The sequence below is a fragment of the Mixophyes fleayi genome, chromosome 4 (assembly GCF_038048845.1).
Source record: "Mixophyes fleayi isolate aMixFle1 chromosome 4, aMixFle1.hap1, whole genome shotgun sequence".
NCBI lineage: Eukaryota > Metazoa > Chordata > Amphibia > Anura > Limnodynastidae > Mixophyes > Mixophyes fleayi.
Window position 1 is genome coordinate 121,851,012 of NC_134405.1, and position 288,358 is coordinate 122,139,369.

Sequence of the window (288,358 nt, forward strand, 5' to 3'; positions counted from 1 at the left end):
CCGTCGAGCTTGCGCTTTCTCTGAAGCCCATCAATTCTGGGTATTCTTCTTCCCTTCCCCGTTGGTTACCGACAATGGCGATGGCGGTCTCTTTAAACTCTTGGAAGGTTTTGCCTGGCATCTGTGCTTTCATCAGTCGTAGCTGAATCTTAACGCTTTCTTGGGCGACTCCTTCTACGAACTGTACAGTCAGGGCTTCGTCCGCGTTTCGTACTTCTTCTTTGTCCACTGCCTGAATGGCTCTTAGCATCTCTTGTAGGCTCAGGGCATAGTCCCGCAGTGTCTCGTTCGGTTGTTGGTTGCGAGCATATAGTTTCATCTTCAGATCCGGAAGAGTTCTTGTCTCAAACGTTGTGAAGATTTTCTTTAAAACTTGTGCCGCTTCTTTCTTGTCGTCCATCGGCCATGAGACTACTTCTCTGAGCACCGACCCTGTGAGTTGCGCTATTAAGATCTCCACTTTCTGCTGTTCATTCAACGGGTATAGCCGGAACATGGATTCCAGTTTGTTCTTGAATTCTGTGAATGAAGTCTTCTGTAGCTTGTCGTCGTCTCCGCTGTACTTCGGGAGCCATGAGGCCCCGAAATAGTACGGTAGAGTTATGGGCACATTTGGTGTTGCTGCTGGGGCAGCCTTTTCTGGGTTTTGCGGTCTTGCCGGTTGCTGATCCATTTTTTTACTGAGGGTACTACTCTCCTGATGCACTCAGATCCTGTTCGGTTTGACGCCAAAGTTTATGTGGTGGTCGAGACGGATGGGATTTCCTTCCCTTACCTTGTCCTCCAGACACGAGTCAGGTTCTTTTCTGTTCGGATATCCGGTGGTCAGGAGATAAATACTTAAATGAAAGGGACAAGGATTGGTCAAATAACTTGGGTTTATTAAGAATGCGGTAAGGATAATTTTGGTAAGCCACCGCGCCACTGACCCCTTCAGCTCAATGGTAATGGAAAATAATCGTTGGATAACATAGAGCACAATAGCATTTAACATATAACATACACTTGGTGAGTATAAGGCACAATAGCTATAACATCTTCAATATCAATAAATCAATTTTTAGGTAAATCACTTAACATTAACATTCATCTAAAACATTTGGTGCACCAATATTATCCCTGGTAATGTTACCATATTTTACACTCAGTCCTGGGTTGAACTGTGCACAGGAATTTTGTAGTATTTAAATATCCTGCAGAAGTTTCCAGAAGGGTTAATAATCCCGATTAAGTCTCTGTACTTTCTCTAAAAGGTAGATGTTAAACTGTAGGCAGTGTTAAAGATTATAACAAAACACAGGACTGTTACTCAATTCAGTCACAAGATGGCACTGTTCTCTCATCACTCTTCCCTCTGACGCTGGGGTGTGTGCAGTACACTGCAGGCTAGGATTTTACCTTGAAAAGGTTCTGCAGTTCGTGGAGACTGTGTTGGACGCCCCACTGTGTGTCCCCAGCTGTTCTCCAGCCGTGTGTGCTGGCAATGTCACCAATTCCAGCAGCAGATCAGTCTCTCGTGTCAGCTTCCCCTTTCTTGTTGCTATATCACACACTCCTCCTTCCTGCACATCCTCCTGGGTACGTACTTTTAGTTCAACTGTCAACTGTCATTCCCACTGTGTCTTCCTCAGCCTCTAGTAACCCCTTGTAGCCCTGCATTTTAAAAGCGTTTATGCACTTCCTCTGTGCTGTTTAATAGGGCTTTGGAGCACCACACTGTAATGTGGGGGGTGATGCTGGGTGCTGTAATGTGGGGGGAAATGCTGGTTGCTGTATTGAGGGGGGTAATGCTGGATTTCCATTGAGTAAAACTTTTTTTTTCCTTTAGTGTTAAAACAATGGACATTAAAATTGGCTTCATTATAGGTTTTCCCTGTTTGAAGCCTTGCTGAACACTTTAGCACAGTGTGTCTCCTTTGGATTTTCTGATGCTCAGCTGACCTAGTCACACTTCTAGTTTGTGGAGTCACCTTCTAAAAGCAGAAAGTAACTGTGCAACCTGTTGCAATTGTTCAACTTGTTGCTAACTTGAAGACTTTTAAATATAGACTTATCTTCTGTCACTGAAAATGTGCTTTAAGCAAGGGTCACTACCATTTCTCAAGTTATACATTTTTTATGTAAACAATTCTAATTAAATAAAGTTTTTCTTTGGGCTTAAGTAAGACCTGGATCAAGGGTTTCCTGGAGTGAATGGAGAATGGGCCTTCACCTGTGGCCTCCAGATTGCATTATTCTCCGAAAGTAAGCTTCCTCATCATGTGACCTCCACTGGCCGGCTGTGCAGGTATATGTATGGCGTTTGATATGAATGTATTGATTTATTAGTTAAAATACAAACGTGTGTATATTTTTGTTTTTAGATATTGTAATAATCAAGTTTGCAATAAAGTATTATTTTATATCCGTCCCAGAGTATGAACTCTGCCATCTATTAGAATTCATATATAAATTTTTTTTATCATCATATACATTTTTTGCATTTATATACGGGAATATTTTTTTAATTAGATTTATTTTTTTAATAATTATTTGATCATATTTTGCATCATTATCTGATTTGTTTACATTTTACTTTAATCATTTATAGCACTTTTTGCTTTCTCTTTTTGGTGTTTGTGAATCTTTTTTTAAGAAACAGCAACTATCTCTGCAAAACCAGCTGCTGCGTTATTTTTATTGCAGTCAGACTGCACAATTATTGGTGATACTATTGCTATTTAGCACCTTGGTCATTCTTTGGTCATATGGGTGCATTTTGGGATGAGTAATATGGGGGTGTGTGTCACACGCCAGTCCCATAAACAGGTACTGGTGTTGTTACCTTCCTCTTGTAAGCCGTGATCAAAGCTACTAAACTTCATTCATCATTTGTATTTGGTTATGCGCATGTGCTACCTGTTACCCTTGCTTATGACCTCCTACCTGTTCCCATTGGTTCTAAGCATTTTGGAGCACTATTTAAACCTCCCATGGTTTCCTGTCCTTTGCCTGTTCTTCGAGTTACTCACTCTCAGTAGGATTTGTCTTCCTTTGGTCTGACTCACCTGTTGTCTGCTTGTACGTCTGGAATCAGCTAAACTCCTCGCTGCTACTGCTGTTTGTGAACTACCTGTTGCACCTGTACTCATCGCTGCTGCTCGGAATCACCATCTCCCATTCAGCTGGCTCAATACCTCCATTACCTCTCCATTGGGACTGCCGCTGTACAAACAACTCACTCGTTGCTTTGAATAACCATGCACGGATCAGCTAAGTTCTATTCCTCCGTTACTTCCACATATTGAACTGTTATTAATAAACTGGTTGTTGCACCTGTACTCATCGCTGCTGCTCAGAATCACCATCTATGGATCAGCTAGTTCAACATCTCTGCTGTTTCTACATTAGAATTACTGCTATGCCAGTAACTCACCTGCTATTCTGAATCACCATTCATGGATCAGCTAAGTTCTATTTCTTCGTTACATATATATATTGAACTGTCACTGTATCAGTAACTCACCTGTTGCTCTGAATCATCACCTACCGATCAGCTAAGTTCTATGCCATTACTGCCTCTGTTTAAACTGCCGCTGTGTCAGTGATTCTATTGCTCTGTTCTGAGTTATTATCTACGGATCAGCTAAGTTCTACTTTACCACTACCTTTGTCTGAACTGCAGCGTAATCAGTGATTCACCTACTATGCTTTGAGTTACCATTTTCAGACTAGCTAGTTCTATCTCCATTATTACCATTGTTGAACTGTTGCTCTATTAAAATTCTTTGCAGTTTCAATGAGTTACCAATTGTGGGTTAGCGAGTTGTATCTCATCATCACTCCTATCTGACCTGTTGCCGTTTTTGTGATTGTCTGCTGTTGCCTTGAGTTACTTACTACGAATCAGCCAGTCCTATACCGTTATTTCTTTCATTCAACTGTACTGCATCAGTATCTACCTGCAATTGTCCAGACGTGTTATCTATACCTCTGCTATCATATTTCAGCATTAATACTACTAGCCAAGGACTATTAGCTTGTGTATCCAGATTCTCTCTGACCACTTGTATTTATCTACCCATTGTGTTTTATACTCCACTATCTACTCTGCCATCATTCATGCAGGAGACCGTGACCTGCGGGATAGGAGCAGCGAATCCCATACCCTCTTGCAGGGGTCACTGGCGAAAACCTCCTACCCGTTAGACTCCGCATTTCTGAGTGAGTTCCATCTTGGCAGAGACAAGGGATCCACTAAATATTATTCAGATTCGTGAAAGTTTTGAAATTAAGGGTAATGTGTGGCTCTTTTGGAGGTTAGATGGCTGGACATGTGGCCCTTTGAAATATATTTGGTTGTACATCACTGGACTATGTGGTATTTTGTGTTTGTCATTGGAAAGAGAATTCTGTGGTTTTCACTGTCCTCACCATCCTTACTCCAGTGATCTTGATTTTTGGTAAGAGACTTAGCATTGGCCATTACTGCATGAAAGATCCCATTCTGATAGTTGGGGAAAGGGAGGCTAATAAGTAAAAAGGAATTTGTGGGTAGACATATCCCTTAACACTGCAAAGCACTAAGTAGATTAAGTAACTCTAATTGAAGTGAATAGCATGCTGAAGGTCTTTTCCAAGTGAAGCATGTGGGCTTGCATACATGCCAAAGTAAAATGTTATTTTGTACATTGTAAAAGGGCATCCCTAATGGGACACAATGTGCACCCTTCTCAAAGAGTCTGCAGGCATCATCCACTTCAATAACAATATTTCCATCTGTACATCATATTTCTCATGTAACTGTTTGTCTCCAGAACAGCCTGAATACTTCATGGCATTGATTCCACAAGGCACTGGAAGCACTCGTTAGAGATTCTGGTCCATGTTGACAAGACAGCAACACGCAGTTGTTGCAGATTAGTCAGCTACAGGTTCATTCTGCAAATCTCCCATTCCACCACATCTCAAAGGTGCTCTGTTGGATTGAGACCTGGTGACTCTGGGAACCACTGGAGTACACTGAACTCATTGTCATGATCGTGGAACTAGCTTGAAATGACATGTGCTTTGTGACATGGCGTATTATTTTGCTGGAAGTAGTTATTGGAAGATGGGTAGACTGTGTCCATAAAGGGCCAATACCCAGGTAGGCTGTGACATTTAAACAATGCTCATTTGGCAATAAGAGGTCTAATGTGTGCCAAGGAAACGTTTCCCACCACAATATATCACCTTCACCAACCTGCATCGTTGACACAAAGCAGGATAGATCTATGGATTTATGTTGTTTACACCAAATATTGAACCTACCATGTTCTTGCTGCAAGCAGATATTGAGATTTGTCAGACCATGTGACGTTTCTCTAATCTTCAACTATCCATCTTTGGTGAGCCTGTGGCCACTGTAGCCTCAGTTTCCTGTTCTTAGCTGAAAGGAGTGGAACCCAGTGTGCTCTTCTTCTGCTGGATCCCATCCACTTCAAAGTTCAACATGCTGTACATTCAGTTCTTCTGTTGTAACACATGGTTATTTGAGTTACCTGGAAATACCCCTACCCGGAAATGGTGGGGTCTAGTACCCTGGCCTGGAAACAATTTGCTTACTGACAGGCAGGATCAGAGAGAGCTATGGCTCATAAATTGTGAGCACACCACAGGCATCGGGTCAGGTGGGCTAGTTGCAAAGGAGTAGTCTACAAACTACTCCTTTATGACTAGCCCACCTGACCTGATGCCATTGCACAATTACAATGTAGTCCGCTCCCCAACCCAAGAATAGCGTAGTCTGGTACCAGGTATAGGTCCTCGTGGCTGGCTCCTCCCAGAGACCAGCCACATTATATACATATAGCCATGACTTGATATGATCTGCTCCTCCTCCTCTGTGTATGCTCAGCAGCATTGTGTATGATACTACCTGCCTGCAGCATAAAATGTGGATGGGGACATGGACTGTTAATTAATAGGGTGGGAGCTACCTATTAGATGGTGAGGGTTTTTTAATTTAATAGTAATGTCATGGTGAAGGCTATTTGATTTAATGGTGGGTCCTACTAATTTTGGGGTTAATTGATTGCTATTAATTAAATGTGGGTCTGACTTTGCAGAGAAGGAGAGCTATATATTAAACATGAATACCAATTATTTAATGTTGGGGCTGGATGAAGGAAATAAATTTAAATATTAAATATGAATGCTATTAATTTGATGCTTGGGATTGTTAGGTGTAAATAAACGTGGCATAGCACTGTGTTTATTGCCTACCGGGTATAAGTCTGGTGTAGAAGGCGAGGGGGCACTATGAGCATATTAGCCTATGGTGACCTGAATCCTTGATTAGGCCCTAAGCACAGTAAAGCCAAAACAGGATCAAAATAGCAGAGAGAGCCCCCCCCAACCCTGAGTGGAGGGGCTGTCTCATTGTGCCGACCCCCCTCCAAATTATTCTATGGTGCCAGTCAATGTAGTATTCTGTCCCTGACCACTTGTATATGTATTAGAGCAAATGAACAGCACCTCCACCTATATATTGGCAAGTTCCTGTCTGTTGTACTTTGTTCAATGCAGATATACATGTCCTGTTACCAGCAAGAGATTGGAGCTATATTACCCACATTCACTCCTTACATAGCATGTAAGGCATTATATATAGATATATGTACTGAGACAAGGCATATATTTCATACAGTTGAGCAGCCTGCGTCTGATTGGGCAAGGCTGTAGTCGTTCATAAAACCATTGGGCCTGGAGTCTGTTGCCCTATTCAGAATTTAGAAATGTCACAATAATAGGTATAGGGTTTTAAAACATAAGGCTTCAGATTGACTGTTGTTTTATTAATTTGCAATAAAGAATTCCGAAATGTTTTAACACTAGGGGGTAAATGTATCAAGCTGAGAATTTTTCGGTGGGTTTGAAAACTGGATATGTTGCCTATAGCAACCAATCAGATTCTAGCTATCATTTTGTAGAATGTTCTAAATAAATGATAGCTAGAATCTGATTGTTTTTTCAAACCCGCTGAAAAACTCTCAGCTTGATACATTTACCCCTAGAAGAATACTTTTATTTAGATTTTGTGTCCTCATTATTGGTTCCATTTTGATGAAATTAATGTTTGAATTAATTGCTCCCTACAAATATGGATCATGAAATCAGTTATGGTTCATTTGATCGCTTCACCCGTTCCTTGGATAACTGTGATAATTCTACAGCTAATACATGGATAGATTGAAGCAGGCGGTCATGTACAAGGAGACCCTCAAAGGAGGGAAAAGGATCCCGGATATCCCCACCATGCTGCGAGCCTTCTTTGTCTGTAACTGCATCCGTAGAACTCTTATTGAAAAGAACATTTGCTCTGCTGGGAAGTCCATGTCTCGCTTTTTCCTCCTGCCTCTTTGGAGGACCCTTGGTTGGGACATGTGGGACAGCCTCTTCCCTTACAATGGGACTACACCTTGGTTTTACCTGGATGTTAGACAATTTGTGAGAGAGCACCATCTGGAGGGACTTAAACCAGACTTGTGGAAGCCAACAACTGTCCACAAGCTCATTTAGAGCTAAAGACATTATGGAGTCTGTTCCAGGGCTCTCTGCTGCAACAACAAAACACGTGTTTGAATGAGGCCTCTAAGAGGCTAATAGACACAAAGACATTGCATGGATGGCTATCCAGGGATGTCTGCCTCTCAGGACATTCATGCACTCGCAGAACCTGTGCCGGTATGTCCACTGCCTCTTCTGCATCACCAGAAGGGAACCAGCAAAGCGTATTTTTTGGGACTGCCCTACTGCACAGGCACTGTTGCAGTGGGGCACATGAACTTAAGGGCAGTGTGCCCAGAACTTGCCTTTCAAACGATTCAGTATTTTATGGATTATATCCTGGGACCCACACCATTGGGGCAATCCAGGAGGCCTGGTGCCTTATGAACTGCTTTAAGGATGCTATTTGGCTTGCCAGGAATAGCCTCATCTTGAAAAGGGAGAAGATGACCATCCAGGACTGTCGCAGGTTGATTCACAGTCTGCTAGGAGACTATAACACCATTGACAGCCCTGAGGAAGAGGAAGATGATTAATTTTCTGTCTCCCTCATCTCCTTCTCCCCCTATGTGTCTGTTTATTTAATAAAACCTTGAGCTTGTGTTTCCCCCTTCATTACCCCCTCCAACCCATTCCCCCATCACTGTTTGAAGTTTTGCTGAATGTCTTGCCTTAATTTATGTACTCTTCCCTATATTTGTGTCTGTCTCAATAAAGCTTTGGTCTTCTGTGTAGTGCTGTGAATCCATTTTGATAAAACAGTACAATTTGACTGCAGATTTACACCAAGCCTGCCAGCCCTAGTATTTATATTTCAGCAATGACAATTAGCAATGGAGCTCTCCCCTTTGTGTGTAACCTAAATAACACCGTACAATTTGACTGCAGATTTACACCAAGCCTGCCAGCCCTAGTATTTGTATTTCAGGAATAACAATTAGCAATCGAGCAATGGAGCTCTTCTCTTTGTGTGTTACCTATATAACACCATACAATTTGACTGCAAATTCAGAAGACCAAGCCTGCCAGCCCTAGTATTTGTATTTCAGCAGTGACAATTAGCAATGGAGCAATGGAGCTCTCCTCTTTGTGTGTACTGCTCTACAGACTGTGCTACCCCTTCTGTGTCCCTCTGTGAATTGGAGCCAGATCGCTGTGGAGGGCAGTACTTATAGAATCCAAAACTCGCAAGATCCGAAGACGTAACAATGGCGTTTTGCCTCGTTTTCGATTCCGAAAGCGCGCAAAACTCGGATCTGCTAAGTTCGGGTGTGTTCGGTTCTCGGGGAAACAAGCCTAAGCATCTCTAGTTAATATTGTAACAATAACTTGCAAATCATTTTATTATCAAAGACTCTCCAACGTGATCCTTTTCCACAGTCCAAAATAGTCTGATCCCGAACTTTCCACTACTACTTTAGTTACCTATGCTGAATAAAAGCAGCAATACTACATAAAATGTTTTGTTTTTTTAAGCATGCTGTCCTCCTACAAATAATATTCCCTTTTTCACAATTTCTCTGGAAGGCAGACAAATATCATATGAGGTGAGATGAGGGAAGGGGAGGGGGGTTTACAGTGCAGACCGAGTTCAGAGGGGCATTCCAAACCTGTCTGCTCACTACATCATGTGCCATGTGACTGTGGTTGCCACAGTAATCACATAAAACAATGGAAACTGTGCCACCAATATTTTTTCATGGACTTGCTGCTTTAATGAATTGATCTTTAAAAAACACGCTTAACTGCAATAACAAGTTAAGTGGTAGGTTCTGTAGCAGAGTATTTTGTGTCATGTGGAGGGGGTTTATTATCAACTAGGGTATTTGAGTGCGAGATTAGTGTAAAGGAGGAGCCATTCTGATTAAAGGAATTTTTCCAAGGGGTAACAAACTTAAGCTACTTGGATTTCAGAGCGAGAGCACACATTGTGGAAGAGAGTTATGTACCTGATAAACAATAGTCAATGCACACGTAAAGCATAAAGAGAGGGAATACCCTCCTTAGTAGGCGGTTTAGTTGTATAAACCCAGTACAGGTGCTCCCTCACAGACATGCAGTATACTTGATTATTATGCTGTCACCATGTTGCACCAGGACCATTAGGTATAGAGCGTCATCAAAGTGTCATTAAAAAATATACAGTAGAAACATCATTTATCGTGAAATTTTACTTATTCAAATTTGTACTATATTTTTCTCTATAAACATATAGACGACAAGGGTAAAGTGTTAATATGTATTTTATCAAAACCAAAGAAGTTAATATCATTGATTATAGTGTTAATTTGAATAATATTATCCATTATAAAGTCAATAACTTGAGAGACATTTTTACTATTGTGTACTTGATGGCATTATGTCACACTTATATGGATTTGGGATGTGCACTAAAAGTAAGAACAGTAGTGCGAAAGACTGCAACTTGCTATATTTATTAACACACATATTAAACTACTGAGTGCCAAAAGGGCCAGCAGCACAGTTCCCTAGAGACTCTAGGAGGATTTAAGGCAACATTTCATTTGATGCCTGCATGTTTCATTGTGCAGAAAATGCATCAAAGTCTGTTACTAGAGCAAAATGTAAAGATGAAATGGAAGTAAAACAGTATGTTATCTTCATGAAAATACATTATTCATGTACTTTCTATTTCAAATCACCGATGAGCTGGACAAATTGTATTTTATCAAAGAGGGAAGAGCTCAGTAGAGATAATTGCAGCCAGTACCATTGGTGCGGTGGGGCGGTGCACTTGGGTCCATAGAGATAATGGGGCTACTGCATGGCAGATGTAGAGGGTCGGAACTAATGAGCTGTGGGTGCCGCTTCCCTGCACTGGGGCCCATAACCCGCGAGTTCCGCCTGTGATTGCTGCATTATCCAAGTTTCTTCTGAGCAATGTTCAAAATGCCAGTCTTATAACTTGCCTCAGGAGTACATTTGTAAAATCTAAGGTACTGGGGTCACAAGTGATTGGCTACAAAAACCGAGTTTGAAGGGACTTTTGGTCTGTTTTGTAAACTGGTGCACCCTCACTTGCCTGGGGCTGCTTTTTGTACCTGTATAACAACCACCCTCCTCATAGCTGTACCATTTCATACTTGGGACTATCTGGATGTTTGTTAGTAGCACATGGGAACTGGATCACAGTACTGTAACGATCACTTGTAATCAGGTTCAGAACAACCGCCACTGCCATGTGGCTACTATGGGGTCTGGAGTGAGGAGTCCAAAAATTCTATTCCACCCTTCCAAGGCTTCCACTCTGGTCATAGGCTCAGAAGAGCAGAGAGGGGACCCTGGGAGGGTGGACCAGCATGTCCAACCCTCCATAAAATATTGCTGTGGGGTCTGGCAATTCCGTGATCTGTCCCTTCTTCCAATAAGTTGCTGGATGCTGAGTTATGTGTTTATTAAGTTATTTACTGGGCCATAAGATGCATCTGTTTTCCTGGTTTAGCATTTGTAAAAGGAAAAGCTCATCTTATATTAAAAGATCAGAAAAGGTTTACTGTAAAGGTTTCTCATACTTCTATCAAGATCTCTTGTTATTCAATATGTGACATTTGGATTCTGTCTGTTTATCCAAACCTCTAGACTTAAACTGTCCACACAAGCATAGATCATGTCACTCTGCCCAAAAGCCAAGGTCACTTTCCAATGTGCCCACACACGTGACCATATTAGATGAGATCCAGTAATTTCGCAGATAGGCTGAGTGGACAGATCACTTCTGACATCACTTGGTCCTGTTAGTGCTGCCAGAAAATGACCACAAACACTGGTCAATAACATATGGTGAGCAGCATTTACCAACATGTCCAATAATGATAATATTGATTTTGAAGATTGTTAGGCATTGATCTTTGTGGCCACGTACTGGACCAATTTCTCCATATTGTCAATAATGCTGTGTGTTTGGCCAGCATAAAGCATTACATTCATGTCTTTGTACTTGTAAAGTGGTTTACTGTACTGTATTCTGAAATGTCATGTCATGTCATATTCTAATGAAGTCCAGCTCAGCTCTATATAAAATACATTTGGATACATGAAGCAAACCTGTAGTTTTTAATAATGCAGTCTAAAAGTGCAACATTTGTTTTTTAAAGCCCTTTTATATATTCATATTAGCGTACTCATAACATACAAGGAAAAGGATTGATTGGTAATTCATCAGTTCTACAACTAGTGCTAACTTATACAGTCAGTGGCCACTTTATTAGGTACACCTTTACACCTGCTCATTAATGCAAATATTTACACAGCCAATCATGTGGCAGAAACTCAGTCCACAAAGACATGATCAACAAGTTCAGTTGTTGTTCATACCAAACATCAGATTGGTTAAGAAACATAGTCTAAGTGACTTTGACTTTGGATTGATTGTTAGTGCCACATGAGGTGGTAAAGTACTGATCTCCTAGGATTTTTACTTACAACAGTCTCTAGAGGTTACAACGATGTACATCTAACAAAACGTGCCTTGTAAATGAGAGAGGTCAGAGTAATATGGCCAGACTGGTTCAAGCTGACAGGACGGCAACAGTAACTCACCGGGTTCTACTCCTGTCAGCTAAGAACTGGAAAGTGAGACTACAGTAGGCAGAGACTCACCAATTCCGGACAGTTGAAGATAGGAAACACATTGCCAATTTTCTGCAGCTGGAATTGTCAGAATTTGCTGTAAACAAAATAGGCCTGATTCATTAAGGAAAATAAATTTTTTAAAAATGAGTAACTTTGAACCTTAAGTCTAATGGGAATTTCTCTATACTCATTCTCCTGGACCTCTCTGCTGCTTTTTATACTGTTGATCACCCTCTTCTCCTACACACCCTTCACTCCATTGACCTTTGTGACACAGTTCTTTCCTGGTTCCTACCTATCGAACCGCTCCTTTGGTGTTTCTATCTCTGGCACATCCTCCCCTCCGCACCCACAAGACTTTGTTCTTGGCCCTTTAATTTTCTCATTGTACACCTCTTATCTTGGGGCACTAATTCGCTCATTTAGCCTCCAATACCAGCTCTACGCTGATGACACCCAAATCTATATCTCTTCCCCTGACCACTCTCCTTCTGTACTATCTCGTGTAACTAACTGTCTTTCTGCTGTCTCCACATGGGTGTCCCAACACTACCTAATGCTCAACATGTCCAAAACAGAGCTTATTATCTTACCTCCTGCCAGAGTCACCACCTGCCCTCAAATCTCTCTCACTATCAATAACACCACAATTTCCTCAGTCTCCCAAGCCCGCTGCTTTGGTGTCACACTTGACTCTGCCCTCTGCTTTATTTCTCACATCTAGACTCTCTCCCAGTCCTGTCGACTCCACCTTAAAAACATTGCCAGAATATGCGCTTTTCTTACTCAACATGCTACCAAAAGTCTTATCCAAAAGTCTTATCTCATCTCCCGTCTTGACTATTGCAGCCTCCTGCTATCTGGTATTACTGACACCCATATAGCCACATTTTAATCCATCCTAAATGCTGCTGCAAGACTGATCTTCGCTCCACATCTGCTACACCAGTTTGCAAATCCCTGTGTTCTCCAGAATCAAATTCAAGTTACTCACCCTTACCTACAAAGCCCTCAACAACACTACCCCTGCATACATCTCAAATCTCATATCAAAATACTCTCCACCCCGCCCCTCTTAGGTCTACCTCTGACTGTGTCTTGTCTCGTCTCTGGTAACCACCTCTCACTCCCGCCTACAAGACTTTCCGACAGCCTTCAAATCTTTAGATGCTCTTTGAAAACCCATCTCTTTTTTTGGTGACCTTATCCTAGATAACATTATTCACACTAATGCATCCTCACAACTATCCCAATCTCCACTCTGAGCCACATTTACTCCTCTTGTTTCAGCTGTGTCCTCTTCCACTTAGAATGTAAGCTCTCTAATGAGCAGGGTCCTTCATACCCTTTGTTTTATGTCTGCATTTATTTTGTCTACGTTGTATGTCCCTGTTTTATGTATGTACTGTTTTCCCTACTATATGGCGCCGCAGAGCACTGTGGTGCCTTAAAAATCTATAATAATAATTATAATAACCTTGGCACAACCATGTTGCAATGCAAAGGGTGCAAATGAGTTTAATATTTTGCACATAGAGAAAATACTGGCTGTTTTTTTATGTTGGACGTAAGTACTGGATAGCTTTGTTTTTTTACTTACAATAAAAGTCGATCTAGGACATGCTCTATGCCAATTATAAATCTGTTCTCACATTTAAAGTTACTTTCCCCTCCAATGCAACATGGTTTTGCCAAAGTTCAAAGTTACTCCTTTTTTCCGCTTTACTTTCCTTAATGAATCAGGCCCAATGAATCTAAGGATCTATTCTGCCTTGTATCAATGGTGCAAACTGGTGGTGATGGTGTAATGATGTGGTGAATATTTCCTTGACACAAAATAGGTCATTTAATACCAATAGAGCATCTTTTAAATGCCACACTGTACCTAAATATTGTTGCTGACCATGTGCATCCCTTTATGGCCACAGTCTAGCTATCTTTTAATGGCTACTTCCAGTGGAATAACGCGGCATGCAACAAAGCACACATTATCTAAAGCTGTTTCCACGTACATGACAATGAGTTCAATGTACTGCAATGGCCTCCACAGTCACCAGAGCGCAATCCATTATAACACCATATGGTGGTAAGAGATTTGCACATGAATGTGCAGCCAACAAATCTGCCTCAACTGCGTGATGCTATCATCTCAACATGGACCAAAATCTCTAAGGAATGTTTCCAGCACCTTGTTGAACCCATTCTTCAAAAACTCAGGCTGTTCTAAGGGCGAATGGGGGTCCTACCCAATACTAGAAAGGTGTATCTAATAAAACAGCCACTAAATGTAGTCACTCTCAATCTCTCAGAAAGGACATGCTTCTTACAGAGCACAAAAATAAATGTATCATTATAAACAAATCGATTTATTCTCAAGGGCCATCATATGGTCTAGAATTCCTTATCATAATATTTATTCATTGTTCTGTATCTGAAAATAAAAACGAAGTAGGCAAGATGGCACTTTGTTTTAAGGGCTGACAGCAAGTATTAAGTGGGAAGAAGTAGATCTCATGACCTACTGTCAACTTTTGTTGAGCCATAAATAATACAATGCGCGCCGTCACATGAAAATAAATATTATATATAGCATATTAACTTATTATTCCTTCAGAAAGGTTTGCATATATTCAAGACCATATTGAAGCAGCACCACTTCTCCGTTATGGGAGGCTTAAAGCCATCCTGCCCCATTTCTGCTTATCATTATACAACATGTAATTTAACATTAACACTCTGTTTCCGTAGATGCATTTTCTTTTTTAGTTTTTGAGTCCTCTGCTGCACTACCACAGGCCACTACAATATTCATAACACTGCTAGCATGTCCAGGTCTCTCTAACTTATCCCTTACGGACCGTGTCTTTCTTGAATGACTGTGTAAACTCTTTGATCTAGGAGACATAAAGCCACAAGTCTTGTCTGACTTCACAGAGAGTAAGTTTTCTCTCTCTGTCCTTTCGGTGAAAAGTGTGCAAGGGTAGGAGGCACTGTTTCCTATTTCTCCAATGTCACTCTCATCTTCTGTATCGGTCAACAATGGCTTCAGTTCAGCTTGGATCTCAGCTTCTGATACAATGTTGGGAGGCTCTGGAGTTTGGTTGCGAGAAACCTCTCCTTGGTGGCTCCACTGGTCTGCCCAATCTTCCATTGCGGAGGGACACATCTGGTCCATAATTGTGCTATACTCTGCTTTCCAATTGTTAACTCCCCCAACTAATTTTCCACCGTGGGTAAATATAAAACTTCTAGATTTTGTCATTGTTGTTTGACAAGTATTAAAAGACTGACCAGGATAATAGCGCACAGCTTTTGATTTCTCTAAAGGATAGGATATCGTAGCTTCTAGTTTTGTTCGCTCAACTGTTAAATGAGAGTTTGGAAAATCAGAACTGGTGACTTCTGCAACTGACTGGCCATTCATGACAACATCCTTTGGTATGAGAGTTTGCCCACCAGTTTTTTCACAGATTTCATATTGTTTATCACTCTCTGGAGTCCAAATATCAATACTCGATATTGGTCTTGTTGTTTGTGAAACGATTCCTAAGGTAACTTTATTAAAGTCTTTTGTGGCAACAGCATTGGCGCTTGAAGCATAGCGTAGACTTGCCTGTCGTGGCACTAACTGTGCACTTTGATCATCTTCACCTTTCTCTGTTTTCATCCCAAAAGAATAGGCTTTTCTACGCTGCCCCAAAGCAGGTGACATTGAACCCGTGCTGTCGTCACAAGTTAATTCATCGGCCTCCGTGTTGTACTTGTATATGCTGATGCCATCAGAGCTGTTTACACTGCCTTGCCTAAGAAGATAGGCCGCATCACAGTCAGAAGAAGCTCGTGAGCGCACATGAATCAGTTCTGATTTGTCAATTCCCACAAGCTTTTCAAGAGCATTAACCATTCTACCCGAAAGTTCTTCCAGTTGAGAAAGCCGAAGGTCAACTGTCTGAAGGGAAGCTTTCATGAAATGCTCACGTTCATTGACTTCTTCCAAACGCATGGACATATTTTCAACTCTACAAAGTTAAAAAGAGAATAGTTCAGTTTAAAACAAAAACATTTTGTTTCTGCATACATCTAACTTGCTATTAGGAGGCAAAAACATGGAACTTATGGTTCTGGTCTAATGAAGCAATTGCTTGTTCTTCTTGAGTTCAAAGAATGAACTATTGTCTAGAGCAAAAGGACCTGAAAATATTTTTAATCTTCCATAATGAGTGTTTGCTGCTTTGCAATGAGAATACCTCTCCGAAGTAACCCGAATACGTTCATCATTAGAAGACTGCTGCTCATCTTCCTTCTCTTGGAAATATTCCTCCACACATTGCTCTTCAAACTCATACAGTTTCTTCAGCTCTTCATCATTTAGAAACAATTCTACAGAGTTAAAGAGCACATTCATTGGATTAGTCATTTTCACACACTCACCTGAGTAACAGTGGGGCATCGGGTGACTTGATGCTTTAGTTTATGTGCGTACTGGGGTAAAACTGACTTCTTTCAATTAAACATGCACCATTGCCTGCACACAGTGGACGAAGCCATTTTATGGTCTGAACCAATATACATGAGAATGTCGCCTATAAATTTAATGGGCTCCTCTAACAGTAGTTGCATATTCAATCATGCCCTTGGTTCCCAGAAGAGATGGGCAAAACTTTTAAAAGTTTTCTGGCTTTGTCAGCAAATTTTTGCACATTTTGCCAACAGAATTTGGTCTTTAGGGTTAAATTTTGTACCCCAACCACACAATGCAGAAGAATGGATTGACCTTCATCACCCCAGCTTTATTCATAAAATTCTGTGAAATGTCCATTTACAAATAGAGGGCCTGATTCATTAAGGATCTTAACTTGAGAAACATCTTATTTCAGTCTCCTGGACAAAACCATGTTACAATGCAAGGGGTGCAAATAAGTATTCTGTTTTGCACATAAGTTAAATACTGACTGTTTTTTCATGTAGCACACAAATACTTGATAGCTTATTTGTGCACTGAAATTTAAAGTTGATATTTGTGTTCTACATGAAAAAACTGTCAGTATTTAACTTATGTGCAAAACAGAATGCCAATTTGCACCCCTTGCATAGTAACATGGTTTTGTCCAGGAGACTGAAATAAGAAGTTTCTCAAGTTAAGATCCTTAATGAATCAGGCCCAGAGTGTGGAAGCATGGCGAAACAAAAGATTGTATTGCTGAAACTTCGGAACCTGTGTAAAGGGCTATTCCACCACAAAGCTCGATTTATGTGACAATTCACCACGATTTTGCACCTCTCTAATTCCCAGTGAACTGCTCAGCTGTACTCTCAATTATGTTAGAACTCCCAGTGACTTTATTGGCTGCATTCTCAGTTATGTCACTGGCACCCACTAAAATTATTACCTATATTTTACGAATATTGGTTCAAGCTTCTCCATTGTGTGCTGGCATCAGGTGTACCTTATTAGCCACTGGTAATTAAGAGAAAAAAACGTAAAGAATCGTCAAGTCTGAAGAAGACCTGCATGTGTGTACAATCAATCTGTGGAACAGAAGTCCACGCTCCCTGCAACTTACTCAGCCCTCTGTCTCGCTCATCTTGGTCACCTTCTTGTATCTTTTTGCAGCAGCAACAAATGCGTTTCAAAATAATGAACAGGTGGCTGAAGATTATCATTGGAGGCGGCAACACAGGCCGGTCATGGAAAGTCATGATTAGCTGGTAACGCTGGAACTTCCACACTTGGTTTGAAATTGACTTGACTTCAAAAAAGGTATTGCTGTAAAATAAATGATTACAGTACATGTGTCATACAGCTGCCATTACTAACGTTAGTGATATTATTACTTTGTAAAGGGCTCATATAGAGTTGGAAGCGTTTGCTCCTTGACTGTAATCAGGAAAAGATGCATGCATGAAACAGCATAAGAGGCAACAAGATGTGCACATGGACGTATTTTCAGTGTGTACGGAAATGTTTATTTTATGCAAAAAAAGCAGCTGTATATCCAACTGTCAGGGGCAGGCTGGGCAGGGGGGCAGGGGAGTATGTGCCCCCTGGCTGGTCCCATAGTGAGCTACATTGGGCTGGGTCACTGGGCCACCTGCATTTTTTCCCCCCTTTAAAATAGGATGCTGAATTGAGTCTTGCCCACCGGGCTGAAATTTGCCAGCCCTCCCCTGCCAACTGTACATGAGCCCCTAAACATATGCATTGCTAGATATGTCCGCAGGTTGCCAAATCTCCATTCTATTGAACTGTGTACTTCTAGTTAAAAATTGTACATTCAAACATCTTATATATACCTAATATTTGTGCAAGACTTTATTGGAATGACTTCCAAATCATATAATGAAGTGTCTGAGACAATGTTGAGCAGGTATCACATATTCAAGAGGATTGTGTCCAAGTTAGACACTCCTATGGAAGACTCAATTTAATAGTTGCCTTTGTTGGATGTCAGGTTGTACAACCAGGTCACACAAGACTCAATCAGTGTGGTAGTATGCACACAGATTGCAGTCATTACACAATCATCCAACTGAATGATAGAAATCTGATGACTGGCACCTGAAAATAAGTAACCTATAAACTAAATATGCAAAGTTAGTTTGTCCAATTAAGTAATGTACAATTTTCCATTATTGCTTTTATAAACGAAATATTTTTACTGGCACTTTTGCGTCTAATCAAACATATTATTTGCTTTTTGTTTAGCAAGTGTTTTATTGTCTTTAAACCTGAGCAAGCAGCAGATGGCAGAATTCTACACAAATGTAGTGTGTTTTCTGCCATATGAAATTGCTTCATTAGAAGTATTAGGCTTAGCTGGGCTGTGCACTGCTTTCTTAATAAGCTTACATTACCATCTGCTTTCTCTTAAACAGTGACTGTCTGTTTTCTGTGGGTCGCCAAGTATATTCTAGGAAAAACTATACGGTTTGACAGTTGGCTCTACTCTGAAATAAAGAATATGAGTATCATCCATCAGAAGAGATTATCTTGTTTAGGAACTTTATGGCAGTAATGCTTTTCAAAGAAAACCAAAATAATTCTTGTTGATTTTTAAACTTGCCCACAGCTGCTGTTTTCTTTGTGATTTATCTGCTTACGTCTTGGCAAAGGAAACCATTGAGTATATTCTCTGTGTTGCAAAATGTAACACCAGACCAGCAAGTTAAAATGTGCCCTTTATAGTGTTAAAATATAAAAGCATTTTATTGGATGTGGTTAAACATTAAATATATTGTTTATCTTTACTTAGAAAAATGTGAAAATTATTTGTACAATATTATTACAAGTTTTTAAATGTAGCATAGAATGTTTTTAATATGTACACAATAACATTCAATTAAACTGCAAGAATATAAATATATGTAAAAGTGACATAGAACAAAAAATAATGTAGCAAAATTATAAAATTAAATAATACATAATATATTTTTTTATTTGAATCTTGTTTTATTGGCTTTATGCTGATTTTCATCCCCTGTTCTGTTCTCTGGCCACTTTTGCATTGATGACCATGGAATCAGTGAAATGAACAGGTATACAGCTAGTAGGAAGTTGTAACCAGTGGCAGCTGGTATTGGGCCTGGCATTGAAGGGGGCCAGGCAATGCACTCGTGAGGCTGCTGCTCTGCTCTTCTGTGATCGCCAGCCCTCCTCCCAGAATTGGCATGGATCATCGCTTCCCCAAAAATATTTTTGCTATGGGATTGACTGTTAAGTATTGTAACTGTGAGGCTGTAGTATTGTAACTGTGAGGCTCTAGTTGGCTGTCATTTAAGCCTTCAGTATGAATGAAGTTCATGATAAAGAAGTAAATGAGGCATGATATATATTTATTTTTTTTCCAGCAAGTTGGTAGGATCATTCGTAATTTTAATATGCTGATTCTTGTGGTACGTTTAACTAGGGCCATATTCTATTTAGTCCTCACCTCCTGCTTGTTCATCATCACCATTTATTTATATAACGCCACTAATTCCACAACGCTGTACAGAGAACTCACTTACATCAGTCCCTGCCCCATTGGGGCTTACAGTCTAAATTCCCTAACACACATACACACACAGAGACAGACAGACACACAGAGACAGACACAGACTAGTGTCAATTTGTTAGCAGCCAATTAACCTACCAGTATGTTTTTGGAGTGTGGGAGGAAACCGGAGCACTCGGAGGAAACCCACGCAAACCTGGGGAGAACATACAAACTCCACACAGATAAGGCCATGGTCGGGAATTGATCTCATGACACCAATGCTGGAAGGCAAAAGTGCTAACCACTAAGCCACTGTGCTGCCCAGGAACTGTTCAGTTTTTAAGTGGATGGAAAAGGAAAAACCTGTAGGGAGATCATCAGAAAGGTCATAGGAGCAGGTTAGGACAGGGCTACATGTGACTGGAATGGCGTCATTGTATGAGTAGAGGAATGGAACCAAACAGGAAGCCAGGGACTGAGAGTTAGATCGTGGAATTGGCAAGGTTACCTAACGGCACAGAGGTGTGAAGCAAGGCTCCTATCAAACTGATGCCGAAAACTGTGGTGTCAAAGTCCAGTCTATATGAAATTAAGTTTTGTACATCCAACTTTTATAGTGAATTCAGTTGAAACACAACACTGTAAATATTTTCAGGCAGTTTCCCTGTCCAGTTCAGCTTACAGTTTATGGTGACACATGCAGAGAAACAAAAACAAGTCCAAGGTCTCGAGGAGTCAGCACTGGGAAAATGAATCATGATTACAATTTCATTGTGATACAGTCAGTGTCCTTACCACTGAATACTGGGGTGTAGTATAGCATAATCAAATATTTATATTTCACGTACATGCATTATTTTAACAATGTAATAATTGAAAACTTACTTGAACACTGCTATTAACAGGTTTACTAAGAGGATGTTTGCCACAAGTAAATAACACGCCATGATGGCGGGAGTGAGCCAAGCCCCAGGGATACATGGAGGAAGGCGTTTTCCATCGTCATCATATAGATTATCACCACAAGGAGCTGCAACAAAATACAACACATTTTTTCCTCATTTCTACTATAATATGCATTAAAGTACATTGAGAGAAATGTTTTATTATGTAGTGGAAAAAACACTAGGAAACGAGTGGAAAGGTGTTTCACAGCATTAGAGCCTTACATGTATGTTCCTGCTCTACAGTATGTTATTGCGGCAGTCATCATCATCATCATCAACTTGATTTTAATGTAAAATAATCACGGGGACTTCTGCCCTCCAATACAATTTTAACTCTCTGGGGCCAACAGGTTGCCCGCGGCCGCACGCGACATGGTGATGATCCACATCAGCATGTTTCTTTACACTAAAGCCTTAGGGAGCTATAACAGTGGTGTACCTGGATATGCAGCCTGCTCTAAATATAAAGCTTGTGTTTACACAGCTCCGATTCACCTCTCCAGGCGTAGGGAGCCCAAGTGCAAGTTACGTAGATTCAAAAGTCTGTTTGTTTTTTCTGCACACTTAAATCAGGCCAAAAGGTTGTTCAGCTAGGGAAGAACTTTGACAAAGTCAGTTAGTGTTTGAGAGGTTTGAGGCATTTCATGACTACTGCTATGTGCAAGATAGAAACATTTGTTTTGTTCTTGTGAAAACCTTGGTTTCTTACACAGCTCCTCATTTAACACACATGACATCATTTAAAAAAAAAAAAAAGAGCAGCGTGAAGTGTGTTTAAATTTATTATAACCAATTATGTATCTGACTATTTTGCCCCTAAAGGTTTTTGTTAGAACAGCCAAATTACACTTGAAGGAAGCAGCAATCACATCAGCCCAATAGTTGCATGTTCAAATCTGGCACCAATTAAAGTGGCTCTTTACAACATTGTACATAACAGAGATGAAGATAAAAATGGAACCTTATATCTACTCAATGAGGTCATTCTTCTTTGCCTGGGGTACCATCAACATCCAAATTTTACAAACAGCTGTGACAGCTGTGTTATGGGTTACAGGCATCCATTATCTGCCATTAGGCTAATGTCAGACAGGGTACTCAGATGATCCTACACTAACATGTTTTAGCAAAAAGAATTTCAGAACCTGTGCTTAAGTCTGCCTTAAGACATATGTCATTAATAAATATATATATTTTTTTAAAAAAAACATTTATTCTCCCCTGATGCTGCATCCAGGGGCCTGCAAAATTAGGCAGTCCTCATTTTCTTTGCCTCCACCTGTCATGTTCTGAAAAAATACATATAGGCACATATAGGTACTTATTTTTTATAGTTTAATTCAAGTGAAAACAGTTAGTAACCTAACATTAGCCTAAATCTTTGTTTCTTAATGATGTGTTGTTCCTGAATTAATAACCAGTAAAGTTCATCTAACTGACTTAGTGGTTATTTTATCATTCTCCTATAGGGAGATCCTCAGAATATGGCCCATGGCCTTTGGCATATTTTAGACAAGTGGAAATGCAATAAAACAAAGCCGTACTGGTAACTATCTATTCTTCTACATTTGTGCTACCTTGTGATTCCCCTTATTTTATGCAAGTTATGAACATATTAGCTGTTCATACAAGAAGGGGTTCGGCAGCTCAACCCAAGAGCCAAACTACAAGATACTGTCCCATGTGGCCACAGACATGGGTGGCTATACTGGGTATTGTGGCCATGTGTAGTGATATTGGATCAGTTAGCAAATATGACAGCACGTTGCCAGCATAAGTCTTGAATAGAGGTTTTATTCTAGCCATTGAAATTTCACAGCACGTGACCAGCACGTGGTCAGCAATAGTCTTGAAAATAGTTTTTTTTCTAGACATAATAAAAATAATGGTATATAACAACAACACATATTAACAAGCATCAAATGACCTGGGGAAAAATCAAGAGCATTAGACAGCACAAGTGAGTCCAGAGCCACCTGTCTGTTGTCTCAAGCATGTAGTGATATCGTCATACTCGATATGTTTTGATCTCAGCAAGTCAAAAAGAGCAATTAAAGCAATTTGTACTATAATACATATAATTAAGTGCTCATGTAGAGTTGGACATATGTTGATTTATTCACAAAAAAATACACATTTCCATTGTGAGAATGTGCACCAAAATTGTGTATGCATCCGTCCATATGCATCTTAAGTTGCATCCTACTGGTAAGGTGGAATGGAGATGAAAGGGGCAGACACACATAGGCTGTGTACAGTAAGGACGTGTTAATGTAATTAGGACTGAAACGACTTGTGTGTATGTCTTTCAGGTGCTGGAGGACTGGTGCAACAAGACGATGATGTTCAGCAGCAATAGCTAGTCACACATTGGCTGACTGTCAATTGACCTCTCCAGCTGATAATATTTAATTCATTAATGTGGCTGCTATATTATATGAAGATGTAGCGGCGTATTCATAATACTTCATAGATATATACAGTTGGACTGTAACAAAAAAATATGATTTTTAAACTGGGAAATAGCAGATGTTTGTATTTAATTTAATTTCACTTAATTTGTATTTTGTTTGTATTTAATTATATTTTGTGCAGTAAATGCAACTTTAACATTTATTAATAAGACTGTAAAGATACTGTTGTGTGTTATGTATATGACACTACATTATATTATTGTATTGTGTACAGATAGGGTAATGTGACTTTCTCATTTGCCACTAACACTGATAAACCACATCTGGTACATGTGCTAGTGGTTGAGAGCTGTAATGTGTTTTGCGTCTTACAAAACATATGCAAGGAAATGCGCTTTTTCATGCGTGCGTATTTTACCGCCATTGTTTGGGAGCAAATACGTCCAACTCCACATAAGTCCCTTAGTGAGCAAAATGTTCAGACTGTAAAATATCTGTTTACAAGAATCACATTTATTTGTAAGTGTCTTTCTTTGCAAATCTGCAGCTGAACCACTTTTCGACAATTAGAGGAATGTTTGGTTACCAAAAATATCTATTTCTATGCATGACATTCTAGGGAAACAAAGACTGTCAAACTTACGATTTATCTCCATTGCGTAAACTGTTCAGAAAAACAGCAGGATGCACAGGAGAGAAGAAAGGGGAAATGTAATAGTAGTAAGAAAAAGACAGAAATCTGAAAGAATTAAAAAGCAAGAATCATGTAATAGGCAAGAATCCATGTTTTGTAACCCCTTATACCATTCTTACCAACAGTCCTGATATTTGGCAGCCAAAGTGGGGCCTCATTCAAATTGGCACTAGAAGGCGTGGAACGGGGTGTCGTTTTGGTGGATTGGGTGTGTCCTAATTTGTTATCAGATTTGATGTTCCTAATAGCTTAAAAATATAAGGAGCAGCAGACACTGATGACCCTGACTGAAGGAGTAAGACTCTTCTGAAGTGTTTATGCTATGAAGGTTTCCTATCAGGCTATAGGAAGAATAAAAGAGATGTGCCAGTAAAGGTTGAGAAGCGATGTCTGCACCACTTTGCTACCATAGACTAGTAGGATTCATCCTCAGCAAAAGTATTAAAGCTGCATAAGACAAATGTCATCCATCACCAGCACAGTGTCTGGAAGGGATGACAGCCTTTATTTCCAGATGATAAAGTGTGGTCATAAGCAGCGATATTACTCACTGAAAGCTGAAAAACCTCTAAAGTAGGAGCTTTAGTTTGGTTTGCTCCACGACAAAAGGATCAATATAAATTAAAAATATTATTTAATATTTAATTATAATTAATCAAAGGCAGTAAAGGGATAAATGGGGCTATAGAAACAGAGGTTGACTTCGTACAAGTCTACATAGACAAGATTTATGGTATTAGAAGAACCTAAGTACTCAGCCTATACACTCAGATGTTAGACCTTTCAAGAATGGTTACAAGTGACGTGGTAAACAGCAGCACATTTGGCCCTGCGTCTTCTCTGAGGTGAGGGAAATATGTCCCTTATCAGTGACAGCATAAAAAAAAAGATACAGCCACAAAAGGATGTCCTCCATGGTCTTTTTTCAACCTTATTATGTAAGTAGTTGACCCTATCTATCGACAGCTACTGCAACAAAATATGACATAGGTCTTGCTATCAAAATAATAATTTTTCATTAATAATGATATATACCTACAGTAATCAAAGCACGTTGTAATAAAAGATTTACTTAATCTTCGCTGTTGTGCTTCCTGCCATAAAAATTAACATCTTTCTTCTCTTGTATGTAGAAATAATTTGAATAAAAATCTATTCAGGAACACAAAAATTGATGGTGATAGGCCCTTTTATCATAGTGTCACACAGGCGCTTTGAACAATGGAAATTACTAGCCATAGCGCTCGAAATGTTCCTTGCTGGCACATTGAAGTGAATGTGGAACACCTATCTGGGGAGCGCACAGTTCAAAAACTCTGCATGCATAGTTTAATAGCTCCCACGTGACACTGAAAGAAGGTTTTCCATTAACTTTAATGTTTTCAGCCTTTTTCAGCTAGTAAAGAGCCAGTGTCCAAAGTATTGTTTTATGGGCTGAAGAGATATTCAAAAGAATATAGCCTATCAATTTACCGGGAAATATTGACAGACTATGTCTCATGCTTTAGTTTTGTCCCTATTTCCTAGTGAATTAATAGGCTAAATATTGGTTCAGCCCAAAAAAAGGTTGCCTTCACTGAGAGTCGGCATCTGGTACACTTTAAGGCTTGTGAGATTGCTATATGAACTAGAACTTAATTTCACAATGTGACCCATCATAAAAAAAGTATTGGAAATGTAAAAGTACTTACGTGTGTGGAGAAATCATCTACAGTAAAAAAATGGCTGGCAGATGATCAAGCTCAATCTTGTATACATTTTTTTTTGCAAGACAATGCCAAAGAACTAGGGTCATCCACACAAATCCTTCCTTTCATAAATGTTTAAAGTGTACAGCAATATAAATGTATGTAAAAGGCACGCTTAACTCTATACATAAAAATAAGTCATTCAAGTGAACATACCCACATTACGTAAGGGATTATTATTTTTAAATGACTTTTCCTTATGAATAAAACAGGATAATATATTTGTTTGTTTATAAGCTACAGCTAATTATCTACTTTATTATATCATTTACTTTTTTAATGCTGCTGTATATTATATACTGTGACAGCACCAGAAATCCCTATGCCAAGCACAAATATATTCTACAGTATAAGACTTGTGTGGATGATAATTACAAGATATGGTTCTGCTCCATGTTATCCAAGAAAGAAAATAAACATAATAACATTTGCATATTCATGAAGCAGACATGTAAAACTTCGATGTTACTGATATCAATATATATTGGGTAAAACTTATTGGGGAGGTCACACACTTTGTTGGAAGAATTGCTGCATTTCTTCAGTTGTTAATAAACCTCTTCATATTAATTTATATTTTAATTAGTACATTAGTAAGTTAGACTTTTGCAAACTCAACAAGAGGTTGTATCGGCCCTTCTTCAGAGGACCGCTCAGATACAGACAGATAGCCACATATACTCCACAAAACGCCAGCTTGACATATTTGCATTACAGTAAATGTAAGCTCATTATGTTTCTATATAATGAAAAACAGCATGTATTTAAAACTAAATCAATTTACACATAGATCTTGTTTAAAAAAAACATACAAGTCAGAGATTATTTGATGAAGGCATTCTCATGAGCATTTTTAATAGAGAATTTTGTTTTTCTGAATTGTGGGTTTCAGACACTTCCCACAAACTCTAGCTTTTGAAGCAATTTCATTCACCTTTATAGAACTTAAAGTAACTTTTATAATTAAAAGCAACCAGTTGCTGTTGACTTGATATTGTATAGTGAGAGAGATTGAGATTGAGAGAGATCATCATGACTGCTCAGGCAAATGTGACACTTAAAGACATTTCTTTACAGAATTAATTATCTAAGAACCTTTATTTCTAATATATTATAATTTATAATAGTGTGTTAATGGTTATTAAAGGTGTTAGAGATTAATTAAATACAATGTGTTAACCTAGTTGCCACTTGTACATCTGGGGAGGATTCAACCAATGCAAATGAATTAAATGTTCTATTAAAAATAGCTTGACATACTGGGTCACTGAACACTGTAGAGTTTGCTGAATAGCATGAAGGAGGCCATGTCATTGGGCCAGTTGTTTGTACACCTCATACACAAACGCTGGAAGAGGAATTTCCCCCTAGCATACAGGGCATGAGGATATACCAGGGCACTTCTATTTGTGTTTTTGAACATTTATCAATTTTGAATAAACTGGACATGTTCTTTAATAAATAAATGCTACGCTGTGATACATCAGAGTGCATCAAAGCTCCTACACTTTCTATACTAGTTAAAGTGACATTTAGTTCTACAGTACCACTAGCAGAGCTAGTTTGTGCACAGGCTTCTGTGAAATGATGTATAAGCTCCCAAACTTCAATTTCCATATGACTTTCTTTAAATTATAAATTGTAATTAAATATCTAAGATATCCTCCATTACAGACTGCAAAAATTTGATTTTTAGAAATTATTAAATGGCTGTCAAAATTGATCAAATATTTTCAAATTCACAGTGACAGAACTTTCACCCCCAACATCTTTAAAAAATATTCCATGGTTGCTAAGAGAAATGTTGATAAGATTAATCTTGGGAGCCAGCGTATCCAAATGGAGAAGTGACACTTAGTAATAATGATAATATTGAGGCATGGATGATGGTACTTGTATAGTTTGGTGTCACTACCTACAAACAGTTTTTGCATACTTTTAAATTCAATGTTTCTGGACCAAAGCTAAGGAACAACATATTTTACCGACTAAAGCAAGGCGTTACTAATGGAACAATTAAGAATTTTGCAGACAGTTATACCTATAACTTTATAGCTCTCTCTTTCATTTTGAAAGATGAATGGGGAGTAGCTGGATTCTCCCACAAAGACCACAGACTTGTATGTAAAATAGATTGGCAATGCAACGTTTCTTAAGAAAGTGGATAATGAACCAGAAATGGAGGAACTAAGGACACTGACAGTCCATTTTTACATTGGATGCCATTTGTGTAGCTTACAATGACTGCTATGCAGTGCAAGACCAGCTTTGGACCCGCCATGCTCCTTGAAATGTGCAAATGCACCCAGGTATCCACTGAGGTGCATAAGTTTACATGTGTTAAGTAAAGAGGCACAAAGTGGATCCCCGTAAAAGTATAGAGTGAGATCCAAAGATTGTCATTCCTGAGCTGGTGCAAAATTGAAGTCCCTTTGCAGAGTGTAAATGCTCATGCGTCCTTGTGCAAGGAGTGGAAGGAATGAAATCCTCTAAAAATTCTCCCTCTCATGCCTTCAACTTGTTTAAGGGGGAACACAGGGGGAACTCTCAATTTCTGCACTGCACAACAAAACTAGGAGCTCTGAGGCTCCACTCTGTACAACTAACACTCTGCAAACTCCTCCTCTCTACCTGAGTAAACTCCTCCTCTCTGTCTGTGCAAACTCCTTCTCTCTGTCTGTGCAAACTCCTCCTCTCTGCCTGTGCAATCTCCTCCTCTCTGTCTGTGCAAACTCCTCCTCTCTGCCTGTGCAATCTCCTCCTCTCTGTGCAAACTCCTCCTCTCTGTCTGTGCAAACTCCTCCACAGATGCCAACATCTTGCTCTATAAACATATGCGCTTTATTGGCAAAAGCACTAATGCAAATATAAGAGGGATCTGCTCTGCACCTTGCCATTTTGTGCTTTGAAAATGAGGCCCCATGGCTGCAAAATAAATGCAGTAATTTATTATCTCATACATAACATTTTAGGATAGGATGCAGATGTCAACAAATAGAATATGCTACATTGCATTTTATGCATTTTAAATTAAAGCACGCAATCTGTTAATTTAGATTGATCATCTGCCTGGGAAACAGGAAACAAAATCTTACTATGAACTCTAGTCTTACGGTCTATCTGGTCTGCAAACACCTCGCCGTATATCATCCAGTATGGCATATAAAAGATGTTGCGGGCTAGTCTCCATGATGGCTCCTCATCAGGGTGTAAAATGGCTTGTCGGGCCACTCCAAAACTCATCAATACCACCAGCATGATAATGACAAAATACAGCATGTCAATCATCTACAAAACATGAAATAATAAGATTAAGAAACCTTCATGAGACACATTTGCTTGTAATGTTTTGAGTAGAAATGTAAGCTAAAAGTGCACACATTTTTGAAAAATAAATAAATGTAAAATATAATGAAAACATTGATCAACATCATTAAGGGTAGTTCGCCATAATGTACATACATACAATAGTTATCAGGAAAGAGTAAAAATAAAGGTCATTGGTGGTGGCTATGGTTAAAAAATGGGAAATTCTGGCAAAATTGAGTTCATATCTAATGCAATTAATACTTATTAAATCACAGAAAAAAATTGTTCTCAAGCTATATACAAGAAATATACATGTTGAAATCACATTTTTTAAGCTATGGCTATTTCTCCTGGTGTTGGCCAGTATAAACTACCTAAGTCCAATATTACACTATACTCTATATATATGTAGGTTCATGCATAGTAAACCCAGTACCTATGACCCAACAGTGGATATTTCAACATAACATATTATTATATCAACTTATTTTATTCTGTTGTTGTCAACTGGTTTTAAATAATCTTTACATGCAATTACCATTTTTCCAATCATCATGACATAGGGTCCAAGGTATTTGTTGACTCCAAAAATATCCAGAACTCGAATGTACCAAAAGATGATGTCAACGCAGTAAATGACTCTACCATAACCCATATATGGCTGATTCTGCAGTCGAAGAATTGCTCCAATTATAAACACTGAAATGGCCACAAGGTCAGTGATATTCCAATATTCTTGTAACCAAACCTTCACTTTTTGGCTTAGCTTTCCTGGTTCAGACATTAAAATCTGCAGATAAAAACAAATCAGCACAAAGTTCATTAAAACAAAAACATAATTACATTGCAAAAACAGTACATTCAAATCACTACTGCACTACAAAAACAATACAAAACAGTGTAATTTGTGTAAAGTAAGTGGTGTTGTCCTATGTGCTAGCAATTTTTTTTCTTTTGGTACAACAACACTGTTGTCATTTAACTATTTCCACTTCAATAATTGTTCCCTATAAGCGGAGATCTGGAAGTGAAAGTGTTACCTGCTCCTAGTAGTATGTCTACTCCCTAGCAATCCAAGTTTCATGTGCTCTAAGCTGTCCAGTTCAAAGGGAAGTCATCTCTAATAACTTTTTAAGATACTGGTGCTCTACATGGATCCAAAATTAGACTACACCTGTACCCAGTAGGTTACATGATTGATTTATTGCATACAGCAGGGTTTCTCAACTTATTTTGTACCTCTTATGTTGGTATATATTTTCTAAGCATCCCCTGTTGTGTCAAAAATTATTGCCAGTAACCTTTAAATTGTATACATTTATTCCCAGAACACCCTAGTGTTTATTTTTGCAAATAAATATTTTATGTCTTCAAATGTTTTAGAAATACTCAATTTGTTTTTAATATGTGTGATCCATTCTTCATTCTCACTAATACCCATTTTTACTATAGTTGAAGAAGTGGAAGTACCTCCTGGATCTGTCTAAGGTATCCTTGGAGACATATGTGCCTTAGACTGAGAAACACTAGTCTACAGGTGTGTATTTCAATGAACTGAGAACAATATCTGTGACAATGACATTGATACATAAGACTATAGCTCTGGAAGGGTATTGAAATCTGCGTACAATGTCGCTATCCTGCCTCATCAACAGTGCGGAGCAGATCACTTGATCCAAAAAAGTCTCAAATGAGGGATTAGAGCCAAACATTATGGTCCTCATGTAGAGTTAGGAGCACAGCAAAAAAGGAGCAAATTTGCACCTTGACAAAACTATGTTGAACTGCCGGAGTGGGGCAAATTTAAAATGTGCGGACACATATAGAGATGGAAGGAGACATGCCCATGACCAACTCTAAATTGCAAGGTAAAAACAAAGCTGTCCAGATTTGTATGATACAAAAGCATCCAGTGTTTTTCCTGCCTGCAAAACATAAATGCATTTGCACCACTTACATTGCAACGTTTGTACAGGTGCAAATTTGTTCCTTTTTCTTGCTTTGCTCCTAACTTTAAATGAGACCCTTTCAGCTCTTAACATTGTATTGCCAAATCATTTGTAAAATTGCTATTTATTCCAAGGTAACAAATGTTGTTGGCTAATACTTATATATTAGTAATACAAAATAATATATTGATCATATTGATTATAGATAAAATAGATTTAGACAAACATTTTGGCATTTTAGAAGTTATATTTTTTTGTTGTAAGTTTGATCTTTGCTCACTTAGTAGCAATGGCTTTGTATATAAAAAAAAACAAAAACACAAAATCTAACAAGGTTCTCACCTCTCTCACTTTCTCTACTCCAAGAGTTAAGATATAGGAAATGACAATCCACTCCTGCAATGAAGGCAATAGCTCCATCTTCACCAAAATTACATAATTAAATAGGAATAAATACCCTAAGTACGAAATCTGGAAAATAAAAATATATATATTTATGTATACCAGAAATGTAACACTCTTAATAGTAAATAGTGGTGTGCTTGATTACACGATTAATTGATTTTATTGCTTTAAAAAAATAAAATAAATGTGTAAATTACTATTACTACTTTATCTAATTGAAATAAAGCTAAATTGTACATAAAAATAAAAAGGACAGACATGTATTGTTGTATAAGGTACATTTTCAAATTTTGAAACTATGTCTGTTGGCGGCACAATGGTTAAGTAGGGTCTCTGTGTAAAAAGGTGAAAAAGAATAACATACAGATATTTGTTCTGTCCTTGATCTGTGCTTGTTTAATCCCCTTAATATGATTTGGAAAGTATTACTAAAAGGTCAAATGGTTTAACACAGATATCACCTCTGAAGTTAACTCTGATCTGACCTAAGAAAGGTTCACAGATAAATTTATTCCTAATTCGGCTATAAAATATATGTGGTAAATCCCCCTACTGAGAAATATAATGATATCACAAGACATAGAATATTCTTATATACAGGGCTGGATTAAGGGAATGGAGGCCCCTGGGCTAAGGGGATTCCATTTCCCCGTGAGGGACCCCCCTGTGATCCGAGCCGCCCCCCCTGGTGAGCTGTGTTATCTCAGGCTAAAATAAATAGAATGGATGAGAGAACAATAAAAAAGAAGAGCAAGTAGGTGCAGTGTATGAACAACTGTAAGATATACTGTTATTACAGATGACTGGTGTGAATATTTGTATCAGCAGCAGTGACATATAGCCTTATCTCTGTGACTCTGTAACATCACTAGTCATCATAGAAAATATATTTCCCTATGATGGCCATTTTAGGACATACCTGGTGTAACAAAGACAAAATGCGACACAATAGTGTCGTCCTCCATCAAATTTGTGACTTCATTTTTCCATTTTTGGGAGGTGCTCATATATACCCATAGATTGTAAGCTTGCAAGCAGGGCCTTCTTACCTCTTTGTCTGTATTACCCAATATTGTCTAATACCACGTTTGTCCCCAATTGGAAAGTGCTACGGATTTTGCTGGTGCTATATCAATAAATGTTGATGATGATGCTGATGATGAATAATACACTGCCTACTGTGAAACATAACGACAGTTGAAGTCACCTTGGAATATAATTACCACCTCTGCTCTTTTGTATGGTCACAGGCAGGGCTTTTGTTGGAATCTCTAGTGCCCTGCTGCCAGACTTGGCGCTCACCCATACCCCGACACCTATTCGAATCCCTCTGTGAGCAGGGATTCGGATGGAAGGGGATAGACGTCCACGCCAAACAAAATTTGGCGCAGAAGGGCTGGCGGCATTCCCTGGTAAGCATGATACCTTTCACCAGCCCAGCTCACAGGACTCCTCAGTGACCATCTCTGTCATGAATGTCCTAAAGAGGATATTGCAAGGTATTGTTGTCTTTGGCAACCTCTGACATTGTTAGCCACTGTTGTTAAAGATATATTTCACAGTTGTTGACACAAGTGTTCACATCACTCATATTAAAAATTGCACTGTTGTGCTAAAAGATATCTAGGTTTTTATGGAAACATTTTTTCGAAGTTATAGATGTTGAGGTAGTGGGAAACATTACACATAGAGAGGTTTATTAACTTTAGTACAAGTAATCAGTATCATTAGCCTGCTTATCCCTTGTATCCCATTAAATAATTATAGATTGTCGGTAGCATAACTAGAAATGAATGGGCCCTACTGCAAAGTTATTAAAACCAAAATAACACTCCTCCATTTATATTTACTATGCCAAAACACTACCCTACATTACAACATACCAATTACATATCTATAATAGATAAAGGTTAGGAATATTGAACCCAACACTAGTAAGTATAATTGCACAGACCCCATATTGCATTAAAACCATTGCATATTATAATCCTGACCATGAGTTTACACTGCCACGAAGGATAGACCCATGGCTGGGACGGTGCTGCTAAATCACATGAAGCTACAGCCTTAATGAACAGAGCAACCTGAGCCAATCTTAAACCGCTGGCAAAATACAGTAAGTTATGAATCAATTTTCATCTTTTTCACCAATCTTTTTCATCAATTTTCATCTTTTTCAGCTTTTGCCTCTACACCTAGGAATGATTTCAGAAATAACTACAGGAAAGATCATTTACAAGCCACAAAATAGGCAGCAGAGCATTTCATGGCTAGTCTAACTGTCTCCTGATGACAAGGGGCATGACAAGCCTGTGCCTACTTTTGCAGGTTTGTGAGACTGATTGGAAATGTGAATAATGTAAACATTAAAAAAAAATTACTCCCTTCAGTATTTTCAATTTTTCTATTTTTTCTCCTCAAGCACTGCTCAATTTAGTCTTATTTAGGTTTTGAAAGTGAGGGGACTTTGGGACTGTTTTTTTTACATTTGTCAACTATAGTACATTTTAATGTTTTTAGTAAACTGAAAGAAATGTGCCTAGAAACCCCATACAAAATGTGTCTGGAAGGTAAAAAAGATTCCCCATTTAAAGATTTGTGCCTGGTTTACCCCGTCTTCAAAGACATGCTAAAAATAAGTCCTTTTTGGGAAGAAAGATTCTCTATAGCCACCGACAAACCAGGAAAAGCCCCTGTAAATGGTCTCTCTCCACCACTTCAATCTATTTAAATGTTATTATTATTATTATTATTGATAATCTTTATTTATATGGCGCCACAAGATTTCCACAGCACTGTCCAAATACTAAAAACAGTAGAGCAAAACAGTACAGGGTAAGACAGAGCAAAACAAGTAGAACTAAGACTCCAAAGCTCCAAGCATAGCAAGTACAGTGACATTGGAGAAGAAGAAATGGTATTGAAACAGAAGGGAAGAGGGACCTGTTCGTAGGAACTTACATACTAATGGGAATAGAAACAGACAGCTGGCATGAGAAGAGTCAGTGGAGGGGATCAGGTGCAAGAGGAGACAGGGAAGAGGGAGGTGAGGAGAACAAGGCTGGAGAAGGTTAGGTGGATGGCTTGTAGGTCCTGAGGAATAGATGGGTTTTGAGAATCCGTGTGAAGGTGCTCAGATTATGGGAGCGAGGGAGGTCGTTCCAATGAAGGAGGGCAGCACGGGAGAAATCTTGAATTCTGGCATGGGATGAGGTGATCAGTGCAGAGAAGAGGCGACGGTCATTGGCTGAACGCAGGGAACGAGCAGGAGTGTGAATGGAGAGGAGGTAAGAGATATAAGGAGCAGTGGAATGGGACAGGACCTTGTAGGTGATGGTGAGGAGTTTGAAGAGGATTCTGTAGGAGAAAGGGAGCCAGTGCAGGGCAAGGCAGAGAGAGAGGCAGAGGAAGAGCGGCGTGAAAGAAAGATGAGTCTCGAAGCCTCATTGAGAATAGAGCGAAGGGGGGTGAGATGGGAGTGAGGGAGATATAAATATCTTATCTCTAAAAACAAAATATTGTTTTTGTATGGGGAACAAGAAAATCTAGCACACATTTAGCTACAAAAGCTCCCAATCAGCCAAGCACCACCAGAATAGGTAACATTCTGGACCAATGTAGACATCTCCATTTTGATGTGCAAACTCCATGTACTTCTAATAAAAACAGACTCACTCACACAGAAATAGGCGCATGATGTTACAAAACTGCATTTGTACTTTTCAGCCAGTAATTTTGCACTCATTAATAACCTCTAATATCTAGTATGGCCTAATGCTAGTTATACATATTGTGATATTTCAACTTAATATAAAATAATTGATATCAATGTTCGTTGGATACATTTTGGGCATTTTGGCAAATGTATAAATATTCACAGTGAAGTGTTTCCAGAATGTCCCAAGACACTTCGCAGCTAATTGAATTCCCTCCTTTAATGACTAAACCTTGGTAATGTAGATGTTCTAAATGATTTCTGGTTAGGAGAATATTGAGTTATATCTGTTGCCCACCGCTGGTCTGTTATATGAACAATAGAAGTCTATTGCACTTACTGTATAAAACCAGAACTTAACAATTGGTGCATTGTAGAACTCATAAATCTTTGTGCCAATTGGAATACTTCTTTGTTTCTTATTTCCATTTTCTTCATCCCCTTTCCTTGAGTTGGTATCAGCATTTCCATCCTATTAAGGGTACAATTAGCATTGTAATCCTCATACATTATCAGAAGCACCTTATATTATATGTCTAAAAACTATTTAAAAATAAAATTCAATAAATGTTGGCTTGATAAAATGATCCTGGCTAGAGAAGAATGCATGTGCAGAAATTTAGGTAAGGTAACACACATACACAATGCAACAGTTATATATATGAGGAGTTTTTAAGAGAGAAGAAAACAGAGACGCATTTCATAACAGTGAAGTCTTTTAGGCTCTTATTTAGTATGAGAGAACAATACATTTAGGGGCAAGTAAAATGGCTAACCACTGGTTGTTCTTTATGCAGTTTTGATTGTGATTGATTAAATGTGGGCAATGGGTACAGGGTCAAACGCAATATTTCTATAGAGGGGTTTCCAAATTATTGATTTCAAAATTTAAAAAAATAATTGTCACAATAAACCTGCAACAGTTACTATTTTTGTTGAATTATGGCAATGCACATTGTTAGACTGTTACAATAGGAACAATTAAAACCAATCTAAAAATATTGCTAATGACAAAATTGACTGTAAAATATTATAATGAATTGTGACTTTTGTATAAAAAGGTGGAGGGGTAATTATACATTGTACTATAATTTCCCTTGCAAATACCTGAAAGTGCCAGTGGATATTGTACATGCAGGAATAAGGCTACAATAAGGGAGAATCTCACCCCTATGGCAGCTGATAATATACTGTACTTCAGGACATACTGTGGTAGATAACATCTATGTGACATTGCTTAGTGCCATTGTTCACACAGAAACATGAGTAGCAGAGTTCTTGTCACTCTCCGGTCTCCAGTGACATTGCTCAGTGCCATTGCTCACACAGAAAAGGGAGGGGTAGCAGTGTTCTTGTCACTTGACAAAAAATGACTGGAAATGACTGGAAATTAATGTTATTGAGGTTAATAATAATGTAGGAACAAAAAAAGAGCCAAATTATGTGATTTTAGAAACAAAATAGGGATTTTTAGAAAAAAAAATAGGGATCCAAAACCAAAACTAAAACACAGAGTTAATTCAGATCCAGATCCAAAACCAAAACACGGGGGTCAGTGAACATCTCTAGTCCATATATCTGGTAAAATATCAGATTAAGGAATAATATTCTTGTTATGCCTGCAGACTCATTGTATTTATTATTTTATACAAGTCAGTTAAGATCTTTGAAATAATACTCATAGATGTTTCAGACAATATACAATGAGTGTCAGTCTGACTAGTTCCTTACAATATTGTCATCTTCTTTCTCTTTTCCTTCCTCATATTCCTTTGACGTGTGAAATGAGAGGTCATCCTGGGAGCGGAACTCCAGAAACAAAATGGTCGGAGGTAGAAGAATCCCTAATATTACCTACATACAGCAAAAAGTGACACTTCATTATATAAAACAGCGAAAACAGTTCAAACCGAATACATTTGTTGTAAATACACAAGATGATTGTTTTCTCTCTAATCAACCATACATTATTTCTAAAATTATTTTAGTACCCTGATGATTTAAAGTGCTCATAAACAAGAAGATCTAGCCACTTGGCATTGGTACCAAACAGGTGTATTCTGTGTGGTCAGATTAGCTTGGTCGGACAATGACTGCACACAGTCAGATTGCTGAGTTTTACCACCAGTGTCAATCAACATCTGAGCAGTCCCAGTCAGGTGCTGATCAGGATCTATGGTTGCTTTGGGCCCCAGCACCCAGCAATTTGCATTTACTTTGGTCTAAAATAACCACATTGACAATGACAATGGAAATCATTGCTTGTATGAGTATCTTTACACTTTTAGATTACTGCTGGATACAAAGATACAACCTAACATGCTTTGGAAGATAATTATATAGCACAATGTTGGAAAAAAATATGTACTTTTTTAAAATGAAATATGATTTTCGAGTGAGTCTACTTTTAGTACACAAATAACTATTAAATGTAGGCCTGTCACCTGCACACAAGGGAAGCATCCATTGTGCCATGAGGCCTGACTTATAATTAGGACCACCAAGAAAAAGGTTGTGCCCTGGTACAACAATTTTTTGGGCCCCTAAAGGGGATGGGGCCACATCTTCTCCCACTTCACAGGCAGGCCAGGACCCCCAGGCAGGTCCGGACTGTACTTTATACCTGAACCCCCATCTTGGTCCCTTGCTTGTAGTCATGAAGTAGCAGCCCCTAGCGAATTAATAGGCTACACTCTCATGAATATTGGTTCAGCCCACATAATGGCTGCCTCTTTGTGTGTAGGTGACAGGCTCATTTTAAAACCATTGGACTCTCATGTCTGCTTGTACATAATCCACACAGTACCTTAAGACCCGGATTCTTCCTCATACGGAGACGCCCCATCCACATATCAGTTAGTAGCATCTGGCTGCATGTGTGTGCTATAAAGTCCCGGTGTTTGGCAGCCACAGCTAGTTTTAGACATGTGGAATTACTCCAGTTCTTTAGCTCATAAGTCAAAAGTTTCATGGCAACCTGCTCATCATGTTTGTAGGACTGGTCCAGCAATTCCACGGCCAACTGACCAAAATCCCTGGTGAAAAGTAAAGTGACTCAAATATCACTGACACTGACATTTAGTAATTCTACCACCTTTCTCATATATCATCATTTAGCAGTGCATGGCTTGATTTTTGTTTCACTTTTTATGCTGCATATTATTTTCTACTATATTCCTTGTGTCACTGTTTCTATTGAAGACTATGAACAATTTTTTTTAGTAGTAACAACAATGTAACTACAGTACAGTTGGATATAAAAAGTCTACACACACTTACTGAAATAGTAGGCAATAAGGAAATAGGCAATTTTTAGAAAATTAAAAAACTACAATATCCTGGTTGTATAATTGGGTTGTTGCTGTGGTCAGAGTTAGAGTTACAGTTTTTTCAGCCGATCATCGGGCCAAACACCCGTAAACCGACTGTCCGGCCCAATATCACAGTAGTGTGTATACTTGCATGATGATAGTCGCTCCAAAGCACCGATTGTCGGTTCATTTGGTTGGTCGCTAAAACTAATAATCTCGTTCCAACCGCCTTCCAATCCTGCAGTGTGTATGGACCCACGATAACGATCTCCATAGAGTTTACAGAATGAGGGTCCTTTCAGCCGATGCCGGCAATGAACATGTCCCAGTGAATAAATGTAGAGAGTGCTGTAGATGGAATAATCCGTCTGTTCGTTCTGAGACTGAATATTGAGTCACTGTAGCTAACAAAATTTGTAATGACATGTGGATAGCTATAACACGGTGGTTAATCGGTGTGACAGGAATGAATGAATACTGTGCTGTCATTCTCTGAACGACTACAGGACCAGATGAAAAGCACAGATCTGAAGGTAAAGCATGTATAGTGTGTACACATGTATCGGCAGACTGATTGGAACTTCAGTCGTTTGTAAAATCATTAGTGATAGCAAATTGGTCGAAAGTTTTTGTAGTGTGTACTGAGCTTTTGCATTCAAAATCATGTGCAAAGGTAATTAGCATGCACCTGCCAGCAAGGAAAGTGATTGTGATTAACCCAAATATAGATCAGCTGTTCCTGTAGGACTTCAATGCCGTTTCCTTGGTTGCCTCTTATTGGTATCCCCATGGTCTGCAAGGAGCTTTCAAACCATCTATGGGATCTCATTGTTGAATGCAAGGTCACATTTAAGGTGTAAAAAGATCTGATATGATTTTTCTTCATTTCAGTCTTTACATCACCTGCTATTTAGGATGTGTAGACTTTTTATGGCCCCCTGTATAAGCTAAAACTATATAACATTGTATAAAGGAAATAAATAAAACAATCAATAATCAATGAAAATGGATATTTTTGTAAAGAACTCACAAAGTGCAATTATATTATATTTTTACAGCAAATGAAAAATATGTTGATTGCTTCATTTTAATTTTAATAGACAATATGGGAAAGTTGACCATATGGAAATTAGTGAAACCATTTTAGGCTCTGTACTGTAGCTCTGGAAATTATGTATAAGGCATTGTAATTTTTTATTACCTTTTATGAATAAATTGCCACAATACAGTACTCCTTAGTGTTGAATCAAGGGGTATATAGAATATAATTTAGTTCATGATAGACTTGCATATATATAGATGTACCAGCAAGTTAAGGCCATGTCTGTAGAATCTTATAACCAGTGAGAGATAGTAGCTGGTGATACACAAATAAACAAAAATAATGGTTTACGAAATATGTGTCAGTAAGATGGGCCATGATGAAAAGAGTTTTGCAGTTTAGTTTTAAAACTTAATTTTATTAGAATAGATACAGGTAGTCAGTGTGGAGAATTACAGAGGATGGTCTTAGATGAGATTCATAGCACCCCCAAAAATGGCATATCCCACTCTAAATTATGTCACATATAACCCTGGCCATTAGGCCATACATCCAAGTCATTGTATTGAAAGACTTCTACCACACCTCAGTAAGATTGATGTGAAAGTTTGGGAGGAGATAAAGTGATTATTGGGATAAAATTAAAAACAATGGGTGTATTAAGGGGTGAGATTGCAAGCATACTTATTAGAACCATCACAGCTACTTAGTAAAGTATAAAAATAGAGGTTGAGAGTCCCTTCACACTAATGTTTATTTATTTATTATAGCACATAATCAACAGACTAGAAATAAGTTGAATATTTTAATAAGAAACACTAACTTTGAGTTGTTGTCCAAGTCTTGGGAAATGTCATCCACAAGGTCACTCTCGGAGGACTCGTGAGCCATAGACTTGTAGAGTTTGCAGGCTACCAGTGCTTTGGCCATAGTCTCCTCCCCACGCTGCCACAGAAAGAGAGCCATCTTTTGCCTTTTCATGAGAACAGCCCAAACCATCAGCTCATGGAAAGGGTACTGGAACCGGCTAACCTCTGGGTCATCCACATCAATATCAATTTCTTCCTCCTTTTTCTTCTTCTTTTTCTTTCCTTTACTAGGAGGCTCATCATCCTATAGAGATTAATCTGAAGTTAGTTAACTTTTAAAGGGGAATTGTTAAGTACTGTAGTAGTTCCCGTGGAGTAACAATTTTTGTAAATAAACCGGATGTCGATTATGTGTAGTTTATATTGGACAGCCAAGGTTTTAAACCAATTTGAGCCAAATTGTTGCATGTGTGGGTCCAAAGCAAGACATCCAGAAATCCTGATAAACATCTGATTGGGATAAACCATATACTGAATGGAGCTAGCAGAACATTCAGTGAACTACTTATTGCATTTATGCTGTGTGTACGTTCATCTGTCAATTGCTCGGCCTTTATACAAATCAACTGGATCTGTCTGGTTTTCCCCGCACATGGTTATCCAAATTGGGCACAAATCTGATGCCTAATGTTCTTTTACAAATTACTCTAGGATATACAGTATAAGGATAATGCACTGTTAATACTGTCACTTTGTGGGATGAGTATGATTATTCTACTTAACACAAAACGTTGTGACATTGAATAGAAGTCCTCATCAAGGCAATATCTTCTTGTGACTGCAGGACATACAGGTGTTCTAGAGCTATAAGACCAATAACGAAGGAACAATAAGGGGAGGCCTTTGCTACAGGAACCAATAATGAGATGAGAGGCAGGGAATGAAGATGGTGACAATGATGCAGAATCCTGGGTAGAAACATTGGGAAAAATTTCAGGTCACAGTACAAGAGATAAACTATAATAAGAATTAACATTCAGTGTAATCAGTGTCTAAAATAGCACAATATTCATCATAATACCATAAACATTCAGTAAATTATAAATTGAAAAGTATCACCATAAAATAATAAATCTAAAACAAACATCCAAATACTATTTTACCTGTTCTACAAATATGATACATGTTTATAATAATTTCCTCATAAATAAAAGAAACTGGAAAATCTTTGTTAATAGGATAAATCATCTTTTAGTTTACTAATTGAAATATTACAAAGCCATATATACTGAATGAGAGTGAAAGGGACCCTTACCTCCATTCCTAAGAGCTTGAGAGCTTTCGGCTGCAGAGAAGAACATTGACATTATATTAATTCCTTTTACTAAGCTGATGTAGGTTATTATACATCAATCATACTAACCTATATATGCAACTTATCATAAGGTTATGTGTGGCAACTAGACAATTTACGGTTCAACATATAAGCTGCCTTGTTTCATTTGATACATTGCAGTTCTAGATAATTTATTTTAGGTCTATAACATACTTGCCTACTCTCCTGGAATTCCTGGGAGGCTCCCGAATTTCGGGGAGTCCTCACGGACTCCCGGAAGAGTAGGTAAAGCTCCCGCATTTGCCAAAATTCACGGCATTGAATGGAGGGAATGGGGCTTAATTGTGTCATTAAGCTCCGCCCCCTCCATTCAATGCTGTGAATTTCGGCTTTTTATAGTGGGGCGGGGCTATGGTGACACGACAATGTCACCACATCCCCTCCTACCACATGTCACATGACTTCTCTCCCGGATCTCCCGGGGGAGAAATCATAAAAGTTGGCATGTTTGGTCTATAATTGTTGTTTTGAACATATAACCACTGTCTGATATAATTAAATAATTATAATTAATATCACATGTAACATCAGTAATTATGATTTAATTACTGAGACACAATTATTTGTTACATACTGTATGTCTATATATTTTGGGGATATCAAATTTCTATTCAAAATTTTTGTTTGGAAATCTCAACCTTACCCTCTTTGGTCCAAATAGGTTATTGTACAGGGTCCTGAAGGTCTTTCTGGTGTAGTGACAACGATAGGCCCCACCCATGAGGTACTCAAGCACAAGCCCAATGTCAATTAAGCTGACATGATAATCCGGTGGAAGGTTACCCTGTCCAAAATAAATGAATTTTAAGCATAAATAATTATGATACCATAGGTGATGGAATCTAGTGGGACAAGACCCACATACTTTTTTTTAATATTTATGTTATACTATGTGACAACTTAATACTATACAGTAGATGATTGTTTATTACTAGAAAAAACTGACTATTTGACATGTTTGTGTAGATAATTCTACTCTGACCAATTAGGTATTATCATCTCAACAATACAGTCCCACCTCATTAACCATTCTCAAGTCACCATTCATGAAATAGTCCAGTCAGTTGCTGCAATTTCATCCCATTAGTAATAATATGATTTGGAAATCTTACTTTTTCTGCTAATACTATTTGAGCATCATAAAAGTTTGCATTAAGCAGGACCCAACCATTATTTTTACATGTGAATGAATAATGACCTTTCAACCCTCCCTCCACTCTTTTAGTTAAACAGTTAACAAACACAGTTACAGATAAGCTAGCAATTTTAAATGTTTTTCAGTCAATAACTTGTTATACACATGTTGTAAATTGGAGATGTGAGTTCAAAATTGTGGAAATCTATGTAAATTCCCTTCTTAATGTAAATCCACTTCCACATTTCTTCATTTAGTAGTTTCTCAATTTTTTTTTCAATCCAGAAATGAAAAGAAACAGATTTATTTTGTGACAGAGACTTGGAACTGCAGTTCTGTCAAATTCCTTGTTAATGTGGCTCTGAGCTCAGGGTACTACAAGACCTATTAATCTTTTCAATAGATCAAATACATTGCTGTGGAACACAGAATACAACCTATTAATACATGTGAAAGGGATGTAAAAATGGAATTCAAATTCAGCATCTCTTGGATGGGGGATATTAAAACCATGTCTCTGATAATAGTACTGTTTCACGGTACTAACCAAAGCTTTGTTTTGCTGGTCAGCCTAGCTTCCTCAGAGGATGACGGGTGACATAAGTTATGGATTACAGCTGTGATTTTGTATGCAGTACACATTGCTGATATGCGTTTAGATTTACTATAAGTGTCTCTGAAAAGAGAGAAAGCCACAACCCTTGTTTTCATGATCATCTCTTGAGAATTTCTCCTAAAACGTTTTTTTTTTATGGATTTGTGGACACCTACCCCGCACAATGGAAGGGCTGTGCCGGACAGTTAGTCTCAGACCTTAAGCCGGACATCCCTTCTGTGGGATAGCCATACAAATATAGAGACTCTCCAGAAAATCAACACTATCAATGAGGCTTTGTGTGTAGTACAGTAATAATCGGTAAAAAAGTACTATGTTGTACAGTCATGGCCAAAAGTTTTGAGAATGACACAAATATTGGTTTTCACAAATTTTGCTGCTTCTGTGTTTTTAGACCTTTTTGTCAGATGTTGCTATGGTATCCTGAAGTAAAATTATGAGCATTTCATAAGTGTCAAAGGCTTTTATTTACAATTACATTAAGTGTATGCTAAGAGTCAATATTTGCAGTGTTGACCCTTCTTTTTGAAGACCTCTGCAACTCGCCCTGGCATGCTGTCAATCAACTTCTGGGCACCATACTGACTGATGGTCGCCCATTCTTGCCTAATCAATACATGGAGTTTGTCAGAATTTGTGGGTTGTTGTTTGTCCACCTGCCTCTTGAGGATTGACCACAAGTTCTCAATGGGATTAAGGTCTGGGGAGTTTTCTGGTCATGAACCCAAAATTTTGATGTTTTGATCCCCGGCCACTTAGTTACCAATTTTGTCTTATGGTAAGGTGCTCAATCATGCTGGAAAAGGCGTTGTTTGTCATCAAACTGTTCTTGGGTGGTTGGGAAAAGCTGCTCTTGGAGGATATTTTGGCACCATTCTTTATTCATGGCTGTGTTCTTAGGCAAAATTGTGAGTGAGCCCACTCCCATCAGTGCAGAGCTTGCTCAGGAATGGCAGCAGGCCGGTGTGAGTGCATCTGTGCGCACAGTGAGGCGAAGACTTTTGGAGGATGGCCTGGTGTCAAGAAGGCCAGCAGAAGCCACTTCTCTCCAGGAAAAACATCAGGGACAGTCTGATTTGCTGCAAAAGGTACAGGGATTGCACTGCTGAGGACAGGGGTAAAGTAATTTTTTCTGATGAATCCCCTTTCAGATTGTTTGGGACATCTGGAAAAATGCTTGTCAGAAGAAGGTGAGCGCTACCATCAGTCCTGTGTCATGCCAACAGTAAAGCATCCTGAGACCATTCATGTGTGGGGTTGCTTCTCAGCCAAGGGAGTGAGCACACTCACAATTTTTCCTAAGAACACAGCCATGAATAAAGAATGGTACCAAAACATCCTACAAGAGGAATTTCTCTTTGCATAAACTTAATATAATTGTCAATAAAAGCCTTTGACACTTATGAAATGCTTATAATTTTACTTCAGTATCCCATAGCAACATTTGACAAAAAGGTTGAAAAACACTGAAGCAGCAAACTTTGTGAAAACCAATATTTGAGTAATTCTCAAAACGTTTGGCCATGACTGTAATATACATCTATACACTATTCAACTAGAGCATATAACATTATATAGAGGTAATAATGGGAGAGAAATCCAACTAGTTTTTTGTTTTTAAAATATGCTGTATTTACAAGTAACAAAGACAATTTATGATAACATAGACAATTTTCCCTGAATGAAGTTAAGACTTGAGATATACACAAATGTATATTCAGTACAGTCTAATGTAGGATGCATGTCTGATGACAGTGACTTGGGATGTGGGATGGACTTTTATAGCAATATGGCAGTGCACAGCAAGGAGCTACTAAATTAGATGTTTAATTAAAGAGAGCTATTCTAACATGTTCAGGCTAGTTAAATTAATTAAATAAATCAATAAATAACTACATTATTTTTTGCAAAGGAAACTGCACAGTGTGTACAGTTATGAAGCCAGGGAGGACAAATGGATACTTGAATGTTGCTGAATAACTGAAACAACAAAACTCGGGGCTTTACTCATTTTCTATGACACAATGAAATTACAACAGAAGTCAGCCTGCAGACTGCAGCCTCCTACAACAATTATACCAGAGTGAGAGAATTTGGCATGTACACTACATGACTGTTATATTAGATTATATCATCATCATTCATAGGGAAAAGAGATTCACCTCCATGTTAACCCATCCGAATCCCCTAGTCAGCCTCTGCATGGAATGATGCGATGGAGATGAACAATGAGAAGGAATCAGAACATATTTAGATGGACAATGAGAAACATATCAGAATTAATGTACATTAAACAATGCATGAAAAATGCTGTGGATAATGCCCATCCTGAAATACATACATTCTTACAAATATACAATAAAACATTTATCTTTACAGTCATGAACCCAGAGGCATAAATAGAAATCCCTGTAGTCACATTTTGAAGGGGCCCCATTTGCCCACAACCCCACTCTGTGAGGTGTACATGTGCTTTGTGTAAGCTCTGAGCTCCTGGCACACAAACACCAACTTGTCCTGGTGAAAGACGTTGGCAGTGTTCACAGTGCAATGAAGTGCCCTGTGTGCCAGGAAGCCATCGTTTATGCTGCCTGCCATGTGCAGGAAAACAGTGTAAAAATGCAGCGTTTCCTGGGTTAATATAAAAGGGTGAGCAAAGGGGCCATATGCCTTTACTCTAAGCGGCCTGAATCTCACCGGGCCCCGTGTGTCACTGGGCCCTGTAGCAACTGCAAGAGCTGCTATGGTTATTGGTATGCCCCTGTAGGGGACCCAGAATAAGACCATGTCTGAAATACTAAAGGCTAGATTTACTAAGCTGCGGGTTTGAAAAAGTGGGGATGTTGCCTATAGCAACCAATCAGATTCTAGCTTTCATTTATTTAGTGCTTTCTACAAAATGACAGCTAGAATCTGATTGGTTGCTATAGGCAACATCCCCACTTTTTCAAACCCGCAGCTTAGTAAATCTAGCCCTAAAAGTCATATAAAGATTACTCATGCATTTCTCCAGCAGTGCTCCTTACAGTGATTGTACTACTTTTTTAGCTTTTCAGAGCTTTTCTGATAAATGTAGATAAACATGCAACACACACACACACATATGACATCGCTACTGATTTTGTCACTTGTTATATATTTCCCCTGTTACCTGGGATTTTGGGATTTCTGTGTTACACAAATTTCCTCATGTGAAGCTAATAAGAATAACGGAATCCCTAATAAACGAGGATGTCCCATTATAAAGCTCACAATGAAAACCATACCTACATCTTTTTATGGATGCTGCATGTGTAATTATCAAGTGTGTTTGTCAGTTATGATTTCTGAATAAGTACTTTACCTTTTTTACATCTCTTACAAGGTAATGGAGAGTATTCGGAGGACCCAATCTCTAAAACAGAAAATAAACAGTAGATAAGTAATTACATGTACATGTATAACAGGACATATTGTACATATATTATAGGTATGGACAACATTGTTCCCTTCTAGTGTGCTTATTCTTATGAGCAGTATTCTTTCCCAGCATAATGTACACAGTGCTCCGATGCAGACAACATAAACTATTTTGCTATAAGAATAGGGAACAGTGATCTCTTTGCCAATGCTATTCAGATGTTATATATGTAAAAATTGACTACTAAATCAAAGAGCTGAGCTACAATAGACCTGTATACTCTAATTACAATTTTACTACATACATGCAAGAAATTAATTTCACTTCTGTACAGTAATAGACGTTAACATTTCAATTTCAAACCATTACCCATTTACTTACAGTATTGTAAAGCTCTTCCAGGCGTGGGATAGTGAGAAACCTCTGCATGTTCACTCCATTCTCAATCAGAAGTTTTACAAAATCCACTCGATCTAAGACCAGGGCATCCATCATAGCTTGTTCTAAGGAGTTGACCTTTGAAAAACAAGTTATATATGATAATCTTTGTTGAACTGACTCTCTCTGTATGCAATCTAGATTAGAGAAATAAAACATAAGACATGTACTAAGGAAAAGGACATAGAAATGCAAAAATAAAATGTTACGTTCAATTAATTTTGAAACAAGTAATTCTGCTCTTGGGACAAAAACAGAGAAAAGCGTGTTTAAATATTGATATTCAAGTAAGTCTATATAATATATCTCTCTAATGGCACTCCTTTCTTTATATATTTTTGGTTTTCGCCTTAGGATTGGCATACCTAAGAGAGTGCGCAACATTAGATAGAGTATACAACAGGTGTAGCATAATACACAAAATTTGTATGGTGTATCATGAGCGCTTGAGAGTTGTCAATTCTTTATTTCATCTGACAACATCATTGTCCCAGCAAAACTATATGTGAAAAGTACTTTGTTTCTATGGCTGGTCAATTGTAGCTGTTTTACGCTCTGGCACAATGTACAAAGTAGGTGATTGATAAATACTTGACGTTTTAGTTCAGAATGCTGCATGCAACTTTTAATAAGCACATGGTATACCTCTGTGACAGGGGATAAAGTGATTTTAAATGACTAGAATAAAAACAATACCCAGTTCAGAAGCTCGATCTTCCTTGGATCAGTCTCTTCCTCCGGCTCGTCTTTGCCTTTTCCTTTCTTTTTCCCTTTGCTCTTTCCTCTGGGTGCTTTAGCTTGTGCTGCAGGTGATCTTTTTTCTTTATCCTGAGTGGCCCCATCCCCTGTTGTAAGGCTTCCTAATGGCTGGCATCATAATGTAATTAAGAATATATGGTGTCATTCACTGTTTGACTTATTTTTGTAAATGAGCACTGGTTACTGATTGAAAAATGTAAATCAAGGTATTTTCCATCAATTGGTGCGTACAATGTCTTGACTGACTTGATTCCCCCACAAAGCCAAGCCTGTGAAAATTGATCAGAAAGACTACAAAGAAACAACCCTCAGCTCTCTGTCCTTACATTACAATCTTCAGACCAGATCAAGCTGAGAATGCAGTCATCTGAGCTGCTGTGACATCACAGCCCCTGTGTATGGATCAACCAATCCACCCAGTTCATTTCTGCAAAAGCAATTCTTTAAAGGTGTCAGTTACTCTGGGTCTGCTCTGTTATAGCGGCACCTCCATCCTAACATGACAACCTGCTGCACGGGAGTGATCAATTGCATGGTCAAAATATTTAGGTAATTATTAACACTCCAACTATTTCATGTACATTATTCAGCTCCAGCAACCAAATACAAGTTTAAGCTGTTTATATTGTGGGTAACTTTTCCCTTAAAGGTTAATATTATACATTTAAAACTGAAAGATAACCACAAATCCTGATGTGTTTGCAGTTTGCAGTAAAATACCTTTAGTGATATATCACTCAGATATGAGGAATAGACCCACCCACATTTAATAAATAGTTATCATTAAGAGTATGCTCTTCACAGCATAGGTTTGTGAATGTGAATTATATCCTTACCAAAAGACATTTTGGAACACCTAAAAATAGATAATGCTTATGAAGCTGGAAAGAGTTATACCACCATTAGTAGAGATTGCCAGATCTATAATTCCACGGCAGGTAACTTAAAATGGAGAGAACGAATGTTCCCAGAAATCGTCCTCAACAAAAATCACACTGCCATAAATGAGCAAAATATGCCCCCCCAACCCCGAAAAATTGCAATAATGACATTACTACCTAAATTATTTGAAAAGTTTCACAAACTTTATCTGACAATTATAAACTATATCTTACCGGCCATTGGTGTCCAAAGACAAAAATTTGGCTACGTGCAATGTCAACCCGGTTCCATGCTAATGCTAAACTTAGCTGGTCAGGAGCGGAGGCATTTGTACCTGAAATCAATATAATTCAAGTATCATTGTTACTGTTAAGTACTGTATTGTTAATTATGCATATCTCTTTAATACATGAGTAACACTGATACTAACATGTTGTTGTGCACATGATAGCATTATACACAATGGGCCTGATGCTGAGTTGAACTTACACCAGTTTGCACAGCATAAATTATGATAATTTCAAATTGAGCATGACAAAAAAACATGCACATGCATACGTGTAAATGCAGAGTTGTGCATTTGCCACTTGCACCTTTTGACAACTGGAGAAGCGAAATGGGGAGGGAAGGTGCAGTCTAACGTGGGCAGAGTCAGAGCCATAACTAGGCAGGTGTGGGTGGTGCCGTCACCCAGGGTGCCAGCCCAAGGGGGTGCATTAGCCGCCCGCTACCTGCCTCTGTGCCCAGGCTCAATCACTCCACACAGCGCTCATACATCAATCTGCCTGCCGGTTTGAGCTTCCCCCACGAGAAACAACCTATTCCCAGCATCGGAAGCAGTGGAACGCATGTGCCCTCCACTGACAGGAAGTTCAGTATTTGTAACGCAGACTTGCATTCCAAATGCCAATGCAGGAAGCTGCTCGGCCGCAGCTACAGCGCCGATCACCGCTGACCACCACTGCTAGAGTAGAAAAGTAATTTCCACAACAGACTGCTCTTATAAGAGCATAATTCTCAATTCTATTCCATTTCACTCATTTCACTACCATTCTCACTCATCCCTTCCACCTACCTCCTCCATTCCCAACCTCCTATTCCAAACCACTTATACACCACCACCCCTCCCACCCATCTCTACTCCCACTGATCTCACTAACACCTTATTTTACCTAATCTCTCTCTATTTCTCAACTTCAAGTTTAATATTAATTTCTATTTTATAATATATCTATTTTTATTTGTATACATATATTTTAATTTTTGTTGATTTATATATATATATATATATATATATATATATATACACAAGTTAACCCGTGCATGATACTCATGCATTCTAGTCAAATCAAGCTACTTAAGGTGTTAAAAAGGTTCTTGTCATGCATTTGGGCCATAGCCCAGGCCTCAACCACCAACCACTCCCCACTGTCACCCCCGGCAACCACCAACCACTCCCAACTGTCACTTCTCCTTCAAGAAATATATATATATTTTTTTTAAATCTTTATAAACACTTTTAACAATTAACAAATTAAATTAACAAATTAAAAACATCTTAGTATACCAAATTTCAGCCCTTTCTGAATTTTTTTTTCCACACACACTAAGAATTTAGTAGGTCAGTGTATAACTCCGCCCAGCAGGTGGCGCTGCAGCTTGGTTTTATTTTTTCCACACACACACACACACACACACACACATACACACACACAGACAGACTAACACACGCCACTAGACATTTATATTATAGATATATAATTTTCTATTTTTATTTATTTGTATTTATTTTATTTCAAAACAAATGTGAGCTACAAAACATGACCTAACTAGTTCCACTGCTGGAACACACGAAAAAAGAGGAGCAGTAATTCAAATGTTATTTTATATAACACATTCTTTAATATATGACACGGAGACAGGGTTTAATAGATTTTGTGTGTGTGAGTGTGTGTATATATACATATATATATATATATATATATATATATATATATATATATATATATTATATATATACATACACACACACACATACAATTCTCGGTTACACATATTTGCAAATGTATGATAAGCCAAATGTATCAGAAATATAGATAGAGTTATAGATGTCTCTCCCTCTGTCTCTCTCTCTATTTATATACATATATATATATATATATATATATATCTATATCATTCATTTGCAAATATGTGTAACAGAATTTTTTCAGTGAAGTGATAGCCACACCCCCACATTAGGTTGGCCACACCCGCTCAGCAAATACCACTTAGATGGGGGGGGGGGGGCGCCGGTGCACTGTCTCGCCCAGGGCACTACAATGTCTAGTTACGGCACTGGGCAGAGTATAGAAAATACGTGCTGAGGCAGACTGACTCTGTATATGCCTGTCAGGAGCCGTATAGCTTGCCCCTACTAAAGGAAGGTGCAAAAACATACTGAAGATGATGACGGTCACCAGCACTAGCTAGTTGCTTCTGATTGGCTGATTATGAATTCATTACTGAAGCTGATAGGTGCTTTCTGTATTGATTTTGCATATATTATAGGATTTTGTGGGCGTTTTATGCAAGAAGGAATATTATATCTGCTTTATTATATGAAGCCTTATAGTGAATGTTTTTTTTGCTTGCAAATAAAACTTAACAAACATTCTTTTGTGCTTATAACCTGGTTGTGTGTATATGTATGTGGGTGTATGCCTGCTTAGTTGTATGTATGTGTATGTGGGTGTATGTATGCCTAGTTGTGTGTATGTGGGTCTATGTATGCCTAGTTGTATGTATGTGTATGTGGGGGTATGTATGCTTAGTTGTATGTATGTGTATGTGGGTGTATATATGCCTAGTTATGTGTATGTGGGTGTAGGTATGCCTAGTTGTATTTATTTGTATGTGGGGGTATGTATGTCTAGTTGTGTGTTTGAGTATGTGGGTGTATGTATGCCTAGTTCTATATATGTGTATGTGGGGGTATGTATGACTAGTTGTGTGTATGTGGGTGTATGTATCCCTAGTTGTATGTATGTATATGTAGGGATATGTATGCCTAGTTGTATGTATGTGTATGTGGGTGTATGTATGCCAAGTTGTATGTATGTGTATGTGGGGGGTATGTATGTCTAGTGTGTGTATGTGGGTGTATGTATGTTTAGTTGTGTGTATGTGGGTGTATGTATGCCTAGTTGTGTGTATGTGTATGTGGGTGTATGTATGCCTGGTTGTATATATGTGTATGTGGGTTTATATATGCCTAGTTGTGTGTATCTGTATGTGGGTGTATGTATGCCTGGTTGTATGTATGTGGGTGTTAGTATGACTGACGTAAACCCGGCACATATACTACAGGTGCAGATCTGAACACAACTTAAGTTGCCTCCAACTCAGCATGAACTACTTTTACAGATAATATTTTTGAGTGTAAAATACGCCCAACTTGCAACCTACTCAGCATCAGGCCCAACAAGCATTGATACAGTTAGTTCCACGATACTGCACAATGCCACAGGCTTTAGTACATAGCATGGAATATTGCTACATATATTTGCAACACTATAACTGTTGATGTAATAAAATAAACCTCAGATATATACAGATTTGCAAATGAAAACTATTATTTCAATGAGAAGAAAATAAATAGAAGAGAAGCAGCAATATATGTAAGTGATACATTCATTTCCTATTACATAACTTCCACAGCTTATTTATGGAAGTTTCTGTACCACCGCCCTATCAGATCCTCCACCTCAGCTTTACAACCTTTATTGCTAAAAGTGTTTGGAGAATGAGAAGGTTGCATTTGTCATGACATAACCATAATTTGAGAAAGGGGACTTGTGTGTTCCAAAGTGCTGTAGCAATAAGTTCCCATGCATCAAAACATCCATTGTGCAGAGGACCATTTCTGACTAAGGTGTAACTCATACTTGCACCAGCAGGGAACGTCAATTTCCATATCTCGCATCTTACGAAAACTCTGGAGGACAAACTACTTGTCTGGATTGAAAGGGATACATAAAGACCAGTCTAGGCTGCTCATTTCTAATGCATGATTGTCATTCACACCAGGCAGTGCCTACCACTGTGTACTCTATTCCATTGTGACTAGTTTACACTTCCTAGGACGTACAGTGTCAGACGTGGTGCAAATGTTAATTTTGCAGGAATGAGCAGAAAAACATTTCTGATGAACTCTGATCAAACCGCCAGCTCACTGCAGCTCTTCATCTGCCTCTGTCTGTTACAATGAAGCAATTTATGTGAAGCTTTGCTCTGAGCAAACTTCCACATAAACTTATACATTGTAACAGACAGAGACAAGGGGCCTTTTGTGGGGGGAGAGAGTTAATAAGCTTTGTAGCATTTCATAAGTATTCTCCTGAACTTAAAGGGCTGCTGTTCACTGAAATGAACCTATACCAGTGTTGGCTAACCTGTGACACTCCAGTGTTGTGAAACTACAAGTCCCAGCATGCTTTACCAATATATAGCAGCTTATTGCTGGAAGGGTATGCTGGGACTTGTAGTTTCACAACACCTGGAGTGTCACAGGTTAGCCAACACTGACCTATACAATATAATAATATTATACAAACAGTTCTGTTGCTGAACAGAACTGAATATCTGAATACTACCTTTGATTACTAAATAAAAATATCAGAAATCAAGCACAGTTATATCTATATAGTACTATAGAAAATCCAGGTTACATTATTAAGAACGATCCTCTATACATGGGTCCTTGAGGAAAAAGCCCGTTACCCCCGGACCTAGGTAGCTCTAACAACCTCCAGGATACTGTTGGTGAACACTACATACCCTGGTGTGAACCACCAAAGCCTGGAACATTCCATTTACGTAACAGCCTTTTAATTGTTTTACTTGTTAAGGTTTAACCATTGCTTACAGGCAATGAAGGCAGCAGCTCTTTTTTGGACTGAAACAATGTTCAGTATCAGAATGCAGCAAATTAAGGTTGACGGCCTGCCTCCCCTCTTTCTGGTCAGCTCTCCCCATGTAGCAAATACTGAGGGCAATAAGACTAAATCCATCCATAGAGCTGAATAGAAGGACTGTACAGAGGGAGTTGTGTTGTACTGTAAGTTCACAACACAATATTGTTCCCAACTTCAGGTACAGAGAAGGGTACTGATGGAGTGGTCACCTATATTTGGGTGGACAGTTCAGAAAAGGAGTGGTTGCCCAAAAGTGGACAACACCTTTAGCTCAATAGGAACAGGTGACAACACTAACTGTCTCCTCTGCTTGTAGGTGATAGGTACTCTTATGTATCAGGCAGAACTACATACTTCACCTACCTTTCAGAAGAGCTGTCAAAATAGCCATTTCAATATCTTGTTGACCTTCTGATCCCATACGGAAAACAGTTATCTGTATTAAGCATATAGTGAGTAAATAAATTAAGAAAAACAGCATGACCTATTAAATAATCTCACAAATGATACAAATCCTACTGTGAACTGTTAAATACACAACATATGCAGTTGTGTGCTGTAAGCAGAACATACATATTGTAAAAGTGTGTGGGATATTACCTATATATCACAATGATTACTAAAATGTCTGCATGGACTGGCATCAAAACAAACTACAGTACAATTAAACAATCTTGAAATATTTTAGGTTATACATTATGTCTTCCACAATGATAAATAATAATCTGGTGTATATGACTTGTACCCGTCTTGTGATACAAACATGTGATTATGTTAACACTGGTCTCATTATTTACAGTTCTTACTTATTCATTTAGACAGTTTGTTATTTTAGCTGTGCCTGCCCTGGCTTGTACAGAATTGTGCACTCATTTTACATAGCACAAAACGGTACTGAGAAAACAAAGCATAGCATTCAGCAAACAGAGATGGCAATTTTAGTTCATGATCTTTGGACTGTGCAGTCCCATTCTACATACAGGAGTTGCACGTGTGCAGCCAGAAAACACAGATGTAGTGTAATGACCACTGTACTAATATGGTACTATAGTATGTTTTCATGAAAACAAATTAAATTATATGACCCATGATGACAGCACCAATTATGTATTTATGGGGTTTGTGTGCACTGTACATTGCTGACCATCAATATTGTATTTCTCTAGTTGGGTGTAAAGCACTCTCACAACATGCTGATAGTCCCCTTAGTAAACAGCGCATGGTGCTATTCCCTCTTCTAGAAATATTGGCTCAAATTCTAAATGAAACTTAAACCCTTGATGGAATATATTAATAGTCTAGCAGGGAGATGTACTAAAGGCAAAAATCTTACATCAAACCACATAATTTCAAATCACCAGTTCTGAAATCAAAATCTCAATTTTTCTTATTTGGGAAGCATGTACATTGTGCAATATAGAAAGCAGCGGATTGCAAAATTGCACACAAAACCGCCAGAAAAAGGCACCTTTTTAGGACCTAGTTCTGACAGGTGAGATAACGTGCTGTTTGAGTTATCTTGCCTTGCACAACAGAAGGGTGACAACATAGATTTATTAATTATTGGGGCATTAATTAATTATTTATTTATTAATTATGAGGGCAATAATGAACTAATTAAGGAGACAAAATTAATGTAAACTGTTACTAAGGGGGAAATGCAATGATTCAATGACTTGTGGTTGAAAGAAAAAAATATTAAGCTCCAATATCCAAAAAGTTTTTTTTACAAAAAGATCAATAATACAATGGAATGCTTCAAAGGAGAAATGGTATTGGCAAGCACTGTAAATAAGTTCAATAAATTAATGTTCATCTTCCTACTAAGTATTACATAGTGATTTTTCCCATTCTAATCAAACGTATGTCATATGTAGCCGCTGCTCTCGGCATTGTAGGACTCAATCCATCCATGGCGTGTCAGTAGAGCTCTATTAAAGAGCTATGGGCAGCTCGTAGTTTGTGTATTTGAAGGGTAGAAATTGATGAACATATGTGTTTTTTTTTAACCTAAAAACTGTGTAATCACAGTGAGCCTAATACATATCTGTGTCTTGGCATACATTTTGAACATGTAAGCTCACAATTTTTCCACAAGGTTATAGAACAAGGCAGTTATTTGTAGTCATTGATCTGCTTTATTGCTAAAGATGGTATATTAGCGCACTAATAATTAATTGCGTGCCAGGCAGCCCACATTCCCTAGCTCAATTAACTAGGAACCATGGACAGAAGTTTGAGCCCTTTTTCAGTTGTATTCCTAAATGTCCTAAAATACCCAGGTATGTAAATAGTTACTGAGGCAGCTATAACATATTCACGCAGACGCTGACATACCGTGGAATGTAGTTTTAATGATAGAGGGCCTGATTCATTAAGGAGAGTGAAGCAAAAGTAAGTAAGTAAGGCAAAACCATGTTGTATTAGAGGGGTGGTAAATTTAAAATGTGAGGACAGATTTATAATTGAGGTAGAGCATGTCCTAAAACAACTTTAAATTTCAGTGTACAAATAAGCTATCAAGTATTTGTGTGCTACGTGAAAAAACATATATGACCTCATTTAGAGTCGGGCGCAATGTGCATCTAAGATGTGGAGGAGTGGGAGTGTGCCATAGCTTGGTAGGGTATTACGAGTAGCAAGCAACCCCAGTTGCATTCCACTCGTAATACCCTACCGAGCTGCGAGCATTTCCTGCAACTAGCTAACTAATTGCGCCATCTAATTCCTGCCGCACAGTGTTAGCTCTTTTTTGACGTGTGTTGCGTCTGTGCCTTACTACGTCTAGGATTTACTTACTGGGTCACACCTTCATAAGTCCGCGTTACGCCCTTTCCCTCGTAGTAAGCCGCAAGCTGTTGCAAGGGTTAATTGCGTCCAAGATGCAGGCGGATATGGTGCTTGCTGCACATGCGTGATAGTGTTTTTTTGGTTGATGCGCCTAAAACAGACTTTGCTTCCAACTCTAAATGAGGCCCATAGTATTTTCCATATGTGCAAAATAATAAATTAATTTGCACCCTTGCATTGCCACATAGTTTTGTCCAGAAAATTTGAGTAAGAAAACTTGGACAATTTTTTGCTTAACTTTCCTTAATGAAATGAAAATAAAATGTTTTTGTGTTTCTTATAGTTCACACTCTCAGTTTTATTAATAATGAATCACTGTTTGTGCATATCCACTGCGTTTCTAAAATAAAAGCTAGATTTCACTTTATCTAATCTCTTGCTGCATTTCTCCGTGTAGCCATGTTAGTCTAGCTAGGCTATAGCTAAGTGCCAGCTGCTGGCAGTATAGTGAAAAGTCACACATTATTGATACTGAGGGAAAGATTTAAACTAAAAATAAATAGATGCAACTCCAGAAATAAAACCGTTAAAATTTGGCTTTTCCTTTAAAAATGTATCTTCACAATTTAACCAACTATATACATCTAAAGACTGTGTTTAAATATAAATGGAATGTATACAACTTAAATTTGATCCCTTGAACTTGCCAATATGATAGATGTCAATCTTTCAAGCCCAAAAAGTCACGATCAAAAGAGCAGTCTTTTCATCGTTAGGGCAGCACAGTGGCTTAGTGGTTAGCACTTCTGCTTCATAACACTGGGGTCATGAGTTCTTTTCCCGACCATGTAGAGTTTGTATGTTCTCCCCATGTTTGTGTGGGTTTCCTCCGAGTGCTCCTATTTCCTCCCATTATCTAAAAACATTCTAGTAGAATAATTCATTGTTTTCAAATTGACCCTAGTCTGTGTGTGTGTGTTAAGGAATTTAAACTGTAAGCTTCAATAGGGCAGGGACTGATGTGAGTGAGATCTCTGTACAGCACTGTGGAATTAGTGGCGCTATATAAATAGCTGCTTACAGGGTCGGATTAACCATAGGGCTAACTGGGCTACAGCCCAGGGGCCTCGGGCATCCAGGGGGCCCTTGAAAGTGCTCAGCAGCAGTATTGATCGGTCGGGGGCGGGGGCGCCCCCAGCCCAATCAATGCTGCTGAGCACTTTCACTGCGGTCCTTCCCCGGCGAGCTGTAGTCTCCTTACTGAGGAGATCTCGTGAGTCTCACTCTCACGAGATCTCCTCAGTAAAGAGCGCACAGCGCACTGGGGAAGGAGGAGAAGGAGGTAAGTGCCGGGGGGGCGGGTGGCACGGCTCACCGGGGGGGGGGCCCTCACGGGGGAATGGAGGCCCCCTTTGCCCAGGGGCATAACCTGGACCTGGCTGCTTATGATTACAGAAAATTAAAACCAACAGTGCTACTCAGAACCTTCCATCTATCCTTCTTATGAGTCACTTTTTTAAGTTTCAGAGATCAAGGTATTTAAATAAATACTCTCTGGGCTCAAAAAGTTGTTTTTTTGGCTCCTAAACACAATATATGATCCATTAAAAATTATGAAATGCTTTGCAGTGGTTTTTGTGTATAGTATGATAAGTTGTACTTAAAATTGATTTAAATCTGAAAGTTAGCAGAGGTGCATGCATGTGACTGTTAATGAAACTAAAAATGCATTACTTTAAATAAATCATGTGTTCATCTATAGACGCACAAAATGTTCGGAGGCTTACCACTACCTATTTTTAGTGTAGGGCTGTAATTTAAGATGGCCACACATGTGTCAATATCTCCATGTCTGTGCCCAGGGGCGGGCTGGCCCGGGGGGCAGGGGGGCAGTGACCCCCCGGGCCGCTCAGTCCAACCGCTGTTAGGGCCGGGCCTTCCCCCTCCACTGACCACTGTAACAAACCTAGTTGTGATCCACAATTGATTCAGCTACAAGGACATACAACTGATTGGCCTAATCTCATCCAGTTTGCCCACCAAGGAATGTGACCAAATGAGAAAGTGATCCCCTTGCTCAGGGAGAGAGCTGGGACTGGACACTGTGGGACAGACTGGGGACTAGTAAAATGCTGGTAGTACAATGAGCAACAATAAAGCAATCTCCATTATGTAGACTAGGAAAATCTATTCCATAGTAATGCTAATATATTGTGTAAAACCCCATTGGAGTGACCCCTTTGGTAGGTGGATATGGTCACATTGCATATTACATTGGATCATATACAACAAAATGCTTATATATAGATACCAAGGTGTATTTTATCTTCACAGAATATTATGTGACTATTGTCTCAGAATACTTTCAAAATTAGTCAAATGGTCATGTTTGATAATAAATATTTATTTAGCTTTTTATTTTATATTAGAGGTGACTACACTGCTTAATGTTTCCCTTCGCACTTCCAGTCAGCTGATTTCATAAATACTGGTTTGCTTAAAGAGTGACAATTTTATATTTTTGCAACACACAGTGCAGTGGTTAGGTCAGTATCTGGTCATGTGTGCACACTTTTATTGATAGAGAGCTAAGTGCAGGTAATTGTTCTCTGTTATCGTTTATTGGCTATGAGGCTGCCTGCTGTGTTCTTCAATTGGGACAGAGGCAGAAGCAGTAACAGTGTCTGCTAGAGTTATCCCTGGCTGCATCTGATGAAATGATGATGCAGTTCTCAGCCACTGATAGGTTCAGATTGTGGTGCCATAGTGACCTCATCACCAAACAGCTCTCTTCCAGCCTATATAGCATCAAGTGATCAAATGCAGGGATGGACTCCAGCTCATCATCATCATCATTTATTTATATAGCACCACTAAATCCGCAGCGCTGTACAGAGAACCAATTCACATCAGTTCCTGCCCCATTGGGGCTTACAGTCTAAATTCCCTAACATACACACACAGACATTTTTGTTAGCAGCCAATACATGTTTTTGTAGTGTGGGAGGAAACCGGAGCACCCGGAGGAAACCCACGCAATCACGGGGAGAACATACAAACTCCTCACAGATAAGGCCATGGTCGGGAATTGAACTCATGACCCCAGTGCTGTGAGGCAGAAGTGCTAACCACTGAGCCAACGTGCTGCCCCTGCGGCTTGTATTATGTAAGAGAAGCAGCAGGGGGTGAACAGGGTTGGTTATGGGAGATGATAAATATTGGCTGGGAGGTGATGAGTAACAGGGAAGGGGAGAGGAGGTAGTAGGAAAACAATGGGGGTGATGAATAATTAGGTTGGGGTGAAGAGTGATGATGAATAACTGGAGTGAGGTGATGATGAAGCACTTTTTGCTCTGGCATCTGATGTTATTAATAACTCTGATAGGCAACATGGTCCTTTCATTTTAGATCACCCCAGGGGGTAAATGTATGAACATGCGGGTTCTTCAACACCCGCGTGTTCAGCGTGTTCGGCGATTAAATTTCAAGCGGCGCTGCATTGTAAAGGGAAACTTCCCTTTACAATGCAGCGCCGCTTGAAATTTAATCGCCGAACACGCTGAACACGCGGGTGTTGAAGAACCCGCATGTTCATACATTTACCCCCAGATTGCTTTTAAAATACCATATAAATATATGTAAACCAAGGTGTACATTTCTTAGGAACAACACACAGTCTGCCCTCATTAGGAATTAGAATACATATTTCACAACAAATTTGTATATCAAATCATGTTAATAATTCACGGGCAGCACAGTGGCGCACTGATTACCATTAATGCTTTGCAGTACTGGTGCTCTGATTTCCTAGCACAATCCATAAACATACCGCTGGTTTGTGCTATGTGTATGTGTCCATGTGGTAGTGAATATACACTTTAAGCTCCACTAGGGCAGGGACTGGTAGGAAGGATTAGACAATCTCTGTAAAGTGCTCCATCATTTGTTGGTGCAATATAAATAAAGGATAATAATAATAATAATAATAATAATAATAATAATAATAATGATGTATTTCTGCCAATGTACATGAGCTGTGACAGCTGGGTCGAAGAGAGTTAATTCATTCTGCTGTGGTGCAAACTTTTTTTTCATTTTAGAACGTCTGATAAATCTACCCCATGGGGGTAAATTTATCAAGCTTCGGGTTTGAAAAAGTGGAGATGTTGCCTATAGCAACCAATCAGATTCTAGCTGTCATTTTGTAGAATGTACTAAATAAATGATAACTAGAATCTGATTGGTTGCTATGGGCAACATCTCCTCTTTTTCAAACCTTGATACATTTACCCCCATGTCTGTTTTAATCCACCCTTGTTTGAAAATATGATGGAGCCCACTGCAGGCTATAAGTACACCAATGGAATTTTAAGCAGGATTCTAGCATATAATTTGTCATACTTTGAATGCCTAGAGTGTTAGAGGATGAGAAGACTTTTACAGGGAAAACTATTTAAAATCTTGAGGCAGTTACAAGTACAACTCTCTATCTGTAAAAAAGAAACCAAGGGCTAGATTTACTAATCTGCGGGTTTGGAAAAGTGGAGATGTTGCCTATAGCAACCAGTCAGATCCTAGCTTTCATTTATTTAGTGCATTCTACAAAATGACAGCTAGAATCTGATTGTTTGCTATAGGCAACATCTCCCTTTTTTCAAACCCGCAGTTTAGTAAATATACCCCCAAGACAATGTAGTCGGGTGTTTGTGTATGAAAAAATATATAGGTGGAGTTACCTTTAACAGAATAGGTACAGATCTATAATAGTTGGTTAAATATGGACTCATAAATCAAAAACTAGTATTTTGGTTGTTCGCTTAGCCATCTATAAATAAAATAGCAACGGTTAAAGAAATTGTAATGTTCAGATGTATTTTAACCTAATACTGTGATTGCCAGAAGAAAAAAATAAGAAATCTACAATTTATTCCAATCCTTATGTTTTTGAGGCAGTCAGCTGACTCTCAGATACATGTAAGTGGGAGATTGTCTCCGGAAACGGTAGTATTGAAAGAATTAAATAATACAAGCATTTCTTACTGTAAGAACAGCATAAAGCTGGTCCTTTGTGCAATTCATTCCGTATGACTGCTTTGATAAATCCATTAGTACCACAGTTGTTTGCTAATTAGACACAGTCCCATGATCAGCTAGACATCCATGGTATGTAGGGGAGAGGAATGTATCCAGTAATGACACAGTGACCAGTCACACAGACAAGACAAACCAAACATAAAAATCTTTATTGGAGGAAGAAACAGCAATGTAATATTTGTTATCCTTTAAACCTAGCTAGATGCACAGAATATCAGAAATTTGAACAAAAAGTTTGCAATATTGTAGAAAGGCCTTAAACACAACCTATATCGTATAGTGTGCATTTTAAATGAGAATGAATCTATGTAATGATACATATATCCTTATTATGTTGTTGGAAATCAAACAAAATACAATAGAAAGAAAACTTATTGTCGTTGAAGCTTCATATGAATCACTTTTAGAAGGAAAATGCATCATTCCTTTCTGTTCTTAATGATTTACCCACTTATTGGACAGTGAGGTTGCCAATTCTCCTATAACATGGTCTCACCACTTCCAACATCCAAGAGGCCACGTTTTCACCTTCCAGACACAACTGTCTGGAGATCTGCTATATATCTTCACCCAATAAAAGAAAGGATGTCAACCTGCAATCCCTTATTAGCCATTATTTGGTCCTAGGACTGAAAGCACCTTTAAAATGTTAGGGTCCACATCAAATGAACAAAATTAAATCCATTGTCGTACAAGGAGTGCGAATGAAATCATTCAGCTAGTTGACAGAAGGTTACCAGAAGTGCTGAAACATCTAATTAGATGAAGCACCATAAAATAATACGTTTACAAATATGACCAATGTAGTAGTGAACGTGCACATAGAAAATTAGCTAAAAAAAAGTAGTATTGTTGTCTACATATTCAAATGAGAAGTATGGATGACAAATGCTGAGTTTCTGTGACATGGCAATCAGTACATGATAGTTAAATATAACAGAATATAGTTATAGTGTTTGTAAAGCATGTGTTGGTCTATAGAAATAGGTAGATCTTATACATTTTATTGATTTGAGAGTAATGTTTGTCAATGAAGAGTTTAAAAGGAATGTAATTAAATTTATTTTATTATAAACTATCTATTGAGAAACAAATGTAATAATGTGCCTACCCAAACCAATAAACCCCGGAAAGATATGTATGTATAGCCTGTGACCAGTTGTGTAACTAAACATTTGTGGGCCTCATAGCAAATATTTGTTGAGTGTCCCCATAAAAAAAACACATACATATGGGGCTTTAACAGGGAAGCCTGTCTGCACCCAGCTGTGGGCTCCATAGCAGCTGCTTCCCCTGTACTCATGGTAGTTATGCCCTTGCCAGTGTCTCTCCCTTATTGAACTAGAATGCCCAATACTTTGAATGGGTTTCATGCCATTGAGGTGCCAACCTGTTGGGCATATACATTATTGCTTTCTACATCCTGGACAGTGGTGGAAGTGGGGGTGTAACGGTGGTATGCCATACCACCACTTCTCCTACTGTCTTCATTGTAAATATATTAAATTCAATTCACTTTACATTTTGCATACCGCCAGTTTTAAATTTCCACTTTGACCACTAATCCTAGATTGATATATATATGTATTTGGGTCCAGTACTGAATTCCACAGTTTGTTACTATACTAGTACTAAAGTACTACTACTTACCAGTTCCTTTTTCTTCATACATTCCATCAGGACAACAAACAGCTGGTGAGCCTGGTTCCGACTGTAGTTAAATGTTTTCTGAATGGTAACGAGAAGCTGATCACGAAGAGATTCACTGATTATCCTAAAAAATACACACCAAAGAACATAGCCAAAGCAAGCAACATAAAAAAAAGAAAAAATCTTATATGGCACAAAAAAATCTAAGCAAAAAGTGAGAAATAAATATCAAATATATTAAATACAAAAACTGCTGCTAAAGGGATATCTGCAATCCCAAAAATTAAAAACAATATTGAAAAAGGAAAAGAGTAGTACTAAAACTAATTACATTAAATGATCACATATATTAAACAAAATTGACGAATATTATTATAAATATTGTACATTATAAACAAATAACTAAAATAGTTTATGGTTCACAAAATTATTTTAGCACAAAATAAGGAAAAAGATAACTGCTAGTTAATAAATGTTAAAATCCCTGGAACTATACAATTGTTTATTAAGATTCAATAAGGCAAGAAACATCTTGTGTTCAAGTACTCATGGAGTAACCATGCTGAGAATCTGCTATATAAATGTTTAAATGGATATTTATGGTACTATTATAGGAACTGGTAGAGTATTACCCAACATAAACTTGTCTTACATGCTGATATTAGCTGTGCTGATGGGAAATTGGTCCCAAATCAACTGTGATGCCCAGTAATAATATTACTGAAATCAGATTATTAGGCATCTTGAAAAATGTGGTCAGAAGGTGACTTTCGACTGCACTAACAGGTCCCACAGGAACACAAGAAACCTGATGTATAACATGAAATCCTACCCCGCTTCTTCTGAATATTTGTGTGCAAAAGAGAGAATGTCAGAAGCTCGTCCACTTCCATCACAGACAACTACTGGGATTGGGGGTTCTTCTCGCAGGCATTCCAGAACAATGGAGATTACGTTAGGACCACCTTCCACAATGAGTGCTACCACAGGCACACCTTGACCCAGCCCTGTGACATGAACAAAGCACAATCACTTTTCAACTCTTCAAATATTTCACCCACCACTTCCCTGTTACAGTCCCGCCACATAAGTTGCAGGCACATGGGAATATTACCGCACACACGTCCATTCCTGAATGTATTTCAAAGCTACACAGTATACTCATTTGCATATTCACTTTAATCAATTCATATAGTTATGGCGTCATTGATTTACAATGGCTTAAGTCGGGGATTACCATAAAAGTATGTGTGATTTCAGCCTATGACTGATTAACGATTGATCATTCAGATAAAACGAACTTAAAATTCTATTTGCAGACTTTCATACTCAATACTTATTGAGGTGGTTACCCATACGACTGTAACATAGGTGCCCAAGATGACAGCTGAGCATCCCTTTGCTGTCCCTGCCTCACCTGTATTCCCAGGCATAGGATGACAAAGGGAAGCCCATGTGTCACATTATCAGTGTCCTCCATGGAAGTACAGTACAATCTGATATATACACTTCCCATGAATATTGCATTGTAACTATCGTGTAAACAACTAAACAGTTTCATAAAAATAAAATAAAGGAGCTGAAAAAGGTTACACACAGCCCCACAAATAATACAAATGTTGCCCTATGCAATTTATAAGGATTTTCAAAGCCATCACAGACTTCTGTGACTGTATAAAGGGCTGTAGGACCAGTGTTTAGGTACAGGTCACAGAATCTTGAGGCGACTTCTCATATCCTTATTTTAAAGAAGGGAGAATTTCACTTCTTATAATACACAAGTTTCAATATAGAACATGAACTTGTACATTTTAACATGAAACCCTTTCAAGTTCCATCAATACTCATTTGTGAAATCACATCAATGCTCACTCATTTGGAACACACATGCATTATAAAGAAATAACATACTGCCTACTGTAAGGATATTGGAAGTCACCATGGTGCATTTAGCCTGTAATAGCATATCATTGATGATTAAAAATGTGTTATTGACTTTTAATATATAGCAAGAGTTGTTTAATAGGTGCCCAGCATAGCCGGATTAAGGGGGGGGGGCACAGGGGGCACGTGCCCCCGGCCCCCCTCTCCCCGAGGGCCCCCCGCCGCCGCGCTCCTAACCTCTGATGTTTTCTTTTATTCTCCTTTTTTTTTTTTCAATGGCGCCCCCCGGCGGTGGCGCCTGGGGGGAGGGGGGGCTTGCGGGCTGGCGTGTTCGGGGTTCCCTTCGTTGGTGGGGGGAGCAGGCTAGTAAAAGAAAGAAAAAACAAAAAAAAATATACTCACCTCACCGCGGCGCTGGCGTCCCTCCTCCTCCCTCCTCTCTGCACTGTCCTCACTGAATAACAGGCGTGACGTCATCAAGTCACGCCTGTCATTCAGTGAGGAGCAGGGCGGAGAGGACCAGGAAAGAAACAAGAAGACAGAAGAGAAGAGACGAATGAAGCTAACAGAAAGGTAAGTAAAAAAAAAAAGGGAATAACGCAGAAAGGCACTATGGAGGAAAAAGGAAAGAAGAGGGCCACAGTAAGGAAAAAGGAAATAAGAGGGGCACAGTAAGGAAAAAGGAAAGAAGAGGGGCACAGTAAGGAAAAGGGAAAGAAGAGGGGCACAGTAAGGAAAAAGGGGGAGAAGAGAGGCACAGTAAGGAAAAAAGGGTGAGAAGAGAGACACAGTAAGGAAAAAAGGGGGGAGAAGAGAGACACAGTAAGGAAAAAAGGGGGAGAAGAGAGACACAGTAAGGAAAAAAGGGGGAGAAGAGAGACACAGTAAGGAAAAAGGGGGAGAAGAGAGGCACAGTAAGGAAAAAAGGGGGAGAAGAGAGGCACAGTAAGGAAAAAAGGGGGAGAAGAGAAGCACATAAGGAAAAAGGGGGAGAGACACAGCATGAGGAAAAAGGGGGGGGAAGAGGCACAATAGTGGGGACAATTAATTAATTTAAGATGGGGTGGTTTGGGCGCTACTGAATGTGGGGGTGAGTTTGGGGAGAATGAGGTCCCTTTATTAAATGTGCCTATGAATTATTTAATGGTAGTGACGGTTGCGGGAAATAGGTATATTTCTGAAATGTAAATACTATTAATTTATTGCTGGGGCTATTTGTAGGGAGGGAAATAGGTTTATTTATTAAATGTGAATACTATTATTTTAATGTTGGGGATGGAGGAAGGCCTAATTATTAATCATAGGTGGTACTGATTTAACGCTGGAGGTGGCTGTAATTTTCTAAATGTACCCATTTTTTTTTCAAATAGGGCCCCTAACATTCCATGATCCAGACAAGCAGCAACTAAAGAAACCTGCAGCACAGGTGGTGAAAGTGAGAAGAACAGGTAGGAGAGAGCAGCAAAGTCTGTGAAATATTGTTATTCTAGTGGGACAATCCCAATTTTTGGTGACCGTTCAATGGTGTACACAACAATGCAGGTTTTTTGACTGTAGGAGGGTGGCCTGGCCATGCCCAATGATGCATTATCAATGGTATTTTAATTTGCGGTATCATTGCTAGTTTTAGCGTGCGGTATCATTGCTAGTTTTAGTGTACGTTATCAATGGTATTTTTAATGTGTGATATCATTGCTAGTTTTAATGTGTGGTGTCAATACCCATTTTAATGTGGTGTTTTGATGATTCTTTTAATGTACAGTATTTTAGTTTGTGGAAGCAATGATTTTTCTTGTGTAGACAACCTAAGCGAGCCCTCTGGGAGAGCTGTAAGTGTCATACTGTGGGCTGTAATTGATGTAATGCAGGATGTGTCACTATGCCCTTAATTTTAGATCTTAGGGGCCCCCCTGTCTTAAGTGCCCCGGGCCCCCTGAAGTCTTAATCCAGCTCTGGTGCCCAGTGTTTAGCCATGGACTGCAATACATGATGAAGATGTTGCATGCATAGTCGTTCATAGAGGTTTTCAGTGACATCAGTGTGTTCCTCTCCCATATTCGCAAAATTAAACTACAACCACAGCCAGAAACTGTCAGTGGGTGAATAAACAACCTACAAAAAGTATTTACTAGCAGGAAAAACTATAGACTGCTACTCAAATGTATTAAATATAAAACACCTTTTACTGGACATTTCCTTAAACTTTTTTGCGCTTCACGGAAGAATACGTAATGCTGGAGATCAGAAAAAGAAAGCGACCAATGATCTTGACACTGAGAAACTATTGAGTTAAACGTACTTGTATTAATTTTCTGAAGAGATATGTGCTTTTCTAGCTGGCGTCGTAACTTGACTTCTGCTCCGTATTTTCCGAGTGTGCCGTTATCCGCTAGGATGAAGTGCGTATGAGTGTTGTTCAGTACAGATAGCTTACTCAGGGGATTAGACATGGTTTGATAAGGTTTTGTTACCTGTCAATAAAATATACATGACAACATTATGACCAGTATTCAAGTATATGTTATTTCCAAACCAGCCATTTATTGGTTGATAAATACATTATTTAACGAATCCTTAGTTTATTATATTTTATTGCACACATTGACTGACATAATTCAAAATAAACTAAACTCTCTCTTACTCTGTATTTTACTATTGCTAAAATTCACTAACTAATAAATATCACTAAGCTATAGCTAAATGACAATTAGCTGCTCTATAGGATAATTGAGGAAAGTCCTTACCTAGTACGGACCTTTTCCTTCTTTTGTGTGATATAGCTGTAACAAAAGCACTATCCTATATAAATTATGTCCATGGATACTAAGGAACACTGCTCATTCACACTCATCATCACAGATCACATTTGTTGGAATGCATAACTATTTGGTTGGCATTAAATATCTTACATCTCTTCCTATGAGATCCTCTTTGTTTTCTACTATACCCCAAGGTGCAATTCCTATGGCACATATCCGTCCTCTGGACTTGGACGAATGATCTTTCAAGGCATCACCCACATGGCGAATGACACCTGCAATAGTTAATATAAAGCGGAGTATTAATACCACTGATTTGAAAACAACAGGGAACAAATCACATGATGGGAGTAAATGTGTAAATGTACTCAAGATCAGTAAATAATTGCTATAGCAGGCCTTTATTTTCATTATACACTGTAAAATCAATGTCTTACCAACAAAGATCACAACATGACAGGGACACATTTTTTCATTACATGTAAATAAAATAGTTTTTAGATTATAGTATAAAAATCTACCAACAATGGGGATTCACACTCAGGATTCATGAGGGGTCTAAACAAGTTTTGCGATTCTCAGCGTCATTAATATTCAGTCAGTTGTATCCTGTTTAGGTAACAGGATACAGACTTATCAATCCTTAGGGCTGTAAATAAAGAAAATATTTATCATTTAGGAAACTGCTTAGTTTGAATAAAAAACGCTGATTCAGATTAGGTTCTGTACTCAGTCGGATTCTAAAATTGTGTATTCAGTTTACCCCTAAGCTTCATCATCCCACCCTGGGATATGTTTTAGAAAATACAAAACTTATGTAGCAAAGAAATTTTCAAAAAATTCTGATCTTTCTCAGGGAGTCCACATCAGTCATTGTCAGTGCTATTATAAATAAAGATGTTACTATATCATATTTTATGGCACTATAAACTGTGCTGTGATACCATATGCTGGGAAGCCAACTAGTGGGTAGTGATTATTCACAAGAGCACAGAACACTTGAATAAAACCAATCACTAATCAGCTACCATGCAATAATTTAGCAAACTTCTCACCTGTACTGACACCCCCTGTGAATATCCAGGCCCCAGTGGTCATGGCTGCTTTGATCAGTCCCTTTCCAAACACTTGCTTCAGTTTAGGCTGCATTTCAAAATTCTGGAGTCCTCCGTGTACAGAAATGAGTAGTTTGGGAAGCTCAAGCTGCCACTCTTTCACCATGAGGTGAAGAAGAGAGTCTGGCTTTGTATCGTACGATACGCGGATGTACTGTTAAAGTATAATTAGCTCACGTGTTAGTCCAGAATAAAGTACAAAGTTAGATTTAGTTAGCTCAAGAACAGATTCATTAATGTCTTTTTTTCATGGAAACACTTTATTCATTCATGTTAAACAATTACGTTGAAGACTGCTAAAACAAAAATTAAAATTAATGTTAAAACTAGAAGTTGTAAAGGTTTACACTATACTTACTAAGGGGTAGATTTACTAAAACGTCTAAAAAGAAAAAGTGGAGATGTTGCCCATAGTAACCAATCACATTCTAGCTATCATTTATCTAGTGCATTCTAAAAATTATAGCTAGAATCTGATTGGTTGCTATGGGCTGCATGTCCACTTTTCCTTCTTAGTAAATCTAACACTAAGAAAGATGTCTAGTACTGAAGTTAATTTCCGTTAAATTTGTACCATCACCAAAATTCAGCATTGTCAGGAAGGTATGTGAATTTGGCTATAAGCCAATTTTAGGGGCATATTCAATTGTTGGCGTTATAGCCAAAATTAACGCGCCATGCGCACTAGTACCGTCGAGGAGCTGCGAGCTGAAATACAGCTTACTATTACCGTAATACCGGTAATAGTTTTTCCATGGCGGAAATCGCTGTGAATTGAATATGCCCCTTAAGATGAACTATAGAAGACAAATTTGCTTAATGAAAACACATAAAAATTAAATCATGCATGTCACACACGCAAATATAGTAAGTAACGTAGTTTTCCATTTGATGTATTTAAATTTGCACAGTAAGTTATCTGGATTTTTGTTTTAACGCTACTTATTATCTTAGGCCTTTCAATTAATCATTACTCGCTGCAGAAAATGAGTACAGTAGGTGGCTAAATAGTTAGAAGAAATATCTGAACATCCCATTGTCTGAACATTGTAATATCCTAGGCTGTATTTACAATATAAGAAAACTAGGCACATGCAGAAGACAGCACTTTTATTGGGAAATCATTAACGGACATATTCTGTTTACTAGCTTAAACTATATTCACAATGCATAGGGCAATGCCAAGAAACTGTTTGTTAACTACAAGTAAATACAAGCCTTGGGGTATATTTACTAAACTGCGGGTTTGAAAAAGTGGAGATGTTGCCTATACCATCCAATAAGATTCTAGTTATCATTTATTTAGTACATTTTACAAAATGACAGCTAGAATCTGATTGGCTGCTATAGGCAACATCTCCACTTTTTCAAACCCACAGTTTAATAAATATACCCCTGATGTTTACTGCAAGTGCAGTAATCTCTTATACATAAAACTGGAAAGAGATACGGTCAGAGGTGGACATTGAAAAATAGTGAACAAAATATACACAATAAAACTGTGGTTTTCAACTAAGGTGTTGCAAACATTTTGTTTTGGAATCAATTACTGCAAATATGGCAACTGTATAGATATAATAAAACAGGATTTTACATTGTTGATGTGAGGGTGTCATTTCTATAGTTGAACAGTTCTTCAACCTTTAGATTTTAATTTGTTGTATTGTAAATGCTCTCCTTCTTCTGCCTTTTGGCTTCCCTGAGATTCCATTAGGCGCAGATATGTGGTATAAGGTGACGGAGCTAACACTAGTGCAATGATTATGTTGCCAGTCCAGCTAGTGCTTCTGACAATGCTCTTCTGAGCAAGCGTGGGGGCCAACACATGGTCAGTGAAGTCCCTATTGGGCTTTCAGCTCAGAAATCCTCAGCAATACCGGTCCGGAGCAGTAAGAGTTAACTTACCACTTCGCCGGGCCAGTCTTTGCAGATGTGCACATATGGCTTAAAAGCAGACCGACACACCTACTGTGTTAGCAATGGCTGAGTGACAAGTCCATGCTGAAACACTGGAATAACGTGAATTGTTTTAAACAAAAATAATACTCTTAAAAAAACAAGACTAACATTTGTCAATTAAATATTTGTATATTGTTATAAGTTCATGTGAATTTAAACAATACATGGCTATTGTCTTTAACATATTTGTGACACAAAAAAAGCCAAATGTCTCTTTTGTATTTACATAAAAAGGACACATAGACAAGCACAAGCGGGGTCTACAGACACCCAGAATGCCCCTCTAGATATGATTTATTGACTGAAACGTGAAGCAATTTACATGACCATTCTTAATACTACAAACATACCTGCACAGTCTCTTTTTTGCAGCATACTGTCATTTAAAGAGCTTTTCCAGAGTAAAATGTTTATATAACGTTTTGTCATATATGTAGTGTTTGTAAAAAATACACAGACGTATTTTGGCGACAGGCAAAGTTGCCCCTGTGATACACAATTTAAATATCAGAATTTATTTTATTAACAACTGTACAAAATCAACATTGAAGGCAATTATTTATTGCTCAATGGTTACACCATTAACGTAATTAAATATATAACGTTAGCAGAGAAAGCATTAGGCAAGTTCCTTGTAGGTTTAGTTTGTCAATTTTGTTAGAACATGTGTGTAAATTGCCATTTCATACAGCAAACAATGCCAGCTTCCCTACTGTTAATGCAGTGTTCATTTCATACATTTGCAGCAGAGATATTTACCCAGTCTTACCATGGCCTTGTTTGAGTGTCCACCGCCCTGGAACTCCAGTATTCCAAATGCATCTGTGGGGCTCAGTTGTGTGTGTTTACTAATAGACCATTTCTCCAGCACAGCTTCCAGTTGCTTGTTCTCTTCTCCATTCTTGTTAGTTGTAGCATTTTGCGGAACTGGGACATGCTGAGTAATGAGCTGACCACAATAACATCTGAAAGTAGTATGCAATATTACATAAGTATTCAATCACATGTATATTTACCCTGTAAAATGCTTTGTGAGTTCATGTTTAATAGACTTAGGATACATGTGACTGTTCAGATCTTGCTGAACTATTTTGACTAGTAGAACATGCTGGGCATTTTAGTTCAACTGCCATTGTTTGTTTATACCTGGTATCTAAATTACAGGAAATAGAATGAACATCTTTGATAATAAATTAACTAATGAACTTTGAATTGTTTTCTTTATGGGAGTTTACTTTTATATATGGCAAACTTGCATAGTTTGTATTATATTTGATGTCCTACTCCAGTAGTTTTCAGCCTTTTTAAGGTCATGTGACACAGCTGTCTCATTTATCATTTTATGTGACATATTTGACTGACTGCATAAGTAGAATAGCAGACAAGATAAGGTGAGAGCGTTCTCCCTCTCCTGTTTGTAGACCACTAATACTGCCAGTCACCGTGGCCCCAATACAGTTATTGCAGGATTAGATCAGGTGTCTTGTGTCACCCTTGTGTCACAATGCTTCTTCCTGCAATCAGTTACTGCAAACTGTGGCCTCATGTGGCCTGTGACCAGAGCATCTGGGGTAGGAGTGGAGGGATGTTCTAGAGACAGCCATTTCTCTTGTTAATGGATTGGCATTCTGAAAAGAATATTAATACCTTTAACGTTTATTAGTGAAAAAAGCAATATGGCTATTAGCAAGTTGTAGGCATCAGTTAAGTAACCTAAGGTAAGCTGAAACTTGTAGTTTCACAACCAATAGAGTCGCAGGTAGCATTAGGCTGGTACACACTACAGTGTTTTCAACAGATTATTGGGCCAATCACACGATAAAGGATCGCTCGGTCCGATATCGCATTAATGTGTATGCTCCAACGATGAACGATTATCATTCCATATCATTTCATTTGATTTTTAAACTAAAAATAGGATTCATCGATGGAACAATGTTGTTTCAATCTGCAGTGTGTATATACTCATGACCGGCAAAGTCCATTGATCTCTATGGAGTGTTCAGAGTCATGATCTTTTCAGCCAATGGTTATGACAGATGAAGAGCACAGATCTGAAAGTAAATGTTGTAAAATGTGTTTAGTGTGTACACATGAATCGACATGCTGATCAGGACTTTTTCTTCAGTCATTGGTAAAATCATAAACAATATTGCATCGCAAGAAATTTTCTGCAGTGTGTACCCAGCCTATGCCTGCTCTAGATATGAGCACCATTAGGCAAATACATATTTTTAATGTACAGGAGACACAGTCTTGGACACCTGTTGCTGTCTTTGCTGTTGGCAACTATGTAGATGCATTCTCTTTTGGAAAATGTCTTTTCTATCCAAGCCTTTTGACCCTAGAGAAGAAAAAGGAAAAACTTTAGTGACACAAATGTTAATGTTATCAATATATTTCTGGTGAAAAATTCAACAAATTAACAGGGCGTTTTATGGAAAACAAGATGGACGTTTAAACGTCATTTCATGTACAGTGCATTTTGCACACATACATTCATCATTATCATCATCATCATCATTTATTTATATAACGCCAGAAAATTCTGTAGCGCTTTACAATTGGGAACAAACATTAATAAAACAATACTGGGTAATACATACAGACAGAGAGGTAAGAGAACCCTGCTCGCAAGCTTACAATCTATATACACTGTAGTGGTTTGTATTTATATCTATATGATTAATATTTCTTCATAGTGCAGATACCTTTTGAGTACTAATACACTTCTGTTTACGGCTCTTTCAGATTAGTTTTTGTGTATTTATTAAGCTTTATGTATATAACACCTATAGATCATGCAGCACTTTACAGAGAGAATATGTAATAATTCACATCAGTTCTTACCCCAGGAGAGTTTCATTCTATATTGCCTACCACAAGGACAGCAGCATGTTTTTGGAGTTTGTGGGGAAGCCAAATCTGGAGAAAAATCATAGGAGAAAATACAACTCCTCGCAGGTATTGTCCTTGTCCGAATCTAACCCATGGCCCTAATGCTTTATGGCTGCCAATAAATATGGCTATTGACCACTGCATATGACAAACTGTACCCATTGGGATGTCAGCAGGCAAAATATTGTATCTCAGTTGTATAGAAAGCATTTGCAGAAAGTAAGAATAATATTGTTTTTATAGCATTGTTTTGTTTTCATCATTAAACTAGGTGCAGTGGATTAGATTCTCTTGAGCAGAAGGGCTTGGTAGCAATCAAACCCTGTATGCCTGGTAGCTACAAAACCAGAGAAGAATAAGTTCATATGCAGAATAAAGCTGGAGTTCATCAGTCAAACCGTGAGGGTAACTCCCAGAGTAAGAGAATATTTTTTCAGAAATAAAAATGACAAAATTAAAACATAAATATCATGTAAAATATGTTCACTCATTTGTAGAGTATTAACGTCACTTACGTGAAGGCAAAACACTTCATATAAACAGCATGCTTTATTTCAAATGAAACCTTGCCTATTAGAATTAAAAAAATATAAGGGTAATGAAGTACCCCCTAATATAAGGATATTAGTGACCACAGAGTTCTGGCCTTGTGGTTTTATATGGTCAGGGAAATCCTCAGTGGTTCTTAGTACACTTATATTTATAGTAGAGTTATATTTTCCACTTATATATTTTTACCATCAAACTTTACACTTGTAGTGCAACCTTCACCTACAATATTTTTAATATAAAGTAGGATTTATCAGAGTCTATGATGGATCCAACCTCCTGGCATGTCATAAAACAGTTCTGGGCACTAATATTATTCCATTGACTCTTCTGCCAGCCAAGGCAGGGGGCAGAAGCTGCGCGGTGATGCAGCAAGAGGTGGTCAGACAGAAGCTCTGGTAAAACCTACCTGGGAACTGGACGCTTCATCCTATTTCAGGATAATCAGCCTCTAATATTTTGTCATTTATATCACTTTCAACTGTGCTGTAAAACAAATAGATATAATCCCACTAATGTGCTTTATTTAGAGTTCAGAGAGCCCGCTGCTGACCCAATGGATGAATAGAACAAAAGACAACGATTGTCCCAAATTATACAAAACAGAAACAGTCTTCAATTAATAAAATGTCCCAGAGTGATCAGAATACTGACCCAAATCTTTCATTATGCTTATCCAATGCTAATAATTATGCTTATCCAATACATACATAGTAGTCTACACAAGTACAGTCTTTTAATAATATACAACATGTTTTTCTCCATATTTGCTAGAGAGAAGCAATTTATAAATCTAAAGGAGATCAGTGATGCAAGCCCTGAAATTATGCTCAACGTTTCAAGTTTTCACTGTCCTTGTCTGGTCAATCCTCTTACTGAAAGCTTGATTATCATTCAGTGCAAACATACATAAATTGGTACATTGTCTGTCTGTGTGTTAGAATTTTCTATGACAGGTATTCCACATCTTGAAACACTGATATATCTTTGAAGATTACAACAAATTGGGAGGCTAAGTTATCCTGTCAAAAAAATAATTGTGAACATTTTCGGAAACCGTTGAACTGAAGAGTTACATAAGGATTATGACAGATTAACTGCAGTGACCAGGCTGATGGCCAGAAAAGCTATTTTACCTAGAGAAAATCAAATATTAGCAGTAAGATCAAGTCACTAGCAAATGTTCAGTTAATTCCTCATAGATTCCATGTAACCCAATTACTCACAAAGGCCAACAACAGGGATCAATTCTAACTATATTATCACGAACTACATGCATTGCTGGTTTGGAGAAATATAATGGGCTTCAAATTTAGCCACTGTTAAGATTAATAATTTGCCAAACAATGAATATTTTCAAATAATACTGTCATTTATTTCCATAAATGATCTTCTTATGTGAATGTTATACCCTGCATACATCAAACCCATATTAATATTTATTAAGTGCTGTATGTAGAGTTATATAAAGTGCTGTGCAGTACACGTGTACACAGTATGTCACATACAAATGTAGCTCTATGCAAATGACACAGAGGATCCTGTCCATAAGAGATTGCAAACTAAAGAAAAACTTAACAAGTCAAATATTGTACTGATTGGGGCAGTAAATTTGTGTTTACGTAGTGCTTGCGCTGTCTGTGTTTTAAGTAAAGTCAGACATGTAAAAATAAATATGTTGAATGTCTAGACTCTTTGAATAGTATCCAACGGCAATGTGTGTTCTTCTAGTCACCATCGTCACCATTTATTTATATAGCGCCACTAATTTCGCAGTGCTGTATGGAGAACTCACTCACATCAGTCCCTGTCCCATTGGGGCTTACAGTCTAAATTCCCTAACACACACAGACACACACACACACACACACAGACTAGGGTGAATTTGTTAGCAACCAATTAACCTACCAGTATGTTTTTGGAGTGTGGAAGGAAACCGGAGCACCCGGGGAGAAGATACAAACTCCACACAGATAAGGCTATGGTCGGGAATTGAACTCATGACCCCAGTGCTGTAAGGCAGAAGTGCTAACTACTTAGCCACCATGATGCCCATCACACACTGGTGATATAAGACTAGGGGCTAGATTTACTAAGCTGCGGGTTTGAAAAAGTGGGGATGTTGCCTATAGCAACCAATCAGATTCTAGCTGTCATTTTGTAGAATGTACTAAATAAATGAAAGCTAGAATCTGATTGGTTGCTATAGGCAACATCCCCACTTTTTAAACCCGCAGCTTAGTAAATCTAGCCCTAGGCCTTTACACGCTAGATGGACTATTTAAGTCATCAAACATTATGTTTGCAAGGCAAGGTGAACAACTGTGTGGAACCCACACAGTCTAATATATAACCATAGATATGTCATGAAGAACATAAATGGCCCTTTCCTGTGATCTGGGGCACCTTGTGTAAAGCTGTATGCTAGCAGTTCTCTACGATGTATTAAGATGTGTGAATACTCAATCAAAAATAAAAAATATAAACTATGCATTTTATGTGGCTTTTGTAGGTATGAGTGTTTATCCTATTTGTAAAGGCAATGCAGAAGGTAAGTTAGTGAATATATTATTTAAGATGGTGAACTATAAAGGTCCACATGTGCCAATGTATTAAAATAGTTTTCAGGGCCCCTTCAATCAGTCTTCCATACAGGGCAGGTTGTTATATGAGGAACGCCTGTATGGAAGTCTTGGAAGACTAAAGATGGGTATGTACTGATTAATATCCAGTCAGTGAACTGTCATTTACCCTTGCTGATGAGAACCATAATGTGTACTAATCTAACATCACATGACTGTGTCAGTATGGATCACGGGCATTCATGTGATCGGATACTGGATGAAAGGCTGCATTGATTTTCTGTAAGAGTAACATAGGCCCTGTCATTGACCGCTGAGTCCTGTAGGTGGCTAAAACAAGACGTCAGTAAATTTGGGGGCAATGGTTGGTTAATACAAGTCAACTATTTCTTAAGATAACTTAAAAAGACATGAATATCTACTAACATGTGGAATTAAGCAGCTGCTAAATACTAACACTCATTATATGTATTTTTGGGGTCACCATGATATTTGGTGTGTACCAGATAACCAAATTCATTTTTAGCATTGGATAGCAATTACATTTAAAGATCCACAAACTAAAACCTATTTATCACATAGTTAAATAGACCGTTAAATAAAGAAATGAAAACATTCCGGATTATTTCTATCTATTGTGATAGAAACTGTTTACATAATTTTTATAGCGCTCCGGCTGATATGTTGAGGATTGATGAGTTTTTGTGCCTTTCATTCACCTAAAAGACACCTTTTGTATGTCGTGCTAAACTGTATCTCTCCAGCCACAGAGCCTGAGAATTGTAACTCATTGCTGGCAACTATGAATCTGTCATTGATCTATCACACACTGGTGGTTACATAAAAACGTAATATACTGGACAGGTTATATTGCTGTCAACAACATTTTAATGATTTGCTGGAAAGCTATAAGTACATATAAATGTCACTAGAACTACATGATAAAGTTTTATTGCATCCATAGATGCTTGTTTGATTCATGAGGACAGTATTAATAGCTACCATTCTTGTGTGGTTCTCCTCTATAACTACTGTTTCTTGCAGTGCTGTCTTAATGAGCACAGTGCATTTTGAATGATTGTAAACTGTATATGTATGTGTCAGTTTAGTACAATATATATTATTTATAGATGTCAGATATGTTGTATACATTTTGCAAATGTCAGAATTCGGCTAAACATCTCAGGTGTTATAAAAATGTTAACTTGTGACAGCAAATACAACACCGAGAGACATGTAAAATATGCTTATCCATTACTTATCCAGGTTAAGCACATGCTGTCAGTATTTATTTACCTGACCTTTAAAAGTAGCATCTCAGTTTTTACTAATTAAATCAGCGTACTTTTGAAACTAAAAAATCATACATATGTTATACTAACTAAAAAAATTATTATAATAATTAGCATCACTATCATCACTATATATATATATATATATATATATATATATATATATATATATGTAACTTTGTCAGAAAGTTTCAGAAAGTTAATTTAGTGCAGCCTTTCGATGTGGCCTCAAGTATCTTCCTACCTGGAGAGTCCTGGAAGGATAGGCTGCTGTGTCTTGCCGTGTTGGTCGCCTTCTGGAAGATGATGAGAATCCCTGAAGAGAAGAGCTGCCTCCACTTTAAGAAGAGAATCTCATATGATAAGCATGTGAGCAGCCTCTTTGTCCAAGCCAATCTCATGACTGCCTTTGAAGGTAATCCTTTAGCAGTCCCATGATCCATCTCCCTGCCCAGAGGGTATTTTCATCTCATGGTAGAACAAGGCACAACAAATCTACTTTATTAATGCCCAAATCTCCAATTTGTTAAACCTTCTGTGTGACTATAGTAGCTGGAAAAATGCCTACTTTGCAGAAGGATCTCTGGAACTTCTAATCTGAAACTTTGCTCCCCCTGCTTAAAAATTTCAACTTTATTTGCATAATTGAGACAATTGGGCATAATGGGCCCTTTCAGGGGTCCTCATTAATCTACTCATTCTTTTAAAATGGAGAAAGAGGTCACCCTGCCTTAATTACAGCTAATCCTTGCTAAAAACTATTTTGAAACTTCAGCGAGATTTCTGCATGAAATACTGAAATCTTCTAACAATCCATCCATCTAAAATTGTGTCCACATCAGCCTAGTTTATATATTAATGTGCTGACGTGCCGCTGTATTGGTTAAATCTGAGAACGCATGGCTTCTATTCACTATTCACAAACAGATTAATTAAAGATCATCTTCTTTTTGTTATTTAAGTCCGCAAGTTTAACTTAGGTTGCTATATATAATAGTCTGGCTCCTATTTTTTGGGGAAAGGCACAGGAAATATTGCAGACAAAACAGATATAAACTAATAACTTCCTACATATAATTATAGTTGAAAAATACAACGGCTGCTGTTCTCCGCCCTTAGATACTACATTTTCATTAACGCTCATATTCATACCCATATTAGGGATGCAAGTACTTGTCCCTAAAGATTAAACACATGTCATTCACTTTTATTTATTTTTTAAAAAATCAATAAAAAGACAACATACTAGAAAATTAAAACAAAACAGAAGTTTACTAATTCAATACTGTATAAATACTATAACTCACAGTGTAAGAAAAAATCAAGGTATCTTCCACCAATACTCTTTAAATGAATGGCTGGGAGATCCATTTTTCTAAAAACCAAATTTAAACTTAATGCACTTAGTGATTGTTCTATATTTCCTGCAATAGGCTGGTGTCACACAAGCACTTTTCACACTAGAGTTTTTCCCAGCTCCAGAAGAGTTCATACTTCATTTTTATAGTGTTTTTACTGCAGAGAAATTATTGATTTCAATTTGGAGGAATTAGATGCTGTGTTTGCAACGTGGAGTAAAAAGCGCTCATGGAAGCAACCTTAGAGCAGCTCAGGAAATGTATCCAATCAATTGTGAATTGGAGATGTTTTGTAAAAGTACAACAGCTGTGTTCAAGGTTCCCGAAATCTTTCCTTAAGTTCCACAATTATTTGTAAATTAAAATCAATTAAGAAAACTTGAACTTGCATAGATAGTATAAATAAATTTAATTTTGTAGTAATCCAAAAACAATGGTTATTTAAATTAAAGAGTTGTTTAATAAAAAAAAAAGGCTAACCAAAAAAAAATGAATTATCCCCATTTCTATGAAATGGAACCTATAGACTTTATATAAATTATTATATAAATTATAGTATATAGTGAGCTCTGCAGTTTTTATTTAGCCCTGAATCAGTGGAGTTGATGCACCTCCTTGCCAACTACAAAGTTGACAAATTAAAGCCTATTTGCACATATGTCCCCTCCTCTATCCCCCCATTAATTTAAACTTTTCTTTATTTTTCTTAATGTACTACTCATTCATAACTCACTAAGGTATTAATTAAATAATGACAGTAATTAAAGTGACAAAGAGTATATCTTTATTTCAATTGTCAAATGTATATATTTCCAAATTGTGATTTTTTTTTCATGATCTACTAACCCTGAAATATTCCTTTATAATACTATGCACCTACAATGACAAACATCTTTCAGGGAATGTACTGGTTGTACTGGCATCTCTGAGATGATGCTAAATTCTGTTCTTTTTGGAAAAGCTCTGTGATGCCGCACAAAGAGTTTGCTATATTACCACCCTGCCATGCCACCAAGCCTTCCAATTCCAAACTTGATGCTCATTTGCATGTCTTGTGCAAATAACAAAATCAGGTTCAGTTCGGCAGACGATTGCAATCAGATTATTATCTGAATAAATGGGCAATAATCCCCAATTAACCAATCATTCAAAGCAAAAATATGTGCAATATACACCATCTTGCCATGAATAAAGAATGGTCCCACACCACTCATTTCACAGTCCCTCATTTATAAGTCTATATTGCCCTTCACAGACTCACACAAGTGTTTGTCATAAGCAAGAGGAAAAAAACAACAGCACCAAATTTATTTTCTGCTGTGATCCACTGGTGATGTATGTGTCATGCATATCAATCAATCAATCAATCAATTAATCATAAAATTGGAACAACTGCACTTATTCTGGACAAAGCTTATTTTCAGCATCCAAAATGACCCCCATTGCCATTAAGTAGTAGCTCTGAAGGCCGCAGGAATGTTGAGGGCCACAGAGACACATTTGAGAGTAGCAAGAACCATTTGAACAAAGTCCTGATTTGCATTGCATAAAGTTGATTAGCATATTAAATTAATATGTGTCATTATGATGAAAAGAATCCAGCACATTAAATATAAAAACATAAGGAGCAGTCTAACGTAGATTAGTATGTACAGTAAGGACGTGATCATGCAAATGCAACTGAGGCCGACCAGCACGGGGACAAACGCATATACCTCTGTCAGGAGCTATATCTTTTGCACCTACTAGAGGGCAGGTACAAATACCCACTGGAGATAGCTTTGTGGCCATATTTTAAAAATCATTTTTTGCTACTGTCATTCAGATGCGAGACGGAATAATACAGTTGCTGTATTATACAGTTTATTTTTTTTTTCATTTAAGTCAAGCGTGATAGTGAATGTGTTTTTTCGCTATCACAACAAATGTTAACTTTTCTTGTACCTATGACCTGGTTGTGTGCATGCCTATGTAGGTGTATGTATGCCTGGCTTAAACCTAATGCAGAGCAACGCATCTTGCAAGTGTGTGATTCAGCACATGGACATAAATACCCTTCAAAAGAAACATGTACATCCAAAGACCTGCATGTTAATGCACATGGTTTTTGCTCTCACTGGATATGGCAGATAATGAGGACAAAACTATTGTGTATGACCATAGCAGAATAGCTGATCTTTTAGTCTTCATCAATGAATACGTTACTCTTTATAATACTTACTTCGTTTGCATCTATTACTAAAACAACAGTAACAGTAGAATATTATCTACAAATAATAAGCCTATAGGGTCTTGTACACACATGAGGTTCCATCGTGCACAAACGGGTATTCTCTATTAGAATCAACGTTCTCGGTTACAACTGTCATTTCCCCTTAATTTGTGCAGAGTTTACCACCAGGTGAATGTAGCAGAGTCTAGCTGCCATTAGGCATCAATGTACACAAGCCCTTACATAGACACCAGAGAGTGTCCAGTGCTTCCTTTGTATTCTGTGTCCATGCATTAGCCTCCTTGCAAATGGATGGCTGTTGTATAAGAAGTTTGCTGCCTGTGTCTGTTTAACCCTAGTGTGCTGTCACCCTGCATTAACTGCTGTTGAGTCTTTAAATAAGTGCTTTAGCTGAGGCTTGCCGATTTTCTGAAAGGACATAGAACCTGGTCCCACAAACAAGCTCACCACAATCACACACATGCACATGGTATACAGTTACAAAGGTTTATTATAGCAATAGCAAAAGTGGAGTTATGCAACAATTAAAGTCATAATTCAGAAATACTTTTTTGCAGCAGCTTTTATGAAACTTAATAACAGTTTTCTGACTGTGTAAAAGAAATAATTAAAACAACATGCATAAATCCAACCTCCAGCATAAAAGCAATAACCAGCACGAGCGCTATACAGCCCTTCACTGGATTCCACCAAAGCAGAGGGACACTGAGTGTGGTGATCCTCTGCTAAAGTGTTAACCATACTGGATGGTCAGACTATAACAATGAAACCTGTAGAGTGGGGTCCCACTGTTATATTGTGAACAAGACCCAGCCTGTTCATCATTGGGTTATAGCCTCTATGGGCGACTCGCAGAAGAACTGCATCCACGCACTCCTTTTGCAAACTCTCAAATCTTTAGGCCTATGTAACACTGTCCTCTCCTGGTTTTCCTCTTACCTCACCAACCGTTCCTTCTCAGTCTCTACTCATGATTCTACATCACCCCCTCTTCCCCTACCCCTTGGCGTTCCTCAAGGCTCCGTTCTTAGCCCCCTGCTTTTCTCCCTCTACACCTCCTCCCTTGGTGTCCTCATCCACTCTTTTGGCCTCCACTACCACCTCTATGCTGATGATACCCAAATCTATCTTTCATCCCCTGACCTCTCCCCTTCCCTTCTGTCTCGTGTCTCCTCCTGTCTCTCGGCCATCTCATCTTGGATGTCCCAACGCTTCCTTAAACTCAATATTTCCAAGACCGAGCTTATAGTCTTCCTCCCTGCCAGGACTCTCCCACCTCCCCCCTCTCTATTTCTGTTAATAACACTACCGGGGTCATCCTTGATTCCTCCCTCTCATTTAAGCTTCACATTCTGTCCCTCTCAAAATCCTGTTACTTCCACCTTCGGAATATATCTAAGATACGTTTCTTTCTCACCACGGAAGCCACGAAAACCCTTGTTCACTCGCTTATTATCTCTCGCCTTGACTACTGTAACCTTCTTCTCTCTGGCCTACCTGATTCTCGCCTTGACCCTCTTAAGTCTATCCTCAATGCTGCTGCCCGCCTCATTTTTCTCTCTATCTCTGCGGTCTCCCTCCAACAGTCCCTACATTGGCTCCCCATACCCTACAGAATTAAATTTAAACTCCTCACCCTCACCTTTAAAGCTCTTAGTCAATCTTCCCCTCCCTACATCTCCAATCTCATCTCTACCTACACTCCTACCCGCCCCCTCCACTCTGCCTCTGACCGCAGCCTCACTACTTCACTGATCACCTCCTTTCAATCTCGTCTTCAGGACTTTGCCCGGGCTACTCCTCAGCTGTGGAACGATCTTCCACGTTCCATCAGGTTAGCATCTACTCTCAAAGACTTCAAGCGTGCCCTTAAGACTCATTTCTTTATTCAAGTCTGGCTCTCTCCCCTAGTTAGTACCACCCTTTATGTGTCTCCCCCTTCCCTTTAGGTTGTTAGCTCTCATGAGCAGGGCCCTCTTTCCTTGTGTGGTCCTTCTACTGTTCCTTCACCCTCTGTACCTCATGGCCTGCTTCGCTAGCCCTGTTTTCCCTGTTTTATTAATCTTCGGCCTTCTTCTTGCTGATTTCTACTATCCCTTTCACTATCTGTCAGATATAATCTGATTTGCTTTACCCTGTCACCTGTGTTTGTATATATTTATGTATCATGTTGTGTCTTGGTTCTGTTTTCTGTATATGTAATGTACGGCGCTGCGGACCCTTTGTGGCACCTTATAAGTCAAAGATAATAATAATAATCGCCCCCACTCCAGGACACTGCTGCCACTAGGCTTCCTCTCAGCACCCCTGGTTAGAGTCATTAAGACCCCTCCCCAATATACTAACATAGCTTATAACTACATGGTTGTATTAGAAATTATGTCTAAGTGGGACTTATACATTTAATGGAAACTACTTGTTTGAAAGTGGAATTATATATTTCATATAGGTTGCTATAAATTCATTAAATCTGATTTACACTAAAAAAATCTATTTTAAAATTGATAAAGGACAGTGTGCCAGGAAGTAAATATGGGAAATAAATAGCAAAGTAAATTATCTTTTAAAAAAAATTAAATAAATGAAGTATTTCAATAACAATTATCATTTAAACAGCAATTACTGATATTTCAAATTACATGAAAGAAAACGGTTTATAGCTTGCAAGTGGTGGATAATCAATTTTCTCTTTAACGGACCATTCTTTAACAGATATGGGCCTCAAGGTTGGATTAATTGATATAGACACCCTGTGGTCTGTCGGGTGATCTTTGATGGGATCAGAGGATTTAAATTCCGATGTCTGGGGTTGGGCGGTCAACAAAATTTATCTTGACTTTAAGTTTGCGTTCCCTTAAGTACTGTTTCATTCCCATTAAGTAAAATTGTTTACTACCTGGTTTAAGTGACCCTCTAAGTTCAAGCCATTTGTGATAGTCTTGTCCTTGCCAGTACTCATGTGGAGACAAAGTACTGTTTGCAGGGACGGTGAAAGATAGCCAAGCTAGCCTAAGATCTGAATGGGAAGCTTACTGATGTACAGAGTGGAGTAGAGACTAGAACAGGGCCGGCATTTGCCAGAAGGGCCGATGGACAGTTGGGCCGGTTCGGTCCCCTGCGCAGCGATCATGTGAGTATTTGTATACTCACATGATTGCGTCCAGGGCAGTCAGTTTAGTACAGCCTGTCACTGACAGGCTTCCTGGTGGCTGGCTCCTCCCCAGGAACCAGCCACAGATGAAATGTGCCGCGCACAGCGCTGCATGTCCTGGCCGGGTCCTGCAGCTGTCAGAGGAGCGGACAGCAGAAAAAAGCAGACAACAGCGGAAACGAGTAGAGACATGAAGGTGAGTACAATAAAGGGGGGAGGAGGATTGTACATAGAAAACGGGGAGAAGTGAGAGGATGCCACAGGGGGGGGGAAATAAGAGACAAGACAGTATGCCACTCGGGGGGGATAATAAGAAACAGTATGTCTCTGGGGGGGGAAATAAGAAACAAGACAGTATGCCACTCGGGGGGGATAATAAGAAACAGTATGTCACTGGGGGGGAATAAGAGACAAGACTATGCCACGGGAGGGGGAATAATAAGAAACAGTATGCCACTGGGGGGGAATAAGAGACAAGACAGTATGCCACTCGGGGGGGGGGGGAGAGACAGGAGAATGCCACTCAGAGGGGGGGGGAAGAAGAGCCAGAATGCCACTAAGGGGGGGTGAGAAAAACCAGGATGCCACTCGGGATTTGGGGGCACTACTGTATGGTATAATATGATTTGGGGGCACTATTGTGGCATAATATGATTTGGGGGCTATTAATTGAAAGTGGGGCTGTTTGGGAAAAAAATAACGTCTATTTATTAAATGTGAATAGGAATTATTTAATGGCAGGGATGGTTGTGGGAAAAAGGTATATTTCTTAAACGTAAATGCGATTTAATTTATTGTTGGGGTTGTTTGGAGGGAGGTATATAGGTTTATTAAATGTGAATACTAGTATTTTAATGTTTAGACTGGAGGGAGGCCTAATTATAAAACATGGGTTGCATTGATTAAACACCGGGGGGGGGGTAAATGTATCATACCCCGGTTTTCTCAACTCACGGGAGATCGGCGGCTTCGCAGCTTAAATTTAAAGTGGCGCTGCCTTGTAAAGGGAAACCCTTTACAATAAGAAGTTCTTGGACACACTGCGGACACCGTGTATTTCTGTATGGAGTTTACAACTGGAATATATAGGACCCACCAGAAAAATGGCCACAGAAAAAATATATTTTATAAAGTAAATATATTGTATGCCATAAATGAAAATGGTGATTTATTTTTCTAATGATTTAGTGATATTAAAAAAATACACCATTTTTCCAATTATTTACTTGCATTAAACATGCTAAAGGGGCCCATTTAGGCTTGGGACCCACATGACGATCCTCTGGTACCTTTAATGGTCTATCTGAGTCCAAGAGTAGGTGACAAAGGTGACAAATCAGAGTTACTAAACTTTGCACTAAAACTCATTTATGACAATCAGACATTATACCTGGAGCACAAATTCTCTTTTGTGACCTCACATCTAGTTTTGTACAAAATGAAGTAGAATTTGAGGTGAAGTTCATGGACTTGGGGGCCAAGACGGCAGCTTCTGCCTGGGTGTAGAAATATGCAAAGAAAGTAATAGGCCAGACTGAGGCCTCATGGCGATATATGTAGTGTCAACCTGTGGCAGAGACAAATTCCAGAACTACAGTAAGAGTCCAAGTCTCAGGAATAAAATAAATAAAAGTGGGAAAGGGAAGGGGTTTAGCCCTTCAGACCAGTGGTGGAACTACCATTGGTACAGCAGGTGCTGTGCACCAGGGTCCATGGAGATAATGGGGCCCGCTGCATGGCAGATGCAGAGGGTTGGAGCCCCAGTTCCCTCCTTCCCGTCTCCCTGCACCGGGGCCCACAGCTCGCTACTTCCACCTCTGCTTCAGACTATTTCTCCAAAATCCCAGTTTGTCAGTCTGTGACAGACCCGGGCCTTATATTGAGAATATCCTGCCAACCCGGTCTGTCCTCAGTGGGCCAACTGAACAACCATGGCCCACTCTGTTATTAAATGCCGCCCGGTGGCCAGATCTGTTATTGCTGTGATGTCCAGAGAGGGGGGGAGAGGCAGCTCACAGGAAGTGTGAATCAGCTGTGGACCCTGTGACATCAAAAAGTAGTGGAACAGGTTAAAAAGAGGAGGGTCAGGACCTTATCTAAAATCAGGAGGGGGTCTCTCCGTGTTTGCTAACTATTGTTCTAGTAAGTCTGCAACACAGTCTGAATGGCACCATCACCGCAGGGGGGGAGACCACTGATGTCATGCACTATTTCCACCCCTGTTACCACCCAAACTCTTCACACCACCAATCACAAGAGGACAATGAGTGGGGGGTTGTGGAAGGGACAAAAGGGGAGTTGTTGGAGAATCTTGAGACAGTGAGGACTTGGACTGTGGGAGAGTAACCATATTCTCGCAGGGCTTTAAAGGAATGCTTAAGGCAGGAGCTGCTTGACAGAGATCGGACAGTGTACCTCTAGGACTGATTCTGTTACCACTTCATCGGGAGACACTCGCAGATTCTGGGGAATTGGTGAGCCTACATCGGTAGGGAGACTATACCCAGGGTCCCACCAAGCTGGTGGAGAGTTGGCCGAGCGGCTGGGATCAGCAAGATACACAGACCCACCTTAAGGATCAGAAACCGTGGCCCACTTGGATTGTCAGCTGTGGATGTGATTACCAGGAGTTTGGGCCTGCTAGGACTCTGTGCTTGGGGGTAACCTGCTGGGGACTTTTTTGGGGAGTTTTTACTTGCACTGGTGATTTTCTGACACTTGATATATTTAGTGGGGGAACAAGTTTCTCCTTGGGGAGCACTGTTGTATTTTACTAAGTGTGTACACTTTGTTTAATAAAAGGGATTATTATTTCTTTCCTGTCTCCTTACCTGTGTGACCTGTGAACCTAGAGGACAGGGTATCTAGTGAGCTTTGGTTCTAACCCCGGTGTCCTCACAATTTTGGTGGCAAGCAGTGGGGTCACACAGTCCCAACTTTTGGGTAGAGCGCAGGGACTCGTATCCAGATACGGTCAGGCTCTGTAAGGACACAAGGCAACAGTCTGTCAGCACCAGTGTTAGTAAAAAAAGAACCTAGCTGGGAAGTCAGCAGGAATGGCCACAGAAGCAGAGCAGATCAGTTTAAAAGCCACAGAGAGATTCTATATGAAAGCAAGGAAACAACACTTGCAGGGGTTCTGCAGAACCAAAAGGATGGACTTTGATGACACAGACGTGCGTGAAGTTCTGGTGGCCAAATTAATTGAATGGGAAAGGGCTCACCCTGAGGAGATGGAAGAGTCAGAGGTGGAGGAGGAGGAGGCCAAAGGCCAGCCACAGAGACCCCCCAGTGGGACACAACCCAGACCACCTTCCGGCACTCCAGCAGTGCTGCAAGATTGGCTGACAGCACTGGGGGAAAGGGCAACCCTGCATGAAAGGGCAGCCGTACTCCAAGCAATGTTGGGGGTAGCAACTGAGGTACCCCAGATTCAGAGAGAAGAAGGTCGGGGAGAGGCCCGGTTGAGACCTCAGCTGGGATATAGTGGAGTCCCAATTTTTAAAGAGGCAGATGCAGACATTGATACCCATCTCCAGGTTTTTGAAAACTTGATGGGAGTCCATGGGATTGAGGAGGAAGAGTGGTCCAAATATCTGGGACCCAGCCTGACTGGGAGAGCGCTGGAAGCTTACCAGGCTCTAAGCCCTCAAGAATGTGGGGATTATGGTACGGTGAAAAAGGCGCTGATGGTAAAATTCCAGTTAAATGCAGAGACCTACAGATACAAGTTCAGGACTTTAAATAAAGGAGGGTCACAGTCGCACCAGGAATTTGCCAGCCAGCTACAGAGGGCCTGTGAGAAATGGTTGGAAGGGAAAGGGGCCCGCTCCGCTAAGCAAATTAAAGAGCTCATTATGCTGGAGCAGCTGACTCTAAAAATGGCCCCAGAGATCCGGGAATGGCTGGCGGACAGAAAACCTGAGACCCTGGAGGAGGCAGCAGGGCTAGCTGATGAGTATGTGTTGAGTCGACCCAGGTGGAGAGCCCCTAGTATGCCTAGTCAAGCAGCTGCAGGGAGGGGGAGCCGACCAATTCCAGCAAGTCTAGCGACACCTGGAGGCCTCTTTATTAGAGAGAACTCTGCCCGGAATCCAAGAGATGAACCAGTCCGATCCAGACCCTGGGACCTGAATCCAAAGAGGTGCTATCGGTGCAACCAGGTGGGGCACTTCCAGAGAGATTGTCCCCGTACCAAAGGTCTGATGCCAGAAGCCAGAGCTGCACCAGTGGCCGCTGTACAGTATGCCCCAGGAGATTTTGAAATCGGCATTGAGGCCGAGCCACCCTGTCCTGATGTGCCAGAGGCAAGGGACGGGGTGTATGTGGTGAACCTGATTTTGGGGGAGGGGAGGCAGAGTCCTAGGAATATGCAGGGTCATCTACAGGACGTGTGGGTGGGGGACTGCAAGGTCCAGGGGTTGAGAGACTCAGGAGCATCCCTGACCCTGGTGGAGCCTGATATAATTAAAAGATCCCAAGTTATGGAGGGACAGCAGGTCCGGATTTCCACGGTGGGGGGCTATCTTGCAGATATTCAAGTGGCCCGGGTACATTTGGATTGGGGGCGGGATTTGGAATGGTGGAGGTGGGCATCCTGGATGGACTACCAGAAAAAGTGATTTTGGGGAATGATTTGGGCCAGGGATTGGTCACTCACTTTGTGCATGCTGTGACCCGCAGCCAGAGCCGAGTGCAAGCCACAGCTGCACAAGAAGCCGCAACGCCAAGGAGACCACCAAGACTAACCCCGGCAACCAGAACCAAGGAGCCAGAGGCAGCACCGTTGGTGAGTAACCCTATAAGATCTGATGTTGTACCAGAAATTGATTTGGGGGAGGAGGACAGAAGGGAATTTAGGAAGGCCCAACAGACTGAACCATCCCTAGCCAAACTGAGAAGTGCAGCAGACGCTGGGGGAGGGGAAGTGGCAGGCAGTAAAGTAGTGTGGGACAAAGGGCTGTTATATAGGGTAGTCACCCCCACCCTAGATCAAGACCCAGGGACAGAAGTGAAGCAGTTGGTAGTACCCTGGGCTTACCGGACCCATTTATTAGCGCTGGCCCATGACATTCCAGCAGCGGGGCACTTTGGGACCAGAAAAACGTTGGCCCGGGTGTTGTGGACTTTTTTCTGGCCTCAAGTCACCCAGGAAGTGAAACGGTACAAAGCCTCCTGTGACACCTGCCAGAGAATAGGGAGAGCCCCTAAGAAAGTCCCACTACAATCCCTGCCTATAATTGAGGAGCCCTTTGCCCGGGTAGCTATAGATATCGTAGGTCCATTAGCCATCCCCAGTTACACCCGAAAAAGATTCATCCTCACCCTGGTGGACTTTGCCACCAGATACCCAGAGGCAGTAGCCCTGTCGTCCATAGACGCAGAGCATGTGGCCCAGGCTCTGGTGGACATTTTCAGCCGGGTAGGATATCCCAGGGAAGTGGTTACTGACCAGGGGACCCAATTCCAAGGGGACCTAGTCCAGACCCTATGGGAAAAGTGGGGCATTAAGCCCCTGCGAACTACTCCGTACCATCCCCAGACCAATGGGTTATGTGAGCGTTTCAATGGAACGCTGAAACACCTCCTGAAGGCATATGTACAGTCTGAAGGGAGAGACTGGGACAGGGCCCTGCAGCAGCTCCTGTTTGCATACAGAGAAGTGCCCCAGGAGTCCACCGGATACTCTCCTTTCGAACTTTTGTATGGCCGGAGGGTACGAGGCCCCCTAGACCTGGTTAGAGAGAGCTGGGAAGGAACGATCCAGGCCAATGAGCAGCCTATCCTTAAATATGTAGAGAAGATGAGGGAGAGGATGAAGAGGGTAGCGCAGCTGGCGCAAGGCCATTTAAAAGGAGCCCAGGCAAGACAGAAAGAGTGGTACGATGCCCACGCTCAGGATAGGAAGCTGAACGCAGGACAGAAGGTGATGGTGCTAGTCCCAATGAGACGGAATAAACTTCAAGCCACCTGGGATGGCCCATACAAAGTGGTGAGGCAGGTAGGGTCGGTCAACTATGTAGTAGCGCTGGATAATGAGGAAACCTGGCTGAAAACCTTCCACATCAATCGACTAAAAGGTTATGTGGAACGGCAGATGGCAGCAATGGTGGAGTGTTGTCCCCCCCATGGGTCCCACAGAGGTAGACCCCCTACTGGAGATGATAGGGGAGGTGAGAGAGGAAAAGGGGGTGGAGACAGTGACAGTGGGGACGCAGCTAGGAGAGGGACAGAGGCAGGAAATGAGGGAGGTGCTGGAGAAGGAGCAGGCCCAATTTACCTGTAAGCCCGGGCATACCCACCTAGCCACCCACCATGTAGACACGGGGGAGGAGAAGCCCATAAGGCAGGTAGCATACCGCATGACCCCCGCAGTACTGGCCCAAGTACGGAAGGAGATAGAGGAAATGCTGGCCTTAGGAGTAATTAAGAAGTCAAATAGTCCATGGGCTGCAGGGGTGGTATTGGTCCCGAAGAAGGATGGGACCACCCGCTTCTGCGTGGACTACCATAAACTAAATGAGGTCACCACCACGGATGCTTATCCCATGGCCCGAATAGATGAGCTACTAGACAGGCTAGGGGCAGCCAAGTTTGTGTCCACTTTGGATCTGAGTAAGGGCTATTGGCAAATTCCCCTCACCCCCAAAGCTCAGGAGCGGTCAGCCTTTATAACCCCACTGGGATTGTTTGAATGTACGACAATGCCCTTTGGGATGAAAAATGCTCCAGCCACATTCCAACGGATGATTGATGACCTGTTGGGGGGGTATCAGGAATTTGCCCAGGCTTACTTAGATGACATTGCCATCTTCAGCCAGACGTGGGAGGATCACTTAGTGCAAGTGTCAGAGGTCCTGAGGAGAATCAGGCAGGCAGGGTTGACCATTCGCCCAGACAAATGCTTCATGGGCATGGCAGAAGTGCAATACTTGGGGCACCGTGTTGGTGGGGGAATCATACGACCTGAACCGGCAAAAGTAGAAGCCATTGTTCAGTGGCCCCGACCCACCAACCAAAAGCAGGTACGAGCGTTCCTCGGGATCGCAGGGTACTACAGAAAATTTGTGCCTCAGTATAGCACTGTTGCCAGGCCCCTGACTGACTTGACAAAGAAAAAATACTCCAGACATATAGAATGGACCCCAGAGTGCGAGGGAGCCTTTGACGCTCTGAAGGCAGCATTGACCCAGTTCCCAGTGTTAGCAGCCCCAGACTTCAAGAAACGATTTCTGGTACAGACAGATGCTTCAGGGTGTGGACTCGGTGCTGTGCTCAGCCAAGTGGGGGAGGATGGGCGTGAGCACCCAGTGGTTTATTTATCCCGAAAGCTGGTGGATAGAGAGGTAGCCTATGCCACAATTGAAAAAGAATGCCTGGCCATAGTGTGGGCCCTAAATAAATTACAACCCTACATTTATGGGCAAGAGTTCACAGTAATTACAGACCACAACCCCCTTTACTGGTTACAAAGATCTTCTGGGGAAAATGGGAGGGTATTAAGGTGGAGTTTAGCATTACAAAGGTATAACTTTACTATCTCGCACAAAAAGGGGAAAGACCACTCAAATGCGGACGGACTCTCCAGAAGAGAGGAGGAGAACCCTTCATTAAGGAACCCACCGTGCCAAGGAGAACATCTGGAGCCCGACCACCAGACTCCAACTGTCCCCTTGATTTAATAAGGGGGAGGTATGTGACAGACCCGGGCCTTATATTGAGAATATCCTGCCAACATGGTCTGTCCTCAGTGGGCCAACTGAACAACCATGGCCCACTCTGTTATTAAATGCCGCCCGGTGGCCAGATCTGTTATTGCTGTGATGTCCAGAGAGGGGGGGAGAGGCAGCTCACAGGAAGTGTGAATCAGCTGTGGACCCTGTGACATCAAAAAGTAGTGGAACGGGTTAAAAAGAGGAGGGTCAGGACCTTATCTAAAATCAGGAGGGGGTCTCTCCCTGTTTGCTAACTATTGTTCTAGCAAGTCTGCAACACAGTCTGAATGGCACCATCACCGCAGGGGGGGAGACCACTGATGTCATGCACTATTTTCACCCCTGTTACCACCCAAACTCTTCACACCACCAATCACAAGAGGACAATGAGTGGGGGGTTGTGGAAGGGACAAAAGGGGAGTTGTTGGAGAATCTTGAGACAGTGAGGACTTGGACTGTGGGAGAGTAACCGTATTCTTGCAGGGCCTTAAAGGAATGCTTAAGGCAGGAGCTGCTTGACAGAGATCGGACAGTGTACCTCTAGGACTGATTCTGTTACCACTCCATCGGGAGACACTCGCAGATTCTGGGGAATTGGTGAGCCTACATCGGTAGGGAGACTATACCCAGGGTCCCACCAAGCTGGTGGAGAGTTGGCCAAGCGGCTGGGATCAGCAAGATACACAGACCCACCTTAAGGATCAGAAACCGTGGCCCACTTGGATTGTCAGCTGTGGATGTGATTACCAGGAGTTTGGGCCTGCTAGGACTCTGAGCTTGGAGGTAACCTGCTGGGGACTTTGTTGGGGAGTTTTTACTTGCACTGGTGATTTTCTGACACTTGATATATTTGGTGGGGGAACAAGTTTCTCCTTGGGGAGCACTGTTGTATTTTACTAAGTGTGTACACTTTGTTTAATAAAAGGGATTATTATTTCTTTCCTGTCTCCTTACCTGTGTGACCTGTGAACCTAGAGGACAGGGTATCTAGTGAGCTTTGGTTCTAACCCCGGTGTCCTCACACAGTCCAACACCAGGTACATGTGATTTTTTTTAGAGGTCATGCAAGAAACTTTTTATTCCTGCAAAATGGATTTATGATCAGGTTGCAGGTTAGTTTGTAGATGTAGTCATGAGTAGCAGTGATTGTATGTCTATATAGTCTGTTTACAGAGTAAACACTTATTCATATGAAGAAGAAGAGATGGCTGCTTTTCTTAGCAGATTATTTTATAGAATACAAGTATTGAGTGTCATATTGTGAGGGTCACATGACACTCAAATAACATTAACAATTAATCAGTGATGGATTTTACTATGAATGACTGAACCACTTTCAGGGATACACAGTATGTGTCCCTGTAACAAATATTTTGCTTTCCTGGTAAAATACTTACTTGATGGGAGACATATACATTGGAAGTACTGTGTTCCTTGGAAGTTATGTGCAGTGTTAGACTTGAATCCAGTCTGTCACTTGCACACATAAGTGTGTTCAGAGAAATATACTACCTCAAATTACACATAAAATGATCCTGTCTTTCAGAATCATGTAAACTTCTTCATATGGTAAATTGCGTTGTGCACTATAATGCTCATGGGATAAAAGAAAATCACCAAATTGTTTAATCAAGATTCAACAAATTTTCTGCTACATTTGCTGATTGTAATTGCTTATCAAATAAATTAATCAGCTTGGTATACACCACTGCACAAACTTGCAGACATGTTGTACAAATCAATGCTAACTGATGAATGAATCAGTTCAAAATCCAGAAGATTAAAAAAGAACTTCAGTTAGCATAAAGGTTCCATTAAAATAAATCTACTACGTAATAGTTTGCTCTTTTTATTTCTATCCATAGCCCTTGCAAAATAGCTTTTTGTGAGTCTTTTATTCCATATGTAACAGACCTGTCACAGACACAGCTTTTTGAAATCTGAGGTTGGGAACAATATGTAATCCCATTATGGACATGTATTGTAAGAAGATACAGAAGAGATGCCTGAGCTCAAGTGCTAGGCACTCATAACATCATACAGTACATAAACCCTTAGGGGTCTATTTATGATCTCATAAACAAGCACATCTGCAATTTATTATGCAGGGTCTGCTCCAGCCTTGACCCCCCTGTTCCACTAATTATTTTCCCTTTTCATCAACAGCTTACCGCTGCCGGCGAATGGAGAAAATGGTATGCTCATGCGCATAGGGCTTTCCTGGTAAAGGAACCGGCAAAGCAGGAGAGGCTTCAGCTGGATCCATTTGAAAATAACCAGTACCGCCATCCTGAGATGCAAAGCTTTTCACAGCTTAACAAACTAACAAATACTGCTATGCCATAGAGGTCTATGGGGATAGCAGTAAGTCCCAATAATTAGGTTAATGCCAGAGGAATCTATGATTTAGTCAGGAAGGTTCAGGATTTCAGCTAATGCTTACACTGTAGGCTTTTTAAAAAATTCTCCTTGCACTGCAGTCAGGAGAATACAATTAATGATGCAATAAATGAAGATTCGATGGGACTGAGTAACTCCGCAAAAGAGGGGGCCACAGGGAAGCTACAAGTGCTATTTTACTAGTAATTAGTAAGACTATGGACATCTCCTTTAAGAATATATTTAATATTTTGTTCATTTACTTCTCTTAAATCAGTTTGCCCTGCATTTTCTGTAAATGCTTATTATATTTGGCATAGAATTGGCTCCTTGGACCAGGGAAATGTCACTCCAATCTACAACAGTGATGGAGCCAGTCTATTAGCACACAAGGCTAATTAAGATCACTGCTTGACTACAGTATATCAGAGTACTTAGTAATAAGTAATGGTATGCTCATGCGCATAGGGCTTTCCTGGTAAAGGAACCGGCAAAGCAGGAGAGGCTTCAGCTGGATCCATTTGAAAATAACCAGTACCGCCATCCTGAGATGCAAAGCTTTTCACAGCTTAACAAACTAACAAATACTGCTATGCTATAGAGGTCTATGGGGATAGCAGTAAGTCCCAATAATTAGGTTAATGCCAGAGGAATCTATGATTTAGTCAGGAAGGTTCAGGATTTCAGCTAATGCTTACACTGTAGGCTTTTTAAAAAATTCTCCTTGCACTGCAGTCAGGAGAATACAATTAATGATGCAATAAATGAAGATTCGATGGGACTGAGTAACTCCGCAAAAGAGGGGGCCACAGGGAAGCTACAAGTGCTATTTTACTAGTAATTAGTAAGACTATGGACATCTCCTTTAAGAATATATTTAATATTTTGTTCATTTACTTCTCTTAAATCAGTTTGCCCTGCATTTTCTGTAAATGCTTATTATATTTGGCATAGAATTGGCTCCTTGGACCAGGGAAATGTCACTCCAATCTACAACAGTGATGGAGCCAGTCTATTAGCACACAAGGCTAATTAAGATCACTGCTTGACTACAGTATATCAGAGTACTTAGTAATAAGTAATGGTATGCTCATGCGCATAGGGCTTTCCTGGTAAAGGAACCGGCAAAGCAGGAGAGGCTTCAGCTGGATCCATTTGAAAATAACCAGTACCGCCATCCTGAGATGCAAAGCTTTTCACAGCTTAACAAACTAACAAATACTGCTATGCTATAGAGGTCTATGGGGATAGCAGTAAGTCCCAATAATTAGGTTAATGCCAGAGGAATCTATGATTTAGTCAGGAAGGTTCAGGATTTCAGCTAATGCTTACACTGTAGGCTTTTTAAAAAATTCTCCTTGCACTGCAGTCAGGAGAATACAATTAATGATGCAATAAATTAAGATTCGATGGGACTGAGTAACTCCGCAAAAGAGGGGGCCACAGGGAAGCTACAAGTGCTATTTTACTAGTAATTAGTAAGACTATGGACATCTCCTTTAAGAATATATTTAATATTTTGTTCATTTACTTCTCTTAAATCAGTTTGCCCTGCATTTTCTGTAAATGCTTATTATATTTGGCATAGAATTGGCTCCTTGGACCAGGGAAATGTCACTCCAATCTACAACAGTGATGGAGCCAGTCTATTAGCACACAAGGCTAATTAAGATCACTGCTTGACTACAGTATATCAGAGTACTTAGTAATAATTACAACTGAAGACAGTAACACTTATTTATTACAGCACACAACAGAAACATCATTAAATGACATCAGAGTATAAAAATGCTCCTTTATTACACCAAAATAGGATCAACACACACACACAAATATATTAACACTGCACTGCTCTGTGAAGTTGGACAGTGCTGTATCAGAAGATAACAATACTGCTGCATTATATCAGCATATATAGGAAAACTGCTTTATCACACCATGGGGTCTATTTACCAAGCATTTTTCCTGTGGTAAACCCCCGAAAACAACAGTTTTCGGGGGTTTACCGTGAAATAACTATGTACCATTGAAGCATCGCAGCAGATATCTCAGATATCTGCTGCTTTGCATTTCCTATCGGTTTTCTGAGCACTCCCCATAACAGTGTATGGGAAGTGCTCAGAACCGCTATGTATGAAAGTTCAACTAGAGAAACTTTTCTCTTTTTTTACATGTTAATATACGCCATCTGAAGCTGGCGTACATTAACATATCTGAAAACTTTCGTGCTGTCCAGCTCTGCTCTGAAGAGCAGGGCTGGACAGCGCATGTGTGGAGGGATCATGTGATCCCTCCCTGTCACTCATCCTGCAGTTTGCCGGCCAGGATGTTACTGCGCATGCACCAATTATTCGGTCGGTGCATGCGCACTAACAAAAAAAGAAAAAAAAAGAAAAAAAGAGAAGATCACCGCAGCCTTGAAAAATGAGAAAAGACTGCGATGATCAGGTGAGTCACTTCTCAGGGACAGCAGGTTATCGGCACTGCTGTCCCTGAGAAGTTTTTTAATACATAGCCGTTACTTTTCAATCCTTATCAAGGAGATAAGGATTGAAAAGTATCAAGTCAAAAAAACAAAGGGTCATAAATAGTCCCCCATGTCATAGGATCAATGTTTTATCACACCAGAAAATAGGATTTAGCACATCAGATTAAAAACATGCTGCCTCATCACACCAAAGTAAAAACACACAAACATGGGGGGGACATGCAAACTCCTCACAGATTAGGCCATGGTCGGTGATTAATTCTGGTGAAAAAGCAGTACGTGTTTTATTCTGGTGTGATAAAAAGAAGTGTGTTTTATTCTGTTGTGATAAAAAGCAGTGTGTTTTTATTCTGATGCTGATGCGATAAAGCAATGTGTTTTATTCTGGTGTGATAACGCAGTATGTGTTTTATTCTTGTATGATAAAGCACTGTGCTTTTATTCTGGTGTGACAGAAATGTGTTTTATTCTGGTTAAAAAGCAGTATGTGTTTTATTCAGGTGTGATAAAGCAGTGTGTTTTTATTCAAATGCGATGAAGTAGTATGTGATTTATTCTGGTGTGTTTTAGATAAAGTAGTGTGTTTTTAATCTGGTGTGATAAATATGTGTTTTATTCTGGTGAAATACAAGTATGTGTTTTATTCTGGTGTGATAACGCAGTATGTGTTTTATTCAGGGGCGGGCTGGGCCGGGGGGCAGGGGGGCATCGGCACCCCGGGCCGCTCAGAATTTCCGCTTTTAGGGCCGGGGGGTAGGCCGGCCGGCCGCCCCCAATGCAATTTCTCCTGATTTTTTTCTGCGGCCGCATCCGATGACATCAGATGCGGCCGCATCAGCGCACAGGCGGCCGCTTCCCATGACACGGGATGCGGCCGCGTCATCAATGACGCGGCCGCATCCCGTGTAATGAGATGCGGCCGTCTGTGTGCCCCCCTGCCTGCAGTATCCCAGCCCGCGCCTGGTTTTATTCTGGTGTGATAAAGTGTTGTGTGTTTTATTCTGGTGTGTTTTATTCTTGTATGATAAAGCCATACCGCTTTATCACAATAGAATAAAACATATTGCTTTATCACATCAGAATAAAACACACTGCTTTTTCACCAGAAAATAAAACACACTGGAGGTCAACAACAAAACACAAAACAGTGGCTCTGCAGTGCCAACGCAGCTTATGAGCCGCCAAATCCATCAATGTGATCTAGTACCCATAGAATTTGCTGAAGCGCATAGTTTTGCAGAACAGAATGACTGCATTTATGATGGAGCACAATTTTGCATAGGCAGATGGAAGCAACTGAGCGGAGTTGGGCATAGTGAAGACGAAGTATAAAGTAGAAGCATCAGTGTGCCTAGTTTTGCATAGCAGTGCAGAAACTAGCAGTGAGATTATTGCAACAAGATAAAGTAATATAAAGGATACATTTTCAGGGGTTTTCCTTGCCATGTGTAGCGTTTCCCACTACTCAAAAGAACTTGGATTCTTTACCATCTTTGTCCTATACTTTTAAGGAGATATAACAGTTCCTATGCACAATCCGCTGTGTAAAATAAAAGGCTTAAAAAAAAACTTTAAAAAATGGGCAGCGTAATACCTTTAACACAGATGCGCGACCAACCCCAACGCTAGATATTAGTGTTGAGTCCCTCTGCAATAGTAAAATCTAACTTCATGGCTAATGGCAAACAGTTGCAGAGAGTTTTGTACTAAAGGAGAAGAAGTGCAGGTGTACGGCCATAGAGGTAGTAGACGTTGCTGAGAGCCGATTGAAAGAGGAGAACAGTGACGATAAGTCCCCTGAACCTGTCTGAGAGCTAAGGAGACTGAGAACTGTGGAGAGAATTGCTTCAGTGGGAGGCATATTCAGAGAGGTCTATGCCATTGCAGTGAGAAGAGGAGATATGTGGAGGGCTGCAAAATCCTTGGCGAAAGCTGCAAGTCTTATAGGGAAAACTGCATGTTTGACAAAGAGAGTTGCAGGCTACTAGGGAGAGCTGCCAGAACCATAGAGGAAATTGCCTTCCCCAGAGGGGAGTCTGCTAATGCCAAAACGTAAGCTAGGCTGCCACAGAGAGAGAGACACTGACAAGGGGATATACGGAACAAGAAAAGCATAAGGGGAAGATTGCATTGAAGGGAGTGAAATGGGGACATCAGAATAAGAGAGGGTAAGGGAGGCAGAGAAGTGGCAAGGGATACAAGGGAAACAGAGTGGAAGGGAAGGGGAAATATGAGGAGCAGAAGGGAGTATAAAAAATATATTTCAGAGAGAGGAAGAATATGAAAGAGGAGTAGACAGGAAAGAAAGACATACTGTAAACTGAAAAGACAAACTCAGTAAAGGCAATATGAGAAGGGAAGTCCAAAAGAGACAGAAGATAAAGTAAGACACAGACAAATATTAGAAAGCCAAACCTAACTAATCAACGTGTAAAAGGAGAGAACCAAATAGAAGTCACTGTAGGCAGAACCAATTAGACAGAAGAGGAGGATATATAAACAACAAAACCTGAGAAGAAAAAGACTACTAGTTATCTCAGCAACACCCCCACTGCTCTAACCTCTCTACTGTCTAACTCTACCAAGCCTCCTCATACCCGCAAACATCTTAATTCTATTAATCTTCAACAATTTTCCACCTCTCTCCAACACATTCTTTCCCCTATCTCTATATTCTCCTCCCCTGAGATGGCAGTACCTCATTTTCACCAAACCTTAGAAACGGCCCTTGATCAAGTGGCTCCAGCAACACTACATACTACACGTCGACTTCGATGTCAACTGTGGCACACTACAGCAACGCAAAATCTTCATAAACTTTCCCGTAAGGCAGAACATTACTGGCCTAAATCTCGCACCTCTAATAACTTCTTCACATATACTTCTATCTACCGCTCCTATTGAAAGGCTCTGGATACTGCAAAACATACTTCCAATCTATTATCTATGCTCAGGCTTCTAATCTCAAATGCCTTTTCAACACATTTAAATTTCTTCTCAATCCTCCCACCCCGAACCCTCCGTCTACTATCAGTGGCCAGGATATTGCTTCCTACTTCAAGGACAAGATTGATAAGATCAGACTGCAAATGGTATCCTCTTCCTCAACAAGCAATCAGCTCAATTCCTTCCCACTACCCTCTTACACCCTCTCTTCATTTGACCCCACAAACAAAGAGGAAATTTCTACTCTCTTTTTATCTTCCTACTCTACCTCCTGTCCTCTTGATCCTATTCCCTCGCAAATTGGTAGATCCCTGTCTCCTGTGCTCATTTCACCTCTAACTAAAATGTGTAATCTCTTGCTCTCTACTGGCATCTTTCCATCACTATACAAGCACACAGTGATTACTCCTATTCTAAAAAAACAAGATTCCAACCCAAACTCTCTCTCAAATTACCGTCCCATCTCTCAGCTCCTGTGCCCCTCCAAGCTCCTAGAGAGACTTGCCTACACTCGCCTCACATGCTTCCTTTCTGCAAACAACCTGTTGGATCCTCTTCAGTCTGGCTTTCGTTCTCAACACTCCACAGAGACTGCATTGACTAAGCTGGTCAATGATCTGATCACTGCTAAAACTAAATGCCATTACTCTCTCCTAATTCTCCTGGATCTCTCGGCTGCATTTGACACCATTGACCACTCTCTTCTCATACAAATGCTGCAATCCCTAGGTCTTCAAGACAGTGTTCTATCCTTGTTCTCATCCTACCTGTCTAATCGCTCTTTCACTGTTAATTTCTCTGGGGCCACCTCTGCTCCACTTCCTTTATCAGTTGGAGTACCACAAGGCTCAGTGTAAGGTCCTCTGCTGTTCTCTATCTATACCGCTTCTCTTGGAAAACTAATAAGTTCCTTTAGATTTCAGTATCATCTCTATGCGAATGATACCCAAATTTATCTATCCTCTCCTGATCTCTCGACATCTGTGTTGTCCCGTGTAACTGACTGTCTTTCTGCCATTTCATCTTGGATGTCTCGTCAACTCAAACTCAATCTTTCTAAAACAGAGTTAATAATATTTCCACCTACCAACAAGAGCATACCTGACATTTCTATTTCTGTTGATAACATGACTATAAATGCCACCCCACAAGCTCGTTGTCTAGGTGTAATCCCCGACTCACACCTATCCTTTGTTCCCCACATTGACTCTATATCTAAATCATGTTATATACATCTAAAAAACATTTCCAGAATTCGCACATATCTCATACAAGACACTGCAAAAACCTTAATTCAGGCACTTAACATCTCCCGCATTGACTATTGCAATTCCCTCCTTACTGGTATTCCCCAAAACAGACTCAAACAGACTCAAACCCCTGCAATCTATTTTGCATGCAGCTGCAAAATTGATTTTCCTTGCAAATCGCTATTCTTCTGCTGAGTCACTCTGTATGTCTCTACACTGGTTGCCTGTTTTCTACAGAATCCAATATAAAATACTTTTACTAACCTACAAGGCCATCAACAAAGCTGCACCAACATACATCTCCTCTCTTGTCTCAAAATATCTCATAACTCGGCAACTCTGTTCTGCACAAGATCTGTGTCTCTCATCCACCCTCATTACATCCTCCTATTCCAGGTTACAGGACTTTTTTCGGGCTGCACCCACTCTATGGAATTCTCTCCCTCGCACAATAAGACTCTCCTCTGGTCTACAAACGTTCAAAAGTTCTCTGAAAACCCACCTCTTCAGACAATCTTGTAATATTCCTCAACCACCCTCTTAACCTCACTACATTACCCTATTACCATCCATTACACAATTTCACACAAGACAACTACCCCCTGACCAACATTGTTGTGTGACAGGATCATTTAGCTTATGAGTCACTTTTACCTTTGCAGTCTGGCTGGACCGAAATGCAAAATGTAGACTTAACCTCATGTATCAAACTTCCATTGTACCATAGATTGTAAGCTTGCGAGCAGGGTCTTCTCAACTCTCTGTATGTTTTACCCAATTTGTTTATTAGTTTACTGTGTTTGTCCCCAATTGTAAAGCGCTACGGAATATGTTGGCGCTATATAAATAAATGATGATGATGATGACGATAATAAAAAGTAACCAGAGTATGACAGTTAAAGTTGATTAGAGAGAGTCATAATTAAAAGAGCAAATAATGAAAGCAGCTGTAAGCTTTAGATAGAGCAAGATATCAGCCAGGAAAATGAGGTTATAGATATATGCACCTAAAGGGAAACAATATCTCAGGTTAACACCAGGTCTAACACAGTGAGGCTAGACAATGGTAGCAGAGACTGCAGCTTCAAAGACTAAAGGGACAGCATCGACCACAGCATTGGTCACAATCCCACGCCAAAGAAAAAAGAACCCTGCACCGCCAATCTGATCCACCTGCACCAGGAGGACATAGACCACCAATAGAGTCCCACTTTATCGGGATTGGAAAAAAAAAAGTAGACAAATACAGGGGCGCACGCAGGGGGGGTTTCTGGGTCTCCAGAAACCCCTCCTTCTGCTAACGAAGTGCCCCACATAGCGGCACTGTACTATATAGCAGCCGTGGCGCTGTCAAAAAAGCGTCCGCGGCGGTGCTGTATTGTATACAGCACCACCGCGGATGCTTCTTTGACAGCGCCGCGGCTGCTGTATTGTACAGTGCTGCCAAAACGGAGCTGGGGGTGGGGGGGGGGGGGAAACCTGCGTGCGCCCCTGAAATAGTATTATTTATCACATACAAGTTACATTGCTCTGAGCTCACAAAATAACTGTCCTAAGTTCTGGCAAGTTGAACTAACTGATATGTGTGTTTATAGGTATACAGTCATCACTTACTGGAGGAGCTAAGACTGTCTAAGCCATTTAAAAATATTAACGAAAACATTAGACACAATAACTCATTTACTAGTATAGCAAGAGAACTGATTTAATAACTGATCCTTTGTTACTGCAACAGAGACTGAATTTAAAAAAGGGCCTGCAGTACCACATGTAATTGTATGTAGTTGAGAACTGTGTTTATGTGTTCATTATAGAAAATAGTTTTAGAACTAAGATAGGCTCACTGACTTTTATGTTACAAACTGTTAGAGAAATTCCTTCAAAGTCAGAGGGTAAAAAAAATAAGTGATTTATTGATCTTTTATAATTCATTCAGTATAGCATATTGTATTCTGCTAATCCTCATTTTTGTACCTAATCCCGACCAGTCGAATTTTTTTCTTAACTATTCCTAATAAAAATCATCCCTTACAAAGTGTATATTTATTATGTTTTGCCTGTGTTTGGGTTAGTGACAATCTCTCAACAGAAGAAGGAAGTAACAGGCACCACTAGCAGAGCTTGATAAACCAATAGGCTGATCAGGCTGCAGCCTGGGGCACTGGGTCCTGTGGGGTGCAGCCCCAGCACACTTTAGAAAGCATTTTTTTAAAATAATTTTTTATGTGTTGTACAGTGGGAGAAATAAGTATTAAACACATCAACATTTTTCTCAGTAAATATATATTTAATGTGGCTATTGTAATGAAATTTACACCAAATGTCAGCAACAACCCTTGCAATCCACACATGCAAAGAAATCAAACCATAGATGTCCATGAATTAAGTTTAGTGTAATAATATGAAATGACACAGGGAAAAAGTATTGAGCACAAGAAGAATGGGAGGTGTAAAAAGGCATGGAAAGCCAAGACACCAGCTGAAATCTATCAGTAATTAGAAAGCAATCCTGCCAGCTGGTTCAGCCACAACTGATGGCCTATAAAAGGGTGTCTTATTATGAAGGTGTCACACAAAAAACATCTCATGATGGGTAAAAGCAAAGAGCTCTCTCAAGACCTTCGCTACCTTATTTTTGCAAAACATACTGATGGCGTTGGTTACAGAAGGATCTCTAAACTGCTGAATGTTCCAGTGAGCATATCTTCCATAATCTGGAAGTGGAAAGAACATCATTTCACCATAACCAGCCATGACCAGGTGCACCTCGCAAGATTTCTGAAGTAGAGGAGTGAAAAAAATATCAGAAGAGTTGTCCAAGAACCACGGACCACTTGTGGAGAGCTTCAGAAAGACCTGGAATTAGCAGGTACAATTGTTTCAAAGAAAACAATAAGTAATGCACTCAACCGCCATGGCCTGTATGCATGCTCACCACGCAAGACTCCTTTGCTGAAGAAAACACATGTTGAAGCTCATTTTAAGTTTGCTGCACAAAATTTGGACAAGCCTGTGAAATATTTTTAGAATATAGTGTGGACATATGAGAGCAAAATTGAACTCTTTGATGCCATAATAAACACCATGTTTGGAGGAGAAATGGCACAGCACATCACCCCAAAAACACCATACGAACAGTGAAGTTTGGAGGTGGGAACATCATGGTGTGGGGCTGTTTTTCTGCACACGGTACTAGCATACTGCATATAGTCAGTGGTGGGATTCAGACAGTTTGTACAAATTTTAAGTTGACTTCGGCGACCCGGTTGCTCCAGAGTCCACCCTCTTTGTTGGTGGGGGGAGCAGGGTACTTTTAAAAAATGAAAATACTCACCTGTTTGGGCGTCGGCACTCCTCTTCCCTGCTCCATCCGCACTGAATGTTGGGAGTGACATCATTCAGTGAAGAGCGGCGCAGAGAGGAGCCAGCAAGCAAGAAGACAGAAGTCAAGAAGAGAAGAAAAGAGAAGAAAGAAGCCGAAAGAAAAGGTAAGTGAAGGAACAAAAGCAAGGGGGAGCAAAAGCAGCATGGCAGAGTGTGAAGGGGGAGCAAAAGCTGCATGGCACAGTGTGAAGAGGGGCAAAAGCAGCATGACACAGTATGAAGGGGGATAAAAGCAGCATTGCACAATGTGAAGGGGCAAAACCAGCATGGAACAGTGTGATGAAAAGGGGCATTACTGTGGCATAATATGAACTGGGGGCATTGCTGTGGCATAATTTAAAATGGGGGTACTGCTCTGTGGCATGACATGATTCATTACTATTATTATCTTGATATTAACAGCATAAAATAAGAAATATTTTATACACACACGCATACCTGGGTTTGACTAGATAACTGCCTCATGATATTTATATAAATAATTTATCATTATACAGCTTTTATAATATTTGTTGTTTATTACTGTGCCATTGTCTCTGTAATTTCTTAATAATTTGTACTCTTTTATTGCCTATATTTAAATTGAATTCCTATTTTGATTCAATGCATGTGTTGCCATGTAACTTCCATTGCTGGTAATTTATATTTTTTTTAGTTTTTTGTCAGGTATTATTTAATATTTTTTATTAATATTTTAAAACTCTTAACATTATCTAGTTTTGTGTAACTCTTTTGTTGTTCTTATTTGAGTATTAAATACTGAAATATTAAACTACCTTTCAGTATATCTTTTTATATACTTTACACGGTCATTAGGGCAGAGAACCGATTCTTAATTTATTTGAATCCCACCACTGAATATAGTTTAAGAAAAGATGAATGGAAAAATGTACCAATACATTCTTGATAAAAATCTGCTGCCATCTACCAGGATGCTGAATATGAAACGAGAGTGGACATTTCTGCAAGACAATCATCGCAAACACACAGCCAAGGAAATCTCAATTGCTTTCAGAGAGAGAAAATAAAGCTGCTAGAATAGCCCAGCCAATCACCTGACTTGAATCCAATTGAAAATCTATGCAAAGAACTAAAGATCAGAGTCCATAGAAGAAGCCCACGGAACCTTCAAGATTTGAAGACTATTTGCGTTGAAGAATGGGGCAAACTCACACCTGAGCAATGCATGCCACTAGTTTCTCCATACAGGAGGCATCTTGAAACTGTCATTACCAACAAAGTCTTTTGTACAAAGTATTAAATAAATTTCAGGAAGCGTGTTCAATACTTCTTCCCTGTTTCATTTCACATTATTACACTAAACTTAATTTATGGACATCTATGGTTTGATTTCTTTGCATGTGTAGATTGCAAGGGTTGTTGCTGACAATTGGTGTAAATTTCATTACAATAGCCATATTAAAAATATATTTACAGAGAAAAATGTTGATGTGTTCAATACTCTCAATACTTTCACCCGCTGTATATACTTTTTTTTTATTAAATGCCGTTGATCGGCTTTCTTAGTGATCGGAGCTATCACTGGTCTCAAGGGGGGCGGCCTCGACTGTCACTCTCCAGTGAGACAGGCAGCTAACAGCAAATCTGATGCTGTTAGTTGCCCTGTCAGTGCGGCTGCGGTACACTGCACACAAACTGCACCTGCACTGATAAGGCAGCTTACAGCATCGCATATGCTTCATACAAAATAACAACGCACTAGGTCATCCCATCCCCGATTAATCAGATCTGGTTTATAATTTGTGAGCAATATAATAATATGGGTGGTGCACCTAACAACACTTAGGGGGGAATTCAATTGGCCGCGTTACCGTTAAAAGTAACGCGGCCTGCGCATTATTACCATTATTATGGTAACAGTGCGCGTAATTACCGTTATTAATGGTAATATCTTTCACGCAATGGTACTTCCCCCCTTAGAAGAACATATTCAAATATTCAAAGAGAAAAGAAAGTGTCATAAATGGGGTACTTTGCGAGTTGCTTATGTCATTCAATAAAACCTTATCCTTTATTAGAAATCGTTTAAAAGAAAGAGATAATTTCCCATTGGTTCCTAGATAATAACTAGTAGCGATATAATAAAAACTAAAAGGTGCTGTGAAAATGGTGCAAAAATTATAACAGTGAATTAAAATGGCAGCTTAACTGCCATGCCTCGCAGTGCTATATGTTATATTGATTGTATTGTATATTGTTTTTTTATATTATTATTCAGATCTCTGTAAATAGCTTACAATAAAGCTCTCACTTGAATAAAGATTTTTCAAACACCTGTGTCTATTTAATTTAGTGAAGACTTTTATTGTTTAATAAAATAACTCCTCCAATGTTCAAAGTAATTCTCTCAGTATTAACTTCACTTGAATAGGGCAGGCCAGTATCACCAAAATTAATGGTACTGCTGGTACCTCCAGACTGTCCCAATATTGATCCAACAATTCCCTAAGAAACAATTAATCCTTGGTTATAGTCAGCTAATCAATAAGTTGCAGTTGGCATCAGAAATATCCTGCCTCTTCTAAGATGAAGGTGTAACTGCAGCTACTAATAACAGCTGATATCAATGCATAACCAAACAGCTGCTATAACACCTTTTACAGCAGCTTAAGTAATTGGACCTCTCTGGGGGATTGTATGTTTAATCACAGTAAGTATCTGCTTTAGGTAAAATGGGGATAAGAGTGGTTGTGAAACAATGATACAAGATCAAGCAATTAGCATAGCAAAGCGAACGCCGACGCTTGTTTCGCTTCTTGCTTTATCAAGGCAAAAAATAAGCATTGCATATGTTGGCCTGTCAAGAAGAAAGAAGAAGTGCCTGAGCCTGGAGAGAAGAGGACCAGAAGAGAGCATGGTAAGTGCTGTTTCTTAAATATCAGGGGGAAGAAGAAGGAGATACATTGGCTGTGGAGGGGCAAAGATGACTGGGGGGGTGATGAAATGACAACTGGTTGATGATTAGGGGAGGGGGGATGATGACTTGGTTGGTGGGTTATTTAATTGGCTGGGGGGCTGATGAATTGGGTGGGAGGGTTAAAGAATTGGCTGGGGGTGGTGATGAATTGGCTGATACTTGGCTGGTGTTCTAGTAGTTCTCTTCAAAGGAAGAGAAATACTAGAACACGAGGACATGCACTGAAACTGGAGGGTAGTAGGTTAAGAGTAAATTTGAGGAAAAAGTACTTCACAGAAAGGGAAATTTCTCTTAACCTGTCTTCCGCGCACACCCTTTTGGGCTCAAGTTACCAGCTGCTACTGACTATCCCCCACCCTCTATTTCTAGCTGTGCTTTGAGGTCCCAGGGTTATAGTGCTTATTGTTATTTGTACTGTGCTGTTTCACCTTGTACTGTGCCATTGTTTGTCCTTGTACGGCGCTACGGATACTTTGTGGCGCCCTATAAATAAAAATTGATAATAATAATAATAATAATAGTGGATAAGTGGAAACACCTCCCATCAGAGGTGGTAGAGGCTAATACAGTAGAGCAGTTTTAACATACTTGGGATAGCCATAAGAATATCCTTATAAAGAATAAGGGATCAAATAGGGTTAGAGGTTACCATAGGTTAATAAAACAATGGGCAGAGTAGATGTGCCAAGCGTTTCGTGTCTGCCGTCAAATTCTAAGTTTCTATGGGAATGGTTAATGAATTGGCCGGGAGGAATGGTTGATGAAATGGCTGGGGGGGTCATACATTGGCTTCTGGCTGTTGATAAAATGGATAAGAGGGGGTGATTAATTGCCTGGGGGTGTGGGTGAGCAAAATTTTTGCTGCTAATGTGAGGAATTTATAGGTGACACAAACCTTAATCACAAAGCAAATGTGTAAAACTGTTTATTACAAAACCTTTGCTGCAAATTTATGGAGTTTATAGGTGATTCAAACCTTAACCAAAAAGCTGGTGTATGAAATTGATTGATGGGTTATTTGTTGTGAACTACAAGTGACATACAGCCTTTCCCACAAACAAGTCTGTTTAATTTATGCTTAGGGAAGCAAAGTTTCATTTTTCTTCACACCAAAATAGCAATATGGAGGAACTCTTGAGGGCTCTGGTGAATGTGACCACTAGGCAGCAGGAACAGCAGGGGGCATTACTAGCAGTAGCTGCTACACAACAAGCACAGCAGGCCCAATTGCTACAGGTTGCAGAGGCCCAGATAGAGAATACCAAGCTCTTGCATAAAGAGCTAGCACAAGTGAGGCAGGTGCATGATGTGTCTGAGGTGCCTGTCTTGCAGAAAATGACCACCTTAGATGATGTGGAGGCATATCTCTTAGCCTTTGAGAAAGTCACCACAAGACTAAAATGGCCGCCAGGAAGCCATATTTGAGCGGCCAGGCTCAGCGTGCTTATGCTGATTTATCTGATGAGCAGGCTGTGACTATCAGGAAGTAAAAGTCAAAATCTTGGCCCGGATAGGTGTGACTGGAGTGGGGAGAGCTCAGCGCTACCCTGACTGGCGTTATCTCCCAGGAAAATCGGTTCGCTCACAGATGGCTGATCTCTCAAAAGTGATAAAGAGTTGGTTGCAGCCAAATACCAATACACCTGCCCGCATAGTGGAGATACTGGCAATTGACCATTGTGTCCGTGGGCTGGAAAGGAGCTTACAGAGATGGGTGCTACAAGGTGATAGACTATTACTCAGCACTGCAACGCATGTCTAAGGCTCCAGAGGAGAATCCAAAGTTATTGCTCAAGCCAAAGTCTACATCACGGCTGACAGAGCCAGTAAGAAAAGTTTCTCCCCCTGTTTGTTTTGAATGTAATGAACCTGGGCACTTCCGTGCTGAATGTCCAAAGGAATAGGAACCAATGGACTATACTATGGCTCGGCGGAGGTCAGCCTTTCCTGCGCTATGCCTGCGCTATGTCTTCCTCCATGGGGAGTCCTTCATCATTCCGAGTGCATTTCCTGGTGAGTAGACATGCTGTTTTGGCCCTGGTGGATTCGGGAAGCGAGTTGACATTAGTCTCCAGTTCTTTGGTTCCAAAAGAGGTGTATGCGGAGCACAAGCAGACTCTATTTCCAATTACCCAAAAAGGCAAAATGGTTGAGGTAGTGGCTACTATAGCCCCAACACTACCGCACCCCCTTATCCTGGGGAGAGATTTTCCCATATTCCAGGAGGTTCTTAGTGACCGGATCCGGCTGGATATATCGACAACTGACTCACCGGCTGAAAATCCAATCTTAAGAAACCTGTCCATCTTTTACTGGAACCAGTGAAAGCAGATGTAGAGTAACACCAGTACAAATATATAATCTGACCCCCCCCCCCCAAAGCACAAATGTATAAAATTTGCATTTTTGCAGATGCAGATGTATACAATGTGTCATTTTCAAAGCTACAAATCAAGTTCAAACAATATATGAATGTTAATTAAATTGGGATATCATTAAGGCCGTTTGAAGAACTGGACCCCAAATTCTGTTTGGGTAGTTTTGCACAGAAATGAAAGAGCTTTTGCCTAGTCACAAAAGTGTTTGTAAAAAACTATTTTTTTTTATGTTAAAGCAAAATAAACAAGCTTTGATAATAAGTGCTTAATATGAAAAGATATAAAAGAAAACAGAGAAAGAAGTACAAAATTATCACATATGACAATATAAAGTTAACAAGGTAATCAGTTAGATGAGCATGATGGTCTTTATCAGTCATTGTAAATTTCTAAATGTTTTCCTAGTACAGCACCAAGGTCAAACTGCGGGGCATGCCATGTAGACATGGAGTAGATGGTGACGGTGTGTGGAGAGGCAGTTCAGTCTGGTCAAGCCACCTTGTTGAATCGCCACCACTAGGCTCTCCCCTTCCCCAATAATTCATACTTTCCCTTCCCCCACCACTTGTTACCTCATAAACAATCAGCGGGTGGGAGGGGATTACCCTGGCTGGTATCACACACCATACTGTTTGAAGTCACAGATTGTCTGTGAGCAGGGTGCTCCCATGGCATCATCACCAAACTGTGCATTTTAACAGTCTATAAACAACCTGATGCAGCTATATAGAATGTGATGCAAGGTGTGAGGATACCGGGGTAATATTTAACCCTGTTCGCCATGTCAGCCAACTGTTCTGCCCATGGGTCTGACCCATGTGTCACCAGTGGCTTTCCCTGTACCACAACGTGGGTTAAATAAGTCACCTAGGCAAATAGTGGGTGAAAGGCGCACCCTATTATCTTATATATAAAGCACAAAGCAAACAAAATTATTTAAAATATGCGACAATCCCAGAGGGTTCACCATACTGCAAGCTACCACACTTATACATCACTATAAATCACCAGCGTCTTTGTCTCAGTTACATCGATGCACAATTACGGCTGCTGAGCTCTGCTCTTCATTCCTCTACACATGCACTAGGGACTAGGCTTAATGCCTTCCTACTTTTATAAGGTCCACAATGAAAGCACATTTCGTGGAGTTTTAATGTCCACACAGACATGATGCTGGACCAGCCTGACAAGAGTAGTGACTCCTAGTCAGCACTGTCCTGAAGAGAGAACCCCCTATCTCCATTTGCCTGTGTCTTTTAAAACCTCCTTCTTTCTCACAGTGGTGTGTTTTCAGATGGGATTTCGGTTATCCCAGACTCCCACCACAAATTGGGTTTCCACTTAAAAAGAGCTGCCGGTGGACTTCTCCAGTCCTCAGATATTTTCAGGCACTGTTCTAAAGTAGGATGCATCTTAGTCAGACACTTGCTGTCAGTGTCTAGAAGCAATGTGAAGAGTTATATTACACTATTTACAGTACACCAACAAAAGGCATGTTTACATAATAGTAGCAGTGTGCGCAACCCTGTCTGTAAGAATTGTACAATGGATATAAAATACATGCATACATGGTTATTGCAACACAGTCCCAGCAATATAAAACAAACATTTTAATGAGAAAGGGTGGTCAGCAGGATAACCCCCTAGTTTCAATTTCTTAACATCCCCATTTTATCACACCAGGGACATCCTCCCCTGTATCTGCTAAGTTAATTACTGGAGAGAGGGAAAATGAAATACAGCGGAAGGGAGGCAGAATAAATTACAGGGGTAGGAGGGAATGAATTGCAGAAGAGTGCTGTGGAGGGAGAAATGACTTACAGGGGATGAGGTGGCGGTGGGAAAATAAGTTACAGTATATATGTATTAATTACAGCTAATGTTAGAAGTTGCCTAAAGTTGACATTAACCAGGCCATTATTAACAATAGTTGCATTTCTGACAATAGTAGCATGTGCTGTGTGTATATATATATATATATATATATATATATCTATATATATATTTATATTAGTCCTCCAATAGCAAAAAGCCACTTGTGGCTATTGCTTAAACTATATTTCTATATGATTGGTCCATTGTATGCTTTACTGTCATGGAGAATCGAATCAACTCTGAAGTTTTTCTCTAACACAGGTTTTTGCTAAAACACTATCATTTATTTTTAACACAACAGCAAAACTGCAATATTTGTGCTTTAGTGACTGAACAATATAAGCTGCCCTAAGTCACTAATTGGGGGTTGTCATAAAAAGTAAATTGACAAATTCTTGATTTAAACCTTTTATAATGCTATATGTTCAGTAATCAGACACTTGTACTACCCTCATACAATATTATTTTTAGTATCAGCCGTCAACTGTGCAAAGCAATCTTATGAGACAGATACAGCTGGCTGCACAATATTGTGGGAAAATGTTTAACTACGGTCGTCCTGCAGGTTATAGTTAGCCAAAATGCACAATCAGTGTTCATAGAATCAACACAGATGAATGAAAAAAAAAAAGACGGACAGAGATAATATACTCATACAAAGGGTGATCTCATGGGTGGGTGGGCACACACTATGGGAAAGATCAGCTGTGCTTGAGTTTGGTTAGTGACATGACTTGGCATGATATTGCTGTGACTGAAAAGAATGATTACGTGCCTCAGATGCGGTCCGGTAAGGTGACTTTACTTTATGCAAACTGGAGATGAGCAATATTTTCAAAAGAGTTCCATGAAATATTTGCCTCATTCTGCATTTTGGTGACAAATGTTTGCAATTTTTTTTAGTGAAATTTGATTAAAGTCCCACAAAAATCACAGTAGAATGAATTGATTGTTGATGTCCCAGCTCTATTCAGAGGCTAGAAATTCTGTGTAATTTATAAATACAGTATGGAATTGCATTCTGTAGAATAGCGTAGCAAAAGCAGAAATTGAATATTGTGGGCCTGATGTAGAGTCAGACGCAAGTCCAACTGAACAGTGCAAAAAGCGCTTTTAGTAAAGGATCCATCTCAGTTTGCATTCAGACTGAGACAGATCTCCCTCTTGCACTTCTCTGCGCTTAAAGAGGTGGAACGGGGAAGTTAGTGGGCAAGCCTAGCAATATAAACGCGTGTTCATGCACTTTACATGCTCTTCTCAGCTGAAAGCAGCCGCAGATAGGTCTCCAGATAGGATATGTATCTTTAGCAGGTGCTTTCTGCTGGTGCAACAAACATTGCAGTATTATTTTTTTTTTTATAAAATGACTAAATAATAAAAAAGATGCGCACCCCCTCCCAAACAGCATAAAAATCCTAGTGCTGTTTGGATGGGAAGAAGCACATTTTTTTTTTTACATTCATTTATTTATTCATTATGCTGCTGTGACTGATACACTTAAGTGTATCATGCACGCCGGCCCCTAAGGCAGATAAAGAGGTTTCTTTGTGCAATTTGCATAGTATTCTGAGTTGCAGGGCTCTAAAGATCCCTTTAACTTGGAATACTGTGTAAATTAAGGGATGCAATTTACACTTACGAGTTAAGTGTAAATTGAGTCCAGCTCTACATCAGGCTCTGCATCTTCAGAACTTTACACTTCTGGGAAACGGCCTGTTTGATTCGGTCTAAACTTACACATTTCCCAATTGGCTGTATGCACTGAGCTTTACTTTCATATTGAATACTGATAGCAATGAATATTCGAAGCTCCATGGAATTGAGATCTAACCTTATCCATTAATTTCAGATACTTGTATTCTATAGTGTTAGTTAGAACACAATATATTTTTCCTACCACTTACTGGGTATACGATTACAACATTTGATTATCTCTCGGTTTTATACTATACTATAGTATAATGTCTGTTCATTTTGACTTAATTGTACAGTGGTTACATAATGCTGTATGACAATTATAATATTAATATAATCCAACTATACAGGGAGTGACTTCTAGTGACAGCATTCTATAGATGCCCATTTTCACCAATTATCTGAAGCTAGAATTAGTGGCTTAAGATGTAGTTTGTGGCTTGAAGCTCATTTAAATTTTTTATGTATGAACACAAGGACTTTGCAGAATATAGAGTTAAAATATTTCCATAGGATTTTTTATTATATAAAAACCTGTAGTCATATCTTAGACCTTACTATTTCACTTGTAAGAAGGCAAATATTCTGAGACTGCAGCTTGATTTAAAGTTGACTTTAAGTCAACACACACAACCATATTGTTGTCTTTAAATTGTTGCTGGCAGTGTGTTGTTGGTGGACAAATTGTTGGGGGGTTCTGAATGCCTGACCCCAGAAGAACAACATTTTGGATCTTGGTTTACTTAAGAATATCACCCCAAACTGAATTGATAGTTTTAGGTTTATTATCCTTTAAATAAGTAAAAGAGCAAGGATTTCTAAAAAGAAAGGAAATGTTTTTGGAGCAGATATTAAGAATAATATACACTCAGGGGCCACTTTATTATGTACACCTGTACACCTGCTTGTTAATGCAAATATCTAATCAGCCAATCATGTAGCAGCAACTCACTGCATAAAATCATGCAGACATGGGCAAGAGGTTCAGTTGTTGTTCAGACCAAACACCAGGATGGGGATGAAATGTGAACTAAGTGACTTTGATAGTGAAATGATTGTTAGTGCCAGGCAGGGTGGTTTGAGTGTCTTAGAAACTGCTGCTCTCCTGGAATTTTCAAGCACAATAGTATTTAGAGTTTACAGAGAATTGTGCGCAAAAAAAATGAAGTGGGCCGTAGTTCTGTGCGCGAAAGCACCTTGTTATTGAGAGAGGTCAGAGGAGAATGGCCGGACTGGTTGAAGTTGATAGGAAGGTGACAATATCAAATAACCATGTGTTACAACAGTGTTATGTAGAAGAGCTTCTCTGAATGCACAGCATGTTGGACCTTGAAGTGGATTTAGCAGAAGAACAAACCAGGTTCCACTCCTGTCAGATAATAAAAGAAAGCTGAGACTACAGTTGGCAAAGGCTCATCAAAGCTTAAGATTGAAAAAATGTGCTTGGTCTAATGAATCTTGGTTTCTGCTGCAAGATGCAGATGGAAGGGTCAGAATTTAGCATAAACAACATGAATGCATGTATCCATCCTGCCTTGAGTCAACGGTACAGGCTGATGGTAGCGGTGTAACATTGTGGATAACGTTTTCTTGGCACACATTAGGCCTCTTTATACCAATTGAGCATCATGTAATGCTACCTGAGTGTTGTTGCTGACCATGTTCATCCTTTTATGGCCACAGTCTACCCATCTTCTAATGGTTACTTTCTGTAGGATAACGTGCCATGTCACAAAGCACATATCATCTTACTCTGCTTCCACAAACATGGCAATGAGTTCATTGTTCTTCAGTGGTCTCCACAGTCACCAGATCTAAAATCAATAGAGCACCATTGGGACGTGGTGGAAAGAGAGATTTGCAACATTACTGTGCAGCGGACAAATCTGCAGCAACTGAGTAATGCTATCAAGTCAATATGGACCAGAACCTCTATGGAATATTTCCAGCACCTCTTCATGTGAGAAAGAATTCAGACTGTTCTGGGGGAATAGAGGGGTCCTAACTAATATTAGCAAGTTGTACTTAATAAAGTGGCCACTGAGTGTATATAGCATATTTTTATATACTTTTGGATATTTGGTACTCTTGGGCCTGATTCATTAAGGATATTAACTTAAGAAACTTCTTAGTTCAGTCTCCTGGACAAAACCATGTTGCAATTCAAGAGGTACAAATTAGTACTCTGTTTTCCACATAAGTTAAATACTGACTGTTTTTTCATGTAACACACAAATACTTGATAGCTTATTTGTACACTGAAATTTAAAGTTGATATTTGTGTGCTACATGAAAAAACAGTCAGTATTTAACTTATGTGGAAAACAGAATACTAATTTGCACCCCTTGCATTGCAACATGGTTTTGTCCAGGAGACTGAAATAATAAGTTTCTTAAGTTAAGAACCTTAATGAATCAGGCCCCTTCTGGTTTGGCGCATGCTCCAAACCACACAGGCTCTGAAAAGGTCCCTGCTCTTCTCTTTTGAGAGCAGAGTGGGGGATCTGGGAGGTTAGAGCCGCATCACAAGGTCTTTACCCAAATTTTGCTTTGTGGCCCAGTGATGTCTGCTCCGCCCCTGTACATGGAAATAACATTTCAGTCTAATCTTGCCATTAGCAACAAAAATCTCAATTACAGGTATTAGCAAGGATGAAGGAAAGCTTGCAATACTGCTGTACAGAGGTTTTCTTGTTATGAACAACCATGAGAATGCCTTAAATCACTCAAATTATTCTCAGCGGATTGCATTAACGATCTTTAACAAATGTGGCAAAGAATAAAATTATTTTCCTTCAATGCCTCCTATCCTAACACTATGACTCCTGTGGCAGTAAGACTGAATACATTCTATATGAAAAGAGTTCACTTTCTCTTTATTATTCAATAATAATATAACATGGATATAATGCGTTCTGTACAGATAGGCCATTGTTCTAGTTTTTCATTTTTTTACTAAACATTTTTCTGAGGCTTACCCAAGTTTGAGGCTCATCGAGGGATCCTCTGGCATCTTTTTATTGCCAGTCTAAGCCCATGTACACAGAGTGTTAGCTCCCCAAATTATTTCATTTTACCATGCATTAGTATGGTAAAATTAAATAGTATCCAATTACTTCATTTTAAATGGTGGAGAGCTTGCTTGGCTTTACTAAAACTACAACCTCTACAAAACATAGAGGATCTGATGCTGAGTTGGATGTCCTCAAATGTGTTCTGTGTATGCCCACATATAATGTATGCAGAGTTGCATGTATCTACACTTGCATCTGCTTGCAATGGTAGGGGGACTAGGCCACATACAGTAAGGTAGTGTTTGTATAATTGTGAACAGATGCAGACCCGCACTGAGATGCGGATATGCCTGTCAATGATGTATCAATTGCAGGTGCATGTGCGCTAGTGCAAATACACTCTGATGATGACTGCACTCGATGACCACTTCTGATTGGTTAATTGTGAATTCTCCTTTGCTAATAGCTCCTTACTTGATTGGTTGTGCATATATCATAGGATTTTGAGGGCGTATCGTAAAAATATATTTGTGCTTCTTTCATTCGTATGCGAGAAGGAGTATTATATCTGCTGTATTACAACACGCTAAATGTATTTTTCGCTATTAAAACAAATGTTAACAAACTTTTCTTGTGCTTATGACCTGGTTGTTTGTGTGTATGTGGAGTATGTATGGCGGATGTAAGTCTGGTGCATATGCCACAAGTGCAGAACTGGACACATCTTCTGATGCATGTGACTCTGCATATTACAAGCCGCCTCTTTGAGCGTAAATTACGTCCGACGTGCATTCAAATCAGTGTCAGGTCCAGCTTGTTTTAAAGGGATGAGTAAGCAGCAAGACAGTAGATAATTAATGAAACAGTAATGCTTCATTTCTTTTCATTTCATGCAGCTACCTGGGGGTGAGGGATGCTGTACGGGGATAAAAGGTATAATGCCCACCCCTACCAGCGGGTCATGGGCTAAAATCAGTTGACATCAGATGAAAGCTATTTGGGCTCTACATTGCAAGTCTGCTGGCATCAACCGATGACTAAATGGTGGGTTCAAATGCCATTCCATTTACCCCCTTACTGAACCCGCCCACTAAAGCAGAATTTTATTTTGCTCAGCCCATGAAATCTTTACATTCATGCTACTAAATCGTATAAATAGGGAACAAATCGGTGGGCAGGTGCGGGCTGGCAGGTTGCAGCCCGGGGGGTGCACAGGTGGCCACATCACATGACGCGCGATGCGACCGGGTGTGCGCTGACGCGGCCGCATCGCGTGACAAGTGATGCGGCCAACGGTGGTATTTGCCCAATATTGCATCCACGGGGGGGGGAGCGGCCGGCCCAAACAGCCGTTAGACAGAGCGGCCCGGGGGACCGCTGCCCCCCTGCCCCCCGGTCCAGACCGCCCCTGTCGGTGGGTGTGTAATTTGAAAAGATGACATTATCCTTTATGGCTGAGAATGGATGGGATAATGTTTCGGCTATGTAAGGGTTCTGTTAACGTACAAGAAACAGCAATTAGGGCATTGTGGGTAAAAAAAACATCCACTTCCAAGCTACAATCCATCCTCTCTATTACAGATCTCCTTTACATAAAACTGGGTGGAAGATATCATCAGCATGTGTTTGGTTTGCCATGACCCAGCAATGTTTTAACAACTCAGGATTATCCAGATAATCACTTTATTCTCATTTCTTACATTATGAATGTCACATCTATAATGTATAATTTGGGAAATTGCCTGGGTAACGTTAAGGTAGCGAGGCATAATGTAATATCGCTTTTCCGTCTTGCAAGAAGAGTATAACACTTAAGGTAAATAAGGGTAAAACTCATTGGGCAAAATAGGTTAAAAATGTATTAATAATTACTTAAAGTCTACATTAACCTAGTCAGCTGTTAATACGTTACAAGATAGAACTATAATATTTTAGAATAAATAATTGTGTCACTATACTTTTGAAGGAAAATTATCAACATTCAGTATTTAATTTTAAGATTTCAAAATAATCTTTTGTGCTTGTAGTAAGTCAAAAACTCCCTGTAGTTTCACTTTGAGAGCTGGCTGTCCCAGGAAATGGTCTGCACTAAGTGGTCAGACATGTGAAAAGCACGAGATAAGGATTATGTTATCCCAAGTGAGTGACATAACACTGCAGCCATTCTTTCCAGAATTATTGCCTCCTTTGGTCTACATGGGGTTAGCCAGTGGCATATAATTTAATGATACATCCAACAGTTGTGTCTCCTGGTTTCTAAGCTCTGCATTCAAACAGTCACCATGACCCTGTCTGCTGCTTCTGACTATATTAAACACGAATCATTTGGAGGTATAAACAATTTATATTCAACAAAGATGCTTTTAAAAGATTCCAGAACTTTTTCTGTAGTAGTATATTTATTTTTTCTGTATTTTTGCAGTCCAATTAAGAAAAAGTAAAAATAAACATGTACAAAGAATTCACATATATTGTGCTGTCCTGAAGCCACCCAGCCTTTTGTTCTTACCAGTCCTGACCACAGATGATTATCTCAATATAGGTAATTTACTAAATGGCTGGGTGGAAAGTTGTATAGCTTAGGTCTTGCCAAGTGCCTCAATGTGCTCAAGCGCACCAAACCTTCTGCCCAAGTGCATAGATTTAGGGTCCATTTGCGGATGGGGTGAAGCTTGCACAGGCTTAGGGGAGGAGTTAGGTGGAGTGACCGTGCTACTTGCTAATAATGTGGTAGGTGCACCATTGCACCTTCTTTTGTGGAGCAGTGAAAAACAAGATTTAGTTTTCCAGAGTGAGATTTTTGTAAAGAAAAAGGATGGAGAGTGACCATTCTTAGTAGAGATGGGCGGGCTCGGTTCCCCGAGAACCGAACCCACCCGAACTTTGCCTATCCGAGTACCGAGCCTCTCCCGTACGCTCGGATTCCAAAAATGAGGCCGAACGTCATCATGATGTCGTCGGATCTCGGGGCTCGGTTCTCGCGATACTTGAAAATTATAAATACTTGCCTCCATAGCAATCCATCGCCATTTGACAGAGGGAGAGAGCAGGGTGTAGTCACAGGCTGATTAGAGCAGGGACAGAGAATACAATTCTGATTACAATTCTGATAACAATTGAGAGAGAAGAGAGGAGGGTAGAGGAGTCTTTTTTTTCATTATTTGGCACTACAAGTGCTTTGGGGTGTCCCCCATTCTTTAGCATTAATATTTCTGGCTGTCAAAAGTCCTGTTTGTCAGCAATATTACAAATAATTTTTAGCACTCCAAAGTGCTTTTGGGGTGTCCCCCATTCCTTTGCATTAATATTTCTGGCTGTCAAAAGTACTATCTGTCAGCAGACTTCAAATATAATATTTACCACAACAAAGTGCTTTTGGGGTGTCCCCCATTCTTTTGCATTAATATTTCTGGCTGTCAAAAGTCCTGTTTGTCAGCAATATTCCAAATAATTTTTAGCACTCCAAAGTGCTTTTGGGGTGTCCCCCATTCTTTTGCATTAATATTTCTGGCTGTCAAAAGTACTATCTGTCAGCAGACTTCAAATATAATATTTACCACAACAAAGTGCTTTTGGGGTGTCCCCCATTCTTTTGCATTAATATTTCTGGCTGTCAAAAGTCCTGTTTGTCAGCAATATTATTCCAAATAATTTTTAGCACTCCAAAGTGCTTTTGGGGTGTCCCCCATTCTTTTGCATTAATATTTCTGGCTGTCAAAAGTCCTGTTTGTCAGCAATATTCCAAATAATTTTTAGCACTCCAAAGTGCTTTTGGAGTGTCCCCCATTCTTTTGCATTAATATTTCTGTCTGTCAAAAGTCATATTTGTCAGCAGTATCTAAAACAATTTGTACCATTACAAGTGCGTTGGTCTCATAATGGATTCTAAGCAGTCCACATATGAGCAGAATGAGCAACCAGGTTCTGTCACCAGTCCTGATGGTAGTGTTCCCAGTATGTCATCTGGGAAAGGCGATGTCAAACTACACAGTCTTTTGCAATCAGTCAAAAAAACACACACCAAAAAATATTTACCGTGTTGAAGCGCAAAAGAAGTGTAACTGAGGAAAAGTTAAGTGCTGATAAAATAAAAATTGCCAACATGCCATTCTACACACGCAGTGGCAAAGAGAGAATGAGGCCTTCACCTTTGTCTATTAGTGGCAGATCCAAAAATGTTACTGAGCCTACAAGTGGTGCACAACTACTGTTACTCATCAAAGCCGAGCTGCAAGATAACAGTAAGGCATTAGAAGATAATGTTTGCTCTGAATCAGAAATGACACCAATCCCTTTGGAGAGTCCATCCAACAATGGGATGTCTAATCATGAGCATTCTGTTAGTGTACCCATAAAGAGGGGTCCTTTCAGCAGTTCTGCTGATGTGTGCCTGAACAGCCCGAGTGTAGCCGGTGATACACCAAGTGATGATGTCTTTAGAAGAGGATGTGGGGGAGATTTGGGTATCCGACGAGGGCGCTGATGATGATGCGGTTGATTGTGTAAGTCCTGCACCAGAGGCAGCAGTGTGGCACCAGTGGCAGCAGTTCTGGCACGTGAGTTTCTTGCACCAATTTGCACTTTCCAAACACAAGCAGGGATGACGCAGGTGGCAGACCACAACACTTTGACATCTGGGCTGGTTTGAAGGATTTGTCAAAAAAATGTGTGACCTTGACCATAACTCCAACCAATCCTACTATTAACATGCAAAGGATGGTGGAGGGCCTATCAGGGATTAAACTGTATTTTTCCTAATTTGCACTAATAATGTTTGGGTGTAATATACACCCAAAGACGAGTGCTCAATTGCTAAGAGTCATTGATGAAGAGGAAGACAAGCAGGCTTGTCTGTAGAATTTGCAGACAAATTGTGCTGCGTTTTATAGGTAACACCCAAAGAGAAGAGCTCCATTGCTCCATTGCTAATTGTAATTGCTGAAATAGAAATAATAGGGCTGACAGTCTTGGTCTAAATCTGCAGTTACATTTTATTGTACCATAGCTCACTCCGAAACAGGAGAGGTGGCAGGGTTTAGTGATAATCTTTCTCAAACAATACTAATTCATCCCACCATCATAGAAGTCTGTGTAGTATGATGTAATTGCCGATAATGGCCTTCCAAATGGAATTACTAGTTGATTTTAGGGCAGAGCTGTCACGATTTTTGGGCAATTCTTTTACAGCAGAGCAAATATCAAAATGTTGTGCAGACTCATCTGCATCATCACTGGGTGTCTTGGGAAAGAAATTTTTTTTACAACAAGCAGTTGCCAGAGAAACTGAAGGAGAAGACGTCCAAATAAGATGTTGATAAGTCTTGGATCCTTGCGAAGAAAATTAAGTATTTAATCTACAATTAAAATATATTTAGCACATTTACTTTGTTTTATTTCACACTATAATTTTCTGTAGCACCTTTTCAAAATGTATTATTAAGGCAATCACTTGACTCAAGCTAACCGTGTCTGCACTTTCTTCACAGGTAACTACTTCGCTGGACTAAAGTATATTCCCCTAAAATGCTAGTCTTCTTGCAGCTGCTGCATTCTCCTACATGCTGTTGCAGAAACCAGACATTGACCCTAAATGTTTCTAGACACAAACAGCATCTCCTGCATGTCATTTTTAAAAGTTCTGTAACACCAATTTAATAGTGTGTGCAAAAAAAGGAAATGTGATGGAATTCAACCCCTCACAGCACTGGGGTCATGAGTTCAATTCCTGACCATGGCCTTATCTGTGTGGAGTTTGTATGTTCTCCCTGTGTTTGCATGGGTGTGCTCCGGGTGCTCTGGTTTCCTCCCACACTCCAAAAACATACTAGTAGGTTAATTGGCTACTATCAAAATTGACCCTAGTCTCTACTCTGTCTCCCTCTCTGTCTGTGTGTGAGTGTGTGTCTATATTAGGGTATTTAGACTGTGAGCTCCAGTGGGGCAGGGACAGATGTGAATGAGTTCTCTGTACAGCACTGCAGAATCAGTGGCGCTATATAAATAAATGGTGATGATGATGATGATGATGATGATGATGAACCCCGCTGTAATGCTTGACCAATATTGGGGTCATAATCAGAAATGACATATCCTCAGGAGAGTCCAAGCAGGATTAGCCATCTTTCAATGACATCCCTTAGTTTTTGGAACAGTTTGTCAGCTGTATGCCTCTTACTGAAGCCGCTGATACACAGAGTAGACTACTTCTCAAAAATGTGACGTACCTGGGTACATGCTGCTGCTGTCCATGCTGGGGAATTCGAATGACCAACCCAGTGGGCTTTCACAGTCATATATTCTTTAGTTTGCCCAGTTCTGCTTGTACACATATCTGTGGTTAAGTGTACAGTGGGTAGAATGCCATTTTGTCGCCCAATAATTACATTTTTAGAACTTTCCGGTACAGGAGAGAATTACCTTTTCTAGTAAAATGGTATAGTGATGACATTTGCTAACAGGGACAGAACACCTCAATTAAATGTCTTAAACCAGCTGTATTAATAGTGGACATTGGACGCAGATCTAACACTAGCATAGTACCCAGGGCGTCTGTGATCCGCTTTGCGACTGGGTGACAGGTTTCATTCTTGCTTCCTGTTGCAAAGGATCGTTTAACTGCCAATTGTTGGTTATGGGGATATTGATTATGAAGGTGTTGAGGGGGAAGATTGCAGGTGCTGGGATGTAGATGAGAGAAGGGAGGTAGATTATGCTGGAATGCTTGTTGTTATTTTTTTTAACCTAAGTTTCTGATTTACCCAACAGTTTTCCAAGAAGTCGCTGAAAAATGACGAAACATGAATGAGGATCCCAGATAGTTAAGGTCCCTACCTCTACTGAGTGTGGCTTTAAAAACGCTACAAATGGATAGACAACTCTTGCCAGGATTTGTGTAAAAATAATTCCACACTTAAGAGGTGGATTTTTGGTCTTATGTCCAGGCATGACAATGGCCTTTTTGTTATCACTGGCAAGAACTGCAGCAATTTTTCTTTTCAAGTGTATGAAAATCATATTGTGACATAGGAGGTGGGCAAAATTGAATAAAGAATGACTGGAAATTAGTGTTAGTGAGGTTAATAATAATGTAGCTACAAAATAATACCTAAATTATGTTATTTTAGCACACATAAATGTAATTTTTTTAACAAATTGCAAAACAAAACCAAACAAAACCAAAACCAAAACCAAAACACGCAAGGGCGGTTTTGCAAAACCAAAACACGAAGGTAATCCAGATCCAAAACCAAAGACAAAACCAAAACACGGGAGTCAGTGAGCATCTCTAATTCTTAGGGACATTCCTTGATATTGCTGTATTTACGCCACCAAAATATGTTCTAGGTCACAGCTGGTCTTCCAGTCTCATCCTATACATTTAAGGGGCATATTTTGCACATTTATGCACTCTCAGCAATGTAATACAAAGCTTCACCCATAAAAAGTGGCATATGTAATAAAAATGTAATCTGAGCAGTATTTAGGAGAAAAAACAATTGGTTACTTTAATAAAAAGGATAGGAATATACTCATCGAAAGTTGGACTTTTATTGTGTTTTTAAACTATTGCACAGTGCGCCTCCTAAGATTGTACCGTCTCCTCACACACCAAGCGCACTTCTGGAACGTAGGAATGCACCATTATGTACATGCAGGCTAAATGGTTAGACGGCCCACTGCAAGACCAGGGTGTAGTGCGCTCCCCATACTGTGAGCTACATGAATAGGGCCCATAGTCTGTGTTTGTGTGTTTATCATAATGCAATCTTAAGTCTTTCTGTGTTAAAAAAAAATATTGAAACACATAAAAAAGTTATTAGAGAATGATGTACATTTTATAATAATATAAAACATTTTATAATCATATTAAATGGTATTTTCATATAGTACAGTAAGGTCAGCTGAGCCCACAGTCATTTTTTTTACTTAGTAGCAAGAATATTTATGCTTTCTGTAAAGTGCTTAAGACGTAGGAGGTGTAATTTTAAACAGAGGGATTTTTCCAGCAATATTTTCAGCAGTTTTTTTACTTGGTAAGCTTAAACATTGCTTCATGCAACAAAACATATATAAAATGTCCCCAGCATGGGGGATCCAACAGTTGACAGTAATGGTAAAATATGTAATAAGTGACATGAACATCAGACAAATATTTAATGTGGGTGAGTGATCTTGGTATCATAAGCCTTAAAATATTAAATGTGTTGTTGTAATTATGAAGGTCTGCATTTCTGGTGCTAAATGTGACTAAAGGATGTTATATAAGGTATAGAGGGTTCCTCAGTTATGACCAGGGCCGGACTGGGACTAAAAATCCGCCCTGGCATTTAAAGCACACAGGCTTCAGGCACTATATTGTTGCACACTGATGCTGGCGCAGTGTGCGTTGCTGGTGCAGTACAACATGATGTTGTATGAGTGTATGTGTGTGGGGGGGGAGGGTATTTATTTCTCCTAATGACCCGCAAACTTACATTATTAGTACCCCAATTATATCAATAAATACCATAACAATACATTATTTGTACCAAAATTACAGCAGTAAAAAAAAACCACACACACTCATACTACATCAATACCCACCCACATTACAGCAACCAGAATTACCCCCCCACATTACAGCAACCGTCGTCACCCCCCACATTACAGCAACCAGAATTACCCCCACATTACAGCAACCGTCGTCACCCCCCACATTACAGAAACCAGAATTACCCCCACATTACAGCAACCAGCATCACCCCCACATTACAGCAACCAGAATTACCCCCACATTACAGCAACCGTCGTCACCCCCCACATTACAGCAACCAGAATTACCCCCACATTACAGCAACCAGCATCACTCCCACATTACAGCAACCAGCATCACCACCACATTACAGCAACAAGCATCACCACCACATTACAGCAACCAGCATCACCACCACATTACAGCAACAAGCATCACCACCACATTACAGCAACCGGCATCACCCCCCACATTACAGCATTTGTCGTCACCGCCCACATTACAGCAATACTCTCTCCTACTTATTAGCAATACTAAGCCCCAAACACACTACAACATTGCCACCACGCCACCCCCATACTACAGCATTACCACCAATTATACAGACTTCACTGTAGGAAACCAATGTTTTATTATTTTCAAATCTCCCACAAAATACCAACAACAGAATACTTACACACATATAGGTAACAGGTACCCTTTTCCCTCAATTAAATAGTAATGAATCATTCCACATGAAATAAAACTCTAACAAATATATCAGAAAAAACATAACTATTGAATGATCAGTTGAACCCACACGGCCGCATTAAAAGTATTTCCATCTACAGCAAAATGTCAGAGAAAAATATTTTTTTTACTACAGTAACTGGATATGCGTCTTTTCTAGTCATTTTAAATAACACAGTATATAAATTAAGGGGGTAAAGGAGGTGGGTGAGAAATAATTGGATGTGATCCATCAGTTTGATTAGATAGGAAATATTTAGATTATTTACCTGGAGACGTCTACCCCCTTGACTCACAGGCAGGGCCGACAAGAGGAATTTTGGGCCCCGGTACAGCAACTTCTTTGGGCTCCCGTCATATGCAACAATAAGAGACTTGCCTTTGGCAGAAGTTCATGTTATGCCACACCATAGTGCCCCCAGCTCATAATATGTCACATTACAGTACCCTCAGGTCATATTATGCCACATAATATTACCCTCAATTCATATTTGGCCATGCAGTAGTGCCCACAAATTATATTATGGCATAGTAGTGCCCCCAAATCATATACCATACAGTAGTGCCCTCAAATAACAGTATGCCATACAGTAGTGCCCCCAAATAACAGTATGCCATAGTAGTGCCCCAAATCAATAGTAGTGACCAGACAAAAACTCATTCACAAATAAAAATTAATACAGCATATCAGATACTGAGAGTGTGAGTCCCAGGAGTAGCTTAATACCCCATTTACAATGCAAAGAAAAATAGATATATTGACACAATCACAGATAAAATGTATGACAAGCAGCGTTTTTTTCTCTTAATTAAAAATCTCTGTACAGATAAATATGCAAGAAACATTACAGCGCAATAATGAGCAATACATAGTGTTTTAAACATCATTGGATACACAGTAGTGCCCCCAGTTCAAGTAAGGATGGTGAAAAACACATTGGACACGAGACAATATATGAACTTACCCGATTATGGCATCCTGTGTTCTGTTCTTCTACTGGGCGCGCTGGGCGAGGAATGATCAGCAGCTGTCAGCTCACACAGGCAGTCGGGAGCACGGGCCGAGGGCAGTGGTCGAAGTGGAAATTTAGAAGTGGGGTGTATAGAAAATATACCTGGAGTATGAAGGCTTGATTTTTTTTTTAACACTTGTCCCCTCTGTGCATTCCCATTATTCATTACTACTTGCGGTTTATGATGGCTGCATCCCTGACATTCCCATTCTTAAGATGTCTCTCCCTTTACACTTTCTTTTAGCTATGCCCCTGCACCATCTTATCCTTTGTCCCTCTCCCCCCTCTTCCTGCACCCCCTTCCCCCTGGCTCTCACCCCTCTTCCTGCACCACCTTCCCCCTAGCTCTGTCACCCCTCTTCCAGCACCCCTTTTCCCCCTGGCTCTCACCCCTCTTCCAGCACCCCCTTTTCCCCCTGGCTCTCTCACCCCTCGTCCAGCACCCCCTTTTCCCCCTAGCTCTGTCACCCCTCTTCCAGCACCCCTTTTCCCCCTGGCTCTCTCACCCCTCTTCCAGCACCCCTTTTCCCCCTGGCTCTCACCCCTCTTCTAGCACCCCCTTTTCCCCTGGCTCTCACCCCTCTTCCAGCACCCCCTTTTCCCCCTGGCTCTCACCCCTCTTCCAGCACCCCTTTTCCCCCTGGCTCTGTTACCCCTCTTCCAGCAACCCCTTTCCCCCTGGCTCTCACCCCTCTTCCAGCACCCCCTTTTCCCCCTGGCTCTCACCCCTCTTCCAGCACCCCCTTTCCCCCCTGGCTCGCACCCCCTTTTCCCCCTGGCTCTCACCCCTCTTCCAGCACCCCCTTTTCACCCTGGCTCTCTGTTCTCTTCCTGCACTCATTCCACCCTGGCTCTCTCACGCTCCTGACAACTCCCCCCCTCTCGCGAAAATCGCAGCACCCCCCGCGACCCTCCCACCCCCGCGAAAATCACGGCACCCCCCTCGCGATCCCCTCCCTCATTCACAAAAATATAAATCTGCAAACTGTGTCCACATTACAAGGCACAGTGCATAGTGATCCAGCGCAACGGAGGTGGCTGGTTCCTGGGGAGGAGCCAACCATCAGAAAGTCAGGGGAAGTGTAGGGTCGGCCCATCTAGCCACCGGCCCTTCTGGCATTTGCCAGAAGTGCCAGATGGCCAGTCCGGCCCTGGTTATGACCTATCTTGGAAGTAGGGTGCAAGCAAGGACTTATCTGTAGCCAAATCAGTCCATGCAACTGCTATGTAGTCCAACAGTACAGCGGATGAAAAGTCCAAACGTAATGTGGTTTCTTAATATACATATCCAGATACCATACATACATATTCAATGTATTCACTCACATGGCTCTTCTCTATTCATATTTTCCAGAAATCCTTATGTACTATTATAATTATAACTTCTAAATTTACTACAACATTATCTTCTTAAAAATGTTCTTATGCATTCTTTGTTAACTATTTTCTTTCTATGCACTATACGTAATCACTGGGATATTTATGTGAAAAATATGTGTTCAAATCATTGTGATTTGACTGGATAACAATCCTGTGCAGTCTTGTGACAGGCAGTTTTGAACATGTGTTTTCTATAGACATGTGACGAGTGCTGCCTTGACATTTGTATTCATATGTGTCATGCAATATTTCTGACAATAATATACAAGAACTGGATTGTTGTAACAGTAACCCCTTTCACTCCCGAAGAGACTTGAAATGTAATTAAAGGGATTAGATCATCAGCGTTTTGTATAATCATATTTACGTTTCAATACAACCTTAATTAGTATACTATAGTTTCCCTTTTATCTAGGGTAGATCAGTAACTGTAAGCTCTGGCCTCAAGCTAGTTCTTAACTCATTCTCACTCACCCAATGTAGATCTGCAATGCTGCAGGATGACACTCATCCTGAGTTGGGTGCTGATGGTTGCCAGCACTTTCGAGCCAATTCTGATTGGCCAATTACGGATTCACCTCTAAAGCTTTCTTCGTTTGCTTGTGCGTATATTATATGGTTTTGAAAGTGTATTTCAGAATTATTTTTTGCTACTTTAATCTGTACATAAGAAGGAAGATTATTCTTGCTGAGATATACAGTACTTTTTTTTTTGTAATATAAATCAAATCTAATAACGAATGTATTTTTTGCTACAAAACAAATGTTAAAGTTTTGTTTGTGCTTATGACCTGGCTGCATGTAAGTGTATCTGGGTGACAGTATGCCTGATCTAAACTTTGTGCATATGCTACTGGTCCAGAGCTGGATACAGATGTCGCAGACTCAGCATTAGGGCATAAATACACTGGGCCGGAGTCATTAGCAAGGCAAAAAAAGGTGTAAATTTGATCCTGGACAAAACCATGTTATAATGCAAGGGGTGTCTATTAGTTTAATATTTTGCAAATAAAGAAAATACTGACTTTGTTGCCATGTAACACACAAATATTTGATAACTTTATTTTTACACTGAAATTTACAGTTGATCTAGGACATGAACTACCCCAATTATAAATCTGTCCCCACATTTTACATTTATCTCCCCCTCCAATGCAGCATGGTTTTGCCAAGGTACAAAGTTGCTCTTTTTTTTTTGCTTTGCTATCCTTAATGACTCAGGCCCTCTATTTTTAAATGTGATTTTCTACAGTTTTTTTGTTTTATGCTTATGCATCTAACTCAGCATCAACCCCTTTCAAACTTATTTACTAATGGTGAATTTAGGTGTAAAATGCATTGCTAAAATATACCAAAACATTAGACAAATAAGAACTAATTGCTGATTGTTTACTATTTGCACCTAAATAGAATGTTTGTCAGTAAACAACCCTCTATAAGGATGTCGATCTATAGTTGAACTGGATGACACATTCCTGGGTGAGCTTCCTGCTATGAAATTAGGTTATTAATGAGCCTGGTTCTGAATGCAGTGACTGAGAAGTGTTTCACACATGAATGATGTTTGTTATTCTGGTATGGAAAGTTTGGTATACTGTGCTGTATTAACACTGTCTGCAAATTGGAAAGTGGAAAATCCCCATAGAATACTAAGTTGATGCAGTCAGTGGTGCAGATGCAGATGGAGCTACTGCTACTAGGTCAGGGAGGGTCAATTTACCACATACTGCCCCAAAGGCAAGGACCACTTTAATGGCATACTATACCCATTTGTAAAACATGAGACGTAACTAGTAGAGGTAAAAGATTTTTTTTTTTTTGCAATATCAAATTTGGCGTTAGAATAGGCTGTTTCGCAGAAGCTCAAAATTCTGGCGTCACAAGTTTTGTGTTCCAATTTTGCTTCACCATTCCATGGGAGAACATCCCACACTTTCCAGACTTATGTAGAGTCCGGTGTAAGTCCTACTTTTAAGTACAAAAAGTTATTTTTACAACTGCGTATAATCTGAGATGTATCTCCTCCTTGTGCCTCTCTACGTGTAGAGAGGTAGAACAGGGGTGGGCAGGCGTAGGCATATTACACTAGGGGTGTATCTCTTGTGACTGCTTTCCCCCTGGTGTAAGATCTGTGCAGATTATTTTTTTATTATTTATTTAACAGCCTTGCGGGCTATTGTGTAGGAATCGCTTAAGCGAATCCCTACACTTTTAACTTAGGATACACTTTAACTATATCTGACGAATATATACACATTTTGCCTACTATGCTGAGATGGGTGGAAAAGAATACTAAGTAAAGTAAGGGACACAATTTAGTTTACATTGTAAACATACTATATAAGGCCCTTATAGTCTAAGAAAAGAGCTGAGATGATGGTTTCAACTCAGGTGAATGATTTCACTGGTATAAATTATATGTGAGTTTCATTACATTTTTAGAAGGTAGGGAGACATGATCACAACTTTCTTTGGACAGGTTTAGAGATTAAGCGATGATCACTGGTGGAACTACTACCACTGCTGGGGCTGCAGCTTTGGAATGCCAGTCTGCACTCCCCAAGCCCCACTCTTCTATCCAGAGCATGCACAGGAGCCGGGGAATGTGAAACGAAACAGGTGCCTCGGGAGGGTGAACTGGAATTGCTGGACTCACCCCTAAATTTTGTAATGTGTCTTGGTGATATTGTGTTGCTTCCTTGGCAATGATTATGGTTATCATAGATTTGCTATTGTGATGGGAAGATAAAAGTCTAAGTGACATAACACTAGCAGAATCCACTATCCCATGTAAGGTGTTGGATCTAATAGTTACTGCTACTGGAATGACATAAAACTAAACTATCTCTACCTCGATAACTCCTTAAGCCTTGAGTTTAAGTTTGGAATTTAGTATTTCTATGATCAGGAGAATTGTATTAAATATTACTTGAATTAAATATGTGAAAATGTGATTTTTTAAACACTAAATTGCTTCTTTCAAACCCCTATCCTCCTACTACAAACCAAGCACACTGCAAGTATTCAACCCCTTCCTTGTCACTGGCATTCTTATTACCATGTCTCCTTCCTCTGACTGAGCTCACAACTGCTCACTCCTCTAACTTAAGGGTCAGTGATGAAAATATTCTGTTCACCCTGCACTGAGTTATGATTTCTTTGAAAGTGCATAGAAGATCATGAGCAGTAAATGTGGTGCATGCTTCATTATTCGTCATGCTCAATGAGCTCTATGCTTAGGTCAATTAGTACTCCTGTCAGGCTTGGTTACTGCTGGCCTGCTTTCTGATCCGTTTTTATTTATTTTATTAACACTTGTTTATATAGCGCCTACATACTACATAGCATTGTACAGACAATTATTCACATTAGTCCCTGGCCCACTGGAGCTTACAATCAATTCAATCAATGATATACATGGACTCACACTAGAGTTATGTTGGTCATAAGCATTTTAAACTACCAATATGTCTTTGGAGTGTGGGAGGAAATCCATGCATACAGAGAAAAAGCCCCTTCCCCGCCCTGTTCCCTCCATGAAATTGTAGACTGTAGTAAGTGTTCTTTATGCTCAAAGATGAATTGAACATTGCTCTTTTAAAACTGTTCACATTCCTAGAGGAATCAGGTCCACAAACTCCACACGGAGAGAGCCCTGGAACCAAACCCATGGTATTGGAGGCACGGTGGCTAAGTGGTTAGCACTTCTGCCTCACAGGGCTGGGGTCATGAGTTCAATTCCCTACCATGGTCTTATCTGTGTGGAGTTTGTATGTTCTCTCCGTGTTTGCATGGGTTTCTTCTGGGTGCTCTGGTTTCCTCCCACACTCCAAAAACATACTAGTAGGTTAATTGGCTGCTATCAGGATAGGGTCATACCTTTATGGAAAGTCCTAATTGTTGCCTTTAGGAGGAAAAATTGTACACTGAAACACAGTACAGTATAATAAATGCACCCTATAGTGCTTTAGTCAAAAGACTGAGTGAAAAGAGAGGAAGCCACTCTAGAAGAAGGGGTTCTATTGATTTAGTAATAATTACCTTTTTGAAGTGTGGATTACATGTGATATGTGCATATTTGATATATCTTTATGTAAATTATGTGTAAAGTGGGCGCAACGGTTGCTTAGTGGTTAGCACTTCTGCCTCACGGCACTGGGGTCATGAGTTCAAGTCTCAACCATGGCCTTATCTGTGTGGAGTTTGTATGTCCTCCACTTGATTGCGTGGGTTTCCTCCGGGTGCTCAGGTTTTCTCCCACACTCCAAAAACATACTAATAGGTTAATTGGCTGTTATCAAATTGACCCTAGTCTCTCTCTCTCTCTCTCTCTCTCTCTCTCTCTCTCTGTGTATGTTAGGGAATTTAGACTATAAGCCCCAATGGGGCAGGAACTGATGTGAGTGAGTTCTCTGTACAGCACTTTGGAATTAGTGGCGCTATATAATTAAATGGTGATGATGATGATGATAAAGTGGATATTACAAGGTTCATAGGCCCCATGGGATACATTTCTATATACAGATAGGGTGAGTCACTGAGTCCTGGGTAGATGTTGGAACAAAGCAGTGGTCATACAGGACCAGCTAGATTTATTGTCAAAATATTAGTGGAGAGCTTTGTGCCTATGCTAGTTTAAACTGAGAGTATTCTTGTCTCTGAGACAGCATGTCCAGAAATGCAGAGCCAGAGAGAGAGAATGTACACTATGAGAAACACATTTATATCATAGTTGCCTACTCTCCCGGAGTGTCCGGGGGACTCCCGAATTTTTGTTTTTTGAGTTCTCCCGGACCCCAAGAGAGCAGGCAAAAATCCCGGAACCAGCTGTCTCCATTGTTGAAGATGGGTGGGGGTGGGGCTAAATGTGCCATTGTGGCTCCGCCCCCTGCTGCGATTGGCCGAAATTGCATAGGATTGGCCACACCCCTTCGACGGACCCCTTCTCGGACAGCTGCCCTCAAAAGTAGTTAAGTATGATTTATATAAGAAAGAACACATTAGCATCTTGTTAATCAGACAGGCCCCTGGCCTAGTCCAGAATATGGACTGCCCCCTATACACACGAGTGCAGCAACCAAGGCCCTCTATGCAGTACAGGCAGTATAACAAACAGCCCTGGTGTTTCAGCTCCAACTCACAGTATACAGAAAAGTAATCCAAATACAGCACATGTACAGAAATACTTTACTTGTATTTACAGAATTTATTTTAAAACCTATTCAGAATCCTAACATATGCTACAGCGAATACTATACTGTCAGCTACAACCATTTACAAACCAATATAAATATGAAGAAAACCCCAAAAATACTTTCTAATGATTTATTATATTCACATTCAGCAATGTTACAATAATTTCTTACATTTCTTAAATTACATATTTTTTCACATGGAAATGCTAGAAAATGGAAAAAAAAGTCTGATCTACCACTAACTCTCTACATCACAGTTTCAAACACGCTCTTTAACTTCTATTTTGTAAATGTTAAGCTGTTCACTCTTTAAATATGGATGTTTGGCTTGATACAACCAGATCTGTATCTAGTGTGCCCACCAACTAATGACATGGGGCCCAATTAGTGAGCCTAGCTGATGTAGACACAAGCAGGGGTGCTGAGAGGCGGGGGGGGGGGGGGGGGGTGTACAAATCACCCGGGCCCCACTGGAGATCTATAGTTAAAAAATTTTTTTTTTTTAAAAGTACTTTTTTTTTTGCTCGCCGGTGTCTCGCGCATGTGTACACCCACTAGTGCCGGGGGGATCGGTAGTGGCTAAATCCCTTTCAGTTAAGGTAGCTTCAAACGCCACTGTGACAGATCATCAGGTCATGTGACTGCAACAGTCACAGGGTACTCAGTGCAGGCGGACTGCTGGATATCTTGTCGTCTTGTGTGCTGTGCAGTGGAGAATAAAGGGTGCTGGAGAGGGGACATGTGTGACTAAAGGTGCTGGAGAGGGGGTATGTGTGACTTAAGGTGTTGGGCAGAGATAGGCATGTGTGACTAAATGTGCTGGACAGAGAGGGCTGTGTGTGACTAGAGCTGCTGGGTAGAGAGTGCCATGTGTGACTAAAGGTACTGGACAGAGAGGGCCGTGTGTGACTAGAGCTGCTGGGCAGAGAGGGGGCATGTGTGACTAAAGGTGCTGGGCAGAGAGTGCCATGTGTGACTAAAGGTGCTGGACAGAGAGTGCCACGTGTGACTAGAGCTGCTGGGCAGAGAGTGCCATGTGTGACTAAAGGTACTAGACAGAGAGGGCCGTGTGTGACTAGAGCTGCTGGGTAGAGAGGGGGTATGTGTGACTAAAGGTGCTGGGCAGAGATGGACATGTGTGACTAAATGTGCTGGACAGAGAGGGCTGTGTGTGACTAGAGCTGCTGGGTAGAGAGTGCCATGTGTGACTAAAGGTACTGGACAGAGAGGGCCGTGTGTGACTAGAGCTGCTGGGCAGAGAGGGGGCATGTGTGACTAAAGGTGCTGGGCAGAGAGTGCCATGTGTGACTAAAGGTGCTGGACAGAGAGTGCCACGTGTGACTAGAGCTGCTGGGCAGAGAGTGCCATGTGTGACTAAAGGTACTAGACAGAGAGGGCCGTGTGTGACTAGAGCTGCTGGGTAGAGAGGGGGTATGTGTGACTAAAGGTGCTGGGCAGAGATGGACATGTGTGACTAAATGTGCTGGACAGAGAGGGCTGTGTGTGACTAGAGCTGCTGGGCAGAGAGTGCCATGTGTGACTAAAGGTGCTAGGCAGAGATGGGCATGTGTGACTAAATGTGCTGGGCTGAGAGGGCCGTGTGTGACTAAAGGTGCTGGGCAGAGAGTGCCATGTGTGACTAAAGGTGCTGGGCAGAGATGGGCATGTGTGACTAAAGGTACTGGACAGAGAGGGCCATGTGTGACTAGAGCTGCTGAGCAGAGAGTGCCATGTGTGACTAAAGGTGCTGGGCAGAGATGGGCATGTGTGACTAAAGGTACTGGACAGAGAGTGCCATGTGTGACTAGAGCTGCTGGGCAGAGAGTGCCATGTGTGACTAAAGGTGTTAGGCAGAGATGGGCATGTGTGACTAAATGTGCTGGGCTGAGAGGGCCGTGTGTGACTAAAGGTGCTGGGCAGAGAGGGCCGTGTGTGACTAAAGGTGCTGGGCAGAGATGGACATGTGTGACTAAAGGTACTGGACAGAGAGGGCCATGTGTGACTAGAGCTACTGGGCAGAGAGTGCCATGTGTGACTAAAGGTGCTGGGCAGAGATGGGCATGTGTGACTAAATGTGCCGGGCAGAGAGGGCCATGTGTGACTAGAGCTGCTGGGCAGAGAGTGCCATGTGTGACTAAAGGTGCTGGGCAGAGATGGGCATGTGTGACTAAATGTGCCGGGCTGAGAGGGCCATGTGTGACTAGAGCTGCTGGACAGAGAGGGCCGTGTGTGACTAGAGCTGCTGGACAGAGAGGGGGCATGTGTGATTAAAGCAAGTTGGCAGAGGGGGGCAAGTGTGATTAAAGCATTAAAGCATGTGGGCAGAGGGAGGCACATGTGATTAAAGAATGTGGGCAGAGGGGACATGTGTGAGAAAAGCTGCTGGCCAGAGGGGGCATGTGTGAGTATTGCATTTTTCTGTAGGAGGGTGGCCTGGTGCTTTTCACCTGCAAGAAACACTCCCAATGATGCACTGCCACGCCCCCAATGGTATGGCCACATCCCCTTTGGCGCCGTGCGGTGGCGCATGAGTTTACATGCTAATCATGTATAGGGGGCCCCATGAAGTTGGTGTACCGGGGCCCAAAATTCCTATTGGCGGCCCTGTACACAAGCATACGGATCTCAATGGACTTCATCTACCAGCAAAACGGGCATATTAAATGTAGCCACGGAAGATTACTATGAGACGCATAATGTGAGTTTTTACAATCTGCATATTTTATTACTAATGCTTGGGTGTATGATCTAACAAACTAACACCACTACTGCAGGACTTCCAGTAGGCGGGATATCGCCTTTTGGTTATAAGTACTTCTATACAGCTGATTAACCACTGAAAAGTTATTTAACAACACTAATACTAGGACTTACCTCCTAAGTTTGATAAAGTTCTTGATTAAAGGGGCAGTCAGATGAACAATATATGTGAATATTCCACAAAAACACCTATGGTTTTACAAGTTCTGACTAATTGTTATAACTAAGCATACTAACATCTGAGACTCATTGGGAAGAATCATTGTTGGGGACTTCGCTTGGCCCCTAAATCACAATTGAGTTCCTGTTTGAAACGACATATGAGAAACTAATTTATTTGGAGACAGTATCGATAAGGTCCTGTATGATTAATTAAGTTAAACTTGTGAATAAACCAATTGTTCACTGTGATTACTGGTCAAGTTGTTAAGCATACATATTATTTGTTCTAATTTACTTGTATTTCTTTTACTTTTGTTAGATAGATATGATAAGATAAGTAAATGCTAATTTTTAACAAAATAGATTCTGTGAAGTTTATTACTCCTGCCATAACTGGATTTTTGTTTATTGAAAACGGATTGGTCCTCTGCTGCTATGTGCAGATTTCTTTTGTGTATCATTTAGATTAAAGGTGGGGTTGGCAAATCCCCTATGTGAACGGGAATGGTAAGTATAACCTGATCATTTTTATAATAATAACTAAATATTCAGAATAATATTAAAGAAAAATATGTTCACCTTAAAATATTGGGACAGTAGTTGTCCCTTATTCATTTTTTAGCACCTAGTAACTTGTATTTTATAATGTGCTATTTACACTTTCCACATTACTGTTGTATGTGCGCTTACAACATGCTCAATGGTTTTGCCATAAGAAGCAACTTTTAATAACAGCACTTCAGAGAAATCAATAACCTTTATTGTTATTATTTATGTAAATGATTAAGAATTACACAAACTGGTGTAGAATATCATGGCTTTACTAGCTTTTCTTAATACCAGTAAAAGCATGTACATAGATATATGGTTGTAGTGACCCCATACTCACTGGTGCTTGTCAGACATTTGGGAGCTGCTGCTGTACATCATTGGACACCTCCTGCTCTATTTACTTACTTTCACTTTAAGTTATTTCTAGGGGTCAATGATAGGCCCTACATTAACCCCTAACGCCATATTCAAGTTACCTGTCAGACTCAAAAGCGATGGAATTGGACATGCACTGTCACTTAACGCCAGTGTGCAATCAGACTAATGGTCCTGCTTGACCATTACTGTCCCATTTTCAGGGCTGGATTAACCATAGGGCTAACTGGGCTATAGCCCACGGGCCTCGGGCATCCAGGGGGCCCTTGAAAGTGCTAAGCAGCAGTATTGATCGGTCGGGGGCGCCCCCGGCGTGATCAGTGCTGCTGAGCACTTTCATTGCAGTCCTTCCCCGGCGAGCTGTAGTCTCCTTACTGAGGAGTCTCACTCTCACGAGATCTCCTCAGTAAAGAGCGTACAGCACGCCGGGGAAGGAGGAGAAGGAGGTAAGTGCCGGGGAATGGGCTCGGATCACGAGCGGGGGGCGTGGCTCGGATCACAGGGGGGGGGGGCTCCATTCCCTTAATCCGGCCCTGCCCATTTTACAGACTTTTATAATGGATGCATATAAATATCATAAAATTCACGTTACATTACACTTGAGTCAAACATTGTTCCACTTAGTTCAACTTAATGCAGCATTTTTATGAACAAAATATATATGTATTAAATGTTTATAAATATTTAAAAGTAAGATACATGAAATAAGAATTCATTGCAGCTGGTGTGTGAATAGACATTCTTATCTTTGTGTCTAAGGATTGCTATTCTTGTCTAGTATCATGTGCAAATGAATCCATTTTTAAAGTTTTGTGTAATATCCTTACATGCACTTCTGTCATGCACACACAGATTAGTGTAATGAGGTTTTGTTTTCCGAGCAGTTCACAAACTTAATGAATCTTGTTTCATTGACCATAGCACCACCTAGCATCCTGGCCTCATATTCATTTACATATAATGAAATGAAGATCGGTAAGATACCAATTGACCATAAACTGTGTCAGAGTACAAAAGTCAATTCTATTGCAAGTGCTTAGTCAAAATATATGTTGTCATTTGTGGACCTATTTATGATAGGGAAAAAAGCCATTTCTTCAGTGAAGACTCACAATTTAGGGCTTCTGCTTATTTATCAAAGCCCAAGGGTTAGTGTTAGCTATACCCAGGTATTGCACAGGTAATCCTATTTATCAAGGGCATTGGCAGTAGAGTACCGAAGCTGTCTGGACTTTCAGTTCCAGTGCGCATGTGCAAGCCAATAAGCCAAATAATGCATCTGCAGATAGACCGAAGACTGACTGGTGAAGCAATAAGACTTGTCTTACCACTGCCAGCCAGTATTGCCGGTGAGCTAAGTATCATTCTGTGATCCCAGTGAAAATTGTATGTAAATTGCAGTGATAGAAAACTAGTACTATTGCTGCTCAATAATAAATAGGCCTCTTGGTTTTGTAAGCAACTCTTCTTGCATATAGGCATTTAAATGTATTGCGGATAATCTATTAAAGGTCATTTTGCAGAAATAGTGATACCAATATTTTTACAAGCCGATTTGCTAAGAACCAAATCTTTTAAAGACATAACTTCTTATAAACCACCAATTTTCCAAACTTCCTAAAACCAAATTGCTGGACGGTGCAAAACCACGACAATCACGGTTTTCTCAGTATTATGTAAAGAACAGCGAGAATCTATAAAGGATTGATCTAGTGAATTGCTGTGTAAATCATTAAACATGTTTTCACTGGTTTGAGACACTTGAGTTTGCTTCAAAACATACGAGATAAAAAATAAATAAATGTTTTTTTCCATGTTTTTGCTATTAACTTTATTGACCCATTCATTTCAATGGGGTTTCCAGGGTGTGGTCTACACAAATTTAAATCAATGGGTCCATTGAAATGAATGGGAAAGGCCAGGTAAGAAATGAACAAAAAATTTGACAGCATGCCCCCCTGCAAAAAAAATTCTCAGAAGCCTTTGTTGGTTTTCCAATAGAACAAAGAGATCCCTGCCTTAATATTAACTAGCCCCAAACTAGTCAGCGCATAGCTGGTGCCTATCTGGGGGAGCTTAAAAAAAACAGCATTCCACCCCTTACAGTGACCAAGAGCCCTATGCTGAAGAGCTCTGGGTCTCTTCCTGAGCCCAATGGGCTTTTGAGGCCAGGTCAAACAACAAGATTGGGACACTAGAATGGTAACGGCATCATAGAAAACTCAGTATAATTGACCCTCAGACCCCTGTCCATTATACCGAAATAGTACAAATAAGCAAACACATACATGATTTTTTTTTTTATGTTTATTGACCATCAGATAACATACACAGTGAGAATCAAGTACTTTTTACATCATGTAGCGTGCATTAGTTAAAGAACACTCCGTATGCTAGATTGAACAAAAGTCAGATTGTATTCAAGATATAGAAAAAGGACGACCGGTAATTTTTATTTTTACTTTCAGAAAGAAACAGAGAAAGAAGCAGAAAACAAGAGAGAACGAGAAAGAGAAAAATAGAGAGATAGGAAATGAAAAAGATAGGTAGAAGGGTGGTGTGGAGGGGCCACCCAAGGGTTAGGGGGGTAGAAAGCATAGATGGGGAAGGGGGGAGAGTGGGTGGAGAGTGTGACCTAAGTAAAGGGGGAGCGGTACTGGAAGTAGGACATCCATGGATCCCGACTTTGTTAAAGGTTTTTGAGGAGTTGCATATAATGCTGGTCATGTACTCCATGCGGTGGGTATGCTAGATCCTGTTAGTCACATCGATGAGGGAAGCGGGAGCGACCTGCCTCCATTCAATGGTGATTTGACATGTAGCAGCAGAAATAATGTGGTGAGCTAGTTTATTTTGGTCTCTAGTGGCCGAGGGAAACCCAAGGGGAAGAAGGAAAATTTTCAGATCAAGGGGTAGGGAAATGGGATCACAGTTTCTATCAGGGATTTAACCTCACACCAAAAGGGGATCAATTTTGGGCAATCCCACCATATGTGTAGAATGAGCCTATGCCATAGAATAAACGCCAACATCTGTCGGAGGAATCAGGTAATATCTTATGGAGGCGTGTAAAGACGTAATATCATCGATAGAGAAGTTTATAAACATTTTATTTTATTCGGACACAAATTGAACTAGAGGCGGCATTGTCCCGTATTTCCGACCATTCCTCATCATCAAGTGGGTAGCCCAGGTCCCGCTCCCATGCCCCCTCATGAGAGTCACGAGGAGGAATAGAAGGGGAGGTTTATTCGGAATAGATAGTGGAGATGAAACCTGACTTTGATGCTCGGAGCAGACACAGTGCCTCGATTGTAGTGAGAAGTAAGGCAAGATTTGACGGCAGAGTGAAGGTTGCAAACTTGTAAGTATTGATTAAAGTTCTGTGTAGGCAGACCAAATTTCACTTGAATGTCAGCAAATTGGGGGAATAATGTGTTGCAAGTGATGTCATTTAAAAACCGTATCCCTCGAGTGTGCCAGGGAGAGAACGAGGCGTGGAGCAGGCATGGAGGAAACTCTGAAGAGTTGAAAAGGGGGTCTAATGGGGAGGGGTGTGAGGAAATACCATGCAGCCTGGAAGATGAGTTCCATATAGCCAGGGAGACTGTGGAAACTGTGGGGTGAGCAGGGCTTTTTAGGGACGACGCACCCTTGGGAGCCACAGAAGAGAAGCCGGTGTGAGCATTCCCAGACCCTCAGCCTCTAGAGTTACCCAAACCCTAGCAGATGTGAGACCATTCCATAGGACACTGTGAGGAAACGGGTTTCTACTGGATTGAGAACTTTGTATTCATCACCCGTTTCTCACGGTTTAAGGTACTTTTTAATCCTTGGCCCAGTCTAAGTATATACACCAGAGCATCGGTGTATTATGTGTATTATTATTTCATGTTATTAGGTACATTTTGCCCATACTATTACCTGTGATATTGTATGTAGTATAAATATAAACAATATTGCCATACTGTGTGAAAATATCAGAACAACAGCAGTCATTTTGCTAGCTAATGTAATTACCATTTGTCTCAAATGTCTTTTGTATGGGGTGCAGTAATCAGAACAATGTCTGAGTTAACTAGTTGGCAGCCCATGTTAATTAGCTAGGTCAACAGGTAACCTGATAGGTAATGAGGTTAGAACTTCTAATGACATGCAATGTGCCTCCACGGTAATATATTGGTTGAAATAGCATGGGGAAATGTATCAATATAAATGTAATTGTATCAAAAGGTATCACAGACTTATATTGTGTAACCCTGCTGATATAATATGTCAAAAGTCTTATTGTTCCATGTAAACGTGCAGTGACATTCCTTGATGTACTATTGTAACCCCATGTGTAGTGTATACAGCCAAAACAGCTAATTGAGTCAAGCCATTCTATTGTCTAATCAAGGTAACAGGGACAGTATGTCTAGCAGCTAAATTGTTGACTGGGAGGCCCTTCTGTAAAGGGGAGTTTTGAGACATTTGACCCTACTTCCTGGGTACACAGAAAATAATATAGGGGGAGGAGAATGCCAGAGGAGTGATGCTAGTTTGGAGGATCCTGGTGTAGAAGACATCAGTGAAAAGGACTCTGGGCCAGGCACTGTGGTGCCGCTGGAGGGAACCCTACCAGGACAGGGTTGGTGTGAGCTAGTAACCCAGGCTAGGAGACACCATAACTGTTTTGCTAAATGGTAGTGGTAATATTGCTGGAGGATACATGCTACCATTTACCCTGTAACTTGTGAACGTCTTGTGGTGTTGTGCTGTCATAATAAAGTCTTATTTTGGATATATCCTGGTCTACCCGAGTGAGTTGAATCCCACAGAGGGTAACTTCCATCCCAGCTAAGGGTGGTATCCTCACAGACACATTGAGCGAGTTGGTGCCAGGTAAATGGAAATGCATGATCTAGAATTATTGTGTCTGCCTGAGAAATGTAAAAGACTAGTGTCTCAGTTTTGGTACAGTTGATCCTATAGCCCGAAGAGGCAGGGTGTGATATCCTAATGAGGACATCATCTGCATATAAAGCAATCATATTTTCCATGGAACCAATCTTAATTCCTGAGATGGATTGGTTAGAGCGGATTCAAGCTGCTAATGGCTCGATTATAAGTGCAATAATTAAAGGGGAGATGGGGCATCCCTGACGAGTGCCGTTAGAAATTGTGAAGAGCTTGGAAGTTAGACCATTAGCCGAGACAGTGGCAGAAGGAGTCCTATAGAAAGCTGAAATACCTGTCAGAAACCTACCAGAGAACCCCATCGACCCAAGCACACTACGCATGAATGACCAAGATATACGGTGAAACGCCTTTTCTGCGTCAAAGGCCATTATTACAGAGGGCAGCTTGCTTTCATGAATAGAGTGGGTCAGATTGATGGTTCTCCTGGTATTGTTGGGTATTGTCTCCCTGGAATGAAGCCAACCTGGTCCAGATGGATCAGGACTGGAAGTAGAGGATTGAGCCTAGTGGCCAGGATTTTAGTGTAGAGTTTTAGGTCTACATTGAGAAGGGAGATAGGCCTATAGCCTTCACAGTGTAGGAGGTCCTTTCCAAGTTTAGGAATGAACACAATGTTGACAAGAGTAGCAGTGGCATCAAAGGATGCACCCTCAAGAATTTGGTTATAAAAGGTTGTTGGCAGGATTCCCAATAAAAACCACATAGAGCATAGTGAATTGAAGTGTTTTTTTTTTATTAACACCGGTTACACAGGTTTCAATTTGCAGTATGGTAAGGTATGGCAGAAATAGCTAAGGAACACAATGGATAACATATGCAGAATGCGAAGGTCTGCGAAGCAAGGCACTGAAGATTCAGAGAACAGGTCACAATAAGCAGAACGTTACCACAGGATAGTTTAGTAGACACAGTGGTTGTGATGATCTGCGGATAGATGTGCTGGAAACTCCAGAGAAAAGGTAGCAATAATCTGCAGAGCGTTACCACAGGAAAGTGGAGTAGACACAGTGGCTAAGATGATCTGCAGATAGATGTGCTGGGAACTTCAGACAACAGGTAGCAATAATGGCCAGGGAACAGGAACAGCAACACAGGTAAATGCAACAGATGATCTGGCAAAGGTTTCTTAGAACAGGCAGGCTTATATAGACCAAAAGCAGGTGTTTAAGCTTTCAGCAATAACGAGGCAGGTAAGAGCAGTCTAAGTACCACAGTGGCCCGTTTAGTGGACAGTGGTACTACAGGCAGGATACAAATATATACAAAAGGTCCAACAAAGTGCCTGCAGACAGGAGCTGCAGGATGCAGGTCGTGACAGTTGTCAATCACGGTCCGAAGCAAACTTTTTATAATATTGTGCCGACAAGCCATCCGGGCCTGGAGCTGAGGAGGGCTTGAGAGATTTTATCGCTGCTTTTACTTCTTCGGCAGTGATGTCCACATTTAAGCAAAATTCTCTAAATTCATTGACAATGTCTAGAGGATCATATGTTACAGAATTAGTATATTTCTTGTGGAGTTTATCAATAAAGCCTCGGGTACGCTATTGGCGAAGCTTCCGGGCAAGTAAAGAGTCCGCCCTGTCTGCCTTATCATAGAACTGTTGTTGGAGTTTCTGTAAAAGGGAGGCCGCTGTTAGGGACAAGAGGGTATTAAGCTGGTCCTTCAGAGAATCAATTTGAGATAGTAAAGAGGGATCAGGAACCAGCTTGTGTTGTGTCAGAAGAGTGGAGATATGTTGCTCTTAGGAGGAGACCTCTAGAGCAGCCTTCTGTTTTGCTTTAGAGGCAGCACTGATAAGTCGACCACGGATGGTTGCTTTGTGAGCTTCCCAGATAACACCCGGAGCTACATCCTGTGAAGTGTTCTCTTGGAAGTATAGCTGTTTTGATGTCAGTGAAGGTAGAAGTATTTAACAACAGAGAGTCGTCCAGACAGCACCTAAAGGAGCATGGATATTGGCGTAGTAGATCGAGAAGAATGTATACTCCCGCATGGTCAGTCCATGAGAACGGAATGATGCCCGCTTCAGTAGTTAAGGGTATCAGGAACTGAGATACATGGAGCATGTCAATGCGGGAGTATATCTGATGGGGTGCAAAGTAATGGGTGTGAGGAGAGAGGAAGCTACAAGAAAAGAAAAAGGAGAGAGAGAGGAAGAAGAAAAAATGAGAGAAGCCCAATTGGGCAAAAACCCTTTAACGGAGAGATCGAAACTTAACACATATAAACATTGCAATGCTCAACAACAGTCGTATAGGGAGCAGGTGGGGTGAAAAGGCAGTATCTGCATATGCTACCCAGGTCGATGGCCCCGCCAAAAAGACTGGATGTGGTAATTGGCAGGCTGGTCATTTACAACAGGCAATCGTCCAGCTGCGAAAAAGGTTGTGCAGTGGGACAAGGGAAGAGGAGGAGAGGGGAGGTAGAAAGGAAGGGGAAGAAAAAGGAGGATGTGGAAAGGCCGGTGAAGCTAGATGAGGAAGGGGGGAGGGGTGATATATTTAGAGAGATAATGCAGTAATAAGGAGTAATGCAGTAATAATATTTTTGTTAAAGATATAAACGATATATAAACGACATAATAACAGTCAACCATAATTTATAACCGAGAACTAGAGGTTCTGATCTGATGGTTTCAGACTGTTTGGAAAAAGAACATCTAGTTGGTTACAATTAAAGGCAAAAGGAAGTTCAAAAACCGTTGTCCATCATTAGGTGCAAAAAGAAATACAAAAAGACAATTGAAGCTAGCAGACAGTGGCGAGAAAGTCATCTCTGCAGAGGCATTCTGTCTGTCATAGGAACTTCAGGACAAGTGAAATTAGGAAGGAAGATATGTGAGGACATTTGAGCATATCAGGCTGGAGAATTGTCTCTAGCTCGACGCCGGGAAACTTTAGACCACTCAGGAGCTGGAGGTGGCGAACGACCGTGCGTTGACGTAGGATTGGGAAGTGAGACGGAATCAGGGAGAATGTCAAGCTTGGCTTGGATTTCTTGGCCTTGGTCTAGGGTTTTGACGTAGTGAGTGGTGTTTGCCGCAAACATTTGAAGTTGAAAGTGAAATCCCCAGCGGTAACGAATATTGTGCTGGCGTAAAATCCGGGTGACAGGTTGAAGAGCTCTTCTTTTCAGAATAGTGGAGGGGGCAAGGTCTTGAAATAGCTGTATGTCCATGTCTCTAAAGGACATTGAGGAAGAATTCCTTGTAGATGCTAGGATACGCTCTTTGGTGTGGTAGTAATGGAAGCGCACAATAACATCACGTGGAGGTTGGTCTGTCGCTGGTATGGCCCTGAGGGTACAGTGTGCGAAATACATCATGCAATCGGAGTCAGAAAGGTCTGGGAGTATGTGCGTGAAGAGGCCTTTAAGGAAAGGTTGAATCTCAGATGGTAAAATATCTTCCAATACATTACGAACACGAATATTGTTGCGCCAGGAGCGATTTTCAGCATCCTCCTGCTTTTCCTTTAGAGCCTCAACTTCTTCATGCAGATGGGATAGTTCTCTGTCAAAAGTCGCTTGCGAGTGACAAAGGTTGTCCGTTTTCGTTTCTATAGTATCAGGCCGGGTACCAAAAGAGGTGATTTCCAGTTTGAAATTGTTAACTGCTTTTGAAAGTTCCTGTTTAAAAGCCTCTTTCATCCCTTCCAATAGGTTCGTCATAACAGCTTGAATCCGGGGGTCCAGATCAGAGTCTGAAGATGGAGAGGCTGGCGAGGTGTCTGAATGATCAGAGGAAGATTGCAAGCCTTCACTTTTTGTCCCAAAGAAATTGGAAGTAGAGCTGCCAGGATTTTTTTGTTCTTCTGAGACATGGTAATGACAGCGGAGAAATGGTAGAATGTGGAAGACTAAAGGGGAGCAATGAGATTGCAGGAAGGAAAGAAGGGGAGCTGCACTATAGCATTTGGAAATTCAATCAGGGCACATCGGGCCCCAGGTAGAGGGTGAAAGTTTACTGCGTCGTGAATATTTAAAGAAGTCATAAGGGCCACTCAGGCTAGGTAGTCGGCCAATAGTCACGCCGTGTGCCAATCAATAAAAATTCTTGGTATATCTTGGAGGAAGTTTTCTTGATAAAAAATAACAGCCAATGTATTATGTGGAGTAGACACAAGATGGCACTGTTTTTCTGGTAGCAGATAGTACAGTGAGCAAAGTGGGCACAAGGTGGCGTGGTTTTCCTGTGTTCCTTGACTGATAAGACTGTAGACAGGGATTCTGTGCCGCCAAGCCACGGGTGTCAGAGCGCTCTTTCCAGAGATGTATCACTTCGAAAGGCGCTATCTGTACAGGGAGGAGGGTCCAATCAGCAAGATGAGCGCCGTGCTTTTGCAGTATTCAAAGCCTCCGCGAGTGTGGCAGACCTGAGGGGACCATAGAATTGGCTGCCTTCTGGTGAGTGGGAGAGGGGTACGCCGCTGCTGTGGGTAAGTGAGCTGCAATGGGCAGCTAGGAGGTTTTCACCGGAGCAGCACTTCCATATATCGGGGAGTGATGAGTCTTGGCATTTTCGCACCCTAGTTGCCCATATTTAGATGTCTAAAGCAGCTGCAGCTCTCAGGGTGGACGCTAGGTGTCAGAAGTGCGTTGCACAAAAGAATACAGCCAGCAAGTAGTTGTTTGACAGGGGTTAACCCTCTGGCATCTGTATTCTCCATGTATTTGCAACTTGGCACAAGAGATCCTTTGAGCCTCTGATTGATGTCTGTGTACAGGTTGGATGTCAGCTCATGCAGCCTCTGTCTGTCTAAGCTTGTTGTGCCTTTTGCAGGGTATCCAAGTCAATGGAGTTAAGCAGAGTGCCGTGTAAGAGCCTGTCGGTAAAGGGGTGTCAGCAGCCGCATCTCTAGACCGGTTAGGGGTGTCGGCAGCCGCATATCTAGACCGCTGAGTTCGCTGAGCAGCAGATGCAATCAGACTGGTGCCACCGTGTTACTGGAGAGTCAGGCTGGGAGTGCGACACTAACCTCTCTGTATCAGCGAGGGTCGTCCGAGGGAGACGGCTGTGTGATTCTTGCGAACGAAGTAAGGGTAGTTGGCTGCGTATCTCCGGTGCTCTGCGTCTGTCACTAACCTTCCTGCTCACACACCTGTGTTTCTGATTCTCTCTGTCTCTATGTTAGATCAGCACTTCCTGGTTTGGGGCAGTCATATGATTGTGGCTGGGAGGTGGCATATTCTGCAGTGTATATAAAGCTCACTCTCACACTCTAACAGTGTCAAAGCAACAGGTTTCCGTACCCAGACCGACTCCCTGTTATGCTGTATTGCTGCCCTTTGTTTGCCTTGTGAATCCTTCTTGGAAAGTGCTTCTGCCTGTTAACCCCTTGTGTACCAGTCCTTGTTTGTTTTGACCTCTCTTCCTCGGATCTTGATTCTGTACTGCGCCACTACCTGTGTACCAGATTCCGGTCTTTTGTTAGACCTTCCTTCTGCATACTGATTTTGTACCTTGTTACCGCTAGTGTACCAGTCCTCGGCTAGCTGACCTGCTTTTGGTTCATCATTCCTCTCCGCTGTGTTACGCCTGCGACCTGCGTGTTCCCGGCTGCTAAAGTCCATCCTGCCTTGCAGCAGTCCTTGGTGAAGACCGGGGAACCCGATAGACTCCGCGCCTCTGTTCGGCCAGGGCTAAACCAGGCTAACATGTGTATGCATCTCCCCAGGGATCTCTGCGTTCAGATGAGACAATCGTTACAGCGTCATTATCGGTTCTCATCAGGTAAGTTGGTTGGCCGAGGGTTGAGTCTGTGTTTTGTGGCAGGGCTGGCTGTGGTAGGCTCATTTAGCAATGGGGTCTCATTTTAGCTGGATAGGGGAGCCGCTCTGCGTGATTGTTCTACCAGTGCGGGGGAGACCTCTTGGGGAGATGTGAGGTAGGCCCCAGTGCGAGGTTTGCCTAATTTTGGGACCCCAGCAGCGGCGAATGGGTTGTTTTGTTCCCTGGAGGATCTGGGAGTAATGTCCAGGCTGCAAGTGCAGTTTAGGGAAAATATGTTTCAGTTTTTCCCCAGCGTTTACTGGTGATATAGTAGGAGCTAATGGAAAGAACGTCTGCTATAGATGGCTGCCAAGCCACGCCCCTGACACATACATGATTTTTTTAAATAAATAATATATAAACTTGGAACTAAAAAAAAGAATTCCCAAACCATTATTTACAACTTTTAATAAATATAAAATAAAATATTCATTGTTGATCCATCAGAGTCCAAATGAATCTTCTGTGCATCTTACTTTCCTTTTAATTGGTCCAAATGGGGGGAAAAAGAAAACGTACAAAAGAAGGCATCCACTCACTATCGAAGCAGGGAGTCTCTGGGAAACCAGGCAATCACCTTTACACTCTTCTCCTTACTTCCTAAGACACTAGGGTACTAAAATTAAATCTATTTCAGGGCTTCTTCAAACTAAGTTTCATCACTAGAAAGTGAAATGAGAGTCCAAAGGCAAATCTCCCCTTTGTCTCTTTATTAAAATAGCACTAACCCTGTCAATCCTACTGATCATGCTGATCTTGGCTCGGCAGATATTTTGATTCCCATTCCCCTATAAAACTAAATATGCATAAAAGTGGGCTTTTACTCATCTGCTTATTTGCTTTGTTTAAATATTTTTATAAACTGATACCACAACGAATAGTATTTCTAAGCAGTACAATTATGAATAGGTACACAAATTTCTTTTGACAGATGACAGCTACTTACTATCCATATATATCTATCTTAGACAGTCCTTCCTTTGCACCAAAATACCAAATATACCTGTCCTTCATCCCTCATCTACTGGTGGCCTAATATTATTGTGACTGGATCACTATTAAATAACTTTTGGTAAAAAATTATTTAAAGCAAATAGCGCAGGGCACTTATTTATATAATTGCATTTGCACTTATTTTTTGATATTGGGTATATTGTAAGATAGGAAATCGTTTTTTCTGAGACCAGGGGAAGAAATTCTTCTCTTGTTTAACCTTGCTATAGGATATGCCTATTTCTAATGCATATATCTGATACAATGAGCCTGTGTTTACAAAGCCTCTTGTGTATTGTGATGTGGAAAACTAGCTTGTTGTGGGTCCTTTTGTTGTTCTGTGTGGATATGTATTCCGAACAGTCTGATGAAAGGCCACATGCTAATCAGGCCTTTTGATGTGTGAGGTTTGACTTGGAGACAGGAAGGTTTAATTTAAAACGTGCTGCTACATTTCCTGCATTTCAAAGATGCAGGATATCACAGCAAGGTTTTTAAGAATTTCATAGCTAAGTATAAATATTAGTGGCTTTGCAATGTATGTAAATCAATGTTTTGGTAAACAGGGTTACATCATGATGCTAAAAATAGACTATTTCTGAACTGTATAAAAGATGAGCTGTGTGAGCATGTAAGTGTTCTTCTGAGTTCAACATCTCACTTGATCAATGATACCTCTAATCGGTGAGAGCAAATAAACATCTTGCTTCAAAAGACCTGCTTGGAAACATCTTCAATATCGTTGTATTCCTGTGATCTACAGATTAGACCCTAAAATCTAATCCGTTCTCCGGCTGTCTTTGCAGTTTGGACCCAAGATTTTCCAGTACCACCGCTCTGCCTGTTACCCATGCAGCCCTGGTTAGTGTGATAGGCCAGGGGGATCCAGTCACAGCAACTTGGATCCATAGTAAGAGGTCCGGAGTTACCAGCCCAGGTACATCAGCAACGAGGTACACTAGCAGCGTCATTTACCCAGAAGAAACTCGGTACTGGATGCCGGTAAGGAGTCCTATGGTGGCAGCATTATAAGCCCCTCCTACTGCGGCAAGAGGGCACATTTTGGATAACAAAAGGGAACGGTGGCAAAGCAAACCCAGCCGGTTCCTAGCAACAACAGACATCCTGTCACAATTATATTTTTATTTATGTTTTTATGGTTATAATATAACGTCTTTGCTATCTTCTAGCAACATTTCTGACCTCTAAAACTCAACATAAAAGTTATTTAATTCTGCATTATTTGTGTTATTTTTTATGTTGAAGTTTTAGTATTGAAGCATTGTACAGGTGCAGTGAGAGCACTTTTGTTCATAATATGAATAATACACTATTATTACTAATGCTATGAATAATATACAATTGTTACTAATGATAAAGAATAATGTACCATCCTAGTCCTGTATTTCAAGAGTCAATGTTTTAGACCTTTAGCACTACTGGGTATTAAAGTGATTTACTTTTCCCCTACCTATCTTACACCATTTAATTACTGCATAGTATAGATATATATATGTGTTCTATCCTACAGGGCCCTCCCTTGAATAACTAATATCGTACAGGAGAAGAATAGAAAAGGTTATTCCTTATGTGGGGCACGGTTAATGAGTCTTAATTTCCATAGTGAATACTTTCTAGGGAAACAAGAGAAACAGCTCCATAAAGGCACCTATTTAATGTGCCAACTAATGAATGATAACTCAATAAAATTAAAACTATTAAACTTAAGCCAAAATTTTCTAAAAACTTTTACAAAAATGAAATTTAAAAATAAATTCAAATATCAGAGCAATGTTTATGAGGGAGCTGAGTGTTATTTGTTTAAACTCAACTTGCATATAATAGCATTATCATGAAGAATGATATGTTCACATTATCATACAATATATCACCATTTTCTAAAATAGTACTTGCTGTGGCTTTCAGTAGGGATATATAAGTGTATTAGCTGTGCACATTCCTATTCATTCCACTGACTCTGGAGCGGGTTTTATATACGCACCTTTTATTGTGTGCTGTTGCCCATTGTGAACAACAGTTGTTTCATCATTTGTATCTCCAGTCTGAATAAATGTTTGTATTTGAAACAGTATCAAATTATTATTTTTATATTTATTAAGTATCATGTAAATATTATGTTACAACGATACTTTTGTCATGCCTGTGATCCGTTGCCTACGCTAAATATTTAGCAATTGACATTTCTGGCCTTATTCACTTATAAGTGGGTTCAGATGTAAATTCACTATCTAGAATGGTATCTTCTTAATATGTCTTAATAACATTTTAATCTCAGATCAGGAGCGCTGATCTCTTAACATATGCTCATTGCACACTATCTTAGATGTGGTGATTATCATGTATAGTTGTTATCAGCATAGTTAGTATTTCTCCTAAGAAGTTTCCTTTATTATTCTTATGAATTATTTAAGAGCATGTCCACAGTGAGTATTAGCAGTAAGTTGTTTCACATACTGAACCACTAATATTTTATACTGTTATCACGTACGCAAACCCCTGCCCATACTAAATATCTAGCAGTTACCATTGCTGATAGGTTTCAATTGTAAGTGTATTTAAATATAAGTCCACTATTGGGAATAGTATCTTCTTGTTATATGCTGTTATATGTTGTTATATGTTGTTAATGTTATATGTTGTTAATATTATAATTACGGATCAGGACCAGTGATGATCATTACACCTTAGGTAGTGCATCCCCTGCACCCATGATAGTAATGCCCTTGGTAAAAAAAAAAGGTAGTATAAAAGTAATATAGGTGCAAAGAAAAACAATATAGTACTAATCAAAGAAGATGACGTAGACAAAATAGGTTTTTGGCACACTAATATAGCTGCTTCAGACAAATAAGTAGTGTTTGATTTTTATTTTATTTTATTTAAAGTTAATAGGTTGGTAAGCTGATGTTGCTTTGTGCTTTTGTTGCAGAGAAACAACAGATAAATGCTTCATATTCTATAGTGTAAGCATAAAGAAGTGCCTACATTCTGCACAATGTTACTGTATTTGTAGCTCTGGTTCTCCTGGTGGACCACAGAACTCAGCTTCCAGGTCTAGTTACCACACTCAAAGAGCTCTGTAGGTTGTGGACACTGTCATATTAAAGATGGAGGATCAATCTTTTCTACCAAGCAAATAAAGTATCATTCACATAAATGCTTCTTTCTGGTCTATTTCAGAATTATTTTATTGAAAAACAGTTCACACCTCAGCCATGAGGTGGCACTGTTCACATTGTTTATGTTTGTAATGACACAACCAGGTGAAATATGGTTGGGCTCATCTGGCAAACAGTGTGGCACCATCCCTTAGCTCACACAAAGAGGCTCATGCTGAGTTGGGCATACTCCCCTTTGCATAGCGAAAAATATGCACATTTGTCCTGCGCATGCCCACACACAAATGTACGCTTACGTCCAGGTGGAGATCTGACACATGCGTCTCTGTACACTTGGACTTGCAGAATGGGGAAGGTTTGGGCATACACATGCAGACTGAGTACAGTAAGGGCATGCTCATGTTATTGCCTACTGAGGAAGACCCATATGGAGACGCAGATAAGTCTGTCAGTATGGTGCCGGAGGGCTGGTGCAGCTGATGTTCATGATCGCCAGCATTACCTAGTTGCTTCTGATTGGCTGATTGCAGGTTCACCTCTGAAGTTGATCGTGCCTATATTGTATGATTTTGTGGGCGTATTTTAGAATTATTATTTTGAAATCTTAATTTGTACATGGGAAGGGAGAATATACCTCCTGTGTTGTAGAGGATTTTTTATTTAAATTAACAGAATAGCGAATAGATTTTTCAAAACAGATTTTAGAAACTTCTCTTGTGCTTATGACCTGGTTGTGTACAGAGCTGGATTAAGGCTTCGGGGGGCCCGGGGCACTTAAGACAGGGGGGCCCCTAAAATCTAAAATTAAGGGCATAGGGACACATCCTGCATTACATCACCTACAGCCCACAGTATGACACTTACAGCTCTCCCAGAGGGCTCGCTTAGGTTGTCTGCATAAGAAAAATCATTGCTTCCACAAACTAAAATACTATACATTAAAACAATCACCAAAGCACCACATTAAAATGGGTATTGACACCACACATTAAAACTAGCAATGATATCACACATTAAAAATACCATTGATAACGTACACTAAAACTAGCAATGATACCGCACGCTAAAACTAGCAATGATACCGCACTTTTAAAATAAAATTTATAATGCACATTAAAACTAGCAATGATACCGCACTTTTAAAATAAAATTTATAATGCACATTAAAACTAGCAATGATACCGCACTTTAAAAATAAAATTTATAATGCACATTAAAACTAGCAATGATACCGCAAATTAAAATACCATTGATAATGCATCATTGGGCATGGCCAGGCCACCCTCCTACAGACAAAAAAAACCTGCATTGTTGTGTACACCATTAAACGGTCACCAAAAATTGGGATTGTCCCACTAGAATCACAACATTTCACAGACGTTGCTGCTCTCTCCTACCTGTTCTTCTCACTTTCACCACCTGTGCTGCAGGTTTCTTTAGTGGCTTATCTAGATCCTGGAATGTTAGGGGCCCTATTTGGAAAAAAAAATGGGTACATTTAGAAAATGACAGCCACCCCGGCGTTAAATCAGTACCACCCATGACTAATAATTAGGCCTTACTCCAGCCCCAACATTAAAATAATAGTATTCACATTTAATAAATAAACCTATTTCCCTCCCTACAAACAGCCCCAGCAATAAATTAATAGTATTTACATTTCAGAAATATACCTATTTCCCGCAACCGTCACTGCCATTAAATAATTCATAGGCACATTTAATAAAGGGACCTCATTCTCCCCAAACTCACCCCCACATTCAGTAGCGCCCAAACCACCCCATCTTAAATTAATTAATTGTCCCCACTATTGTGCCTCTCTCCCCCCCCTTTTTCCTCATGCTGTGTCTCTCACCCTTTTTTCTTATACTGTGCTTTTCTCTCCCCTTTTTTCTCATGCTGTGCCTCTCACCCTTTTTCCTTACTGTGCCTCACTTCTCCCCCTTTTTTTCTTACTGTGCCTCTCTTCTCCCCCTTTTTTCCTTACTGTGCCTCTTTTCCCCCTTTTTTCCTTACTGTGCCTCTTCTCCCCCTTTTTCCTTACTGTGCCTCTCTTCTCCCCCTTTTTCCTTACTGTGCCTCTCTTCTCCCCCTTTTTCCTACATGGTGTGCCTCTCTTATCCCCCTTTTTCCTTACTGTGCCTCTCTTCTCCCCCTTTTTCCTCAGTAGTGTGCCTCTCTTCTCCCCCTTTTTCCTTACTGTGCCTCTCTTCTCCCCCTTTTTCCTTACTGTGCCTCTCTTCTCCCCCTTTTCCTCAGTAGTGTGCCTCTCTTCTCCCCCTTTTTCCTCCATACTGTGCCTCTCTTCTCCCCCTTTTTCCTCCATTGTGTGCCTTTCTTCTCCCCCTTTTTCCTCCATAGTGTGCCTCTCTTCTACCCCTTTTTCCTCCATAGTGTGCCTCTCTTCTACCCCTTTTTCCTCCATAGTGTGCCTTTCTTCTACCCCTTTTTCCTCCATAGTGTGCCTTTCTTCTCCCCCTTTTTCCTTACTGTGCCTCTCTTCTCCCCCTTTTTCCTCAGTAGTGTGCCTTTCTTCTACCCCTTTTTCCTCCATAGTGTGCCTCTCTTCTCCCCCTTTTTCCTTACTGTGCCTCTCTTCTCCCCCTTTTTCCTACATGGTGTGCTTTTCTTCTCCCCCTTTTTCCTCCATAGTGTGCCTCTCTTCTCCCCCTTTTTCCTTACTGTGCCTCTCTTCTCCCCCTTTTTCCTACATGGTGTGCTTTTCTTCTCCCCCTTTTTCCTCCATAGTGTGCCTCTCTTCTCCCCCTTTTTCCTTACTGTGCCTCTCTTCTCCCCCTTTTTCCTCAGTAGTGTGCCTCTCTTCTCCCCCTTTTTCCTTACTGTGCCTCTCTTCTCCCCCTTTTTCCTACATGGTGTGCTTTTCTTCTTCCCCTTTTTCCTCCATAGTGTGCCTCTCTTCTCCCCCTTTTTCCTTACTGTGCCTCTCTTCTCCCCCTTTTTCCTCAGTAGTGTGCCTTTCTTCTCCCCCTTTTTCCTCCATAGTGTGCCTCTCTTCTCCCCCTTTTTCTTTACTGTGCCTTTCTTCTCCCCCTTTTTCCTCCATTGTGTGCCTTTCTTCTCCCCCTTTTTCCTTACTGTGCCTCTCTTCTCCCCCTTTTTCCTCCATACTGTGCCTTTCTGCGTTATTCCCTTTTCTTTTTTTTACTTACCTTTCATTTAGCTTCTTTCTTCTCTTCTGTCTTCTTGGTCCTCTCCGCGCTGCTCCTCACTGACGAAGGGAGCCCTGAACCTGGCTGCCCGCAACCCCCCCCCCCCCCCGCCGCCGCTATTAAAAAAAAACAAAAAACATCAGAGGTTATGCGCGCAGCGGCGAGGGGCCCTCGGAGAGAGGGGGGCCCGGGGCACATGCCCCCTGTGCCCCCCCCTTAATCCGGCTATGGTTTTGTATCTGGGTGAAAGTACGCCTGATGTAAACCTGGATATATGCTACTGGTGCAGAGCTGGATGCTTCTTGCGTTGTCTCCAACTCCTCATATGGAATTAAATATGTTAAACGTGCAGTTTTTCATACCTTAATTTTGGATACATAGACATCCAACTCAGCACAAGCCCCAAAGATTATACCAACACACACCTTATGGACCATTGTGCTAGGCATATGTGTTTATACAAATTTTGAGTCAAGAGGATGTGTCTGGATCATCAACGTAAAACATACTATGGTTCACTTTTGCATGTGGCTCAAACATTAATTTACAGAAGAGAGGTCATGGATATTTTTTATATTAACAAGAAACTTGGCCCTGCACCTCCACCACACAATCTTTGACAGGAAGACAGGCTTAGCCGCAGCTATCCTTCCTTATCTGTTGGCAGGAGGCCTAAATAATATTACCTCCTATTACAGGATAAGCATGGAAGGTGTGTTCTGCTGGACACCCGTTATTAAGGTGTTGCTGCTTCCCAGACATTGACTCACTCAACGAGATTCCCACCACTAATGTACTTAAACTTGGATCTAGAATTATATACAGCTCTATTGAATGGAATATTACACAAACTGAGCAAGGGGCTGGACAGGTAAAACTAAGCCTATATAGACTATTTCCAAAGTAGTGCAGAGTCATGTGCAACAAAATATTTAAATACTACTAAATCTCCAATAATTTTTCAGTTTGCTTAATAAATATGAACACATTACAAACATTTTAGTTATTTTCAGCGTTAAATAAACAGCATGGCAGTTTGCTAGTTTGATATAATTTCTAGTCTGGACAGCATTTGAATATTTAAATTAATAAATATGTATATGCATTACTGTAATATCTGTATACCTGCATACTCCGCTGCATAAATCCCTTCATTGGGTCCCTATCTGTTTCAGAATTCAGTTCAAACTCCTTACCCTCCCTTACAAAGCCGTTACCAACATTTATCCCTTTACTTCTCTGACATACCCATCTGGTCACTCTGCTTTGCCTCAAATCACCTCTCATTACCTCCTCCTATGCTCGCCTCCAAGACTTCTGGTGTGCTGCCACTAATCTTTGGAACTCCCTACCTCCTTCACTGAACTCTCCCCCAACCTTCAGTCCTTCAAACGGTCACTCAAAACTCACCATTTCAAGCTTGCATATCCTACCACCTCCTGACCATCTTATCCATCACCTCCTGTTCCTTTTCTCGTCATCTTCATCTTCTCCCAGCCAGTTGGTCCTACTGTCTATCACCACCCCTCCCCCTAGAATGTAAGCTCTCATGGGCAGGGCCCTCTTTACCTATTGTCCCATGTCTGTCTACTGTCCTCTCGCGTCTTTTGCTGCACTCTGTTTGTCCTCATAGCACTGCTCACACTCATCTGTGCTACTTATATGTATTACCTCATCTATTTGTTACTTTCTTCTGTATCCGGTGCTATGGAATCTCTGGCACCTTATAAATAAATAAATAATAATATTAATAATAATAATGCATAGTAGTGTTGGTAACTCTCTATCAACTCTCATGTCATCTCATATCATATATGGTTTGTTTAATGTTAGCTTTTGCCATATTTTGAATGGATATTCATGTATAGTCCCTCTGTGTCCAGGTATAGACCATTTACAGGTAGGATAATTGCAATTTACGCAGGTCCCCCTATAGGACTGGTATAATAAACCTGTAGTTTTGAGCGGTGTGCTTGTCTGTGTTTAAGTCACACAATGTGTTCAGGCCCCCATTGGAAGGAAGTCAACATATTGTAGACTGAGTTTCAGTATTGACTTTCATACAAGGACAAATGTTTTCCAGGTGCCAAATGTGAGTTTTAAAGTTAGGAGGGGCCTGCCATTTACTGGTGCTGAGAAATGCCACAAGGTCGTGGTAATCTGGAGGAAAGTCATCATATGCTCATTCGTGAAATTCAAAATCTATATTCTAAAAATGCTGAGGCTTTTTTCTTTCACATTACACAACAAGAACTCTAATAAGCATCGCTAACATTTACGTACCCTTGTTATATACTATTATTAATAATTCCACTATAATGCCTTTTTAAGACTGGCACATCATGCACTGTAGGTTTTAATACTTAAAATCTCACTCAAGTATCTGTCATCAATCTAATGACTTCCCTAACCCATGTAATATGAATTCAATATGCTGAATAAAGCAAGGGATTGGATTTATTTTTTGGCACATTCCTGCTTCTACCACTTTAATTAGAATTGGTCTTTCTGATCTTCCTTCACCATTACAGTTTGGCCAGCTGCCTGCACCATATTGTTTCTTGAACTCATTTGAACCTGCTATAATACATCAAATGAATATCAGCTCTGTAATTGAATACTTGATGGCATATATTTGTGTATTCATTATGATACGGGTTAATTCTCCTTTCACAGGACTTAAAACAATGAAACATCAGAATTTCACAGCCATCTGTGCATCATTTAAAGGCTTAAGAAAATGAGGGATGATTATGAAGTGCTAGTTGATTCCAGTCCTTCTCACAATGCAGAATGTAAGGATCATAACCACATTAGTCTTCATATTCATACTCAAATATATTTATATAACCTACATGGCATGTTTGAGCGGTCTCTCACATAAACTGCATACTGTTGATGCCTCTCTTCATGACACAAATACTCTACCTAACTACACACTCTAGCAATGAAATAAAGACACAGACACAAAGCTTTGGCATAAAAAGGTCACAGTTTATTTTTCTTAATAATCTTATGGTGGCGGTGAGAGCCTTTGCAGGTCAGCTACCAACTAATACCAAAACCAAAATCAGTGTAACCAGGGCTCCTCCCTTACGATTTGGCCAGTGCTAAATCCAGCATCAGAGTGACTGCTCCCCTTCTGGACTCACGCTGACGTACCCACACAAAACACATCAAGGGATCCTCCTCACAAAGGGACCAAGAGATATGGTGCTATGAAGGGGGCAGTGACCTGCGGCCAATCAGCGATAACACCCTATGTATAAGTCGCTGAACGCAAAATGTTTCGTGCTTAACTGTGCCTATTCTGTAAAGGAAATAAAGTCACTAGTAACAAATCAAACATGATAACAGACTCAAAATTCTTAAAGAAACTAAGGGAGGGTGGGAGGGAATTTTCCAAAATGAAGATAGGGAAAATAGCCACTAGGGGAGTATATATGGATGGCAACACCACTCCCCTAGGATCCTATTGACTGGAGTAAGCAGTGGACTTAACCCCTAGTAGGTAAGTGCATGTCTAGTCATAAACGAGATGTGTTTATCATTGTTCGACTTATGGCCTTACATATCATTACATTATTTTTACTGTGACATAAGAATTTGCAACAGCGTTTGTTAGAAGGATATATCAAAATTCAAATCGTAATCGGATATATAGGTAACTTAAAGTGTAAGTTAAACAGAAGGACATCAGACTAAGACGGCAATAGGATTGTCTTTATTTCATGCATCAAATTTGCAAATGGCATCCCAGTCAAATTATTGGCCAATCTCGATCTCCACCACCTCCATGGACATTTAAAAATAAAGTCATTATGCTGGGGTAAAAAGGCTCTATGGCTAAACCTGAATCACCCCATTTGAAACTGTTTGAAGCTCATTTACATATATTATCCCAATAATGTGGGTGAATTATGGGGCACATTCCTGTACCTGGCCCTCATTCAGCAAGGAACACCCTGATCCGCTCAGTTCCTCCTTTAGGCCCAGATCCACCTCCGCAGTTGACACCATCTTGATGAGCTAAGCCATGTCCATGAACATGGATACAATCATGCAAAAATTGTACATGACATCACGACAGAGGGGAGAAAAGTATACGCGCTATGAGTGCCCTCAGTATACGCGCTATGAGTGCCCTCAGTATACGCGCTATGAGTGCCCTCAGTACACGCGCTATGAGTGCCCTCAGTACACGCGCTATGAGTGCCCTCAGTACACGCGCTATGAGTGCCCTCAGTACACGCGCTATGAGTGCCCTCAGTATACGCGCTATGAGTGCCCTCAGTATACGCGCTATGAGTGCCCTCAGTATACGCGCTATGAGTGCCCTCAGTATACGCGCTATGAGTGCCCTCAGTATACGCGCTATGAGTGCCCTCAGTATACGCGCTATGAGTGCCCTCAGTATACGTGCTATGAGTGGCCTCAGTATACGCGCTATGAGTGCCCTCAGTATACGCGCTATGAGTGTCCTCAGTATACGCGCTATGAGTGCCCTCAGTATACGCGCTATGAGTGCCCTCAGTATACGCGCTATGAGTGCCCTCAGAATACTCGTTATGAGTGCCCTCAGTATTGCAGCTTCATCAATAACATTTTGTGTGTTCTGACCTTTTTTTTACGAATAGTCTGATATTCTGTTTATACCCAAAGATATGATCTAACGTCATAGATCTCCCCAGATGCTCTTTAGCCCCTTCTTGTAGAACTATTGTATTTCATATTTACACGGCAGCCAGGTCTTGTATTTCTACCTTGTGAAAGAAGCAATAGTTTCCTTCCACTTAGCATTGTAACCTATATATATTATATAATAATAGTTGTGTTAATGTCTCAGTGATGTTCAATAACAAAGTTGACAATTTTAATAAAGTCTGCTTAACACGTGAGCACTGTCAATGTACCTGTTCTCCTCTGGTATATGCCTTAAGTTCTTCCTAAAACAGATAGCAGCCAAAACAAGGGTTTTTTATACCTACAGAAGAGCACTACTATGTTTAAATGCTGTATCCTGATATATTTAGTAAATATAGTATATATGTAAGATGATCTTCCCTGCATCTTGTATGCAGTGAAATCCTGCAAGCATTGTATAAATCTAGAATAACACAGCAATGAGGTTCTGCAGACATTGAAGAATGGGCATGTCCCTTGCTAGGTCTTGTGTACGATATATGGAAGTCCTCTCAGTGTTTTGCTATGTGCTTATTCGTTCCTACATATTTCCTAGTCTAATGACTACGCATAAAATAAAAGCATGTTCCATAGAATGACAGGTTTATTACTCTCTAAAAGCAGTAACATGTGTTGATAATCCCTATTACTAAAGGCAGGGAACCCTTACATTTTAAATATAAATGCTCTGTGTCAATGCAATTCCTGAGGAAATTCCCACTGGAAAAGGGGTTTGTACTGTGAAATCCAGCACTTTACAAGTGGCAAAGCTGTAATCCACCCAGGCCATGAAAAGCTTAACATCACTATGGGAATCAGATCACTTTAGCATTGGCTTCAAGTCTTTTCCTGACCTAATCCAATTCAATGCAGAATTTGTGCTGCTTTTTTCTTTAAAGTACATGTAAGGTTCATCAATATGACACAAAGAGAATGTTCATTGCAAGGTCTCTATTATTATTATTATTAGTAGTAGTAGTAGTATTATCATCATTTATTTAGTCTCAGTGTTAAAGTGCATTAAATATTTGTAATAATAGAGTCTGTCCATTCATTTGGAACCAGTGTCTGTGTTGAACACTATAGATTCAGCTGCCAATAAAGCTGCCGCCACTGTGTATATGCAACAGCTCAACCCACTAACGCCCACCAAACCCCATTTCGCATCAGCACATATGGGCTTCAAATCAATGTGTTGTAAATCACATAGGCATAGCGGGCGCATGCTGTTATGTGCGGATGCACACTAGTTATAGCCTGGGACACCAATTGCTGACTGTTCGATCATTTCTGCATAGAAAACTGTGCAGTGATTAGAGGATGTGTTACTTCTGCATCCTGGAACCCTCCAAGTGATTAAACAAGCCCAGAATATCTCTCATTGTAGAAAAAGAAAAAAAAGTTGTTTGCACGCAATGATGATGAAGACTATCAATAGAACTATCTAACCACTACTGATTGGCTGATTGCGTGTAGACCCCTCCAGCTGATAGTGCTTAAGTCATTAGTGTCTTAGCTCAATTATATAAGTTATGGCCATCTATTTGCATTATTTGAGATTTCCAGTTGGACTAAAGCAGGAAGGAAGATTCACATTTGGTTTTTAAAGGGGGAGAAAACAGAACATTTTACTTAATTTAATTTTATATAATTTAATTAGCTTTTTTCATTGTATTCGTTTTTGATTAGATTTTTTATTGAATATGCAACTTTCACATTTATTACCAACAAGATTATATTATAATAGTATAATTATACTATATTATAATATATAATTATAATTATACTATATTATAATATAGTTTACAAATAGGGTAATGCGACTTTAACATTTACTACAAACACTGTCAAGTTACATCTCTGAGCTTTCTCTACTCTATCTCTACATTATTGCAGGGGTAAGTATACACACTACACTACTGTGTGTACTGGACATGCTAGTGTTATTGAGTTGATCATACATGAACTGAACATATGCATGTAGATATACATATGGTATGAGTGCATATGTGTCAATCTGTAGACTAGCCTCTCAACTAACTATTTCTAGGGGTGCACTAAAGGCTTGAAATCAATCATGAGTGTAATCATAAAAAGTGCATTTTTAATTAAATTCTTCTAATTTAGAATTTAGAACCCTAAAAATGAATTATGAAAGCAGTGATAAGTTTGAGAACAGTATAATATTCACGCTGATGCCCTAACACATAAAAACAAGTGATTGTCATTTAACCAGCATATCATAAAGATATTGAGATGTGTTTGGTCACAGGATGGCAGAGTACCCCATCATTAAGGAGTTCATTGTACATTTTGATCAACAGAATCTTTATTTACCAGAACCCCCCATATTCCCTGGAGTAATGTTTGTTCTGTTCGGGTGCTGGCTGTATGAAAAATAATGTGACTCAGCACTACATACCACGGTTCACTACATATAAAAATGATATGCCTGAAATGATGATCAGTTCTATAATTAAATATATATTAAAAAGTTTTAAGTTGCAAGACCAGGGTGTATTCAACCTGACAGACATTAAGGGCATGATTTATTTTCGGACGTAAGTCCCGTTGCATGCCATATCGTCTATGAAATTGCCCTGCATATGCTTAGAAACAGACTTTACGCCAGTGAACACAATTGCATCCAGTTCATGTCCAAACGCAAATGACACTTCCGCCTGCCTACAACTTGAAGGGTAGAACATGAGTGGAAAGGGGCGGACGCACATAGTCCTTGCACAGTAAGGGCATGCTGAGGTTCCAGCGCACGGACATTCATTCAATTCAAGCTCCGGGCATCTCTTAGGTAGAGATGCCCAGAGGCAGGTGTAAGTGCCAACTGATAATAACTACATGTATGCGTGCCAGAATATGTGTTTCCAAGTAAGGGAAACTATAAAAATGCATGTTACGTACAGTATGCATTAAAAACATTATTACTTATGTATTTCATGTAAAAAAAGTAATCTTTTCTTTTACATATATATGTATTAATAATTATAGTTTTAATAGTTGTAAATAGTTGTAAATTAATTTTGTTTTTATTATTTTTTTTGCCATACATTCTGATAGTCTTTATATTACACATATGCATGCTATATCTTGCAGTCTGTTCTGTCTGTCTACACACAGCAAGAAATGTATAGCCAGAGCGTACTAATACCCAGATTCAAGTGGAAACGTTTCTTGAGATCTGCTTGTACTTGAATACAGGTGTGCGTACGTCAGGGGCCGCTCAGTCCAACCGCTGTTAGGGCCGCCCCCCCCTCGAATGCAATATTTCCTATTTATTACCTTCGGCCTCATGACATGACATGCGGCCGCGTTAGTACACAGGCGGCCGCATCGCATGACACGCGAAGCAGCCACGTCATCAATAACGCGGCCGCATCGCTTGTCACGGGATGCGGCCGTCTGTGCGCCCCCTGGGCTTAAACTTGCCAGCCCGCACCTGGCGTACGTGTGTGCAAATTACATCTGATTTTTATAAAGGCAAATATTTTGGTATTATTGGATGAAAATGTTTAAACATCCTCAGAATGGCTAATGTGATGTACCCAACACCCACAAGTTCCAGCTATTCTCTATTACTTATTTTGGATTAGTGGAGGTCAGCGAAAATGTCAGTTGAAGAAAGCGGATACTTTGCAGGTAATAACATAAACTCATATTACATGTTAGAAAAGCACAACATTTCCTGGCCTCATCTACATTATATAATGTTGCCACCTAGACAGCACTCTAAACTGTGCTTGTTTTCTGTAGGTAAAGGTTTTAGCCATCTATCTATTAATCACATGAAAGCAGATATTACGTTATATTAATCCACACCAGCTGTTAGCTCTTTTGCTGTGCCATTATCAGAGATTAATCTTTAGGCTGCCTTTTTCAAGCTGCCTCTAAATACACATCAACATTTTGCATAACGTCCAGCTGAAATCTTTCTGAGCCACTTCTGAACTCTCTGCTCTCATAACAACAATATGCGGGTTATACAACGTTGCATCTAGTCTAATGCCTGGCCAACATACTAATATATACACTGTGTGTATATATATATATATATATATATATATATTAGAGATGGTCACTGACCCCCGTGTTTTGGTTTTGGATTCGGTTTTGGATCTGGATTACCGTCGTGTTTTGGTTTTGGTTTTGGTTTTGCAAAACCGCCATTGCGTGTTTTGGTTTTGGTTTTGGTTTTGTTTGGTTTTGTTTTGCTATTTTTTGGGAAAATCCATGTTTTTGGGCCTAAATTAACCCAATTTAGTGCTCCAACTGTTTTAGAGACAAGTAATCTAATTGTTGAGGTAATAAATCATCCAAAAAAACAGTTTAATTCTTCGTTGGTAGGCCTATTCTACACACAAAACAGATTGTCTTCCTCTCCATCTATGCATATTGGCAATGCAGCCATCGTCTTTGAATGTATATTACACCCTACACTTATAGTTAAATATGTAAAGAAATGGAAAAAGCCAGTTTGCTTTCTGTCTCTCAAGGCCCCCCTCCACTTGTATAAAATAGCAAAAAATTCAGCCATTATAGACTGTACAATATTAATTGACATGGAGAAAGCCAGTTTGGTTTCTGTCTCTCTAGGCCCCCCTCCACTTGTATAAAATACTAAAAATTCAGCCATTATAGACTGTACAATATTAATTGACATGGAGAAAGACAGTTTGGGGTCACTCTGTCTCTCTAGGCCCCCCTCCACTTGTATAAAATACCAAAAAATTCAGCCATTATAGACTGTACAATATTAATTGACATGGAGAAAGCCAGTTTGGTTTCTGTCTCTCTAGGCCCCCCTCCACTTGTATAAAATACTAAAAAATTCAGCCATTATAGACTGTACAATATTATGAAAAATGGACAAAGCCAGTTTAGGGTCACTCTGTCTATGACACCCTACCCTTAAGGATAAATTGCCCTAACAGCAGCCTTTCAAGATGGTATGTGATATGGAAATGCCACAAGTCCCTTTCCTCTTTGGGGGTAGATTGCACCCTACACTTACATAGAAAGTTTTAAAAAGATGTTATCGGCATCATCTTCAGCTTCATCCTCACCCTCATCAGTGTGTACGTCATCATCACAGACTATCAATTCATCGCCGCTTGAATCCGCCATTAGAGAACAGTCAGTGCTTGGATGTCTTGGATGGTGAAGGCCTTCCTCGTGGAAGATGTAGTTCATTTTTATAAACATCATTTTCTCCACATTTTTGGGAAGTAACCTTCTACGGCGATCACTGACTAAGTTCCCTGCTGTGCTGAACACTCGTTCAGAGTACACACTGGAGGGTGGGCAGCTTAGGTATTGCAAAGCAAGTTTGTACATGGGTTTCCAAATGGCTTGCTTTTCTTCCCAGTAAGGAAAGGGACTGTCTGACATTTCCATATCAACTACCTCTTGAAAGTAATCCTCCACCATCCTTTGCATGTTTATACTCATATTGGATGGACTTATGGGCAAAGTGACACTTTTTTTTGAAAAATCCTTCAAACCAGCCCAGATGTTAAATTGTTCTCGTCTGCCCCCTGTGTCTTCCCTGCTTCTTTTTTGGAAATTTAATTTTTTACGAGCAACAGCTTGAGAAAGTGAAGGAGGACACGTCGTCAAGCCGAGGCCCAGTTCAGCGGCCAACTTGCTGAGCAATAGCTCCTTGCAAAAGTTCACATCTCGCTCATTTACAAGTAAAGACTCAATGTAGGTTTTAAACCTTGGATCAAGCACAGTGGCCAAAACGTACTGATCCGAGTTCAAGATCTTAATAACTCGAGGATCATTGTGAAGCGAATTAAGTACTTGATCGACAAGGCCAACATACTTTGCTGAATTGCTTGCTTTCAGCTCCTCCTTCATTTTCTCAAGCTGCTTTTCCAATAGTCTAATTAAAGGAATGACTTGGCTCAAACTAGCAGAGTCTGCACTGACCTCACATGTCACAACTTCAAATGGTTTCAGCACCTTGCACAGCACTGAAAGGATTCCCCACTGTGCAAGAGTGAAATACATCCCCCCTCCTTTCCCAATGTCATGACTTGTGCAATATGCTTGGATGGCTTTGCGCTGTTCCTCCATCCTCTGAAGCATGTACAGGGTGGAATTCCACCGAGTTACCACCTCTTGCTTAAGTTGGTGGCAGGGCAAGTTAAACTGCTCTTGGAGCTGCTGTAATCTCCTACATGCTGTGGCTGAATGCCTGAAATGGCCTGAAATTTTACGGGCCACCGAAAGCATCTCCTGCACCTCACGGTTATTTCGTAGGAAGCTCTGCACCACCAAGTTGATGGTGTGAGCAAAACAGGGAATATGTTGGAAATCACCCAGCTGTAATGCTCGCACTATATTGTTGGCGTTATCTGAAATGACATACCCTGGGGAGAGTCCGAGTGGTATAAGCCATGCATCAATCACATCTCTCAGTTTGCGTAACAAATTGTCAGCCGTATGCCTGTTAGTGAAGCCGGTGATACAAAGAGTGGCCTGCCTGTGACAAATGTTACGTAGTGGTGTACATGCTGCTGCTGTTCCTGCTGGTGAAGGTGAATGACCAACCCAGTGGGCTGTCACAGTCATATAGTCTTTGGTTTGGCCACTTCCACTTGTCCACATATCTGTGGTTAAGTGAACAGTGGGCAGAATGGCATTTTTCAGCGCAATCTCTACATTTTTACACACTTTTTGGTATAGTTGTGGAATAGCTTTACGGGAGAAATGGTGTCGCGATGGAATTCTGTAACGCGGACACAAAACCTCAATTAACTGTGAAAAACCAGCTGCGTTTATTGTGGAGATTGGACGCAGATCTAACACTAACATTGCAGCCATGGCGTCTGTGATTCGCTTGGCGACTGGGTGACTGCTGTCATATTTGCTTCCCCTCGCAAATGATTGTTTCACAGTTAATTGCTGAAATGTAGGACTGCTCATTTTATTCACCTGCCTCTGGGATGACGATTCACCCCCAGCAGCAGCAACAGCAGCAGCAGGACTAACGCTTTCTTCAGAGGAATCAATAATAGTGCCGGAGTCATCCAGCCTTAAGTGGGATGCCGGGCTAACTCCGAGCGCTACTGAGGATATTGATGAGGATGGTGTGGTGGGTGTATTTTGTAGCCGTCGGTATGTCGGTGAGCGGAGGGTCTTAGCTGATGAGGGAGTGCTTGTATTCTTTTGGGAAGAACTTTCAGCTTTTCCCAACACTTTGCCATGAACTCTCGTTAAATGGCGTAACATAGACGAGGTTCCAAGATGGTTAAGGTCCCTCCCTCGACTGACTGTGGCTTCACATACACTACAAATGGCTATACAATTGTTGTCTGGATTTGGGTAGAAATAATTCCACACATAAGAAGTGGATTTTTTTGTTTTATGCCCAGGCATGACAATGGCCTTTTTCTTGTCACGTGCCAGAACTGCTGCCACTGGTGCAGGACTTACACAAACAACCTCATCCTCATCAACATCCTCATTAGCGCCCTCGTCGCCTACACAAATCTCCCCTCATCCTCTTCTAATTCCAAAGTGGCATCCTCAATTTGGGTATCACCGGCTACACTCGGGCTATTAAGGCACACATCAGCAGAATGCTCACGATTAGACATCCCACTGTTGGATGGACTCTCCACAGGGATTGTTGTCATTTGTGAATCAGAGCAAATATTCTCCTGTAATGCCTCACTGGTATCTTGCAGCTCAGCTTTGACGCGTAACAGTAGTTGTGCACCAATTGTAGCCTGGGTAACTTTTTGGGATCTGCCACTAATAGCCAAAGGTGAAGGCCTCATTCTCTCTTTGCCACTGCGTGTGTAGAATGGCATGCTTGCAATTTTTTTTTTATCGTCACTTAACTTTTGCTCAGTTACACTTCTTTTTCGCTTCAATACAGTAAATTTTTTTTTGGTTTTTGTTTTTTGCACTAATTTGAAAACACTCTGTTGTTTGACATCGCCTTGGCCAGATGACGTACTGGGAACACTAACATCAGGACTGGTGACAGAACCTGGTTGCTCATTTAGATCATATGTGGACTGCTTTGAATCCATTCTGAGCGCAAACCACTGAGGAGTGCTAAAAATTATTGAGTAGATACTGCTGACAGATATGACTTTTGACAGCCAGAAATATTAATGCACAATTAGGGAGGACACCCCAAAAACACTGAGGAGTGCTAAAAATTATTGAGTAGATACTGCTGACAGATATGACTTTTGACAGCCAGAAATATTAATGCACAATTAGGGAGGACACCCCAAAAACACTGAGGAGTGCTACAAATTATTGAGTAGATACTGCTGACAGATATGACTTTTGACAGCCAGAAATATTAATGCACAATTAGGGAGGACACCCCAAAAACACTGAGGAGTGCTAAAAATTATTGAGTAGATACTGCTGACAGATATGACTTTTGACAGCCAGAAATATTAATGCACAATTAGGGAGGACACCCCAAAAACACTGAGGAGTGCTAAAAATTATTGAGTAGATACTGCTGACAGATATGACTTTTGACAGCCAGAAATATTAATGCACAATTAGGGAGGACACCCCAAAAACACTGAGGAGTGCTACAAATTATTGAGTAGATACTGCTGACAGATATGACTTTTGACAGCCAGAAATATTAATGCACAATTAGGGAGGACACCCCAAAAACACTGAGGAGTGCTAAAAATTATTGAGTAGATACTGCTGACAGATATGACTTTTGACAGCCAGAAATATTAATGCACAATTAGGGAGGACACCCCAAAAACACTGAGGAGTGCTACAAATTATTGAGTAGATACTGCTGACAGATATGAATGACTTTTGACAGCCAGAAATATTAATGCACAATTAGGGAGGACACCCCAAAAACACTGAGGAGTGCTACAAATTATTGAGTAGATACTGCTGACAGATATGACTTTTGACAGCCAGAAATATTAATGCACAATTAGGGAGGACACCCCAAAAACACTGAGGAGTGCTAAAAATTATTGAGTAGATACTGCTGACAGATATGACTTTTGACAGCCAGAAATATTAATGCACAATTAGGGAGGACACCCCAAAAACACTGAGGAGTGCTACAAATTATTGAGTAGATACTGCTGACAGATATGACTTTTGACAGCCAGAAATATTAATGCACAATTAGGGAGGACACCCCAAAAACACTGAGGAGTGCTAAAAATTATTGAGTAGATACTGCTGACAGATATGACTTTTGACAGCCAGAAATATTAATGCACAATTAGGGAGGACACCCCAAAAACACTGAGGAGTGCTAAAAATTATTGAGTAGATACTGCTGACAGATATGACTTTTGACAGCCAGAAATATTAATGCACAATTAGGGAGGACACCCCAAAAACACTGAGGAGTGCTACAAATTATTGAGTAGATACTGCTGACAGATATGACTTTTGACAGCCAGAAATATTAATGCACAATTAGGGAGGACACCCCAAAAACACTGAGGAGTGCTAAAAATTATTGAGTAGATACTGCTGACAGATATGACTTTTGACAGCCAGAAATATTAATGCACAATTAGGGAGGACACCCCAAAAACACTGAGGAGTGCTACAAATTATTGAGTAGATACTGCTGACAGATATGACTTTTGACAGCCAGAAATATTAATGCACAATTAGGGAGGACACCCCAAAAACACTGAGGAGTGCTAAAAATTATTGAGTAGATACTGCTGACAGATATGACTTTTGACAGCCAGAAATATTAATGCACAATTAGGGAGGACACCCCAAAAACACTGAGGAGTGCTACAAATTATTGAGTAGATACTGCTGACAGATATGACTTTTGACAGCCAGAAATATTAATGCACAATTAGGGAGGACACCCCAAAAACACTGAGGAGTGCTAAAAATTATTGAGTAGATACTGCTGACAGATATGACTTTTGACAGCCAGAAATATTAATGCACAATTAGGGAGGACACCCCAAAAACACTGAGGAGTGCTAAAAATTATTGAGTAGATACTGCTGACAGATATGACTTTTGACAGCCAGAAATATTAATGCACAATTAGGGAGGACACCCCAAAAACACTGAGGAGTGCTACAAATTATTGAGTAGATACTGCTGACAGATATGACTTTTGACAGCCAGAAATATTAATGCACAATTAGGGAGGACACCCCAAAAACACTGAGGAGTGCTAAAAATTATTGAGTAGATACTGCTGACAGATATGACTTTTGACAGCCAGAAATATTAATACACAATTAGGGAGGACACCCCAAAAACACTGAGGTGTGCTACAAATTATTTAGTAGATAATGCTGACAGATATGACTTTTGACAGCCAGAAATATTAATGCACAATTATGGGGGACACCCCAAAAGCGCTGGGGAGTGCCAAATATGAAGAAAAAATAATAAACCTCTATCCTCCTCTCTGCACTAGCGATTTTGGTTAGAGCAATTGCAAGAACAATATGGTATTCTCTGTCCCTGCTCTAATTAGCCTATGACTACACCCTGCTCTCTCCCTCTGTCAAATGGCGATGGATTGCTGTGGAGGCGTGTATTTATAAAGTTGAAGTATCGCGAGAACCGAGTCCCGAGATCCGACGACGTCACAATGACGTTCGGCCTCGATTTGGATTCGGAATGGGCGGGAGAGTACCGAGCTGCTCAGCTCGGTACTCGGATACCCAAAGTTCGGGTGGGTTCGGTTCTCGGAGAACCGGACCCGCCCATCTCTAATATATATATACATAATTCTTACAGATTTTTGTCCATGTTGACATGATAGCATCATGCAGTTGTGCAGCTGCAGATTTTCTGGCTGCAACAGTCATGCTACAAATCTCCACCACATCCCAAAGGTGCTCTATAGGGTTAGAGATTTGGTAACTGTGGAGGGCGTTGAACCTTTTTCATTAACAAAACGTTTTTGCAAACAGAACTGCCACTCACTGGATGTAAACTCTAAAGATTGTCATGTGTGAAAATCCCAGGAGTTTCTGAGGTACTCGAACCACCCCGTTTGACACCAACAATCATTCCATGGTTAAAGTGACTTAAATCCCATTTCTTCCCATTCTGGTGTTTTGGTCTGAACAACAACTGAACCTCTTGACCATGTCTGCCTGTTTATATGGATTGAGCTGCTGCCAAATGATTATGTATGTAATAAAGTGGCCACTGAGTATGTACACACACACAATGTATGTATACGGGCATATATAAGCACATAAAAAAACCACTAAGGCCCCTCTTTACAAATCTGCAGCAATAAAATAGATTTTTTAGGAAATCTTGTATTGCCACAATTTAACATTAAAATATTGCCAGAGCAACTTAGTAATGCTCAGCTTTCCAGTGAGACAGGCTGGCAGTGGGCTTTCAGTTCCACTAGAGAAAAACATGAAATAGGAAAAAGTATGCTAACATATTTTATTATATTCGATAATATATTTAATATTAAAAAAATTATTGTCCTAATCCTCTGCTATTGTCACCCTAGGACTGCAGCAGTATCTGTTCGCAAGAGTGCAACGTTAAACATTTGATAGATAAGGAGAAGTCGGCAAAGCACCTGGTGAAAGCGCAAATTTCTCTGGAGAAACAGCTTTGCTCCCTTTCATAAATAGGCCCCTAATTGCACATTTTTTTTATTTACATAGTTCTAACATTTTGCAGTACCGTATATAAAACATTTTACTAAAACCCTTCTTGGCGCTAAGAACATATGGGGATTAAGCACAATGGAAGCACATTGTATAAATGATCATAGATCTGCCACATCCAACAGTCAGCGTTTGCTACTGCCAAGGAATTCAGTTCACCTGCACTTCATTGCGTTTTGTCAAATTACTGTTCTTTACGGGCACTGTCACTTCTTTCTGCAACTGAAATACAATATGTGGAATACCGTGCTCTGGGGGTAAATGTATCAAAGTCCGAGTTTGCCAGCGTGTTTAAATCACGGCAAATCGCGGGTGTTTACCAGCGAGTTTTGAAAAAAAACCTTGAAATGTATCAAGCTGCGATTTTGACACTGATGTTCAAAATCGCTGGTCAACTCTGGCGATTTTGGGCGATGTAAACACTCCCGAGATTAGCTAACTCTCCCGTGTTCGCAAAACTCTCCTGTGTTGTATCAGTGTGTTTTAAACACATCACTGTTACACTGCCCCTGTCATACAGCTGCCGGAGCTCCGGCAGCTGTCAAAATGTTAAAGAACAGATAAAAGTTAAAAAAAAAAAAGTGTGGGGTCCCCCCGCTATTCATGCTTAACCCTAGTGCTGCCTGACTAGTGCTGGTCCCGTGAAAATCGGGGAAACATTTTGCGTGGGGTCCCCCCCGATTTTCACTTTACCAGCAGTTGGCAAACCAGCCAGGGTTGGCGGCACTATAGCAGTGGGACACACAGCAGGCTTGCTGGGACCTGTATTTCCACAAAAAAAAAGTTAAACAACAGCACCCTAGTAAAAACCACATACATTTATTAAAAATAAAAACCCCACAATAAACACACTAACCACCCTCATTTAAACCACATCTATTTATTAAAAATAAAAACACCACAAATACTCACAAAAGATGTCTTCTTTCTTCTCCAAAGTCTCCTTGCTTGCCCCAGTCCCATAGTAATTATACTTCCAAAATGTCCAGGCTTGCCCCAGTCCCATAATAATTATACTTCCAAAATGTCCAGGCTTGGATAATATCTTCTTCACTTCGCCCAGAAGGGGCCCCTTGTTGATTGAAGTCTTCTTTGCTTCGGCCAGGAGGGCCCATATTTGTACATCCCGAATCTTTAATCTTGATTGTAGAAAAATAAAAAAAGTGTTCACCCGACGCTAACAGCTCCTACCTAGTAGGAGGTCCGGTACGCAATGAACTTACGTTCATTGCGCAAGCTCTAACTTCTGTTTTATGTGATTTTCCCACACTAGTGGGGGAATCACCTAATACTGTACATAGAGCTTACGCAAGTAATGTAGCTCATTGCGCATGCGCTATGCTACTTGCGTAAGCTGTATTTACTGTATTACAGTGCTGGTGCTGGTAAAGTGAAAATCGGGGGGACCCCACGCAAAATTTTTCCCCGATTTTTACGGGACCAGCACTAGTCAGGCAGCACTAAGGTTAAGCATGAATAGCGGAAGACCCCACACTTTTTTTTTTTTTTTACCTTCATCTATTCTTTACAGCTTTAACACTGATGTGTCTCTACAACACGCTGCTATAAAGCAGCGTGTTGTATATGGCGTGTTTTGATGCAAACTCTCCTGAGTTTGCTAACTCGCAGCTTCATACATTTGAGAGCTGTATAGCTGCAGTGGCAAACAGTCGGGAGTTTGATCTCTGGCGATTTTGCAAATAGAGATTTTGACAGAAGCCGAACTCTGGCGATTTTGCATGAAATCTCAGCTTCATACATCGGCGAGAAAATCGCTGGAGTTGCAAAATCGCACTTTGATACATTTACCCCCTGGTGTCTATACTGTAAAATTACAATAGGAAGTGCTAAGTACCCTGTTACAGTGCGAAAAACCTCTGAAGGAAAGCAGGAAATTTACAATACTAGGAAGAAAAAGTCTGAAGAGGTCAATTGAATTGTGGCTGTAGATAAAAAACAAATTGGTCTGGTGATTTGGATTTGAGACAGGGTTGATAATTGAAATGAAGCAGAGAGGGAGATTATGACATGGTTCTATGTTGGGGGGGTTAGTGATCTGATTTGATAGTCTAAGGAAAAGGATTGTGAATTGGGTGGAAAGAAGTGAAAATCTAGTTGTGGGAAAAGGGGGATTTATTTCATTACCTGGGTGTGAAGGAATTAATGCTGACTCCACACAATAATGTGAAATCTATGGGAGATAAACTATTGAAAACTGAACTGGAGGTTGCCAGGAATAGAGAGTACCAGGGGACTGCATGCAGAATCAGAACTAGCGAGCTGTGGGCCCCAAAGCAGGGAGGCAGGGAGAAGGGAACCATGGCCCCTGACTCACATCTACCCCCAAAAACACCAACCATCATAATCCAACATTCTGGGCTCCGTAAACTTTGTACAAAGAGATAGTAAGTTGGCAGTGAAGAGCTGAGCTCTAGCGGATATCCACTTTCAAGGCTCTGCTTTTCGCACTTTTCACATGTTAATAAACACGTCAAAGTAAGTTAAATGTAGTACAAGAGTCCATGTTTCTGTTTTTACCACTGTGTTGTAAAATTTTAAAGGCACATTTAAAATGTTAGAGTCCAGCATGCCCCGTTTATCATGTGCATGATGACAGCAGAATAGATTGCACTTTTACCAATGCAATGCATGGAAAGTGCATAAAAAATTAAAATACAACTTGCCTGCATTCGTTTTCTTGAGGCTTTTATCCATTTTGTCAGTACATACAGATGTAGCAAACTTTATATTGACATGTATCACATCACATGCCATTAATTTCAATGGCAAATAATTCATTAAATGTCAATTTAAAGCTTCCAACATCTGTATGTGAGAATGAGCTTCAGGGGTAAATGTATGAAAGTCCGGTTTTTTCAACTCGCCGGAAATCATCGAGTTGACAGCTAAAATTCAAAGCAGTGCTGGCTTGTAAAGGCAAACTTGCCTTTACAAGCCAGCGTCCTAATTTAGCCAGGACAGTCCCGATTTGGACTATCTGGCCAACCCACCATTCAGGACTTTTTCCCTGCCTGCCGGAATGTTTGGAGGGATGCCCTGCTCAGCTGTTCCTGGCAATGCAGGAGTGTATTTAGGGGGTTTAGTGTATTTAGAGTGGTTAGGGACAACCTACTGATTCAGAAGCTGTACACAAGTCCCTGTAGGCCCTGATGCACCCACATTGTGACACAACCATGCCCCCAAAGTAATGTGGTCACTCCCTGATTTTTGAGGTGGGTTAGCTATGTCCCAAATTCCAAATATAAAATGCTGGGATGCATGTAGTGTTCCATGTATGCACTGAGGCCTAAATTGTGGTTTATACTCTGCCCGCGATGTGCAACTATAGAAGTGCTACAGTAAGACTAGAACATGACAATAATCATATTACTATACACAATAAGCAAATTGAAAACTGTCCTATTAACATCGTATTTCATATTCCTTGCATAGCTTATTTTATATTTATTTACATTTTTATCACCTGGAGCTTGGTATGGCCCCAAATACAATTACTTCTATAGACTTTAAGCTCCTGCAGCATCCTCCTTACAGCTGCAGCCTTACAGTTGCAATATTATATATAAAGTAATGTTCTGCTACATCTGAATAATAATACTTCAGTCACATAGACAACAATATACCGTACACTTAAAATATGTGCTAACATTCTGTCAATTATTATTCACATAATTCAGTGTCTTCAAAAAAAGAATTTTTATACTGTTAAAACATATTTATGACATTTGTTACTAAAATATTGTAGCTGAGAATTTACATAACAATGTACACAAATTAAATATAATCATATTTCTATGCCACTGATATATCATTTACAAAATATAGTATTGTCCAGATTATCAATAAATGTATCACTATCACTATTAATTCCATCACTATCGTATGCACTTTGAAATACCATATTGTATAAATTTATGGATAAAGATACACTAAAGAAAAGCTATTTAAAACCAAACAAATAATTTTTTGAATTTTTAAAGAAATGGTTACATTTCTAGATGCAAAAGTAGGAAAGCAGGGCTCAGCAAGGCACATACTAACATGTAGAGGTACTTCAAATCATTGGCATAATAGGGGACATTACCTTTTGGGATCCAGAAGATGAGCCCTTTAGTGATGTGCGTTTGAAGGATCCGCTCATCCTTCTTAAAGAACCTGATAATTTCCCTCCTCTAGATCCAACAGGTCTTTTGCCCCCTTGTCCCTGTCCTTCCATGAATAATCTAGCAGCACCGGGCCATTAAGAACTTTATTTTCTTTCATATAGACTGAGCCGCAGTTCAAGGGTCTTACAGCTCAGGAGAGTGGAAGAAAGCATATGTCTAGGAAGAAGACATCACATTTATATAGAAAAGTCCCAGAGTATAAATGCTCTTGTGGACATAGCTAGGAAGGAATAAGCTATCATGGAAAGGGAGCAAAACAGAGCAACACATGGGTACAGACTGCTGCATCCCATCCCCCCAGCTACAGCCTCTATAATCAGGCTTAATGCACGCCGCTCCAGCAAGCTATGGTTTTTAATGGATGGAGATTTAATAAATGGTGATTGAAGGTAAATCTACTTTGTGAAGCATCAGCCCAAATTTTTTTTTTCTTTTTCCAAAGCAAAACATAGGTCAATCATTCTGGTATCACTGCATAAGGAGCAGATGGTCTGCAGGCCAGAAGCTAGGAGCTTGCCCAGTGAAATGTCAGGAGCAGCTTGTGAAGCAAAAGTGCCTACAGCAGATCGACAGATAAGAACAAGATCTGGATCTTAAAAACAAAAGTGGGCTTAGTGTAATGCAGAGCAAAAGAGAGCATTCATCCAAAGTCGATCCTTAGAAAAACAAGCGTTTGCATCATGTTGTACTTTACATTCATACTCCTGGAGTGCACAGATACAGAAATCCCTGCTTATAGGAGATTACAACCTTATTTATGTCCTTGTTAACTTATGTACTCTGAAAAATAATGACATTAAAATGTACACAAAATGCATATTAATTTGCCAAAACTCTACTTTTGTACATTTGTAACCGAGACTCGGTACTGTTTGGCAGTAATTTTTTCACTGTAAAATACATTTAAAGGTAGTTTTTAATAATGTAAAAATTGAACTGTAATAGAACCGCAGCTATTAAAACTTTTTATATACTTCATGTTATTTATTTATTAGGCCACATTCACTTCACACATAAAACCCCCAAAAATGTAAGAAGTCCTAAAGCAACATGTGTGGCATTTTTCCCAGTAGTATAAATAGTAGTAGGAATAAACAAAAAAATATGCTAAGCCCCCATTCTCTCCACCTACACCCATGATTCATACATCCAATTTTCCCAGCCATGCCCACCTTTTACCAGTCATCTCTATTTAAGGTCTAAAAAAAATCAGGACAGTCTTGGCAAAGTCAGCAATACTGGGAGGTATGCTCATATTCTTAAAATAGAGCACCTTCAGTCAGGGGCAGATGGGGACTTAAGGTGCCCCAGGAAAATATTCTGAAAGTAGCCTCATGTTGTAGGTGGGAGCAAATTGTTAGTAGGTGGGGTCAAATCAATTACATACATGGAAATGCATGAGCCGCAGTGTAGCAGATTCTTGCGTTGATATGGGTGCTGGTATAGCATACAAGGATGAATGTTGTCAGGTTGCCCTTCCCCTTTCAGCTCTTTATCTTTCTCTTCAAACACACCTGCAGTGCGGTGCACACTACTGTTAAGTGCACGTTGGTGTCCTACCACATGTATAGCTGTGTGAAGTGGAGCATACCTCCCACCTCTCCCTGTTGTCTTCTCTTGATAGGAGTTTGTGATAATAGATGGCTCCTTAAAAGGGGGTGAGACACAATAGCCATCCCAAAAGACTATCAGTAGCATATGCCACCCTGTCTAGTGCTAGCTAACAACAACAACAAGGGCTCTGGTGGTATCAACGCCCTTTGTGACCAGCATGCTGCGGATACTAAACCCTAACACTAAGTGTGATGTGCTACCCTGAGAAAGGTCTAACAGTAACACCCACAATGCAATTACACTAAACAGACAATGGAAGTAAACAAGAAACACAACAGAAGCCTACTCTTAATGGGGACTATTTAAAGTCAAAGGAAGCTTGTGGCCTAATACTGCTGCTGGTTGGATAGTGGCCTGTTAGATATGGGCCTAGTGCCTTTCTGTCTAATGAGCTCAGGCCTATCTCCCAAATAATTGGTGTTCCATTGACATAGTACCTGAACTACTGGTGCCCACAGTCCTAGTACCCAAACTACTGGTGCTCTTGTGTCCAGCACCTGAAGTAGTGGTGCGCAAATTACTGGTGCCCACAGGCCTAGCACCAAAATTATGGATAGAAGTGCCTGAAAGCCTTACCTGATTCTGGTAGCTTTTGTCATTAACAGGTGATATCTCTAATACTTCACCCTGCTGTCTTCTGCCTGGATAGTGCTGGCTCTCCCATGATCCTTGGCCTCTTTGGTGTTAAGCCTGGTATCTTCTATCATGACCCAGCAACTTCTGTTTTGACATGTTTTCTGGCTTGTCATGATGGCTTTGCTTGCTTCCAACAGTCTCCAACATCTTCTCTTCTAGAGTTCCTCATAGGTGTAACTTCACTGATGGACCAACTCACTCAGCTCACAGTGGCCAATGGCAGCTGCAGCGGCTCATACTTTCGTCCTGGCTAATGCCGGAAAGCCACTTCCTTCCTCTATATCCTGGCTGTTGCCTCGGTTTAGCCTCCCTGCTGGTTATAGTGCTTTTGCCCTGCAATTGCTGTGCCTGCTTAGAGTCTTACATCCTGCTACTTGACCAACTGTTACCTGACTCTTTGGCTTTGTTTCCTGGACCACTCTCGTTTGCTGTCTGCCTTTGACTCTTTGACTTTGCACCTGAACTATTCTTGCTTGTTGCCAGCCCCCGACTTTCCGGCCTGACTTTGGACTTTCCTTGTTTGTTTCTGATCTTTAATCTTTGGGCATGGCTCCGGCTACACCTCACACTCACCCCTAGAGTCTCCTTCTCCTCGATACCCGACCCTTCAGTATAAGTTTTACTACTCTGAATGTAAGTCCAGGGGGTATCCCAGTACCTGAAAGAATATCCTCCTCTACAGGAAAAGCGGTTGCTATAGGTGAAAACCTCTGCCTCTGTTCTAAAAGCTTATGTAGGGTTTGGGGGAGCCCTAATAGCTGTTATGTGAGGGCAGGGTGAAAACATGATGATGTATAAATGTTCTTTATTATATTTTTTAATTACTTAAGTTATTTTTGCCAATTCCCATATAAAAAAATGACTACATGTATTTTACTGTAATCACAAGACACAGCGCTTATCAGAGAGAGAGGGAGGGCGGGTCCAAGGAGTTGATTGGTTTGGAAGGCAAAGTTCCTGGCAGGAGTGTAATACAGCCTCAGGTGCTAAAAACTACAATTCTCAGTATTCCCAGCAGAAGGTGGGATGGAAGGTCACGGCCCTCTGTCTTGCTTCTCAGTGTGGTGTGTCGGTGATAGGAATAAGAAGAAAGGCCAAAAAGCCGGGACTGGTCTACTAATGGAGTGTGGTGATGACAAAATGAAATGCGAAAGAAACATCAGGACAAACCAGATCAGAACTAATTAGAACAGGAATAACCCCAAATCAGCGAGCAGGAGCATGGCCAGAAAACAAGACAAGGTCAATACACTGGGTCAAACTTCAAAAGTACAGAAACGCTGGAGCGCAAGAATATATCCTATTACCTTGGTACAATAGTGTGCTCAGAGTCAGAATTAAATACACTGACAATTCCAATTCGGCAGGCTACTGACATCAGAGGTCATGTAACTGCCCTTTTAAACATAGAACAGAGCCGCGCTGCAGCTGACCACAGGAGAGCAGGCAGCATCGGGAAGCCATTAGATACTGTTGGCACCAGGAGCGAGACATAGCAGTGTAAGGGATCCCCTGAACCCGGGTCACCTGACAATGATAAGGAGACTCACTGGAGGATATTCTAGAAATTTGTCTCTTGTTCAGATAATCCTACAACTTTCCAGAGATGGTCAGTGTCCACTGCATGTGTGAGTAACCTCCCAAACCACACCTAGAGCTATTGCCCATGGGGCAGTCTATGTGAGATAGAGGGCCGCCTCACATTGCCCTTCACAGCTGGGACGACTCCGCTCTCACCTAATCCTACCACACATTAAGTAATGAGTAGCCTTAAGGGACTGCTAAGCCCCTTGTTACTACATATACCCCATGTATAGAGGAAGTGTATTCTTACAGTGTGCTGTATCCCTTTCACGGGCAGTGCCCTCCCTACTCTTGTTTTCTACTGTATACTGTGTATGTACTGTATACACTTTGCATGTACTATATACTGCTTTCATTGTAAATGGCCATTTGTTTGATACTATTAAGTTATCCTTGTTGTAACTTTGTCACTCTTGCTAAATTATGCTACTTGTGCCATGCTAGTTGTGTTATGCTTACCCTTGTCGTGTTATACTATTGTGTTATGTTTTTACGCTCTGGGCACTCGCAGACTAAATTTGGGTATTATACGCACAAAATCGACATTTACATTCTTTGATGAATCTGACCCTCATGTTTATCTCTGCTGTACTATTACTTTGTACAGCACCCCAGAATTTTTGTGGCGCCCTATAAGTAAATTATAATAATAATTACCCCACACTTTTGAACATACTTCCTGCTGCTACAACAGAATTCTTCACATCAAACAAATATAGGGACTATCACCATTGCTTTCATTGTTGTCTGCATTTACTAAAGTATCCCCATGGCAGAGACATTCGTTACTATTAATACATTGCATGTGTATTATTATCACTACATTATTGCTGTGTATGTGTATTGTTATTGCATTATTATTCTACGCTGCTGCCTATTTTATTGTCAATTGTATTCAATGGTTATTTCCTTTTGACTGTACTATTATATTATATTCTCCAGATGCCAAGAATCCACCCCATTCTCAAATCCCCCACTCCTGAAATCAGCAACTGCAGTGTACAGATTAAATTTGTTTAAAAATATTTTATAAATGTTCATTCATTAAAGCAGCTTCATTCAAAGACTATTCCACTAGAAATTAGATTCACTTCATAAGACAAATTTTGATTGTGTTTGTCTAGAGTCAGCAAACCAATTATATTCATTCTTCAAAACTGATTTCTCATGAACATGGAGGAGATGAAATAGGACATGGCTAGAGCAGCATGTTATACTATTATATACATTTTATATTTTTTTTTTATATAGATCTTATTTCATCTCAGCAAACCATGTTAAGGCATCGCCTCTTTTCTGTATGTGCTGGCTAGCAATAAAATCTAATAACTGGAAATCAGAAAGTCCCAAAAAAAGACAAGCAATTATTATTTTTCCATGATAATTTTTTCATTAGCAGTATCCCATTGGCATCTTGAGAAAAGGGGCTGACATGGCAAGTATTGGGCCATGAATGAGAAGCAAGTAGTGTAAAAATAAATTGTGGATGCATATGGTATTTCAAGTTACCCTAAAATATATGTAGCAATATAGTACATACAGTTTCAAGATTTAGGGTCATCTTTAAATACATTTTCCCCATTCCTATTAAATGCCAAAAGTATATTTTCTGAAATGATAAACTTTGTATACAAACAATTATTTTAAATTTGTTATGAATCCCTTTCAACTTTTGCCCAGATTGATTACACAGAAAAACATTTTTTTTTACAAATGAAAGCAGTATTCTTTCATTTTCATGTGTTTTGTTTGGATGAAATAGAAAAAGCCTTTGCTTAAACAATGTTGTGCATATAGTTGTAAAATGCAGTAGAATTGAAAATATATGGGCAGCACGGTGGCTAAGTGGTTAACACTTCTGCCTCACAGCACTGGGGTCATGAGTTCAAATCCCAACCATGGCCTTATCTGTGTGGAGTTTGTATGTTCTCCCTGTGTTTGCTTGGGTTTCCTCCGGGTGCTCCGGTTTCCTCCCACACTCCAAAAAAACATACTAGTAGGTTAATTGGCTACTATCAAATTGACGCTAGTGTCTCTCTCTCTCTGTCTGAATGTGTATGTTAGGGAATTTAGACTGCAATCTCTATTGGGGCAGGGACTGACAGGGGCAGGCTGGGCCGGGGGGCATTGGTGTGATCCAGAGTGTGCACATGGAGAGCAAATTTATCCAGTCTGCCTCTATTATTGTTCAGACTCATGGTGGTAATTCTTTTATTTTTATAGAATATAGTAAGGTATTCCACTATCATAGGCATCTCCACATACACTGACAGAATGAAAAACATGTTGAGATGTGCGGTACACCTCATCCTATAGTAGAACTATTCTGGTTCCCCTCTCCAATCGCAAAACAGTATAGCTTAGATAGGAACATTACAGGGCAGCATAGGATATCAAGCAACACTGTTCTGTTAGTAGTAGGACAAACCAATGTATAATAGTACAACATCTGATGAGCACAAGCAGCACATGGTCGGGGACTTAGAGCATACATAGGTACAGATAGCAGTCACTCTACATGCTCAATAGAATATTATGATGAATACTATGTAAATTAGGATAAATTTGTATTGTATATTGAGGAGGACATGGCTATTATAATGAAATTTGGTAGTGCTAGATATTGGGGGCTTGCTGTGTTGCTATGATAGAGTTGGGGATATTATAAAATTGGGTTTAGGATTCCAGTTTTTGACAATATTTTGTTTTATAATAGAAACTACACTTCATGCCCATGCTGATCTGTACACAGCCTTAGTAGGGCATCATTTCACTTACCTCACTTCATTCCTAGGTAACCCCTGTGCTACAGTATGCAAGATCATTCATTCATTTGTACAGTTATCATGTTCAGTATATCCACTACAGCTGTCTGTATTTTCAATAGTATTTCTTTATTTTTTATAAAAGAGCATTGCTTAGTTCACTTTATATCTCTTTAAAGTGAAAATCCATGTTACTTGTTCTCTCAGTTGAATCTGGGGTGGTGGAATTGGGTGGGGGCAATTGATCCAAGTAATCAAGGTAGCCCTTAAAAACATTCCCTTGGAATACAAGTTTGACATTTTCATCTGAAGCAGGCATCTGCTGAAGCAGTGAATTATGGATGTGATAGTAATCAGGCACCACTATTAGCTACAGCAGGGATTTTTATTATCATAAGATGCATTTTAATGCACTTACTCAGCAACTTGGGTATCATTGATGCTGTAGTCAAAAGCATTAGCTTGATTTCTAATACAGACTTTTTGTATGTTTAAAAATAATACTATATATAATGAAAACATTTATCCTACATTTGCCCTTTAATTGATGATGAAAGCTTAGACAAGCAAAACTATCGTTAGGATGTGAGCTTTGCTCTCAAAATCACAAGACACTGGAAAATAGGGTTTAGCTTTGAATACTCTGATGAGGCACAATATGTCTAGGACTGCCCTGCTAGACATAACATTTCACGCCACTTAAAGTCTCATGATTATCCAACAGAAAACTTGTCCTTATGTGACCAATAGAATAGGTTTTACCAGGCGCAATTGTATTTGTCAATAGTGCCACCTGTTGACAAATATAGGGAATTAATAATAATTATAAAAAAGGCAACTACAGAAATTTTCGTTTTTGGGGGTCTGAAGAATACTACATACATCATTGCTTAAAATGGAACAACACACCTTACTGAGTATTAAGTGAAGAGTATAGTTTGTATAAAATGCTGCAGTTATGTATAGCTTTATACTCTAGTTAAAAACTAAGCCTGTTGATTTCAATTTAAATCTAGAACTTGTGGTTTATGGAAAATATTAGGGCAAAGCCATAAAACACATATGAAATCACAGTGTGACTATTTAATCCACCTTTAACCGTGGAAAGTGCTACAAAAATCAACCCTCCGCTAGGGATCACAAGATACCACCATTCAGGCTACATTTCATGACAATTTATATCTATTATTTATATATATAATACTGTGCAAACGTTTTAAGATGTGGAAAAAATGCTGCAAAATAAGAATGTTTTCAAAAATAGAAGTGTTAATAGTTTATTTTTATCAATTAACAAAATATAAAGTGAATGAACAGAAGAGAAATCTAAATCAAACCAATGTTTGGTGTGGCTACCCTCTGCCTTTAAAACATCATAATTTCTCCTAGGTACACTTCCACACAGATTTTGCAGAAACTCGGCAGGGAGGTTGATTTAAACATCTTGGAGAACTAACCACAGATCTGTGGATGTAGGCTTGCTCAAATCCTTCTGTCTCCTTATGTAATCCCAGACAGACTTGATGATGTTGAGATCAAGGCTCTGTGGGGGCCATATCATCACTTCCAGGACTCCTTGTTCTTTTTTACGCTGAAGATAGTTCTTAATGACATAAGTTGTATGTTTGGGGTCCTTGCTCTGCTGCAGAATAAAGTTGGAGCCAATCAGACGCCTCCCTGATCATATTGCATGATTGATAAGTACCTGCCTGTACTTCTCAGCAATGAGGACACAATTAATCCTGACCAAATCCCCAACTCTGTTTGCTGAAATGCAGCCTCAAACTTGCAAGGAGCCTCCACCATGCTTCACTGTTGCCTGCAGACACTGTTTATTGTACCGCTCTCCAGCCCTTCGGCGAACAAACGGCCTTCTGTTATAGCCAAATATTTCAAGTTTTAACTCATCAGTCCAGAGCACCTGCTGCCATATTTCTGCACCCCAGTTCTTATGTTTTCATGCATAGTTGAGTTGTTTGTCCTGGTTTTCACATCAAAGGAATGGCTTTTTGGCCGCGATTCTTCCATAAAGGCCACTTCTGGCCAGACTTCTCTGAACAGTAGATGGGTGTACCTGGGTCCCACTTTTTTTTCTCCAGTTCTGAGTTGATGGCACTGCTGGACATCCTCCGATTTTAAAGGGAAGTAAGCATGATGTGTCTTTCATCTGATGCACTAAGTTTCCTTGGCTGACCACTGCATCTACGGTCCTCAACGTTGCCTGTTTCTTTGGGCTTTTTCAAAAGAGCTGTAACAGCACATCTTGAAACCTCAGTCTGCTTTGAAATCTTTGCCTGAAAGAGACCTTACTGATGCAGTATAACTGCCCTGTCTTGTTGCTGTGTTCAGTCTTGCCATGATGTATGACCTGTGACATGAAACTGTCTTCCACATCCTCACCTTTGTAGCAGAGTTCCTCGCCCAGCTATAAGCCTCCTACACAACTGTTTCTGTTTCAGTTAATGTTAGTCCAATGGTCACCAGGGTAAACTTTTAGAACAGATGGTATAGAGGTCTTCACCTTTAGCAGCCGCTTTTCCCGTTAAGCTTTATGCGCTCGCAGGTACCTAGATGCTCCCAGGTCTAAAGCTCTAGTGTAGTGAAAGTTTATTCTTAGCAGCTGGGAATAGGAGACAGTAGACTGGATGACAGCTGGTAGTCAGACGTAAGATGAAGTCAGGGGTCCCTAGCAAATATCAGTGGTCAGTACCAGGCAAAGGTTCAAAGCAGACAGCAAGCAAGAATATCCAAGAGACAAGCCAAAGGTCAGGGTTATTTGAAAACAAACAGGGTCCAGAAAATCCAAGGGTCAGCAATAATAAATCAATCCGAAATCAGGAGACAATAAGGTAGCAGGTCAGCAACACTATTCAAAGCACTATAACTGGCAGGTCCTCCCTGCCTTATATATCTACATGGACACTGAGGAGCAGTCCTAAAAACATGCCCTAATTGCATCCAGGAGGCCACTAATTAATTTGTGTGCAAAGCACACGCTTCCGACTGACAGCTGCCGAGATGCGGCGCTGCTTAGGAGAGCACCCTGATCGTGGCTGGGACGTTGAAGAAGAATGTGACATACCGGTCGCCATAGCGATGGCCGGGACGCAGCCAGACAGCAGAAAGTGAGTAGTGAAGGCCCGGGCATCACCACTACTCGTGACAGTTAATGACTATGTTTCAACCTACATATAAAAATGATGATCATTATCACCTGTTTGGTATGATTGGTTAATCATACACCTGACTATAATCCTACAAAATCCCTGACTTTGTGCAAGTGTACCTAGAAGAATTGATGAATGTTTGAAGGCAAAGGGTGGTAAAACATTGATTTGATTTAGATTTCTGTTCATTCACTTTGCATTTTGTTAATTGATAAAAATAAACTATTAATATATATATATATATATATATATATATATATATATATATATACACACACATACAGTCAGTGCTTTTGTGTAAGAAAAAAGGTGCTCACATCCTGATCCCTGTTAATCTTTTATTAAAAAAATACTTTTTGTACTGGTGTTATATGACTTATTGAGCCACTCTATAATGTATTACGCCGTGATTAGTGTATACAAACTGTACAATGGTTCCTTACAAACACCTCTGTGCTAGATAATCAAATACTTCTCACTAAGCACCATGCCCACAGGGCCGGTGCAAGGTTGCTCGGCACCCTAGGCAAATATTCAGCCTACCGTCCCTCCTCCCCCCAATACTCCCTTCTTTGCCCCTCACACACATAACAATTGTAAAATAAAAATAATAATCTTACCTCCTCCTGGCTGGCTGGCAAGGCTGCAGTCCAGATGCACTGATATCTAAAGCAGAATGCTGTCCAGTCTTCACTGCTGCCCAGGAGCAAAAGCAGGATATCTAGAGGGGGGGCCCCAAATGTTAGATTTAATAATACAAAACAACTGGACATCACTCACCTGTTACACACTGACATGTCCCCTGCTGCCTACCAAATTTTCTCACATAAACCCACTAGCTATTCTCCCCCCTATTCTGCCCCCCTCACTTTTCTGTAGCCCTCTCTTTCTGCCCCCCTCAGTTTTCTGTAGCCCTCTCTTTCTGCCCCCTTCATTTTTCTGTAGCCCTCTCTTTCTGCCCCCCTCGTTTTTCTGTAGCCCTCTCTCTGCCCTCCTCGTTTTTCTGTAGCCCTCTCTGTCTGCCACCTTCATTTTTCTGTAGCCCTCTTTTTCTGCCCCCCCCACATTTTTGTATAGCCCTTTCTTTCTGCCCCCTTCATTTTTCTGTAGCCCTTTCTTTCTGCTCCCCTCGTTTTTCGGTAGCCCTCTCTTTCTGCCCCCTTGTTTTTCTGTAGCCCTCTTTTTTCCCCCCCCTCATTTCTCTGTAGCCCTCTCTTTCTGCGCCCCTCCCCTGCTTTCTGTAGTCTGTACTTACCTTCTATGCTTTTTTTTCTCGCTTCTCTGCTTGATCACGGCTCCTCTCATTGGCAGCGTCGTGACGTCACGGAAGCAGGACACACACTAATATGCGGTGCTGCACTGAAAACCCCTTGAAAAAAGGAAAAAAACGGTGCTGGAACGCCATTCGAGCGTTCTATGAGAAAGAGAAGCCCTATATATATATATATATATATAAATATATATATATATATATATATATATATATTCTCTTTCTACTCTAACTGCAGCTTATTTCATCAATTGCATTCCTTTGCTCTCTGTCATTTTGCTTTTCATGTCACTTTGCTTCCCGTTCATACCACTCTGGCTTTTTTGCCACATCTCTCCCCACTTTCATATTAGGCTGCTTTAACCCACTTTACTCACTTTATTTCATTATCCTCTTGTCTATCTTCTGACTCCCCCGTTCTCTACTGCCATCTCCCTGCTTCAGACGATTCTCATATTTCCTCTGTCCTTCCTTGTTTACCTCAACTCCTGCCGCCACTCTCTAACCTCCCTCCTCCTCTCCACTCTGAATCCATCCCTTTATTCTTTACTTCTTATCTGTCCCCTCTGCTTATTTCGCTCCTCCCCCGTCTCTCACTCCCCTCACTATGCCTCCCTGTTCAAGTGCCATACCCATACTTTCCCCTTGCCCAAATTCACCTCTTGTCCCCGCACTCCCCCTCGCAACGCTAACCTTGCCAACCTTATTACCATCTCCCCCCTACCCTCCCTCCCTTTCTCCTGTGCCCTCTGGAATTCTAGATCCATCCACAATAAACTGCCCTCTATCCATGACCTATTTTTATCTAACTTTTATCTAACTCTCTTAACCTACTTGCCATTACTGGCTCTCCAATTCTGACACTGCCTCCCCTGCCGCTCTCACCTATTGTGGCCTCTCCTTCACCTACTCCGCCAGACCTGGAGACCATCCAGGCGGTGGAGTGAGAATTCTCCTAGCCGCCACTTGTACTTTCAGAGTCATTCCTCCTGAACCCTCCCACTCCTTCTCCTCTTTTGAAGTCCACTCTATCTGTCTCCTCTACCCCATCCATCTCCGTGTGTCTGTCATATACCGCCCCCTGGTCCCTTCTCCCTTTTCCTTGACTACTTTGCTGCCTGGCCACCCCACATCCTCTCCTCTGAACACCCCTTCTCCTCGGCGACTTCAACTTCCCTATAGACAGCCCCACTGACCCTGCTTCCATTAAGCTGCTTGCCCTTTCTTCTTCCCTTGGCCTCTCTTAATGGACCTCCTCCTCTACCCACAGCCTTGGTCACTCCCTTGACCTTGTCTTCTCCCACGTATGCAGTCTATCTGACTTCTCTATCTCCCCCTTTCCACAATCTGATCACCATCTCCTCTCATTCTCTCTCTCCACTACTCCTGCAACCCTCCCCTCGCGCAAATCTACCCAGTCCAGACCTCGACGCCCTTGCTCCTGCTATTCTGTCCTCTTCTCACGAAACTCTCCTCTCTCCCCTTTCCACCCTGACCTGCCCCAATCAGGTGGCCTCCCTCTATAACCAAACCCTCTCCTCCGCTCTTGATGCGGTCGTCCCTGCCCAGTCCGTCCACTTTCGCTGCTCCAATCCCCAACTCTGGCACTCCAAATTTATTCGCTTCCTTCAAAAATACACCCGTACTGCTGAACACCACTGAAGAAAATCTCGCTCCCTGGCTGATTTCCTCCACTTCAAGTTTATCCTCTCATCTTACAGTTTTGCCCTCTCACTCGCAAAACAATCCTTCTTTAAATCCCTCATCTCCTCCCAGTCCTCCAACCCCCGCCACCTCTTCGCCACTTTCAACACTCTGCTTTCTTCCCCCTCCCCCCCTCTCTCTCTGCCACTGAGTTTGCCTCATTTTTCTTCTCTAATATTGAGGCCATCAGACTTGAAATCTCCTCGTCTGCTCACTCTTCCGCCACCCCCCCACTCACATTTCCACTCTTCACTACACACCCCTCCTCTGCCCCCAGCCCCCAACTTCTTTACTCATTTTGCCCCACCACGGGCAAGGAAGTCCACACTCTCATTTCATCCTCCCCCCTTCTACCTGTCCCCAGGATCCTATCCCTTCTCAACTCCTTCGCTCCCTTTCCTCCTCCACCTGCTCCCACCTCGCTCACTTCTTTATTTTGTCCCTCTCCACCGGCATCTTCCATTCTTCTTTTAAACATGCTCTCCTCTCACCCATTCTTAAGAAACCCAATCTTGACCCCCCCTCACTCTCTAACTACCACCTCACTTCCCTTCTCCCCTTTGCCTCTAAATTACATGAGAGGCTCATCTGCAACCATCTCACCACCTACCTTTCTGAACACTGCCTCCTTGATCCTCTCCAATCAGGTCTACCCAACTCTACCCTTCATCTCCTGATCTCTCTCCCTCCCTCCTCTCTAGGTTGTCCATCTGCCTCTCTGCCATGTCCTCCTGCATGTCATTTAGATTTCTTAAACTCAATCTTGCTAAAACCGAACTCATTGTCTTTCCTCCATCTCGTACCTCCTTCCCCTCCGACCTCTCTATCACTGTCGACAATTACTCTTTCTCTCCTGTTCCCCAACTTCGCTGCCTGGGTGTCATCCTCTCTCTCCTTTGCCCCTCACACTCACTCTTCTGCCAAATCCTGCTGCTTCCAGTTAGGCAACATTGCACACATTCGGCCCTTCCTCTCGAAGGATGCCACCAAATCTCTCATCCACTCTCTGATTATCTCCTGCTTGGACTACTGCAACCTTCTCTTTATTGGCCTCCCCCTCTCTCATCTCGCTCCTTTTCGATCTGTACTCAACGCTGCTGCTAGGCTCTTCTTTCTTTCTCGCCATTCCACTTCTGTCTTCCCCCTCTACCAAGCCCTCCATTGGCTCCCCTTCCACTACAGAATCCTTGTCAAGCTCCTCACTCTGACTTACAAGGCCCTCGCCAACTCCACTGCTCCCTACATCTCCAACCTCATCTCTATTCACACTCTATCCCGCCCACTGTGATCGACCAATGATTGTCGATTACTGATTACCTCTTCTCAAGCACGTATCCAAGACTTCTCCCATGCCGTATTCCCTTCATTGGAACAAGTTCCCTTGCTTCATCAGAACATCCCCTAATCTGTCCAGTTTCAAACGAACATTAAAAACCCACCTTTTCATAAAAGCCTTCCAGTCACCTGCCTAGCCACCCATCTGTCGGCTACCTCTCCCTCTCTTCCCTTCTTCCCTTCTTCCCTCTCTTCCCTTCTCCCCCCCTCCTCCTCGACTCTGTCTCCTTTTCACCCGTTTCTCCATATTACCCTTGTGTCTCTGTGTGAAGGAGTTCATATATTGTCGCTGATGATGCAGTCACGGTGGGCAGAGCTTGAGCCATGCATAATGGCCGCTAGCATTCCACTGCTGTTTACATGCGCGGAACTTATGCGCAGATTAAGATATAAACTGGCTGAAAGCCAGAGCATTTCAACCAAAGAAATTGTCTTACATGTGGCATTTGGCAGAGAGCATTGCAAACAAACGGAAACGTGCTCACAGGACAGGAAGTCATAGCTAAGAAACACAGAGCAGTGAGTCATCATTGCAGGCAGTGTCCAGTTGGGTGGGTGTGGCAGAGGTCAACAACTCTCACCTGAAGCAATGCATTCAGGGTAAAGGTTTATAAGCCACTGAGGCAGACAAATCATTCTCCTTTGACCACACCACATATACACTTGGAACTTCTCTTCCATCTGGAGCCACAGGACACACACACTCAACAATAAGCTTATACCTTATCTGTCTGCAACTTTTATCTTCTTATATCTGTCTGTATAACTTTCCTTGCTTGCATGTATTCCTATTAACTTTCCTCTGAATCTTTATCTGTTTGTTTACCTTATATGTATTCTTCCTGCAACTTATAATATACTTTGCTTGCACGTATATGTAAGGTTTATATCTATTTTCTATTAACTTTCTGGATCTTTAGGTAACCTTTTACAATTGACTCTAGCTCCCTTCTCCCTCATCTATTTCTCACCCTCTATGCTAGGTCTGGCCACGTTACACACACAGGTACTATGCAATCTTCCTGTATCACTCTCTCATTTATCTTGTATCTTTCTCTCTCTCATTTAATCTTTCTTTATCTACCACTTAAACACATTGCTATACACTAAACATACACGAACATGTGCTTGCTATCCATTTAAACATACAGAAACACGTACTCTTTAAACATATACTACAAACACAAACATGAGCTTGCTTAAAACACATTCTCATCATTAATGTTCTCTCTTTCTCTTGTTACATCTATACACGCACTACACAAAAGAGCAATACTGACCATACACTCATATACATTTCTCTATATATTTCTATATATATATATATATATATATATATATATATATATATATATATATATATATATATACATAACAGAATAAGATGTTATATACTTAATTCTGAAGTTTTAACATTGTCTGTTGAATCTTTAATGTATTATATGTATTGTATCTATGCATTTATGTATTGTATGTTTGATTACATTTGTAAAGTAAATTACTTGAATCTTTATGCTTGTCTTGTATGTTTAGATAACTGGAATGAATAGGATGAATGGATGTTTATGTGAGGTAAATGATAGATTGGTATTTATTTAGCGATTAACACATAATGGTGGGCTATTGGACGTGGAAGTCAATAGATGTGTAATATATAGGTGATATATATATAGCCTTGTCAAACAGAGGGATCGCGTAAGTTACTCTTACAGAATTCTAGTTGGAATGCGCAAGCATAACAACTAGGATACCTTGTTTATGGTTGACATGATACAAGGTGAAAGCTCAAAAGGTTTAGTGAAATAATGCCTCTAAAGTACATCTGAGATTTCACGGGTGCGTATTATTCGACGTGACTAAAATAGCGAAAAAGACGCAAATTGCATTATAATCCAATAATTAATGAGATTAGTTATTAATAAGATCAAAGGCATTGTATCATTATTATGGCAGATCACAGGATCCAATTACACTCTGTCTGTCTTCCCCTCCCTTAAGATTGTACGCTCCTTTGAGCAGGGCTTTCTCGCCTCCTGTTTCCACCACTTTTAACTTTGCTCTCCAGCTTATCAACCCACCTCCTCTTGGACCTTCTGCCCTCCGACTCCTCTCGCTTCTCTCTGTTCCACTCAGTGGCTCTTATCCTGTCATCCGCGCCCACCCTTTTTGGCTCAATTTACCAGCTTGTACTGATTATCCCTCACCCTCACCCTTTCTCTCTAGCTGTGCTTTGAGCTCCCAGAATTATAATGCTTACTGATACTTGTACTGTGCTGTTTCACCTTGTACTGTGCCATTTGTTGTCCTTGGACGGCGCTACGGACACTTTGTGGCACCCTATAAATAAAAATTTATAATAATAATAACAGTAGAGGGGGGGGGGGGGCACCAACCCTGGGCCCAAACAAATTTATTATGGGAGGGGGGCCTCCGCAGTGAATTAAGGGAGGTAGCGGGTGCTATTTCTAGGCAGCAGCTGTACCCGAGATGTGAGAGGTGGTGTGGGAAGAGACCTCTGCACCTAATTAAGGATATGCAGGATATTTCTTTAGGGCAGCATGTCTGCCTCCACTCCAAAGATCTTGAGGCCCCACAGCTGCTGCTATTTGTTCCAGTCCATGCCATCCAGGTGGCTGGCTCCAGGACAGAGAGCCGCAACAAGGCAGAGAGGCTCCCTGCAGCATCGTTAATGTCATGTAATGAATAACATCACAGCGTTGTCAAAAGAGAGGAGCCAAAAGGAGACAGCATGAAGTCACAGAGAGGGCGGGAAAGGCAAATGCTGGGTTGAGAATAATTTACAAATGAGGGTGGGGTTAGAGAAGGAAGGAGGGGGGCCCTGTATGTTACATTTGTACTGGGCCCCGCAATTTCTGGTGGCAGCCCTGAGTTGCTATATTCAGATCTCTGCACATATACAAGTACAAAGGAAGCACTAAATTTTCCCTTTTCCTGGACTATGGATATGTCAGAGCCGCCCCTGCTTCTCCCCCCTCACGCAGGGGCGACTGCCTGTTTCCTTAGCTGAGTCGTCTGGTTTCTATTTGAAAACACTGATAGGAAAATGTAAATTACCATCAGCATTTGTATGATCTGTATATGACTTTTACCCTAGTTAATGCAGTACATACAGAATATTGAGATGGTGAAAACGTTTATGAGTATAAGAGTACTCTAGAATATACTGGATGGCAGTAAATGATTATAATTGGTATACTACAATGTAAAGCCATGATAAAGTAACTCAAGTATTCTAATGAATATGCATGCTTTAGGACTCAGATTTCTTCAAGTTAATAGCTAAAATATATGAAAATCTGGTCTTTGGTAAGAATAAACCAGAAAATGCTGTAACCTGAACAACGCAATCTTTGCCTCTTCCTTTGTAAACTGTAAATAAAATATATATTTACTATAGCTGTGCTGACACTGAATTATGAACTGTACCAATGTCAGTGGAAAATATTTCTGGATGTCTTGAATTGTTTACTGACCGTGTTTTGTGGAACCAATAATGTGTGACTCAAACACTGCTCAGTTGTTTCACTAGGAAGCACATGACTCTTAGACCATCAAGTCTGAAATATCTTCTTGTGCTGCAGATGAGACTAACTACACAGTGTAATGCCTCTAATTCTGGTCACTGGAAGCAATTATGACTGGCTGTTCTTATTTTCTAAGCTTTATAGGTTCATATTTCCTGAAGTGGAGAATTTTAAATGCTATACAATTGCATTATAACCAAGTTCAGCAACAAGTCATAATGGGGGGACTGCTGTGCATCACGGTCTGCTGACTGTGTGACGAGCTTAGATGTGTTCAGCAGCAAAGTGCTCCTGAAAATTATTTTTTGGCAATCTTGATTACTGACCCTTCATGTTTAGGGCATCTGTATTTTTGAAATATTACACTTGTGTAACAGGAAGTGTGCTTAGTCCACGCCAGTCACCTTTCACAGGCTTCCCTTTTCTTGATAAATAACATATAGAAACTTATTCCTAGTAATTATGATAACCTAAATCAGGCTTGGCCAACATTTTTGCATAGTGGGTGAGTTGTGGATTCTTTCTGGCTCATGGGAAGCAAGTAACATACACAACACCAGTGATACAAACAAACATAATTCATAATTATAACTTACAATCATGTTTTGTCTGAGTATTTAACAGGTTGGGAAGCAGGTCTTGTTTCTGCAAGTGGTCAATATTATGCATGCACTTTATGTAGATAATGTACTACTTACATAAAGTAGAATTGCCCACCCCCTCCTAAATTTATTTCCAAAAGATTTTGAAATAGCCTCAAGAGAGAAATAGGCTACATTATTTACTACACTGCTCCCATGATCACATGCATTATAAATAATTTCTATTGTGTTGAAGATGATCACTTTCATTAATATGAACCAGTGATCTGAATAATAAAAAAACTAATTCCAAGGCACAGACTATTTAAATATCCTGAACAGGTGAAGACTCGGTAGAGGATAGACACAGTATTTTTTATCTATTTTCGGTTTGTTTAATTCTTTATTTTTGCTGGTCAAATATATAACAATAACTTGTATGAATACAATTGAACAGTCAATGGAAAACAGTAAATATAAAGTAAGCACAATAAAATCAAGTCATAATATACAAAAAGATAACAACAACAGCAGATAGCCAGACTGCAAAAATGGATAACCATATTTTTAGGATCAAGAGAATTTTAGGAGTGGAATGGGGAGAGGCTAAGTGAGCAGGGGGAAGGGGTCATATAATGATATTTTTTTTTTTATTAAAGTTCAATGTGAACCGGAAAAGGGATTACCAGAATATATGATACTGTTAGTGTAGGAGAAAATCAATACATAATTACAGAAGACTTTGAAGAAATACCCAGGCTTTTTAATAATATATTTTCTTTTCTGTGTCATTAATAACCTCTTAATTAATAACCTGCGTTTCACTTCTGTTTGCTATCCTGCAACAAGTTATTCACCACTGTATTTGGAAATTTGCACTTTGCAAAACTTATAGTGTATGAATAGAACTTTGGAGATGTTAGGTGGCTCATTAACATGTGATGTGTCATTGGGGTACGACTGGAAACACTCAAGGCCAAATTCCACCACAAAAATGTATAAATTTACCAGCCAATAATAAAACAAGGTAAATATATGTAGGTCTCTGCTGTTACTGATTCGAGAACTGTCCTGGGAGGGCTGATGCCAGAGCATTAATGGAAATCCATGAGGCTCCTAGACAGCCATTCAAAGTAATTATCGTCTATAATTTGTCAAACCTAATTTTAATTTCAGATATTTATGGCAACATTACAGAGTCTAATACACAAATGTTTCTTATTGTGACTGGCATATCTTTAGTGTCTAAAGTGCGCTCCTTCATTCTTATTCTGTATTTTGCTCTTTTAAACCCTGCAATTGCCCCAAAAAGGGTTGTGTTGCTAAATGTGGCTGCAGGAGACATAAACGTAGCAAGGTTACAGGCAGCCTTTCAGGGGGCTCATTTTTTTCAGGTTCTTACTGCGCATGCGCTAGCCCCGGCACATGGTCAGAAGAGTAAAGTAGGGTCCTATGGAGCGGATGGAGAAGCATCATTGCACCCCCTTAGGAAAGTTATTCAAGATGGCACTTAAAGGGCTTATTGACTTTTTTTTTTTTTAACTATCACAAAAAAGTTAAAAAGTGCTATTTATTTCAGAAGAGTTAGAGATCGTAGAGCATACTATTGGTTATTGAAAATATACACAGTGTATGTGAGGCTTTAAGTAATATACTTAGAAAAGTGTATCAAATTAACAGAATACATAAAAATGAACAGTGTAAAAGCTAAAAGTGTGTCATGTGTTCCAATGTCTTATATTTGAAGGTCCGGTATCATGAAAATATTAATTTTAAATATGATGTGCAAAACGTAAATAATTATATTTCAACTTATTTGCATTTGCAGTATTACAAAATAATTTAAAAATGTTATTATATTATTTGGGTTGCTCCTCAGTATGATTTATTGATAGAGTGCAGTACCTTTATTTAGTCTAAAGATGTCACTGTTGCAATTGCTGTTGTAAACTGTCAAGCGAATTTAAGCTAGCTCTGTACAAGGTTAATGAAAAATGGTCACTAACCAAGTGAGAAATCATAGTCACAAACAAGATTACCACAAAGAAGCTTCTCTACTCATCAGAATATAAGCCATGACATAAAGCACCTTTTTATAAATTAGGACAAAAACAGGTAGACATTTTCCCCTAAAAAAAACTTCCAATTTAAAAATGCATGAGGCTAATAACTTTCTCAGTGGCCATTATAACTTAGTGACCCACTGATCTAGAAAGACACTATCATAAAAACATGTGTTATGTATACTGATAAAGTAGTGTATTGTAATGACTGTCTGCACTTAGCAGGGTGTCTTTGACAGCAGAAGTAAGTTACGATAGAGGCTATGGCCTTTTAGCTATGTCACTGGCCAGAGTAATGTTATTTACTTATAGGTGTTTGCTATACATCTGTGAATGCCCTTTCTGTATCCCTAGTCAGTGTCACTGTTAATTAGAAATGCCTAACACCTGTTTACACAAGACTGTGCTAAGTCCAAGCAGTTGTGCCCCAGATTCAGCACTGTCTCCAAATCTCCAGCACTGTACCTGGGTATTTTTACATTTATTTTTAAAATAATGTATTTAATAAATAAATTATTGTTTGAGCAGTATAGTATTAACAATCCCAAATTTCATAAGTCGCCTAGCAGTTGATCCAACATTATTATCTTACCTAAGAAATAAAGACACATGAGGCTTGTTTGGTGAAAAAAGTCACAAAATTTATTGAAAATAATTGACAGTGTTGGCAAATAAAAAGCATGACCAATCCATAGCTCCACCCACGGCCACCATCAGGGGGGTTCAGGGAGTACAGCAGTATGGGGCCCCACCAGCCCTGGTCCCAGACAAATTTATTAGGGCGGGGGGCCACCACAGTGAATTAAGGGAGGTTGGGGCGCCATTTCTAGGCAGCAGCTGCTCCTGAGATGTGAGAGGTGGTGTAGGGAGAGACCTCTACATGTAATTAAGGATGTTGGGGCCCCACAGCTGCTGCCACATACTCCAGTCCCAGCTTTCCAGGTGCCCGGCTTCTGAGCAGAGAGCCGCTACAAGGCAGAGAGGCTCCGTGCAGCATCGCTAACATCATGTAATTAATTACGTTACAAATGAGGGAGGGATGAGAGAAGGAAGGAGGGGGGCCCTGTCTGTTACATTTGTACTGGGCCCTGCAATTTCTGGTCGCAGCCCTGCCTCCACCAAAAACATGCTCTGACACTTCTAGGCCAGGGAGCTCCATTCTCCCTCATTTGGCTCAATAGCTGGCACCCGCCTGCAAATGCGGTGCCACAAAACTTCTCAAGTGGAAGTGGTACCAGTGATGAACCTCCCTTTTGAGGAAGAGTGCTCCACCGCCCCCCTGAATTTATAGCTGCTGATTACCAATGCTTTTCAACCATCCCAAGACCTTCCTGAAACTAAAAATACTGATCAAACAACAATTCAACATGACTATGAAGAGTCACAGGGAGGAAGTGGAAACTTCCAGTGACAAGAGAAAGAAACCAGCCTATGCTTATAAAACCTCTCCAGCTCAGGCCGTCCCCCAAAAACCTGTCTGATTAGCTGACAAACTACAACTAACAAACCTTGCATTATGTTAACCCTTGTAGGGCACCAAACTGCATTTGAGCAATATTGAAAAATACTTCCATTCCCTGGGATAAATGTTAAAACTGGGATGATTTCTAAAAAATTATGGCCACCTGGCAGCTATGAATTTCTTTATGGATTTCACTATAAAAGGTAATATTTGCAAACTGTAAAACGTTACAAGTCACTATACAGAAAATCATGACTACAGATATTGAAACGGGACACTTATCGTTTCTCGATCCAGTTTCTCAAATAAAAAATGTGACAATTCTCAAATTTTTGATTATTTTTAAAAAAATGTGTTATTTTCGTGAGAAAATCAAACGTATTGGGGGGAATTAAATTCCCCCCGAATTAGCGCGGAATTAAAACTATTACCGTTATTACGGTAGTTTTAACCCGCTTTTCTTCTCGCAGCTCCCTGAGCCGGCGTTTAAACTACCATAATAACTGCTATTTAAGCGTATTATTACCGTAATAATGGCAATAATGTGCAGGCCGCATTACTTTTATCCGTAACGCGGCCCTGTCACTCACCGGAGTGTGAGTGCCTCCACTCTGGTACGTGGTTCTCCATCTTTCCCGCTCACACCTGTGTGGAACCGCGGCCGTCCGCCATCCTGTCGCACTGGGCATGCGCAGGTCCCTTTAACAACTACACCTGACCACTAATGTGATTGATGGATCAATCACCCCTCCCTACTTAAGGCACCTGCAGCCTGAGGTAGGGGCCTGATCTTGAAGTCTCACTCCCAGTGAACTTCTATAGGTGTGTGCAGTTTCCAAACTGCTTCCAGCTCTACTCCTGTGTGCAGTTTCCAAACAGCTTCCAGCTCTACTCCTGTGTGCAGTTTCCAAACTGCTTCCAGCTCTACTCCTGTGTGCAGTTTCCAAACTGCTTCCAGCTCTACTCCTGTGTACAGTTTCCAAACTGCTTCCAGCTCTACTCGTGCTTCAGCTTCCACGCTGCTCCCTGCTCAACTCAGCGGCGGTTCCCATACCGCTACAACGCTTCACTTCTCAGCTTATTCCGGATCTACACAATTGGGTATGCTCTACTGACTATTGACTATTGCCTATTGCTCGCATACCAGTTGTATCCATTGTTGTTTGCTGCACAGGGTACAAGTACCTATATAGACTGTGTTACTGCATTGCTTCATTTAGGACAAGCTTTCACTCAAGCTACGATATCTCCTCACGCTACTACTTAGCGTTATTGTGCATATCTGCTGTGACCAGCTTCTCCTCACTGCAAGGCATCTACTCCATACAGACTATTCATTGTGCCTTCCATCTCTGCCTCACAAGACATTGCTCTACTCGCGCTGTTTCCATACAGCCACATTTTACTTTTCAACTTCACTCTCCTGCACCTGGACAAGTCCTCATTCCTTCTCACAGCAGTGGTACAACTTGCTGCACGCAGACCACTGACTTCCCTGCTACCTACCCGCACCTGGACAAGTCCTCCTATCACAGCGGTGGTACAACTTGCTATACGCAGACCACTGACTCTCCAATTACCTACCTACACCTGGACCAGACTCCTCACCACAGCGGTGGTACAACTTGCTGAACGCAGACCACCGACTACCCTGCTACCTACCTGCACCAGTACTACTCTTCCCATCACTACAGTGGTACAACTTGCTGTACGCAGACCACTGACTCCTCCTCTACCTACCATCACCTATCCACGTCCACTCCTCATGTCTACATTATCTTCAGCCTCCAGTTTACTGCTCCAAGTCGCTGACTTTCCTCTAACCATAGCTGCAAGACGCTGACTTCCTCAGACTATCTCTACTCTCCTGCTGTTGTGTCGCTCCAATCATTCACCTGCCTGCTTTGAGGTGCGTGCCATAACCCCGCCTCTCTAGCAGAGTTCCATCTGGTGAAACTCAGGTAAGCAACTCCTAGTGCCTGTGACAGTAAGATCAGGTCATGACAGACCCAGGATTGGAACCAACAGCTAAGGAGATGCTGCAGCATCTGATCACTCGGGTAGAACAACAGGATGTTCGGCAGCAACATCTGTTCCAGTGTTTCCAGACTCTGGCCACCCGAGGAGTTCCTCTACAAACTGTTTCAGCGACTGTTGAACCTCAAGCGCCTTCTCCTTCCCCAGTGCCATCCCAGGTGTCTACTGCTTCCACGCTACACCTGCCTACTCCCTCAAAATATGATGGAGATCCCAAGACCTGTAGAGGTTTTTTGAATCAGTGCTCTCTCCATTTCGAGCTTCAACCTCACCATTTTGCCACTCACCGTGCCAAGATTGCCTACCTCATTTCTCTGTTTTCCGGACAGGCTCTTGCGTGGGCCTCCCCTCTGTGGGAGAGAAATGACCCCCTATTGGAGGATAGTGCACTCTTCATTTTCACGTTCCGAAAAATTTTCGATGAACCTGGCCGCGTTGTCTCTGCGGCTTCCAGCATTCTCCGACTACGCCAAGGATCACACTCTGTGGCCCAGTACATCATTCAGTTTTGGATACTCGCCTCTGAACTACAGTGGAACACCGAGGTCCTGATAGCTGCCTTCTGGCAGGGTCTGACGGATAAGATCAAAGACGCACTGACCACACAAGAGTTACCCTCCTCCTTGGACGATCTAATTTCCCTATGTCATAGGGTAGACATGAGATTCCGTGAGAGGGAGTCTGAAAGAACAAGCACCTCTAAGGGGTTCACTCGCCCATCACCTCAAGTTCGTCACCTTCCCCCTCCAGTGGAACCCATGGAGGTAGGACGTTCTAAGTTAACATCTAGAGAGAGGGATCGACGAATACAAAATAGACTCTGCATCTATTGTGCTGACCCTACTCACAGCCTGAACTCATGTCCTAAGAAGTCGGGAAATGCCAGGCCCATACCAGTTCTGGAGAGGTAAGGTTAGGGTCCCTGGACTCCTCTCCATCTTCTATGGATTCCAAAGTGTGTGCATTTGATGTTACCATCTTCTCAGCCACCAAATCTTTTATCTCTCAAGCACTTCTGGATTCCGGCGCTGCCGGCAACTTTATCTCCAGTGCTCTTGTTAACCAGTGGTCCCTACCAGTGGCCCCGTTAAAAACCACCATAGCGGTCACCGCTATAGACGGCATCATTAATGGACTTATCACCCACTGTACGACTCCTTTGACCCTTCAAATTGGAGCCTTACACCGAGAGAAAATCTCTTTGCTGGTCCTTCCTGCTACTACTAGTCCCATCGTTCTTGGCCTTCCATGGCTTCAGCTTCATTCACCACAAGTTGATTGGAGTACTCCCCAAGTCACATCCTGGGGCCCGGATTGTCATCATAGATGCCTAACCCGAGTGGTACCACTCAAAATCAACATCTATAACACCTGGTCCTCCGGTCCTTCCTCCACAGTATGCCCCGTTCGCTGACGTGTTCGATAAGGCACAATCTGAATGCCTCCCACCTCATCGGGCATGGGATTGTCCTATAGATTTACTACCTGGCAAAAACCCTCCTAGGGGCCGTGTATACCATCTCTTGCTACCAGAGACACAGGCTATGTCAGAGTATATCAAGGACAACCTTCATCGCGGATTCATTCGACCTTCCAGCTCTCCCGCTGGAGCGGGCTTCTTTTTCGTGAAAAAGAAAGATGGGACCTTAAGACCCTGCATTGATTATCGGGGGCTCAATGCCATAACCGTAAAAAATCGGTACCCGATTCCTCTTATCACCGAACTCTTTGATCGTATAAAAGGTGTTCGGATTTTTACCAAACTTGATCTCCGTGGCGCTTACAACCTAATCCGGATCAAGTCAGGCGACGAATGGAAGACAGCATTCAACACCAGGGATGGGCATTATGAATACCTAGTTATGCCCTTTGGACTGTGTAATGCCCCAGCTGTCTTCCAAGGATTCGTGAACGAGATCTTCCGGGACCTATTATACGTGTGCGTTGTAGTCTATCTGGACGACATTTTAATCTTCTCTCAAGATCTTGTCTCCCACCATCAACATGTGGCAGAAATTCTCTCCAGACTGCGGAAGAACCTCCTATTCTGCAAATTAGAAAAATGCTCCTTCGAATTATCCCAAATTCCATTCTTGGGATACATCGTGTCCGGAGTAGGTCTGGAGATGGACCCAGACAAAGTTAATGCCGTTCTACTTTGGCCCCAGCCAACTACCCTCAGGGCTATACAACGCTTCCTGGGGTTTGCGAATTATTACAGACGTTTTATCCTGAACTTCTCATCTATTGCTTCTCCTATTGTGGCCCTGACCAAGAAGGGCGCCAATACTAAACACTGGTCCTCCGAGGCCCTTCACATTTTCCAAAGCCTTAAAGAAGCATTTTCTACCGCCCCTGTTCTTCGGCAGCCTGACGTAAACCTTCCCTTCTTTCTCGAGGTGGACGCCTCCAATGTCGGACTAGGAGCTATTCTTTCCCAAAGATCTGAGCAACAGAAATTCCATCCTTGTGCCTTCTACTCCCGGGGTCTTCTACCCGTGGAAAAGAACTACACCATCGGTGACAAAGAACTGTTGGCAATAAAAGTCGCATTGGAGGAGTGGAGATATCTACTGGAGGGGGCTCATTATCCGGTAACCATCTTCACCGACCACAAAAATCTCCTCTATTTACAAACAGCCCAATGTCTAAACCCTCGACAGGTGAGGTGGTCACTTTTCTTTTCTCGCTTCGAACTCATTATAACGTTCAAACCTGCTGCAAAGAACAGGAAAGCAGATGCTTTATCCCGGGCATTTGCTCCTCCTTCTGACATCTTGGATTCTTCCGATCATCCTATACTGGATCCCAAATGTGTGACTTTGGCCACTTCGTCCACCAATGTGCTACCGTTTGGGAGAACTCTTGTTCCGCCATCTCTACGCAAGAGAATATTGTCATGGTACCATTCTTCACGCTTCTCTGGACATTCTGGTGAACGAAAGACTTTTGAAATCCTTTCCCGGAGTTATTGGTGGCCTTCTATCAGAAAGGATGTCAGAGAATTTGTGGCCGCTTGTGAGATCTGCTCTCAATTTAAGTCTTCCTGCAGAACACCAGTGGGATTGCTCCAACCACTACCTATCCCTACCAAACCTTGGACCCACATAAGTATGGACTTTGTCACCGAACTTCCTCTTAGCAAGAGATGTAATACCATCTGGGTAGTGGTAGATAGATTCTCCAAGATGGTTCACTTCGTCCCTCTCACCGGATTACCATCTTCTTCTACCTTGGCTGACCATTTTATTAAAGAGATTTTTTGAATTCACGGCTGTCCGTCCGAGATTGTGTCCGATAGAGGAGTGCAGTTCGTCTCCAGATTCTGGCGAGCCCTTTGTAAGAACTTGGGTATCCGACTGTCTCTATCATCGTCATACCATCCCCAATCAAACGGCTAGACTGAAAGGGTCAATCAAGATCTCGAGACCTTCATAAGAATCTTTTCCTCAGCCAATCAAGATAATTGGGTAGATTTACTCCCGTGGGCTGAGTTTGCCCACAATAACATGTACCATGGGTCTTCAACAAAAACTCCTTTTTTCGTGGTTTACGGTCACCATCCGTCTCTCCCAGCGTTTCCTGCCCTCCCTCCCACCCAAGTCCCTGCGGTGGAGAGACTTTGTCAAAACTTTAAAACCATCTGGACTCAGGTGAGATCATCCCTGAGGAAAGCATCAGCCAGATACAATTTCTTCGCAGATAAAAAGAGGCGAGCCATTCCACCACTCAAGCTTGGAGACCGTGTATGGCTTTCTACAAAAAACATCCGCTTGAAGGTTCCGTCCATGAAGTTTGCGCCACGCTTCATCGGACCATACAAGATCACTCAAGTCATAAATCCAGTATGCTTCAAGCTACTATTACCAAAGAACCTCCGGATCTCCAATGCCTTCCATGTCTCTCTGCTCAAACCTCTTGTTATCAATCGTTTTTCTGCTCCTCCTTCTGTACCTAAACCAGTACAGATTCATCAAGAAGAGGAGTTCGAGATCTCTCAGATCCTGGATGCTAAAATTTCGCGAGGAACTCTCCGATTCCTCGTTCATTGGAAGAGCTTCGGTCCAGAAGAACGCTCCTGGATTGGCGCTGAGGACCTCAACGCTCCAGCCCTGCTTAAAAAATTCTACCAAAAATTTCCGGGCAAACCCGGTTCCAAGTGTTCTGTGCCCACCTTTAAAAAGGGGGGGTACTGTCACTCACCGGAGTGTGAGTGCCTCCACTCTGGTACGTGGTTCTCCATCTTTCCCGCTCACACCTGTGTGGAACCGCGGCCGTCCACCATCCTGTCGCACTGGGCATGCGCAGGTCCCTTTAACAACTACACCTGACCACTAATGTGATTGATGGATCAATCACCCCTCCCTAGTTAAGGCACCTGCAGCATTAGGTAGGGGCCTGATCTTGAAGTCTCACTCCCAGTGAACTTCTATAGGTGTGTGCAGTTTCCAAACTGCTTCCAGCTCTACTCCTGTGTGCAGTTTCCAAATGGCTTCCAGCTCTACTCCTGTGTGCAGTTTCCAAACTGCTTCCAGCTCTACTCCTGTGTGCAGTTGACAAACTGCTTCCAACTCTACTCCTGTGTGCAGTTTCCAAACTGCTTCCAGCTCTACTCGTGTGTACAGTTTCCAAACTGCTTCCAGCTCTACTCGTGCTTCAGCTTCCACGCTGCTCCCTGCTCAACTCAGCGGCGGTTCCCATACTGCTACAACGCTTCACTTTTCAGCTTATTCCGGATCTACACAATTGGGTATGCTCTACTGACTATTGACTATTGCCTATTGCTCGCATACCAGTTGTACTCATTGTTGTTTGCTGCACAGGGTACAAGTACCCATATAGACTGTGTTACTGCATTGCTTCATTTAGGACAAGCTTTCACTCAAGCTACGATATCTCCTCACGCTACTACTTAGCGTTAATGTGCATATCTGCTGTGACCAGCTTCTCCTCCCTGCAAGGCATCTACTCCATACAGACTATTCATTGTGCCTTCCATCTCTGCCTCACAAGACATTGCTCTACTCGCGCTGTTTCCATACAGCCACAGTTTGCCTTTCAACTTCACTCTCCTGCACCTGGACAAGTCCTCATTCCTTCTCACAGCAGTGGTACAACTTGCTGCACGCAGACCACTGACTTCCCTGCTACCTACCCGCACCTGGACAAGTCCTCCTATCACAGCGGTGGTACAACTTGCTATACGCAGACCACTGACTCTCCTATTACCTACCTATACCTGGACCAGACTCCTCACCATAGCGGTGGTACAACTTGCTGAACGCAGACCACCGACTACCCTGCTACCTACCTGCACCAGTACTACTCTTCCCATCACTACAGTGGTACAACTTGCTGTACGCAGACCACTGACTCCTCCTCTACCTACCATCACCTATCTACGTCCACTCCTCGTGTCTACATTATCTTCAGACTCCAGTTTACTGCTCCAAGTCGCTGACTTTCCTCTAACCATAGCTGTAAGTCGCTGACTTCCTCAGACTATCTCTTCTCTCCTGCTGTTGTGTCGCTCCAATCATTCACCTGCCTGCTTTGAGGTGCGTGCCATAACCCCGCCTCTCTAGCAGAGTTCCATTTGGTGAAACTCGGGTAAGCAACTCCTAGTGCCCGTGACAGGCCAATTGAAATCCCCCATTCAAGTTTAAATTTATATTTTAACCACTTTTAATTGTGAAAGACAAACTTTAAACAAAATAGTATTTATAGTTCATTATTTAAAAATATTAGTTAAAAGTAGGGATGAGCGCACTCGGATTTCTGAAATCCGAGCCCACCCGAACGTTGCGGATCCGAGTCGGATCCGAGACAGATCCGGGTATTGGCGCCAAATTCAAAAGTGAAACTGAGGCTCTGACTCATAATCCCGTTGTCGGATCTCGCGATACTCGGATCCTATAAATTCCCCGCTAGTCGCCGCCATCTTCACTCGGGCATTGATCAGGGTAGAGGGAGGGTGTGTTAGGTGGTCCTCTGTGCTGTTTAGTTCTGTGCTGTTTAGTTCTGTGCTGTTTAGTTCTGTGCTGTTTAGTGCTGTGCTGTGCTGTGCTGTTTAGTGCTGTGCTGTGCTGTGCTGTGCTGTGCTGTGCTGTGCTGTGCTGTGCTGTGCTGTGCTGTGTTCTGCAGTATCAGTCCAGTGGTGCTGTGTGCTGTGCTCTGTCCTTCTGAGGTCAGTGGTGCTGCTGGGTCCTGTGCTGTGTCCTGTTCAGTCCAGTGGTGCTGTGTCCTGTGCTCTGTGCTTCTAAGGGCATAGTTATTTCCCCAATATTCCCCTGTGTTTAAAAAAATAAAAAAAAGTTTTTTTAAAAAATACCAAAAACTACTTTAATATTTTTTAATTACCACAAAATTTTCACAACCAATCCTGCAGTATAAGCCCATTGGTACTGCAATATTACCAAGTTCACACATTCAGCAGTAAAAGTCCAGTGGTACTGCAATATTACAAAGTTTACACATTCTGCAGTATCAGTCCAGTGGTGCTGTGTCCTGTGCTCTGTCCTGCTGAGTTCCGTAGTGCTGCTGGGTCCTGTGCCGTGTCCTGTTCAGTCCAGTGGTGCTGTGTCCTGTGCTCTGTGCTTCTAAGGGCATAGTTATTTCCCCATTATTCCCAAGTTTTTAAAAAATAAAAAAAAAGTAAAAAATAATAAAAAATTTAAAAAAAAAAAAATATATAATAATTATAACCAAATTTGCAAAACCAATCCAGCATTATAAGTCCATTGGTACTGCAATATTACCAAGTTCACACATTCTGCAGTATCAGTCCAGTGGTGCTGTGTCCTGTGCTCTGTCCTGCTGAGTTCCGTAGTGCTGCTGGGTCCTGTGCCGTGTCCTGTTCAGTCCAGTGGTGCTGTGTCCTGTGCTCTGTGCTTCTAAGGGCATAGTTATTTCCCCACTATTCCCAAGTTTTTTAAAAATAAAAAAAAAGTAAAAAAAAATAAAAAATTAAAAAAAATAAATAAATATAATAATTATAACCAAATTTGCAAAACCAATCCAGCATTATAAGTCCATTGGTACTGCAATATTACCAAGTTCACACATTCTGCAGTATCAGTCCAGTGGTGCTGTGTCCTGTGCTCTGTCCTGCTGAGTTCCGTAGTGCTGCTGGGTCCTGTGCCGTGTCCTGTTCAGTCCAGTGGTGCTGTGTCCTGTGCTCTGTGCTTCTAAGGGCATAGTTATTTCCCCACTATTCCCAAGTTTTTTAAAAATAAAAAAAAAGTAAAAAAAAATAAAAAATTTAAAAAAAAAATAAATATATAATAATTATAACCAAATTTGCAAAACCAATCCAGCAGTATAAGTCCATTGGTACTGCAATATTACCAAGTTCACACATTCTGCAGTATCTTGTGCTACATATAATGGAGACCAAAAATTTGGAGGATAAAGTAGGGAAAGATCAAGACCCACTTCCTCCTAATGCTGAAGCTGCTGCCACTAGTCATGACATAGACGATGAAATGCCATCAACGTCGTCTTCCAAGCCCGATGCCCAATCTCGTAGTACCGGGCATGTAAAATCCAAAAAGCCCAAGTTAAGAAAAAGTAGCAAAAAGAGAAACTTAAAATCATCTGAGGAGAAACGTAAAGTTGCCAATATGCCATTTACGACACGGAGTGGCAAGGAACGGCTTAGGCCCTGGCCCGTGTTCATGACTAGTGGTTCAGCTTCACCCACGGATCTTAGCCCTCCTCCTCCTCCCCCCCCCTACAAAAAATTGAAGAGAGTTATGCTGTCAGCAACAAAACAGCAAACAACTCTGCCTTCTAAAGAGAAATTATCACAAATCCCCAAGGCGAGTCCAAGGGTGTTGGTGGTTGTCAAGCCTGACCTTCCCATCACTGTACGGGAAGAGGTGGCTCGGGAGGAGGCTATTGATGATGTAGCTGGCGCTGTGGAGGAACTTGATGATGAGGATGGTGATGTGGTTATTGTAAATGAGGCACCAGGGGGGGAAACAGCTGATGTCCATGGGATGAAAAAGCCCATCGTCATGCCTGGTCAGAAGACCAAAAAATGCACCTCTTCGGTCTGGAGTTATTTTTATCCAAATCCAGACAACCAATGTATGGCAATATGTAGCTTATGTAAAGCTCAAATAAGCAGGGGTAAGGATCTTGCCCACCTAGGAACATCCTCCCTTATACGTCACCTGAATAACCTTCATAGTTCAGTGGTTAGTTCAGGAACTGGGGCTAGGACCCTCATCGGTACAGGGACACCTAAATCCCGTGGTCCAGTTGGATACACACCAGCAACACCCTCCTCGTCAACTTCCTCCACAATCTCCATCAGATTCAGTCCTGCAGCCCAAGTCAGCAGCCAGACTGAGTCCTCCTCAATACGGGATTCATCCGAGGAATCCTGCAGCGGTACGCCTACTACTGCCACTGCTGCTGTTGCTGCTGTTAGTCGGCCATCTTCCCAGAGGGGAAGTCGTAAGACCGCTAAGTCTTTCACCAAACAATTGACCGTCCAACAGTCGTTTGCCATGACCACCAAATACGATAGTAGTCACCCTATTGCAAAGCGTATAACTGCGGCTGTAACTGCAATGTTGGTGTTAGACGTGCGCCCGGTGTCCGCCATCAGTGGAGTGGGATTTAGAGGGTTGATGGAGGTATTGTGTCCCCGGTACCAAATCCCCTCGAGATTCCACTTCACTAGGCAGGCGATACCAAAAATGTACAGAGAAGTACGATCAAGTGTCCTCAGTGCTCTTAAAAATGCGGTTGTACCCACTGTCCACTTAACCACGGACATGTGGACAAGTGGTTCTGGGCAAACGAAGGACTATATGACTGTGACAGCCCACTGGGTAGATGCATCCCCTTCCGCAGCAACAGCAACAGCTGCATCAGTAGCAGCATCTACAAAATGGCTGCTCATGCAAAGGCAGGCAACATTGTGCATTACAGGCTTTAATAAGAGGCACAACGCTGACAACATATTAGAGAAAATGAGGGAAATTATCTCCCAGTGGCTTACCCCACTTAGACTCTCATGGGGATTTGTGGTGTCAGACAATGCCAGTAACATTGTGCGGGCATTAAATATGGGCAATTTCCAGCACGTCCCATGTTTTGCCCACACCATTAATTTGGTGGTGCAGCATTACCTCAAGAGTGACAGGGGTGTGCAGGAGATGCTTGCGGTGGCCCGCAAAATTGCTGGACACTTTCGGCATTCAGCCAGTGCCTACCGCAGACTAGAGGCACATCAAAAAAGCTTGAACCTGCCCTGCCATCACCTCAAACAAGAGGTTGTGACGCGCTGGAACTCCACCCTCTATATGCTGCAGAGGATGGAGGAGCAGCAAAAGGCCATTCAGGCCTACACAGCCACCTACGACATAGGCAAAGGAGTGGGGATGCGCCTGAGTCAAGCGCAGTGGAGACTGATTTCCGTGTTGTGCAAGGTTCTGCAGCCATTTGAACTTGCCACACGAGAAGTCAGTTCCGACACTGCCAGCTTGAGTCAGGTCATTCCCCTGATCAGGCTGTTGCAGAAGCAGCTGGAGAAAGTGAGGGAGGAGCTGGTAAGCCATTGCGATTACAGCAAGCATGTAGCTCTTGTGGATGTAGCCCTTCGTACGCTTTGCCAGGATCCGAGGGTGGTCACTCTTTTAAAGTCAGAGGAATACATTCTGGCCACCGTGCTCGATCCTCGGTTTAAAGCGTATGTTGTGTCTCTGTTTCCGGCGGACACAAATCTACAGCGGTGCAAAGACCTGCTGGTCAGGAGATTGTCCTCTGAAGAGGACCGTGACATGCCAACAGCTCCACCCTCATTTTCTTCCACATCTATGGCTGCGAGGAAAAAGCTCAGTTTTCCCAAAAGAGGCACTGACGGGGATGCTGATAACATCTGGTCCGGACTGAAGGACCTGCCAACCATTGCAGACATGTCTACTCTCGCTGCATTGGATGCTGTGACAATAGAAAAAATTGTGGATGATTACTTTGCTGACACCATCCAAGTAGACATGTCAGACAGTCCATATTGTTACTGGCAGGAAAAAAAGGCAGTTTGGAAGCCCCTGTACAAACTGGCTCTATTTTACCTGAGTTGTCCCCCCTCCAGTGTGTACTCGGAAAGAGTTTTTAGTGCAGCGGGGAACCTGGTCAGTGAGCGGCGAAGGAGGTTGCTTCCTCACAACGTTGAAAAAATGATGTTTATAAAAATGAATAATCAATTCCTCAATGAAGTACAGCACTGCCCTCCAGATACTACAGAGGGACCTGTGGTTGTGGAGTCCAGCGGGGACGAATTGATAATGTGTGATGAGGAGGAAGTACACACTGTAGGGGGAGAGGAATCAGAGGTTGAGGATGAGGACGACATCTTGCCTCAGTAGAGCCTGTTTAGTCTGTACAGGGAGAGATGAATAGCTTTTTTGGTGTGGGGGCCCAAACAAACCAATCATTTCAGTCAAAGTTGTTTGGTAGGCCCTGTCGCTGAAATGATTGGTTTGTTAAAGTGTGCATGTCCTATTTCAACAACAGACCTCTCAACTGCAGCTCATCCCTCCTCTGCGGGGATAATGTCTCCTGTGCTCTGACACGTCACTCTGTGTACTCTCAGCCTCAGGATCTGACACTACAGCTACCATGCCTCTTGTAGCAGCCCTCACTCCAGGGCCTCTTCCATGTGCAGTGTCCCCCTCTCTCTTGGGTTCACTATAGTGGCATGGAGTTCTCCCCCTCATCCAGGGCACACATTCCTTGCCCTGGCTCAGTCACCACGCTCAGACTTCCAGGCAATGCTGGGGGAGCCTGGGAGCTTCCACCCCAGGTCCCCAGCTACAACTCTCCTCTCCTGTGTCTTCTCTCTCTTTCTGACACTTTAAAGATCGTGCCTTTAAATGAAAAAGTCAGTCTTCATTGCACGACTATGTGCAAGTGCAACAGGGACATTTTTTTGGGTTTACAAAGTCAAACAATAACACTACGACCCTGTCTGCCTGGGGTCTGTCAATGACGAATTGTCTGGAGCATGTTTGGAGGAGGTATTGTGGCCCCGGTATCAAATTGGGTACCGGGGCCACCCCACTATGCAGTCCAGATACTTGTTTGGTGGAATTCCGACACGTGGAGGGTTTTTAAATTATATTGTGGCCTCGGTACCAAATTGTGTACCGGGGCCACCACACTACGCAGTCAAGATAGATAGATGCGTATTGCGTATCATAGATAAAGTACATTCAGTGGTGTGGGGCAAATTGAAAAATATTCCAAATGCACTGACATTATCAAAAACAAGAGGTTGTCACACGCTAAAACTCCAACATGTATATGATGGAGAGGATGGAGGAGCAGCCGTATGTGTAGTGTAACGCAGATCTGTTGAAGGTTTTTTATATATTTTATTGTGGTGCCCAGTGCCCACTCCTCTACGCAGTCCAGATACATTTATTGGTGCGAATCATAAAAGTTCAGGGTTTTTAATATATATTGTGGTGACCCACTCCTCTACGCAGTCCAGGTACATTTATTGGTGCGATTCATAAAAGTTCAGGGTTTTTAATATATATTGTGGTGACCCACTCCTCTACGCAGTCCAGGTACATTTATTGGTGCGAATCATAAAAGTTCAGGGTTTTTAATATATATTGTGGTGACCCACTCCTCTACGCAGTCCAGGTACATTTATTGGTGCGAATCATAAAAGTTCAGGGTTTTTAATATATATTGTGGTGACCCACTCCTCTACGCAGTCCAGGTACATTTATTGGTGCGAATCATAAAAGTTCAGGGTTTTTAATAGATATTGTGGTGACCCACTCCTCTACGCAGTCCAGGTACATTTATTGGTGCGAATCATAAAAGTTCAGGGTTTTTAATATATATTGTGGTGACCCACTCCTCTACGCAGTCCAGGTACATTTATTGGTGCGATTCATAAAAGTTCAGGGTTTTTAATATATATTGTGGTGACCCACTCCTCTACGCAGTCCAGGTACAATTATTGGTGCGAATCATAAAAGTTCAGGGTTTTTAAGATATTGTGGTGACCCACTCCTCTACGCAGTCCAGGTACAATTATTGGTGCGAATCATAAAAGTTCAGGGTTTTTAATATATTGTGGTGACCCACTCCTCTACGCAGTCCAGGTACAATTATTGGTGCGAATCATAAAAGTTCAGGGTTTTTAAGATATTGTGGTGACCCACTCCTCTACGCAGTCCAGGTACAATTATTGGTGCGAATCATAAAAGTTCAGGGTTTTTAATATATATTGTGGTGACCCACTCCTCTACGCAGTCCAGGTACAATTATTGGTGCGAATCATAAAAGTTCAGGGTTTATAATATATTGTGGTGACCCACTCCTCTACGCAGTCCAGAAAGATACCTTGTTGCAACGTTTTGGACTAATAACTATATTGTGAGGTGTTCAGAATACACTGTAAATTAGTGGAAATGCTTGTTATTGAATGTTATTGAGGTTAATAATAGCCTAGGAGTGAAAATAAGCCCAAAAACTTGATTTTTAAACTTTTTATGTTTTTTTCAAAAAAAATCCGAATCCAATACCTTAAATCCGAACCGAGACCTTTCGTCAAGTGTTTTGCGAGACAAATCCGAACCTCAAAAATAACGAAAATCCGGATCCAAAACACAAAACACGAGACCTCAAAAGTCGCCGGTGCACATCCCTAGTTAAAAGCAGTTTAAAAACAAATAAATTTAAAAATACTAAGTTCAAAGCGAACCTTTAAAAATATCAATGAATGGAGAATGTGATATGTGACAAGTCACAAATATTGAACCACAAATTTTCATGGTCCTTGAAATGGTGAAATTCAATTGAAATAGTTGAGCAGCACTGATCATGACAAAACATTGACTATAACTAAGAATTTTCTAATGAAATACATTGCACAGGTTATGTTTCACACAACACGTTTAAAAATAACAGTTTGTTTTTTTATTTCCTTTGTAAAGTCAGGAGTTTAAGCCTTCACTTGGGCCTAATGCTGAGTTGGATGCATATACGTTAGAAAATGCTCAGCTCAAACACACGTAAAATAGCATATTTACGCCCATATGCTGAGTCAGATTCATCTCAAGATGTACCCAGCTCTACACCTGTAGCAAATGGTCTAAGTTTATGTCAGAAATGTATCAGATACACTTACATGCAACCAAGTCATAGGCAAAAGTTATTTTTTTTAACAGTTATTCTGATAACAAAAAAAGGCATTCGCTATTAGGTTTGATTTACATAGAAAAAGCTCTAAAACACAGCAAATGTACTCTTCCTTCTTGGGTACAAATGAAAGTAGCAATCAGCCAATCAGTGGCAGCTAGCTAGTGCTGGGGACTGTCATTGTGCCAGCGTTTATTTGCACCAGCAAACCTCCCAACATTGTAAGTCCCTGGCAGCTGGATAGGGGGCGTGGCCACAACCTGGTGAGGCATGGGCACTCCTCAGAGGGCTGCCTAGCGTTGTACAGCTAGGCTATACATTATATATCTCCCTTGCTCCAACATTCCCACTCACAGGACAAACATATCCCCGGACAGGACAGTGGGACAGTGCCCTAAATTCAGTACTGTCCCTCTGAAATTAGGAGGTATGCACCTGCAAGTGATACATGGAATGACAGGCATCTCCATGCAGTTCTGCCTCAGTCACAATAACATGAACACGCCCCCACTGTATTCAGCCTACATTTGACCTCCCCTTCCCTCCCCTATTCCGCCTTTCCAAGTGTAATGAGGTGCATGTGTCAGATCTGCATACGGACATAGGTGTACTCACCTTTTGTGTCGGCACGCGTAGTACAAATTGCGTATTTTATGTAGAGCAAATGGGTGTACGCCTAATCCAGCATGAGCCCCGTAACCTCCATTTAATCCCCATATGTAGTTGATTATTAAATTGGCTTGAAATATGGAACATATTCCTCTCTACAAAAAGAAAAAATATAATTGGCTGCAATGGGTGTTAGAAATTGATCTGAGGATCATTAGGCGTGTCGGAAAATGATTGGACATTTTCTGACCGCAGTAACAGGCCCCAGTTAAACTGAAGGGAGTACCAAATAACGTTATCTCGTCCAATTTAGATAAACAACATAAGGGGTCAAATTGAGCCAAATTGAAATGTGATATGGACAGCTTTAGCTGAAAAAGGCTGACCAATGAACAATAACACACACGTTTGGGTTTAGTGGCCCATTAAAGGGTAATACATTCAGCTATTGCCAGTTATGGTGCTATAAAGAAAACAACTATGCATACTTAACTCTATAAATACAGATTCAGGTATCAAAATCAGCCATGATATCTATATTTACAAAGTCCGGAGTACGATATTCATACAAAAATGGGACTGCCTCACCAGAATCAGGACAGTTGGCTACCAATGTCTGTGTGTCTGAAGGGGATGGGAATAGTTGGAAAGCAGCCTAGTAATGTCTCAAATGAAACCAATACCCTATGCATGCACTCTGGTGGCGTGGCGTGGAAACCCCCAGTTCAGGACCTTTTTCAAACAAAAGCAAAAGATCAATAAGTTATACTCAAAAAGATATTTCCTCCCCCTTTTCAACATATTATAACAAAAACAGTCTGCTATGATTAATGACACCTTCAAGTCACAAGAAATGTTACTTAACGTCCAGTATGCAGATTAAATATACATTACCAGGTTACCCTGCTATAGGCAGATTATTGCTGACATGTCTGAATAAACTGTAACTTGTATGCTATCCTTTGACCTTTCTGCTGCATTTATATATTTGAATGTCATGATTTAAGGAGCAGTGTAAATTAGAACTTGTATTACAGGTCCTTAAATGTCTGTAAGTTCTCTTCAGAACATTTTTTTCTGTCATTCAGCTACTACTGTCTGAAAAGAGATTTATATCAGAAAGCAACTAACTGGCTCAACCAGTTTGATAATTTTCTTAAAAACACCTTAAAATAATATTTACCAATTTTTTGACTTTATAAGACCTCATCAGTCTTCACCTTATACTGGAGCCACCTTACGTTATACACAATACATTTTAGCATGCTTCAGTCCCAGACAAAACGCTGCACAAGTTGTATTCAATTGATTAATATGTTTGATATTGTCCAGCAGATTCATCCATCCATATAATGGAACACCCAACTGAAATGCACATACCTAAATATATATATATATATATATATATATATATATATATATATATACATCATAATAATGATCAATCACTGCTTCTATTTCTTCTCATTCATTATCTACTATATGGAGCAGGGAACTCAGAGAGACATCTGAACACAGAGATTATCCTATTCAATTGTTCTGCTGTCACACTGGTCCACAATTACCACCAGTATCAGTATTGATTGTAGGGGGGTCACCAAAAGCATCGGGCAGAAAAGTTAAACCTCACCTAAAATAGAGACTGTACCAGTTCAGCAATTTATAGCTTATTTTTTCTGAATAGTAAGTTAGCTCTTAGGTAAGCAGCCATAATGGATGTGCACATCCTACATAAACACAGTTTGGTGGCAGCTGAAATGAATATGGTTTGCAAAGAGTGTGGTTATCAGTAAATTGTAGAAGTCTCCTAGGCAAATCACACTATGGGGCCTATTTATGAAACTAAAAAGTGTGTTCAATCCCCAAAAACAGATTAACCTCAAAATTCTTATTTACTATCACTGCATCACAGCAGATATCATAGATAACTGCTGTTTTGCATATCTCTTTATTTTACTGAGCAGTCCCCATAATAGTGTATGGGCACTGCTCAGTATCGCTATTTACTAAAGTTTGATAAAAGAATGTTATCATTTCTTTAGCATGTTAATGCTGAAGCTGGAGTACATTATCATAATTGAAAAGTTTCAGTGCTGTCAGCTCTGCTCCGAAGAGCAGAGCTGGACAGTGCATGTGTGGAGGGATCACATGATCCCTCTGTGTCACTCACTGCTCTCTCTGTAACTGTATAGTGCAGAGATGTTTGTGCGCATGCCTGGGGTTTTCAGTCGGCGCATGCGCACTGGAGTGAGAAGAGGACCCCGGTGGATCACATACTTCTTCGGCAGTGAAGAGGCAGTGGTATGTTTTCTACTTCACAGGAACAGCAGTTTTTTGGAACTGCTGTTCCTGTGTTGTTTTTTTCATAAACATGAGAAATAGTTAAATCCTTATCAATTTGATAAGGATTGAAAACCATTTTTCATGTTATACGGTGGTTGATAAATGTGCCCCTTAATATCCTGCTACAGTCTTATATATGTGTTGTGTATTCTGCATGGTTCCACTATGGGAAATCAAATAGTAAGTAACATTGGTGTTCTATGGAAATTTAAAACAATCCACCAACTAATTGCAAACAAACTGTGAATATGTGACCTCTCCTGTTTATGAACTTATAATAAACACCAAAAACCAGGTTATTTGTACATTTATAGAATAGCAGCCCCTATCTCCTATATAATCTCAGAGGTATTATCCTGTTTTTTAGGGCTTTAGCATGGGGTTTTAGGTGTTTACCACTTCGGACAACCATAGAGCAGGCAAATGGAGAGAGGAAAGAAGTATGGGTAGTAACTGTGGGGTAGATTCAGTCCAGCAAGGATAAAGCGAGCACTAAGGTTATGCCAGGTAGCATGTTTCAATAGACAGGATCAAAGCAAGAGGACACGACTAGCAGAGTTCAGCCATGGTTAAAAGTTCAGGCTAAGTACAGGCTACACCTAGATCTGTCGGTCACGGTTTACAAGGCTTCTCCGGTTATTCTACATGATCTCAGAATAACCAAAGCTGCACAATCCCGCTGTTTATGTACATGGCAAAATCATGATTGACTATTATTAGAGTAGCATGGTATGTTCATTTACTACCCGTGTCTGGTGTGTCTGAAAATACATCCTGCGGTGCTCAAAATACCAACACAATGTACATTATTTTACAGTGATTTCGCTTCTTTCAGATCTAAAGCCAGTTAGTAATTTAAGTATTTCAAAATACATACCAATAACATATGCTTAGGACCTTATTACAACACGTTAAAAATAAAGATAAAACAATACTAAAAATAATTTTTACATTTCATTCTTTAAGTCTGATACAAATACACAATGGATTATTTTCTTAAATCTACTTTTTCAATGGCATTCTTATTTTAGATCAATAAGGTAGTCATGGAGTAATGGAGTTGTGTAATGAGCATGTGTACGATCACAGTATTCTCATCGATTAAAAAAAAAAAAGAATCCATTCTATTATTGTGCTCCCATTCGATTGTTTCATATAAATTAAGTATAATAACATGCATACATATCCACAAATAGCTGTCAGCATTTGTATACAATTTCATGGGACAACATGTGCTGTAGTGGACTAACATAGAGAGTTACACTACTATGATTTCACCACTACACAGGACCACAATGTAATTCTAATATATTATACATACACTATGCTACAGTCTACAAAGTATCATGTATTAAGAATGAAGACCAAAGCACACAGAACACATTCCTGTACATTATTATTCATTTTCACGGACAAACAGTTAAACATTGGGAATGCCTCTAGTAGTCAGGGACAGCGAATAACTATAATACCACAGAGTATATGCCAGTATTTTATACCAGTATTGTTTTATTACTGTTTGTTCCCAATTGTAAAGCGCTACGGAATCTGCTGGCGCTATATAAATAAATGACGATGATGATGAAAGTCACAGACCCGTCAGTGTCTATACCTGTTGCTTAGAAAATAACAATGATAAACCTACCTTGTCAGACATAGAGATAGCAACATATCCTTAGGATATCTTCTAATCGTACAGAAGGTGCATAGCATGACATAGTCTTCCAACAGCCATTAATACCTGTTTAGTCTTTAAACTCTAGGATAGGATAGCACAAAGCATTGGCCGTTGTTCTAATAAAAGCTAATTCCTAATTCCTTGAGATAAGCCTCACTGCAGCTAAAGGCTGCTACGGCTTTACTCGTCTTACAAAAGACTTCTGAGTTGACCAAGGTAACAATATTGTATGGACAGTGATGTACCAAAGGTTGCTAACCATGGTTAGCAGAGATTAAAACAATTAAATTACTTCTGTTACCCATACAAATCTAATATTAACCAATTGCTGATAAAGCTAACCTTTATTTTTCTATTTTGTTGAAAACTCATTGTTCTTTGACTTTTGCTAAAAAATAAAATAAACAAAATAAAAAAGCTGTGTTGATTTGGTGTCTAGACAATTATGTTTTACAATTGAAGTTTCTGACAGATTATATTGTATTCCACATCACTTACTCAAACCACAAAACATGCCAAATAGCAAACTCAAATAACAGAGTATGTCAAATCACAATGTATGACAATTCACTGACCTATTTGACAGTGTATGCCAAATTACAAACTCAAATCATAGTGTACACTGTACAGTATGCAAAATCACAAATTCAAATCAGAATATACAGGATGCCAAATCACAAACTCAAATCACAGTGTATGCCAAATCACAAACTCAGATCACAGTGTATTCCAAATCACAAACGAAAATCACAGTGTATGCCAAATCACAAACTCAGATCACAGTGTATTCCAAATCACAAACTAAAATCACAGTGTAAAGTATGCCAAATCACAAAACTAAAATCACAGTGTAAAAGTATGCCAAATCACAAACTAAAATCACAGTGTAAAAGTATGCCAAATCACAAACTAAAATCACAGTGTAAATATGCCAAATCACAAACTAAAATCACAGTGTAAATATGCCAAATCACAAACTAAAATCACAGTGTAAAAGTATGGCAAATCACAAACTAAAATCACAGTGTAAATATGCCAAATCACAAACTAAAAGCACAGTGTAAAGTATGCCAAATCACAAACTAAAAGCACAGTGTAAAGTATGCCAAATCACAAACTAAAAGCACAGTGTAAAGTATGCCAAATCACAAACTAAAAGCACAGTGTAAAGTATGCCAAATCACAAACTAAAAGCACAGTGTAAAGTATGCCAAATCACATACAAGAATCACAGTGTATTCAAATCTCAAACTAGAATCACAGTGTATTCCAGATCACAAACTCAAATCACAGTGTATGCCAATTCACTGACCTAATTATTTGTATATACCAAATCACTTACTGAAATCACAGTGTATGTCAAATTATTTTGTGCCTACTCGAAATACTGGGTTACTATCTAGGGAAGTGTTCAATCTCTGTTATTTCATTCACTTTATTACGTTTACACCATTGAATTAAAGCTGGTTGAAGTCTGTGTGTCTGTCTGTCTGCATGTGTGTGTGTGTGTCAGAGAATTTAGACTGTAAGCTCCAATGGAGCAGGAACTGATGTGAGTGAGTTCTCTGTACAGCGCAGCGGAATTGGTGAATAAATGATGATGATGATGATGATAATGCAATGGGCCAAATCTATGGTGCTTTGCAGTGTGCACCCAGTACACTTAGTAAATGAGTTCAAGTGTTATGTGAAATTATCATCTGTCATTCAACCATTTAAATGACTACAGTTGTTTATTTCTTCCATACTTGTAGTTCTTTATCTGACTGAAAACTGGAGAGTTCCCAGTCAATAACCACCTGAACCTTTGCAGGATCCATAGAAAAAAACACCTTTAGAAATTATATACCCTAATATGGAGTTTTCTAAAACCTTGAATTCACAGTTTTTCAATTTGGCATTGAAGTGCTTTTCGCTAAAGGTTTGTAGCACCATTCCTACATGTCTGCGATGTTCTATTAGAGAGGAAGAAAAATATAAGACTATCGTCAAAGGAATTATAAACTCTGGGCTACATAATTTATGGTAAAATAAAATTGCAGAAAATCGGTAAGGCCAGGAGTAGCGTGCAAGGAAAAACTCCCTTCTCAATCTTTGCAGCCCAGTTATTCTCAGTCCAGCATAGAAAATCATATTAGTGTTATTATTGAAAAGTCTACCTGGCAAACTTTTGCAGTAACAGTCAATTGTAGTCAAGCCAATAGGAAATTGTAGTCAAAATTACAGAGATTCATATTAGGGCTGATTTTGGAGAGATGGGAAATTGTGTTAGTGATTCTTTGGCAGTATGGAAGCACATGAATGAAGTGTAGAAACAGTGGGAATATGTATAAAGTACAATACCAAAAGCAACAGACCTCCGTATCAAACAGGTTAGGAAAAGCAAAAGGTAGAGGAAGACTAAATGGTTCACAAAAGATGTATTATAGAAGCAAAGTAGATGGATTTTAGGAAATATAAGAAAAAAGGTATATCTTGCTATACAGAAGATGGCTAAGAACGTTATCAGAAATAGCCCAAGTAAAAGAGAAGAAGGCACAGTCAGCAGGAAAAGGGAACACAACATTTTTTTAATTATGTAATTGAAACACGAAAAGCAAAAAGAGGAATAGTAAGACTAGAAACTGGGAAAGGTCTTGTTAAAGGAGACAAGGGTATATCTTAATACTTATTTTTGCTCAGTATTCAAAGCAGAAGGTGAAGTAGAAAAAACATTGATACAAAGGCGATAGACACGAGTGCACTTACAGAGAAGATTCTAACTGAAACTGAAAAGTCAGTGGTGCCAGATGTGATACATCCAAGGAGACTGAAAGAGCTTAAAGAGTGCTGGTTAAACCGTTAACAGAATTAGTTAGAAAGTCACTATCAATAGGAGTAGAGTTAACGCCAGTGAGGACCGCAGCAGTAACATGTTCATCCTCAATCCAGACATACCACATCGAACCTGACAGGGCAAACCGCTTCTCACGGCTTACCCTTCTGTACGATTTTTACAACTTGGCTCAGATGGCTCGTGCTCCCTGACAGGTACCATAAATGAGACCCCTCTTCATGGCAAAGAAGGCTAGGTAATTGTTAACTTCATCCTGCCTTTGTACTCAATGCTATTTTTCTCCTGTGCACTGACTTGTCATCTTGACTACTGGACTTGCTGCTTTTTGAAACTTTACTTGCTTAATATTGTTATGCTGTTTACCAACTTGACTTTGGATTACTGAACTTGTTGCTGTTTAAAGCTTTGGAACCTCAGTTAACCCTTACTGTTGTACTATGCACCAACCTGGCTGAATCTATGAAGCTTAATTCTATTTTTGCCTTCCTCTCTGCATTACCTTACTTCATCAAGAACTAACCATCTAGATCCTTTCTTCTCAACACTGCTCTGGGACCACCTTCCTACAACCTTCCAGGCTGACATATGGTCCTTCTGCTGTATCATCTGTCTACACTCCAGGTCCACAGTTATATCAGGCATTGGAATTCATCCATTGGAGACAGGTAACTGAAATTGTTTATTGTTACCGTGATAAGTAGTTCCAGAGGACTGGAAAAGACAAAATTTAGTCCCACAACACAAAAGTGCAAATAAAGAAGAGGCTGATAACTTGAGACCACTGGGCTTGACATTCATAGTGGAGAAATTAATAAAAACATTGTTGAAATAAAGAATTGCACATTATCTGAAATGCATCAACTTTGAAGATCCCAAGCAGCATAGATTTACTTGGAGATTATGTCAAACAAATGTGATTAGATTTTTTGACTGAGTGACCACAGTAATAGATGTAGCCATAGATGTAGCATATCTAGCTTTTAGTAAGGCCTTTAACCCGGTCCCACAATGAAGTCTGCTAAATAAACTAAAAAGCTTGGGAGTGGATTCAAGGCTAGACAACAGTATGATTACCAGTGGAGCACCGTAGGTACTTGGACATGTGCTCCTCACTATCTTTGTTGGTGAGACTATTAATAGTACTGAAGATAAAATCTGCCTTTTGCAGATTATACAAATATTTATATGTAACAGGGACAAAAAAGGGGGTGTAAACAAAATGATTCATGATTGATGCAAATTCCTGCACTTGGGTTTTATAAATAAACCACCAACTGATTATGGTATTAAAGTTATTAATATATTAACTTATGAGGAGTAATGGTATCTAGGAGTCAATATTTCAGGAGACTTACAGGTAGGCAAAAAATATAAAAAAGAAATAGAGCAGGTCAGTCAAATAAGAAATTATTGGCAGGAATATAGTGGTAGTGATATTGTAACGGGGCAGATGGTTGGCATCCCAAAAGTAGTATAAGGAAGGATTTTACAGGCCCAATGGTATGGTAGAGAGGCGACGGTCCCCCCAGTATTGTTGGAATAAAACAAGCAACACAGGGCTAAAACTGCATAAACTCATGGGTTTATTCTCTTTGCTTGTGGCATAAGGCTTTACCACAGCAGAAGATAAGTAACGGTAGTGTAGAGAAGTAATAGCACAATGCCATCAACATGCAATGTTGTTCAACATGTCACAAAATAAATAACATTTTAGGAATCTTGGTTCAACAATATGCAAACATAAATCAACATAACACATAGGTCGCTGAATAAATATATCCCACTATAAATTTAGGTACTGTGCTTCAGTGAAATGGATTTCACTGGATAGATACTTTAGGAAACAACCAGTTGCTACAAGTTAATTAGACTATTGCACTAAATGTTGCGGCAGCAGATAATATAGACCAATCAATCACAATACTTTTAGTGCAATTATACAGATCATACTCATCACACAAAAATCAGTTAGATGCAACAAGGAATAATCAAGCTGGTTCAGATTAGATGCTTTCTAGTTCACTTTATTATATTAAAAAACCCAAGGGGGTTAAAATATAATCCACAGGTTTCAGCAAAGTTTCATCTGTCACATGAAGCTTATTTTCTGGTACAAGTTGAAATCAGTAGACACCTTGATGCATGCATGACTCCTGAGCTCTGTAAACAACAGCAATTCTGCACAATAAACAATTTCCAGTCTAAAGTACAGTGTCCACTTAGCAATCCTTCTAATGGATTTAGCAAATCTCTCCCAGCAACTGTAGGGTTAAACAAATTGCAATTCTCTCATCAGCATCCATTTTACACAGTTTCAGTCAGCTTGAAGATAACTTTAAATACAGCAGTTTGGCTGGAACAAACTCTTCCTTTAGCCAGTGCTATAGCACCACTCAACAGCAATATTACTGTCCTGGTCAGAAGTTTTCATAACACAGTTTGATGTCTCACTTAAATAACTTGAACATAGCAAAGCAAACGAAACTTATCTGTCTTCATATGAGTCCTGCTGACATCTCATGGGCAGTGGCAAGTTAGGTCTTTTCCTGTACTGCAAAGGTGGTTCTTTCTGGGCTGGCTGCAAACATCCCTGAGTACAACAATTCAGCCATAGATTCAGTGGCTCTGGCTGGACAGATCTTTCATTAGTTCAACCAGCAGTCACACATCACTTCTCTCACTAGCCAGTCCGTTTCTGGATCCTCCCCTTTTCCCCAAGAATCTCCTGGAATCTTCTAGTACATTCTTGGGTTCTAGAGAGCAGCTTGGGCTCTAGTTTGCAGTCTGTCTACCCAAAAATGGCTAACACAATGTGCATTTAACTTCCTAGAGGCACCCTGGGGAACTATAGTTTTCTGAATGAGTGCTTACAGTAATATACATGTGATTTGCAGGGTATTACAATATATATTATATGTATCATTATATATTATATGTATCATTATATGTCATTGGTATATCTGATTTCTTGGCAGTCTTGTTGCTTTCAGGATTGGTGGCTCTCTCTGTTTCTAACATAGGGACATAGAGGTGCCTCTTCCAGAAGTACTAGGATGAGAGCTCTACAAGACCACATAGGCTAACGTTTAAGAGAAAGAGATTAAAAGGGTCTACGGGAGCACTTTTTGTACAGAAAGGGGAACAGACCCAAGTAACTGTGGTGTAGCAATACGCTTTGTAGGGTTTGGGCTTCCTTGTTCTTTCCCCCTTCTTGTATCTGCAGAGGCAACAGAATGACATGTTTATCAGTTATTGTTGGCTTCTTAAATCAGGAACTAGTGCAAAACTAAAAATTCCCTAATGCCTACTAAGCAAAAACACTTTAGAGGCCACAACTCAGCTTGTACACTGGGGTTAAGCTATACTGCTGGTAGGGTGTCACTGGACAATTATAAGGTTCTTTTGCAACCTGATACACTTCAGGAGGCACATGGTGCTGCCTTCTCTCCTTCAAAAGGGCCGCACATTAACCTTTATCTCAGTAATAAGTAAAACAAATAAGTTAAAACAAAACAATTATTTAAAAAAGAGAGACACTTATCTGTAATAACTTGTCAGAGTGTATTTTAATGTAAGATAAATAAGCACTATAGGCTATAGCTTACAAAATTGACACAAAGGAATGAAGTTGGGGGCCACAGGTGGAGCTTGGAGGCCTGCTTGTTGCCCATCACTGACCTAGTCTGTCTTATTCTATGTCGTTCAGCAAAATGATATGTGTACTTGTAGACAGTTTTGTACTATAAAAGTGGCTGCATTGCTAACTGTCAGAATACCAACTCCTGATTGAGTTTAAGATGAAAATACTCAGTTGTGGTCATTCATCAGACAACCCGTATTGCCGCTCTCAACTGGTGTTCAAGTTACTGTATAAAAAACAGTGTTATGGTGAGATGCAGAGTTAACAAGAACTTACATTGCAACAGATGCTCTCAACAATTCAAACTGAGATGCCAATTGTATTAACCATTCATTGTGTTCTTTGGCTGTTTTATATAGGTATATGATACCACTACTTCAACAAAATGTACCCACACATAAGACATGTCTACAAGAGAGCAGCTAACCTTACAATGGCACAATACCAAGATTGTACCTTTTCTTCAAAGAGGTAAAACTAGATTTTACTTTGACAAAAACCAATACAGTCCCTTTCCTCACAGAACAAATGAAAAGCAATGGCAGTCTTCTGTCTAGAATATGGCAAGGACTCCAAAGTTCACTCAGTAGTTGGCTCTGCTTTCAGATGGTATATCATCCATTAGGTAACACTGCAGGGCTCCCACTAAGAGGGGAACTAGAACTGTAGACCAAACTTGAAAGTGAAGAAGAGGCAGGCCAGCAATGGCTGCAGCTAACTATTCCCCGAGATACATACCTCTAATAATATTATTATTATTATTATTATTATTATTATCATTTATTTGTTAGGCGCCACAAGGTTTCCGCAGCGCCGTACACAGTACAAACAGTAGACCATACAGGGTGACAAAGTACAGAACAATAAACACAAAGTACCAATACTTCAGAACTCCGGGCAGACATATGGGTAAGGCGGAGCAGAAGAACAGGTATGGAGACAGGAGGGGAGAGGGGCCCTGCTCATACGAGCTCACATCCTAAGGGAGGATGAACAAACAGGCACAAGTGGGAGCCATTAAAGTAAGGGAGAGAAAGGCGGGGCTAGGGGAGAGAGGGAAGAGGGAGAGAGGGAGGTAGCGAAGGATTTTAATATAATTTAAATCTTTATTAAAAAGTCCACCTTCTGAGAATTCTGTTCCTCAGTCACATGCGTTTTATTTCTGTTGCCCTTAGATACGACAATAGATGCTGTGTGTAGATACAGCACACAAACCTGAGCTAACTGGTTGTTATATTTAAGGGCAATGAAAGTAAAAATAATTTATATGGACAATAGAATTCTAAAAAGGTGGACACCCCATATAATATAGCTGGGTATACACTAAAGAAATTTCCGATCAATGGGGTATTTACAACGATTTTACTAATGACTGAAAGAAAAAGATGTCCTGATCAGCATGCTGATTCATGTGTACACACTATACATGATTTATAACATTTATTTTCATATTTGTGCTCTTCATCTGTCATAAGCACCGGCTGAAAAGATCACGACTCTGTAAATTCTACGGAGATTGTAATCGAGAATGCATACACACTGCAGGATTGGAAGGACGTAGTTCCATAGCTGAACGAGATTTATAATTCTGCTGAGCAATCAACTCAAACGATGTTCGGTGCTTTGGAACAATTATCGCTCATCGTCTAAGTGTACACACTAATGAAATATCTGCTTAACCCAGTAATTGGCTGAAAACACTGTAGTGTGTACCCAGCCTAACTCAGTAGAGATACAATGAAAGTTTTACAAAAATATTTTTAAGATCAAGATTCAATTTAAGATTAACTAGATGTCTTTGTTATTTACCCTCCTATTGCCCTCCTCTGCTCCTCCTTCTCCATCAGTGGCTCTCTGTATCCTCCCCACTTACCAAGGACCAGGCTGTTCCTGTAGATATGCCAGCCGCATTTGTGATAGATGGATAAATTGCAGACAGAATGCAGATTCAGGGATATAATATAAAGACAAGGTTGAGAACTTGATTTTATTTAAGTGTTTTACATAACAAATGTCAAAATCAAAGAAAAGTAATAAGGTGCACATCACACCATATATGGTGCAATTGGCATCTCAGTTTGAATTGTTGAGAGCATCTGTTACAATACGTACAGTAAACTGATTAACTGAAGGAGCTATAGCCTGAAATACTGTTGAAGCAGGGCCATCTTAACAACATTATGGGCCCCCGGGAAAAGCAGTGCACTGGGGCTCCTATCTACTCAACCAATCACAGGAATAAAAATGTAAATTATCGATAAAATTAAGTTTATATGTATTGTTACCTGCAAAAAAGTCAGTGTTTCAACATTAAAAAAAAACATGCTGTACTACAGAGATTAATCCACATAAACGTTTTTTGACGGCTATTTAGCCCCCTTCATCATGCTTCTGGTCTGCCCCTATTTCACACACTGTGCCCTCCATTATGCTCCTGTTTGCCCCCCTTCATCATGCTTCTGGTCTGCCCCTATTTCACACACTGTGCCCTCCATTATGCTCCTGTTTGCCCCCCTTCATCATGCTTCTGGTCTGCCCCTATTTCACACACTGTGCCCTCCATTATGCTCCTGTTTGCCCCCTTCATCATGCTTCTGGTCTGCCCCTATTTCACACACTGTGCCCTCCATTATGCTCCTGTTTGCCCCCCTTCATCATGCTTCTGGTCTGCCCCTATTTCACACACTGTGCCCTCCATTATGCTCCTGTTTGCCTCCCTTCATCATAATTCTGGTCTCCCCCAGTATCAGGCACTGTGCCCTCCATTATTCTCCTATTTGCCCCCCTTCACTTACCTTTCTATCACTTTCTTCTCTTCTTTTCTGTTTTCTTTCTTCCTTGCTTGCTTGCCTGTTGCGCTGTGGCTCCTCTCAGTGCGCTCCTCACTGAGAATGCCGTGCTTGATAACGTCATGCCTGACATTCAGTGGGAGCGCAGCAGGGAGGAGAGGAAAAGGGAGGGAGCCGAATTGGTGCCACTTGACCGCAAAAAGCTAAGTTTTTTGTTTGTTTTTTCTTAATTACTTCAGAGTCGTGGCTATGGGGCCCCTATGCATGTGGGGCCCCTGGGCAGTTGCCCAGCGTGCCCAATGGGCAAGACAGCCCTGCATAGAAGACCGTCCAAAAGTGGGAGATCAGATGTATTATATTGACAAAATAATAGTAAAATATTGTTCCATTGTAGGCAGATTCCAAACAAATGCAAAAAACATTTTTAGAGACCTGCTCACCTCCTTCACGTGCTGTTCTAGCACTGCGTTACTTTAGTATAAATTAAATCTGCAAAGTACACTAATAGCACATATTGTAAGTAGAATTTACAGTTTTAAGTTGCAGTAAATTTAGCTTCAAACGGCTGTCATAATAAGAGAATGTTACAATGTTGCAGAAGTTAAATGTAAGAAATGTTTAACATACCGCAGCACTGAAATCTGTTACATTTTAAAAAAAAGTACATCACTTTGATTCATAGGGTTTTGTTCCAACTTGTTGCTGGAGAGCAGTAGTAACGGTAATACCTGCAGATTATAACTTTCACAAATCCATCTAACCATAGTACCAAATAGGAGGAGCAGCTTTGCAAAACAAATATTTATTTATAAGCTACTAAAATAAAAGTTAAATTATATTTCATCTTATATAACTTATTAAAAAAAAGTGTATCTTGAAAATAGTTTTCCTTTAAAATCCTTACAACAGTGAAATGTTCCTTGTATCAGCTCTCCTGCAGTCTTGTGAGACAGAGATTCCGGCAGTTTGACATATCCTGCAAGACAGAAGGCAAGTAGTAAGCGATAGACTGACACATGATACAGGTGGGCTCTGGTTACTCTCAAATTCACTAGTTTAGTTCTATCAAATAAGACATGCTTTGTGTATCTAGTTCCTGCCCTACTGTAAGGGGCCCCATCATATGGACAGGAATTCCCGAATAGTAACTTCTCCGAGCTAGTCACTAATATGCATACACCATACATACTAAGGCCCATTTACTAGACTCAAACATTCAGTGACCTATATACTCAAAAGAAAATGCATTTATCAATATAACAACCCAAGAACGGTTATTTTAACAGATCGTTGACAGCTGTCCTTATTTTAATGATCAACTACAGAGAACAATAGAACAAGGCTATTCTATATCACTGATGTGTATTGTATTTGTTCCCTAGATTGTTGTACTTATATGACCTGTGTTAATATTTATGTATAAATATTGCAGTATTGAAATGTTGGGTTGTGAAGCCGCACAGCCTGATGACATCACCCACAAAAAGACTAGTGAAGAAAGAGTTGAAGGAAAAAAAGGTGAGTATGCACACTCAAATACTGACATATGTCACTATCCCAAGTGGCTGTATAATGTTAGAACTATTATAAATATTCCCTATGGTTTATTGCCCAACTGTTAAGAATGTTAGCATATATTTGATATAGCATATCTGTGCGTTTATGGGGTCTCATTTTGTGCCCGCAGCACTGTTTTATACATATAGTCCCCTTAGCTGATAATAGGGGTTTTGAGGACTCCTACAGGTAAAAGGCATATGGTTTCTGCCCTTAGTACTAAGAGGTGCCCTTGTATGGTAAACATACAGTCAAAGAAAAGACAGTATCTCTTTTATATTCCATGGTCTCCAATCTCAACTACAAACCAGTTCTCAATTCATCATGGGATATTTTTCAGAAATATCAACAACACATCTCTGCCACTGCTAATTCAATCCACGTCATTCTCGGGGGGATACAATGCAACCAAAAGTAGTTCCATATGTGCTGAATTTCCATTTGTTTACTTACATAGAACATTATACTTTCAACAAGGTGTTGTGGTAAAGGGTTTTACAACGGACCAATGTTTCTTAAATACATGAAAACATTTTGTAACAAGTGGTTTATAATAGATATTGGGTTCTGAAAATGATTAACCAGTATTTCAAATGCATAACAGAAAACTGTTCTATGAATATTTAATGGACAACACAGCAAGACCATGGTAAGCACAGAAGTACTAAAGGTGCATAATAGCTAATACTGATCAGATGTGCATCAAACTAGTGATGAATGTCCTAGATTAGTGCAATGGAGGGTCATTACTTGTGTATCCCAATACTGGCAAGCAGTGTATATTATATGATGCTTTCTTTCATAGTATAAAGAAGTGCTCCTCAACCTTTTCTCCCCCTCAGCACACCTAAGCCTGTCCCAGAATTCCGCAGCACACCTAAAGAAAAAATATACAAATAAAGCAGGAACTGCAAAGTGCATAGACAAAAATCACATTTAATTGTTATTTTTAATGTGATAAATTTAACATTGCAGCTAACAATATATTTTTTTCTTATAACTAATAATAACTATGTTAGCTTATAACTATAGTTAATATTAACTTTTAACTACAACTAATGTAATACCTGTGCTTGTTTTAATAAACACAATCGTTTTATATTCGGCTTAATATTTGACAGAGTAACTCTAAGTTCTTGGTCAAAGCCCTTCAAGCACAACCGCTTATTATTTTTTATTAAAACTAGAGTTGAAAAACTTTGTTCACATACATACGTGGTAGAAAATGGGAGCAGACCTGCGATATCCTTGTCCGAAATCCGAGGATATTCTTCCTTAACCGCAATCAAGAAAACATCCATTGGAAGTTTGGCAGATTTAAATTTTAGCGTCCCATCATTCCTCAAATCAAGAAATTCCTCTTGAACCTGAAGAGAAAGTGCTTCTGTAGAATTTTCGCCATTAGTTGCAAAAGGATTTCGGATCCAATCGTATTGCTCTGTATTAATTGTGTAAAAGTATTCCTCAAATCTGTGTTGTAGCGATGTTAAATATTGTTGAGCCAAATCCAATATGATCTGCTTGTTTTGAATCGTAATCTGGTTGGACTTTTTGTACATTTCTAGTGATCCTTGTCGTAAAGTCATTTGCCAAAGTTCGAATTTCTGTTTAAATCCATTTAATTTATCGGAACATGTCAATAAATTTTCATTCTGACCTTGCATTTTTTTATTAAGTTCATTCAGGTGTTCGAATATGTCAGCCATGTATGCAAGTTTGGCTATCCAGTGATTATCTTCAACTAGCTGGTGCAGGCATGTTTTGTTCTAATAGAAGATGACCAACCTTGTAGCGCAGCTCAAAAAATCTTGCCAGAACTTTGCCTTGAGAAAGCCTATATTTAGGTGTAAAATAAAAAGGATTGATATAAGGATGCCATTTCTGCGCATAGTATTTAAAAAATGCACAAATTTAAGGCTCTTGATCTAATGATGTTTATGATATTGCCGCATTCACTTATCATTTTTAATAGTTCCTCTGTCAAGTTTTTGACCATTAATACTTCCCAATGTATGCAGCAATGTGTCATTTGTATTGTTGGATTTTGGTGTTTTACACGAGACAAACCCCTTTTTATTACCCATCATTGCCGCAGGACCATCCAAGCAAACACTAATGCAATTACTCCATCAAAAGCCATAAGCTTCGAAGATATCATTTGTTGCTAGAAAATTTTCCTCATCAGTAGTCCACTCTGGAAGCTCTTTGCAAAATAAATAATGTTCTTTTATGGAGTCCATGTCAACGAAACAAGCAATGCTTATTAGTTGTGCTCAGTTTTTAATATCTGTTGATTCGTCGATTTGAAGTGAAAATTTCACAGCCATTTTCAATTTTGTAATCAGTGTTTCTAGAATATAGTTCGATAATCGTCAATACGTCTTTTAACAGTATCTGCCGACAATGAAACTTTGCTCACTTCCTTAACTTCATTAGGCCCAAGCATTAATCGAACGATTTCCATCCATGCTGGTTTAATAAGTGTTTCACCAATAGTATGTGTTTTTTTCTGACGTGCAATTAATTTAGCAACATGGTAACTAGCCTCTAACGCTTTGTCAGAAGCTGTGACGGACGACCTCATAAATAAGCACTGTTTAATTTTTTGGTGTAAAAGACGCTGAAAAAATTGTTTGTCCTTGTTGGTGCAACTAGAATGTCTTCATTTTAAATGCCAAATCAGTTTATTTGCCACCATTGCCTCGTTGGGAAGTTGTTCTCTGCAAGTTACACATTCTGGTTTCGGAGCTGCTTCTTCACCACACAACGAACATCCATATTAAATGTATTCTTCATTGCACTTGCTTTTACAAACTTTTGCCTGTGCTTTTTTACAACACTGCTTGTGCTGGGTTCATCATATTTGTCGGTGTGGTTGGACATTCTTTCCGCAAAAACTTTTCCATATTTAAAATGGTCTAAAAAAATATGTAAATAAAATTAACTATATTGTTTTTAACACAAAAGAACACTCCCATAAAAAAAAATTTGTATCCATTAAATAGTCTCTGCAGCAACACAACAGATAGCAGATTTGATCACTGTCCGAATGTTTTCTCAGCGCGTAATTATTGTTCCCACTTCAGTCCTCACTTCCAGGGTTGCCAACTCTAACCTGAAAAAAAAAAAACCACTAATTGAAAAACAAGCCCAAACCAATCCTAAAAAGCCAAAAAAAAAAGCCTAACTTACAGGGGACAGGTGACGGGACATAAGAGAGAGGTGATTGGACACAGAGGAGGTGGGGGATGCAGAGCGAGTAGCCTTGTATCATTTTATATATTTTCGATGATACAATATGGTATTAAAATTCATCGAAAATTAATAATTACATTTACACTACCAAAATCCCTAAAGTAATAAAAAAATATATATAATCGTGACAATGGTATAACAATTGTCATTGACAAACAGTTGAATCACACTTACCTGTTGCATGTGAGTCTCCTTGTATTATGTATATGTAATTTCACAAATACATGAAATATTTAATGATATTCTACAGCTAGCATAAATACATTACAGTTATTGTCACTTACTTTTTAGATGTCCTGGATGCAAGTCTCTACCCCTCTCCCAAGGTTCCACAACTTTTTTGGTTTCAGGCACCCTTAGGGCTAGATTTACTAAGCTGCGGGTTTGAAAAAGTGGGGATGTTGCCTATAGCAACCAATCAGATTCTAGCTGTCATTTTGTAGAAAGCACTAAATAAATGAAAGCTAGAATCTGATTGGTTGCTATAGGCAACATCCCCACTTTTTCAAACCCGCAGCTTAGTAAATCTAGCCCTCAGAGTCTCAGTAATTTTCAACCCCTAGGCCAAAAAAACCCCTAAAATGATAAATAGAGGGGTCATTCTTCACCTTCATCACACTCTTCTCCTTCATAAAACTATGTCCCCTCCTTCAGTACACTGTGCCCTTTCATCACCACACTGTGCCCCCTTTGTCATCACACTTCACCCATCATGCTGTTGTAATCTCCTTTAAGTCTCCCCTTTCATGCTGCTCCCTTTATGAAGCTTTTTCTCCCCTTTCTGTCTCCCCTCTATGAGGCTTTTTCTTTCCTTTGTGTCTCCCATTTGTGAGGCTTTTCTCCCCTTTGTGTCTCCCTTGTATGAGGCTTTTTCTCCCCTTTGTGCACATACACTTACAATAATAACAGTCTAGTAGTACTCATACACAAAAGATACCAGCCATGTGCCCATACACATAAGATAGCAGCCATGTGCCCATACGCATAAGATGCCTTGAGTGACTTACCTTTCTATTGCCTTCTTTCTTCTCTTCTGTCTTCTTTTCTTCAAGCTCTCTTCTTCTTTCTTCTTCTGTCGTTGCTGGTTCCTCAGCATGTTGGGTGTGATGTCATCACGCACGTCGCACTCAACATTCATTGCAAATGGAAAAGGGAGGAGGGCGCCTGCCGCCAAAACATCAGATGAGTACAATTATTTTTTTTTAACTTTTTTTCTCGCTGGACGGCCACAGCACAATGATCACACCGGCTGCGGACTACTGGTATAAAGAACCATATTGCCTTGCATACTCCAGAAGTACTTAAACTGAAAGCACATTGGCATTATAGTTTCCATTTTGCACACAGTTATATTATAGTTCGAAGTTTGAGTACTAAGTACAATATTAAATTATACATATACTCGGGATTACAGTCAGCATATACAATAAGGAAAGTAGCACTGAGAACTTTAACACAAACACAAAAGTAGAACATGTACTGACAATTCCGTATAGAACAAGAGAAGTGAAAGTGTGCAGACGCTTGCATATAACTAGGACTGGCTCACCTGGGAGGTGAGTGCATCTGCATATAATGAGGTGCCCTTGATGCAGGCTTAAATGTTTTGATCAAAATATGAACTAATACCTCATGCCTTCATTTTGTTAGATACACACATATATGCAGTGTTAAGTATAAGTGCTGGCAATAACTGTCTTTTTGTTCTGTATACATCATCAGATGACTTACCGTCAATAGGAAAGCCAAATAGTGCATCCCGTTGCCTAGCAACATGTGCGCATGCTAAAACCAGCTGCAGGGGAAAGCAAGGCATCCTTCCCTGCAGCAAGTCAGGTATGCAGAGATGGCATCTGACAATACTATACTTCTTCAAGGCTAGAGTGTTAACAGGAGATCACATTGTAAGTTTAAATATTGAATAAAGCACCACAGATTTCCTAAGCTTAGTTTTAGGGGGGGTGGCCTTGATGGTCTAAATTAGTAATAGATACTTGAGGCAGCTGAAAGATTCTCTGCATACAGTTGCGTCTGTGAAAAGCTGCCGTCACACTGTCTACATTACTGGTCGGCAATGAGGCTCACCAGGAATTCCCCGTATTCCTTCATGGGCCATCCGACACTGCCTGTGCTTTGAGCCATATGAATGGAAGTACCTGGTCTGGAGTGGCCCATGAGAATTGGAGGCCTGGGTCATGTGCCCCCCCCCCCCCCCCTCCCCCTAATCTTACTCTTAATGTGACTCAGTTGTGGCTTGTAAATCATAAATATAGGAACAAAAGTAAAAATATATATATATGTGTATTATTTTGGTATGAGGGAATGTGGATATAACTTTATATTAAATATATGAGAAGTATTGGGGAGAGTGATAATGAAGGAATATATCAAAGCATTATATAAAATCTGGGCATTGAAAATAAAATTATCTGCTTAATGATATAAATACATGATTAAAAAGAAGAAAATGAAGCATGAAAGTAAAATATATTGGGTAAATAAACATGTACAAGTTAATAAATTAAATTACATAATTAAATACAGTGGCCCGGAGGTTAGGGAGGCCTGGCAATACCAGTAATCCCCACCTCCGAGGCCCCAGAAGGAGACCCCCCCTCACACCCCGGGGTCTCCACATCACCACAAGACTATCAGTCTGCTCTGAAAAAGGCAGAGTAGAGTCCTCCTTATAGGGGTGGCTAATAAAGTTACATACTCTTTAATTAGAAACTCTGGCAAGTAGTACTAAATGTAATGTAACGGAAGGTTTGTTCCTAAGTGCAGAAAAACATGTCCAGTTACACCTTTCCTAAATTGTAACTGTGTTGAAGGCAAAAGAAGGCAAAAGTCGACAATGAATTTGGCAATTTAAGCTCATAGGTAAGGAGAAACAATTCTCCTGGACCACATAAATGGTAATAAGGTTAATTACTTGGATCAACAAATGTAATGTAAATTAGTTACAGATTATAACTTTCAATAACATTTATTGCTAGCTAGACGTCAAACCAATTTTTAAATTCAATTAACCTAACTACGATAGTCATCCTGGTCTATGCATCACTGCTACACCCCTCATCCATGTCGGTGCACCCAGCACTCCTTAGTGCCTAGAGTGCTGACGTGGAGCAGCAGGCCAATCAAGAGCTGTCCCTATCAGGTATATGTCTACTGGGCTATCCACTTGCTGGATCCTATTTAAGGTGATCCAAAATGTATATATAAAAACTAAATGTCCATTTGAGGACATGAACTCTTTAAGTTGTTCTGTAATTATACAGAAAGAAAAATAAAAGTGCAAAATCAAAAACATGCAAATATCCAAATTAAATATCAAAGAAACTGCCCATGTGAAATATTTACAGCATCTTCCTAATTTTGTGGAATTGGTGGTCAACATGGAAATGTGCATGATGGAACTATAAAAAGGCTACTTCATAATGACCTACTTCCACATTGCTTTTCGTACATAAATTTATCTTTTTTGCTCATAAAATACTGCTTGTTCGAAGATTATTAACTCCCATAAATCAATAATGAGAGTGAGGCGAATTGGGACTGTCTTTATTAAATGTGTCACATGTGTATGTGTTTATATGTTTTTATTACATTGCTATTTCAGTTCACAAAAATGTTCTTACCTGCATCAAATGAATCTGGTACCAAAGACATCCAATGTAAACTAATCCTTTTACAGTGTGAAGGAAGCTCTGCGGCTATTAGCAAAACCAGGGAAGACCTGTAAATGCATCTTTTCCACCTCTTCAGTCTTGTTCCACAAAATCTCATTTTTGCATGTGGATGCAATATTACCAGCCAACATTTAGTTATGGAGCAGGAGTTAATAAACATATGAGTAAAGGGTCATACATAGAATGGATTCTCCAACAGAGACACACAGGTTTTTAGAGTAATATTTATCTAGGGCAATAGGTACCTGGGAGAGACTATTAATTGGCTCTTTTTGACTGTGCACATTTTCAGTCTAGCGGGGGCTAGACTGATTTTCCTCGCAAAATGTTCTTCTATTGCTGCTCTGCTTTGTCAGTCCATACATTAGTTGCCCGTACTTTACCAAGTCCAAAATAAAATTCTTCTACTAATATACAAAGCCATTAACAAAACTGCAGTAAAATACATCTCTTTCCTTGTTTCAAAATATCTCCAAAGTCAAACCCTCCATTCCACCATTTATACTCAAAACACATTTCTTACCCTGAACCAACATTACTGTGTTATTAAATAGGCCCACTGAGCACATTTTCCAAATGGAATTTGGCTGGACCCATGTGTAATATGTGGCACATGATCTCATGTATTAAATTCTTATGTTCATTTAGATTGCTCGCAGGGCCACCGTTCTCTCTGTATTATCCAGTCTTGTTTTATTACTGTTTGTTCTCAGTTGTAAAGCGTTGGAGTCATTTGAAAAATGTTTATAATAATCCCCTTGTTCCATGTCACAGCTGTAATTATAGCCTGTATTTAATAAAATATGACTTGTCACCAGTGGTAGTACCAGTTAAGCAGTTTTTCAAAGCAATTTTAAGTATTCGTTTTCCTTTTTGCAGAAACTCAGTGAAATTATTTTGTATTTAGAAAATCTTATATACATTTTTTGGCACATGTTGTTTTACAGATTAATAATTTACTAACCATAAAAGAGATATGCATTAGCCTGATCTAGCTCCCAAATGAAACCTACATGTTACTGTTCAGAATTGGAACTAGTGATCTATGAGCCCTGGTACAGGGAAGTGTGGAGGAGGGAACCGGGGTCCACAGCTCGCTAGTTCCCCGTGCAGTGGGCTCCATTGTCTCCATGGGCCCCGGGGCACCTCACCTGCTGCACCAATAGTAGTTCCGCCACTGTTGCTACATTTTTCAGAAAAATTCATCGGATAACCAGGAATATCCAGAACATTGCAATTATTTTACCTAAACCAATTTGAGAATGGTTAATGCAATAATATACCAAGTCCAAATTATGATCAAAATCACTTGCCTGCCATAGACACATTAAATTAATGAATATGACATTATATTTCAAATGTAAAAATCAAAGTATGCCTTTAGTGGTAGGAAATCAAACCAGATGGGCATAAACAGTCCACTAAACACAAAATAAAGGTGCCACATTTTTACATCTACTACCGATAACTAATTGTCCCATTACCGCATTCTGCGTATATCTCAGACCAATGCACAGTTCCCATTTTATTTAAAAAACTGCAAATTACATTATATATGCAGTTTCCACAGAGCTGCACTTAGAGACAGGATCATTTGAAAATCAATGGTCTCCGGAGAGACTGTGGCATGCTAGGATCTGCTGCACAAGTGCCGTGGCTCACGGGTACGGAGGTATATCATTTGGAAGCATTTGGTTAGCACATTATAACTAATACTGAAAGATCTTTCAAACTAAGTATAGTTTAGGTTACAGTGCAAATGGATTTCTCTAAATGCGAAACCACTTAACAGTTTTTTAGTGGGTCAAAAGTATAGTATGTGTTTACACTTTAATAAAAAAGGGTGTTTTTACTAAAAACATTCTTATGATAATAGGGGGAGATGTTTAAATGAGCTAGCGCTCTATCTACACCAGATGTTACATAAAATATTTTTTTACAGCACTCCAAGTAAAATATTACAGATTCCATCACTTGCTAAATGCCAAAATCATACTGTAATAAATAGTAAAGTTCCATCAGAATATATACAGATATGAGAGAAGTAGGTGTTCAGCAGAATGGGGCAACATAATATAACCAGGGACCTATACTACGGCCCTTGGTGTTGCTCGAGAGCTAAACATTTTATTGACAAAGATGTGTAACTATATTTCCTATTATTGTATACCCCAAATTAAGACATCTTAAACTACAGGTTAATACAGAGTTGTCTGGTTATTCTGTCTATTGGATGAGAAAATATTACATTCCCCTACTGCATAGTCACAAGGCAGAAAGCCTTATTGGAAGGGAAAAATAACTGCCCCGGTCAACAAGGATCAGTCCTATTTCATGCCACCACCTCCCATGACAGAGCTTACCCAGTTTTTAATTCTACATCCAGTGATGCTTTAGGCATTCAATATTTGAGGGTTTAATCTCAGCATGGAACTTCCTTAGAAATGTGCCCTCACTAATATTAACAATCTAAATACATAAGGTGGCATCTCACTTCTTTGCACTGCTTCGCAAAACTCTGCACTTTGCATAGAATGCCCAACTTCTCTCATCAGCCTCCCAAACTTCTGCTCCTAGCAACAGCAATCATGCATTTTGACCTTTGAAAGAAATCTAGGCACACTGTGGGAATAAAGATGGAGTTGCGCTGCATACAGGCTGTTGTGCTTTGTGAATGAGGGCTATTTTGTATCACAATATCAGGTTGAATGTGTCTCAAGACTTTAGATGTCACAGTGGAAACTGTAATCAAAATGATGCAATTGAAATGATATTCAAAACAATACTTTAATCAACACCATGAATGGCTGCTATTTGCATGCTGGAGAAGTCAGCCACACCAAACCATACCTTTTTCAAACCACCGGGCTCCCTTACCAACAAAGGGTTAACCCACATAAACTGAGATGACACAAGATCCCTGCACATCAAGAAGATATGACCTTTCAAATCTGTGCCGCTTGCCGCACACCAAACACTCCGATCTATCCTGACTATACAAACATCATTGGCCTGATGCAAGAGTTGGCCTTAATTGTGCCCCAAATCGCAGAAACAAATTCGCTAAAAAAGCCGCATTTGCGGGCGTACGCACAGCGTCAAGAAATGTGCAGATCTGCACCAGTAGCATATGCACTTACTCCCATGTTTCTAACCGATATATTCACCCTCATCATTATCAGTTATTTGTTTCTGCTCTGACCACCAATAAATAATATGACTTGGACCGACGTATATGTGTCGCTGTCCTGATGTTTGAAATTGCACAAACACGCCCTTACTGTACTCAGTCTACATTAGAACTCCCCATACCTCCAATGTCCCGTATCTCCAGGTGCAAACTGGTGTAAGTGTCAGAATCATTGAAAGCTACATAAACACATATGCAGGTGGCCTCCTTTCGGGGCAAGCACAGATTAATTTCACACAAGATATGCTATGCAAATTGGCACAGGACTCATTCTGCATCCGGCCCCATATTTCTAGGCCAATCAGATGCACCACATCCCAACTTAATGTGCCTAACTACTACAGCCCGTTACAAGCCAAACATTTTTCCTTTAGCCTATTAATTTTATTGCTGGCCTGATCCACACTTTTATGAGGTGTTTCATGCCACCAGCATCTCCTTGTCTCTATCTCCAACCTCTCTCAAACTGTTTCAGCCTTGGTGTCATCTAAAGCCCAGAGGCCGCTATAAGGAACAATATAAGTTTGCTATAAAGAAAATATGATACAAGAGACTTGCAAAGAATTATAATTCACAGACCTTTTCTGTATTGACAGCTGGCTTGGGCCCAAAGAAACACAGCAAGGGCTATTCTGATGATGTCTTGATGAACATTCATGCTGTCAAAAAGTCTCCGTCTACAGCACTGATGGAATAAGGTACGTGTGGGGGGAGGGGATCTTAATATAATTTGTTGATTGCCGTTTTCATTTGAGGTACATCTTTTTTAAAAGATGTTATAAAATAGTAATAGTAAAATTATTTTCACAGAGATGCAAAGAAGGCTGTAATAGGAAAATTGTGTATAGTGACTATTTACTGGTATATTCAACAGACTGCTTGAAATAAAGTTTAATTACTTTGCTGTGGTATTTTTCAACAAATTAAGCTATATAGTGCCTATTTTTATGAATACTTTTTTTTTAAAATCCTTGAGAGCCTGTGACAATTGCAATAGGTTATAAATTTAACGGTTGGGGTTAATTATTTAATGTGTGATGAGGAAAGTAGGGCCAAGGGAGGCCTAGAGAATTCAATTATTGCTAGGATGTCTGTCCATATTTCATGTTCCTATCCATTTTTTAAACAGAGCCCAAACATTCCAGGAACAAGGCAAGCAGCAAACTTAGCTTAAGAAATGAGCAGCAGGTAGTGAAAGCAGCAAGAAGAGATCTGCCAACCAGGGGAGGGCTGGCAAATTTTAGCCCAGGTGGCAAGACTCGACTCAGCAGACTATTTTAATGGGAAAAAAATGTAGGTGGCCCAGTGATCCAGCCCAAGATGGCTCACTATGGGACTGGCCTGGGGGGCAGGTGCCCCCCTGTCCCCCAGCCCAGCCTGCCCCTGCTACCAACTGTCCTGATTCACAATTATGTACAGCGTTCCCCTGCTCTGCTTGTGAAATAGGAGCTGTGTGCACCAACGAATAGTGCAAGCAGCATTGTCCATGTATTTGAAGCAGTGCTTGAAGTGTGCCGGTATGAGACGGTATACCATACCGCCACCTTTCTAAACACGAACTGTCCTTGAAGTTGCTCAATAATCTGCAAGCAAGTATGTTGCTTGCAGACATTTGAGGCACAGTTTCTAGGTCTGCCCCAGTAGAATCCAAGGCTCTGATGAACGTTGTGGAAAAAAGAAGAAAAAAATTCGGAATTCGGTGGTGGGGGGTTCTAGTGTCAGTCGCGGGTGGTGGCTGGTACTGATCTTCTGATGTGCGAGTATGAATGAGGCAGACACATTCGTGTCAGAGGGGGCAGGGCTCTAGCAGCGCAGCAGTGTAACCTACTATCAGCTGTCATGCTGCTGCTTCTTCCGTCTTTTTTTAACATTTTTTTTATATTATATTTTTACAACCCTCCTCCTCACTTCTGTCCCCAGCCAGGGCACATATGGAAGGACAGGGAGGATGGACAAGCGACCTGATTAGCTGCTAAATACATAATTCCCAGGGATGGTGCCAAGGTGTCTGGTAAAATACACCGCTCATAATGTTATGTGCTGTGTCTGAGTATGTGTGCAGCTGGTCAACTTTATACAGACCTGCCATTACTGTAAAAATACTCCTTGTATGCAAAGATTATTATCACACTGTTGCCCCCTTAATTTTTCAGTCTGTCTTGTATTCTGGAGGAACAAGTTTATAAAGGAATCTTTACTGCAGTGTCTTCTTTTAGTGAAAATTGCATATTGCATCTTATTGAATAACATAGTGCAAAGTGTAACATGAGGTGTTAACCATTTAGCTACAAGCTATCATTAATCTGAAACCACAGGACTGCTAAAAGATGACATCTGATTGGTTGCTGTGGGTTACAGCACCGGATTATTGAAATAAGTGTTTTAGCTGATCAATTTCGTATAGTCTGCCCTGCTTTCAGTGAAGCACATTCTCATTGTCTGTGAATTAGATGGAAGTGATTTTATCATAATTGTTGGTATGGGAGAGGATGTGGCTCTCAGGACCCCCTCGCTTGGGCAATTCCAAATATGACTAGCTGTCTGCCTCTCATACTTACATTGTGTGGTAAGAGTGATGGTAGAAGGTTAGAGCAATGGGTGGAATCATGTAGAATGAGGGGGAGGAGGGGTGATCTCAAATCTCTGTTCAATTTCCATACCTCCACTTCTAGATTTCCACTTCAACCACTGATTTAAAGTGAATGGGAAGGGGTTGGAGAGTGTCCTAGCATTAGCTGAAATGATAGCTACGTCTTTTGCATGCTGGTGATGTCCAGTCTAGTAGGGTGGCATGGAAATGCCCTTTAAGAAATCCTGTATTTTCCCCTGTATCTAAGGCTGAAGCCTGTACTTTTGCTGTGCTCTGCTCCTGTATTAGCTGTGTCGGGTTCCAATTGCTACTATCTAGCACTGGACTACTAAGTGTACTCTGCTCCTTACAATTACCATTCAAGATCTGAGTGTGCATTCAATTTGATTCAGTTTTAATATCAACGTATGTGTTGACAAGTATGAACTTATATTTTGCAAGCTACATGATATCCAACTTCTGCTTCTGATTTCTACTTGTTAGGAAGTGACAAGTTATTGCCAATGCATTGTGCAGGCATAGTTACAGTCCTGTTCTATATTATGAAGTGAGCATTGGAGATTACCTTCTATTCACATTAAAAACTGAAATGTTATCATCTTGGTATTGTGCTGCTTGGTGCCAGAGCTACAGATTATCAGCAGCTGGGGTCTAATTCTGCTTGAGCTCAAACTAATTGATCACATAACCACAACACTAGAGAGTTGGTAAATAGCACCTTAACTACCTTATATGCACCACTCCCAAATCATTTTCTTCAACATGAATTATGTCAGCACTCAGCACATGATCCGCCTCTGCATGCCTACTACAAACTGGCAAGACATCAAAACATCTCCAATCTCTTACTACTGCCTCACCTCTAACCTATCCCAACTGCCTCCCATCTGGTCTCACCACTGCCAAATGTGCTACCCAACACATAGGAGTGCCACACAATGCACACCATGTACTGAACTAGTCCTGAAACCACAGAAAATAGCAGCAAATAACTTCAAATATAACATATAAGCAAAAACAATTGCTGTTCATTCTAACGTAAACGTCTTTTTACTGGCCATCTCCCATTGCACCATCTACCTTGAAAAATGCCATGAAAACTCACTGCTCCGCTAATTGCAGTCCGTTATTATCTGTGACCTCCATTTGGCACACTTACCTCCCATTCTAATCTCATAAAATGACATTAGATCCTCTCACACTTTCTGTTACTCTAATGAAGTTTTAAGGGACCCACTCACTACTTATTGTCATAGACAGCCTGTGGCTAAAAAGATTGGTCCCATAGGATTCTGGTCACAAGCAGGAGAGTTTACAGCTGGTGCAAAGTATACATAGCATACATACATTTTGTACTAATGCCATCACAACCAATAATTATCCAATGGAACACTACATTCCATCCGAACAGAATGTGTTCTGTCTTATCCTGCACTAGTGTGACCCTGAGGCGACCCCCAGCTGCTCCATTGACCTCAGCAGTAAAGCACATACATAAAATCCCAAGAAAAGAAAGTCATCCAGATAGTGGATTAGTAGATAATCGAGTTGATCCCCATTTTCTCCCTAAGAAACCACTCTATGAAGGCTTCAAGAAAGGCACATGATATTGAATAAACATTTGTCCGTATAAATCTTTTCCATCTACACACATTCTAACAAGTAAACACTCTGGAAATACTGGTAGAAAATGAAATATGGAATTTATATCAGTTTTCACAAGCAATGTGTCTTTCCACAGGCATCTAAGCCACAGAATGGCCACATCAAATGAAGCGTATGCAGGGCTTATCTGCTTGCTGATCCCATCACTCAGCAAGTCACCCTAGAATAAAAGATAACGGATCAGCCTAAAATTTTTGAACCACTCCCAGTGGACAGACATGGAGCCCTTCCCTAACCTCCTCTCAGCAATCCCTAACGGACCAGGTTACTGCACACTTCAAGTCCTTTAAGATCATAGTATGGAATCCAAAAACCGTATTTCCTAAGCTGGGGTGCATTATTTTATTCTTACCAGTGTTGTCACCTTTTCCTGCAGGTTCCCAATGTCTTCCCTTTTTAAACATTATGCAAATGAGTGGCCTCATTTTGGGCATCCCTACCTAAATTTTGCCTTCATTGAACTGCCAACATGAATCTTTATTTGCCCCTTCTGACGCTGCTCAGGCATCCCTTTGCAGGAAATCTTAGCTTTGTCCAGAAGCAAATATTTAGGTTGTTCCACCCCCAACACGGATGGGATCCTTTGATTAACTTGAACTGCTCATTGTAAAGTAAGTAGGCCTGGTCATTAATATCCATATATCCAAAAACAACTGAGCAGCCCTCCAGTCTCTTAATTCCAATTACATTTGTCAAAATCCAAAGACCTGGGACCAACTTCCAAATATCTGGCAGATCATTTTATAATGGCTCATAACATCCACCCAAGCCTCCACTTAAATGATACATATAGACTCCATATCAGACGATTCCCTAAATTCCCCATCCCTGAACCCAAATTCCTTGGGCCTGCCAAGCTTGCTCCTGGTGTGGTATCACCCATCCATGCCACTACTCATTTTACTGTCCCCACAGTCTCCCAATATTCACTACCCAGCCCCTGTCATCCTGGTTCTATCAGGGCCATTCATGGCCATGCCCTCACTGGAGATGGGATACTTGATACCACTGGGAGGGGCAATCCTACAGGATTACCTTCGGCAGAGGGATCCAGTTAACGGAAAAAGTATGTTTTCATCATCCCCAGTATTATTATCATCTGTTTCCCATACCTATTACCTTGCTTTTGTGTAAAGAATGTATTGCTTTAAGCAGTGTGGATTAGCCAACCACAGCAGCTATGTCTCCTGATTTGGCCATGCCTCTTCCTCTATACATAGCCCCACTATGAGCCTAAGCCTACCCCATAGCTACCATAATCAATCTTTACTCCGTACCCTGCATTAAGCATTTCCCCATTATACCTTCACATGCTTATTCCTAGCTCAGTCATGTTCCCCTTCTACAAGTCTTTGCTTCTTCCAGGGTCTTCAGTACAGTCCTGTTTATGTTTACCCAGATGTCTTTCTCATATAAAGGAGATTTTGTCCAATAAAAACTAACATTTGAGAAATGGACAGACACCTACATCCTTTTACAACATTGTTTTACAGAGGCAGGTAATGCATGAGTGGTGGGGCTCCCTGTGTTGCATAAATTCATGCAATAAACAGTGCAGTCATTGTTTGTATAATATAATAGCTCACAGATCACAGGATACATGATATACATAGAGATAGAGATAAGTAAAATTTCAATTTGAGTTGGAATAGGCCATTTCACAGAGGTGCAAGCTTCCAGTGATACAATATTAGATTTTTCATGCAGAGGACTTGTACTCCACACTTTTTTTCTTAATTCGCATTTTGTGACACTTATAGTTTATGAATAGAGCTGGAAAGGACTGGGAACATATAAGCTCAAAATGCACCAGTTTTAAAATGTTACACATATCTAGCCACTAGGCTTGTCATAACAATTACCCTACGGCTGAAGTGTATCATGAATTGCTACCTCTTCTATCTTTCACATAATTGCATGTAAATGCGGGATAAATGGGACATTTACTGGTGTTTCAATCGCACTCTGATGATTTAGAGGAGGTAACGGACAGCATAATAACTGTTATGTGAGAAATAGACTAATGTAATGTAATTTATTATACTCCAGCAGAGCCGTAACTCTAGCGGCTGGGGCGAGAAAGGCAAATGCCGCCCCCCTAGCCCTCAATTTTAACCAAATGTACTTAAAATATTCCTAAATTGCGCCCCCTTCAGCGTTGCGCCCTGGGCGGTTGCCCCTGTCGCACAGCCCTAGTTACGGCCCTGTACACCAGTTAGATTCAAGGCAATGCGGTATTTATCAAATGTGAGGTACAGCTTGTGGCTACTATCTGGATGTGGTATGGGAATGGTCCTCAGTTAGAAAACGTATATGTCAACAGGCTGTCCTCAAAAATGTCTCACCATTTCCTGGATACGTGCCTACAAGTATAGGGCTAAATCAATTTAAGAATGCACCATCAAATCTTTCATTGAGCTATCCAATTAAATGCCTGTGTGTGTAAATTTAGTATCTATTAAAATCTAATAAATGTATTATGTTGTTAATGTTTTGAAGATTGTAAAAATAAAAACTTTATTTTTAAAAAGCAAAGTCATTTATCTATTAAAAAAATTGTACATTTAACATATGAATTAATGTGGCCAGGTTTAATTACAAATGTACATGTCTGCCATAAATGCATAATGAACACAATAAGCCTTATGAGATCATAATATATTTAGTGGCTTAAAGCAAGTTCTGTTCCTGGGGTTGGTCATATTTTTACACCCAAATGCTGCTGGCTTGAATCTTATTAAAATGTTTCTAATGTAATAAATTTGATGAGGTTCACGTGCAGAAAATGCATAACTGTTGCTAGTGGGACACTTATAGTGCAAAATGTAGTATTTCAACATTCCTATGCTACAGCATAATTATGACTCAATTTCTCCTCTCTTTTTACCATTGAAAACTAGAAATTAAATATGTTAATATTGCTGTGATATGGAGTCCACAACAGATTTCTAGTGCCAAATTATAGCCCTAAGTCTCGCCAAATTGCTTCTAAATTTGACCAGGATGCTATGTTAAAGTTCTGAAAATATTTTAGTTGATTTATAGAGCAGGGCGAGGGTGGTGCGGGCGGTGCCGTCACCCAGGACGCAAGGCCAAGGTGGCGCAGCAGCTGGCCGCTACCTGCTTCCATAGAGAGATATATCAACTTGCAAGAGTCTGATGCTTCTGGGCATAAGTCCCGCAGTGGAACGCATGTGTGTTCCACTGGCAGGAAGTTATGCATTTGGAACGCAAGTTTGCGTTCCAAAAACACTCTCTCTCTCTCTCTCTCTCTCCTTCTCTCTCCCTCTCTCTCTCTCTCCCTCCCTCACTCCCCCCCAAACCAGATCTCTAACCTATTCATAGCAGAAACTGCCCTTTGCCTTAACCATGTCAGGTCAGGCCATCCATCTGCCTAGGCTAAAACCGTTCTTCAGGGTTCACTTTTCTGCCACAAAAAATAAAAATGTTTACTCTTAAATTTATCTGTCAAACTTACACTCTTTATGATATGTGTGCACATATAGTGCAAGTATTTACAAATGTCTTTAATTTTTTGGTACGTCAATATCCCTGGCCTTTTGAGAATCTGGTAATGACTTACTGTGAGAAGATGTTTGATTTCAAGATCAGGGTATAAAGTATATGTGAACCCCCCCCTTAAATTCATGCCCACTACAGTTTATGTAAAATAAATATATACTTTGTCCTCCATAAAACAACTAAGCTTATGAATTTCTTCCACACTGCTGTACAGATAACTCATTTACATCACTCCCTGCCCCATTGGGGCTTACAGTCTAAACTCCTTAACACACAGACACATACAGTTTTGCTGTTCTTATTTGAGTATTAAGTGCATAAAATATTAGAATACCTATCGCTATATATTTTTTACATACTTTAAATGGTCATCAGGGCAGAGAGCCGGTTGTTAATTTATTGGAATCCCACCACTGTGTGTATATGTGTGTGTATATATATATATATATATATATATATATATATATATATATGTATGTATATATAAGAATTCTTTCAGTAAAGTGCTAGCCACACTCACACATTAGGTTGCCCACACCCACTTGTCAAATTGTTTTGTCTCACACATAATTTTTTTTATATGATTGTTATTATATGTAAACGTCTGATCTGTACTTTGTTTTCTTTATTAAAAATTGTTAAAGAGAAAACGGCAATATCATTTCAGGCAAAACTTGACTTTCAAGACATTGCTATTGTAAATCTGCCCTGCAAAGTCGCCGGATATCAGCGACTTGTAGAATGCGCATATTAATACATTTACCCCCAGATGTGACATCAGATACACCTGTTCTTATGTTATTTTCTGTACGTTGATTAATACACTTTCACTTTATAAGTGATTGCTTTGTCGCATTACACTATTGAGCTCTACTTTGTTAATTTTTAGATTTGGTAGGAAGCAACTGGTGTTGGATTACTGAAGAGTAGCAGCATTATATGGACAATATATCAACACTTTGTTGAGATTATTATAATATTAACTATAGTGTATTAGTAGCGCTGTGAAATTCTGTTAAATTAAATTATCAAAACTATGTTTAATATAATTTTAAGTGCCCTTTCTTTGTGAGATTGGAAGGAATAGTTATCAGAAATAAAGAGTGCGCACAAGAGACAGATGGACACTGCAATGTATATAATATAAAGAATATTATCGGTTTTTGCAAAGTAGATTATTTGGGTGGCAAATGTGGCTGTGAAACAAAGCCCTTTCCCCTTCAATAGTGACAGCACAGCATTACAGTTTTTCTGACCAGCAACAAAGATCCCAGAGGACCAGCACATTTCCTGACAGATTACAGCATTCATTGTTGGTGCCTCATGTCTGGGGTGAGAACAATTGTATGTGTTATGTGATATCTCCCAGATCACAGGTCACATGATACATGAACATCCCAAGGCTGCAGTTAGAAGAGGCGCACTGTCCCAGATATATAACTAAGATCTACAGTGAATTATAGCTGTCTGGAAGATACCTCAAACTTGTTTAACTGGGCACTACATAAGTGTCTAAACAGTTTTAGCAGTCACAGCAATCCAACAAGAGGAGGTAAAACATGTATGTCTTTAAATGTGTAGTCCGTGTTACTGATCAGAGGGTGTCACGAACACGCTCCCAGCTGCTGTGACTTTGGGTGTTTGCTGTATGATGCTGCACACGATTCTAGCCCGCAGTCTCTCTCTACCTATCACACAGGTTATAGACCTACTGAATCGCCCCCAAACAGCTCTCACATCCCCACACACTTCAGGTTTGCCACCTCCTATTGAATACGGGCAATAGGACCCCAATATACTGTCACACTGGCACACAAGGCTTCTTGCTACCACAGGATAACAAGGCCCCCACCAGCAAACAAAGGGTTAACTCTTCACACCTCTAGACTGTTACACAAATGTAAATGCAAGCATGTTAATCAAATGTATCAACAAATCACACACCGGCATTCAAAAGGTTAACTTGGTAGAACTATATTCTTCTTAACAGGCTAATGGATTCGTTAGAGTATCAAGGACGCAACCTATTAAATTATAGATTTAATATACAAAAGTACAAGGTATTCAGATAAGAAAAACAATTAATAAATTGACATAACATACACAAGCAAAACAGTTTAAAATTAAAAGGGTTACATTCAGAGTATAACTTACATGAGTTGTATAATCTGTGGCATAGGAAATTGGCTAGGAAGATGGACAGTTTATCAATGTAGATTGATTTTCACAAAAGACTGACAATTTGTTGTAACTGGTCTCAGCTTTTTAAAGACACCTTTACACCTTCCCACCTCCTGGGGGTTGTGGTCTGTGATACTTTTTTTCAATCACCATTTGCATGTTGTCTGATTTACTACCCAATTCTACTATGTGACCTAACTTTTCTGTGGAGCGTCACAGACCCAATTTTATTATTAATAAATCCCCTATGAATTTGTCCATTTTTTGATACTAAACATGGCCTAAATAAAGTGTATTCGTAGAGCTTATACTCATTTGCTTCACTTCTCGGTGGGGCAGAATTCTTAATTTGACATGTGAGCTGCCCTCTATCATATCATGCTATTGAGGAATATGTGGTTGATCACTACTCTAATTGATTTTAAGTGGCATATTTTAAAACTGAATTATTTTTGTCTATATCACATATAGCCAAGTCAGCACATGGTCTTTTTGAGCCAGACACCATGCTGAAGGGTCCTAAAAGTTTATTCAGGTGTAAAAACTCAATCCCAGGCCAGGATATATCTCACAGCAGGGGCTCTTTGATGCTGCCACAGGTGACACTCCTATCTTCTCACACTGGAATGTGCAGAGCCATCAAGTACACATACAACATACTTTTTGTCTTCACATTTTACACTTTAGTAGCTCAACTTATCAATGGATTCATTTGATATAACATATTTACACTGCAGTTATGATTTAGGCCTTATTCCCCACAATTATGTGATGGGTTAACCCTTATAAATAACTGTAAGTTCTCTATGTTCACGGCAGAGGGCTATTGTATATACTATGTTACCTAGGGGCCTATTTATCAACCTATATAATCCCTGAAAAATGCAGTTTTTGTGTATTAAAGCATAGACATAACAAGGCTATTTATTAATAGAGGACTGGTATCTGCTGTGGTCCCAGTCTCTTCAATCGCAAATCCTGTCCCCATAGGTGTTTATGTCGACTGTGATTTATTTCTGTTTTTCAATCACCGAAATTGGGAGCTTCATTCTGGTAGCTAACATCATCTGAAGATGGGGAGAACATCGCAGGGGAAAGATATTTGGATCCCACCCTGGTAGGCTTCGTGATCTCCCCATCACAGATTTTGCCTGGCCATAGAAACCTGTAAGTAATCTGATCGCAATTGATTGTTGACATATTTGAATGATTATTTATGATAGGAGTAACATTTATTATAAGGCACTACAAATGCCAGCATGCACTAGTACCCATGTGCATGCTGGCACTTGTAGTGCCAATGGTGTGCAGTATAAATGGTGCCCCATCATGAAATAATTTTTGTCCCAATTAGAAATCAAATATTATTGACCCATAATATAGTTATATATTTGTATTTCTCCCATGACATAACAATGCCATAATATTGCCTCTTAATATAATGGGGGGAAAAATCGCTCCCATAAGTTAATTATAAATTCATTTTGTCTCAATAAATAATGATTGCCACAATAATTCATAAGCCAATGATGCTTCTTCTTATGTTCTGAATGGCAAGATAGCTCAAACAACATGTTTGAGCTATATAGCCTATCAGAATAAGGTATTTTAAAAAACCTGTCTTTTTTCTGTGGTTTCTCTGGCAATTTGACCAAACTTTCGGTGTTTTGTAACTGCCATACACCGACGGCGGTTTAACATTCCACCCTCAAACCACCCTCTAGTAAATACGGTGGTTTGGAGCACTAGACTGACAGACATTTGTGACGATGTGTGGCGGTTTCAAATCACTGCCAAATACAATTTTTAGTAAATATTACCATTAAGCTTACTATACACATTACAATTCACTCTAAGGGGGGTATTCAATTAGGATTCGTGGAGTGATTACAGACGGCTGCACCTATAAAGTGCCATTACGGTACCGCAACATTGCGGATTTCTGTGCGCAGCCCTATGGGGTGCGCACAGAAATCCGCGATACTGCGGTACCGGGACCCATGCGTCTGCACGTAATCGCGTCCATGAATCCTAATTGAATATGCCCCTTAAAATCTGATCATTTTTAAGTAAATTGTAAGAAAATTAAAACATACTTTGTTGATAATAGATTAAATGTAATCAGATGCGGATGTTTGATATGACTAATAATTTTATTGTAAAATGTTAATCTGAATAGGTTGAATTGAGGTTCTTTTTGGTGCTGTTATTCTAATAATGCAACAAAAGTTGAATAATGGTAAAATATATAGTCTCACTTAAACTTCGAATTTTTCAAACTTTTACTATTTTTTGAAAAAAAAAGAAAATCTAATTGCAATGTGTGTGCAGAAATTAAAAATGTATCTAAACGTGTATAAAGCCAATGGTCCTTTTTCAAAAGGGAAATATTGATGTGTCTATTAACAGACTTAATTCAAGGTATTTCATGCTGTTTTCTATTTCGATAGAAAGAAAAGGAGACATACACATGCTCTAAAACTGTTGATGGCCAGTTGATGATGTTTTTTTTTTAATATCTAGCAAAACAGTTTCACTTCATGTCTCAGCAAAATAAACACTGATATAAAACAATCTAGTTTCTCCAGGCCCTTCAGGATTCATCCATGGGTTAAGCAGTGTACATTACCAAAGTATGTTACACCTTTACAGATTCAGGGCATACAGTATAACTCAGTTTCAATATCAGTGATTGCAGTGATTACCCTCTGACACAGTATATGAGAGGAGATTCTGGGTTGACTGTGGGAGGCTCCATATCGCGTGTCTGGCATAGAAGCCTCCCTGTCATTGTGACGCATAGTGGCTAATATTATCCCAGAGCAAGGATGTACTCTCAGTGGAGAGCTTGTGCAACTACATGGCAGACAGGCTATTTAACCCTTTCAATACTACATTTTGGCACTGTAATAATTACAACCTAAGTACAAGATAGATTGTAGCTTCTAATGCCAAATATATCAGTTTATCTTCTATGCTGTTCAACATACAAAGTAACTTATGCAGAGATCTTTCCATATTATGCTATGTGTGTGTCTCATTATAAACTCTTTAGCTCTATATTAACCTATTGTTTCTGATGAAAACTTTAATATAGCATTGTTGAAAATACCATTTTCTGATCCTGAGTAATTTTCACATCTGACGAATTAATTATATTTAAAACAAAAAAAAAAAACCATGTGAGACTTATTCTGCTTAAGCATAACAAATGGATTTTCTATTGGTAGGAAATCAACCCAAGGACCTGCTAAAGTAAGCACTTTTCACTAATGACGTCTGCTGCTCCTGTGCATAGACCAGCAATGGAGGAAATAGAGAATGAAGCCTCTCATGTACATTGTATGGACTTTATTATTTGTTTAGCAAACCAGGGCAACAAGGAGCAAAACAGCTGTTTTTAATACAGTTTTCTACTTTAAATATGAATTGTTCTAAATCCCCTCCCTTACAAATATTATTCTAATTATTATTGCTATCATTTATTTAAAGGTGCTATAATGCTACAATAATCGTGGATTGGTGTGGTATGTTTCATGGGACCATTCTCTGTATGTAACAGGGTCCCGATGTCTACATATAGCTGGGACCACTGTGGATCACATTTGACACTGGCTAACTCTGTCGGTAGCAGCAGAGATCTGACAAAGCAGCTCTAAGGGGCATGAATGAGTGTTAGCAAAGCTACACTCAATTACCGGAACTCCAACGCAAGTTGGAGTGTTGTGCATATTTAAGAAAGGTGCATCGCAGCAGATATCGTGGATATCTGCTGCTTTGCCTTCTGTATTGTTTTGAGAGCAGGCACCATACAATAGTATGGTGAGCGCAATCTAACAAGTTCCGAAAAATATTTTTTTTCGGAAACTTGTCATGTTACTGGCGTACATTATCATAAATGAAAAATTTCATTGCTGTCAGCTCTGCTCCGAAGAGCAGAGTTGGACAGCACACATGTGGAGGGATCACATGATCGCTCCCTGTCACTCACCGCTCTCTCTCCGCCACTATAGTTGCAGAGACAGAGCAGAGATTATTGTGCACATGTGCAGTTGCGCAATTGATGTATGAAGAGGAGCGAAGAAGACCTGAAGGAGATCCGGAGACACCGCATTCCGAAGAGGCGGGTAAGTATGTTTTTTTCATCACAGAAACAGCAGTTTATCTGAAGTGCTGTTTCTGTGATGCGTTTTTCATAAATTTGAGAAATAGTTCAATCCTTATCAATGCGATAAGGATTGAAAACTATTTTTCACTTTATGAGAAGATTGGTAAATGTGCCTCCAAGGCTTTCCATTACAGATGATGCATTGGATCTCTCTGCTACGGATAGAGTTAAGCAGCGTTGAAGGTGATCGGCAGTGGTCCTGGATATATGTGAGTGCCGGGTCCCTGCTAAATAGTACCATGGTGGGGGAATAGGGAAGTTAGCGTATTTTATAAAATTCATACTTAAAGTGGAAAAGTCCCTTAATGAATGCAACAACAGTGTCTAAAATTCTGTTTGCCCCTTATTAATAATCTGATAATGTTCTTCTGGCAGCTGAGTGTAAGTTATAAGTACAGAGAAATGTAGCAGAACAATGCTACAGACAATACATCCAGTTTTATGATGTAATGTGCCTATTCTTAGATGGATCAGAGCACAGAGATGATGTGAATTGCAGGATGAAAACATTTTAGCACAGTATTATATTTCATATAACATGTGTGATATGCCAAATTAAACCTGTTTTTAAGTACAATTGCAAAAACTATTTGCTTGACAGAATATTATAATGAGCTTGGGGGGGTTGGAGATTTCTAGCCTTGTACTGGTCAGACTGATATCACCATGGAGGTGGCGGTGATCAGTACTCCTCTACTTTCAATGGGATCCCTGCTACAAATTCTAGGCTCAATTTATAAATTGCATATGCATTTCTAATATGCATATGTTTAAATAACATTAGCTTTATGCTGTTTTTTTCATGTTATTGTTTTTGCACATTTTATTCACAGTGAAAATCATCAATGTATTTGCTCATAGCACTTTCTCCACTTGTTGGCAGCATGAGGCTGCCAGTGAACAGAAAAAAGTCTTTGTTGAGGAGGAGCTCAATGCCGGGGCTACCAGAACAGCACTGGCATAGTAAATTGCACCGGTGTTTCAATATGTACTATTGCAATTTGCAGCAGTACATATTGATGGCTACCGGGTTGGGGTCATAAATAGATCTTGTAGTCTCTTGCCTTTCGCCTTATGAACGCTTGACAGCAGAAATCACATGCTGGCATCATGTTATTTTTGAATACAAATCATTTCTTCAACCACTTTGTAGCACTCATTCTATAAACTTTTCGTTTTCTACACTGCAGCTTCAGAATCACAGAACTGAGCTTCGTCTAATTCTACTTGTAGCACCTGGTTGAAATCACTATTCAAGGCTGAGGAATCTCCTTCCTTGCTGACATACAACCTTCACACCCATGCACTCCGATTCAGACTGTCTCTTAACATGATCTCAGCTGTAATTAGGGAAGAAATAATTACAGTTTCTCATATCAGAGGGAACACCCACTTCCTCACATTTCTACTTACATACAGATCAGAGAAGCAATACTCTACACCAAGGTTACACAACTGGTTTTAATAAAGGTCCACTTCTCTGGGTTTAGCTGTCAAGTGAGCTGAACACAGAAAGGGAAAAAGTCATTTAGTTAACTATTCACAAACCTTGCAAAACTATTTCCATCTAGGTCTTTTTTTAGTTACTATTATTATTATTTCGTAGGTAGTAAAAAAAAATGGCATCTTCTTTGATCAGCCCTTTGAAATTAGATACAATAATTATGCGTTATTTCAATAGACCGTTAATTTGTGATCTGAGTGCAGTATTAGTTCTTCCACAGATTCATAGTAGAGGATGCAGATTCACTCATAGGCTAAGTGCCTCCCCACTCATAGGCCTAACACATTCACTCATAGTCCAAACAATTACACTCATAGCTCAGACATTTCCAATCATAGCCCAAATGCCTCACATATACACAACTTCATTCCCCTTCTTGCTGTCACTTCACCTAGACTGTAATGGGTCCCGACCTTGCCCACCTGCCTCACTGCATTCCAGGTCACCAGAGTCCTGTCACTGTGGATATGGGTGGGATTAGATGCATATGTGTAATTGCTCTGCTCTTCAAAGCATGGTCATGATCAACAGTTCACCAGTTAACTACCAGTGCTCCACATTATCCTCATCCCGCAGATGACACCTCCTCTGTCTTATCTCTCTCAGGGTCATGATTTTTGTAGCTTTGCTGGTTTTATCTTTCTCACAACTCAGGTTTAGTATATAGTTTAGTTCATCTCACCTATTAACTCAGAAACATCTTTCAATTTCCCAACCATTGTTCTTTACATATATTGTTCTTTACATATAACCCTTAAAGTCCAATCTCTTTATTGTGGAACTCTCAGCCCCCTCGCATTTAGCATCCCAAGGCTCTCACATATTTATCTTTGTGGAGTTTATAAATGTCTACTGAGGACAGATACAATGTATATTACATACAACCATAGGCAAAGTTGTGAGTTGAAGGTGGAAAAGAAGCATAGCAGACTTGTTGACTGACTGGATATTAGAGACTTAAAATAAGTTTGATTGGCAAGCATGAGGGCAGTGTAAGAGTACAGGATACAAATATTCTGCAGAAAGTCAATATTGGAGTGAGATATCCTTTGTGGTGTGGGAGGACTGTTGCAAATAATGGGTCTGTATGGATTGCCAAGGTTGGGTTTGGATCAATGAAGACTTTACGTGGTGACTGGAGCTTCCTTGACTAGAGCAGAGTTGAATGTGCTAATATAGGAAGAGATGGCCATTTCTGGGCTGGGCAGGGTAGTAAGAGGAGAGAGAGAATTGTTCTAGTGGATGAGAAGAGGATAGTAAGGTGTCACTGTATTCTGGATGTGTGTTTGAGTGCCAGGGAGAGTGCAGGGGCAAAGTGAGGCTGAAGGAGAGGAGGTTGTGGTCCTGAGTGTAGGAAGGACAAGATGGAAAAATTGGAGATGGAGCAGAAGACAAGGTCCAGGTAGTGTCTATTTTAAATGGGTGTGAGATGTCATCCACTAAGAGAGACCAAAGAAGGAGGTAAGTGAGAGAAGTGTGAATGTTGCAGTGTCAGTTGCATCTACAGGTGTTGTGAAACTACAAGTCCCAACATCCTTTGTCCTTAGAGAGCCAGCTAATAGCTTGCAGTGAATGATGGGACTTGTAGTTTCACAATGTCAATGTATATGAAGTGAGTGAGTCAGGTTGTAGAGTTCTCCAAGAATTGGGTGATGGGCCAGGGGTTGGACAGTTAGCAACATCTGTCTGTGTGTGTGTGTGTGTTATGAAATTTAGACTGTAAGCTCCAATGGGGCAGGGACTGATGTGAGTGAATTCTTTGTACAGCGCTGCGGAATTAGTGGTGCTATATAAATAGCTGCTGCTGATGATGATAAAGGTGGAAAGGAGAGAATAGATGGATAATGTGGACATAGGAGAAGAAGGTGAGGAGAGATTCAGGAGGAATGACTCAGAAGGTGAAGGTAAGGGAGAATAGGATGTCATGCCAGCTTCTGAGAGTTGCAGGGGAAGAAGCGGCAGAGGGGGTAAGTCAGATTTCAGTAATTGCAAGGAGTCTGAGGGAAATTGAGATCAATCTATTGTGATGAGAGCAGGCTGCCAGGCTACTTGAAAATAAAGATTAAGCCCCTTTGGCACACCCTACTCACCAGTAACTGTAACTGTTATATTGCTACTGGCAACACAGAGACTGTAGGGGTAAACATACTTCATCGTGTGGACAATTGGATCGGAATCACATTCTTTAATGTCTCAACCAAGCACTTGGCACCAATCCAGAGTGACTTTGTTATCTAGGTATTCTCCTTGTAGAGAACCTGTATACTGTTATACTGTTGAAACCAGAAGATAAACAAATAACGGGGCTCTCCCAGGTAACAGGAGTCTTCTTTTTGGGACAGTATTGACTTGGAGTTATGGCTCCTATTGGACAGGTCATTGATCATTGCTGGTACTTTGAATAAGCAAGCCTCCACAGACAGCCAATTTTTGCACCTAAAACTGCAAAACATTGAGTTGTTAGAGAAGTGAATTGTGCTGCTCAGCATCTAGATCTTAGCTCCAGGAAAAACAGTGACTATAGCTCCTTTTGGTTATACTTGTTGAATAGGCTTCTAGTGTGATAATTAATTATAGCGTGTTAATCTGTGGCATGTATTTTGTACAGTAAAAGTGCTGTTGGATTTTAACAACTGGTTTTGTACCCACTAGGAGTACCAGATGTGACACCAAGCAGGTACAAGCCAACCAGCTGACAGAGCAAAATAGATAACCCAGTATCCTCACAGTGATCATGGATGGATGCAAGCTTTTTGCAGACATATACAGCTAGCATTCCAAAGTGCACAAGATAAGGGGATGGCTAATAGTGAAGACATGTGGATGAGGTTGTAAAGGATTGGAGGTACACGGTGGGTGGGAATTTATAAAGTGGAAGGAGGAGAGTAAGGGATAGATTTACTAAGCTGCGGGTTTGAAAAAGTGGGGATGTTGCCTATAGCAACCAATCAGATTCTAGCTTTCATTTATTTATTGCTTTCTACAAAATGACAGCTAGAATCTGATTGGTTGCTATAGGCAACATCCCCACTTTTTCAAACCCGCAGCTTAGTAAATCTAGCCCTAAGTGTATGGTTGAGGGAAGGGAAGGGGTAGCTAGTCATAGTTGTACCAGTCAGCGAAGGAGGAGATGTTGTAAATATTGCTCAAACAGCAATGACAGAGAGAGTAACAGATATTAAGTAAATAACTGGTAGCACTAGAGCTGGTTTTGTAGCTACCTGAAAATCTGTATACTATACAAATTGTGTACTTTTTACATAAGTAATTTACAGCTATAATTTACATAAAAACCCATCATGTTTAAGGTTTCATTTGTATAAAACACAAGATTATAAGGAGCGCCATTATACATACCAGTCTTTTCTTAATCTGTTAGTTTTACAGTGGGGTGGCATTTGTTGTCAAGTATACATTAAAGCTTTATTATAGGTATGTATTCTTTATTTGTAAATCTTCAATTGGGCAAATGGTCACCACATAAAGTATTACATATATGTTATTGATACAGCAATACATTTGCATTTCCGCTTTTTTTCCATACTACACTTTGTCATGAAATATTTTTCTTCTATACTTGGACATCCAACCTTACCTTGGTAATCTATATAAGTACATTCATTGGTCGAAGTGGAAGTTTAGAAGTGGTGGTATGGAAGTTTAGAAGTGGTGGGATGGAAAATGTAAGTGATTACAATTATCAAACACCAAAACAATCTGCTGCTTTTAGCACTACCCTATCTGAAGGCGCGGAGTCAAACGTGCCCCTGGTCTTCACCAGGGACCCCCGCAAGGGAGTTTGGATTTAGCTGTGGGGGGCTCGTGATTCTCCAGGGGGCAATCACCAAGGTAGATAGGAGTAATCAGATAGTCAGGGAAGCCGAGGTCAAGCCGTGTGGTTAGTGCAGTACCAGGGAGATCCAATAGTCAGAAAGACCAGAGTCAAAACACAGGAGCAGGTCACCAAGCCAAAGGGAGAATCCAAAGGGAGAATCAGAGATAGCCGGGTCCAGAACCAGGAAAAGAGAGAAAGATGCTTATAGCACATAAAAGCCTGGAGTGAGGAGACCCAATATTTTGGCACCTAATTGATGTCAAAGTCTCCTTTAAATAGTGGAGGCCCTCAATTACCGGCAGTGGAGGTGACGTCAGCAGCCACCGCCGGATGCCAGAATACCATACCATTGCTAAGCAATTGTTAGGAACCCCTCAGCTAGTACAGCAAAACCCGGAGTTGGCTCCGAACGTCTGGTGTTCACTGTTGCCCCTAATGGTGGGGACAGGCTTGGCTGCAGACAAACAAAGGGCCGTGAGATGTGCACGACCTGGGGAGAACCCAGGAATAGAGTTACTGAGGCCGTAGAGTAGGAAGTGCAGGAGGGAGCCAGGAGAGACACCGAGTGGATGGTGTCAAGACTGGTATATCACTCGTGGTCACTGGAATGAATAAAGGAACAGCTGATAGAGAAGTCCCCTGATATGCAGCAACCTCCGTACTGGTGCTTGTCCGGAAAGGAACGGAACTTGCAGTAATAGGTAAAGATGATGGAACTGAACGTAGGCAGTTGCCAGGGGTAACTGCAACCCACAGTACCGGTGAGAGTCCGGAGATTTTAGGGAAACAGCTCTTGGGCAGTTGCCAGGGGTAACTGCAAACCACAATACCGGTGAGAGTCTGGAGATTTAGGGGAAACAGTTCTTAGGCAGTTGCCAGGTTAACTACAACCCACAGTACCGGTGAGAGTCCGGAGATTTGAGGAAAACCGTTCTTGGACAGTTGCCAGGGGTAACTGCAACCCACAGTACTGGTGAGAGTACGGAGATTTAAGGGAAACAGTTCTTGGGTGGTTGCCAGGGGTAACTATAATTACAGGCACACGGTGATATATGTAACAGTCAAAAGTACCTGTGGCACGTTTGAGTCCGGAGCCAGAGGAAGATTGTTGAAATCAGAGCGCAATGATGCTGCAGGGTCTGCGTCTTCGAATACAGGTAGGAGGAGCTGCAGATCACGCCGGAGCCATGCCTGCGAGCACGACTTTACCGGGGTCCAGGAGATAGCTGACTGGAACTGGTCAGTAGATAGTAAAATAGTCAGGAACCGAACCAGGTCTGGTACACGGAAAATCCACACAGGAGAAGAGTCAAAGCAGAGCCGAGTCGGTACACGGGAAATCCAAACAGGAGAAGAGTCAAAGCAGAGCCGAGTCGGTACACAGGGAAATCCAATGAAGAGTAGACAGGAACGGTAACGGTCTGATATACGGGGATACCACAAGCCGGCAGGAAACAACAGGAACAGGTAACAAGGAAAACACAAGGTAACAGAACACTATGGTAAACGTATTACCGGCAATCCTGCAGAGGATTAGCCGTCTATTTAAGGAGAGCAGAACCAATGGGCTGTAGGTGATAATGAGGAGCCAGGTGAGTGAGCTCAGAGAAACAGGCTGGCCAGGTGAGGCATTACATAGAAATGACAGCCTGAATTTTGGCAGATTCTGACAGAGAACAGACCTAACTGACCCTATCTAAGACCTATCTAATCTATCTAGCTAATCTATCTGCCTATCTGATCTACTCAAACTAATCTACCTAATCTATCTAAGAACTAAACTAACTACCTATCTAAACACCCAAGTTGCTATCTAATACCTAGAAAACTACCTACCTACCTATCCCTAACTAACTATCTATCTATCTAGTTACTCTGACAGAGAGCCCGGCAAGTCATAACAGCAATGGGACACGCATGCCGGACATAGCGCATCTGGTTGCTCAACTTCCTGAAAGGGCGCCCATCCCTATGCAAATGGAAGAGCAGAGGGAGGGTTCCTGACAAGAATTTGATAGTTTTTCAATGAAGGCAGTAGTAGTAGCCACAGTATGGCATACCACTATATACCAGCCAACTTTAACCACTGGGTACACTGAAAAAATGCAGATTATTAAAACGTTTCAGAGAAAGCTATCTGGAATAGGCTGAGAAATCACTTTGGCATAACTTTGGCTACATCAGTACATAAGTACAAAAAAGTGAATATATGTGTCCAAACTCACGTGCGGCTCAGATATTAGACATCTACACTAGTGGTAACATTCCTTCACATCTACCAACCTGCTCTACAATTTGGTGATGTTATTGACTCTTCTTCAACCTTCAGCACATCCAATCAATAATAAACTGTTAATTCTAGCATCTTCATTATGCTTTCTTTACTTTCAAGTGGCTGTAAGAATTATATACAGCACAACGGCATTACTGAAAACTTGCCAATTGGAATTACTTTGTGTGGTCTCTCAATCTTCCATGACATGACATAATGAGTGCTGAGTACATGCACCTCCCACTGTACACTTCATCTGCTTCTTTCTTCTAATCCCTACCTCTTGACCTTCAGAGTAATAACTGAAGTGTTATTCCAACAAGGAGATTCACCACTGTGCCCTCTCTATGACACATAAACATTTCTAAATAATTGCTTCTGCATTTTAACTTTAATTCAATGCTTTCCTCTTATCTTATTATATTTCCTATCCACACCTTCACGATTTTTAAGGCTGAATCCTATCTTTTGCATTTACTTCCAATCTGTAACCTAATTTTTTCTTCTTTTGATTACATTACCAAAATTCTTCCTATTAGAAAAGTCTATTTACTGAAGAATCAAAGGTGATTTATCATAGAATCAAGCAAAACTATTTACAGATTTTGGATTGTTACAGCAAGTAAAACTAGACCGCAAGGCACATTTACAAAGCTGTAAAATTGTATCCAGTGCAAATGGCATATTGTAACACCATGCACGTATTTATGCGAGATTCTACCCAATAACACAAGGGGGTAAATGTATCAATTGGCCGTTATCTAAAATCGCATATTTCCGGCCTTTCGCAGGCATTATTTAAAACAACAATTTTATTAAAGGCAAAGTCTGGTGGGTTTATTCTTTAATATAATTGCAGTTTTAAATACCAACAGCAAATGGCCATAAATCGGCGGTTATAGATAACCACTGGTTAATACATTTACCCCAAGAAGTATATGAATTGCTGTCTCCATGTGGTGAAAACTGCAGGGGCTGCCAATGTTATCTCTTTCTGATTTGTGGAGATGGGCGGATCTGGGTGATGCCAGTTAAGTGCTAGCCACAAGACTGTTTTGCTTACATGCAAGAATGAGATTTTGTGTTGTGGGATGAAATTGAAATAAGAGATTGTACATTTTGGGGACATTCCCTGGTTAGCGAATAGGTGTAAATACCCCACAAAATTACCAGATTTTTACATGTCCTTGGAACATACTTGCCGACTTTTACATAGTGAAGTCCGGGAGATCCCAGACAGGGGCCGTGGCTGGTGGGGGGCCAAAATGACGTGATTCACTGTGATTTGCGTCAATTTGGATAGCAAATTGCAGTATACGGGAGACTTGCCTGCTTTCCCGGGAGTCCGGGAGACCTACCCGGATTTCGTGAGTCTCCTGGACATTCCAGGAGAGTTGGCAAATATGTCTAGGATGAGGCAATAATTGGCATAGTCCTGTACTTTCAATAGGATGCCTTTTGCGCCATCTGTGCTCAGAATGTAGGAAAACCCATTTAGAGGCATATTTCTAAAAATGTAATAAAACATTAAAAACTACAAATGTGTCCCTTTACTTCTAGGACTTATTTAAGACATAGGAGCATTTACATAAAGCTAACTGCACCATGAATCTGCATATTTTACAGTTAGTAAATACAATTGATTAATTTTTGATGTATTTATAACTATTTTATTTTGGTTTTCAGAAATTTAGATGGAAGAGGGTACAGATAAAAATAGAGGGATTGGAGGGGAGAGGTACATGCCTTGTACAATCACACAAACATTACATTTTGTTTGTCCTATTGCTTCCCGGTAAAAGCAATCCATTGTTTATGCATATAAGGACATATTAACTGCCCCTACTATCCCCCCATAGAGATAGTACGCATGAGTTAAGCTGGGTACACACTACAGAAATTTCAACCAACTTTTTATGCCGAGCAATTTTACATGCGATCGATGGTCGGATCGCTCGGTCCATGGACTGCATACACACTAGCCTTGTTTAGGACGATAAAGGGAAGAGAGGACGTCCCTTTAGCGACTTTTTACAGCTATGTTGTCGTGAGCAATGAGTGTAATTTCGTACTCACTGTTGTGGATCGGTCGGAAGTTTATACACACTACACAACGGAAACGAGATTGGAACGAAAATATTAAACGGTACGACCAACCAAATGAGGCGACAATCGTCCATTTGGGCAGACTTTCGACCATCGTGTCACTACACACACTGACCCGACTTTTGAACGAGCGGTCGTATGTCAGCTGATTGAGCCGATTATTGGATGAAAACCGTGTAGTGTGTACCTAGCTTTAGAATGTGTAAATTTATAAGGGAGAGGAGGAAGAAGTGCAGCTGGATACCAAGGAAATATTCAGGTAAGTGAACCAGCTATAGATTCTTTTAGGAAGATGTTTGAGAAGTGAATTCGTAGTAAGATGTCCATGCGTTCCAGGTACTGCTAAATTTATTGTTCGTGGTTTAGTTTTCTTCCAGTTAAGTGTTATTACGCATCTGGATGCATTGAGGATATATCCTATTAATCGTAAGCTGGGTATAAACCTATGCAATCATACTTCAGATGCAATGTCTCTAACAATTTCACCAATGATTGAAAGCCCTGATTCATGTGTACACACCTACACAATTTGTTTTCAGATCTGTGATCTTCATCTTTTATAACGATCTGCTGAAAAGATTTTAATTTCGTACACACTCAGATATATAGAAGAATTATCGGCAGAATTATTTGACAGGCGGTCGTGGGTGTGTACACACATCCACATTTGCCCAACATTGTTTGTTCCATCATTGATTGTGATTTTTAGGAAGTTTATAAAACCAAATCAATAGATGTGATGTGTTTTGGTATGATAAAACATGACTGTGGGAGTGTATACACTCTTGTAACATCTGAGCAAACAGTCTTGAATCTGTGATCTGCACAATAATTGCATAGGTGTGTACCCAGCTTTAGAGAGTGCTTTGTTATGTCTGGGACGGGGCAAGAGAGGAGTGATAATGAGTGATTAGAGGGGAGCTGAAGCCTTCATTATTTCTATGATAAGGCGGTGAACCTGCCAGAAACTCACCCACTTGGTACAGTTCCACCATATCTGAGACAGGGAGGCCTCTGCAGAAATTTCTCCAGCAGAGATTTGCCGAAGTAGATGAAACAACCCCTAGCCTGGAAGGTACTCCTTAATTCAGATGCACCTATTTTACAGTGCTACACAAAGTATAATAAATAGCACATAATAAATTCTAATCATTGTTATGCCAGGCTTTTACTAAGTCATTATATATTTTACATGCAATAATAGGTAGCAATAGCCTACTTGTTCCATTGTGGGGCAGTAGAAGGGTGGTGCTGAGTTTAGTGCAGTGTAATTTAAGCCCATAAATCTAATAAACAGATATTCAGTATTGTTCCAGAAAACCACGAGAAGATTCTGTAATGCTAAGGAAGACATCTGAACACAGGTTGGTTTATCTAGAGAATGAATAGCACTTAGCTGTGAATTGAGTTGCTATTGTGCTGGAAATCAGAACAAAGAACTGTGCACAATAAAGAGGGTTGGTGTATTTTTTTTTCAGATGCTTTTAACATTCAGATGTTGCCCATGTTTGCTGTAACTGACTCCTATGTGGTGCCAGCATCAGCAGCCTCCAGAAAAATCATTCTGTTAGGATTGCAAAAGCGAACTATTCCCTGCTCAGGCATGTACAATTTCACTGTTTTGCAAAAGGAATGCAAGCACAACATTTTTTTACTGAAACCAGTCAGCCTAAACTATAGAATTGTGGCAGCCCCAGTGATTCTTAGGGCTGAAAGTAATTTGTTTGCTCCCCTTTTCAGTATAGCCCCACAATATCCTGCTCCCAACATTATGGCGTTCCATGGTTTCAACCTCTACTGCATCTATGTGTATAAAATGAATACATGGTAATAATACAGCTCATTTCTATTATGTATATGGTAAATGAGTAAAAAAAAGTGCAAACTGAGTAGAGTGCCTCCATTGCAGGTGCAGATTGGTCATCAACCTTACCCAGGACGACGGGTGTTTGAATTGGGATCTGTTCCAGACTAGCCCAACATGAAAAGGTCCCTGCAGCCGATTGTGAGGCTGATTGTTGCTGAGTGGGAGCTGCGGAGGCTGTGACTGTTACTGTGTGCAAGGTTCCTCCCAGACGGATGTCTCCTGCAGCAGGGAATCCAGACCCACAGATCTCAGCTGAGTTCAGTGCAAGACTGATAGGAACAACAGGGTATCTGCCATTAATCGGTTGATTATAATAAAATGACAATATTAACTGCAGTGCCTGTATTAATCTTATATATTCTTAATAAAGAGACCAATACTCATATCTTAGCTTCAAGCCTCCACAAGTTAATACATTAATTTGTGGAGCCTTGACGTTAAGATATGAATATTGGACTCTTTATTAAGAATATTAATAAAGACAATACAGGCATTGCAGTTAATACTGTAATTTTATTATACACAATTTTCACGGGAGTGTTTCACAAAAGTACGTTTGTATGGATTTTAATTTGTTTTTAAGTTTCTTTTCACTGGTGTCCATGTAATCAGGGAGGATACTTAATTTTAAATGAGTTGATGGAATTATAAGAATTATAAGGTTTTATAGTACTACACATCCAGAGTGTTCCATAACAATATACTCCTGTTTCTCCTTTTCTTGTGTATGAATTACTAAATACATATATGGGAGCTGCCACCAGAAAATGAAATCGAAAAAAAAAATACTGGGTGGACAGATTCAATTTAAAATAAATTTCCTGGGATGTTGGACACTGTGGTTGGGGAATTCCCTCTGTTTTCAGGCTGTGATCAGGGCTGGATTAACAATGAACCTGATGTGACTGCAGGACAATTCCTTGGGGACGGTCCAGTCGTTGGAGAGCAACAGGCAGCCAATCGCGAAGCTGCCTGTTGCTGATTGGGGTGGGGTCTGCGCCTACAGTGGCTGTGTGTGACTTGCGCTGATTACATGCCACTTTTATCCATTTTAGTTTGTCTGTTTTGCTACTATGCATGTGTGTATTAGCATAGGAATCAGTAGTTCCTTTTCTTACAACAAAATTAACCAACTTTTCTATGGAGAATATACGCGGGTGCCGCTGACACTTAAATGTGTTTTTTGACGATTTGTATTTTGAAGTCTTAAGATGTTTGAACACTTGAAAAAAGAAAGGTTATATATGTTATATATAACAAATCGTATACATTCGTCTTTGGTCATTTGAAGTGTTAGGAGGTATAAAACGGACCAAAATCCACCTGTGTGAACAAACCATAAACTGTAGAAATAAATTATGCATGTAAAAGCAATACGAATTACACACAATATAATCCAGCTGTGATCAAAGTTATAAACACCCAATGACTGATATTATCCCTCTTCAAGCTCCCTTTCCTACTCCTTAAGTTATATAACCTTACTTATAACCTTACTTAATACCTGAAATAGACACGGATACATGAAACATGTTTGAATTTTGTCGCACTAAGGTCACAGCTTTAATTGTGAAAGTAATGGTGGCAATGAAAGCAAATGCAAGTTCTGCTACCTGCTAATACCAAATTAGAACATAGGGATGGCCAGCTGTCCCAGAATCCCATGCACTTATGGCGTCAGATAGAGTACACCCCTCCTGGCCTCAAAGGGCACGCTTGCATAAACATAACACAGGGCATTTGCACAAATGACTCTAGCAGAGACATAGATTGAAGGGGGAAGAGTGCTGCAGCCAAACATAACTATTGCACCATTAATTAACCAATGACTGCACTGCTTTCCCACTGACTGTGCCTTGTCTGAATAAGGAGAGAAAACAAGGTTAGCAACACAAAACAAACTACAATGATAAACAAACATATCAATAGGGTGAGAGGGGAGGATTACCTGTGGTAAAAGAGGGAGACTTCCTGTTCTTGGGAACTTATGAAGGCTTTTTTTCGATACACTCCCTGAACCCCATTGGCTACTTCAAACAAGCCCTGGAAAACTTTAATCCCTAAAGGTAAACCATCAAGCCTGGCGTTTAAATGCATTCATCCCCATGCAGGTCTTCATTTATCATACTCTGAATATCAGCTGATAATTACATTCTCACACATTAACTATACTGTTTATTTGTTTGTATCAATAAAAAATCTAATTTTGCTCTCTATGTTGCGTGATGGTCACAAGGATTCTCTGTATTGGATGGCGGTCACAAGAATGCTCTCTCCATTGGGTAGCGGTCCCAAGGATTCTCTCTGTATAGTGCAACAGTCACAAGTATGATCTCTGTATTGGATGGTGGTCACAAGAATGCTCTCTGTATAGTGTACAGTCACAAGGATGAGCTCTATATTGGGTGGAGATCACAGGGATGATCTCTGCATGGTATATAGGTCTCTGAAATCCTTTATTGTACAGGAGTCACAGTGCAATGCTTCATATACTTGTTTGTTAGGTCCATATCCAACTTATGTCAGGTGATTCAATAGGTGTATAGTAGCTGCTATTGCTTCGGGAGTACATACTTTTAAAAGCTGCGTGCAGTTAAAACTCAACCCAGTTACAAAGGATAACAAACATCATGTTAGGAGTTCCCAATCTCTCCCGCTCCACTTCAACTGTAAGCTTGGTCCTACATGGCCTTTGCATAAATCCTTGCCCACTGTCTCACAGAGACCACATCCTCCCCCAAGAAATATCCTTGTTCTCCAAAATGCAAAATAATAATTGCACAAAGCTTGTTTTGCACAAAGAAATAATAAAGGAAACACAGACTAAATAAACTAAAGTACTGCTTTATATATAGAGTTAAAACAAGACACATTCCTAATACACAAATACCTTGAAAACATAAATGTACCACCTGACAGCATGCCATAGTGCTTTGGTATCAAATGTTCTGCTATAAATTAGGATAATAAACTGAGGTGTGTGTGCTTATAAAGACTATCTATCATATTTTATGTGAAGGTATGGAAGATCACATGGACATCAGAGGGCACATTCTCGAAGATCATGCATGAAGTATTATCCAATACAGGCAGATGAGCAATCAGAGAGGCACACATATGTATTGTTCCAATGTGTGGATTTTCATGATCCTGGTGACAGCACATCATACATGACAGTACATATGCCCTAATTAGCTATAAAGTTTTATACTCTCTAGCTGAGTCTGAGAAGTGAGATTTACTTTGAGAGGGAGGTTCCATTGTTGTTTTCCTAATATTATGCCCCAATCCTACTGCTCATCTCTTGACCCAAAGCAACAGGACTGCTGCGTTGGTGACCAAATTAGACTTGATATGGAAGATAGTGGTCAGCTTCCAGCTGCATTTAACAAATTACCTGATAATAATCCAAAAGATATTGATTGGTTTGTAATCCAGCATCACTCTTGTGTTAGGGCCACGTACAGTAAAAGTGCCTGATACCACAGCTGATATTAAAGCTTTTATGGCCAGCTCCATTTACATGGTCCAAATACTGTCTGTAATAAGTTACATAGTGCAATGTTTATGATTGGGGGATTGGGCAATGGGTAAGCGATGAATAAAGCAGAGTTTTTACACCTAATCTGCAATCTAAGCAAGATGCTCTTATTGTATATATTATATATATTTATGTCAAAGTATAGTAGTATTTATGTTTAATATTATAAGTTATATGCATGTTAGTAAAATATGAGGTTCAGGTTATAGGAAATGTGTCATGTCTGGTATCATTTTAATCCCCTATTCATCAGCAGTTGTCCGGTTTATTCGGCGAAGAGATTGCACATTGCATACTCTAGTTATTGATGTTAGGGAATAAACCTTTAAAGTGATACTGACTATAAAATGCTAATAGACTAGTTGAGACTGGATTCTTGGCGGGAAAGTCGGAGCACATCCCCTGGAGAGATGGATATTTTGGTTTGAACTAGCCTATGATCTGCAACACCCCAGACCCTCCTGAAACCTGGACCAATAGAAGCAAGCCACGTCATCTGCATTGTTTCACTGTTTTTCTGACTGCATATAAGCAGGAGCTCTTCATCTAGTGGGCAGTCATCTTTGACCACAGACTTCAGACCTGAATGACTGTTCACTGGATCCAGAGCGCCTGCGACAATTAACGGCTGTACTTATTATTATTTCGCTTGAATTATTCTGCTATTTTTTGAGAATAAATATTTGTGCGTTGGAAACACAAATCGAGATACGACAATCTTTATTGGTTAGCGACAAAACGTGCATAACAATTTATATATGTATTTATATATTTATTTTTTTATACCGAATGTTACCATTACCATAATATACATTGAACAGCTGGAGCACGTCTGAATTTCATAACCTTTCCATCTCTAAACATTTCACTTTTGATCACAGCACTGTGCATTGGCATGATGTATATTACTTCAGTGAAGTAATTGTTACATAATGTAATGTGTCACATTGATTAGCATTTAATTGTTGTGTTACTGTAGAAGCTACATGGCAATGTTCTCCTGGAGCAGTTAACTAAATTGAGGTATTTGTTAAGTAGGCATTTGCGCAACCTACTTATCCATCTGGCGTCAAACATTAGTGTAATTGTGTGCCAAGTACCACTGCCAACTTTTTTCTAATTATGTATCTATAATGCCAGCAGGACTGCCAGACCAGTACCCAGTATGTTGAAATGAAATGCATTTCTATGTAGGTCACTGAGCATAATGGATATATCTGAGTGTATGCAATAGCATATTCAATGTTGAAAGTGCCTATTAGTAGGTCATTTTTTGGTTTCTTTTTCTGTTTCTTGTGGTTCCAGTGAAAACCACTGGTCGGAATTCTATGATATAATTATTATTTATATATCAATGACATTACAACCAAGCAGTAAAAATGTTTTGTTCTACAACCCTAAGTATTACAGTAGCTCTTTATGCTAACAAGAGCCACAGTGAACACACCATGCTTGTGATAATTCATTCTGTGGTCATGCCCGTTACCCTTTTTCAGTGCTCCACATTAAACATTTAGTTTCATAATTTACTGCACTAATGGAGCTTTATTTTCTTAGTATTTTAAGATAAATATATTTTTATTTTATTTGGATTACATAGAGGAAGAGACATAGCAACCTTTATTTTTCTGCAGTTAGTACAACTTTACAAATATATATTGCTGGCTTCTTATATACATACCAAATATGTGCACGTTATTAGAGGCTTGGGGGCCTATATATCAAGGTGCTTAGAGCTAAAAATGCCCCACATTATTAAGTATAGACGTTATTTATAACTATAGGGTCCCAGATCCGATATCTGCTGCAGGCCCATTGTTATCGTACGCATAAGCACAGGTTTATATGGAGACTGTTATTTTGCAGGATTTACCTTAAAAGAAAGAGTTGTAGAATATGTCAAAACCAGTACCTTACAGGATCCCAAACAGCATGGATTTACTGGGGGGAGATCATGTCAAACAAATATTACTGACCTTTTTGACTGGATAACTATAGTAGTAGAGCAAGGGGGTCCGTAGATGTAGCTTATCTAGATTTTATGAAGGCTTTTGACACTGTCCTACATCACAGACTGTTAAATAAACTTGAAAGCTTAAGAATGGATTCTAAGATGGTTGAATGGATAAAACCTTGGTTGCAGGTTATAAAATGGAGAGTATTCACAGGAGGGAAAGGTTACCAGTGCAGTACCTCAAGGATCTGTACTTGGACCAGCGCTTTTTAATATCTTTATTGGTGACATTGCAAATGGCATTGAATGGAAGGTATGCATTTTTGCAGATGACACAAAGATATGCAACAGGATAGATACACCAGAAGGGGTAAAACAAATAATTGATGATCTAGGTAGACTAGAGGAATGGTCAAGAGAGTGGCAACTACAGTTTAATGCTAAAAAAATGCGTAATCATCCACTTCGGCCTCAAAAATTCAAACCTTAAATATAGTATTAATGGCACCATAATGGAAACTACTGAGGAGGAAAGGGATCAAGGAGTCACTATTTCAGGTGACTTAAAGACAGGTAAGCAATGTAACAAAGCAATGAGAAAGGCAAGTCAGATGCTTGGTTGCTTATGGAGAGGAATCAGTAGCAGTAAGAAAGAAGTAATAATGACATTGTATACTGTAGGTCACTGGTACGGCCTCATCTAGAATACTGTGTTCAATTGTGGAGGCCATATCTTCAGAAGGATATAAATACATTAGAAAATGTGCAAAGAAGAGGAAGTAAAATGGTGCATGGCCTACATAACAAAACTTACTTTTTCGACTAAAAGATCTTAATATGTATAGTTTGGATCAGAGAAGGGAACGTGGGGACACGATAGAACCTTTCAAATATATCAAGGGTTTTAGCAAGGTATAGGAGGGAAACATTCTTCAAAGGAAGAGAAATACTAGAGCACAAGAGCATGCACTGAAACTGGAGGGAAGGAGGTTCAGAGGAAATTTGAGGAAAAACTACTTCACAGAAAGGGTAGTGGATAAGTGGAACAGCCTCCCATCAGAGGTGGAAAGGCTAATACAATAGAATTTAAACGTGCTTGGGATAGACATAAGGATATCCTTACAAAGATTTAAGGACCAAATAGAATTTGAGGTTACTACACTTTAAATATTGGACAGACTAGATGTGCCAAGTGGTTGTTTAATCAAAGCAACTTTTTACAAACTTTTTGCAAGTGGGGATGTTTGTCCACTAGATATATCCAGCAGTGCATACTTTGTGCCCAGATGAATACAGTAATGAGTCAGGATTTCCGTTTTAAATTTGTTATAGTCTTGAGCATCTGCAAAACTAGATGTATATTCTCCACAAAGGAAAGGGGCCAAAAGACTCATGCATTGTTGTTGAGGCCCCTCGCTTGGTGATTCTTTCATTGGTGGGGAGACAAGCTTCAATATCATCACGTCATCTTTTGTAGGACGTGACTAGGCGTTATACAACTATAACTAGCCATGGAGACAGTGGAGAGATTCCCACCACTGTCTGCTAAGTACCACCTCTTTCAAGTATTCAGGGTCTTGGCACTGTTCTATCTGTTTCTAGGCAATGGCCATTTGCTGCACCCAGGGCAGCTGGAGCCTATGCCAAAGCCTTAATCACGTTCTTAATCTTGGGGCACAGTCAGGGATGTGTCAGTATACAGAGCATTGTGTGATAAATCTCAGTGTGCAGTGGACATTATACAGGTGTGATATGACTTTATAGAGAGCAGTGGGCATTATACAGGTGTGATGTGACTTTATAGAGAGCAGTGGGCATTATACAGGTGTGATGTGACTTTATAGAGAGCAGTGGACATTATACAGGTGTGATATGACTTTATAGAGAGCAGTGGACATTATACAGGTGTGATGTGACTTTATAGAGAGCAGTGGACATTATACAGGTGTGATGTGACTTTATAGAGAGCAGTGGACATTATACAGGTGTGATTTGACTTTATAGAGAGCAGTGGACATTATACAGGTGTGATATGACTTTATAGAGAGCAGTGGACATTATACAGGTGTGATGTGACTTTATAGAGTACAGTACAATTTTATGGCTGCAAAATATTTTAGTGCCTGGTCCGCAATCTCCATGAAGTGGCCATGGAATAGGTAGCAGATGCTGTCTCCTGGGATAGATGGTGGCACTTTATTCAGCGGCAGGCAGAGACATACACCAAAAATCCTAGCCTGTCCATCTCTCATTAACAATATTGTCCCTCTCTAAGTGTGGATGACTTATTAGCCAACCCACAGACCCAACAGTCAGGGCCTGATTAAGGGTTATGGCCGCCCTAGGCTAATATACCCATAGCCCCCCCAAGCTCCACCACCAATGTATAGGCATATGGGAATACTCCTGAATATGAATATTCAGGAGTTTTCTCCAGCAGTCAAATTTAGACAGATTATGCCATTCTCTCTTACCAGTTTTTGCTCATTTCTCTTGCTTGCTCTTTCAGCTTTGTTGCCGTCTAGCTGGCTTCTGGAAATTGGGGTACTGTTTTGAAAATACAGAAATTGTATTATAATGCAAAATGTTAACAAACCCTGAATGATCAGGCTCTTTAGTTCAAACAAAACACTCCATTAAAGGCATTTAAGTAATATATGTTACGGCTAACAGCTATTATCATAAGCTTACAGAACTAGTAGCAGATGTTTTCATCTATAGCAGCCGCCTTTCCTGTAGAGCTTGATACGTTCACAGGTACTCAGATGCCCCCAGGTCTTAAACTCAACGTAGTGCAAGCTTATATGCCGCAGCACGGAAATAGGAGGCGATGACAAAAGACAACGATGGTCAGGAACAAGCCAGGTTTCAAGAACAGGAGCAGGCAGCAAGATAAGGTACAGGCAAAGATCAGGGTCGGCAGCAAACGAGGTTATCCGAGTTACAAGCAAAGGTCAGGGCAACGTGCAAATAATCAAAGTCCAGGAAAACAAGTCAAAGGTCAAAGGTCACACACAATAAACAATTCAAGCATTAGCAAAACAGGACAGGAACAGGTCAGCAAACAAAAACTCCCTGTTGTCCCTGCCTTAAATACACAGATGGGCCAATCAGCAGCAGGCACCAATAATCAGCCACAGGAGGCTACACTAATTTGTCTCACATTTTTGTGAACGCGCCCGACTGCCCAACATGCCAGGACTCAGCGCTGTCAAAAACAAACGTCCCGATCATTGGCCTGGCAATGGCCGAGACAGAAGGGAAGTGATGTCTCGGTCATCGTAGCGTAAACCAGGTATGGCAAATGCAAAAACTTGTACAGTCAAGGTACATATTACATACAATTAACACAGACTGGAGAGATATAACAGACCATCAACAGAAAAAAAATATTTCAAACTAGTCCAATGATCTGGTGCGGAAAAAAAAAAGCCACCAAGAGACTTGCAACCTGTGCCTAAGCCGTGAAGCTGTTGCCATGCTACAATTATATGAGGGGATGTAGGGAATATTAGGAGGGGACACTCTCCCAGTGAGTCATAAACTGTTCTAGCCAGCCATAGACACTCTCCCAGCAGTCATAGACACTCTCCCAGCCAGTCATTGACACTCTCCCAGCCAATCATGGAGACATTTCCAGTCAGTCATAAACTTTTCTAGCCAGCCATAGACACTCTCCCAGCAGTCATAGACTCTCTCCCAGCCAGTCATAGACAGTCACCCAGCCAGTCATAGGCACTCTCTCAACCAGTCATAAACACTTTCCCAGCCTGTCATGGACACTCTTGCAGTCAGTCATAAACTTTTCCAGCAAGACATAGATACTCTCCCTGGCAGTCTTAGGCACTCTCCCAGCCCAGGGGCAAACGCAGGATTTGTAGAGGGGGGTTTCCACACCATGCCGCCAGTGGGCGTGACAAGCATGCATGGAGGCGTGGCTATAATATTAGACAGTGTTCCAACTCTTCCTATCCCCATAATATACATGGGCAATGCTGCGTGCACTACTGTTAGGTGCACGCAGCTCTCCCTTTTCAAGCAGAGCCGTGTGAAGCTGGGGCAGTGTCCAGCCACCTCAATTATACAGTGTCCCAGGCTTGGAGGGGGGTTTCCAGGCACTAGGAAACCCCCCTCAGTTTGCCTATGCAGCCAGTCATTGAGACATTTCCAGTCAGTCATAAACTTTTCTAGCCAGCCATAGACACTCTCCCAGCAGTCATTGACACTGTCTTCCAGCCAATCATAGACTTTCCCAGCAAGTCATAGTCATTCTGCCAGCCAGTTATAGACACTCTCCCAGCAGTCATATACTCTCTTCCAGCCAGTCATAGACAGTCATCCAGCCAGTCATAGGCACTCTCCCAACCAGTCATAAACACTCTCCAAGCCTGTCATGGACAGGCAGTCAGTCACAAACTTTTCCAGCAAGACATAGATACTCTCCCTGGCAGTCTTAGGCCCTCTCCCAGCCAGTCATAGGCACTCTCCCAGCCTGTCATAGGCACTCTCCCAGCCAATCATGGAGACATTTCCAGTCAGTCATAAACTTTTCTAGCCAGCCATAGACACTCTCCCAGCAGTCATAGACACTCTCCCAGCTAGTCATTGACGCTCTCCCAGCCAATCATAGACTTACCCAGCCAGTCATAGACTTTCCCAGCAAGTCATAGTCATTCTGCCAGCCAGTTATAGACACTCTCCCAGTCAGCCATAGACACTCTCCCAGCAGTCATAGACTCTCTCCCAACCAGTCATAGACAGTCACCCAGCCAGTCATAGGCACTCTCTCAACCAGTCATAAACACTTTCCCAGCCTGTCATGGACACTCTTGCAGTCAGTCATAAACTTTTCCAGCAAGACATAGATACTCTCCCTGGCAGTCTTAGGCACTCTCCCAGCCCAGGGGCAAACGCAGGATTTGTAGAGGGGGGTTTCCACACCATGCTGCCAGTGGGCGTGACAAGCATGCATGGAGGCGTGGCTATAATATTAGACAGTGTTCCAACTCTTCCTATCCCCATAATATACATGGGCAATGCTGCGTGCACTACTGTTAGGTGCACGCAGCTCTCCCTTTTCAAGCAGAGCCGTGTGAAGCTGGGGCAGTGTCCAGCCACCTCAATTATACAGTGTCCCAGGCTTGGAGGGGGGTTTCCAGGCACTAGGAAACCCCCCTCGGTTTGCCTATGCAGCCAGTCATTGAGACATTTCCAGTCAGTCATAAACTTTTCTAGCCAGCCATAGACACTCTCCCAGCAGTCATTGACACTCTCTTCCAGCCAATCATAGACTTTCCCAGCAAGTCATAGTCATTCTGCCAGCCAGTTATAGACACTCTCCCAGCAGTCATATACTCTCTTCCAGCCAGTCATAGACAGTCATCCAGCCAGTCATAGGCACTCTCCCAACCAGTCATAAACACTCTCCAAGCCTGTCAGGCAGTCAGTCACAAACTTTTCCAGCAAGACATAGATACTCTCCCTGGCAGTCTTAGGCCCTCTCCCAGCCAGTCATAGACACTCTGCCAATCAGTCATAATCTTTTCCAGCCAGTCATATACTCTCCCAGCCAGTCATTTACACTATCCCAGCCAGTCATAGACACTCTCCCAGCCAGTCATAGGCACTCTCCCAGACAGTCATAGACATTCTCCCAGCCAGTCATAGGCACTCTCCCAACCAGTCATAAACACTCTCCCAGCCTGTCATGGACACTCTTGCAGTCAGTCATAAGCTTTTCCAGTCAGACATAGACACTCTCTCTGCCAGTCATAGACACTCTCCCAGCAGTCATTGACTCTCTGCCAGACAGTCATAGACACTCTCCCAGCAAGTTATAGACATTCTACCAGCCAGCCATAGACTCTCTCCCAGACAGTCATAGACACTCTTCCAGCCAGTCATAGACACTCTCCCAGCCAGTCATTGACACACTCCCAGCCAGTTGTAGTCATCCTGCCAGCCAGTTATAGACATACTCCCATTCAGGCACTCTCCCAACAGTCATGGACTCTTTCCCGGACAGTCATAAACACTCTACCAGCCAGTCTTAGACTCTCTTTCTACCAGTCATAGACACTCTCCTAGCCAGTCATTAACACTCTCCCAGCCAGCCATAGACTTTCCGAGCCAGTCATAGACACTCTCCCAGCCAGTCATAGACACTGTGCCAGCCAGTCATAGACACTCTGCCAGCCAGTCATTCACTCTCCCAGCCAGACATAAACAGTTTTAGACACCCCCCCAAGTGACCTCTTAAGTTTGCCAAATTGGAGTGTTGGCCCTCTTCAAACCCCTTTCATTCATTTAAAATAATTATCTACAGAAAAATAAACTACCAACTTTTTTGCAAACACCCCTTCTAAAAATGCACAGTACACAAAGCATGCGTCATGTTTTCTGTCTTCTATCATGGGGTCAAGATGTTTTCAAGGTTTACCCTGAAATCCAGTTTTTCTAGAGGCTATGACAGCTAATATTGGTAAATACAGCTGATTAATGCAGCAAAGCTAATTGTCATGCATGCTATTGGAATCATTTTTAAAACTATAAGGATACCTCTCTTATAATAACTGTTTTCTACTCTAGCATGTCTGTAAAACCTGACTTTCAAGTTCTTGACATTTTGTTCTACATTCTTCTTGGGTTCTAAACAACTGCTCGCAGTGATTAACCCAGTCTTCTTACGAAGCAACTCTTTCCTTAGGGAACAGTACCTTGCCTTAAATCAGCAAATAAATACAGAAACATATAATTGTATTACAGTTACACTTATATCTTGGATTATTACATAATTTTTTTGACATTACAAAAGGGTATTGCATACTTGCCAGCCTTGTGTGGTTGCCCTCCAGGACATGGCGGACGGAGTAGAGGGGGTGTCGGAGAGCGGGGCCAAAGACTTAATTCATCATGGGCGGGGCCAAACTGATGCTATTCAGCACAAATCGAGTCATTAAGGATCGTTGATGCGCAGGATGCGGGAGTATTGCCTGTTCTCCCGGGAGTCCGGGAGACCTAAGTGGAATTTCGTGGGCAAGTATGTGATATTGCCCTTCCTCATTTTTGCAGCAGGGATTATATAACATTATAATAATCTAGAGTTCCAGCATCGGTGGCTGTCATTATATATCTGCTCTGACTTTAAGGCACCATTCATATAGTACATTTGTTCTCAAATATACGTAAGATCACCATGGTCAAATAACTTCCAAAGTGAACAAAAATAGATAATTAAAATATCATAAATTACTTCACCAACCGCTGCTTCAACGTACACCAGATACTGTTTCTGCCAGATGTGTACAAGACCTAACAAAAATGTAGAGGAGCGCTGGTTATGGTGCAATATTATTAATTCCAATATTTATTATAAGTAAAGCAATTTATACAATTATATATATATATATATATATATATATATATATATATACACACACACATGAACAAATAATATAATAAAACGTATATTCAATCAGGGGATTGTGGCAAATTCAAAAGCAGTTGTTGATAAATCCCGACTCCTCAGCACCAATACTTTGCTGGTTATAATTGATTAATAACCCTTATATATGCAAATACAAATGGCCACAGAAGTTCCATACATAATTTATAAACATTCTGTAATGATTGCTGTTCAAAGAATCAGGGCAACAAAGTCCCCTAGTAGATGTGTTTAGAATACATTGTCCAAAAACAATTCCACATAAGGCAATCCAAAAATATTCCATATGACAGTAAGACTGTTTAATCAGTATTTAGATAAATGTCCACAGCTGGTATTTAGGATGAAGCAATCCCATTAATTTGAAAAATATGACATAGTCCATCAAATTAGGCAACAATTCGAAGCCAAGAAAAATTCCACTGTAAGTAGATGTAATCAATGTCATACCTTGATTCGAATGGAGCGCTCCAAACTTTATACAGTCCAAAAAGGCATTGGAAAGGCCAAAAAATCCACTTTGCTGTTAGTCTATGAGAAGCTGGGTATTTCAGTCAGTTGCCACTAATATCACCTGACGTGTTTCTCCGCCTCTAAAGGGGGCAGTTTTATCAGAGGTAAATGTAGAGGCAATACTGAAGCCCTTAAATACCTGTCACGAGTCACAGGGACTGAAGGCCACTTGCTGATATTTGCGCTGCTAAGCTAGGAAGCGCCGAGTCTAAGCACGCCCCTGGTCTTCGCCAGGAACCCCCGCAAGGGAGTTTGGAGTTTGCATCATGGGACGTGCAGGTCCCAGCCCTCCAAGTTAGCTATCAGCGGAGTGGATGGTGAACAGACGTGGTCGTGCAGGCAGAGGTCAATCCATACTGCAAATGTGGTATCAAGGGGTAATGCTATTTGGAGACAGCAAGCAAAAGGTCAGATACAGCAGGAGCAATCAGGCCGACGGGAGATCCAGAATCAGAACCAGGGATAGCCAAGTCAGTATACAGGAGATCAGACAGAGAGCAGGGAGACAGGCTGGAATGCTAGTGTCAGAGGGAGGATTAAATAGAGGTACCCTATCCCTGATTGGTGGCAGTGGAGAAGGCGGTCCGAACAGCTGACTGCCATCAGAAAGTAGTGAGAAGAGTCCTGTTGGTAGGAAACGGTGACTCTAGATGGACACACATGCACACGGCAATCTTGAGGAGAGAGGATAGCGTCCAGCTGCCTAGCAACGGACCATGCTGCCGACAGAGGAAGGCGTCCGTCTCTGGCACTGATGGTGAGTGCGGGGATGGTGCCTGACAATACCATTCAGTGTGCTATATAAACCAATTATCACCCATTTCCTTTAAACTTAATAAAACTTTCTCATTCTATAATATCTATGGCCACCATTGGTAACTGTTCATATGGTGGTACAAAATACACAAGCATTTGTCTACTTTACATATCAATTGCAAATATAATAAGATTCTTCTATACAGGCGTGACTAATACAAACCTAAACAAAAGACGTGATTCGGCTCTTATCACGTGACATCTCAGTTCCTCCGGCATATCCTTAACTAAATCTTTTGTTATCATCACATGACCGCATCTGTGATCTCACATTTAGAAAGCCGGTTAGGGAGACACACCCACAGATGTGTCTGAGTCCCATGATTTAAATAACCAATCGAATGATCAGAATATCGTAGCTGGCTAGCCCATTATAGAAAGCAATTTAAAAAATACAACATATAATACATAAGAATTTATAAACACATAGATGCACAAAATAAATATACAATTGATTCATTAAATTAATGTGTGATGGACTGATCAAATAACTATCAGCATTGAGCTTATTCATAAGGAATTGGACCAATAGGCAGCATGAACTGACTAATTTGTCAGTCGCCTAAACTCCTAACTGGTATATGAACCTAAATCAACCAATATTGTTCTAAAGTATACTGGCTCCATTTTAATACATTAAACTCAAATCTATATATAGGGATTAAACAAAAAGAATTAAATTAAAAAAAAAAAATAATAATAAAAATAAAAACAACAAGATTCCAATATTATCTCCCAAACTAACATTCATATATTGTTTAACTCAATTGTATGATTCAAACCTTAAAGCATAAGAGTTTTCAGTCTGAATATCCAATATGCCTTCCGTTTACACAGGAGATTAAAGCGATCCCCTCCTCTATTGGTCACTCGGACCTGCTCAATAGCCCTGACTCTTATGTCCCTTAATGAACCAATTCCAAAATTGTTGACATGATAGGGCAGACTGTGGGTTTTAAGTTGTTTCAAAATATTTCTACGATGTTCTAAGAAATGTAAATACAATGGTCTGGTTGTCCACCCTATGTATTGAACACCACAGCCGCATATTAATTAAGTAGACTATATAACTAGACCTGCAGTCTATAATGCTTTTTATACAGAACTTCTCACTCGCTCTGTGTTCAACAAAGCCACAAGTAAGACAAAACAGTTTCCCACATTTATAAAAACCATTAGGGTGTGTATTGAGCCAGCATTCAGGATTCCTAACTATATTATCATTTCTTAATATTGTATTGTCTTGCTTATCCCTAAAATAACTTGGAGCTAACATTTCCTTGAGATTTTTTGCCCGCCTAAATATAACATTCTTCCCTCTATTTATATTTGGACCTATAAATTCATCTAATGCCAATATTGCTGAATTTTTATTGACTATATGCCTAATTTTGTTCGCATCCAAGTTGAATTTAGTGACAAACACCAATGATTTGTTACTATTTTCTACACCTTCTTCCTCTTTTGCGCCATAAGAGTACCTCGATCCAACCCTCTAACTACCTCCAAGGAGCTATCTGATAACCCTTTTGGATAACCCTGCAATAATCAGCAAATCAGGCAAGACTCCGGTGACACTTTGTAGTTAATTGAATTCCGTCCCTTCATAGTGTTAGTTGACCATTAAAAAGTTCTCTCCAGCTGTGAAGAAAGAAAGAAAGAAAGAAAGAAAGATAGAAAGAAAGAAAGACAGAAAGAAATAAAGAAAGACAGAAAGAAAGACAGAAAGACAGAAAGAAAGAAATGCATGTGTAATACTGTTAAATGATGTGATATTTCTCCTATCTGCTTACAATGAGGGTCTACTAGTGAGTCAAATACCATTAACTGACCATTTAATAACAATTTATAACTTAAACTTAGTTTTCCAGTTTAACCTCAACAAATACAATTCCTTTTATGCTCTAAATTCACAGGAACAATGATACTCATTCATTTCAAGTAACATTGTCTGCAAGATTAAACTTCAGATATCTGGTATTCTCATTAAAAGATTCTCATTATAACTATCATACCCATAATATAATATAATATAACAATTTAGCACAGATAGTAGAAGACTTCACCAATTCTCTTTTACTCAGCATAGATGATCGCATATATGTTAATAAAGTACATCATTTTCTTACTGCCTGTTTTATATGTGTTTAAATATCTTAATCATGTGTGTGTATGTATGTATGTTTATATTCATGCATGTGTGTAGCCCAGATTTCTCATCATCACTCTGTAGCGTGTCTGCCAGGCTGCCTAGGTATAATCTAATGCATGTGCTGCAGCAACAACAGTGAGTTCTAAGGCCTCCCTTGTGGCTGGCCATTCCCTGGGATGAGCAGTCGGACATCACAGCGATGTCCATTTGCGTTCATTTATGGGTACTACGGTATGGAATTCACAGAAAAATCCATGATGTTACATCGCCATAGAGTGCCTTCGTGACCATTCCAGAGGCACTCCATGGCACATTGCGGGGAATGGAATTGCCCCCAATGAAAATCAAAAGTGCATTCACTTCCATGCACAGACTGAAATAAGGGGTCAATTTCAGTTGAAAGCTGCTCTACCATTTAGGAAAATATTTTTGTAGGATATCCTAACCCCTTACCCAGAGCCCAGGGGGCTGCTACATGCAAATGTTTTTCTTGGGGATTCTGTAACCGAAAAACCAGCAAATTCATTTTTCGTAACAAATATTAAATGGGAGGGAAGGGGGGTATGAGTAGAAGGACCAGTCACAAGCTGCAGTTTTTGATTGCTGCTTATGATTGGTCCACCTTCTTACACGAACCCCCAACCACCACCACCTTCCCCTCTCCACACACCCCTGTCTACTGGTCTGTTTTTTAATCCTAACATGCAAAATATATTTGTATGAATCTTTCAGTTCTTAGATGGTTATAACAGGGAAATCCTCTGCAGAGAGGTTAAAAAAACAAAACAATAATAAAGTAAAGTAATAGTACATAATTTAAAAGGCCAGTCTGCAAAATGGTGTGCTGAATTAAACAAGATAATATGCCAGTTAGCTCATTTTGACAACTCTACAAGCGCCAGCATGTCCAAGCCGTCAATGATCGCTAGGACTTGCTGGGAGTTGCAGTTCTACAGTGCTTACTCTATTATTGACTAATAAACATTACCCTGGCATCCACCACCCAAGGGATGCCAGGATGAGCCCTATTGCTATCCAACGTGTTGCTGGTTTACCCTGGGTGGGGGAACACATTTTTTGCTGCTGACCAGGATAGGACTGTTTTCACATCATGTAAGTAGGACCTCATGCTGTGTGTCTCTCGCTCATAGTGTAACTAGCTCAGCCTGGCATAGCCTGGTGCTGGTTGCTGCTTTTGCAGGTGGACCCCATGATTATTATCCAGTAACCATCTGAGGCTATAGCACTGGTGCTGGCTAATTATATTGTGGGCTGTTGTCATTTTTTATTTATTTAAATAATTTTATAGAGTTTGATCTAAAGATATGTGCTGATGCTTTCATCATCTTCATGTTTATTAACACCACAGTTAAGGGAGCAATAGATACACCGCCTAAAAGTGATATCTGGTGATATGGGCAAGTGTAACTAGGAGTTACCTCCACAAGGCCTGAAACACATATATGTCCTCTACTGTACTTTACTCATGCTTACCTGCCCCCAGGCCTAGTTATTCCATATGCGCAAAGCAAATTTTTGCTGCCTATATGTTAGACTTACATCCAATTCTAAATCAGGCCCTATGAGTTTAGAGCATTAGCTAATAGGTTAATCAACAATTAGCTAATCAAGCAGATTAGTAAATATCAGCGTCCAATCAGGAGCTAACCTGCTACATAGATGGAATGGATACATAGGAGGTTATTTATGAAGCTAAATAGAAAACACCTTGGTTTTGCACCAGTGCACCTAGATGTTCCGGCCAGCGAACTGTTAGATGCACACTTGTTAGCATCTAAAATGTTCACTGTGTAAAAAAAAATAATTCACAGTTCACCAAAGTTTTCACTGAGGGGGCATGGCTTGTGCCACAAGGGAACAATCAGATCTTCTCAATCATTTGCCCCCCCCCCCCTAATGCTCCTCCACTACCCTAAAAACACCCTACAATTGCCATGCGCACCATAGGATCTTTGATTTGTTTGTAAAAATATTGACTAAAATACAAATAGAAAGATCTGCTTTGTTCTCTAGGGGCCTGATTCATTAAGGATCTTAACTTCTGTGTGATGCATGAAAAAACAGTCAATATTTCACTTATGTGCAAAACAGAAAACTAATTTGCACCCCTTGCATTGTAACATGGTTTTGTCCAGGAGACTGAAATAAGAAGTTTCTGAAGTTAAGATCCTTAATGAATCAGGCCCTTGCACTCTATAGCACTAGTCACTGTAATAACATATGCTGTTTGTAAATGATACCGTGCATCACTGACCATCCTATCAAGCTCTTCAGGTTTCAAGAGTGGCTGCATTGCACATTTTGGCACATGCACTAAGAACTCTTCTTATTATTGTTGGTGTTGATATGATATCTAAATCTCATGTACAAGCAAATCACACATTGTGCAATAATAATAGTAAGTATGTATTGTTTACTATAACTTGCAACATTAAATATTGTGCTGTAATAAGCTATGCTGACCTGAATGACAACAATATAGTCTAAGAAATCATTCCGGATTTCAATAGCTTTATTAAAAAAGTTGTACACTGATCCCCGGGATGCTCCATGCTTTTTCCTACCCTATTACTCTCCTCTTCCTATAAGTCTGTGTATTATAAATCAGTTTAACTATTAGGGAGTATGAACTCCATAGATTAACACCATAGATAACCTCTCATATCTTGTTTTTTCTTTGGGGTTTTCTTTATTTGATTCAGTCGTTATCAAAAAGTTATATTTTTCTGGAAAATGCTCAGAATTTTTGATGACAAATGATACAGTTGCACCTCGTGTTTTATGTTGTTTATTATTATGTATATGTCACCATATGACATGTTGTTTTTTCATTTGTTTTGCTCTTTCAAGCAAAATTATATTGAAAAAAACTGAAAAAGGAAAACTCTACTTTTTCCATAGGCTGGGTCTTATAAAATGTAAAACTCATTCAAACACAAATCACACATTTATGAAACTTTACTCATTCTTTTTTTTTTTTTTTACTTATCTATGTTCCTATTAATGTTTGAAAGATGTCCTGTTTAACTTAGTTATTATGGTGTTTGGTTTCCAGGAAGCTATACTGTAATTAAAATGATACATGAAACATGATACATTATGTAATGCAGTAAGGCAGTTTACAATTACAAAAGTTATGCAGAATATTTATTTTGCAATCACTGAAAAACCTTTCTGAGTATCTGTTATATAATTCTTACTATTATATACACAGCAGCTTTAGAATATTTCCTATTTTATACACCAGTGTCTCTGAGTGACCTGTGTTACAGAACCATCATCACCTGATGTTTTTCACACCGAACAGTGAACAGCTGTTGACGCATTTATGGGAAACGAAACATTTCTCAACAGTCAAGATAAACCACAATTACGACAAAGATTACTGGGCAGTAAACTCAGTGCTGTGGCTTATTTTGAAACAACTATCCAGACCCACCATGGCCTTACTTAAATCCTTATAGAGAAAGATGCTAATGATAAATGAACATAATATATAAATAAAGGCTAATGAGAGCAGCACATTTGATTAGCATCACGTTGTGTACTTGAGAAGTATATTACGACAAAACTAGGTTTAACTTATCTGATTCTTTTTTGGTGGCAGAGGAGGGATGTGGTCTGAACCACAGATCTATGTTGCAGTCATCTCTTCTTCACTAGGGCAAAGTTTGAAGTTCTTTCTTCTAACTCACATGTGCCTCTGGAGATTTCACAGTCTTAACACCTGTGAACCATGTACCATATTTTAAAACTTCTGTCTAACGTAACATGTTGGCAATTTGTAGAGATAGTTAATGGATCAGACTGTGAGGACCAATCTTTTAATACAAGAAACCCTAAATACCAGGACAGTTACCCAGAAGTCCAGCGAGAGATGGGACCATGGACTAGTGGGTACAGGAAAGTGCAAGAGTTGTCCAGTAGGAAGGGTTCTAGGGCTCTGTTACACATGCAATCGTCACAAGCAAGAACAAAGTCCTTTTTCTTTATTTTCATGGTAGGCCAGCAAACAGTTTGGGATAGCAATTTGGTTTTAAAAATACCAGGATGTCCAGATAATTTATTTTTGTGGTTTTCAGACAAAACAGTTTCAGTGACAAAATGGAAAGGTCATAGAGTATTTTGGAATGCCTGCACTTGGACTAATAAGATCTCTCTAAACAAGTTCAGAGACAATGTTGTTTGGATCTGGGTCTGAAGAATTATTAGAATATTATCAAGATTCTCCGTAATGGCCACTGCTGGTGTTAAATGCGGTCTTCCATTCATTACCCTCCCGCATATGAATAAGATTGTAAGCACCTTGTAAATCTTAGAGAACAGCTCCTTTAATTATGTCTAAAAGCGCTGAAATCAGGGACAGGGGATTTTTGATAATAATTTAATTAAGGCTTTGTTAGTCTATACAAAAACATAATCCTATGATAAAACCCTTTTTCAAGTTCTCCTTGACTTAATATTCTAGAGACTTAGATCCTAGGAAACTTAGACCAGGGATAAGATCTATAGGAATAAAAACTTCTATGAAGAGGCAGTATATCTGCCTCTTTTTTGCAAACTACATCAATGAATTCCTGGGGGTAAATGTATCAAGCTGAGAGTTTTCCGGCGGGTTTGAAAACCCAATGAGATTCTAGCTATCATTTATTTAGTACATTCTACAAAATGATAGCTAGAATCTGATTGGTTGCTATAGGCAACATCTCCACTTTTCAAACCCGCCGGAAAACTCTCAACTTGATACATTTACCCCCTGGTTTTGAAACTTTGTTCAGGCAAACATGGATAGGAGACAAACAGTTCTCCTGACAATGCTTGCTCCAATGGGTTATCTCATCTGAGGTCCAATTAATACCAGAATTATGTTTAAATAACCAAGGATAACCCAGGGTTATTGGATATTAGGGTGAACGAATTAATAAAGACAATAATTAAAAAATATATCATTTTTCTGTGTGTAAATCCCCAATCAACAAGGTAAGTTCCAGAGTTTTACACGTAGTGATACCTCCAAAAATAGAAGTACCATCCAAATTACAAACAGTTACTCCATACTCCATCAAGATTAATAACAGATATTTCTAGTTTCAGAGCAGGACCAAAATCAAAGAAATTGACTGATGCTCCACTATCCACAAAGTCTGGGGGGTATATTTACTAAAAAGCAGGTTTAAAAAAGTGGAGATGTTGCCTATAGCAATGAATCAGATTCTAGCTGTCATTTTGTAGAATGTACTAAATAAATTATACTGATTGGTTGCTATTGGCAACATCTCCAGTTTTTCAAACCCACAGTTTAGGAAATATATATCTGGGTATTATTACAGATAGAGTATGCTATCTTACATTACCTAGGATATGTAATTTCTCAACTTTTTAGGACAGTTGGAGGTGAAATTACCCTATTCGGTACAATAAAGACACAGACCTGTAGAACTTTGTCTAGCTTTCTGCTCAGCAATCAGCTTGGACATTCCAATCTTCATTCCAGTCACTATAAGTTGCCCAACATCTAAATTCAGAACAATACTCTACAAATGAACGGCGGCCCTGATGAAGGGATCGCAAATGAGAATCAGCAGAAGCCACCTTATCAGGTTCATCAGAAAGAACAACTAAAACCTCAAAAAATGATCCAACAAAAGAAGTAGCTGGATACTGGAGTTTAATTCAGAAAGCCCAGGTTTTCTGGTCTCCCTGCAGCAAAGATATTACAATCCCAATTCTGTGTTGTTTCATATCTGAGGAGTGGGGCCTAAGCTTAAAATATAATTTGCAACTATCTCTGAAGTTTCTAAATAATCTGAGGTTCCCAGAGAAACAATCCGAAAGATTGTCCTTAGGTTCCTCTGTGGCCACAGGGGCCGCATAGTGTGATCTGGCAGCTTCCTCCTGGACAGCTACTCTAGCAGATATGTCATGCACCACTTGAGTTAAAACTTGTAATTAATTAGCCAGAACTTGAGCTAGGGTAGTCTCCAGAAGATATGACTGCTTACAATGTGAGGACCAGTAGTAAGAACACAGGATAAAATTTCTAAAACCAGATAACCGTGGTTTTCAATTCTAGCAGCCCTTTTTCCCTTAGAACTTCTTATGCTCACCAGTAATTAGTTGTGCCCAGGACTTAAGCACATGGTAGTAGAATCTTATCTTGTGTAACATCCAGTGGCACAACACAGTATAAAAAGTATAAGGAGACTGTTATGACTCTGCCTATTCTTTGTATCTAGCAGCAGTATCTCATACCACCAGAGGTGCTGCTGTTCTGTTTCTGAACTCTTCAACATGCCTGAAGGAGTTAATCTCCTTGCCTGATGCCTAATTAGAAATGCACCTGTTGCACTGCTTCAAATACCTGCCTCAAGTTGTGCTCTGTGCAGTTCATCCGTGTATACCTGGCTGCTGCTCATGGCGCCCTGTTCCAGTTTGGTTCTGCTGCAGCTTGATCACCTGTTGTGACCTTGGCCTGTTTACCGTTAATGCTTGTTTGCTCGTGACCCCGAACTCTGCCTGGATACTGGATACTGCTTGAACTCTCGTTGCCCAAAACCTCGGCCTGATTAACGGACTATGCTAGTTTGCTTGTGACCCTGTACTCTGCCTGGACTCTGGTTTTACTTGTACTTGTTTTGCCTGGACCTCTGCCTGGTCTCTGGACTCAACTCCTCTGTTTGCTTCCCTGGACAGACTTGTGCATCCTGGCAATAGGGTAACCCTATATTTGTTCCTGCATTTTATCTATATCTGTCATTTGCTTGGAACCTGTTGCTCTGTGAACTATCATGCCACACCTGTTCATATTTATGTTGGAAGTTATACCTGTTTATGCTGTTACATGAAAACCTGCATATTCCTTGACCTGAATCTTTGCTCATATATTTTGCCGGAATAAAGACATTTGTAATTATACTTCCGTGGCCGCTATCTGAGTTTACTAGGAATCTTAGAGACACTATAGAAAGATATGCAAAAATAGACTCACAGTAGTAAGACAAGATGATATGATATCCAAGAAGGGGTTC

General features: G+C 40.4%; 1 protein-coding gene across 1 annotated transcript; it reads right to left on the reverse strand.

Annotated features, from left to right (window-relative positions):
• Nucleotides 1-13,215: 13,215 nt before the first annotated feature.
• TRPM1 (transient receptor potential cation channel subfamily M member 1) lies at nt 13,216-176,906 on the reverse strand. Its single transcript, XM_075208119.1, has 27 exons — nt 176,570-176,906; nt 73,539-73,618; nt 72,044-72,239; nt 69,256-69,469; nt 68,351-68,475; nt 67,741-67,912; nt 64,390-64,564; nt 63,558-63,681; nt 54,387-54,459; nt 49,302-49,402; nt 48,124-48,294; nt 47,371-47,505; nt 46,933-46,983; nt 45,752-45,787; nt 42,482-42,622; nt 41,758-41,787; nt 40,457-40,746; nt 38,087-38,315; nt 37,012-37,134; nt 35,621-35,752; nt 31,503-31,631; nt 29,750-30,001; nt 29,016-29,190; nt 20,985-21,129; nt 17,688-17,890; nt 16,371-16,503; nt 13,216-16,142 (listed from the first exon to the last, which is right to left on the reverse strand). Exons 1-27 carry the CDS (start codon nt 176,699-176,701, stop codon nt 14,852-14,854), a joined length of 5,058 nt encoding a protein of 1,685 aa, XP_075064220.1. The 5' UTR covers nt 176,702-176,906; the 3' UTR covers nt 13,216-14,851.
• Between the last annotated feature and the right edge of the window lie 111,452 nt (nt 176,907-288,358).

Bases quoted from the DNA above. Each gene is read 5' to 3' on its own strand.
- TRPM1 (XM_075208119.1), bottom strand. From the start codon at position 176,701: ATGGAAGGACAGGGACAAGGGGGCAAAAGACCTGTTGGATCTAGAGGA. The intron at 73,619-176,569 runs GTAATGTCCCCT...TTTCTTCTCTAG, and splicing joins CATCTTCTGGATCCCAAAAG to GGTCAAAAGGCTTGGATAGA. The intron at 49,403-54,386 runs GTAGGTGAAGTA...TATTGATTTCAG, and splicing joins TTTGACAGCTCTTCTGAAAG to GTACAAATGCCTCCGCTCCT.